Below are 243,793 nucleotides of genomic sequence, written 5' to 3' on the forward strand. Positions count from 1 at the left end.
GCTGCTACAGCCAGCGCTGCACCAATCCGAAGCCAGGAGCCAGGTGCTTCTTCCTGGTCTCCCATGCGGTGCAGGGGCGCAAGCACTCGAGCCATCCTCCAGTGCCCTCCCGGGCCACAGCAGAAAGCTGGACTGGAAGAGGAGCAACCGGGACTAGAACCCGGCGCTACCATATGTGATGCCGGTGCCTCAGGCGGAGGATTAACCAAGTGAGCCAGGGTGCTGAACCAACACACTGATAATTTCTAAAGATTGACAAGATATTTCAAAATTTGTAATATACTATTTTTTTATTTCATAAATGTGAATTTACAAAGTGCAACTTTTGTATTGTTGTGGCTCCCCCCCCCCAACCTCCCTCCCTCCCGTGACCCATCCCTCTCCCTCTCCCATCCCGCCCTTTATCGAGTTTCATTTTCAATTACCTTCATATACTGAAGATCAACTTAGTATATACTAAGCAAGGATTTCAACAGGCTGCATTCACACAACCGCACAAGGAATAGGGTACTGTTCGACTAGTAGTGTTTTTAAGTTTCATAGTAAAGCACATTAAGGACAGAGATCCTACGTGGGGAGCATGTACCCAGTGACTCCCGTTGTTGATTTAACAATTGGCACTCTTATTTATGACATCAGCAATCACCTGAGACTCTTGCTATGAGCTGTCTAGGCTATGGAAGTCCCTTGAGTTCACCGACTCTGAACTTGTTTAGTCAAGGCCGTGTCACAGTGGAGGTTCCTTCCTCCCTTCAGAGAAAGGGGCCTCTCTCCCTGATGGCCTGTTCCTTCTACTGGGGTCTTGTTCACCAGGGTCTTTCATTTAGATTGTTTGTTGCCACCGTGTCATGGCTTTCCCTGCCTGTGAGACTCTCATGGACCTTTTAGCCAGATCCGAATGTCCCAGCAACTAACACTTATTTAACCATCATTATTATCCAAGATCGGGCTTAGGACTTACATGAATTAGGGTTATTATCCTTGTTTTGCAGATGCAGGGCACTGATACCTAGAGAGAGTGCATAATTCTCCAGGACCAGGCAGCCATATATGCTGAAGAAGGCACCCAAACCCAGCAGTATGAGTGACGGAAAAGTTTATACCCTCAACAGCTATCCTATGCTGACATTAAAAAAGTGTGTGACCTTTCCCTTTTAATTACTTAATTGCCTGCCATAATGCCACCACTCACCAAGTAGCATCACTTATTAACATTGTGTATCATTAATAAGATTGCTAAGTACATGTTTTAATTTCAGAGTCCCAATTTAGGTGGATGCTTATAAGACTTAGCTCCACAAGCCTTAATCATAATAATTGATAGACATAGATTTACTGACTACTTATGTGTCCAATACAGGAAAAAAAGTACTTCTCATTTATATTTCAATCTCCTGTTTTTAATGAAATGAAGTACCATGCATAATCTACAGAGTACATAGCCCCAGGTCTTTGTGATTTGCTTAGAGAATTAAACCCACTACCCAATCACTTTAGAATTTAATAGCCTAGGTAGATGCAAAATGATGAAAAATAAAAAACAAAAAAGTGTCCACTACAAAACTAAGACAGCTCAAATTACCCTACTTTGACATGCTGACATGTTCCACTGCTCTCTGACACCTAATTCACTCCAAAGAAAAACATATTCATCTTTTCTGAAACAGAAGAGCTCTCTGGCTCCATGCCTGCCTGGTTCTTGCTTTGACAATATAGTGTAGAAAAATTAGTATCATCATCATCATCATCATCATCATCATCATCATCACAATCATTACTTTAAAAGCCCTTCCTGGCAACTGAGCCAGAGTGAGGGACAAATTTTCTTCTTAGGTTTAAACTAGTAGCCATTTCAAGTGGGATATGCTTTGAATATCTCAGACTTCACAGTGCAGCTCCTGCAGAGTATATGAACCTGAAACCTGCAGTTTGTGGAGTATTTCATTTGTAGTATTTATGGTATTTGATTGAACATGGTATTCTGTTGTGTTTGAAAGCAGATTAAATAGAAAAAAAGAGGAAAATGAACATTTAAAGCAAAAGTTGTTATTCTATCACCGAGAATGCTGTACTTCACAAATGTGATTTACCTGCCATAACAATTAACAGAAAATTATTTATTTATGTTACTATCTTTTATTAGAGGTCAATATCCATTTGTGATTTGTTCATCTGTTTCCTTTATTTTTCTAACTAGCTGCAGGGAAAGATTTTATTAGCAAAACCAAAACAGTCTTCTTGAAGTATTTTATTGAGATCTTTAAAAAGCAGTTACTTTTACTGTTATTGCTAATACATGCACTATGTCAATTTCTTCCTTTTCTTCCTTGTTTGCTTTTGTCTTACCAATGATAAAATAACGCACATCAAAAGCTTAAAAGTCTGATATAGTACTCTCTGGTCAACCATGTTACAAACTCATTTTTTTTAACTTTTATTTAGTAAATATAAATTTCCAAAGTACAGTTTATTGATTACAATGGCTTTCCCCTCCATAACTTCCCTCCCACCCGCAACCCTCCCATCTCCCGCTCCCTCTCCCATCCCATTCACATCAAGATTCATTTTCAATTATCTTTATATACAGAAGATCGATTTAGTATATATTAAGTAAAGATTTCATCAGCTTGCACCCACACAGAAACACAAAGTGTAAAATACTATTTCAGTATTAATTATAGCATTAATTCACATTAAACAACACATTAAGGACAGAGATCGTACATGAGGAGTAAGTACACAGTGACTCCTCTTGTTGACTTAACAAATTGACACTCTTGTTTATGGCGTCAGTAATCTCCCTAGGCTCTTGTCATGAGTTGCCAAGGCTATGGAAGCCTTTTGAGTTCGCCGACTTCAATCTTATTTAGACAAGGTCAAAGTCAAAGTGGAAGTTCTCTCCTCCCTTCAGAGAAAGGTACCTCCTTCTTTGATGGCCTGTTCTTTCCGCTGGGATCTCACTCACAGAGATCTTTCATTTAGGTTTTGTTGTTTTTTTTGTTTTTTTGTTTTTTTGTTTTCCCCAGAGTGTCTTGGCTTTCCATGGCTAAAATACTCTCATGGGCTCTTCAGCCAAATCTGAATGCCTTAAAGGATGATTCTGAGGCCAGAGTGCTGTTTAGGACATCTGTCATTCTATGAGTCTACTGTGTATCCCACTTGCCATGTTGAATCGCTCTCTCCCTTTCTTATTCTATCAGTTAGTATTAGCAGACACTAGTCTTATTTGTGTGATCCCTTTGACTCTTAGACCTATCAGTATGATCAACTGTGAACTGAAATTGATCACTTGGACTAGTGAGATGGCATTGTTGAATGTACAAACTCATTTTTTATAATAATCTAGAAGCTTATAGTTATAGGCCTTGACTAATTTTACTGAAGAGCAGTAAAATACATGGATCAATTGCTGTGCATAGAAATTTAAACATAATCCTGGAGTGCAACATAGAAGTATGCACTAAAACCATAAAAGGTTTATATTCATGTTCTTATTCATTGACAGGGTAATTCCACATTTAGGGACTTATTTTAGGAAAATCATCAACAAGGTCTCAAAGAAGCCTATCAAATATTTAGATGCAAGAATGTAAAATGTCAGATTGAAAACAACTTAAAATACAAGCACAAAAACACCTGATTAATTAAATACGATACATTCATATTTTGGACAATTAAACTGCCAAACATCTTGTTTCAGGAATCCTCTTAATTTCAGTAAACTCTTCACAGATTCAAGTAGATCTACCTAAAAAATATGTTAAGGGAAAACAACTAACAAAACTGTCATCTTTTATACAATAATTTCACTTGTGTGAAGAGACTCCTACCACCACTATATACAAAATACAGGTGTAGATATGTATATGTGTGAGCAAAGTATTTCACATGCTCTTCTTTTAACAATTTTGCATATTAAATGTACCAACTGTATTTTAAGTATTCTAATAAAGTGTAACAATATTTTTAACCTAACTAAATTAGGATTAAACATCAAAACTACATTTTAATTAAAAATAATTATGTGAATGGTTTATTAGTAACTGAATTTTCCAATAAATTTAAAGATAATATGCTGACTCATTTATCTGTTCTGAAATTCCTTATAATTGCCTTTTTTACTCATCTAAAACCCAACCACTTTGAGACCAGCCCCATCATCATCAACAGAAGAAACATGAGTGTGTGTATTTGTGACCTTTAGCATGTTCATGAGCACTTACTATATTTGACTGCCTTTGTACAACTCTGTTGTTCGTGGATCTGTAGGTATTTTGAATAAATCTATCTTTTATTCATTGTGTCAGTTATTGAAACTTTTGTCTATCATCCTCTTTCCATTTTATTCACAAAACTCTTCAATGTAGGCATATAGATTTCTAAGTTAATTTTTAACAGGCATTATCAAGAATATGCTTCAACAAGTTTTCAGAAAGCTATTTTTTAAAGTAAAATGACTCAGAAGGCAGTGCTGTGGTATAGTAGGTTAAATTTCCACCTGCTGCACTGGCATCCCATATGGGCACCAGTTTGGGTCCCAGCTGCTCCACTTCCAATCCACCTCCATGCTAATGGTCTAGGAAAGCAACAAAAGATGGACCAACTGCTTGGGCCCCTGCACCCATGTGGGAGATCCAGAAGAAGCTCCTGGCTCCTGGCTTCAGATCAGCCTAGCTCTGGCCATTGTGGCCATTTGAGAAGTGAACCAGCAGATGGAATGCCTCTCTTCTGCCTCTCCCTCTTTCTGTAACTTTGCATCTCAAACAAATAAATAAATCTTTAAAAATAAAATGAAATAAAATTAGTCCAACTTTCTTCTTGTTTTCTTCATGTCAAGAACAGAGAAAACAATTTCATAGTCATTGTTCTAATGAAAAGAGTGGCCCTCTACACTTGGGAATCATCAAAATTTAAAGCAGCTATTGAAATGAATAAAGCCAAGTATACTATCTTTATGTCAGTTTTTACTTCCCCAATACCCCTGACTGATTATAGCACCTTTTCACATAATCCATTTTAGAAATGCAAACGACTAAAAATATAAAAGGGCAGGAGGGAAAGAGAACTACATGAAAATTCCACATCTGCCATAAGTAATCAACAGATGCCTGCTACTGACAGACAACATCTTATTTATTAATGAGCAGAATAAATTCCAATTGTCAGAGGATTTGTTAAAAGGCAGAGAAAAAGTACCACAGTCACTGGGAGCAGAGCAGCTAGGCTTCAGGTGTCAGCCCCAGGCCTATCCTTCTCCCCTTAAAATCCTCCCCTCCTGCTCCTAGACCCTTCAGGGCCATCCATCCCTCCTTCACTGCTCCTTTCAGATAAGATGTGAAATGCTCCTCCAGGTGAAAGAAAAATAAAAAGGTTTCTTAGCGAGGGGTCTGGGCAGGGCAAATGTTCCACCTTTTATCATGCTGGTAGTTGATCCACTTCAAAATCTGAGGTAAGAAGGCCAGCTCTCTGCTATGGCCCGGGAAGGCAGTGGAGGATGGCCCAAGTGCTTGGGCCCTGCACCCGCATGGGAGACCAGGAGAAGCACCTGGCTCCTGGCTTCAGATCAGTGTGATGCGCTGGCCACAGCGGCCATTGGAGGGTGAACCAACGGCAAAAAGGAAGACCTTTCTCTCTGTCTCTCTCTCTCACTATCCACTCTGCCTGTCAAAATAAATAAATAAATAAAAATTTTAAAAAAAAGAACAATGGTTCTTAAAAAAAAAAAATCTGAGGTAAGAAAAAGTTCCACCTTCACCCCAACCTCTGCTTACAAGCATAAATACCTTCCTCATCATATCCTATCCCATCACCATAAATACCAAAATTTCCTCAACACCTGGATGATTGAATGTTGATTTTTACTAAAAGAAGCTTGCTTCTGAAGACTCAATAGTCAACACACAGCAGGGATGATGTGGAGTTGCGTACAATTTTCCAAAGTGCCCAGGTTGCTGCATTGTTGGAAGTCGCTGCATTGTTCATTAAGTTATATTTTCACTAGTGGGATTTGAAAACATTCACATGTTGGACCATTTAGTTTGTCATTTTAAAAAATAGGATACCAGGTAAAATGATAATTATACAGAAAAACAGAGAAATGCTTAGAGAATTATACTTGGAGTTAGAATTAGAGGCTCCCAGGTTCATGATGGTCATGTTCTTGTCAAACCCCCAAGCTCTTCTCACTGTCCGCACTCACCAAAGCATACACACTCACACAGGTACTCTTTCCCATAAACAAGCCTGATTTAATTCACATTAATAGAAGCAGTAGTCATTCTGATGTGGCTGACTCCACAGTCATCCCTGGGGGTTGAGTGCAACTGTTCTAAGCTATTGCAGTGGTCTCATTGCCCTTACCATGGTTGGGTTACAGCATAGTATGGGCATGTGACAGAATTCAAGGCAAGAGTATGTGAAAGTAATTGTTGTGATAGTTTTAAAAAAGTGGGGGCCGGTGCCATGGCTCACTTGGTTAATCCTCCGCCTGAGGTGCCGGCATCCCATATGAGCACCAGTTCTAGTCCCGGTTGCTCCTCTTCCAGGCCAGCTCTCTGCTGTGGCCTGGGGGAGGGCAGTGGAGGATGGCTCAAGTGCTTGTGCCCCTGCACCCGCATGGGAGACCAGGAGAAAGCTCCTGGCTACTGGCTTCAGATCGGCACAGCACAGGCCGTGGCAGCCATTTGGGGAGTGAACCAACGGAAGGAAGACCTTTCTCTCTGTCTCTCTCTCTCACTGTCTATAACTCTACCTGTCAAATAAAAAAAAAAAAAAGAAAGAAAGTGGAAAGAGTGCAGTCTCAGGGAAGAGTTACGGAGAAAACAGCAGAAGAAACTCTACATAAACTGGAGGAACACAGTGGACCTACGGGCAGGCAAGGACATGCACAACTTTGGACGCCACCAGCCAAGGTCTCCCCACCAGAATTGGAGAGCAAAGTGAAACCAGACTGCAGCAGCCTAAGTCACTGGCAAAAAAGGTACAGAAAGAGCTTAGAGGGAATCCGGCTTGGAGCCCTGTGGGGGAAAGTGTACCCACCAAACTAGAGGAGAAAAAAGCAAATGGGGGGGCACATTTTATTTTTCCCTGATCATCCTGCAAAGGTGTCCTGTAACAAGCTGACAGAGAGCAGGTGCAACCTGGACATACATAACATTTGCACCAGTTCATGTCCGCATCCAGCAACCAGCCAAGTGGAGACTCCTGAGTCTGGTGGGGAGAATAGACAGGGGGCTAAGTGCTCGCGACTGTGTGCTGGGATTGTGAAAACACTGAGGCGGCATGGGAGGACTCAGGGTGTGGCTGGGTCTTTGGGCACTCACTGAGGGAGGCTCCACATGATCAGGGCTCCCTGCTTTCCTGGCAAGAAACATTGCTGGGGAATCTGAGCTTATACTGAGGACTGCACAGATCCTTTGTGTGCTCCTGTGGCACAGTGGACAAATACTATACTCATGGGGCTAGAGCACAACTGGTCTCCTTCGAGGAGAGACATAGCTCAACTGAGTCTATGCCAACAGACAAGAAGAAACCTCCCTTCTGATAAAAAAGAAAAATTACAAAAAAAAAATTTTTTTTTGACAGGCAGAGTGGACAGTGAGAGAGAGACAGAGAGAAAGGTCTTCCTTTTGCCGTTGGTTCACCCTCCAATGGCCACCGCGGTAGTCGCGCTGCGGCCAGCACACCGCGCTGATCCGATGGCAGGAGCCAGGTGCTTCTCCTGGTGTCCCATGGGGTGCAGGGCCCAAGCACTTGGGCCATCCTCCACTGCACTCCCTGGCCACAGCAGAGAGCTGGCCTGGAAGAGGGGCAACCGGAACAGGATCGGTGCCCCGACCGGGACTAGAACCCGGTGTGCCGGCGCCGCAAGGCGGAGGATTAGCCTAGTGAGCCGCAGCACAGGCCTACAAAAAAATTTAACACACCAAACCTGGGTGTGTCACCTGAGACACATCCTTCACACTGGAGCACTAAACACAGCTCCTGGCCACTCCCACCATACACCTCTAGGTATTCCCTGAAAGCAGACACTTCACTAATCTAATTAGACATAGTTCAAAGCTAAAAGCTGCCACAGCAAAAAATCAAAGAAACCAATGAGTAGCCCCACAAATGCTGAATAACAAATGCACCAATCTAAAAAACAAGAACAAGGAAGACAACATGACACCTCTAAAAGAACACAACACGACACCTCTAAAAGAACACAACACTAGATTGTGAAGATGATGAGAATGAAGAATTGCCAGAAATGGAATTCAAAAAATTGATAAGATTACTTAGAAGTAATTAAAAGCAAATGCAAAGAACTAACAAAATGCATACTTGACATGAAAGAGAATTTCTCCCATGAAATTTGATATCTTAAAGAGAAATCAAAGTGAAATTTTGGAAATGAAGAATTAAACAGAACAAATAAAAAGTACATGAAGAACCTTAACAACAGAATCAGTGGAGCAGAAGAAAGAATATCTGACTTAGTAACAAAACACAGGAAATTATACAGTCAGACCAAACACTAGAAGAAGAAATTAAAACACTAAAAAACATTGTTGGAAATCTATAGGATACTATAAAATGACCCAACATACATGAAGGCATGGGAAGAAAGAAACAATCAGAAGGCCCTTTTAATGAAATAATAACAGAAAAACCCCCAAATTGGAGAAAGAAAGGGGCATCCAAATACAGGAAACACACAGAACTCTTAATAGACATGACCAGAAAAGATCTTCACCATCACACATTGTAATCAAACTCTCCACAATAAAACATGAAGAAAAGATTCTAAAATGTACATGAGAGAAACACCAGATTACTTTCAGAGGATCTCCAATTAGAATCACAGCAGAATTCTCATCAGAAACCCTACAGGCTAGGAGAGAATGGGGAGATATAGTCCAAGTTTTAAGAGAAAAAAACTATCAACCAAGAATACTATACCCTGCAAAGCTCTCATTTATGAACAGAGGTGAAATAAAGACTTTCCATGACAAACAGAAACTGAAAGAATTTGTCACCACCCATCCAGCCCTGCAGAAGGTGCTTAAGGATGTGCTGCACACAGAAACACAGAAACATGGTCATCACTATGAAAAAAGAAAAAGAAGGAAAGCTCCCAGAAAAAGTAAAAAGAAATCCAAAGTGAAAAAAGGAATAATTATGGAAAAATGCCAGGACAAACTCATTACTTTTCAAAAAGTTACCTTGAATGTAAATGGTCTTAGCTCTCCAGTTAAAAGACACAGATTGGGAGAATGGATTAAAAACAAAACACATCTATTTGCTATTTACAAGAAACACATCTCACAAACAAGAAATCACAAAGACAAAGTGAAAGGATGGAAAAAAAAATACTTCATGATAACAGAAACCAAAAAAAGAACGGGTATAGTCATCCTAATATCAGACAAAATAGACTTTAACACAAAAAATGTTAAAGGAGACAAAAAAAGGGCACTAGGCAATGACTAAAATCAATTCAACAGGAAGATAGTACTATTATATAAGGGTATGTACCTAATTACAGGGTACCTGGGTATTTAAAAGAAATGTTAAGGGATCTAAAGGGAAACAGAGACTCAAATACAATAGTAAAGGGAGAGGGGCTGGCGCTGTGGCACAGCAGGTTAACGCCTTGGCTTGAAGTGCCAGATTCCCATATGGGTTCCGTTTTGAGTCCCGGCTGCCCCTCTTCTGATCCAGCTCTTTGCTAATGTCTTGGGAAAGCAGTAGAAGATGGTCCAAATCCTTGGGCCCCTGCACCTATGTGGAAGACCCAGAAGAAGCTCCTGGCTCCTGGCTTTGGATCAGCGCAGCTCCAGCTACTGCAGCCAGTTGGGGAGTGAACCCGCAGATGGAAGACCTCCCCCCAACTCTGCCGTTCCTCTCTCTGTGTAACTCTTTCAAATAAATAAATCTTTAAGAAAAAATAGTAATGGGGGATTTCAATACCCTACTTTCAGCACATAGACAGATCAACCAGACAGAAAATCAGCAAGGAATCAGCTGAGTTAGTTGACACTATAGAACAAATGGACCTAACAGATATCTACAGAACTTTTCATCCTATAGTTACAGAAGACACATTTCTCTCACCACTGCATAGAACCTTCTCTAGGATTGATCACATGCTAGGCCATAAAACAAGTCTCTGTAAATTTTTAAAAATCAAAATCACACCAGGTTTTTTTTTTTTTTTTTTTTTTTTGGATCACAATGCAAAGAAGCCTGAAATCAGCAACTCAGGACTCTCTAGAACTTATGTAAACACATGGAGACTGAACAACAAGCTCCTGAATGAACAGTGGGTCATAGAAGAAATCAAAAGAGAAATAAAAAAAAATTTCTGGAAACAAATGAAGATTACAATACAACATATCAAAACTTATAGGATATAGCAAAAGAAGTGTTCAGAGGAAAGTTTATAGCTATTGGTGCCTACATCAAGAAATTGGAAATGTACAAAATAAATGAGCTATCAATGCATCTGAGAGATCTAGAAAAACAACAGCAAACCAAACCCAAAACTAGTAGGAGAAAAGAAATAATTAAAATTAGAGAATAGGCCGGCGCCATGGCTCACTTGGCTAATCCTCCACCTGTAGTGCCAGCACCCCCAGTTCTAGTCCTGGTTGGAGCGCCAGGTACTAGTGCTGGTTGCTCCTCTTCCAGTCCAGCTCTCTGCTGTAGCCCTGGAGAGCAACAGAAGATAGCCCAAGTGCTTGGGTCCCTGTACCCACATGGGAGACCGGGAGGAAGTACCTGGCTCCTGGCTTCGGATCGGTGCAGCGCTGGCCGTAGCAGCCACTAGGGGAGTGAACCAATGGAAGGAAGACCTTTCTCTCTGTCTCTCTCTCACTGTCTATAACTGCCTCTCTGTCTCTCTCTCTCTCGCTAACTCTGCCTGGCAAAAAATATAGAGAATAAATTTAAAAATTGAAATTTTATAAAAATTTTATAAATTTTATAAAAAATATAAAAGATCAGAAAAATGAAAAGCTGTGTTTTTTTTGAAAAAAAAATAAACAAAATGGACACAACATTGGCCCAATTAACTAAAAAAAAAAAAAGAGAAAAGACCCAAATCAACACAATTAGAGATGAAAAAGGAAATATAACAATAGACACCACAGAGATAAAAAGAATCATCAGAAATTGCTGCAAAGAGCTGTATGTCAACAAACTGGGAAACCTAGAAGAAATGGATCAACTCCTGGACACATATAACCTACCTAGATTGAGCCATGAAGACACAGAAAACCTAAACAGACCCATTACCAAGACAGAAATTGAATCTGTAATAAAGACCCTCCCAAAAAAGAAAAGCCAAGGACCAGAAGGCTTCACTGCTGAATTCTACCAGAATTTAAAGAAAAAATAACTCCACTACTTCTCAAGTTATTCAAAATGCTGGAAAGGGAGGAAATCCTCTCAAATTCATTAAGGTGAAGCCAGCAACATCTTAATTCTAAAACCCAAAAAAGAAGCAACAGAGAAAGAAAACTAAAACCAAATTCCCTGATGAATGTAGATGCCAAAATCCTCAACAAAATTCTGGCCAATCGAATCCAACAAAAAGCACATCAGAAAGATTATTCACCCAGACCAAGTTGGATGAATCCCTGGTATGCAACAATGGTTCAACATTCACAAATCAATCAATATGATACATCACATTAACAAACTGAAGAACAAAAACCACATGATTATCTCAATAGATGCAGAAAAAGCATTTGATAAAATACAACATCCTTTCATGATTAAAACTCTAAACAAATTGGGTATAGAAGGAACATTCCTCAACACAATCAAGGCAATTTGTGACAAATCCATGCTTACGTCCCTGTACCCACATGGGAGACCAGGAGGAAGCATCCGGTTCCTGGCTTCAGATCGGCACAGCGCCGGCCATGGCAGCCATTAGGGGAATGAACCAACGGAAGGAAGACCTTTCTCTCTGTCTCTCTCACACTGTCTATAACTATCTCTCTTTCTCTCTCTCTCACTGTCTAACTCTGCCTGTCAAAAAATTTTTTAAAAAAAGAACAGAATAAAAAAAAAAAATGGGCAAAGGATTTAAACAGACATTTTCAAAAGAGGAAATCCAAAGGGCCAACAGACACATGAAAAAATGCTCAAGATCACTAGCCATTAGGGAGATGCAAGCAAAACCACAATGAGTTTCACCTCACCCCAGTTAGAATGACTTTCCTTAGAAATCAACAAATACAAATGCTGGCAAGGATGTGGGGAAAAAAGGTACCCTAATCCACTATTGGTGGGAATGTAAAATGGTGAAACCACCATGGAAATCAGTTTGGAGATACCTCAGAAATCTGAATATAGACCTACCTACCCAGCCATCCCACTCCTGGGAATTGACCCAACGGAAATGAAATCAGCAAATAAAGAGTTATCTGCACCCCCATGTTTATTGCAGCTCAATTCACAATTGCTAAGATATGGAATTAACCTAAATGACTGTCAACTGAAGAGTGGATAAAGAAATTATGGGGCTTATACTCTATTACACAGCAGTAAAAAAAAAAAAAATGAAATCCTGTCATTTGCAACAAAACGGATGACACTGGAAAACATCATACTTAGTAAAATAAGCCAGTCCCAAAGGAATACAAAGCATATATGTTCTCCCTGATAACTAACAGAGAACCTAAGAGGAAATCTGTGGAAGCAAAACTGACGCTTTGAAAAGCAATGACTTGAACAGCCCTTGTCTTGTCAAGGAACAATTTTTTTTTTTTTCCCTTAATGGAGAATGGGAATGGGAATGGGAATGGAATGGGAGAGGGAGGAGAAGGGGGTGGGAGGGTGGGTAAGATGGGCAGAAACACTATATTCCTAATGTTGTACCTATGAAATTTGTACTCATTAAATGATTCTTTGGCAAAAAAAAAAAAAAAAAAAAAAAAAAAAAAAAACAATATTTAGGGAAGTTATTAAAGCTAGTAAATTACAAAAAATGTAATATGTTGGGATGCTTCTAGAAGATGTTTCATTAATTTAAGGGCATAATACAAGAATAATCTCCTTTTTCACTTCTGGACTTTATCACTAAGTAGCCATCAGAGATCAAGGTGAACCAGCTGCAGGGAGTAGGTAAACACAAGCCAAGGGATGCTAGAGCAAAGGGAAAGTGGCCTGGGCTCTGAAGTCAACCCTGAAACTTTTAGTTCTACACTCCTCACTTTGTTGTGTGTATTAATAGTTAGCAAGGCTATCTTTAAGTTTTCTGTGATCTGCAAGAAAAGATTTGATAGGAATTTTCTGCCATTTGTGTCTATCACTTAGATTACTTTTAGTTCATTTTTTCTACCCTTAAAATTTACATGGAATCACTTTACTTTCTCATCCATGATGTAAATAATACATCTTAAGAAATGTAAATATTTAGCTTTCACACATTGTACACATACTTTTTATACTTTATATAACACACATAATGACATCACATTATTTTTTCTCTGTTATCTCCATGGCTCACACTACATTATTTTTATATAATATGTAATAATTATTCTATCTATCTTTCTTCCTTTTCTGAAATAAATGGAAGTGAAGGATATCTTTTGTTTTTCAAAATGTTAGCACAGACTCAAGGTCAGGCCTTGACTATTGCTGGCTAAGCTGAATTAACTTTGATCATGACTGTATATGACTGTACCTCCTTATCTTGGGTGTTTTGCAAGGCATACTAATTAGATACTAGAAATTTTGTCCTCTGGGTTTCATAATCCAGTAAGTAATACTAAATTCCATTGTATAAACACAACAAATACTACCACATTCTATTTCTTCTCATTTGAAAATATCCAGGCCCAACTTTTAACAATGGTTTAAAAGTTTTTTGCTGGATTTTTTTTTTTTTTGGCTCTTTTCACTATCACTGCCCACCTCTTATTTAGCTCATTGAAGCAGCTAAATCAATCTTTTCTTTCTCTTCCAAACCATACCACACCCTTCTGAAGTGATAATTCCACTAAAGTTATTATAACTGATTATGCCATGTCCTTATTCAAAAACTTTCAACAAGTTCTCATAGTCTATCAAAGAAAAAAAATTCTAATTTCCTGGTTTGACAACATAAATCCTCTTGTTACCAATAATACATAGTGATTAATGGAAATTATATATATATATATATATATTTCTAATTTAGTCAACCTTCTGCATTTTGTTCTGGAACATGCATTGGGAGGTTCAATACACTATGTCTTCATTCTGGCCTTTACCATTTTATTACCAAGATATGAATTTGAATACATAAGTGTCCTATACTTCTAGGACTCTATTTTCAAGAAGATTTTTCCATATTATCCATACTCTCATATTATCCCTTGTACTACATTCCAGTTCATGTAATAGTTAATTTGCATGTCTTTCTTCATCTAACACAATATAAACTCAAAGATAGTGAAAAGATAGGCTCTTACTCATCAAGTACTTCTAATATATCACACTACCTCACATGGTATCAGGATTTACGTTCAACTCAAATTCATGCACAGTCTGGAGTGCATAAACGAACTTCTCCTGTGCTTCCTTAGAATACACCAAAGGGGAAATAGAGTCACCAAGTCAGAGCCTGAATCTTTTAATTGGTCCTCTTTTTAGGCACATATGTAATAATATATTTCTATAAATGATTAGATTTTTTTTTTTAAATTTTTGACAGGCAGAGTGGATAGTGAGAGAGAGAGACAGAGAGAAAGGTCTTCCTTTTGCCGTTGCTTCACCCTCCAATGGCCGCCGCGGTAGGCGCGCTGCGGCCGGCGCACCGCGCTGATCTGATGGCAGGAGCCAGGTGCTTCTCCTGGTCTCCCATGGGGTGCAGGGCCCAAGCACTTGGGCCATCCTCCACTGCACTCCCTGGCCACAGCAGAGAGCTGGCCTGGAAGAGGGGCAACCGGGACAGGATCGGTGCCCCGACCGAGACTAGAACCCGGTGTGCCGGCGCCGCAAGGCGGAGGATTAGCCTAGTGAGCCGCAGCGCCGGCCATGATTAGATTTTGTCTCTCTCCTGCATTCAAATGTTATTAAAGTTGCAAATGAAAAAGATAGATTACAAGTTTCTTTCTGGTATTTAAAAGGAGAGTGATATTCAATCAAATATGGCTGCTCCATGTGACAAAAATAAACACAAAGAATCCAATTTCATACCTAGAACAGAATAATAACAGCAATATACATGTTTTAAAATAATCTGTCTTCTATTCAAAGACTTAGAGTACATTACTGATACATTTCTAATTTTTTAATTCTTCAAGAAAATAACTCCTTATGCATATTAACACTACAAAATTAAACATACTCTATACCACTGCAAGCACTGTTTCTCAATAAGAGAATATTTTTCAAGATTTAAGACAATTACATGCATTTTACTACCACTACCTATCTATCTGCCTATGAGCTGAAGCTGATGGTTTACACCTCCACAAGTCCTTTGGACAATGGCACTGCTGGCTATCAAGCAGATTGATGGTTTTCACTGAGCAGCTCCTGTGTAAATTTCAGAATTCACTTTAACAGTCATTTGAACTGTCACAGTATGAATTATGGACTGAAGCACATTCTGCTTTGCTATTTCCAAAGGAAAGCTCTTCGTGAATATGAAATGAGGTGTGGGAAAGACATTTTCAAGTCAAACGATTTAAACTACCATACTTGGGTTTAGAGCAAGCATTAAAAAACTATTTAGTGCCAGCGTGCAGCTCAATAGGCTAATCCTCCGCCTGTGGTGCTGGCACACCGGGTTCTAGTCCTGGTCGGGGCGCCGGATTCTGTCCCGGTTGCCCCTCTTCCAGGCCAGCTCTCTGCTATGGCCAGGGAGTGCAGTGGAGGATGGCCCAAGTGCTTGGGCCCTGCACCCCATGGGAGACCAGGAAAAGCACCTGGCTCCTGGCTTCAGATCAGCGTGGTGCGCCGGCCGCAGCACGCAGGCCATGGCAGCCATTGGAGGGTGAACCAATGGCAAAACGGAAGACCTTTCTCTCTGTCTCTCAATCTCACTGTCCACTCTCCCTGTAAAAAAAAAAAAAAAAAAAACAAAAAAAACAAAACTATGTTGCTTCCACAGGGTAGAAAAAACTTTGAATTCAAATCATCTTTTTTTTTTTTTGAGCATAATTAAAACAACATAGTGACGTATAGAACATACTGAACAATGGGTGTGATTTCAAAGATTTCATTAGTAACTGTAGCTCTACAGTTACTACAATTACTACTTTAGGGTTCAGTCAAGAGGGAGAGGATGCCATGCGTAGGAAGAGATGCAAGGAAGCCTCAGGTCATGGTATGATACAAGCAAAGGAACTGAAGCAGACTTCAGCACAAGAGACAAGAAATGAGTTCTGTGAATAACTACACTAATGAAGTTTCACAAAGCATTTCAGGAAAAACAGTCAATTAAAGAAGACTTCTGAATGTTGACCTGAGCAGGTGAGATTTCACATATGTATGAGTGCCATAATGTGGGTTTTACAATGTGAATATTGTACAATAAAATCATGTTTAAGAATTATAGTAGACCGGCGCCGTGGCTCAATAGACTAATCTTCCGCCTTGCGGCACCGGCACACCGGGTTCTAGTCTCGGTCGGGGCACCAGATTCTGTCCCGGTTGCCCCTCTCCCAGGCCAGCTCTCTGCTGTGGCCAGGGAGTGCAGTGGAGGATGGCCCAAGTGCTTGAGCCATGCACCCCATGGGAGACCAAGATAAGCACCTGGCTCCTGCCTTTGGATCAGTGCGATGCGCCGGCTGCAGCGCGCCGGCTGTGGCGGCCATTGGGGGGTGAACCAACGGCAAAGGAAGACCTCTCTCTCTGTCTCTCTCTCTCACTGTCCACTCTGCCTGTCAAAAAAAAAAAAAAAAGAGTTCTGAACGTTGACCTGAGCAGGTGAGATTTCACATATGTATGAGTGCCATAATGTGGGTTTTACAATGTGAATGTTGTACAGTAAAATCATGTTTAAGAATTATAGTAAAAAGGCATAAGTTGAATGAGGTTTCAGTTGGGCATTGAAGATTACTGGATGTGGGGTGTATAAAACAGACTTCATATCACATGGTGATTTAAATAAGGGATGAAACCCTATTAAGAAAAAATGGGATGTTCAACAACTAAACAGGGAAAGAAGTAGATTCTTCAACTTTTATAATACTTATGTATTATAAACCTTGTAAATTTTGAAATGGAGAATTTATGATGGTAATAGTGATGTTGGTAGTGTTGGATAAATGGAAAAGATGTTCTAATTTGAGGTTATTTATATGATATCAATTAATTAGCAACTAGAAATTATCTATAATAATCATATGTTTAAAATATATCTACCTCTATGTACATAGAGATACATAGGCCTATATAAACATAGCAATTCAGGTTACTCACAAAGTCTCAATAGAATATTAAGTGGTATACTCACTTTGGGCATATGTGAAAAAATACAAGGAATATATCTAAGAAATGAGAATAACCAAAATTCAGGCCAGTGTTTTGGTTCTAATGCTAGTAGATGGTCATTCTAGCCTCTGGTGACTATAGTTATATTTGAGGTTCTCAACAAAGGATCTAACTCCAATCTCCTTGCACTCTTAATTATTCATCAAAACCATCTATATTAAAAAAGAAATTAAAGAAGAGAACATTACTTACAATCCTTCAATAATCTCATGTGTTCCTTTTTTTGTCTTACAAGACATATCCAAAATGCATTTATATGTGTATCCTGTAGATAACTTTAAGTGAAAAATTCTTTCTAGCTATATCATTGCCAGCCAGGGAGAAGAATGCTGCAAGAGTCTCATGAAAGTTGTCTTTCCTTTTCATTATTATTATTGATTTTCATTTTATTTGAAAGACAGACAGGCATAGACAGAGAGATCTTCCATCTGCTGGTTCATTCTCCAAGTGTCTATAACAGCCAGATATCGGCCACATGGAAGTCAGGAACTAGGAGCTCTGTCCTGGTCTCCCACATGGGTGGCGACTACTTGAGCAAAAAGCTGCTTCTTTGCAGGTGCACATTAGCAGGAAGCTGGATCAGTAACAGAGCCAGAACTTGAACCCAGGCACCCTGATACGGGATGCAGGCTTCTTAATTGCTGAGCCAAACACTTGCCCCCAAATTTGCTATACTTCTATGATAGAAAAGGAAGATAAGGACATTGTATACTAACCAAAGAACTACAGGAGCAATTTCCTTTAAATTTGAACACCAGGAAAAGCTGTATTTCTCCTGAACTGCTAGTTTGCTAGTTTATTTCTCTTTTAAACCACTAATTATCTCTTTGCTCTTGCAACATTTTGACCCATCTCCAGTGGGTCTACTGAAGCTCACAGAATTCACATTGTGTACCAACTCTATACCTTACTTGTTCTCTTTTTATTCTGTTTTATTTTCTACTTATTTTGTGCTAATCCAAGTATTTCTGTGAACCACCATAAATCTTCTTTGGAAGAGGTGCAGCACACAAATAAATAGGTCAAGGTATTAAACCTTACTCAGGTAATTTCATGTTACTGCAGTTAAACTTTGCACCATCTCTGCAAGCATTTTCATTATCAGCTTTGTAGAGAGTGAGACAAATAAATTTCAATCAGGTACAAATATTCAGGGAACAAAGTATAAGTAGGAAATCCCAATGTCTTACTGAAAACAATGTTATCTAGTCATATCAAAAGACAGCTAATTATTGTGGATTAACCAAAGCAACAAAGAGAAGACTTTGCTAAGTTTCCAAAACTGTGCATTTAAAAATTCTTAGTAAGGGGACTGGACTTATGGCACAGCAGGTTAAGCTGCTTCTTGCCAGCACCAGCACTGCATATCAGAATACCAGTTTTAGTCCCAGCTACTCCACTTCCAATCCAGCTGCTTCCTACTGAGCCTAGGAAAGCAACAGATGATAGCTCAAGTACTTGGATCCCTGCCACCCACATGGGAGACTCAGATGAAATTCCTGACTTCTGGCTTCAGCCTGGGCCAGCTCCAGCCTTTGCAGCCATTTGGGCAGTGAACCAGCAGATAGAAGATCTCTCTCCCTCTTTCTGTGTCATTCTGCCTTTCAAATAAGTGAATCTCTCTGTTTATAGAGATTCACTTATTTGAAAGGCAGAGTTACAGAAAGAGAGGAAGGAGACAGAGACGGAGAGCCAGAGAGAGCCAGAGAGAGAGAGAGAGAGAGAGAGAGCGAGCCAGAGAGAGCCAGAGAGAAAGAGAGAGAGAGAATCTTCCATCTGCTTGTTCACTCCCCAAAAAGCCACAATGGCCAGGGTTGGGCCAGGCCAAAGCCAGAAGCTTCATCCAAGTCTCCCACATGTGTACAGGGGCTGGAGGACTTGGGTGATCTTCCACTGCCTTCCCAGGTGCATTAGCACTGAGTGGATCACAACCGGTACCTATATGAGATGCTAGAGTTACAGGCTTAATCCACTGTGCCACAGTACTGGCCCCAAATGAATGAATCTTTGAAAGATCCATAATTTTATGATCTTAGAAGATGGTTTTTTGGTTCATATATCCTCAGGATTTATTTATTGTTCATGTTTTTTAATATTAGCCATTTTACAAAGTCAGTCTATTTTTTCCTTAAATACTAATCGTCTTTAGCCTAGTTCAAATACATGCATACATACACACTCAACAATAATTCTCTTCCCTAGTTGTTCTCTTAATTTCAAATTCAATCAACTTTCTCCAGATTTTCAAAACAGTGCTCTGAATCTAGAGGGAAAAAAAAGTTTTTCTCCTAGAAAATATTACCAGTTCAAAAGGTCCGTTACTGTACTTCTGGACTACTTGCTAGAAGGCAGGCCTGCAACAAGGCAAAAACTATGTGATTTCTCAGCCCTGAAAAGACTTTACATTTGTTTACATTGTAAGCTTTCTGTTAAATAGCATTAAATCACATTAGTAGGGGTCAATGATGTGGCATAGTGGGTTAAGACACTTTTTGCAGTGCCGGCATCCCATATGGGCGCCTGTTCGAGTCCTGGTTGCTCCACTTCTGATCCAGCTCCCTGGTGGTGAGCCTGAGAAAGCAGTGGAAGACGGCCCAAGTGTTTGGGCCCCTGCACCCACATGGGAGACACAGATGAAGCTCCTGGCTCCTGGCTTTGACTGGCCCAGCCCCGGTCTTTGCAGCCACTTGGAGAATGAACCAGCAGATGGGAGACTTACATATTCTCTCTCTCTCTCTCTCTCTCTCTCTCTCTCTCTCTCTCTCTCTTAGTTTGTGTGTGTGTGTGTGTGTCCCTATCCTCTCTGTAACTCTTTCAAAGAAACAAATCTTTTTTTAAAAAATCACATTTATATATTTTGTAAACACAGTATGCAAGCAATTAGATTCACGTTCTACCTCTTATGGATGGTGTGTCCTGAAACAAGTTACATATTTTTGTACCTTGAGTGATCCACCTAAAAAATGGGAAACAATGGATATCCTCAGAGCTGACACAGTGATTAAATAAGACATGTAGGGGCTGGCACCGTGGCACAGTAGGTTAATCCTCCGCCTGTGGCGCTGGCATCCCATATGGGCGCCAGTTCTAGTCCTGGCTGCTCCACTTCCAATCCAGCTCTCAGCTATGGCCTGGGAAAGCAGTGGGAGACGGCCCAAATCCTTGGGCCCCTACACCCACATGGGAGACCGGGAAGAAGCTCCTGGCTCCTGGCTTTGGATCGGCACAGCTCTGACCGTTGCAGCCATTTGGGGAGTAAACCAGTGGACAGAAGACCTTTCTCTCTGTCTCTCCCTCTCAGTGTCTGTAACTGTACCTCTCAAATAAATAAATAAAAGCTTAAAAAAAAAAAGACATGTAACATGCTTAAAGCAATACTTGAAGATATTAAATCTTCATTGTTTTATAAATACTATATGCAATATTATCATCCATTTCATTTTTCCCCTGAATTTATTTTTTAAAAAAGGAGGTGAAATAACACACAGGCTCATTTGAGGGTAGACAGGCATGATATAGAAATAAAATTCTGAAAGCTTCCATCCAAAATTTGGCAATGTAACCACCATGGTGTGACAAGAACTGAAGTCATTACCATCACTGGTTACTGGCACCTGTGTAGCTTGTTCATCACCCTCCTGGATTCCTAGGGGACCCAGCGGTATTGCAGATTTTGACAGATTTGCAACAACAGGCTGTCCATTATTAAACCACACATCTGGACCCTATTGTTAATAACTGGTTGTTTGCAGTATGTGGACAATCTACAAGTTTTCCCACAGAGAGTTAAATGAGGTTGAAATGTGTTAATCTGCTTTTATCCCTATTCACACAGTGATTTACAAGATGTGCTAAGTGTGCCCTTGTAATTGCAATTCATCATTATGATTCTATGTAACTCCAGTGCAAGGAAGCCAAGAACAAGCAGTCCTTTATTTCTTAGATTCCCTGGAATTTTTTTTTTTTTTTTTGGGCTTTGCAAGCAAAGTCCATTTCTTACACATATTTACATACTGTGAAAATTGGAAGTAATACAACTCTGAGTTCAAGGAATGCATACACAGAGGGAAATGCTTCTCACTCTTTAAAGCTACATATAATTTCTCTACTGCTGAGACTTCGAAAGCACAGTTTGGGAGAAGGATCAAGCCAACACTCTAAGAAGGAATGGGGTCAACGAGTTGGAGGTCTGCTGCCAGCCCCTCTGCCCTACAGTCCCACCAAGCTTGACATTTGGGTTTCTGTTTCCTTCACTGCTTCCTGTTTGTCAAAATGATGAAGACAAGTACCATCCATCCAAGGCAAAACTGTGGAGAGAAATTCCACTGTCCTCAGCCTCCCTTTTGTGTGGATCCTCTCCTGCTCACGCATCGTGGATCATTTTCCCACTGCCCCCTCATTTATTTCCAACATCTAGGGCTTCCAGGCTGGAACCTCATCACCTCCCAACTCCAAAACCATTTCTACTTCCTAGTCAAAAAAGACAAAAATCAGGGGGTAGGCACTGTGGTATAGCAGGTGCCGGCACCCCATATGGGCATCTGTTTGAGTCCCAGTTGCTCCACTTCCAATCCAGCTCCCTGCTATGATCTGGGAAAGCAGTAGAAGATGATCCAAGTCCTTGGCCCCTGTACTCACATGGGAGACCTGGAAGAAGTTCCTAGCTCCCAGCTTCAGATCAGCCCAGCTCCGGCCCTTGAGGCCATTTGGGTAATGAAACAGTGGATGGAAGATCTCTCTCTCTCTCTCTCTCTCTTTACCTCTGTAACTCCGCTTTTCAAATAAATAAATCTATAAAGAAAAAAAGACAGAGGCCAGCGCTATGGCATAGAAGGTAAAGCTGCCACCTGCAGTGCCGGCATCCCATATGGGTGCCAGTTCAAGTCCCAGCTGCTCCACTTCCGATACAGCTCTCTGCTATGGCCTAGCAAAGCAGTGGAGGATGGCCCAAGTCCTTGGGCCCCTGCACTGTGTGGGAGACCCAGAGGAAGCTCCTGGCTCCTGGCTTCGGATCGGCGCAGCTCCAGCCATTGTGGCCAACTGGGGGGTGAACCAGCGGAGGGAAGACCTCTCTCTCTCTCTGCCTCTACTTCTCTCTCTGTGTAACTCTGACTTTCAAATAAATAAATAAATCTTTATAAAAAAAAAAGAAAGAAAGAAAAAAAGACAAAAATCTAATACTACAGGCATACTAGCCAAGTTAGTTAACATAAATGATTTTCCCACGTATGTTCAGTGGTTTCTCCTTCTCTAGAAATCACACTAAATCTAAGATTCCATGAGTTTGCATGCTATTGTTCTTCCAGTTACTGAGGAGTCAAGAGCAGAAATTTCTAACCCACTCCTCTACTTTTGGATAATCAGATGCAGAGAATACAAACCTATTTCACAGTATTTTTTTGCCTTCACAAAGTCTGAGTTTTTATTCACCTACTTTGAGAGTGTGCATGATCATACTTCCAAATGAGAGGCATGCAACCAAGTATTCCTGCAGTTCAAAGTTTTCCAACATTCAGATTATGTTTCTAACTTTTAGGTTAGAAAGACAGTCAAAAAGAGTTTGGATGGGTATGTGAGGAAATCTCAGCTGCTAAAGGACTGCATTTTTTATTCTTTAATACACAAATGTTTAATTAAGAAAACTCCAATGATTCAATATACGAGAAAAGTGGGAAATGTTAACGATTGTGCTAGGCAATAAACACCTAACAGTACAGTTTATCTGACAAAGTAAAACTCATGATTGTGATTTGTGGTGCATTTCTTGCTTTCTACCTTAAGTAGACTACAGTGCAATAATTATTATTTACAATGCATATTAAGTATAAATATTTAATAGACTATATTAAATGAGATATTAACAGTGTTCTATATTTTATTTAAATAGTAAAATACATACCTATGCTCAGTTTTGAGAATTTTGCTTGTTCATAGTTTCATCATTTGCTTACAACTTTAACACCCTCACATATCATCCACATTTACCAAAAAGAAGTTTATGATACTGCTCATCCAGCTCTGTTCTACCTGCGAAGCATGGGAAGGGACTTCACACCTCCTTCCCCCATTTACAGCCCACCTTCTCCAACTCTATCCAAACAACTCTGACTTGGTTCCAAGGATGAAATTCCATCAGGGCTCCAGGCCCAGTCTCTTCTCTGATCCCCTTAGTGGTGGATGGTGTCAGTGACAAGCTCTATGGAAGCACCAATTTACATTCTTCTGCTCAAACCAGTTTGCTGAACTCCAGACCCAGACCTGCAATCGCCTTGTGACCTCACTTAGTTCCCTGAACTTCATCCATGCTCTCAAAGCCTCCACTGGCCGTTTCTGGAAGGGGTTCCTTTCCATTTCATCTACTAAGTCTTCTTGTCCTTAGTCCCCAGTCTCAGCATGAATTTCTTTGAAAATTTGCTCCAAACACCCTGTTCTGCCCACCAAATTAGACAAGGTCCATCATGCCCTCCAATAGCATCTTGCAGTATTCCTTTATAGCCTATTACAGCCATAATTAAGCTCATTTCTGCAATTTTTAAAAAAAAATGTAGTCTGTTTCCGCTGTTATAAATTCGCAGCATTGGAACTAGGTCTATTTTGCTAGTGACTTCATCCCAAGTTCCTAATATATGTAACTCTTGATACTCAACACATGTTAAATGTTTGTGAGCAAATCGCACCGATGCTATAAGAGGTTTCTATAGGACATTTTCAAACATGGTAACTTTGAAAAGAGAAAGACAGCTCTCCACAACATGTCAACTTCATTAGGGAGATGATATATAGCAGAAAACAGAATTGTCTTTACTAATATAGTGATTACTTTAGCCTGCTTTATGCTGGTGTTCCACCAATTTTAAATCAAACATACCTACTCTCCCACTATGCATACTGGTCTATTCCAATATCATTCAACATTTGTCACACTTGATTACCAAAGAATGCAAAAACATAAATGGTTCCATATCATGTTTTTATTGCTAGATATTTTATCTAAAAATTCCATTTTGTTGATAAGGTGCCTGAAATTCATATCTATGCTACTTTCAGAAAGAAACTGAGTAGATAATTTTAACATCATTATCAGCATGGACAAAGTTTATTCTATTCACTGGCTCACAGCATTTGCATAGATATCTGTTACCTAAACTGCAACTTATTGATGTCTGATGATTAAGATCCTTGTGAAAAGAACTGTTTTGCTCATGACCCACCAAAAAATTCCTTATTCAATCAAGGATTTTCAAAAAGTGAAAGTAATTGTCCTTCTGGATTATTATCTTTCATTTTGATTATTTTACAGAGAAAATTTTAATTATCAATTTAAAGCTCAGGAAAAGCATTAGTTTAAAAAACATCTTGATGAAGGATATCAAATATTGTTTGGAAAAGACCAGCCTAACTTAATTTCAAATTATAATTATAAAGAGCAACTGGTTAAGTTTCACTCTAAAATTATACTCTTTTCACTTCATTTTCTAAAGAAAGCTTAGATAGGTATAGTGCATGCAGAAGTAAGATATGTGATAATAATAAAAATACTATTTTACACTAAGAAAGATGAATCATCAATGACAAAATGATTCATGAATCTATAAGACATTTTAATGAACAAGAATATGATTTTCAAAACTCAACAGAAATATTGCATTACCATTAATATCAGCAAGAAATATAATAGTATAGCTATTGGTGCAGGTTATAACAAATATTATTAATTTTCTTAATATTTATATATTTATTTTCATCTACATGAAAGGCAGAATGATAGAAAGAGACAAACAGAGTAAGATCTTCCACCCGCTGGTTCACTCCCTAAATGTCCAAAACAGCCTCTACTGGACCAGGCCTGGAGCCAAGAGACTGGAACCCAATCTGCATCTCTCATATGTGTGGCAGGGACCTAAGCACTTGAGCCATCATCCAGATCTCCCAGGATGAATTAGCAGGAAGCTGGACTGGAAATGAATGCAGGCCTCCTAGCAAGTGGAGGCTTAACCTGCTGCACCACAATGCCAGCCCAAGGGTTGGCTTAATTTTATTTTTTTCCAATAATGAAGACCAAACCCATGAGTGTTTCACCTTTAGTATTTTTCATACTATCTTTTAAATCTATTTTTACAGAACTTTATTACATAAGTATTGTAATAAATTTAATTAAAATAGCCAAAATCATTTTCTTGGTCACTCATCTGGAAATACATTTCTGTACCCATCCTCGACACTGAGATGAAGCTACAATAGACTCCTTAGTAACAAAATTAATTTCTTTTAAATATTTTATACTTTATGTGGAAAATGAGATTACCACATCTTAACCTCCCGATCCAAGACTTAGTATGTGCAGATACTCTGAAAAGTTAAAATGCAGGAGTCACAGAAGAGGCATTCCTAATACATAATTAGTACAGAAAGTAGATATGCACTGGTGGCTAAATGAAGTCAAACTTTGAAACTAAATTCTAGCTAATTTGAAAATCCTTATTTCAAGACCATTTATAAAAGTTAGCCAAAAGGAAAGAATTCTATGTATTTTTATATAAAATAGTAATTTCTGAATTCTTAGTAGCTATTGAATAACAATAACTATTAAACAATGCCTTTTTCTATGCATTTTATGTATTACAGTATATATATCTGAAATAACTTTGGCATCATTACCTACTTCTGTTTTTTATTTTTTATTTTTCTATTTGTGACAATTTCTCTTTTTTTTTTTTTTTGACAGGCAGAGTGGACAGTGAAAGAGAGAGACAGAGAGAAAGGCCCTCCTTTTCCATTGGTTCACCCCCAATGGCCGCTGCGGCCGGCACACCACGCTGATCTGAAGCCAGGAGCCAGGTGCTTCTCCTGGTCTCCCATGCGGGTGCAGGGCCCAAGGACCTGGGCCATCCTCCACTGCACTCCCGGGCCACAGCAGAGAGCTGGACTGGAAGAGGAGCAACTGGGACAGAATCCAGTGCCCTGACCAGGACTAGAACCCAGTGTGCCGGAGCTGCAGGTGGAGGATTAGCCTAGTGAGCCACGGCACCAACCACAATTTCTCTTAATACACGAGAAACATAGGATTGTCCGGATTCTCTAACAATAAAGGCTTAAATTGATGCAAAATGCAAAATCAATAAGCAAAAGTCCATATTATTTTTGTACATCAATAATGAACTTGCTGAGAAAGAAATTAAAAATCAATTCTCATAATGCCTTCCAAAATAAGTAAACAAATAAATAAAATATCTAGAAATAAATTTAACCAAGGAAGTAACAGAACTCTACAATGAAAATGACAAAACACTAATGAAGAAATGGAAGATCAGAACACAAAAACTGGAAAGACCTCCCATGTACAGATGGTGAAAGAATCATTATTGTTAAGATGTCATTATGACCCAAAGCAATTATATATTCAACAAAATTAACATCAAAATACCACTGATGTTCGTCACAGAGCCAGCAAAACAACTGTAAAATTCATAGGAAACCACAAAGGACATCAAATAGTCAAAACAATCTTGATTAAAAAAAAAAAAAGACAAAATTTGAGGCAGAAACAAGAACAGGTTAAAACTGGCATGAAAACAGATACATAGATCAACGGAACAGAATGGGGATCTCAGAAATAAATCTACATGTTTACATCCCACTGATTCTTAGCAAAGGCTCCAAAAATATACATTGAGTAAGAGCCTCTTGGATAACCAGTGCAGGAAAACAGGATATCAGTGAAACTAGAAGCTAATCTCTCTTCCCATACAATAATCCACTCAAAACACATCAAAGATCTAACTCTAAGACATGAAACAACAAACTACTAGAAGAAAACACAGAGAAAACTTTCAGGTCATTGATACAGGCAATGATTTTTCCATAGGAAAGACACCAAAGACAATTCAACAATAGACCAAATGAGATTGTATCAAAGTAAGAAGGTTCTGCACAGCAAAGCATACAATTAATAGAGATAAGAAATAACCAACAGTATGGGAGTAAATATTTTCAAACTATTCTTCTGATAAAGAACTGAGATCCAGAATATAAGAGGAATGTTAAAAACTTAGCAACAACCCATTTTAAAACAGGCAAATGATCTAAATAGACATTTCAAAGAAAGACAAATGGCCAACAAGTATATGAAGAAATTCTCAATGTCACTAGTCATTTGAGAAATACAAATCAAAATCACATATAGGCATCTTACTCATAGAGTGCTTATCATCAGAAAGATAACAAATAGCAAATGCGGGCAAAGATGTGGAGAAGAGAACTCTTACATACTCTTGGTAGGAATGTAAATCAGTACAGTCATTATGGAGAACAGTATGCAGGATGCATATATGAAAGAGAGAAAAGAATAGAATATTATTCAGTCATTTAAAAAAAGAATGAAATCCTGCCATTTGCAGTAAAACAAATGGAACTGGATGGCATTATTAAAAGAAATAAACCAGACCCAGAAAAACAAATATCACATGTTCTCTCGAATATGGAAAAGCTTAAAAAAAAAGTCAATGTGAAATGTAAATAGTGATTAACAGAGACTGGGAAGAATTGGAAGGAAAGACAGTAGAAGGAGATTAGATAACAGGCACTAAAATAAGGATAGAAGGAATAAGTTCTGGTGTTCTACCATACAGTTCATAGTAACATACTATATATTTTCTCAAGAACTAGAAGAAAGGATCTCAAAGGCTCAAAGGATAAAGAAATGGAAATACTAAGTTTCCTGATTTGATCAATACAGGTTGCATATGTGTGTACAAAAATATATGTACACATAAATATGTATAATTATTACATGTTAATCAAAGGCTTTTAAAATAATAAAAATAAATTTTTATTGACATTACATAAACATGGCTGATTCCATTATATAGTTAAACAGTAAAATAACATTTCATTCAATTTTAATAACACTCAAAAATATTTTACAAGTATATATATTAACCTGAACTTACAAACTTAGAATACTTTATAATAAATGGCTATCTTTAAAACACTATACAATTTATTAAGGGAGATAAGATTGGTAACTTAAAAATGTTCCCTATGCAATTCAAAATCCCTTCCCATCATTGGATTATATACAGCAACACATTTTGCAGTGTATGATATCTAAAACTACAAATACTCCAAAAGCTATTCAAACATTTTCCCTATCTTACAAATATCTCTTACACTATTGCTTTCCTGACTTACACTCTTTGTTTAAATCCTTTTACATTGCTTGCATTGCTCTTGAATGCCACTCATAAAAATATAAAAGGTATATTTAAAATTACTGGACTTAAAACAACTGACCTGACTTTCAAATATCAGAATGGTCTTAATGAAATGACCTGTTCTTCTATGACTATAACTGAGATTTGTCCATTAACAACAAGTGCAGCTGTGATAATGTATTCACATCAAGTACACTGTGTTCTAAACTTTAAAATTACTAAGTCATGATGAAAGAGGAGAAAAGCTTATCCTAACTGTCTGAAGGTGCTTAAAAATGTGAAACTTACCAGTCTTTAACCAAAGGATAGTACCCTAAATCTACTGTTTTAAAATCATAGAAAATAAAACAGAATGCAATGGATTTTAACACTACAAGTCTACATAACAGAATAGCTTCCATATGGCAAAGGTTAAATTCAGTACCAGGTCATATTAGTTTTAATCACAGAACAACCATGAAGGTATGAAGTATTCTAAATATTCTAATAAAAATATAGTGATACTTATAGCCATTTCTAGTAAAGTGACTTTAATTACTTTATCTTCAAGCAAATGTTGAATAGACTATCTACAAGTAGTACAGGATCTTCCTGACAGTCTTAACATGGAAATTCCACAAGGAATAATAACAAAACAGTACTGTCAGGATTCCAGGAGAAAATTCACCTCTTATCATATCTGCAAACATCTCCAAATCAACCACTGTTTCATGTCCCTCCCTATATTCTTCCCCAAACCTAACTTAATGAAGCCCGGAGATATAGCAAGCATTCAAATATTAGCTGAGTGGATAACAGCCATTAAACACATTTATACAAACCATTTAAAATAGATTTTTCTTTTTCACTCAAGATCCAAAGAAATAAATATGCATCGTATATACAACAGACATCACCAAGGCAATAAACATTGTTCTCATTTAACATTCTCAAACATACTTCAAAGCCCCACGAGACTAATGTCACACATGAGCAAAATTCTGCACTGCTATGTTGCACTTTGTTCTCTTATGTCTTACTCAGAACAGCAGAATGCAAACGATAGAGAGACACTGAGATAATATACACATATATATGTATATTACATATACTGTACCTGCATTGCATTACATAAAGTCAAGATGCAATATAGATCGCATCTTTTATACATATATATTATGTGTACATTAAGTGTGTCTGTTTGTCATAGTGTGGGGGAAGGGATTGTTTGTCTACCAAAATGTGCTACAATATAAATTAAATGACCTATCCACCATTATTTGACAGCAAATCTATTGTATAAAATATATATTTCATAGAACTTAATGTGCTTTCAATATTCTCTAACAATATCCTGTCATGCGTCTACCACATGCCTCAATCATTTTCATATTCCTATCATGTCCTAATAAGATTTAATTAAAAATTCTTAGAGGAGGAGCATATAGAAAGTATCTACTTTCTCCCAGATGGAAAACAATTCCCCCTCATTTCTAGAATGTGACTCTAGAAACAAAAAAAATATCATCCTGATACAGAAGCCAACTGTGAGATAGAACCAGAGCACATGTAATTCATTTGGGGATTGATCCAGAAAATATTTGTATCAGAGGGAAGCATCAGAAGCCGATAAAGGCTACATTACTGAGCCAGTTACCACTATGGGCAACTAGACCTCAGTCCCCCTGGACATGGTATGGAACATGCTTCAGAATTATTCCAACCAAAGAGCCAAGGAAGCTAATATATTGATTCAACAGCGCTCAATTTAATTGGCAACACTCTGGCTCACTCTCCACGCAGGTCTGGTGTGTTCCCAAGGTTGGTGAAGGTGTGATGAAGTTGCCTAGTGAAGGGACAGACTCTCAGGCAGAAGGTTCTTATAGAAAGTAGCATAACAAATACTGGCAGAGCACCAAATTCATCTGTTGATGGATAGCATCAACCTATTCCCATACGAAGCAATGCTTCTTCCTCAACTCTACAAGAATTGAATCCAAGAAGATAACTGAATAGAGTAAGATTGCCACTCAGATTTAATTGCAAAGAGACATCCGTGATCAAATTAAAGACAAAAGAGATGAGTTTACTTACTGCATATTAGTTTAGACTCCTGAGAAGAAAAAGAATTGCAAACTGCAAACCAAAAGTGAAGAAAGGAACTGGTATTCTGAGAACCCGTAAACTCTGCTAGATGCTACAGAATCATTCTTAGAACTTCAAACAAATTAAGTGGAAAGAACTTGAGTTCTTTTTTCTTCTTCCTGAAGAGATGCTTGAGGGATTTGAAAGACAAAGAACTAAGTTCAAGAGTCATCTTCACACATGTATCACCCACGATAGGTATTTAGTTTCCCAGTTTCTGTTTCCTGGTCTCTAATATAAGGACCTACTCTTCAGAGTTCATATGATGCCTAAGCTGACACAAAGCACAAGGAAAGCACCTGGCAGCACTCATTGTCAACCTCTCCATCCTCTCTCTTTTCACAATTCCATGAAGGAGACATTTATGAGTCCAGTAGGCAAGTATCTCCATTATAAAAATATGATTACTGAATCTCATAATGGCAGAATGGCGTGCTGGGGCTCCTTCAGCTAGTGGCGGAATAAGCAAAGCAAGGGAATCTGGCTCTCTCTGATTCTAAGAATACTGCCTTCGAAGATTAACAACAAATGGAACCCAAACCAAATATGGATTTGTCAAGAAGTCACAAACTCATTCAGATCCTTTAAAAAGGTGAATATTTTAAAACATTTAATACTTTATGTTAATGATAAAGGTAGTTTAGATTTTAACATAACATTGAGCTAGCATAAACTTTTATCATAATTAATAAAAATTTCAAGTGACTTCGCAAAACTTCTTATATATAGTCATGATTTATTTAGGTAGTATTCAACTAACCAAAAGCCCTTAATTATTGAAATATCTTTGCAGCATCCTTAGAAAAATGAAGGCAAGCACATGAACAGTTGACATTTGGACAGAATATTTTTAAAAAGCAAGAAACACCGTATCACGGCCAAAGGATGTCCTCTAGGTATTCAACCATTCTCACACTTCTACAACAAATACTTCTATTCTACATAATGACCCCAAATCACTAGGAATATGGTGCTCCACTTGAGAAACTATGTAACTAATGTAGCTAATCCAAACGTCGCCTGGAATTGCCAATGTGCATACACATTCTTTTCTCCATCTTCAGTTAGCCATAACAACTTACTTTACAGGTAAACTGGGGAACTCACATTTGCCCTTTAAATTTTTAACCAATACTTTTTTTTTTGCCCTTAAAAAGAAGAGAGTAAATTGAAATGTTATCCTTTACAAAATACCCAAATCCCCTTGAATTACTAATAGGAGACCAAAACTGAAGCCCATAATTAACGCTTACTATAAAGTCCCAGTGTGTAGGGACAGGAGTTGGTCCTGAGATCTGAGTGGGTGAGGAAAGGGTGTTTTATTGCCCAGTGGTGTACAGGAAGGAGGTTTTTAGATTGAACTCATAATGAATATCTTATGTACTTAAACAGTCATACCAAACTGAACTTCTAGGAAAGATTGCGATTGAATTCGGAGCCTAGTATGCTTACTTATCTGAAAACAAGGAAATGTGGCATGTGATACACGAAATGACTATTTTAGGAACTAGATTTAATGAAATACAAAATGTGCTTTTAAAATAATGAGGCAAAGATAGCCAGAAAAATTTCAGAAGTTTACTGCAAAGCAGTGATGCTTTGGGTAACAATAAATGTCTCAGTTTTGAAACTTAGTTTTAATTTTGAGACGTTTACGGTTCAGTTTTAAAAAAGGATGCATCGCACCTAATCGAACGCCGTTACTTATCAGGATCACAGTCACCAGTTCGAAGTTAAGTCTTTTCCATTGCAAGCGCTGTCATTTTCACTAACTACCTGTTACATATTCAAGCCAACGGTCTACCTGAAACTCCAGGTCCAAACCGCCTGAAATCCCTAGCGGGAAGCAGGCACCCATTCAGGACCCACACTGACAGGGAGGATGTCCCTGGGTGCAGATTTTTAAGTTTCCAATGCGCATTTCCAATCAACTTGGATCGGTTTTCGAGTTTGATTAACCACACCTAAGGGGAAAAACACGAAAATTACTGAGCAGTGCCACTGCGTGCTGTTCCTGCGTGCTGCACCTCTGACACCAGCCTCACACACACCCTCGGAAAGCAGAGAGACAAAAGAACAAGCGCCGGGTACCGGGATCCATGCGAAAAGAAGAAAAGTGGAAAGCACAGGAGTTCCTCGCCCGCAGCAACCGCTCCATCCACCCATCAAGATGGAGAGGCAGCGCCGCACCAGAGCCCCCCTACGGCTCCCTCGCCCGGGGTCGGCGTCTCCCCGGCGGGAGCAGCCCCGCACCGCGGGCTCACCTGTCGTCGTGCTGCCATCCCTGGTCCCCGAGCAGCAAGTCGCGAAAGCGGTACCTCGGAGGCAGGGGGGGCACCTCGCTCTCCAGATCGACCATCCTGCCTCAGAGCGTGGGGGGCAGCGGGCGCCGAGACTGCGGAGGACCGGGCCGAGGAGGGCAGGGAGGGGGTCGGCTCGGAGCCGGAAGCTGCGGCTGGCGAGGGGGCCGGCGCGTCTCTCCTGAGGGTGTGATGGGGATGATGCAAACCCAGCCCGGGAGCAAAAGTCTGGCTCCGACGAGAGCCGGCGCCGCCAGGGGCCCGCCCCCCACCCAGGCTCGGCACCGCCTCCGGTCCCCCGGACCTTGGGGAGGGCAGGCGGGAATGCAAAAGTTACTTCGCGCCGGGGCTGCCGACAGGGGCGAGGGTGGGCGCGGGCTCCGCCGCGGGGGCGGGGAGGGCCGCGCTGCCTTGCGGGAGGCGCTGCCCGGCCGCCCCTCAGCGCAGGGACCCCGGCGCCGGCGAGGGCGGCCCAGGGCGGTGGGCTTCGCCCCCGACGCGGCCAGCCGCGCGCTCCCCTCAGCAGCCCTGCGGCGCCGGAGCGGGAGGCCCGGCCAATGAGACGCCCCCTCATTAGCATAACCCAGTGACGGCACGGGGGTGCCGCGGGGACGACCAATGGGGGCGGGCTCCTCAGCGGGAGCCGGCGGGGGGTGGGGGCGACCCTTCCGCGGGAGCCGGGAGGCTCGGCGCGCGCCGGGCGGGCCGAGGGGCCGGGAGCCCGCGCGCGGCGTCGATCGCCGGCGGCGCGGGTAGGCGGGAACGGGGAGGGCGCGTTCCTGGAGAGGGAATCCCCGCTCCCAGACGCAGGGAAGCCCCGTGTCTCCTCACGTTCTGTAGGAGGAGAGGGGTTTCCCTGCTCGCCGGGAAGGAAGGCAGGGCCGCCTTAGGCCGCTGAGGAGAAACGTCGAAATGGTTGAGGGCTGCGAGGGCCCCGGTCCCTCAGGCTCCACCGGCTCGCTCGCCTCCTACTGCTCCTCCCCTCCCGGTACCCATGTCGTCGACGGGCTCAGAAAACCTGAGGATCGGCAGACCTAAAAAAGTTTTTTATTGGGAAAAAAAATGGAATTAAAAAAGAAGCGTATTTTTGGAATCCGTATAAATTAAGAAGTCTTCAAAAAGTTCTTGGAAAGAAATGCATGTGATGAAAAAAACTGTGCATGGATTTTTTTGGCACCAAAATAAGCATGAAGTCCCCCTGCAGGTCACTGTCCAGGCCCTCGCTTAGGAATCTCAAAACTTGCTCATAAAGAACATGATATAATGTGGGAGGCAATAATAAAACCTCTGTAAAGAGATTGAGGAAGACCTGAGAGAAAACACGTTTATTCATGGTGGAGTAATGGAAGACAATGAACATGAAAGAACCTCCTACATCCGTTTGCAACCTACTTGAGAGAAAAGAAGAAATAGAAAACAACCAGAGAATAGTGTGAAGAGAGTCAAAAGCATTTTTTTCTTGACCCCCCCCCCCCGGGAAATTATGGTTAATTTGGTGTAATTAATTCTTAGTAGACGTCGTGTAGCATGGCGTTGCAAAGAAACATAAAATGCAAAAAGAAATCAGCCAAAAGTGAAATATCAGGTAAAATCAGATAAATGTCTAACAGTTGAAATAGAATAGTCATGTTCTTTGTTGTCAAAACCTATCCGTCTTTCCAGATCCGTGGCAAACTATATGTTCTCCAATAGGTTTCCCCATTCTAACTCATGACTCTTGACACCCTTTTCATCTGAATGCTTCACCCCTAATGAGTGAGTTTCTTGTAGTCCTTACTATATTCTGACCTGAAGTATGGTGTCTTATCCGTGCATTTTTCTTAATATGGTTTCCACTTCTCTCTGTGGCTCCTCTTTCCAGAACACTGCTTTCAAAATAAATCTTGATAAGTAAACGTTGCAATGTATAAAAGATACTAATATTTTCCCACTTTTATTTTAGCTCCAGAGGTTTCGTTTTTATAAATTCTTTATTTAGCATGAATTTTTGCAATCACTGTATGCTATGAGAAAGTTACATGATTACCTTATTTGTGCAAAAAAAAAAAAAATATTTGGTTTATATTTTGTACTTTGTCATCTGCTTTTTTTTTTTTAAAGATTTATTTATTTATTTGAAAGAGTTACAGAGAGAGTAGAGGAAGAGAGAAAGAGAGAGAGGGAGGTCTTCCATCCGCTGGTCACTCCCCAATTGGCCAAGATGGCCAGAGCTGCACTGATCCAAAGTCAGGAACCAGAAGATTCTTCCAGGTCTCCCATGTAAGTTCAGGGGCCCAAGCACACTTGGGCTGTTTTCTACTGCTTTCCCAGGCCAGAGAGCTGGATCAGAAATAAATAAATAAGAAAAAAATCTGCTCAGCTAATAGTGTCACAGCACAACCATTAAGGATACAAACGTTATAAAGTATCAATGTGCTAAGTCAGACTAGTTGGAAATCACTGAACTGATGATACATTGTTTTTCTATATGCCATAAAATTGTTGTCAATGTGAAAAATCTTAAAATTCTAAACTTCAAAATATTGAAAGAATAAGAAATACTGCCCTAGCATTCTTAAAATACGTCAATATTGGACATTGAAACTAAAATTTATAGTTGGAACATGCTTTTGCTCTACTTTATATTTTTTCTATTTTCTCTAGACAGACTTTTTATATTTTGCTGTTAATTTTGAGTTCCAGCTTTCCCACCTAGCTTTCTACACTTTTATTCTTTTTTTTCCTTGTCATGTCATGTCATTCCCTGCTGCTAAAATATATTTTCCTCTTTCACTCTTTTTACCTTAGTTTCCTTTTTTCGCTGTGTGCTTTTAATCTCCTGTCTTATAGAGTCTTTTTTTCTCTCTCTGTATGTGTGAAGGCTTTTATTCTACTGTAACAGGGGCTTCGATTTCTTTGGACAAAATTCTAAACTTGGGTCTTCATGTTGCCATTTTATACCTAAGCCGCCGGTATTCTTAAGTCTCCTAATGAACATCCAGCATGATTAGAGAAATAGAAGATATTGGTTCCACCCTAACAAATGACAACTTGCCAGAAACTTCTAAATGATTATGCTGATGGAAGAAATGGTGAGGGTTGAGAGTGAGGATTAGAGAAACATCCCCTGGTTTTGGCAATTTTATTACTTTTTATTGTCTAGGAAGGACGTTTGAGGATATCTTCCAATTTCTTCCTCTTTGCAACAGGAAAAATGTCTTTTAAAAAAATCTGATTCCCCAGTTAGACTAATGTTTTAACAAAAAAGATTATTTCCATTTTATTAACAATTAACAATTGGTTGATAACTGTCCTGTGTGTAATGAACATAACTGCAGTCATAGAATATGACATGTTTTACTCAAAACCCAAAATCTCTGTATATTGCATACATAATTTTTGTGCAAAGCTAGGCAAACTTAACTTATTGTTAACTTATTAACAATTAACAATTGGTTGATAACTGTCCTGTGTGTAATGAACATAACTGCAGTCATAGAATATGACATGTTTTTACTCAAAACCCAAAATCTCTGTATATTGCATACATCATTTTTGTGCAAAGCTAGGCAAACTTAAAGATTATGTCTGCATAACCCTGTAACAACTAATTAAAAAAGAAATAGATGAAAATTAAAAAAAAAAAACTTTCTACATGTTGATCTACACACTTCATAGATGCCTTATCTTTGGAAGCAACAATCAGGCTACTCCACATTCATTCATATAGCATGGTTAAGCTACAGAAATCTCAGTGGGATGTGTCCTAATTTTTTTCAATGAAGATTTCCTAAGTGGCTTCTAGGAATATTGTTTTTCATAGTTTGATGAGTAGAGGAGAGTTAAGTGCAGTACAATCCAGTGAGTACTCTAAAATGTGCAAGGTCTCAGTAGTAACTCCCACGCGTAGTTGTGTTGCTAAGGAGCATGTAGGGGCCTATTGGAGGGCTGACAGCAATAGTGAAGAATAAAAAATGAATGAGTGAGAAGGTGGAAGTAGAAGGAGCTGCAAGGATACAGGTACAAATGAAAGCCACAAGAAGGCAAAGTGGATTTCAGCTAATGGAAAAAATAGTTTGAATTGGTATGCATATTCAGGTAGAGAGAGGGCAGAACATAAAGGAGAGGAAACAACGGGAAGATTTGCATCTATGAATGGTCTTCATTCATTTAATATCACACTTAGAGGGACCTTCTGTAGCATGACAAATGTGACTTTTTTTTAAGGTTTGTTTTATTTATTTGAAAGAACTACAGAGAGAGGGTAGAGAGAGAAGCATTTTTCTTCGGCTGTTTCACTCCCCATATGGCCACAAAGGCCAGGGTTGAGCCAGACCAAAACTGGGAGCTGGAACTCCATCCAGGTCTCCCATGTGAGTAGCAGGGGTCTGAAAACTTGAGCCATCTTCTGCTGCCTTCCCAGGTGCATTAACAGGGAGCTGGATTGGAAGTGAAACAGCCAGAGTCACAGGTAGCAACTTAATCCACTATGCTAGAATGCAAGTCCCCAAGTTTGACTTTTATCTTGAAAATAAGGATTAAATCTTGAGGATTTAAAATAGGCCATAACAAACACCCCAATTCATGCTTTGTGAAGACCACTGTGGTAGCAATATCTCTAATTGATTGCTGGAGAGGATAAAAATAGAACTTACAAACTATAGTATAATTCAGGTGAAATATGGCAATTGCCTGAGTGAAGTAGGAGTTATAATGTAGATGAAAAGCAGAGAACAGATTTATAGGAAATTAAGAAGACAAAATTGATAGCTGAAAGATCATGAGAGTTAATGGAGAATGAAGAACCAATGATTCTTCACAGGCTTCTGAAATAAGTGGGTGGAGGTTATGACCATTGGATGAGGTGGGAATGATGAGGTGAGTTGAAGTGAGAAAATGATTTCACTTTGAGCCATCTGCCAGAGGCCAAATGGGTAATTCTAGAAGGTTTCAATAAACAGGTCTGAATATCAAGAACAAATACGTGTCTAGATATGAAACAGGGAAGTGTCAATATACTGGTGACTGTAAAACCTGGAGAAAGACAAAAGCACCTGGCTCTTAACCCTGTGCAAAAAGAGGGCAAAGCCTGAGCCTATAAATTCTACAGGGAGAGGAGATGAGTCAGAAGTGGGAGCAAAGCCAAATGGGAATTCAGCTTCTATACCAGAGCAAAAAACCATGCTTTTATGTTCTTGATGAGTTTTACTCTGTGACCCTTGATTCAAGATAAAATAGATTGTAGCTATAGGAATAGAAATGTTGTAAAATTGGCCCGATTTTCTAAGCATGTCCAGCCACATGAGCAGAATCATTTTTATTTCAGCAACACTTCAAAGAGGAAGCAGTAGAGAAAAAAAAAAAAAGAAAAAGCAGAATACCACATTTGATTCACAAATTCTACCTGAAAAACACAGGTAAGTTATATAAAGCGAAGCCATTTGAAGGTTTCTGGAGATAGTCCAATGGTTAATATAATTTACTCAATATGCCTTATATGTTTTGGTCAGTCATTCTGAAAAGAAAACTTTTTTATGAGGGGAAAGGTGTATGCAAACCTTGAAATAGCTGTCAGGAGACAGCATGTTATTTCAGTGATAGTGATCTCCTCTGTGGTCTTCCTCTTGCTTCCTTCCTTCTCCTCCCAGCTCTCTCTTGAAATGTATGTATTGTTTGATGCCACTCTTTTAATTAATTAATTAATTAATTAATTTGAAAGGCAGAATTACAGAGAGAGAGGGAGAGACAGAAAGATATTTTCCATCTGCAGGTTCACTCCCCAGATGACCGCAATGGCCAAGATGGGCCAGGCCAAAGCCAGGAATTCTGTCCAGGTCTCCCATGTGGGTGACAGGGGACTAAGCACTTTGGCTATCTTTTGTTGCTTCCCCAGGCACGTAGCAGGGAGACGGATCAGAAGTGGAGCAGCTGGGAAACAAACCAATATGCATTTGGGATACCGGCTTTCCAGGCAGCATCTTAACTCACTATGTCACAGTGCTGACCCCATCATCACTCCTCATGATAAAAGGAATCACCTCCATTTATGTGCTCCTGGATATTTTCGCTTTAAATCTTCAAGAGAACATCAATCCAAAGTGGGTATTTCCTGTCAAATGTGATTCAATAATTTTGAAGCATATTCCCCTCCAAAAATCCAGCATTGAAAACATACAGGGGCCGGCACTGTGGCACAGCTGGTTAACGCCCTGGCCTGAAGCCCCAGCATCACATATGGGTGTCGGGTCTAGTCCCAGCTGCTCCACTTCCAGTCCAGCTCTCTGCTATGGCCTGGGAGAGCAGTCACCCACTTGGGAGACCCGGAAGAATCTCCTGGCTCCTGGCTATTGTGGCCATCTGGGGAGTGAACCATTGGACAGAAGACCTCTCTTTCTCTCTCTGCCTCTCCTCTCTGTGTAACTCTGAATTTCAAATAAATAAATAAATCTTATTTAAAAAAGAAAACATACATATTCCTCATAAAGAAAACCCCTACCAGGTTCGAGAAGTGCCACTTTTTATCCTGGCTCTTCTGCCCTTGATGTTGCAAGTGTTCCAACCTCTACTCATTCATAAATCAGAGGCATCTCCATCTCTGCTCAGGCTCATTCTTCCACTCTGACCCTAAATGAAGTTGTGCCTGGTACAGCTTTGCCTTTTCACAACTCTTAGCAATAAGGGAATGATCAGTACCTGTTTGAAAAATTAAGAAAAAGCTAAATAAAGGAATGGATTTGGTCATATCTTTGTTAGTATTGAAGCATAACAATATACAACTGTTAAATATAATATGAGAAATCAATAGCTACAGTGTAGTAAATAACCATTATGTGACAGGTATTATGTTAGGAGCTTTACAGCAATTCTGAAAAATAAGTAATATCTTTACAGTTTGAAAGATGAGAAAATGTAGGCTTAAAAAGTGTCACCCAATTAGAAGATGCTAGGTCAAGATTGAAACCCTTGATGGTTTTTCTCCAAAGTATATGTTCTTCCTAATATATCGGAGGAAAAAATATATGCTCAAGAACTAGAAAATGTTGATGTTAACTAATTGGAATCTAACTTGTAAAATAACTATAAAATTGTCCTGTTACTATCCTACTCATCCACTATACCAAAGCTCTGTTACTTTCTATTAAAGTGTTATGTGATAAGAAATAGACATTTGGAATCAGTCTATGGTTTCTGGAACACAACTCCTAAAAACTTTGAAATCTCTGAATGGAAACAGTGGGTTTTTTTGTTTTTTGTTTTAAGATTTTATTTATTTGAAAGACAGTTACAGAAAGAGGTAGAGACAGAGAGAGAGGTCTTCCATCCACTGGTTCACTCCCCAGATGGCTGCAATGGCCGGAGCTGCACTGATCCAAAGCCAGGAGCCAGGAGCTTCCTCCAGTTCTCCCACGTGGGTGCAGGGTCCCAAGGAGATGGGCCATCTTCCACTGCTCTCCCAGGCCATAGCAGAGAGCTGGATCAGAAGAGGAGCAGCCGGGACTAGAACCGGCACCCATGTGGGATGCCGGCACTTCAGGTTAGGACGGTAACCTGCTGCGCCACTGCATCGGCCGGAAACAGTTTTTTTTTATACACTAATGAGATGATTAATGCCTGGTGGCCCCTGAGTAGCTTTGGGATTGAAGTTGATTGGAAACACAGGTAAAATTATCTGCACCTGGCAACCGGCATCTGAAACCGGGAACAAACTGTGGGTCTGAGCCTTTAACTTTTAGAATCTGAGCCATCTCCAAGTAGAGAATGTCAAAATTGATGTAAATTATAGGACAGCTGATTGATGTTCACTGGAACATTGATTAGTTGTTGGTGAGGAGAAATCCCCATACAAGTTTGGGGAACCAGAGTTGAGGTATGTTGTATGGAGTGAGAGTAGAGAGAGGTTTGTTAGCATTTTGTTTGTTAATTTTTTGATTAACATTCAACAATGACACATTTCTGTAGGATACGTCACTTCTTTATTGTTCTATCTTCACAAGGCTGCCACATAATTTCAATATCACAGCATTGGAGAAAAACTTCCTGATCACTCAACACAGATGCCACCCAACAACTCTCTAATACATTAAATTTTTACATCACTTAATAGTGTTTTTAAAATGTTTGTCAGTATTTAATTTGTTTTATTTGTTTCTTTGCTTTCTCTTCTTACTCTTCCAGTTCCATTACAATACAAGCTCTGTTGTACTAACAACAGCAGGGACCTTGTCTATCTGGTCATCACACAGAGTTTGGTTTATAGTATACACTCAAAAACAAAGTGTGCTGAGTGATGTAAAACAAGAAAGGAAAAAAAAAAGAAGGATAAAAGATGTAAAAAGACTTCCAAAATAGTACCTGAATTTTTCAAAGCAAGCATGTGAATGCATTATCCTTAACCAAATCAAATTTTTAAAAGAATTTTTGTAAGAGCCTCATATTGAGGTGCAACAGATCGTCTCCTAGGCAGGGTTTGATTTGAGAAGTAGAATAATGCTTGTAGGAGGGTAGGCATATTTACAGTATGGCCTTAGCAAATGAAATGATTTTACTTGTATGGAAAATACTGTTTCTTATTTTCAGTGATTCCTATTATTTAAAAATTTAGTGTATAAGGACAAGAACTGTTGTGATCATTGAATGGTTCTATTATAATACCATATAATTCTCATATAATCTGTCATCAGTTTATAATATGCATTTACAATTCTAGAATTAAAAATTACCTCAGATTATCAGTGTAGAATATGTCATAATTTAATATTTTGTATTGATATGATAGATATTTCCCTCATTTTGAAGATGATTAAACAGTAGCAAAAAAAAAGTTAATAATAGTCAGTAGCCATTTTGACACAATTTTGGTATAAGTGATATAAAAATCAAATTATTAGACTGTTCCCCAATACTATTTGCAATGAAAATTATAGAAATAGCATAATAATCAAAGAAAAAATATTGTCCATTGGTAGAAAATTAAAAAAATGTTACACTCTTGTTTATGGAGGAGAGTGTAAGGGTAAATTTTTAATATATAAGATCCTGACATTCACACATTTTCTTTACCTTCAAAGTTATATTGTAGATGCTATAGCTGATAGTGAACCCCAGGAACTTGTTCTAACTATGACATGAAGCAGATGAACAAACCGAGAAGGCAATTTTTAGCAAAAAGTTTTATTGAAAAGAGCAGAGGAAAAGCTCCTGAGAAAGCAGCAATGATGGACTTCTTCATTAGGGAAAAGCTGTTGAAAGGAAGTGATATGGGGGGTTTATAGCCACTGGAAGGTTTTCACAAGGTCCTTTAAGAAAAATGTTTATTGTGTGGTGAGCTCATCCTGCCTTTTAATCTCCCATTTGGTTGTGACTTTTATTGTATAGAGAAAAAGCTCCATCTTGGGGCCTTTCAGGTGCAGGGGTTGTTGTTTGTCCTCACCATACTCCTGAGGGGGTCACAGACAGCTTCAGCCACCCAGCCTTCTGTGTGGCCTTGGCACCTGAGCCTGCTTTTCTCATAACTAATCAACAAAACTCTTTATGTCTCTGTTATTATCACATTTGACTTCCACCTCATGCTGTTTTCCTAGCTAGATTGTCACATTACCAGAGGGGCCCCTTTTTTCTCTCTACTTATTTACCATTCCCACTCTGACTCTTTTCATAAATATTAAATATCTACTTTCAATTACACAACTTGTATTTTTATTTACCTTGAATTAGCTCACCACGTTAAGGCATTAAATGGATGCTCTGTGCCCCTGACTACTTTAGTGTATACAATTTGAATGAACAAATTATTAAAATATAAGTATTTACTATGAATTTATCTATTGTATAAAAATAAGAATGAAACAAAAATATAAACAGTCAACCTATTGTCAAGACACTGGGAATTTATACTTAAGAACTGAGAAAAGTGAGGAAGTCAATAGGGATAGCCATAGGCAGCAACTAGTTACCACCTTTTGAGCAATTTCTGTTCAGTCTTCGAAAGAACAAAATGATAGAACATGAGAGATTAGATAAATAGCATTGAAAAGGATGATTTCTGAATGGTCATATGTCATTAAGGATTTCACATCTTTTTATCTACCATAGATTAGACTGTTTCACTCAATATGTACCTCTATTATTTGAATGTAGTGAGTCAGTACATGTTATACATACATAGTTGCCACAGACTTTTTGAAGACACTCTCATATATGTGGATTTAAAAATTTGTATTTTAAAGTTTACTTATTTATTTCTGAAAAGCAGAGAGAGAGAGAGAGAGAGAGAGAGAGATATCTTTCATTCCTTAGTTCACCCCCAAATGCATGCAACAGTCAAGGCCTGGATCCTGGAAATCAGTCTAGGTCTACCACGTGGGTAGCAGGGACGCAAATACTAGAGCCATTACCTGCTGCCTTCCAGGATATGCATTAACAGAGCTGGAATCAGAAATGGAGAAACCAGGGACTCTGATATAAGATGCTGGTATCTGTCCTAAGAGGTATCTTAACCTCTGTGCCAAACACCTGCATTGGTTTCAAAAACAATTTTCACAGAATAAATGTAGCTCTTAATTCCATTTTCTATGAAATTTTTGAAGTACCTTCATATATCTTTTTCTATGGAAATGCTACCTTTGTACCTTCAGGTCACTTCAGTCTGAGGAAGACAAAATCATACTTTATCTTTTACACACATAGGCACACTCTCACAAAACTTTTGGAAAACCCCTTCCACAGTTCATATATGTAGGCTTTGGATTCTGGATGTGAGCATAGTTGTTTTAAAGTTATCTCTATTCTTTATCACTCCCTACTTACTGCCTCCCCAGCCCAGCCCTCCTCTGGCCTCACCTCAATTAAATATCTTAGGAACAATGTTGTTTGGTGATCAGGTATATAAGTTCTGAATCTGGACCATTTGGAGTCAAACTGGTGTTTATTAAGTTGTTTGACCTTGGGAAAGTTGCCCATGGTGATTGAGTTTCCCTACCTACAAAATTGAATAATTACAGTACTTATTTTTGAAGGATCAAATACATTAGCACATCTAACTATTTAGAATGGTGCTCACCACATAGTTTGTTATTGGTGTAATATATGTTTTTCAAAATGTAGGCATCCACATTTTTAGAAGTCTTTTTCTTAATATAACCTCATTTTTGCTGTTTAGCAACTAATGAATTTAATTACACTTTCCAAATTTCACACAACTGTTTGAACAGCTTTGATTACCTTTGACGAGATAAACTAAAATATCCACCCTTAGAGCAACTGAAACAACATGAATATACTAAAGTTAAAAAGAAAAAAAAAAATATGGCTACTCAGTGATTCTTCTGAACTCACATAGAAATAATAAATATGGATAATTGGAAAAGGACCTTGAATATTCTCTAGCTAGAAGCCAGATCATGTAGACATTTAAAATTAAAACAAGCATCTTGAATTATATTCACATGCACAGCAAAAAAAAATGCACCATATTGAGTTCAGATGCAACAAGCTGAACATGTGCTACAGAGCTAAATGAGTAATGCAATTTTTACACTAGGTCCACGCAAACTTTACGGTTGCAGAAAATAAGTATATGGCACAAAAGCAATCTGGAAATGTCATGGCCAAACCAATAATTAAGAGAAAAGTTCACTAGCTCCTACTCAAATATCAATACAAAACACATCGAAATACTGATTAGGAGGTGGGATATAAAATATGATATTCAAGAATATGGAAACAAATATTTTGACAAGGTATTTACCTATATTTAGAAAACAGAGCAAAAAGCAACTCTAATTTGTTCTCTGTACTTTATATTTCCTTTCTTTTTGCTGCCAAGCCTACTAGCTTGCTTGGACTTCAGCACTGGGAAAATCATCAAGTTTCACAGTGTGGTAGAGAAAGACTGAATGCCTTTAGATATAATGACCTAATAGCCAAAAGTGAGTTTTCAACTGATTTCCTAAGTCAGTAATAGATTCTTTTCCCAGGAAAAGAATTCCTAGCCACCAAATTCTCTAAGGTCATGATTTCTCTATGACTTATCTTTTATCCAGGCAATTCTTCAAACATATCTACTTGTAGTTTAAATATGAATATGGGCCAAAATTTTGAATATAATAAATCAAAGAGCTTTGTTTTTAAATTTCCCTTCCTTTTTTCATGGTTAAAAACTTCTGCTAAGGATTAACTCCCTAATGAATACAACCACAGATGAAAAGACTAATTTCAAATCCATAGGTGAAGTTTATCTTCCTTAGGGCAAACTGGAGACAGGTCATTCATGGGAAAGTCAAATGTGAACTGATGAAAAGGAATTAATCACGGCCAATTGGGGAGTGAACCAGAGGATGGAGGACCTCTCTCTCTCTCTCTGCCTGTCCTCTCTCAGTGTAACTATGACTTTCAAATAAATAAATAAATCTTTAAAAAAAAGAAAAGGAATTAATCAAATAGGAGAGAAAATATACACATCCAAATCATAACTTAATAGAAACAGAGATCTATGTTAGAGATGCTGTGGAAGATGGATTGGACTGTGAAGGAAAAACCAAGTCAGGAAATCAAGTCACAAGTGAAATATTCATGCTCAACACAGGGTATGGTTTTAAGATTTAGACCCAGTTAGGTAGAACAAGAAGAGTCATAGAAGGACATCAAAGAATATTAAAGTGCATTTAATATATCCAAATGAGCATATTGTAAATTCTCAGTGAAGATTTTTCCACTATTCACAAAGACTAAGGACCAAACTATCATTCACACTTAGACTGTTCTTGCTTATAAACAGTTGAACACCTGATCAATAAGGTTATCCGAAATTAAAGAAATGTACTATCTCACATATGGAAAATTCAGTTAAAGTAATTTTAGCCAAACCTTGATATAAATGCCATAAAGGATTCAGTTCTCTTGCCTTTAATGGCCCTGCTTTCTGTATTTCTCCCTGTGATTTCAAGATAGCCTTTCAGAAGCCCTATAGACTAATTATTTCACTTCCAATAGAAAGAAGCGTACATCTGTAAAACTAGGATTCCCATCAAAACTTGAAGCTACAGGGTAAATAGCTTATCTTGGGTTTTCCAGTCTGCAACTAAAGAATAAAGATCACTGAAACAGATCAATTGATATGATTCATTCTTTCTGCATTCTCTTTCAAAACAAAAGAAAATGAAACAGGATGGGTATCTGAAATTCTCCATGTGCTTAAAGTAGAAATGCAAAACCTATCCCAAGATTATATATGTCATGACATTGAGATAGTACTGATGTTTCTCAGCTTACCATGAAGTTACATTATAAGTATCCCATCACATATTTAAAATATTGTAAGTCAAAAATGCATTTCATATACTTAGTCCAGTGAGCATCATAGTTTAGAAACACAATCCTCTATAAAATATGAGTTATTCATGTGATCTCATGGCTGACTGGGAGCTGTAACTCACTCCCAAAGCCTAGCATCACAAGAGATGCTGGGCTAACCTGGGAAAGAATAAAAATTCAAACTACGACTTCCACTGAATGTGTATTGCTTTTGCATCATTGTAAAGTTGAAAAAAATCATTCAGTTGAATTTTCTTTTTTTTTTTTTTTTTGACAGGCAGAGTGGATAGTGAGAGAGAGAGAGACAGAAAGGTCTTCCTTTCTGCCGTTGGTTCACCCTCCAATGGCCTCTGTGTCCGGCGCCTCGCGCTGATCCGAAGCCAGGAGCCAGGTGCTTCTCCTGGTCTCCCATGTGGGTGCAGGGCCCAAGGACCTGGACCATCCTCCACTGCCTTCCCAGGCCATAGCAGAGAGCTGGCCCGGAAGAGGGGCAACCGGGACAGAATCCGGTGCCCCAACAGGGACTAGAACCTGGTGTGCTGGCGCCGCAAGGCGGAGGATTAGCCTGTTAAGCCATGGCGCCGGCCTTGAATTTTCTTAAGATGGGGATTGTCTGTATTATACTGGATAAGTTTTGGTCTACCAACATTTTATTCTCATAAATGAAAATCCAACTCTTTCATTTGATCATGATGATTCTTCCCCTCATTCCTACACACATGGGCATATGATCCAAGTTGGGTCAAAGAGTGTGGACAGTGGGAAAAAGGAGTGTTTCATGTGTGGATATCAAGAGAAAAATTCATGTTTTCATGTATGGAAATCAAGAGAGAAACCAGGGTTTCTTATAAGGGACTATGTATCCTCTCTATGAATGGCACTGTACAGCAGCACAAGAGTTTTGTTTGTTAATTTTTAAGTCTTGGGTCTTACTATGACAAAGTAACAAGTCTCAGGACACAACAAGGTCTTTTGTGCTTAAAACGACTTGAACTGAATTTGTTTGCTCCAGAAAAAAATTCATGACTAATAAAATATGACAATCTTTATAGTGCTTTAAACTATTATCAGTCATTTTTCATCCAAAGTCAGCCAGTTTATTCTCCTATCAAAACCAAACAGTATAATGAACTTAAAGTTTTTTCTCAGCAAATTTTGATGTTGTTTGGATGCAATTTTCAAATCACTGGCATGGAATAACATCCCATGTTCAGGTCTCAAATTTTACATTCTGCCATAATTACACGCCTACCTTAAAGCATCAGACCACCTGATCCCATGGAAAAATGTAAATTTTCACAATAATAGTAGGCTTTCAAAGATAAGCAATTAAAACTATTTCTACTGGCCTGTTTTCTCCAATTATAATGTATTGTTCTTATGTCATTTTAACTGCAGGAATTAAGCATTGTTTCCTTTTTAAATTTTATCCATTTTCTTCTGTAGTACCAATTGAAAGAGCAACCGAGTATTAAAAAATACAGACTACTATATCTTCAATTAGATAAGGATGAAACACCCCAAATCACAGACTAAAAATGAAAATTGCTTTTTAAAAAACACTAGAACAAAATTCGAAAAGGTTTCAAAAGCAAAAGCGTATTCCTGGAGATACTTGAAATTGTGTTGCAGTTCCTCAAAGTGGATGGTACCGCTCAGAAAGGATCAAAGATACCTCACACAGAAAGTATGAATAGGATACATGTGTGCCAAAGCAAGATTGATAAGTGAAGGAAAACTGAGTAAGAAGTCGTAGAGATATGCCATCTCTTCACAAAGCAGACAAGAGAATGTGCGTTCACATCATCTTAGTGACAGATCATCAACGCCAGCTAAAAATATATTAATAAGAACTAAATATGTCACAGGCGCCTGGAACATAGGACTTTCTCGTGAAATCTCTGAAGACTCTTTGCTCAATAGACATGGGAAAGGTAAGTAAAAGTGGAAATTTTCAATGAGAGGACGAAACATAGATTAGGAAAATGTGTCCTCAGTGGCCATTCCCTCAGCTTACATCTCTCACCCTTAAATTTATTTAAGCTGATTTATCCATTTTTATATATTTAGTGTTAGTTATTTGAAAGGCAGAGAGAAACAGGGATACAGAGACAGAGAGCTCCCATTTGCTAGTTTACTCCCCAAATGGCCACAAGCAAGGGCTAGACCAAATCTAAGTCAGCAGCTCAGAACTCAATCTGTGTCTCCCATATGGGTGGCAGCCGTCACCTGCTGCTTCCTAGAGTGTACATTAGCAGGAAGCTGGAATCAGAGCTGGGACTTGAATCCAGTCACTTTGATTTGGCATGCAGATGTCCCAAGCAGCATTTTTAACAGTTGTGCCACCCCTCGGCAAATATTTAAACCAGATATATGTGTCCTATTCAAAATTAATAAAGAATTAAAGATACAAACATGGGTGACATACCTGTAATTTAAAAAGTAAGTAGGAAGAAAGTAATGTAAGAAGAAAAATAGAGTTTAAAAATACTTGTTGGTTTCCTATTCCTTTTTTTTTTCCCCTGTGGTGGCTTTTATCATTGTACTGTGACTCTGTAGATAAGTGGAATGTCTGCTTTCCATGAATCTCTAGAGGCTTATAGTGGGTATGGTCAGAGAGCTCTGTTCAGTTCAAACAGTACTTTATACTTTCTATGTCTATGTGGGTGCAAATTGTTGAAATCTACTTAATATAGAGTTGATCTTCTGTCTATAAAGATAATTAAAAATGAATCAATGAAAAATAGGATGGGAGAGGGAGTAGGAGGTGGGATGATTTGAGTGTGGGAGGGCGGGCATGAGAGGAAGAACGGTTATAATCCAAAAGTTGTACCTATGAAATTTATGTTTATTAAATAAAAGCTTTCTCTAAAAAATAACACTAGAGGCACCAGTGCTATGGTGGAGTGGATGAAGCTGCCACCTGCTGTGCCGGTATCCCATATGGGCACACGTTCGAGTCCTGACTGCTCCACTTCTGATTCAGGTCTCTGCTATGGCCTGGAAAAGGAGTGGAAGATGGCCCAAGTCCTTGGGCTCCTGCACCATGTGGGAGACCCAGAGGAAGCTCCTGGCTCCTGGCTTCGGATCAGCCAAGCTCCGGCTGTTGGGGTTGGGGCTATCTGAGGAGTGAACCAGTGGGTAGATCTCTCTCTCTCTGCCTCTTTGTAACTCTGCCTTCCAAATAAATAAATAAATCTTTTTAAATAAGGAAACCACTAGAAGAATTACCATATGTCCAAAAGTAGGGTTTTTTTTGTTTTTGTTTTTTGTTTTTTTTTTTTTTTTCAGTAGATGGAGATGAAAGGTGGAGTTTTTGACAGTGAGAGGCAAAGGCAGAGAGAGAGGTCTTCCACCCACTGGTTTACTTCCCAGTTGGCCACAGTGGCCAGAGTTGGGCCAGACTAATGCTAGGAGCCAGGAGTTTCCTCCAGGTCTCCCATATAGAGGCAGGGGCCCAAGCACTTGGGCTATATTTTGCTGCTTTCCCAGGCGCATTGGCAAGGAGCTAATTCAGTACTAGAGCAGCAGGATTAAGATGCTTAAGGATATAACGTACACAGAAAAATGGTCATCACTACAGAAGAAGGTAAAGGAAGAATATCTCCCAGGAAAAATACAAAGGAAATCTAGAGTAAAAAATAAGAGTATGTATGGAAAAATGGCAGGACAAAGTCATTACTAATCAATAGTTACCTTGAATGTAAATGGCCTTAAGTCTCCAGTTAAAACACACAGACTGGCTGAATGGATTAAAAAACAAAACATATCTATTTGCTGCCTACAAGAAACTCATCTCACCAACAAAGATACACGCAAAGAATGGAAAAAGGTAATCCATGACAGCAGAAACCAAAAAAGAGCTGCTGTAGCCATCATAATATCAGACAAAATAGACTTTAACAGAAAAACTGTTAAAAGAGACAAAGAAGGGCACTATGTAATGATTGAGGGATCTATTCAACAGGACCATGTGACTGTTATAAACATATATGCACCTAATTACAGAGCACCTGATATTTAAAATAAAAGTTAAAGGATATAAAGGGAGACATAGTCTCAAATACAATAGTAATGGGGATTTCAATACCCCACTTTCAGCAATGAACATATCAACAAAACAGAAAATCAGCAAAGAAACAGCAGAGTTAATTGACAATATAGACCAAATGGAGCTAACAAGTATCTACAAAACTTCTCATCCTACAGTTTCAGAATACATATTCTTCTTATGTGTGCATGGAACCTTCTCTAGGATTGACCACATGCTACGCTGTAAAGCAAGTCTCAGCAAATTCACAAAAATAAAAATCATATCATGTGTATTATCAGAACACAATGAAATGAAGCTGAAACTCAACAACTCAGGAATCTCTAGAACATATGCAAACACATGGAGACTGAACAACTTGCTCCTGAATGAATAGTGGGTCGTAGAAGAAATCAAGAGAAATAAAAAAATTTTCTGAAAGCAAACAAAGATGAAAATACAACATTTCAAAACTTATGGGATACAACAAAAGCAGTGTTAAGAATAAAGTTTATAGCAATTGGTGCCTATATCAAGAAATTGGAAAGGCTCAGAATAAATGAGCTATCAATGTATCTCAAGGATCTAGAAAAACAACAGCAAACCAAACCCAAAACTAGTAGGAGAAAGAAATAATTAAAATTAGAAAATAAATTAACAAAATTGAAAAAAATACAAAAGATCAGCAAAATGAAAAGCTGCTTCTTATTAACAAATAAACAAAGTGGATACACCATTGGCCCAACCAACCTAAAAAAGGAGAGAGAAGACACAAGTCAATAAAACTAGAGATGAAAAAGGAAATGTAACAACAGACACTATAGAGATAAAATGAATCATCAGAAATTACCATAAAGAGCTGTCTGCCAACAAATTGGGAAACCTAAAAGAAATGGATAGATTCCTGGACACATACAACCTATCTAAATTGAGCCATGAAGTCACAGAAAACTTAAACAGACCACTTACCATGATGGAAATTGAATCAGTAATAAAAACACTCCCAACAACAAAAAAAAAGCCACAAAAAAAATTCACTGCTGAATTCTATCAGACATTTAAAGAAGAACTAATTCCACTTCTTCTCAAGTTATTCAAAACAATTGAAAGGGAGGGAATTCTCCCAAATTCTTTCTATGAAGCCAACATCACCTTAATTCCTAAACCTGGAAGAGATGCAACAGAAATATAAACCAATTTCCATGATGAATGTAGATGAAAAAATCTAAACAAAATTATGGCCAATCAAATCCAACAATGTATAGCAAAGATCATTCACAAGGACCAAGTGGGATTTATCCTTCATATGCAGAGATGGTTCAACATGTGCATATCAGTGTGATATATCACATTAACAAGCTGAAGAACAAAAGTCTTCTGATTATCTCAATAAATGCAGAGAAGCATTTCATAAAATATAACACCATTTCATGATGAAAGCTCTAAATAGATTGGGTATAGAAAGAACATTCCTCAACAAAATCAAGGCAATTTATGACAAACCCATGGCCAGCATCCTATTGAATGGGGAAAATTTCAGCACATTCCCACTGAGATCCAGAACCAGACAAGGATGCCCACTCTTGCCATTGCTATTCAATATAATCCTAGAAGCTTTAGGCAGAGTCATTAGGCAAGAAAAAGAAATTAAAAGAATTCAAATTGGGAAGAGGAAGTGAAACTATCTCTATTTGCAGATGACATGATTCTATATATAGGGGATCCAAGAGACTATCGGAACTCATAGAAGAGTTTGGTAAAGTAGCAGGATATAAAGTCAATACACAAAAATCAACAGCCTTTGTATACACAGACAATGCCATGGCTGAAAAAGAACTAAGATCGATCCCATTCACAATAGCTACAAGAAAAGTCAAATACCTTGAAATAAACTTAACCATGGATGCCAAAGATCTTTACAATGAGGATTATAAAACATTAAAGAAAGAAATATAAGATATTTAAAAAATGGAAATATCTTCCATATTCGTGGATTGGAAGAATCAATATCATCAAAATTTCCATTCTTCTGAAAACAATTTACAGATTCAATGTGATGCAATCAAAATAAAAACAACATTTTTCTCAGATCTAGAAAAAATGATGCTGAAACTCATATGGAAACACAGGTGATCACAAATAGCTAAAACAATCTTGTACAACAAAAACAAAGACAGAGGAATCACAATACCAGGTTTCAAGATATACTACAAGGCAGTTATAATCAAAACAGCCTGGTACTGGCACAAAAATAGTTCGACAGACCAATGGAACAGAATAGAAATGCCAGAAAATCAATCCAAACATCTACAACCAACTTATATTTGACCAAGAAGCTAAAACCAATCCCTGGATCAAGGACAGTCTCTTCAGCAAATGGTGCTGGGAAAACTGGATCTCATGTACAGGAGTATGAATCAGGACCTCTATGTTACACCAGACACAAAAATCCATTCAAAATCTATTAAAGACCTAAATCTATGACTTAATCCTATCAGATTATTAGAGAACATTGGGGAAACCCTGCAAGACATTGGCATCAATGAGTTCTTGGAAATTACCCCAGAGGCATAGGCAATCAAAGCCAAAATTAACAAATGAGATTACATCAAATTGAGAAGCTTCTGCATTGCAAAAGAAACACTCGGGAGAATGAAGAGCAATGAACAGAATGGGAGAAATTATTTGCAAACAATGCAACTGATAAAGAATTAATAACCAGAATATTTAAAGAGAACCAGAAACTCAACAACAATGTAACAAACAACCCAGTTAAGAAATGGGCAAAGGACTTAACAGACATTTTTCAAAAGAGGAAATCCAAATGGCCAACAGACACATGAAAAATGCTCAGGCTCACTAGCCCTCAGAAAAACGCAAATAAAAACCACTATGAGTTTTGCCTCACCCCAGTTAGAATGGCTTTCATATAGAAATCAACTAACAACAAATGCTGGGGAGGGTGTGGAGAAAAAGGCACCCTAATCCACTGTTGGTAGGAATGTAAACTGGTAAAACCACTATGGAAATCAGTTTAGAGATACTTCAGGACCTGAATATAGATATAGGCCTACCGTATGACCCAGCCATCCCACTCCTGGGAATTGACCCAAGGGAAATGAAATCAGCACATAAAAGAGCTATCTGCACCCCCATGTTTATTGCAGCTCAATTCACAATAGCTAAGACATGGAATCAACCTAAATGCCCATCAACTAAAGACTGGATAAAGAAATTATGGGGTATGTACTCTATGGAATACTACACAAAGGTATAAAAATGAAATCCTGTCATTTGCAACAAAATGGATGAATTCAGAAAACATCATACTTAGTGAAATAAGCTAGTCCCAAAGGAACAAATACCATATGTTCTCACTGATCTGTGACTACTAATAAAGCACCTAAAAGGAAATCTGTAGAAGTTGACACTTTGAGAAGCAAGATTTTTTTAAAAATTTATTTGACAGATAGAGTTATAGACAGAGAGAAAGGTCTTCCTTCTGTTGGTTCACTCCCCAAATGGCCGCCATGGCCGGATCTGTGCCAATCCAAAGCCAGGAGCCAGGCGCTTCCTCCTGGTCTCCCATGCGGGTGCAGGGTCCAAGCACTTGGGCCATCCTCCACTGCCCTCCCGGGCCGCAGCAGAGAGCTGGACTGGAAGAGGAACAACCGGGACTAGAACCGGGTGCCCATATGGGATGCCAGTCCTGCAGGCAGAGGATTAACCAAGTGAGCCACGGCGCTGGCCCCGAGAAGCAAGATTTGAACAGTGCTTGTCTTGACTGTCGAGGAACAGTTTTATTTTATTTTATTTTTTTCTTAATGAAAAGTGGGACTGTGAATGAGAGAGGGAGGAGGAGGTGGGCTGTGAATGGGGGTAAGAGGGCAGGTATGGTGGGAAGAATCACTGTATTCCTAAAGTTGTACTTATGAAATTAGTACTCATTAAATAAAAGATTTTTTGGTAAAAAAAAATGAAGTGGAGCAGTTAGGACTTGATGTGACACCTATATGGAATGCCAGTGCTGCAGGTGACATCTTAATCCACTAGGCCACAGCACGAACCCCCAAAGGTAGCTTTAATCAAGTCTTTTGAGTTCACATGAAATGAGGAAAACATGAAGAAAAATACACACAACACACACATATTTATCTGTATTGTATATTTTGGGATGTGATGGACAAACAAGAGAATCAAAGTGAATGTTTTAAAAATATTAAATGAAACTGATTAAAGATCTAATCATAAATATAGAAGAAAAGCAAAAGAACACTGTATATGCATAATTTGTTACTACTTTGAGAACAGCATATATATTCATTAACATCAATGATGAAAATACCATACATATAATAAATACATGAAAATAAGCTGTATTTTAAAAATGTAAGGTTATTTATAAGCCTACATTTCCAAAAAGAAAAAGTCCTTTCTTTGTAGACTAAAAGAGCAGAGCATATTTTTTTCTGAGTATAGTTGAGCCAAAACAATAAAGCTCAGAAAATTACTAGAAGTACTGACCCAAAAGACAAATCATGAACATCTGTGAAAGAGTTCATTAGAATTGCTGGATAAGAGGTAAACTTACAAAATGAACAATGAACATCAGACCAATGACAGATTAAAGCAATGAGGGGTTAATTTAGAATATACAAGCAGCATATAAGAAAATTCTTTATATCAATCATATCAACAATTAATATTTATTATTTTTCAAAATCAGAATATAAACAAGTGTTTTGCATAGTGAAATTTAAAAGGATAATAAATATATGAAGTATAGAGGAAATGTTGACACTTAGTAACTAGAGAAATGAGAATTAAAACAATAGTGCAAAATAAGGATATAGGAACCTTTGTGTTATATGTAACACTATAGTCATATATAGCTATTCTGGAGAGCCATCTGTTAGTATAAAATTACATTTGCTATACATAAACATTTTGAACTAGTAATATGGCTCTGAAAATACACCCAAGTTGACTTCATTGTCATTCATGAAGACACATGTACAAAGAAATGCATCAACGCTGGGGTAGCAAGAATTTGGAACAATTTAAGTGACTATCAATAAGTACATAGACAAATTACCAATGATAGGTTTATATTATAGAAAACTATGCAGCAATATGTATACACATATGGATAGATATTAAAACAATGCTTAATAAAAAGAATTAAGAACTAGTATGAGATGTATAGAAAAAAAGTATTACATAAAGTAAAAAAGTGAAACATATGTTTTGAACATCAACACAAGCAGAGATTGTTTATCCTTCAATACTTTGATGATTTTGATAATTAATTGTTAGGAAAGAAATAGGAATAGGAGAGTGAAGAACCATAAGAAAGTATATGTTAAAAATGAAATGCCTTTGAACTGAAGAATGTGTGTATTTCAATCCGCTGCTTCTGGGGATAAATCAATACAAAATAAATAATAAATTAAAAGTCAGTGATGAACTAGCAAAAAAAAGAAAATTAACACTTTTAAAAATTATGAATCTCAAAGAAGAAGAATTCTACAGTGATAATGTGATACTTCTTAAACAAAGATACATTCATTTTATAGCAACTCCTCATATTTACATTATAAACAATTATTTGTATGTATTAAATGTTAAATTTCAAATTAACAGGGAATAGCAAAGATCTATGTATCTTTCTGAGCATAGGGAAAAAAGCCATGGAGTAGTATAAAACTATTAAGTAATTGCTATGAACTGATGTTTGTCTCCCATGGGTTGGAAGTCTATCTCCCAATATGACCTTATAATGGGATTAGCATTCTTTGGGGATCCAAGAGAAAGCCTGTTCTCTTTCTCTCCCTCTCTCCCTGTCCATCTGCCTGTCTGTCTGTCTCTCTCTCAATCTCTCATTTTTCCCCCTCTCCATTCTCCCCCTCCATGTGAGAACACAGCAAGGCAACCATCTATGAGTCTTGCCTGCACCAAGAATCCAAACATGCAGGCATCATGATCTTAGACTTTGAGCCCTCCACAATAGTGAGAAAATGTTGTTGAGTCACCCATTGATGATATCTATTACAGCAGTCTGAACTGGCTGGAGCAATAATTACCTCAAACCACAGAATATTATTATGAACCTACAAAGAAAACTACTCAATTGAAAAAATTCAGGCAATACTGAGCATTGAGAATGATATGAAGAAGCCAGACCTCTTATGTTGCTGATGGGAGTAGATAAAATTACTTCAGAAAACTCTGACAGAATTTACCAAATCTAAACACAGCCTAGCAATTTCATCTCTAGGTATAAATTTTAAAATTTCCATACATGTTCACCAAAAGACATATAACATGTATTATAATCCTAATAACAACATTACTTGTTTCTTTTTCAGCATTTTATTTTGTTTTCATTTTTAATTTTTTAATTGTATTTATTTATTTTTAAACTTTTATTTAATAAATATAAATTTCGAAAGTACAACTTTTGGATTATAGCGGTTCCCCCCCCCCCCATAACCACCCTCCTATTCACAAACCATCCCATCTCCTACTCCCTCTCCCATCCTATTCTTCGTTAAGATTCATTTTTAATTATCTTTATATACAGAAGATCAACTTAGTATATACTAAATAAAGATTTCAACAAATTGCACCCACACAGACACACAAAGTATAAAGTACTGTTTGAATACAAGTTTTACTGTTAATTCACATAGTACAACACATTACGGACAGAGATCCTACATGGGAAGTAAGTGCAGAGTGTAACAACACTACTTGTAATGACCACAAAATACTGAATTACTATTAACAGAGGTATGGATAAATAGTGGATTAGCCATGCAATGGAGTCTGGTACAGCAAAGAAATATGCATGCCTCTTTTTGTTTTACATTACATTATATATTTACCAGTATTTTTAGTTAAAATAATTTATAAATCAGAGGCCCTTTGGTATAATTTTGTAAATCAGAGGGCATTTGGCATATAGTTAAGATATTGATTCAGGTGTCTGCATCCCATATTCGAGTTCCTATGTTCTAGTTCTGGCTCCATTTCCCATTCCAGCTTCCTATTATTGTTCACCTTGGAAGCAGCAGATGATAGCCCTTGTGCTGGAGTCCCTGCCGTCCAGCTGAGGAACCCAGATTGGTTTTGGCCTGGCCAGTCTTAGCTGTTGAGGGCATTTGGGAGCTGAAACAATGGATGGAAGATCTTTTTCTTTTTCTTTTTTTTTGAGAGGTAGAGTTAGACAATGAGAGAGAGAGAGAGGCAGAGAGAAAGGTCTTCCTTTTTCCGTTGGTTCACCCCCAAGTGGCCGCTACGGCTGGCGCTGCACTAATCCTAAGCCAGGAGCCAGGTACTTCCTCCTGGTCTCCCATGTGGGTGCAGGGCCCAAGCACTTGGGCCATCCTCCATTGCCCTCCCGGGCCACAGCAGAGAGCTGGACTGGAAGAGGAGCAACCGGGACAGAACCAGCACCCCAACCAGGACTAGAACCCGGGGTGCCGGCACTGCAGGCGGAGGATTAGCCTAGTGAGCCATGGCACTGGCTGGAAGATCTTTTTCTGATTGACTCTGTCATTCTCTTTCTACTCTGCCTTTCAAATAATAAGTAACATTTTCTATGATTTATAAATTTAATGTTGCCTTCCATCTGCATTTGTGTCTTTTATGAATCTTTTATTTAGTCAAAGAAATTCTTTGTTTTCCAGTTTTAAAAAAATGCAAAATTATTTTAGCTCTTAGAAGTTGGGATGCTGATTACTCCTTGAGAAATCTTTCTTGAGAAAGAATTAGAAGAAACACGCACTCCAGGAATGCTTGTATTTTAACAGTGTTTTAATCTATATGCCTCTTACGTGAGTACATTCACATTAATAAAAATTAGTTCATTCTAGGCACAAGAATTACACATATTTTATATCTGTACTATAATTCAATAACTTTCATTTTAAAAATAAAAATAAGCTCAAGAGAATGATATTGGTGAGGACTATAAAGTCTACTAACATATTTTATATATCCCTGTATTATACAAATTGCTTTATCAAGCATATCTTATTTTGTAAACTTAAAGCACAAATAAAATTAGAGTTAAACTGATTAAAAATAATTTTTAGTTAAAATAATTTATAATTTTATAAATTATAAATTTATAATTTATGAGAGTCCAGGAGGAAGTACCTGGCTCCTGGCTTAGGATTAGTGCAGCGCCAGCCGTAGCGGCCACTTGGGGGTGAACCAACGGAAAAAGGAAGACCTTTCTCTCTGCCTCTCTCTCTCTCTCATTGTCTAACTCTACCTCTCAAAAAAAAAGAAAAAGAAAAAGATCTTCCATCCATTGTTTCAGCTCCCAAATGCCCTCAACAGCTAAGACTGGCCAGGCCAAAACCAATCTGGGTTCCTCAGCTGGACGGCAGGGACTCCAGCACAAGGGCTATCATCTGCTGCTTCCAAGGTGAACAATAATAGGAAGCTGGAATGGGAAATGGAGCCAGAACTAGAACATAGGAACTCGAATATGGGATGCAGACACCTGAATCAATATCTTAACTATATGCCAAATGCCCTCTGATTTACAAAATTATACCAAAGGGCCTCTGATTTATAAATTATTTTAACTAAAATTATCAATTTATAATTTTATAAATTTCCTATGGAAATCCAGGGAAAATTATGGAAAAGAGGAAAATATGAAAGACATTAGACTCTTTTTGAATAAGCATGTTCAAATGAGTGGAATAAAATTTATAAGGCCCCTAAGAAAAAGAAGTGTGATTCAAGACTTTTTATATTCAGTCAAGTTGACATTTTGGCATAAAAGAAATAAATTCATGAATATGTAAGTAATGAAGGAATAGAGTCCAAGAGCCTGTCCTAAAACTTTGATTATGAAACACAGGGGGGAAAGATGAATCAAAATTAAAATCTCAATAACAGAAGAACCATGTTTGAGGAAAAAAAACTGGTAGTAAAAAAGAATTCCACTTAGATATAAAACTAAAATTTGAAGAAAATGAAAAAAAAATTATAAAACTGAATGTAAATTCCACAATCAGAATAAATGTTAAATTTAGCAAAATTAGGAAAAAATGGACAAGAGTATTAGAGGCAAATAGCAGGATTATGCATCTCAGGTTGGATATTAAATATATCTGTGGAGCCTGCTTTGGACAATGCAATGAGAGTTTAAGTGATTTACCTGCTTTCTAAGCAGAAGCTTTAAGAAATAGTGAGCAATGGTTAGATCTCCTTCCTCTGTCTTGGCAATTGGAAGTGTACCCGGTGGTCTCCAGCGTTCAGAACAGCACATACTGTCAGTCTAGAGCTTCCCTATGAAAACTAAGTAGCAAGACTGAGAACCAGCATAAACAAATATAAAATAATACTATATTAACTTCTGCATAAAAGACACTTGTTTGAAATTATTTATATTTTTGTATATTATACACAAAAATATAATGTTTTGCAAATTTATTTTCACATGCAAAGGCCAATATAAATATAAATTATTTTAAGCCACTAAGATTTGGGATTTATTTTTACAGCCACTCTATCTAGCTAGTAGGATGTGTGGAGCTGTCGAAAATGCTCCATGGTCCTGGAAGAATCAAATGAAAATCTTCTCTTCCGAGGGGGCGGAGCCAAGATGGCGAATAGTGAGGACGTGTGCTGTAGTTGGGGAAAATAAAGTTTCATAAAAGTGGAATTACTGTAGCCTCAGGAAAAGACTCAAGAAAAAAACTGCAGAGGAAACGCTTCCGGATCTAGTGGATGTGACACAGAGGACCTACAGGGAGCCCACCGCGTGGAAACCCAACCGCGGGAGACGAGCCACAGAATCTCACCAGCGTGGGAATGAACGGGAGGTAAGATAAAGACATCAGAAACCTGAGACATTGTGGGGGAAAGGCAGAAACCTCTCTCTTCACTCACTGAGCAAAACAAAGAGCAGGTGGCACTTTACATATTTAAAGCGCCGCCAACTATTACACAAACTCAGTAACTATGGAACTTTGGTGAAACTTGAGAACACATTGAGGGCTTCATAAACTCTTTGTGTGGTCCCAGGGGTAGATCAAACGAATACTCACAGAGGCCAGATTTCAACTACCCTCAATTCCAATCACCTGTGCCAAATTACTTCCCAACTGAGTCAAAAAAAAAAAAAAAAAAAGAGAGAGAGAGAGCGATCCAGCAAGGAGCAAGGGACAGAACAATCTGGGTGAGTCGCTTTTTGCACAGCCTTAAACCTGAACAAACAAGCAGAGCTCTCTGGCCACACCCATCACAGCCTCTAAGGATCCATCAAAGCAGACAGCCCACTTAGAGGCATAGTATAACGAAAAAAAAAAAAAAACCACAGCCAAAAAAAAAACATAAATTATCTCCAACATGCCAAACAACAAACATAGAAACCGAGGTAACAAGAGCAAGGAAGACACTATGATGCCCCCAAATGAACAAGACACCCCAATCCAAGATTATGAAGATGAAGAGATAGAAGAAATGCAAGAAGCAGATCTCAAAAAATTGATAAGAACATTAAGAAGTTCTCAAAAACAAATTATTGAACTACAGAAATCCTTAATGGACAAGATAGAAAATCTCTCTCGTGAAAATGAAATATTAAGGAGGAATCAAAATGAAATGAAACAACTAGTAGAACATGAAACTGTGATAGTGACAAAAAACCACAATGAGATGAAGAACTCAATAGATCAAATAACAAACACATTAGAGAGCCTTAAAAACAAAATGGGTGAAGCAGAAGAGAGAATATCGGACTTAGAAGACAGAGAACAGGAAAGGAAACAGTCAAATCAAAGAAAAGAAGAAGAAATCAGAAATCTAAAAAATATTGTCGGGAATCTACAGGATACTATTTAAAAAACCCAACATTCGGGTTCTAGGAGTTCCTGAAGGCATGGAGAGGGAGAAAGCATTAGAAGGCCTTTTTAGTGAGATACGAGCAGAAAATTTCCCAGGTTTGGAGAAGGACAGAGGCATCCTAGTACAGGAAGCTTATAGAACCCCTAATAAACATGATCAAAAGAGATCCTCACCACGACACGTCGTAATCAAACTCACCACAGTGAAACACAAAGAAAAGATCCTAAAATGTGCAAGAGAGAAACGTCAGATTACTCTCAGAGGATCTCCAATTAGACTCACAGCTGACTTCTCATCAGAAACCCTACAAGCTAGGAGAGAATGGCGAGATATATCCCAGGTACTAAGAGAGAAAAACTGCCAGCCCAGAATATTATATCCTGCAAAGCTCTCATTTATGAATGCAGGTGAAATAAAGACCTTTCACAGCAAACAGAAACTGAAAGAATTTGTCGCCACTCGTCCAGCCCTGCAAAAGATGCTTAAAGATGTGTTACATACAGAAACACAGAAACACGGTCACCAATATGAAAGAAGATAAAGGAAGGAAACCTCACAGCAAAAGATCACAGGAGTCTCAAACCATATATTAGAAAAAATCTTTGGCAAATGACAGGGCAAAGTTACTCCTTCTCAATAGTCACATTGAATGTTAATGGCTTGAACTGTCCAGTTAAAAGACACAGATTGGCTGATTGGGCTAAGGAACAAAACCCATCTATTTGCTGCTTACAAGAAACACATCTTTCCAACGAAGATGCATACAGACTGAAAGTGAAAGGCTGGAAAAAGATATACCATGCCAACAGAAATGAAAAAAGAGTGGGCGTAGCCATCTTAATATCGGACAACATAAACTTTACCACAAAAACTGTCAGGAGAGACAAAGAGGGGCCACTATTTAATGATTAAGGGATCCATTCAACAGGAAGATATAAGGATTATCAATGTATATGCACCTAATTACAGGGCACCAGCTTATTTAAAAGACTTGTTAAGGGATGTAAATGGAGACTTAGACCCCAATACAATAGTACTGGGGGATTTCAATTCTCCACTCTCAGAGATAGACAGATCAACAGGACAGAAGATCAACAAGGAGACAGTAGATTTAAATGACACTATGTCAAATGGATCTAACAGATATCTACAGAACATTTCATCCTACACATAAAGCATTTACATTCTTCTCAGCAGTACATGGAACCTTCTCTAGGATTGACCACATAATAGGCCATAAAGCAAGTCTCAGCAAATTCAAAAGAATTAGAATCATACCATGCAGCTTCTCAGACCACAAAGGAATGAAATTGGAAATTAGCAACTCGGGAATCCGTAGAGCACGTGCAAACACATAGAGATTAAACAACATGCTCCTGAATGAACAATGGGTCATAGAAGAAATCAAAAGAGAAATCAAAAATTTTCTGGAAGTAAATGAGGATAAAAGCACAACATACCAAAACCTATGGGATAAAACTGCAAAAGCAGTGTTAAGAGGAAAGTTTATATCAATAGGTGCCTACATCAAGAAATTGGAAAGGCACCAAATAGATGAGCTTTCAAGTCATCTCAAGGATCTAGAAAATCTGCAGCAAACCAAACCCAAACCCAGTAGGAGAAGAGAAATAATTAAAATCAAAGAAGAAATCAACAGGATTGAATTAAAAAAAAACATTACAAAAAATCAGCCAAACGAAGAGCTGGTTTTTTGAAAAAATAAACAAAATTGACACCCCATTGGCCCAACTAACTAAAAAAAGAAAAGACCCAAATCAATAGGATCAGAGATGAAAAGGGAAACATAACAACAGACACCACGGAAATAAAAAGAATCATCAGAAATTACTACAAGGACTTGTATGCCAGCAAACAGGGAAATCTATCAGAAATGGACAGATTCTTGGACACATACATCCTACTTAAATTGAGCCAGGAAGATAGAAAACCTAAACAGACCCATAACTGACACAGAAATTGAAACAGTAATAAAGGCCCTCCCAACAAAGAAAAGCCCAGGACCAGATGGATTCACTGCTGAGTTCTACCAGACATTTAGAGAAGACCTAACTCCAATTCTTCTCAAACTATTCAAAACGATCGAAAAAGAGGGAATCCTCCCAAATTCTTTCTGTGAAGCCACCATCACCTTAATTCCTAAGCCGGAAAAAGATGCAGCACTGAAAGAGAATTACAGACCAATATCCCTCATGAACATAGATGCAAAAATCCTCAATAAAATTCTGGCCAATAGAATACAACAATACATCAGAAAGATCATCCACCCAGAACAAGTGGGATTTATCCCTGGTATGCAGGGATGGTTTAACGTTCGCAAAACAATCAACGTAATACACTACATTAACAGACTGCAGAAGAAAAACCATATGATTCTCTCAATAGACGCAGAGAAAGCATTTTATAATAATACAACACCCTTTCATGATGAAAACTCTAAGCAAACTGGGTATGGAAGGAACATTCCTTAATACAATCAAAGCAATATATGGAAAACCCACGGCCAATATCCTATTGAATGGGGAAATGTTGGAAGCATTTCCACTGAGATCTGGTACCAGACAGGGATGTCCACTCTCACCACTGCTATTCAATATAGTTCTGGAAGTTTTAGCCAGAGCTATTAGGCAAGAAAAAGAAATTAAAGGGATACAAATTGGGAAGGAAGAACTCAAACTATCCCTCTTTGCAGATGATATGATTCTTTATTTAGGGGACCCAAAGAACTCTACTAAGAGACTACAGGAACTCATCGAAGAGTTTGGCAAAGTAGCAGGATATAAAATCAATGCACAAAAATCAACAGCCTTTGTATACACAGGCAATGCCACGGCTGAGGAAGAACTTCTAAGATCAATCCCATTCACAATAGCTACAAAAACAATCAAATACCTTGGAATAAACTTAACCAAGGACGTTAAAGATCTCTACGATGAAAATTACAAAACCTTAAAGAAAGAAATAGAAGAGGATACCAAAAAATGGAGAAATCTTCCATGCTCATGGATTGGAAGAATCAATATCATCAAAATGTCTAGTCTCCCAAAAGCAATATATACATTCAATGCAATACCAATCAAGATACCAAAGACCTTCTTCTCAGATCTGGAAAAATGATGCTGAAATTCATATGGAGACACAGAAGACCTCGAATAGCCAAAGCAATCTTGTACAACAAAAATAAAGCTGGAGGCATCACAATACCAGATTTCAGGACATACTACAGGGCAGTTGTTATCAAAACAGCATGGTACTGGTACAGAAACAGATGGATAGACCAATGGAACAGAATAGAAACACCAGAAATCATCACCAAACATCTACAGCCAACTTATATTTGATCAAAGATCCAAAACTAATCCCTGGAATAAGGACAGCCTATTCAATAAATGGTGCTGGGAAAATTGGATTTCCACGTGCAGAAGCTTGAGGCAAGACCCCTACCTTTCACCTTACACAAAAATTCACTCAACATGGATTAAAGACTTAAATCTACAACCCAAAACCATCAAATTATTAGAGAGCAGTGGAGAAACCCTGCAAGATATAGGTACAGGCAAAGAGTTCTTGGAAAAGACCCCAGGAGCACAGGCAGTCAAAACCAAAATTAACATTTGGGATTGCATCAAATTGAGAAGTTTCTGTACTTCAAAAGAAACAGTCAGGAAAGTGAAAAGGCAACCGACAGAATGGGAAAAAATATTTGCAAACTATACTACAGATAAAGGGTTGATAACCAGAACCTACAAAGAAATCAAGAAAATCCACAACAACAAAACAAACAACCCACTTAAGAGATGGGCCAAGGACCTCAATAGACATTTTTCGAAAGAGGAAATCCAAATGGCCAACAGACACATGAAAAAATGTTCAAGATCACTAGCAATCAGAGAAATGCAAATCAAAACCACAATGAGGTTTCACCTTACCCCGGTGAGAATGGCTCACATTCAGAAATCTACCAACAATAGATGCTGGAGAGGATGTGGGGAAAAAGGGACACTAACCCACTGTTGGTGGGAATGCAAACTGGTTAAGCCACTATGGAAGTCAGTCTGGAGATTCCTCAGAAACCTGAACATAACCCTACCATACAACCCAGCCATCCCACTCCTTGGAATTTACCCAAAGGAAATTAAATTGGCTAATAAAAAAGCCATCTGCACATTAATGTTTATTGCAGCTCAATTCACAATAGCTAAGACCTGGAACCAACCCAAATGCCCATCAACAGTAGACTGGATAAAGAAATTATGGGACATGTACTCCATAGAATACTATACAGCAGTAAGAAACAATGAAACCCAGTCATTTGCAACAAGATGGAGGAATCTGGAAAACATCATGCTGAGTGAATTAAGCCAGTCCCAAAGAGACAAATTTCATTTGTTTTCCCTGATCGGCGACAACTGAGCACCAAAGGGGAAACCTGTTGAAGTGAAATGGACACTATAAGAAACAATGACCTGATCAGCTCTTGTCCTGACTCTAGATGTACAATGTAATACTTTATCCTTTTTAGTATTTGTTGTTGTTGTTGTTGTTGTTCTAGTACTAGTGGTTGAACTCTGTAATTAACACACAATTATTCTTAGGTGTTTAAATTTTAACTGAAAGGTGATCCCTGTTAAATTTAAGAGTTGAAAAAGAGAGGGAGGAGATGTACAATTGGGGACATGCTCAATCGGACTTGCCCCAAATGGTGGCGTTACAAATGTGCCAGGGGATTCCAATACAATCCCATCAAGGTGGCATGTACCAATGCCATCTCACTAGTCCAAGTGATCAATTTCAGTTCATAATTGATGTCTCTGATAGGTCTAAGAGTCAAAGGGATCACACAAACAAGACAAGTGTCTGCTAATACTAACTGATAGAATCAAAAAGGGAGAGAGCGATTCAACATGGCAAGCGGGATACACAGCCGACTCATAGAATGGCAGACGTCCTAAACAACACTCTGGCCTCAGAATCAGCCCTTAAGGCATTCGGATCTGGCTGAAGAGCCCATGAGAGTATTGTAGGCATGGAAAGCCAAGATACCATGGAAAAGAAAAAAAAAAAAAAAAAAAAAAAGAAGAAGAAGACCTAAATGAAAGATCTCAGCGAGTGAGATCCCAGTGGAAAGAACGGGGCCATCAAAGAAGGAGGTACCTTTCTCTGAAGGGAGGAGAGAACTTCCACTTTGACTATGACCCTATCGGAATAAGATCAAAGTCAGCGAACTCTAAAGGCTTCCATAGCCCTGGCAACTCATGACTAGAGCCTAGGGAGATTACTGACGCCATGAACAGGAGTGTCAAATTGTTAAGTCAGCAAAAGGAGTCACTGTGTACTTACATCCCACGTGAGATCTGTCCTTAATGTGTTGTCTAATGTGCAGTGATGCTATAACTAGTACTGAAACAGTATTTTTACACTTTGTGTTTCTGTGTGGATACAAACTGATGAGATCTTTACTAATTATAAATTATATACTGAATCGATCTTCTGTATATAAAGATAATTGGAAATGAAAAAAAAAACTGGTGTTAAATTGGAAATGGCATAGAAAATTAATTAATTTAAAAAAAAATTATGTAGGATCTCTGTCTTTAATGTGCTGTACACTGTTATTTAATGCTATACCTAGTACTCCAACAGTATTTTTTTTTCACTTTGTGTTGCTATATGGGGGCAAACTGTTGAGATCGTTACCTAATATACACTAAACTGATCTTTTGTATATAAAGAGAATTGAAAATGAATCATGATGTGATTGGAAGGGGAGAGGGTCCGGGAAAGGGGAGGGTTGTGGGTGGGAGGGAAGTTTTGGGAGGGGGGAAGCCATTGTAATCCATAAGCTGTACTTTGGAAATTTATATTCATTAAATAAATGTTTAAGAAAAAAAAAAGAAAATCTTCTCTTCCTTTTAAAACCACAGGCCTTAAGTATTCCCACATATCAAGAAAATAAGAGTTGATAATGAAAGATCTTCAAACATATAAGAAACTTACATTAGAGTGAGGGGGAAAAAAACAAGAACTAACACTTTATAACCACACACAAACTTCAAATATTGAAATGATAATAAACAGAATATAAAGCAAATATGTAAATCTGAAAAAATAACCCAGTATACAACATAGATAAAATCACATGAAAGAATAATATGAGGCTATAAAGAGAAAGTATGTCTCTAATATGAATCTCCAAAAGGAATACATGTATAAAATGAAAAAGACCATAACTGGATAAATATTAGAGCAAAGGAAAAACAAGAAGCAAGGTATGAAGGAATATAAATAATAAATCCACACTTAGGTTCATAGTAATAAAAGGACACTAAAGAAAAAGAGATTTCAAAGAAAGCAGAGATACAAGACAAGTACCACCAAGATAAAGATTACTACAAAAAGGATGGGAATATATGGTAATGAAATACCTGTTCACATTGCTACGAGAAAATAAAAGTCATTTTTAATTGAGTATTGAGGAAAACTATTTTTGAAAAAAGAATACGGGAAAAAATTAGATAAAATTAACTATTTACTAAAAATAGATCTCATTAAAGAAGCTGTTGGGGGCCAACATCGTGTTGTGATGTCACCACTTGTGACATCATCATCCTGTTTCTCCTCTCTCTGTCACTTTGCTTTTCAAATAAATAAATAAATAAATATATTTTTAAAAAGAAGCTGCTAGAAGTCCTTCCTCCGTAAATAATGAGAGGTATGTTTTATGATGTTATTAAGTTGACAAGCACATAGGTAAGTTTAAATAAATATATTGGGAAGTTAATAATAATTTTTAATTAGTGATGTTAAAGAAAATACACAATGAAAGTTTATGTACAATAATAGCACATAAATAGGCAAATCTCTAGAGAAATGTAGAAATTGATGAGACTGATATAAAGAGAAAAAGACTGATATAAATAGAAAATCTTAATAGCCATAAAGACCATTGAGTTTTCAGTTGAAATGTGTAAGCTGGAGACAAGCAGAGCCCTGAACTGTCATTTTACAGCACAAGTTAGACGTTTATAGTCTGTGTGCATCTTGGTCAACATTTGTAGCAAAGAGGAGACCATCTAGATAAGTTAAATGTGGGACCAACAGAATCCATGAGAGAATAAGGGGCAGGAGTTTGGTGCCATGATTAACATGCCTTTTGGGACACCTACACCCCTTATTAGAGTGCCTGGCTTAGAGTTTTGGCTCCACTTCCAATTTCACATTCCTGACTGTGAGACAGCAGGTAGGTGGTGGATCAAGTACTTGGGTTCCTGATACTTTGTGGGAGACTCAGATTGAATTCTGGGCTCCAGGCCTCCACCTCACCCAGCTCTGAATGTTGAGGGCATTTAGGGAGTAAATCAGCAGATGAAAGATCTTTGTTGCAGTTTCTCTCTCTCTCCCTGCCTTTCAAATAATAATTAATTAATTAAACAATTTTTTATTTAAAAAGGGAATGAACCTTGTTTCCTCTTTGTGTTACATGTACATAAATTAGCTAAAGTGGATTTGGGAATGCATAATTTCATGAACAAAAAATGTTTCAAGAAATCTCAGAAACAGCACTAGAGAGTGGACATACAAAGAGCCAAGATCAAAAACCAAACGCTCTAGGAAATACTTTGAGTGCCTTCAGCTATAAATTTCATTTCTGCTTCACTTTGATTCAGATAAACTGATCTTTGCTATGCTTTGAAAAGATGTTGGAAAATCATCTTCCACATCATTCAGATTTATCTTTCATTATTGGGAAGCACTGATTAATTGCAAGTAATTTCATTGGTTCTTTTTAACAAAAACTCAGAGTGGGTATCACAGTGTGTCTGGGAATAGAGAGGCTTGCACAGTATTAACTTAAAGGAGTAACAGTAAGAACTCTCAGGCTGATTAAGTGGGAAACATGACCAAACTTGTGAGTAATTCACCTCGTAAGACATTGCCCAGAAGTTTTTGAGGGTTTGGGAGCTACTTGCACATGTCTTTAAAACAGAGAGACAATTGTGCACTGTCATTCATCTCCCAAAGTTGAACATGTTCACACTTAATCAATTAAAATCTGCATTTCCTCTTAGGAATGAGACAGACTAATTGTCCTTCGTCCGGATTCCCAAGTTCCACAGGGACATAAAAGTCATCACGATGTTCGCATCTGTTCAGGTCCTTGATATAAACAATATTATCTACCCACTAAGACTAAGGGAAACACTTTAAAAATTCTCCATATAACTTCAAAGTAGGCATTAAAAAGAAAAATCCAGGAGAAGGTAGGGAAAAAAGAAGGGGAATGGATAGGAGGGTGGGCTGCAAGGACATGTTGCATGCATTCAACCATACTGTTATGAAGAAGAGGGAAGAACACTCTTCCTTCTCAAATTTTTCTCATTTGCCACTCTGACTCATGTATTTCAAGGAGCATCACCAAGGCTGAAAGGAGATATGGCCATGTAAAATTTATAAGAATTTGAAGACAATTGTATCAATTGACTCCATAGAACTCCTTTATGTAATTACATATAATAAGGGCTCTGAAAATAACACTGGCTTTTTGGTGGTTTCATTGTCTTTGTGTATTTGACCATTGACCCTGCGGGCTATGGTAGAGACAATAGCTGTACATCCTTGATCTGCTTTGTTTTATCTTGTTTCATGTAGGTTTATTTTTAGTATTATAATCCTGAGTATAATCCTGACCAATAATAGCCTTATAACTTTTAGGACACAAATGTTGATACAAAAGACCATATAAAAATAAATTTCAGTTAATACTGGAATTATGAGTTCCATGTCAAGGAATATTATTTAATGTTCAATCCATTTTCCAAAATAATCAATGCTGTAAACTATTGGCAATCTATCATTATGTTGGAAGGATGGCTAAATTCCACTAAAGCTGCCCTCTCTGGAGATAAGCTTTTTTTATTCTGAACTACATTGTCTTTATGTGTAAAGGTGGATTTGTTAGGATGGCTAAGGTCTTACAGAATAGTTTTAACCTCTCTTTAGAGGCTTCCTTGGAAAGCAGTAATTTTATTCATAGTGAAATAATCTGCATCTGTAAGGAAAACTACCTGCTCTGCAGCAGAAGGCATCCTTGAGTGCAGAATTCTAGAGGCTGTTGGGTGCTCACGGTGTTTTACCTAAGTTTTCAATCAACTGTGAGGCTGTGCACAGGTACTTGAAATATCACCAGGTCTCCAGGAGACCTGGGTTTCAGGGCAGAACTTGAATTACTGGTGTTTGAGGTGATTAGCTGTAGAGATTAGGCTGTCTGTTAGATTGGTACTGTAGAAGCTATAGCAAAATTTCTCATTGTAATGTGTTATCTTCAAAAACTAATCAGATGTGCTTTCTATTTTATAGTTGGTGTCTGTAGAACCAACAGTTTATATATATTTTTTGCAATATTCCAAATAGCTCCGAACACAGTAACTTCGGTGGTGCCTAAAACTCAGGTTTCATCTGAGGATAAGCTTTTCAGCATGGAGTATATTATGCAGTTTTCTCAGTAGAGTTCATTATCAAAAGTCATCACTGTGATAGCATATGATCTTCCATCAATAATTTATGTTTTTCCAAGATATGTCCAGCCTATGAATTTATTAGTATGACATGATTTTCCTTTAGCTGGGTACAAACTAATAAGGCATTTGCATTTTCTAAGGCCATCTATCAAGGTCCCATTTTATCCTTGTTATCTCAGCATGGGGACAACAATGACTGCTTTCTTATGTAAGCCACTGCAATCCTAAGTGGCTTCTAAAGTCTTGCCAGGGCTTTTAAAATTGGAGCTAACCTGAGAGGTGCTCTTGCTTGCACTATTTTAAGAACACTGTGAATTTTTATTCTCTTAGTTGAAATGCTGTTCCAATTGTGCAAGCTGGAGAAGCACCTCAGATATAGACTGCTTTTTTAAAAAAAAAAAAATTATTTTATTATTTGAAAGGGTGATAGTAGAGGTCTATATCTTCCTGACATAACATGTTCAGTGTTTGACAAAAATTAATAGGTACACCAAAAGGTTTGAAGAGACAAAGTAAGCATCAGATCTGCAATCAGATTTGACATAGATGTTGGAAATATCAGACAGAATATTTTAAGCAACTGTGGTTAACATGTTAAAGGATTGAGAGGAAGAAAAACAATGAACAAGAACAGATGGTTAAAAGAAAAAATAAGAAAGGAAGGAAGGATGGTAGAACTGTGGACAGGAAGGAGGGTCAGATGGGAAATATCACTATGCTCTTAAATCTGTATATATAAAATACATAAAATGTGTTTGCCTTATATAAATAAAAATTTTAAAAAGAACAGATGGTTAATGTAAGTTGAGAGAAATTCTAAGATTCAAAGGTACTAGAAATCAAAAACACTATAACAGAAATGGAGAATATGTTTGATGGGCTCACCAACAGAATGAAATAAGCCAAGAAATTTTCCAGACTGAAAATCAAGAAAAAAGAAAAAAGAAAAACAAATGAATAAGAACCCAGGTGAGAATCTTTAAGAAATCTGAGACAAGTTCAAATAGAGTACCACATATATGTAATTAGAATACCAAAAGAAGAGAAAATAGAAAGGAGCAGGAGAAATATTTAAATTGATAATGGTCAAGAACTTTAAAAAAAAATTAGTGTCAGATTCCAAACGACAGATTCAGGAAGCTTAGGGAACACCAGTCAGCATAAATACCAAAAAAAAAAAAAAAAAATACTCCTAATTGTACTACATTCAAATTTCTGAAAACCAACAATAAGACAAAGAGCAAAGCTTTAAAATCCAGTATAAAAATACCTTACCTATTAGAGGCACAAAGATAAGAATGACAGATTTCTTATCAGAAACCACAAGAAGAGAGCTAAATACTTAAAATGTTGAAAGAACAACCCATCTACCTAGAATTTTATGTCCACCAATGTCATCCTTCGAAAGTGAAGAAGTACTGATTTTTCTCAAACAAGCAAAAACTGAGGAAATTCATCACCAGTAGACTTCTAAGAACTGTTAAAATATTTTCTTCAGGCAGAAGGAAGATGGTGTAGATCAGAAAGTAGATCTACATAAGGAAAAGAAGGACACTAAAGTTGGGAGAAATAAAGATAAAAATCTTTTTTTTTTAAGTAATCAATTATAGGCAGTACCATTTAGTATTGTAGTAGTTGACACATTATATATTTGTCAAAAGTTCATAAAACTTTGTAACAAAACCAGTAAATATTTATGGATCCATATTTTTTAAAAAAGGAGTAGGAAGTTGGAGGATTTCAGTGTAGATGCATATTATAACAAAATAGTTAAGTATATATATAAAAATCTAGCATATTCTCACTGAAAGGGAATTGGGTAGGGGAAGCACTGGTTTAACTAACTTTAAAAAGTATTGGAACTCTAAGTCTAAAACAAAAGAACTGTACATATGTAATAGTCTAATTGTAGAAGTCATTTCTCATGGAAGTGTAGATGAATAATAACACACATATACACACACACACATACATGTATGTGGATTAAAAACAATTAAATAGGAGCCAAATGATAGGAACCAGCTTCTCAATGTTGGTTGGAAAAGGCTGTCACAGGTAAGTAATGAGAAAAGCTAGAATAAATCATGTAGTGTTGGGTTTGGGTCACAGACCTTAGTCTAAACTAATGTTTAGCTTAATACAGATACAGATTGGTAGATAGGTAAATTTTACAAAGTGGTGTGCACACATAGATTAGTACACATTCATAAATTTCCTAGCTCTGTCAGTTGGGATAGCCTGTATGCAATAACGTCTTGTTAGCAACAAGCATACTCAGCACGCCAATCTTGAGTTCTGGTGCCATCCTCCAACAAAAGGAATCAGAGTACCTTGTAGAAGTGACTGATTCTAAGGCTGGGGCAGGAAATATACCAGCTGAACTTGGACTATCTTGAGGTGTCATATATGAAGAAGTGCTAAAATAATAAAAACAATAGAGATGTGCTGAAAGTATCCAGGAGTCAATCTGGAAGGCTTGATTAGGGAGCCTAGGAGGTTTGTGGGGGTGCACTTCAAGATAACTTTTTTAGAGAAGCAATGGGAAAGCAATCAAATTATAAAAAGCAATGAAGTGTGTGAGAGAAATTGATGTCATATTCATAGATCATTATTTAAAACTTTTTAAACGATCAAAACTAAGTTATGCTTTTCACTTACATTAACAATTACTTAAAACTTTTTTTATTAAGAACTATAGCAAGGTTATGTAGCACTTGAAAATTATGGTGTTCCTGGACAACCATTTGAAATGTGTTGCAACAAGAATGCATAGATTCTGACTTTATAAATATATTCTTATTTTAGAAATTTTCTTCCTCAGTGTATTTTGACCACTATTGCATACATCCATTTTCACAGTTAAGTTCATATTGAAGTAAGAGGTACCTTTTCTTTTTTTCTTTCTTTCCCTGCTGTGTAATCTAACTCAGCTTTTCTTTATAGTTAGCTCTTTGTGCAAAGAATCAGGATACCATTTCATTTCATGTTACCAAGGTCAATATGCAGTTCAAACTTAAAATAACATAAAAACCAGACAAATACTTTATCTGTCTACATCTAGCCATGAAGCCTGTATTTGCCATTAGTTAGATATTGCTGCTAGAGGCTTATTACAATTCATAGCAATATTTAATGTCTTGAGGAGAAGTTTCAATTGACTTTAAAAATTGCTGTTTTTTTAAATCACTTTACAGATATATTATTTACTCATTAAGAAGCTACACATATTTGATGTATACAACACTTGTTCAAGAACTAGAGAAGGTTTCTATTACAAACCTCACTGTAGAACTGTCTTGGTAAACCAATTTTTTCACACTATTAATGTATTTTAAAAATTAAATGATGTAAATATTTTGTTTTTTTTTAAAGAGTTATTTTTATTTATTTGAATGGCAGGATTAAGGAGAGAGAGGGAGAGACATAAAGAGGTCTTTCATACACAGGTTCACTCCCCAGTGGCCAGGGCTGGGTCAGGCTGAAGTCAGGAGCCAGGAGCCAGGAGCTTCATCCAGGTCTCCCACATGGGTGCAGGGGCCCAACCACTTGGTCCATCTTTTGCTGCTTTCCCAGGTGCATTAGCAGGGAGCTTGATTGGAAGTGGAGCAGCAGGGAGTTGAACCAGTATCCATGTGGGATGGTTTGCTGTGCCACAACGCTAGCCCCTATGATAATGTAAATATTTTAAAATGTCTATATAAAAAGATTATTCTTGTCCTTGGGGCACACAGGCTGACTTTGGGCAATTTTTTAGATGTAATATCCTGACAATTTAGCCCTCAAGAAATGACAATTTTAAACTGAACAATTTCTTTAAAAATTTCTGAACTATGCTCTCATGAGATCTTCATTTCCTTGGCTTTCAAATTCATTTCTAATCAGTTGTCTTGAATACCATTAAGGAAACTCCCAAGGAATTAAGAGTATGCTCAATTTGGCAGGATTATTGAAACTATGTTTATTTTTAAATTACAGCATTTATCTGAAATAAAAGTTTGGATGTTACTTTAAAATTGCTTTCAAGAAGTATTTTGGAAACTTTTTAAAGATTTATTTATTTACTTGAGAGGTAGAGTTATAGAGAGAGAGAGAATGAGAGAGAGAGGGAGAGACTGAGAGAAAAGTCTTCCATCAGCTGATTCACTCACAAATGGTTGCAACGGTGCTGGGCCAATCTGAAATCAGGAGCCAGGAGCCAGGCCCTTCCTCCAGGTCTCCCATGCAGATGCAAGGGCCTAAGGACTTGGGCCATCTTCCACTGCTTTCCCAGGCCATAGCAGAGAGCTGGATCAGAAGAGGAGCAGCTGGGACTCCAACCGGCACCCATATGGGATGTTGATGCTGCAGATGGAGGCTTAACCCACTATGCTACAGCACTGGCCTCTGTAAAAATTTTAATCCCTTGGAATATCTGATGGGGAAGAGTTTCTGTATTACTATAACTGCAATTTTGTTGATTTGATGGTGACATGAAATAGGGATATTGTTAGGAATATAGTTTTACATTATTAATAAATAGTATTTCTTAATTAAAAACAGCAATAGGTTCACTAGGCTAATCCTCTGCCTGCAGTGCTAGCACCCTGGGTTCTAGTCCTGGTTGGGGTGCCAGATTCTGTCCTGGTTGCTCCTCTTCCAGTCCAGCTTTCTCCTGTGGCCCAGGAAGGCAGTGGAGGATGGCCCAAGTGCTTGGGCCCCTACACCCGCATGGGAGACCAGGAGGAAGCACCTGGCTCCTGGCTTTGGATCGGCACAGCGCGCCAGCCGTAGAGGCCATTTAGGGGGTGAACCAACGGAAAGGAAGACCTTTCTCTCTGTCTCTCTCTCTCCCTAACTCTGCCTGTCAAAACAAACAAACAAACAAACAAAACCCAGCAATAGAATAAGTAGTAATCATGGGTTTTTAATATATAACAAAAGATTATTACATTAAATTTCATAAAACATGACCATATACCTAGTATAATTCTGTTTTATTTCTATTGATATAATTTTGAAATTTCATTAGGGCTTCCAATATAAGCTTTTATTTATCCTGGGGGAAATAGGAGTAAAATAATAATGTAAAAAATTTTGAAGTATAGATCCCCAGATAAAATTATGGATTATAATTTCATTTGAAGGATGACATATATACTAACATAACTGGTTTTATTAACTAGGTAATTAATCACTTACTTTTAACTAATAAGTGGTTGGTTATTAACCATTTTCAGTCATTTACTAATTTCATAACACAGGCAAGACGTTTTGTATTATAATGAAGTATTGCTTTTATATTTTGCTGTGTATAATTCATTAGCTACTTCAGAAGCATAATTTACTGAGCACAGTAAATTTCAGTAAATTAATATCACTACAAAATTCCTAAATACTACAAATCCTCGTTAGAGACTGGAAAATAACAAAGTGTTTTCTGTCCAGAGTCAAACTTTATAACAAAGTTTAGGAATATATACGTGGAGTCAGAAAGGTGGTTAGCCCAGTATTTAAATGTTCAACAGGGGTCGGTGCTGTGGCTCAGTGGGTTAATCCTCTGCCTGCATCCCATATGGGCACTAGTTCTGATCCTGGCTGTTCCTCTTCAGATCTAGCTCTCTGCTGTGGCCTGGGAAAGTGGTGGAGTCTGGCTCAAGTGCTTGGGCCCCTGCACCATGTTAGGGACCCAGAGGAAGCTCCTGGCTCCTGACTTCAGATCGGCTCAGCTCTGGCCATTAACGGTCATTTGGGGAGCGAACCAGCGGATGGAGGACCTTTCTCTCTGTCCCTCTTTCTCTGAAACTCTACCTCTCAGATAAGTAAATAAAATCTTAAAAAATTTTTTTCAACTGCAGAATGAGAGTCAATATTCAGATCTCAAGTGTACTACCAACTTAAACAATTCACTTAAACCTTACTGAAATTTAGCATTTCCTATGCATAAAAAGGAAATGATAAAATTATCTTATAAAATTTTAAAGGGACCAGATAATACATTTTATACACCTGACACATATAAATTAATTATTACTTAGCAATTAATATTAGATCTTTAGAGCCTGCAAAGTTGAAGTGATGTCAGTGCAGGGCCAAACAAGTGACTTTGCTCACAAATTTTTAATGTAGCTTCGAAAAGGACTAAGAAATTTTCAGTCATGTTTTATTTTGTCCTGTAGGAAACCTGGGAAAGAACATAAGAGGTAGCTAGTATGGGAAAAGGAGGAGAATGGATTTTCTCTGAAGGCTTTTAATTCCTTTTGCACAAGACCCAACATGACTGCGGAGGTTGCCAGAGATGATAAAGTTTTTCTTTCTCCTTAAAATAGTTGAATTATTTTAAGAGCTAATAATCTAGTTTTAGAAATGTACCTAATAAACTCAATAAATGTAAAGAGAGGCACATGTGTGTTTTCACCTCCTCACAACTGGAGTGGAAGAAAGTCTCTGCACTGCTATGCAAATTACTAATTTGTATTGTACCAGCAGTGTCCCATTGGGAAGAAAAAAAGGCCTTAGGTCGCTAAGGAGCAAGAAAGGAACCTCTATAATATTTCGCGTTTCTTCATGGAAGTGAGGAGATATTCTAAAATAAATCATAAGCCATGCTTATTTAGGGTATTTTGAGCATTATTTCTATGTGATTAAAGAGGAAAGAGAACAAGGATGTTTTAAGCTCCTTTGTGGGGAAAAGGAAATCATTATGTATCTAAGTCAGTAAGGGGAGAAAAATTTGACCTGAAGTCAGGAACAGTGACAGAAAACGACAAGCTGCTCATGATTTGATTTTCTTGATTTTACAACTTTAATTCATATTGTGTTTTAATTCATATTAGTAGTGTTGGTAGTTGTGTGAGGGTGTGGGCAAAAAGTCCCAAACCATAATAACTGAAAAAATGAAAATCACACATTGAGTAGTAGATGATATAATCCTAATGTGTAAATTAAACCACATCCGTCTTTGAATATTAAAAGTAAATTAAAGTGACATATATCACATATGCCCACTAGTTTCTTTATTAATTTATGATGTTTCATATCCTACTTTTTCGAATACTTATCAGGATTAGTATACAGAAATAATGACTTCTTTTCCACTCATTGCTGCACATAATGGGCAGATCTACTGCAGGCCATCCTATTATTTAGTACCATCTTTCAGAATTTCAGTGACGAGGGAAACATGCTACACCACTGCTGTTTAATATAATAGCTGCCACCCAAACATGGCTATTGAATATTCAAGATGTAACCAGTGAGATTGGAAGAATGATTTAGAAGTGTTAAGAAAAGCTTTTATTTTGAGGTGTTATTAACATATGGTAGGCAGTGTAGCTACAATTTCCAGTTCCTGTGCTCTTCATTCCTTTACTTACATACATATTTCTGTGTGCTATCATCTTCCTTCTGCCTTAATTCATCATTTCTTATCATTTGGATCTGCTGATGATTCTTTCAGTTCTTGTATGTCTGAAAAGTCAAGAAAAATGTCAAGAGCCTTGGGTGATCACTGATGTCATACATAAGAACATTAATTGTTAAATTAACAATAGGAGTCACTGTGCACTAACTTCCCATGCATGACCTTGTCCTCAATGAGTTGGATTATGAAAGTTAATAGTAAAACTTGTTCTCAAAGATTTACCATATTTTAATGTATTAAGTGTAGGATATTTTCTATGTCTCATAAAATATAGTAATGTCCAAGTGCTTGCAAAAGGCATACCATTCTTGTGTTCTTCTTCAAAGTTAATTAAGTTTCTCAAAAAATATATAAATTAAACCTCAGAAATATTTATTTTTATTGAATTAAGTACTTTTTTTCCTTATTATAAAAATAATCCTTTTGGTGTCCTATTGCACAGTAGGATAACAATGGTTAACAATAACATGCTGCATTTTTCTAAATAGCTAGAAGACTTTTCATTGATCATGCTACAAAGGACTCTTGAATATATGAAGCGATGGATGCTAATTATCCTAATTTGATCATTAAAATGTATGCATGTATCAAAATATTTCATTGTACCCCATAAATATATACAATTATTGTTTGTCAGTAAATACAAATAATCTAATAAAAAAAGAATAGGTACAAATTCATATCCATAGGCAGCCTTTGGAGATATTTTAATTCATATAAAAACTATGTTCATCTGTATTATTCATTTTAATCATTTGTTATAGCCTATCTTTGAATATGAAGCATAGTCATTCCCTTGGTCATTCAGCATTCATAAAAATCCTTGTGTATATATTTTAAGTTATAAATAATAAAAATAACAGCATTCTGAATCCTAAAAAAAAATATTTACTAAATGGAGTTTTTAAAAGGTAGAACAAGAATGCTGCTAATTAACTGCAACGGATGAAAGTACAAACAGAATGGTGTAACACAGTCATATTCAGAATACTTCAATACTGCAGTGGTGGTGTGTAAAGCAATTTTATCTTTAATATAATGATAAAAGATAAATTTATATCTCTGAAATCTTACACATTTTGCCTAAGTTCATACCTTTCCTATTTATAGTACACATTTTTTTGAAAATTTTCCAACATGAGTACTGAGAATAAGTTTGCTTTATTTTGAAATTAAGAAAGTCTGTTTATTAAGCCATGTAACACTGAATAGAAAGATAACCTGTGGACTGAGAAAAGGTATTTACAATATGTATGTCTGAAAATGTTCTCATATCTAGAATATATAAAGAATCCCTGCAAGGCAAAGACAACCCAACAGAAAAACACACACACACAAAAGACTTGATTAAACACTTTATCCAAAAGGATATCTAAATGACCGATTACTATATGAAAATTGCTCAACTTCCTTAGTCATCAAGAAAATTCATTTTAAAACCACAGAAAATTATTGCCCAAGGCTTTAGCCAGAAAGGCTAAAATCACAAAGACTAAAATTATGAAAAGTCATTGAAGAGTAACTCATGCATTGCCGGTGGGAATGTCACTCGGTATAATGTGTCTTGAAGCTGTCAGTTCTCTGTTACAACCAAGCTTATTCCTAAGTTATAGCTTCATATTCCATTCCTAGGTAAGTACTCATAAGAAATTTACAGGTGTTTGCCAAGAAAACCACACAGTGTAATGTACAGAGCTTCACTGTTTGTGTTAGTTTCAAACTGGGATCTGCCTAAATGCCCATTAAAAGGCACACAAACAAAATGTGTTTTGTTGCAATAGGATTAACAGTCTATACCTGCAACAATGTGATTGTCTCAAACACAATTTTCAGTGATCGATTCTAAATACAACAATAAATAGCTTCTCTTTTATTTATATATAGTGCAAAAACAATGACACATATTCCCCATTCTTAGAGATCAGGACAGGGGTCACCCTGTGCAACATATAGGAGGCCAGGTATTGACTGAAAGGGAGTCCTGTGGTTTTCTGAATGTGACATTCACTGTTTTGACCATGATGATCTTGAGCACATTAAAGTCTTGGCATCAATTGTAACTTAAACAGTATTTCATTTCAATCTCTTGACTTTTAAATTATTAAACTCATTTATATCAAATAGGAGTAGGGCAGTTGCTTTACATACACATAAAACATTTTTAGAAGAGATTCTTTTGAATTGCCAGAAAATAAGACCTTCAAAATCAGCCAGCACTATGTTTCAAGCAAAATTTCTGTGTATATTATCTGTGTTGATTGTGAAAACATTGCCTGACATGAAGTTCTGTAAGTTATTTTTATAAAGATCTATTTATTTATTTGAAAGGCAGAGATACACAGAGAGAGAGAGAGAGAAGTAGAGAGGTTTTCTATCCGCTGATTCACTCCCCAAATGGCCCCAATGGCCATGCTGAAGCCAGGAGCTTCTTCTGGGTATCCCATGTGGGTGCAGGGGCCCAAGGACTTGGGCCATCTTCCATTGCTTTCCCTGGGTGCATCAGCATGGAGACGGATTTAAAGTGGAGCAACCAGGAATCCAGTCTAAGTCCATATGGAATGCTAGCATGTCAGATGGCAACCTACTGAGGCACAGCACCCGCCCCATAAGTGATTGTTTTTTTAAGATTTTATTTATTTCTTTGAAAGGCAGAGTTACAGAGAGGTAGAGTAGAGGTAGGGGTAGGGGTAGGGGTGGGATAGGAGTAGGGCTAGGAGCAGGGGCAAGGGCAGAGGCAGAGGCAGAGGTAGAGAAAGAGAAGCCTCCCATTAGCTGGCTCACTCATAGCTGCAACAGCTGGAGCTGGGCCAATCTGAAGCCAGGAGCCAGGAGCTTCTTGCATGTCTCCCACGTGGATGCAGGGGCCCAAGGATTTGGACCATCTCGTACTGCTTTCCCAGGCCATAGCAGAGAGCTGGATCGGAAGTGGAGCAGCCGGGACTTGAACTGGCATCGATATGGGATGCTGGCACTTCAGGAGGTGGCTTTTACACACTTAGCCACAGCACCAGCCCCTGTAAGTGATTTTTAAGAGCTTCATTAGTTTTCATTTTGAGGCTTACACACAATAGACCTGAAATGACCGAGTAATCAAGGGTTCATTAAACCCAGAGTATATCACCTGTTGCTACTTTGCACATTCCAAGAACCTGAGCTTGTTCCAAAGAAGAACATAGCCCAGTTTACAAAGAACAAATCAGAAAGCAGATTACAGCATTAACACTCCCTGTGAAGCCAGTGAGAACCGGGATCAAACTCTGGCATTGCTGAGCTTGTGGCTGAGGTTTCATTTACTTTGCAAAAGTTTCTGATGGGCGGGGCATCAACCCCTATTTCCTAAGCTGTGTTTCAACTTCCTTTTGGAGCAAATACTTTCTGCACTAATTTCAGTTTTCAGCAGAGGGAAGCTAGACGGAGTAAGCAGTGTCAGCTCATCAAAGTATCACTAACGATCCCCAAAATGAGACTTCCAGCAAAGGTGCTCTGGTTTGTGATATGCACTGTCTGTGTAGCACAAGGTAAGGTTTAAAAGGGAGACCTTTTTTCCACCACTTTATTATGAAACATTTGCTAGTCATGCTTTTTACATTGGTAATAAAATTTTGGTGTAGAATATGTGATTTAATTACTAGTCTGTAGCTTAGCGTTTGTGTGACTTTTAACATTGTTAAGTTTAAAAAATAAAAGTAACTCATTTGAATGCTATATATGATTATTATAATTTTATTTAATGTAAAGTTTAAAAACGTTTTAATGAATGTTTTTGAAAACTTCAATTTGGCATAATGGTTTCCTTTGCAACTATTATACAAAGTAATTTACTCTTTATGTTTAGAAGTTTCACCAAATGCTTTAAGTGTAGTCACATGCTTCTTAACATTTTAAAAACACTTCAAATTGATGAATAATTGAATTTATTTAAGATTTAATTTTAACTTTTTCAAAGAAAAGTATATTTATAACTTACAATTGATATCGCCATAGTCTTAAAAGTCTTGTAGAGAGGCATTCCATGTATTCTTATAATGAAAATACCATTTTAGGTTGAAATGCTCTTGAATATACAATATTTGTAGTATTTAAATTGTTTTTACCAGGTAATTTTTAAAAGCCAAAATTCAAGTATAATTAAAATAAGTTCAAACAAAGTAGAATTTGAGATATTATCCAAATAGAGTGCTACAGAATATATGAGATAATTAAATAATAATGATGTAAACACCTTTACATAATTGAGTCCAGCTGACTTGTTTCCATTGTATTTGATTTTTCATCAGTGTGCTTAGATGTGCTATCAGTTCCTGCTGGTGAACTGAGCAATAACACACTGTACTTGTAGTAAAAATAATAACAAAGCTTATTATTTCCTAACAGATAAGCTTCAGTGATTAAGGTAATGCTGAGGTTAGCCTTGTAATTTTCAGAAAATGCATGTAACGCACAGGCCAGCCAAGAAAAACATTCCGTGAGTTTTCAATGGAAATGGAACTCCTATCTGATCCCTTGTTGGCTAAGTAGTCTAAGAAACTAAACTACCTTGAGATTTCAATCAGTTTCAACAGTTTACCATACCTAACAGAAACGTATTCAAAACCTTGATAGTTTAAAACTAAAAACCAGGTACCGCAACATTTGCTTCTGGTTTTGTATGCCACGTTGAACATTGAATATCACATTGAGAAACTATGAAAGACTATCTGCTTACCCCAATCAGACATAACAGTGTTTCATTTCACAATTTGCTATAGCCCTGTTAAGAGTAAACATGATTCAAAAAATACTGTTCATTACTAAAGAAGAATAGCCAACAGGAAGAACTTATAAACTCAACTTGCCTTGTTTTTTCCTGTGTAATACGTGGGGGAACAAGTAGGAGCTTTTAGGTGCAATGCATTGTCTGCATTCACATTCCTTTTTGTGCAGGAACATTACTTGCTCCCTCCTGTAAATGTCCTGGCTCAAAGGAGTCGCCTGCTACTAAAAACTGGGTGAGATTTATTTACAGGACAAAGTTTAAACCAACACTTCCGCAGCCAAACTACATAGTTTCAGCTTTTTGGAACCTATTATGATCAAGTTGCATTAAGTAGATCTTTTAGATTTAGGGTCTAATAATTGTATACTATGTAAAATTACACCATAGAAATTCCAGAATGATTAACGTGAATAAATAAAATCTTGCCAAAACCTGTCCAAGTAAATCCTACTTCTGTTGCTTAAGGAGATGTTTTCTGATGTTGGAGGTTTGATGGCCAATAATGTCTTTCAGACCACATGTGACATTGTAGACTAAAGATTGAGTGATTCCATTTACTTACAGAAAAAAATCATTTTGTTATATATTATATTGTTTCAAGTACGATATGGTTTCAAATTTGAGTTAATTCTACATGAAAAATTAATTTTATAAATTTTTTAAAATAATTATAAATCAATAGAAATTGTTCTTTATAAGGATATTGTGTGACTGCTATATATAATTGTCTAGTTCAGAAAACTGGTGATGATTTATTATCCTAAATTTTGTTCTAATTTCAATGTGATAAATAAGAATTCTTTTTCTTTCTCCCTAAACACTTGTATTTTCAGAGTAGTGTGGGTATTTATATGGTGTGACTTAGAGTTGTTCAGTGTCCCAATTGCCTTTAGTATCTTCTCTCCTGCTATTTAGTTTCCATGTTGATATTACCGTAAATTCAACCAACCTGTAATTTACATGCAATAACAAACACTTTGCATAAATACTTAAGGGAGGTTAAATATAGTTAATTCACTATAATTTACTGTGAATTATTATAATAATCTAAAAACTTCCACACAATAATTTTAGGGTAGAAGGATGATGAAGAGGATAAGAGGAACAAGATGACATGATTGTGTAAGATGAAGTATTTCTAAGTAAAATAGATCTGATGCATGAAATGCTACAGAGAGTACTATGGGAAGAGGTAGAAAAATTGCCCACAGGAATGGCACAGGAGTGACAGATATACCAAGACAGGCTTTGCTTATTTTAACTAAGCATATCCTGGGAATGCATATGCTACAATTTTTGAAACATTTAAGTATTGTAAACTAAAATAATTCTAAAGTAGAAGTAAGTTCCCAAATGTAAGCAGAAAAGGATGGTAAAATATCCTTTATTTTTGCCTTTGTTTGCTAAGGGGTAAGCCAAAGTCTTCATAGATTATTTTTATTTGCTCAGTCCCTGTTGTGCAGTCTTTGCCAGTTTCCTTCTTCCCCCGATGTCTCCTCTTCCTGCCCTACTCCTACACCATCCACCAGCTGCCCAGGCTTTGAGATCCTGCCAAGGAACTCTAACTTGTGCTCCTTTAACTAGGGGTGTACCTTATCTATTTCTTAGCAACCTGAACAAGTGCTCAGAACAGAGTGCATGAAAAGGGCATGATATAATTGGGAGGAGAGGTGATAATTAAATTTGAGCTTAAAATTATAAGGAGATATTATAAAAATGGCCCAGAGAGAGTAAAGTAACTGAACAGAAATAAAATACAAAATAAAAAAAAAAGAAAAAATGATTTGACACAGTTCTTTTAACATTTTGGAGTGCCAAGATTCTCATAAACCTAGTCAACAGAAAATGTAATAGCTTAAAAAAAAAAAAGTCCTATAGAAATGTCTCTTCAGGGATTCTTTTTTTTTTTAAAAAGATTTATTTATTTATTTGAAAGGCAGAGACACAGTGAGGCAGAGGCAGAGAGAGAGAGAGAGAAAGAGAGGTCTTCCATCTGCTGGTTCACTTCCCAGATGGCTACAATGGCCAAGCTAGGCCAACCTGAAGCCAGGAACCAGGAGCTTCTTCCAGATCTCCTACACTGATGCAGGGGCCAAGCACTAGGGCCATCTTCTACTGCTTTCCCAGGACATAGCAGAAAGCTGGAACAAAGTGGAGCAGCCAGGACTCAAACCGGCACCCATATGTGATGCCAGCACTGCAGGCGGCAGCTTTACTCATCTTGCCACAGTGGCAGCGCCTCTTCAGAGATTCTTAGAAGTTTTTCTTTGGCTTAGATTCTAGTGATTCCGGACTCCAAACACTATAACATGAATTCAAACACACGACACACAGACCAGATATGCAACAGAGTTAAAGTAGTGAGAGTTTACTGAATTTGTGTAACAGAACTTTTAGGGGCATTAAACAGTAGTCCCCTGTCTTCTCCAACTTTGTACATCTGATACTGTCTCTGTGCTCTTCCATCCATAGTGCACAGACACGGAAAGGCTTCAGCTAGTTCTGTTTTCTTTCACTGATCCATTTGCTTCTCTGTTTATCCACTTTTTGAGAGACTGCTAAAGTTTATGTGGATGGATTTTTTTTTTGTTTTTTAATAGAAGCGTTACTTTAATAAAAATAATTTCAGTCACATAAATTGATAGGAAAACTTTTATTCTTTTGTTGCATTAAATTAATAAGAGCAAAGAAGCTAAATTTATCAAAATATAATATAGTTGTGGAAAATAGTTTTCTACTCACAATATTTGCATAATTGCAACTCTACATGTGCAATTTAGCTAATTTATTTTTCTGGTTAACTGAACACCAGCAAGTTAGTCTGAATTTTGAACGTGAAAAACACACAGATCAGTTTATAATTAAACAAAGGTTCACCATGTACAAATATGAGCAGGACATTTTTAAGACAAAAACGAAAACACACGGTTTTGGTGGTGGTGGTGGCAGGTATGTAGGAGGGAAGCTAGTTTTGTGATAGGGTATCAGCACCATCTAGTGGAATAAAATTATGTTTTCTAAAATTATAAAAATAGTTCATGAGAAATCACATGCTACACAATTCACTAACACAATTGTGCTAAAACTTTATATAATCTTCAAAGGAAAACTAGTGTGTATGACAGCCCATGCAAGTATATTTTGTTTCATAAAATACAGGTTCACATTTTTGTTTTATGAAATGCTGTAAAACATACTCAAATGATTATGTTCCATTATGCAATTTTATCTAGCAGATTATTTTTCCCCACTTGGCTTTTTAAAACAAATTCAAGAATACAATGATAAAACAATTTTTACTGTAAAATCAAGTAAGACAAGGAGTTTCCTAATTAAAATAATAATTTAACAAATATGTTTTAGATATGAGAAGTATCTCAGAATTTGTCACTTTTTAAAAGTAATGTGAAGGGTTTTACAATGCAACCATTGCAATATTAGGGTAGTTATATCTAAATTCAGCAGCAGACACTTAATAGTGACTGGGTTCTGTGCTATGGCTTAGCAGGGTAAGCCTCTTCCTGCAAAACCAGCATCCCATATGGGTGCTGGTTTGAGACCCAGCTGATTCATTTCTGATCCATATCCCTATTAATGTGCCTGGAAAAGCAGAGGAAGACAGCCCCTGTATCCAAGTAGGAGACCTGAAAGAAGCTCCTGGTTCCTGGCTTTGGCCTGGCACAGCCCCAGATGTTGCGGCCATTTGGGGAGTGAACCAGTGCATGGGAAAACTCTCTCTCTATTTCTCCTTGTTTCTCTGTAACTCTGGCTCTCAAATAAGTAAAAAATAAATCTTTTAAAAAACTCATTAACAAAATCAGTCAGCATAAGCTTAGAAATTAATTTTATGTCCTCTTTGTATCATTTACTTTTTTCTTTTGCAAAAATGAGAATCATTATATATGCTTTTTTGGGTAAAAAATTATAATTTATTGAAAAAACTAAAAATAAGTTGCTGTATATAAATGCTTGCTTTATTACTTTAATATTTTTAATCATGAAATATAGTACACACAACTGAATAAAATATGAATATACTATACTACAACTACTTATAATCATACATTCAAGAAGAATATGCCCAGCATCCACAGAAAACTCTTATGAATTTCTTCCAGATCAATACACTTGTATTTTTTCTGGGGAAAAAATTTAACTTGATTTTTATGGTAATTACATTTTTTAATCATTCATAGTTCCATAGCCTACATACACATCCTTAACATCCTTAGTAGGATAAATCTGTTCTTGAATTTTATATAGGGGCAGTGATTCTATAATTAACACACCTTTGTGCTTACTGTTACTTTCTGTGCACCTCCGTTTGTGGCATTGATTTTTATTATTCCATTGAATACATATAACATCAATTCTTATCCCTTCAACCATTAATGGACATTGGGTTTGTTTCCATTTTTGACTAAGAATTGTAGTACTGTAATCATTGCCACACGTGAAAGCTGACTCACATATGAATAGGTTTTCAATCATATTCATAGGAATACAACTACTGAGCAGCAATCATTATAGATTTCTTATTTATACCTCCCACCCCCAAATTCATATGTCAAAACGTTAACCCACAAATAGGACAGTATTAGGAGGTGAGGCCTCCGGGATGTAATTAGGTCTTGATAAAGTCATGAGTGAAGGGAGCCATGATGAGATTAAGAAGAGGAACAGATTAGAACTCTGTCTTCTATTTCTCTCTCTCTGTAGGTCATGTGATGATACAAGAAAATGACAGTCATCCGCAAACATTTAGATGGCCCTCACCAGGGTCCAACCAGGCTCCTTCCTAGGCTCCAGAAATATAATAAATAACATTTGAGTTGTTTGAGCCACCCAGCCTATGGTATTTTCATTATAGCTACCCCAGCTAAAAAACAGTGTACATCTTCAATTTCTTTTCTGATGTGAGGGCTTCCTTCCCATCAGGAATTCTCAATGTTTCACATTCTTTTCAAAGGTTGAGATTTTTAGACTTTTAAACATTTTTGCTATTGTCATTTTCCCCCCAAAAATGTGACTTATTATGTTTTTAATTTTCATTTTTTTAGTTTAAGTAATTTTTTTTTTGATAGGCAGATTTAGACAGTGAGAGAAAGAGAAACAAGAGAGAAAGGTCTTCCTTTCCGTTGGTTCACCCCACAAATGGCAGCTATGGCCGGTGCTCTGTGCCGATTGGAAGCGAGGAGCCAGGTGTTTCCTCCTGGTCTCCCATGGGGTGCAGGGCCCAAGCACTTGGGCCATCCTCCACTGACTTCCCGGGCCATAGCAGAGAGCTGGACTGGAAGAGGGGCAACCGGGACAGAATCCAGCGCCCCGACCGGGACTAGAACCCGGTGTGCTGACGCTGCAGGCGGAGGATTAGCCAAGTGAGCAGGCCAGTTTAAGTAATTTTTAAAAAGATTTTATTTATTTATTTGAGAGGTAGAGTTACAGACACAGAGGGAGAGACAGAAAGGTCTTCCACCTACTAGCTTACTTCCCAAATGGCCACAATGATCGGAGCTGGGCCGATCTGAAGCCAGGAGCCAGGAGCTTCTTCAGGGTCTCCCAAGCGGGTGCAGGGACCCGTCTTCCACTTCTTTCCCAGACCATAGCAGAGAGCTGGATTGAAAGAGGAACAGCTGGGACATGAACCGGCACCCATATAGGATGCCAGCGCTGCAGGAGGAGGCCTAGCCTATTGTGCCACAGCGCTGGCCCTGAGTAATTTTTTTTTAAATTTATTGATCACATGAGTTTTCTCTTTCATGAAAGACTTGTTCAACCTTTTCTCTATTTTCCTTCCTTTTGTGTGTGTGTGTGTTTACTAGTCTTGAAAAGTTTTAATAGCAAAGTTAGTTGTCACTGGTGAGACTTTGTAGAATGAGCTGGTGCAGCCAATATTTTCCTCCAAACTGTTATTTTCTTATAAATTTTGTTTATGACACTGTAGATGTTTAAAAAATCTTCTGTGTCAGTTTTGTTGAAGGTGTTTTTTTTTTTTCAAGGAATTTGTCTATTTCATCAATATTTTTTAAATGTATTGACAAACAGCTATTTATAGTATTCTAAAGTAAGATTTCTAGGGATGTTCCATTTTTATTCCTGAATGTAATTATTTGTGCTTTCTCTTTTTAAAAAATTTGACCAGTGTTTCCAGAATTTTATCAATTTTATTTATCTTATGAACATATTTGTTTTTAAATTCATTTATATTTTATACATATCATGTTTCATTTTATTTATTTCTTTTTATTATTATCTATTCATTAATCTTTTTCCATCATTACAATTCTTTAGCTTTTTGAACATTTTTCCACCTCTTTAATTTTATCTTAGCTATTACATTTACATGATTTACAAACTTTATATTTAGAATTTTTTATATTGTTCACTTCAAAATATTTTCTCTCATTGTGATTTGTTCATTGACTCATTGGAAGAGATGTACTAGTTGACAAACCCACTATTTTTTTGTTGTCATTTTATTTTTTTCTTGTAACATTCAGGGTCAGCGAATATATTTTATTTAATTTCAATATTTTAAAATTTATTGACTTACAGTATAACCCAATGTGACCTATTTTCATAAATCTTTGATGTGTTTCTGAAATATTTTAGGAATAATATTCTTTGTAAATTATATATTTTCCCTTTTTTAATATCCTTATGGATTTTTTTCTTGCTTCTCTCCCATCAATTCTCAAGAGAAGCACACCAGATATGATTTTGGATTTGTCTCTTTCCATATATATTTGTGACTCTATTACAAGATGTTATATAACATTTTAATTTCTTTCTGATTAGCTAACTTTTCATCATTATGGAAAGACCTTTCTTTAACCCCTTTTCTTACTGAAACTTTTCCTATGAGACTTTGGGACAATTCCAGGCTTTAGCAGTGCACCCTGATTCTGCACAAATTTTAGATTCTGTCAAGCTAATCACCTCCCTAAGTTTTTCTTCTTTCCCATTTGGGCAAAGCCTGACCTTCGATCTATATTCAGAGTTAGCAAACTTAACCAGGCAAGAAATTGCTGTAGAAATTGCCATATGTTTGGTTAAAGCAGGCCCATCCCACTTAGGTTTAGTTGTTTAATCCTTTTTGCTCATATAAGTTGCTTTAAACACACACACATTCAAACAATTTTTTGTTATTTTTTTTACAAAAGGGTTTATTTATTTATTTGAAAAGCAGAGAGAGTGAGACAGGGAGACAGACACAGAAACCTCCCATCCTCTGGTTTACTTCTCAAGTGCTAGCAATGGCTGGCACTTGTCCAGGCCAAAGCTAGGAGCTTGTAGTTCCATCTGAGTCTCCTGCATGAGTGGCAGGTGTCCAGTACTTGAATCATCTTCCACTGATTCCTTAGGCAAAGTAGCAGAGAACTGGATTGGAAGCTAACAGCCAGGGCTTGAACTGCTGCTCCAACATAGACTGTCAGCATTGCTTAACCTGTTAGGTCACATGTTGGCCCCCAAATTTGCCATAAACATATTGTGATCCAAGTTATTCTATCCTATTTGAAGGTCACCAAATAATTTTGTATTATCAGGGGATATTTTATAAATAATTTTATCTACCTCTAATGCATATTATTCATCTGACTACTTATTTAATGACTAACTTCCCTTTCTAGAGAGTAAGCACTTTAAGAACAAATACTTTGTTTTAGTCATTATTTTTTCTGCAGAACTTAGAACATGACCCAATATTTTCCCAACCAAAGAAAAACAGTAGAATTGGTGCAATGTTAAGAATAATATTATTCTTAATATTAACATATTAACATATTCAGAATAATATTTTTCTTAACATATTATTCTTTTTTTTCTTTTTTTTCTTTTTATTTTTTTAACAGGCAGAGTTAGACAGTGAGAGAGAGAGACAGAGAGAAAGGTGTTCCTTTTCTGTTGGTTCACCCCCCAAATGGCCGCTATGGCTGGCGCACTGTGGCCGGCGCGTGGCGCCTATCCAAAGCCAGGAGCCAGGTGCCTCCTCCTGGTCTTCCATGCGGGTGCAGGACCCAAGCACTTGGGCCATCCTCCACTGCCTTCCCGGGCCACAGCAATGAGCTGGACTGGAAGAGGAGTAACTGGGACAGAATCCGGCGACCCAACTTAGACTAGAACCTGGGGTGCTGGCGCCACAGGAGGAAGATTAGCCTAGTAAGCCATGGCGCCGGCCAGGTATTATTCTTAATAATATTAAAGTATATCCATTGATCTGGAAAATTATTTAGGTTATTTTTACAGAGTAGACATTATTAAAAATCATGCAGATTCTATTTTTATAGATGAAATGCACATTTTATGTATATTAAGACATATTTGGTTGGATCTATAACTATATGTGAGGTCTTCAAAAAAGTCCATGGAAAATATAAATTATGGATAAGCTATTCATGTATTTTAAAAGTTTTTGCATCAAAATAAACATCTTTTAATTCCATTTTCACGAACATTTAGATGTAAACTCATATAGATTTTTTTAAAACTGGACTGCCTATTTTAATGGCTACTGTCAGCAGTTATTTTGTCTTTATTGTCTGCAGATTGTAAAGAACCTCCTCCAAAAAAAAATATAGAAATTCTGTCAGGTTCATGGAATGAACAAACATACCCAGAGGGTACTCAGGCTGTTTATAAATGCCGACCTGGATACAGAACTCTTGGAACTATTGTGATGACATGCAGGAATGGAGAATGGGTGGCTGTTAACCCTGCAAGAGTGTGTCGGAGTAAGTACTTCAAACATTTATGACATTTACAAAACTTTTAATTAAGAAAATATTTGCATGTGACATTGTAGTAATACCTTCTGAATTATATCACCATTATAACCTAAATACAGAATAATACATCATTATTTTTTGAAAAAAGGTAGTATTGCTCTAAAATCAAAACAGGCATATATAGTTATATCTAATTATAAAATAATAGTTTTGTCATTTTCAATTTTCCTTATAGCCCGTGCTGTCCTTTACTATACTATCAATATACTTGTGCCTCAACTCCTATACAAAATGTGTTTCCTATTTTACATATTAATATCATATACTTTTTTTTTTCATTTTAGAAAAGCCCTGTGGACATCCTGGAGATACTCCCTTTGGATCTTTTCATCTCACAGTAGGAAATGAGTTTGAATTTGGAGCAAAGGTTGTTTATACATGTAACAAGGGGTATGTAGTCAGTATAATAAAAGATTTATAATCAAAATAGTAAAATGACCTGTATTAATGTATACTTCTAATGTTATTGTATTTTTCTATGTACATTTTTATACTACTTGAATCCTTTAGAAGAAATTGTTGGATATTGTAGGTACCTAATGATCATTGGTTCTTATGACTTTAGTCTTTCTTTGGTCACAACTGAGGGAGTTTTTTCAAATGCATTTTTAGCCCAACCATCAGTCATTTCTGCTAACTTTACACACATAACCAAATAGGTTGAAACCACGTGAGTCTGAACTAATCAATTAGCTCTTCACTCTTCACTTATGAAATATTTTTCATTCTAGGCTAATTTTCCCTCTTTAGGTTCAACCCCTGACCTGACAAAGAAAGTGAAAACTCATATTTCTTCCACTTGATTCTCTCCATCTCATCATTCATAAAATTTATAGCTTGATCAAAAATAGCTATGCACTTGCCTCTAACTCTCAGCTCTGTTTAAATGTTCTCCATCACCATTATCTTGTGAGTTCTGTTATTGCTGCTCTGTAAGAGTAACTTTTTCTAACATTGAACTTGAGCCTCCAAAAGAATTACATGTCTGTCAATGAAATAGTTATTGGGCCATCTAGCATCAGCAAATCGAAAACTTTATACTATTTTAAATTTTACTGTGGAAGTGTTTAAGCTATCTGAGGGGAATTTTGTTGGGATGTTTGACTTATCTGTGGAAGCTGGTGGTGAAACAGGATTACTATATCCATGATTTCGGCCAGCCAGCCAGTTTATCCTTTTGGATCCCTTGCCTTCATCCACTGTTCCTTTTCTGGATATCTGTTTAGTTGAATATCAACTCTTTAACAGGATGTTCAGAATGACAATCTAGTTTTACCACCTAAGAGAAGGCAGTTTTGAGAACACAGTCTGTAAAAAGATTTTCTGCTGTTTTGCCTGTGTGGGTTGCAGAAATGTGAGCTGTTATATTTTCCCAACCACCAACATGTGAACGATGTCTATCTCTTCCCTCCATGCCTATGTGTCTATGGGCCTTGGGTAAATTCTGCAGAGTATCTGAAAGTGTTCTGGGGAGTAAACAAGGAAATCTTTCTCTATTGAAAAATGGCACATTCTGCCTTGAAGAGCTCGAAGATTGACATAATTATCAATAATTGTGTTTCCTCTGCATAACAGACAAAGGATAAAAGCTTGACTTTACGTCCTGTAAATAACCTTTCTTCCCTTATAGAATTAGGAACTGATCAATGACAATAAAAACGACAAAGTGATTTTTGGAGAGAAAACGTTTGTTTCATCTGTCAATGAGCTAAGTACCTCTCACCTGCAGATGAAGGAAACAAGTGTTCATGCAGAATTGTTTAGAAATTAATGAAAAATACTGTTTTCAAAAATATCTATCATTATCAGAATGTTTCCCTATTATTTATTTTTTGAGAAAATGCTTTTGTCCCTTAGTGTCCATTATAATATTGAGACAATGTTTTACCTTGTTCTGGAGCATCTGACAATGATGGCACATTTTGTGCCAGCCCCAAGGATCTTGTAGTCAAATAGAGCATTTTGGGCTGTCTTGACAGGTTACAGCAATTAGATATGTTCAATATTAGTTGGGTGGGATATCCAGAATTGATTCAGTGAACACAGTCAGGAAAGGAACTATAGGAAAAAGATGGAGACAAGTACTGAAAATAAACCACACACTAAGAATGATTGGCTAGTACTTTATTTTTATTATATAGGAAGACTAAAATGTCAACAAAATAGCAGAATTATGGAAAGAAGAAATATGGGAAAACACGTTTTTAGTTATTTCTTACCATTATTCTTTTAATTTTGGTTTTGGTTATTGTTTATGGAAGTTATTATATTAATGAAGGTAATTAATCACATTGACTCAATGAAAAAAATAAGAGTACTGTGCATAAGACAATAATGAGTTTGTCTTGAACTAAATATTATGATGATTTCAAATCCATGGACCAGAGGGCTTGCTAGCCTTTCAAAAGAAGAAAATTTAAGAAAGAGAAAGAAGAAAGAAATTTTGGAAATCTAAGACAGAAAAGGGGAGGAAGGAAGGAAACAGAGAGGGATGCAAAAAGGAACAAAGGGAAAATAAAGGAAGAAAATAGGGAAAAAATGAAAATGCATATACTGTTAATTTTCCTTGAAATGGAGTTTCTGGACATTTAAAATGGTATTAAGCTTAAAACTGCATTTAAGGCACTGGTGCTGTGGCTCAGTGGGCTAAAACTATGGGTTAAGCCTCTGTCTGCAATGCCTGCATCCCATATGGGCACCGGTTTGAGATCCAGCTGCTCCACTTCCAATCCAGCTTCTTGCTAATGTGCCTAGGAGAGCAGCAGAGAATGGCCCAAGTGCGTGAGTCCCTGCACCCACATGGGAGACCTGGAGGAAGCTCCTGGCTCCTGACTTCAGCCTGGGCCAGTCCTAGCTGTTGCAGCTGTTTTGGGGGGTGAATCAGCAGATGTATGATCTCTCTGTCTCTCTTCTCTCTCTTTAGCTCTGCCTTTCAAATACCTAGATAATTTTTTTTTAAATGGTTCATTTAAGCACATATTAGCTCATTGCTGTGGTTTGCTCATTTACTTTTTGGATTCTTAGGTATAGAATGTTAGGTGACATTGACTACCGTGAATGTGCAGTAGATGGATGGACCAATGATATTCCTTTATGTGAAGGTAGGTATGATATTGATTTATAAGGTATATTGAAATGTCTAAAACAACTGAGGTTTTCAAAATATCAAACATTAAAATGAAAGTCTGTAATTATTTCTTTTCAAATTATTTTTATGGTTTCTAGTAGAGTACAGAGTAGATATCTCACCCTCTTAATTGCCACATTATTTCATGTTTCAATTAATAAACAGAAATACAGCCAGATCTGATTGAATTGTCAAAGTATTAGACATTATGAAATCTAAAATTCATTGTTCTTTACTCTGGGATCCTAACCATGAGAAAGTCATACAAATATCAGTGGGCAAATGAAGATCAGAATTTCAGCTACCCAAATTTAGGACCCAATGAAAGCATCTGAAATTGAGAAGATGGTTGAGATCTCTCCCCATTCCCACAAAGGGAGGTTTTCCTGTGGTCTTAGTTTTACTGAAAAGACAGGGAAAAAAGAGAGCTCTAATTTTTTTTTATTGATCTGTGAAACAAACAATGTGCATGAGAAAATATAGATTCTGTTTCCAAGTGTTGAACTAATAATCCAATTTCTAGTCATTTTAGAAATAGATCAATCAGAATAGTATTTCTTGGTCACATGGTGAGTAGTAAGTGGAGAAAGAGAAGGCAGTAGGGAAGAAAAAATGTGATGATCACTCGAAACAACTAAATGGTGAATGGAATATTTTTTTCTATGGAAGTGAGATGAAAGAGGTAAATGTTCTAGAGAACATCTTCACTGAAATCACCTGTGATGTTTGTTAAAAACAGAGATTTTTGGTTATTAAAATGGACTTATTTAGTCAGAATCTTTGGAGTGATTTGTCAGGAAGATATTCCTTGAATTTACATCTCAACCAGCAACAGGATCATTTGCAATAACATAAAGTTTGAATTTCAACTTTAGAGAAAATGGAAAATGCTTAGTAAAATCAAAAGAAGTACTCAAAGTAATCTACCACTGCTGTGGACAAAAAAGGAAAATTAAGGGCAAATTTTTCTGTTAAAATAAATTTTATCATAAAATTTGCTTTTAACTCTTTTAGGAATGCTCATGATTTTTTTTTTTTTTTTGACAGATAGAGATAGACAGTGAAAGAGAGAGACAGAGAGAAAGGTCCTCCTTCCATTGGTTCACCCCCAAAATGGCCTCTCCAGCCGGCGCTGCACTAATCTGAAGCCAGGAGCCAGGTGCTTCTTCCTGGTCTCCCATGCGGGTGTAGGACCCAAGCACTTGGGCTATCCTCCACTGCTCTCCCGGGCCATAGCAGAGAGCTGGACTGGAAGAGGAGCAACTTGGACTAGAACCTGGTGCCCATGTGGGATGCTGGCACCACAGGTGGAGGATTAGCCAAGTGAGCCATGGCGTCAGCCCCTTGCTGATGATTTTATTTATACACATTTTTCAAGATGAAGTGTTTCAATTTTATTATTATTTATATTTATATGTAATATATATTTATTTATAAAATATTTATTAGAAACTTACATTTATCTTTTCAGTTGTGAAGTGCTTGCCAGTGAAAGAACCAGAGAATGGGAAAATTATCAGTGAATTGGAACCAGACCAGGAATATTTCTTTGGACAAGTGATACAGTTTGAATGTAATTCAGGCCTCAAACTCGATGGAGATAAGCAAATACAATGCTCAGAAAATGGTATTTGGAGTGGAATAAAACCACAATGTGTAGGTAAGATATATTTACTATTTTTAATTTTTTTGAATATTCTTAGTTTTTTTTTGAAAATATGTATTTCAAAACATTATCCAATCTAGAGAATATAAAAATACTAATAACAGCAAATGATTGTCAAGCACTTACTCTTTGTAAAAGAGTAAAAGATTTAAACTCTTTGTGCATGTCATCTCCTTTTACCTTCAAAACAACTCCCTCATTTATGTACTCTGATCATTTCCATTTTATAATTGAAGAAACTAGGATACAAGAAGTTTAATTATATGCCCTAGGTTACCATGAGATAAAGAGTTAAGATTCAAACCTAGGTTCTCAGACACTGATGTCCATGCTTTAACTATGATTACATCATAGCTGCCTCTGACAGGTGGAAATAGAATGCTAAGCATCTCCTGCAAGTTGTAGTACTGACTTCCAGAACATACCTTTGTGAGTTTTTTTGTTTTGTTTTTAGTTTTTAAAACCAAGTATTCATTATTTATTTCCACTGATGCATTATGATGACATTCTATTTTTTAAAGATTTATTTTATTTTATTTTTATGAAAGAGTTACAGAGAGAGGGAGAGAGAGAGAGGTCTTCCATCTACTGGTTCACTCCAGATGGCCACAATGGCTGGAGTTGCGTCCAGCTGAAGCCAGGAGCCAGGACCTTCTTCTAGGTCTTCCGTGTGGGTGCAGGGGCCCAAGGATGTGGGCCATCTCCTACTGCTTTCCCAGGCCATAGCAGAGAGCTGGATTGGGAGAGGAGCAGCTGGGACTAGAATCAGCACCCATATGGGATGCCAGTATTTCAGGCCAGGGTTTCAACCCGCTGCGCCACAGCGCCAGCCCCGACATTCTATTTTTATTTTTATTTTTTGACAGGTAGAGTTATAGACAGTGAGAGAGAGAGAGAGAGAGAGAGAGAAAGGTCTTCCTTCCGTTGGTTCACTCTCCAAATGGCCGCCAAGGCCGGCGCTGTGCCAATCCGAAGCCAAGAGCCAGATGCGTCCTCCTGGTTTTCCATGCGGGTGCAGGGGCCCAAGCCCTTGGCCCATCCTCCACTGCCCTCCCAGGCCACTGCTGAGAGCTGGACTGGAAGAGGAGCAACCAGGACGAGAACCCAGCGCCCAAATGGGATGCCGGTGACACAGGCAGAGGATTAACCAAGTAAGCCACGGCGCTGGCCCCCTATTTTTTAATGAACACTTCTAAGAAGTGGCCTTGCTTTATATTTGCATGGCAAATTTCGTATAAATATTGCTGAATTTAACCAAATAAATCTTTGACTTTTAAAAAAGTCTGGACTGAACAATAAGTCAAGATATATTTAGTCATCATATTGCTGGCCTATCAATTGCATTATAATCAATTGATGATTTTGGCTTTGGTATTGAATGTCATTGAGAATTTGTTTAATAGCACCAAACTTCATTTCACCAATACGTGTTTGACAGAGATTTCTGTTCTAATTCACTTTTAACATTGTATAAAATCTCCAAATTATTTGCACTTTCTAGAGCCAGTCTACCTGATGGCGAGATACAAAGAAAAGCATTTTTCTTCCTAAGAATTCTAACAAAATTACTTTTTTTCTGTTAGTGGTTAACAAAGCAAATACCATATTCTTTTTTTTTTTGCTTTTAAAAAGATTTTATCTTGTATTTATTTGAAAGGCAGTGAGACAGACAGAGGTCTCCCATCCACTGGTTCACTCCTCAAATGCCTGCAATTTTTTTTCATTTATTAAACTTTTATTAAATGAATATAAATTTCCGAAGTACAGCTTATGGGTTACAATGGCTTGCCCCCTCCCATAACTTCCCTCCCACCCACAACCCTCCCCTTTCCCGCTCTCTCTCCCCTTCCATTCACATCAAGATTCATTTTCAATTCTCTTTATATACAGAAGATCAGTTTAGTATATATTAGGTAAAGATTTCAACAGTTTGCCCCCATATAGCAACACAAAGTGAAAAAAAATACTGTTGGAGTACTAGTTATAGCATTAAATAACAGTGTACAGCACATTAAAGACAGACATCCTACATAATTTTTTTTTTAAAAATTAATTAATTTTCTATGCCATTTCCAATTTAACACCAGGTTTTTTTTTCATTTCCAATTATCTTTATATACAGAAGATCGATTCAATATATAATTAGTAAAGATCTCATCAGTTTGTACCCACGCAGACACACAAAGTGTAAAAATACTGTTTCAGTACTAGTTATAGCATCACTGCACATTAGACAACACATTAAGGACAGATCCCACATGGGATGTAAGCACACAGTGACTCCTGTTGCTGACTTAACAATTTGACACTCCTGTTCATGGCGTCAGTAATCTCCCTAGGCTCTAGTCATGAGTTGCCAGGGCTATGGAAGCCTTTAGAGTTCGCTGACTTTGATCTTATTCCGATAGGGTCATAGTCAAAGTGGAAGTTCTCTCCTCCCTTCAGAGAAAGGTACCTCCTTCTTTGATGGCCCCGTTCTTTCCACTGGGATCTCACTCGCAGAGATCTTTCATTTAGGTCTTCTTCTTTTCTTTTCTTTTCCATGGTATCTTGGCTTTCCATGCCTACAATACTCTCATGGGCTCTTCAGCCAGATCCGAATGCCTTAAGGGCTGATTCTGAGGCCAGAGTGTTGCTTAGGACGTCTGCCATTCTGTGAGTCTGCTGTGTATCCCACTTCCCATGTTGGATCTTTCTCTCCCTTTTTGATTCTATCAGTTAGTATTAGCAGACACTTGTCTTGTTTGTGTGATCCCTTTGACTCTTAGACCTATCAGAGACATCAATTGTGAACTGAAATTGATCACTTGGACTAGTGAGATGGCATTGGTACATGCCACCTTGATGGGATTGTATTGGAATCCCCTGGCACATTTGTAACGCCACCATTTGGGGCAAGTCCGATTGAGCATGTCCCAAATTGTACATCTCCTCCCTCTCTTTTTCCACTTTTATATTTAACAGGGATCACTCTTCAGTTAAAATTTAAACACCTAATAATTGTGTGTTAATTACAGAGTTCAACCACTAGTACTAGAACAACAACAAAAAATACTAAAAAGGATAAAGTATTACATTGTACATCTAGAGTCAGGACAAGAGCTGATCAGGTCATTGTTTCTTATAGTGTCCATTTCACTTCAACCCCTTTGGTGCTCAGTTGTCACCGATCAGGGAAAACAAATGATATTTGTCTTTGGGACTGGCTTAATTCACTCAGCATGATGTTTTCCAGATTGCTCCATCTTGTTGCAAATGACTGGGTTTCATTGTTTCTTACTGCTGTATAGTATTCTATGGAGTACATGTCCCATAATTTCTTTATTCAGTCTACTGTTGATGGGCATTTGGGTTGGTTCCAGGTCTTAGCTATTGTGAATTGAGCTGCAATAAACATTAATGTGCAGATGGCTTTTTTATTAGCCAAATTAATTTCCTTTGGGTAAATTCCAAGGAGTGGGATGGCTGGGTTGTATGGTAGGGTTATGTTCAGGTTTCTGAGGAATCTCCAGACTGACTTCCATACCATATTCTTGAAAAGTTTGTAGATATTTATGTGCTTAAAACTAGATTTCTGTGGCTAGTGAAATCTTCCTAGAATAGCTGCAGCCTTGGGTAAATCTAAAAGGAAGAATGAGTTTTTTAAGATGAAGATGAAGAGAGCCAGAGCATCTCAACCAGAAGAAGTTCATGAAGCGAAGCTCCAGTGAGCACAAGGCTCCACTGATCTTACCAATTTTTCTCAGGGGCTCCAGTATGCAATGTAAGCAGGGAATTAGTAATACATTGAAGACAGGCTGGCAAAAGTGCTGAGGGGCTACATGTACACCAGACTGTAGGACTTGGCTTTTATTCTGGATGATTTGGGACTCAGTGAAGGATTTCAAGTGGGGCAATGAAATGACCATATCAAAGGTTATGAAGTTGTACATAAAGAAAATTGGTTAGAAAGGTGGGAGAACAGGTTTGGGGAATTAGTTATCCTTACCATAATTCCAGGGAAAAATGTGAGAAATGGTATTGAAGATAATGGCCAGTTTTTCTTTTTGGACATAAAACCTGAATCAATGGTGAAAACATAAAAACATAACATCAGTTATTTTCAGAGATATAATGGCAATGAGTTAAATGAGTTTCTCTGAGAAAGTGTCCTATTGCTAATTACTCCATTATCAATAAATGAAAATGTGTTATCAGATTATTCAGTGAAAATACTTATCACAATAAACCTATATCTATATTTAGTTTCATTATATACATTTGATGAATATTATTGGTCACCATTTATTTCACAAGAAATAATTTACCTCCAAACCAAATAAAATTAGAATGAAATTTAATGCAAAATTTAACTTCTTTCTAAACCGAAGGTTAATAATAGGTAAGTCATTTATTGAGCAGACAAGTCAAAACAAACATTTTTGGTTGACTGATTTCCCTGATGGAAACAAAACTTAAGTCATCATGAAAGTCTGTCTAGGTCACAGTCCTTTAGTTCATAATAAACATTTTGAAATCTAATTTCTTCTTTTTAGAAATTTCCTGCAATTCTCCAGTAATTACAAATGGGCATAGTCTTTCTCAGAAGAAAACTTATAAGAACAATGAACGATTACAATATAAATGTAACCCAGGTTTTGAATATACTGAAAGAGGAGATACGGTGTGCACTAGCAGTGGATGGAGTCCAGAACCTTCATGTAAAGGTAAACGTTTTATATATCATTTCTTCTTTTTGGATATAAGTTATTTTAATTAATATAAACATTTCAATTCAATTATTTATTTTTCTCAAAAGTGGAATATTAATTTTTATAACAATTAAGCATTATAAAAGCATATATGAGGGGTCTTCACAAAGTTTATGGAAAATACATAGGATGAAAAAAATTTATGTATGAATTTAAAAAATTTTGGCTCCAAAAAATCTTACACTTTAATTCCACTTACCATGAACTTTTTGAAGTGGCCTCTTACAGAGCTTTATGTGTCTAAAGTCCATTTTGAGATCTATTAGAGTGATCTTTTCACTCTGAAGATAGACATTGGCCTATTGTCAGAAAAACACATCTAAAACTGGAACACAATTATACTAGACTTCCTAATTGCCATTTATATACAGTTCTCATCAATTAGATTATTCCTCTAAAGCCTAGGATTTAGCCTCAAAAAGGTTAAACTTCAATTGGCAATGGAATTAAGTGGAAATAAATGGAGACTTTTGGTAACAAACCTAATATGGGTCAATAGTGATGGTAGTGTTAGAAAAATGTCCATCATAAAAGGATGTTATAGGGAGACAGAATTGACCTCAATTGTGTTCTTTGCCCACCAAAAATATATCTGGAATATTGTATTCTACTTAGCCTACCTCATTCATTTTATTTTATTTTTTTTTATCTTTTATTTAATGAATATAAATTTCCAAAGTACAGCTTATGGGTTACAATGGCTTCCCCCCCCCCCATAACTTCCCTCCCACCCACAACCCTCCCCTTTCCAGCTCTCTCTCCCCTTCCATTCACATCAAGATTCATTTTCAATTCTCTTTATATACAGAAAATCAGTTTAGTATATATAAAGTAAAGATTTCAACAGTTTCCCCTCACATAGCAACACAAAGTGAAAAATACTGTTGGAGTACTAGTTATAGCATTAAATCACAGTGTACTGCACATTAATGACAGAGATCCTACATGATTTTTTTAAAAAAATTGATTAATTTTCTATGCAATGTCCAATTGAACACCAAGTTTTTTTTTTTTCATTTTCAATTAAGCCTACCTCATTTTTTAAAGGAATGAATTAAAACTATATGTAGACCAAGAGTTTAAGAAACCATACTATGAGAAAAATACAAGATACAGCTAGGAGTATAATGACCACCTTGAGATACTTGCAAACATTTCTGAAAAAGAAGTTTGTTGGCAGCCGGCGCCGTGGCTTAACAGGCTAATCCTCCGCCTTGCGGCGCTGGCACACTGGGTTCTAGTCCCGGTTGGGGTGCCGGATTCTATCCCAGTTGCCCCTCTTCCAGGCAAGCTCTCTGCTATGGGCCAGGAAGGCAGTGGAGGATGGCCCAAGTCCTTGGGCCCTGCACCCGCATGGGAGACCAGGAGAAGCACCTGGCTCCTGGCTTCAGATCAGCGCGATGAGCAGGCCGCAGCGGCCATTGGAGGGTGAACCAATGGCAAAAGGAAGATCTTTCTCTCTGTCTCTCTCTCACTATCCACTCTGCCTGTCAAAAAAAAAAAAAAAATAAGAAGAAGTTTGTTGGCTTTTGATGAATGTTGTTGTAGTGAGTAAAATAAAGTACAGTGTTATGCGTGGTCAATGACCTCCTGAGAGGGTTGCTTTTATAGATACTGTAATACTGTGATAGGAAGAAGGTTGAATTTTTAAGAACCTTATGAACTTCAAACCATATGCATCATAAATGCATGCATAACTCTTGCTTTAGGGTTTTCTCTTTCACAGGGCAGTTTACTAAAGATCAGCATAAATGGATATTCATTCCAAATTAGATAAAAATGCATTCTCTCTTAGAATGTGCTTCCTTTTCTTGAAAAACACTTTGGATTAACTGAATAGTTTTCTTAATATTAATAACAACAGCAATAATAATACTCTATCTTCTGCACCTCAGCTAATGTATCCCAAATAATTCTCTGTTTTTCTGGCACAATGCAAGAAATTGCTTGCTGATATATGATGAATTCAAAATCTATTTGCCCTACTTCCTCTGAAATTATATAACTCAAAACTCTCTTAGTTGCCTCAATAATAGGATTGAAGCCAAATAACAAAACAAAATTTAAATAAAATAATCTAGGAGAAACATACATGATTTTATTTCTTTCTGATCTGTGGCATGTCCATGTCTGGAGTCTCATATCTGGGTAAATTGTCAAAACTTACAGGAATAATTAAAGGTTCCAAGATTTGCTCCATAATAAGGATTTTTGATCCAAATCCATCTATTCCCTACCCAGACTTATTTTTAATTAATTCACAACATAAAATGCTAATCTAGAGTTATTATTTAAATTTAAATGACACATGGCTATTTATTTTTTTCCTTTTTTTTTAATTTATTTATTTGCTTGAAATTTAGAGTTACACAGAGAAGGAGAGGTGGGTGGGTGGGGTCCTCCATCCACTGGTTTACTCACCAGATGGCCACAACGGCCGGAGCTGTGCTGATCCGAAGTCAGGAGGCAGGAGCTTCTTCCAGGTCTCCCATGTGGGTGCAGGGGCCCAAGGACTTGGGCCATCTTCCACTGCTTTCCCAGGCCATAGCAGAGAGCTGGACAGGAAGTAGAGCAGCTGAGTCTCAAATTAGCGTCCATATGGGATGCTGGCGCTTCAGGCCAGGGCTTTAACCTGCTGCGACACAGTGCTGGCCCTGGCTATTTCTAATAGTAGGGAAACAGTAGCCTGAAATTTTGAATGGTCTCAAAGATTATTGTTTGTGATATAAACACATACTATGGCAATGTATTAGTAGCACCATTTATTTTAAGGCGGATTATGATGGTGTGGAATTAATGTTTGTTAAGGGATTTGTGTCTGTAGTACCAAAGGAATCACCAGAAGTCTTCATTTTTACTTAATTTTTTTAAGTTAATATTATTTGGTTGGTATCTTACTTAAAGTTTTTGTTTTCTATCTCATAGATTTAGGTGAGTTACACCATGGGGTGAGACCTAAGGGAAGATAAACTATACTGCAATGGATATATGAAATGAGTAAATGAAAATATGATAAATATAGCAGAATGAAATGACAGAAGAAATAAAAAATAAAGGAACACATTTAAAGCTCAGTTGAGATTAGTCAATGTCAAATACTGAAGACATACTTTACATTAAACTTGTGTTCAGATGATCACATGTTATTTTTCATATAATTATTACTAATATTAACATTATATCCTATTAGTAAAAGCAACATACTAAAGAATGCTTTGTCAGTATTAATTGTAAATTCAAAACTAATTAAGAGATTGTTACAATACCTCCAGGAATGGAATACACACTGTGGAAGTGTGGTATGGGAAGGAGGAGATATGTTACCAATAATTTAAACTTTATGGAGTTTTGTATCTGACTAAATGTAATAATGATGAAGGGGAAAGATAGTGGGGGAAATTTTAGGCTTCTCTCATAAGTTTCTATTCCACAAATTAAAATACTGAAAACAGAAGGAAAAGCTTGTATTAAGAAAAAGAAAGTTTGTCATACCATAAATTGGATGTATCTTTGGATTATACACAGGAACCTGTACAGTGTGCACCTATAGTGGGGTATTTGATTTGGACCTCATTGGAGAAGTTATTAGCATAAAATGGGGTTAGCTTTTAAGTATGGAAATATCTTAACTCACAGAGATTTTGAACAGGGAATCAACAAAGTCAAGAAAATATCTCTATGAAAACCACTGTGAAGTAGAAATACTTATTTACATGATATCTATAGAATCTGCAAGAAAGAAGTTTCTGAGGGGTCGATGAGCATCCATGGGAAGATCTAGGGCAGGATCATTCAACACACAGGAATGATAGGAATAAGCTTGGGGTGTAAGAGGGTCAGACAGGTCAGCATGGTGGCAGTGTAGAGACCAGGTAGGAAAGCAGTAGTAGGAAAGATAAGGGGAATAGTCAGGGCCTAAACATTGAGTAGAGGAAGAGGAACCACAAACAAATATAAAAATAAAATAAAATCATAAACTATAAAGTGAAAGTATTATTTAGACAAAGCAAGGAAAAGCAGGCAAACATAGTCAATGATCAACAAAGCCAAGTGTTAGAAAGGGTTTTATTGGTTCAGTTAATGAAGGACTTCATAATACATATCAGCCATAGTCATAGGTGGAATTGAAAGAGTTTCTGGATTTGGAAAGTGGTGCACACTAGTGACTTTTTTTCAGGGCAGTGGCAGAAACCAAAGAGTAGTTGGTTGTAGAAAAAAAGACATAAGAAAGTGGAAAGGCCGGCGCTGTGGCTTAACATGCTAATCCTCCGCCTTGTGGCACCGGCACACCGGGTTCTAGTCCCAGTCAGGGTGCCGGATTCTGTCCCGGTTGACCCTCTTCCAGTCCAGCTCTCTGCTGTGGCCCGGGAAGGCAGTGGAGGATGGCCCAAGTCCTTGGGCCCTGCACCCGCATGGGAGACCAGGAGAAGCACCTGGCTCCTGGCTTCGGATCAGCGCAGTGTGCCGGCTGCAGCGGCCATTGGAGGGTGAACCAACAGCAAAAAGGAAGACCTTTCTCTCTGTCTCTCTCACTATCCACTCTGCCTGTCAAAAAAAAAAAAAAAAAAAAAAAAGAAAGAAAAAAGAAAAAAAAAGAATTTTGCTTGTGAAGGAGAGACAGAACTTACCACATTAGCTAGACTTTAATAAGGCTTGAGAAAAGGAGTTCAAAATCACAGAAGCTTGCATGTCCATTTAAGAGAGAGTAGCTGACAGAGAGAGAGGGAAGGAATAAACAATGGTCCAAGATTCATGGGAAAACAAAAGATTTGAAGGTAGCCTGGATTTCAGTGGAATACCTTACCACTGAAGATATTACCTTCAACTGCTAATGTTGTAGTTTATAAAAAGCTAATGTTGAAGGAATGTTGGAAAGAAGTATAGAGATGTCCCAACTGGTGGTTTCAACTGATTTGTGTGAATGCAGACTATTCCTGTTGGTGAAGGAGCAATAGTTTAAGTGACTTGAGAAAAGTGAGGAGACTATAGGTCACTGTGACAGCTTGAATAGAATTTGGTCTCCAAATCCATGCAGGAGTTCAGAGCCACCAAAGTCATAAATCAAGGTTACTAAGAAGGTAGAGACTTGAATCTAACCATGGTGTTCAGAGACCTTAGGGAAGTCATTAAGAGTAAGCTAGGCACTAGGATGAGTCTCCAAGGTTTGATCCTAGTGGCTGTATAAGGACAGAGAGACTGCTGGCTGATAGAGAAACACAGACAAGTGCCCTCCCTACATCTAACCAGGTGATGCCCCACCCAACCTTGGAACTCTGCCAGCAAGAAGGTCATTACCAGAGAAGACCTCTAGACCTTGCACCTCCTGAACCATGAACCAAAATAACCCTTTTCCTTTGTCGTTAACCTGCTTTACATATTTTATTATAGGAACAAAAAGCTGACTGAGGCCATCACTTACTTTGAAAAATGGAAGAGGAAGTGAATTAGAGGCATATAAGTGGATTTCAGGCACTACCAAATGTCTACCATACATTTCATTTTTAATTTAAAATACAATATGACCCTAATGTACATAATTATGTAACTTTTCTACAAAACTTAAAATACAATGTTTTATTAGAAAAGGAATATTGAAAATCATTCCTTTATTGAGAGATGGCACAGTTGATGAAAAGGAATGAGAAGAATGTTGTAAGTTAGGAAAGATGAGGTCAAAGGTGGCAGACTATAGCTCACAGGTCAAATAAAGTGTTTTCAGATCACAGTCATGCCCATTTGCTTATGGTGTGTTAGATAATTGCTATGGCTACTTTTGCTCCACAGTGGCAGAGTTGAAGAATTGCAACAGAGATCTTCGATCTGGCCTTTTGCAGAAAGGTTTTCTAAGCCCTATACCAGGTTATTCTATCACAGCAAGGAAAATGTATTGTAATATCTTGATATCTTCATAGGCTATGTTTTCCAGTTTATGCTCATTTTCAAGGACTCTCTTCATTCTAATAGTTTTAAGAATTAGATGAGAAAGATACCAGCTTTTCACGTCCTTCCCTAGTCATTGCAGCTATGAGAGAGAGCATAAAAATTCACAGAATAGCTTTGAAAACTTCCTCTCCAAGATGAAAGATACTACATCCATTTTCATTTCATTGTCTTATACAAGGCACATGGTCACATTTCCTACAAACAGGAAGGATGTGCTTCCCAACAAACTGTCTGGAAGAAAAAGACACTGAGTATTTGCAAACAGCCCCTATAAGAACAGCAGAAACCAAAGAGGTAAAAAGAAGTGGAAAGAACAGTTGAAGCTATATGTCATGAACTCATTGCCAGATATGGAAAATCATGAAGTATATGTTGGCTTTCAGAAAGAGTGATTAAAAGTCCAAGGAGTACAATGCATCTAATGACAAACATACTGGAGGAAAATATGAATGATAAAGCAGACAGGATATGAAGATGTATACAGTTTGTGATGTGCCATGGATATATAATTAACATCTACTTTTTAATCTTCATGTAGTTGATTAACTTGTCTGGGCACTGATTTCTACATTATTCACATAACCCTTTTCTTTTCAGAAGTAACATGTAATGTTCCTTATATTCCAAATGGATCCTACTCACCGAAAAGGATTCAACACAGAACTGGAGATGAAATCAGATATGAGTGTAAAGCAGGTTTTTATCCTGCAACCCGGGGAAATACAGCAAGATGCACGGGTAGTGGCTGGGTGCCTGGTCCAAGATGTAGCTGTGAGTTCCATTCCAATTCTTTCTCAGACATTTTATTAACATACAGTATACAGACCAAGAACTACACATAAATTTATAGATCATGACTTTTGGTCATCTGATCACACTTATAAGCAACACCCAAAATAAGAACAAAGCGTTGCTGGTACTGCAAGAGTCCTCACTATCCTTCACTCTCTATTTCTATATTTTAATGTATTAAATAAGAGTATATCATAATATACATAGTTTGATTCAGTGAAGCAATATTTATAACTATATACTAAATAACCTGATGTCCACACAACTTTTATCCTCTGAACATATTAACTGATACTAATAAGAGAAAACATGTGATATTGAAACTTTGGGTGTGGATTATTTCATTTAGCATAATAATCTCTCCAGTTGTATCCATTTTGCTGCAAATATCAGGATTTCATTCTTTTTTTATGACTAAGTATAATTCCATTCTGTATATACCATATTTTTTTATCCAGTCATTGGCTGATGGACATCTGGTTTGATTCCATATTTTAGCTATTGTGAACTGAAGGGTTACAAACATGGGAGTGCATGTAACACTTTCTTATGCTGATTTCATTTCCTTTGGATACATTCCCAGGAGTGGAATAGCTGAGTCATATAGTAGATCTATTTCTAGTTTTCTGAGAATTCTCTATAATGTTTCCAGAATGGTTGTACCAATTTATGTTCCCACCAGCAATGTATTAGGGTATTTTTTCTCCGCATCCTCACTGGTATTTGCTATTTTTTGATTTTGGATAATAGTCATTCTAACTGGGGTGAGTGATACCTCATTGTGGTTTTTAATTTCATTTCCCTGATGGCTAGTGGTCCTGAGCATTTTCTCATATGTCTGCTGGCTATTTGTATTTCAACCTGGAGGAGTTCCTGTTCATGTCCTTTCCAATTTCTTAGCTGGGTTATTTGTTTTGTTGTTGTTGAGTTTCTTGTGTTTCTTATATATTATAGACATTAATCCTTTATCAGATAGATAGTTTGCTAATACTTTCCCCTATCCTGTAGGTTGCCTCTTCACTTTACTGAGTTTCTTTTGCTTTGAAGAACTTCTTAGCTGATGTAATCCAATTTGTCTATTTTTCCTTTCATTGCCTGTGCTTCTGGGATCAAATCCAAGAAATCTTTGCCCAAACCAAAATCTTGTATCATTCCCCCGATGTTTTCCTCTAGAAAATTGTTGATTGGTGTTGTCGCTGTAGCGTAGTGGGCAAAGCCACTGAGTGCAGTGCCAGCATCCCACATGGGCACTAATTCAAGTCCTAGCTGTTCCACTTCCAATACAGCTCTCTCTGCTATGGCCTGGGAAAGCAGTACAGAATGACCCAAGACCTTGGGCCCCTGCACACACGTGGGAGACCTGGAAGAAGCTCCTGGCTTTGGATCAGCATAGCTCTAGCCATTGTGGCCATCTAGGGAATAAGCCAGTGGATGGAAGATCTCTCGATCTCTCTCTCTCTCTCTCTCTCTCTCTCTCTGCCTCTGCCTCTCCATAAATTTGCTTTCTAATAAATAAATGAATCTTTCAGAAAAAAAGAACTGTACTTTCTTTAAAAAAATTGAGGGTTGCATTTCTTAGGTATAGATCCTTGATTAATTGTAAGTTGATTTTTGTTTAAGGTCTAATGTAGTGGTCTTGTTTCAAACGTCTGCTTTTGGAAGTCCAATATTTCCAACATCATTTGATGAAGACTCTCCTTTTTCCCAGGATTAATTTAAGCTCATTTGTCGAAGATTAGTTAGTTGTAGATGCATGAATTAATTTCTGGAGTTCCTATTCTGTTCTATTAGTCTATACATCTGTTTTGTGCCAGTACCTGGCTGTTTTGATTATACCAACCCTGTGGTATGTTTTGAAACCTGATATTGTGATGCCTCCCCTTTGTTTTTATTGTTTCAGATTGCTTTGGCTATTCAGGATCTTTTGTGTTTCCATATGAATTTTAGAACTGTTTTCTTCTAGTTCTGTGAAGAATGCCCTTGGCATTTTGACTGGGATTACATTGAATCTGCCCAACCATGAATGTGGAAGATTTTTCTTTGTGTGTGTCTCCTATTTCTTGCATTTATGCCTTGTAATTTTCATTGTAGAGATATTTCACATATTTGGTTAAATTTTTCCTAAGGGACCTATGGTGAATCAGACTGACCTTGCAAGTTCTTTCTCAATCCACGAATTATTAGTATATATGAATGCTATTGATTTTTTTTTTCTGACAGGCAGAGTGGACAGTGAGAGAGAGACAGAGAGAAAGGTCTTCCTTTTGCCATTGGTTCACCCTCCAATGGCCGCCACAGTAGGCACGCTGCGGCCGGCGCACCGTGCTGATCCGAAGCCAGGAGCCAGGTGCTTTTCCTGGTCTCCCATGGGGTGCAGGGCCCAAGCACTTGGGCCATCCTCCACAGCACTCCCTGGCCACAGCAGAGAGCTAGCCTGGAAGAGGGGCAACCGGGACAGGATTGGTGCCCCCACCGGGACTAGAACCCGGTGTGCTGGCGCCGCAAGGCGGAGGATTGGCCTAGTGAGCCGCGGCGCCGGCAATGCTACTGATTTTTGTGTGTTGATTTTATATCCTGCACTTTGCCAAGCTCTGCGTTCCATCAGTCTCAGTGGCGTCTTTATTTCCCCTGTATAAAGGATCAGATCAGCTGCAAACAGGTATATTTTGACTTCCTGCTTTCCAATTTGTATCCCATTGATTTCTTTGTCTTCTCTAATGTGTATGGCTAAAAGTTGCAGAAATATATCGAATAATAATGGTGAAAGTGGGCATCCTTGTTTGGTTCTGGATCTTGGTGGCAATGCTTCCAGCTTTTCTCCATTGAATATGATCCTGGCTGTGAGTTTATCATATATTGCCTTGATTGTGTTGAAGTTTGTGCCTTTTATACTCATTTTTAATTTTATGGAAGGGTATTGTATTTTATCAAATACTTTCTCTGCAGCTGTTGAGGTAATCATGTTTATTTTCCTTCATTTTGTTGATATGATATATCCTGTTTATGGACTCCTGTATGTTGAGCCATCCCTGCATCCCTGGGATCAATCCCACTTGTTCTGTGCGGATGATCTTTTTAATGTGTTGTTGACTTCAGTTTACTATTATTTTGTTGAGGAATTTTACATCTATATATATATACTGCTCTATAGTTCTCTTTTTTGTTGTATCTTTCTCTGGTTTGGAGTTAAGGTAATGCTGCCCTCACAGAATAAGTCTGGAAGAGTTCCTTCCTTTTAATTATTTTGAATAATTTAAGATGAATTGGGCTGGGGGCGCTGGCGCTGTGTCTCAGCGGGTTAAGCTGCCATCTGCTGCACCAGATTCACATATGGGTGTGGGTTTGTGTCCCAGCTGCTCCACTTCCAATCCAGCTGTCTGCTCATGTTCCTGGGAAAGCTTGGGTCACTGCCACCCACATGTGAGACCCTGGTGGAGCTTCTAGATCCTGGCTTCAACCTGGCCCAGGCCTGGCCTCTGTGGTAATTTGGGGAGTGAACCAGCAGTTGGAAGATCAGTCTCTCTCTCTCTCTATCTCTCTCTCCCTCTCTCTTCCTCTCTCCCCCTTCCTCATTCCCACCCTCTCTTTAGCTCTACCTTTCAAATAAATAAATAAGTAAATAAAAATAGATGAATTAGGATTAGTTCTTCCTTAAAAGTTCAGTAGAATTCATCATTGAAACCATCAGGTCCTGGGCTTTTCTTTGTCGAACGACTTTTTATTACTGATTCAATGTCAGTCTTGGTTATTGATTTATTCAAACTTTCTATGCCACAATTTTGGTAAATTGTATCTCTCTAGAAATACATTCATTTCTTCTATATTTTCCAATTTATTGACATATAGCTATTTGAAACAATTCCTATTTTTTTCCCTTCCTATGGCATCATTTGCTATTTCCCCTTTCATTTCTTTTCTTTTCTTTTTTTAAAGGTTGATTTTATTTATTTGAAAGACAGAGTTACAGAGAGAGGTAGAGACAGAGAGAGAGGTCTTCTATCCATTGGTTCACTCCCCAGATGGCCGCAATGGCCAGAGTTGTGCTGATCTGAAACCAGGAGCCAGGAGCTTCTCCCGGGTCTCCCAAGGAAGTGCAGATCCCAAGCATTTGAGCAGTCTTCTGTTGCCTTCCTAGGCCATAGTAGAGAGCTGGATTAGAAGAGGAGCAGCCAGGACTAGAACCAGCACCCAGATGGGATGCCGGCGCTTCAGGCCAGGTCTTTAACTCACTGCGCCACAGCGCCAGCCCCTCCCTTTTCATTTCTGATTTTAGTAATTTAGATCTTCTTCCTTTTTCTTTTTGTTTTGGTTATATGAGCCAATCTTTTATCATTTTTTTTTTCAAAAAAACAGCTCTTCATTTCACTGATATTTTATAATTTTAATTTCTTTTTATTCTCTAATTTTATTATTTATTTCCTTTTCCAAATTATGAATTTTTTTGTCCTTGTTCTTCAGGTTTTTGAAATGCCTTGTTAGATTTTTTATTTAATACCTTTCCAAGTTTTGATGTGGGCAATAATTGCTATAAACTTTCTTCTTTATACTGTGTTTGCTGTATCCCAAAAGTTTTGAAATGTTTTGTGGTATGATCAAAAGAAAATTTTTTTTGGTTTCTCTATATTTCTTGCATTGTCTGAAGTAAAAAGAAAAATAAAAATTTTAAAACAAAACAAAACAAAAACGCTGTCTCCCTATATTGCATTTTTATGAGAAAAGGAGGGTTCTGATCTGATGTGAACTGAAAATTAAAAAAAAAAAAGGTATGAACTGAAAGGTAAGATCAATACCTTCACCTCTTAACAAGAATGTTCATTTAATTAGCTAGAGTGAGGATATGTCATATGTACTCAAGGAGAATTTGTGGTATAAGTCTGTGCCCTTTTTTTTTTCTGAAGTCTTATACTAGTTTGTAGGTCCTTGTGAATGACAAGACACATTTTCATTTTCATTAACAAAGAGCCCGCCTAGTCATATGAATTCTATAACTTGCCTTATTATAAAAACCTTATTTCAATGGGTATAATTATGGTATCAAGAGAATATAATTCATTGACCAGATGATTCAACGCTGATATGATTGTTCAATAAAGTAAAAGATTATTTGCACTTTTTTTGTTTCTTATTGCCAGTGAAACCCTGTGATTTTCCACAAATAAATCATGGAGGTCTGTATTATGAAGACAGATATAGACCATACTTTCCAGTAGCTGTAGGAGAACATTTTACCTATCACTGCGACACTGATTTTGTGACTCCTTCAAATTCATACTGGGGTTACATTCAATGCACCAAAGAAGGATGGTCACCGGTGGTGCCCTGTCTCAGTAAGTACCTGTCTGAGCAGTTAAATTTACATAAATATTCCCAAGAGTGCAAAGAGGAGCACATAAGTGCCAAGGACTAAGGCTTGCATGACAAAAACAGAACCCAGGAAGGTGAGCCTTCGCCTAGTGGTTCAGACACCTCTGGATCACACGCTTCCTGTTTCCGAGTTTGCGTCCTGGTTCTGCCCCCAGTTCCAGCTTCCTGTGAATATGCATTGCTGGATGCAACAGTGGATGGTTCAAGTAGCCGGATGCATGTCACCCATGTGGCAGACTTGCATTGGGTTTCTGGCTCCTGGCTTCAGCTGGCTCATTCCCAGCTATTGCAGACATTTGAAGAGTGAGCCAGTGGATGGAAGCTCCTCATATTGTTGCTATCTCTCTCACTCTCCTCCTCTCTCAGCTTCTGAAATAAATAAATAAACTGAGAAATGGACAAATAAATATAAAAAAATAAAATGAAGGAAGAATTCTACAACAAAAGACCCCAATAGATTTTTCTTTTATAAGGAGCTCTTCATAAAAACCATGTGACAAATATAGAGATTTTTTTACAAGAATCTCTGTACCTTTTATGTATATAACAATTATGAAAACTAAAGATACATAGCACGGAATATTGATCTTACTTTTTTAATAAGCATTCAATAGTAGCTTTAGTTTTTCTTAATTATAGATTATTTTTGGATACATGTACTTTATCATTTAATATTATAAAGGTAATTTTTAACCTACAATGATGACCAAATTATATTCTTACCTCTTAAAACACTTTTATGATCCTTAGGAAAATGTACTTTCAGTTATGTGGAAAATGGATATCGTCCGTCTTCAGAAAGAACATATTCACAGAATGAATCTGTCAAAGTTGACTGCTATCCGGGCTATAGTCTTCCAAATGAGCAGACCAAAATCACATGTACAGAGAATGGCTGGTCCCCTCTCCCCAAGTGCATACATGTCAGTAAGTAAAGTGCTCTGAGACCTCAGTGTGTTCATCATTTCCTAACACTCTTCTCCAGCGGGAAGAAGGAAGATTCTTCTCTCCCTCTCTCTCAGTAACTGTGCCTTTCAAATAAATTAAATAAATCTTAAAAAACAGTTACACATTAAAAGTCTCTTACTCTGTTGACTCAAAATTGTCATAATATTTTAATTTAGGCTGGTGCCGCGGCTCACTAGGCTAATCCTCCACCTTTGGCGCTGGCACCCCAGGTTCTAGTCCCGGTCGGGGCGCCAGATTCTGTCCCGGTTGCACCTCTTCCAGGCCAGCTCTCTGCTGTGCCCCGGGAGTGCAGTGGAGGATGGCCCAAGTGCTTGGGCCCTGCACCCATGGGAGACCAGGAGGAAGCACCTGGCTCTTGGCTTCAGCGCACTAGCCGCAACATGCCGGCCATAGCGGCCACTTGGGGTGTGAACCAACAGAAGGAATACCTTTCTTTCTGTCTCTCTCACTGCCTAACTCTGCATGTCAAAAAAAATTAATTTAAAATAGAAAATAATACCATTTTCGCAAAAAAAATGACCTTCGTGCATTTAAGTACTTTCCACTGTACTGTTACCTAGTTTCCCTAGCATATATAACTAGAAATGGGTTTTTCTGGGACATGGTTTACATTGTACCTTACAAGGTTTTCCTAAAATGGCTGTACCACTGTACACTCATACATACATTTCCTTATTGTTCTGGCTAATGATCAAGTGATAACCCACTTTAATATTTACAGAAAGAGTGGCTATAAAGTGGTATAGCATGGTAGTGTTAATGTGCATTTCTGATTTCTTGAGTTAGACATGTATATTCATAAGTCAATGGCAGTAAATTATTCTAATCTGTAAAATCTAGTTTGATGGGTATTTAAATTTACCTTTTTAAGGGTTTGATGCTGAAGAATCTTAGTCATTCTAAATGTTAATACTCTTTCAATTATATGTATTGTAAATATGTCCTTGTTTTCTGTGGCTTGTGTTTTTCTTTTCTTTATATTCTAAATAGAAGCTGTTCTATTATAAAATTATAAGTATTTTTATGATTAATCTGTTTCTTTCTAAAGTATTATTTCTCTTCTTTAAAATCTAGTGACATTATATTGAATTTTATTTTAACAAGTTGTGCCATCCTTTTTCATATATTTAATGCATTTTGAGTTTATTTTCATGCAAACTAATAACCATGATTCCTTTTTTAAAATTATGGGAAATGACATTTCCCCAGTAATCTGTTATTGTACCTTTCTCATATGTTAAATAATTACATATTATCTGTTCTTCTGGACATTCTATCTTACACTATTTGTAAATAATTTTCCAAGTGTTTTATCTTAATTACTATGGATTTAGAATAAGTATGAATAGCTTATTATGGGCTTAAACCATAATCATTTGCTTTTATCTATCTCTACTTTGGGGGATGTGTAGCTATGATATCTCTATATTTTAATTAGTTCTCTACAACTTCATATCAACATATTTATATTTGTGTATATTTACTTCACAAAATGGTACATTCTTCCAAGTTTGTTTCTTGCATCATTAATTCATTCATATTGTGAAGAAATACAAAGATATTTCAAAAGGTCATGAAAATGAAATTAAAAGATAAATTTATTGTGTAAAAAATTCTCAAATCCATGCACACTCATACACTATTATATGGATATATGAGAATTTCTTAATCATATTGATGAACATCAAGATTATTAGTTTTGCAATTATGACTGAGCTTTTTTAATGAATATCTGAAAAATAAGTGATTCAGTGAACCTATATATACTATTTCATTGAAAATACCTTAAAGGGAAATTGAATGCTCAGAGAGTTGTGCTTGATTAAATCTATAACAAATGCCCATATTATTTTTCAAGATGGTTGTACCAGTCTGTATCCCACCAGGAAACATTGAGAGTTCCAGTTCCTTCACATCCTCACTAACAAGTAGGAAAACCAGTTTTTAAATTAAACCATTTTCACAAGCCCAGATTGAGATGTTGTGGTTTGATTTTACTCTCATGATTCACTCAATGTGGAACTGTGACTTTCAGATAGATAGATAGATAGATAGATAGATAGATAAATCTTTATGAAAGTGAATTAAGGCTGGCACTGTGGCTTAGCAGGTAAAGCCTCTTCCTGCAGCACAAGAATCCCATATGAGCGCTGATTTGAGATCCAGCTCTCTGCTATGGCCTGAGAAAGCACTAGAAGATGCCCTAATGCTTGAGGCCCTGCAACCATGTGGGAGGACCGCAAGAAGACTCCTGGCTCATGGGTTCAGATGGGCCCAGCTCCTCTCTTTGTAACTATCTTTCAAACAAATAAATAAATCTTAAAAATGTATATATATAATCAACCAAATCACTCTGGAGAAAGCAGCTCCAGGGGAAAGTAAGCAGTTTTAGTTTTGATTGGATGGAGGTAATGGTGGCAGTCTTTGAGAAGGATCAGCAGAGTAACATAGAACTGTCTCAGATCACACTGAGCTGGAAGGAGTCTTAAGGTTCAGTGAGTGGGTGTGTCTTCCTCTTCAGTGTCCTTGAAATAGCAGTGAAACAGAAAGAGGTGGGTACCAGGACTTGTGATTGCCACTTCCTCAGGACCTTGCCCTGTTTGTCTTAGACCCAACAATTTGACAGGGAGAATGGGAATATTATAGGGGGATTCAGTTGGAAGTCTAGTGGTTATAGGTCGAAGCCCTTATAAGGCTTCTGGATTGAAGGGATATTGAGGTTGGGAGGTGTTTTTGAAGGAATCTTCATGGGCTGTGTAAAAAGGCAACTGAAGGATGTTGAGTGTCCCAGTAGGAGGGTCTACCTGGCTGGAAATGATATATGGCATTCCTGAGAGATTTGGGATATTAGGAGAGGGGGCTAGTAACAGGATAGAAGGGTATGTGAGAGTCCAGGTGTTGGAGGGTAATGGTGGAATTCAGCGTAGTCCATATGTCCCACCAAAGGAGTAGAGTGGCACAGGTATGTAAGACACAGAAGCTGTGAGTGAAGATGGTGGACCCTTTTGAACAAGTGTGAGGTTGAGTTATGAGTGGCTGTGAATTTGGCCACTGCCAACCTATTCCAATAGAGAGAGATGGAGTGTTTAAAGGTCACATGGTTATTGTAAGACCAAACAAGTTGCCCAGCCATGTCCAAGAGGAAGGATATCAATGTACCTTCTGTGAGACAAATGCTGGGTTTTCACTGGTGATGGCAATGGTGGGGTCCTTTGAACCCAGGCCTGGTGAATCCACAGCACTTTGGGGAAAGATAATCAGTTCGAGTTTGGGGTTGGAAGGAGTGACTCTGACTCCAGAGAAAGGGGCACTGGGACTTCCCATGTACCCTGTCCACACAGCTATGGGCATGGCCTCAACAGAGCTTGGGATGGGGTAGGCTCTTGCTGGGTGTCCTCCCTTGCCACACTTGAAGCCAAGCCCATGGGTTTTAGAAAGTGTTGGCCGGGGTGTTTTTTGGCTCCTTAGAAGTGTGGAAGCAAGTAGCTGGTATTTAGCCTGACCTTGTTTTTGTTTTTGAGTTTAGATTCTTCTTCTCTGTGAAGACCCTGAAGACAGCTCTTATGAGATCTTTTTGACTTTATGCACTTAGGGGATTCCCTTTGGACAACAATATTCTCCCTCCTTTTCATAAGTGAGGAGGTGGAGAAATTTATCCTGAGATATCCTTAGCAATTTGATCCATATATTTAGAGGTACTTCCTTGCTGTCATGTTTAGCAACTGATTCTTCATCTGAACCCATTAAAGGAAATCCAAGTCCAAGGTCTACAGCATCATACAGGCTTCAAAAAATTCAGTAATAATACTTATTTAAATTTTAGTGTTATGCTACTTGTCTCTTCTCTATCTTCTTCCCAATTATTTCAAAGATTGATGCAATGTGATCACCCTTTCCTCCATGTTGAGTTTTAACACAAAGTGAACTATACAAGCCATTCTATTATGATTTTATTGCCATTTTCCTACACAGATTACTAAATAAACATTTAATTTGCCCATTCTAGTTTTAGATCAGTCTATTACATTTTAGGTCATGTGTGATTAGTTTACAGAGCATGCTATTTTTTAGGCCGTTGTTGCACTACACCTACAATAAATTGGACTTAAGATGATATGTGTATTAGTCCATTTGCTGTGGCTACCACAAAATATGAAGTTGAGTACTATATAAAGAAAGTAGGTTTATTTAGCTCACAGGTTTTAAGGCTGAATGTCTTAGGTCAGGCAGCCTCATCTCAGTTTCTGGTGAAACTCTTGGCTGTGACACAACATGACAAAGGTCTCATGACAGGGCAACTTTCCAGAGGAAGAGATCACATGATGATCAGGTAGTCAGAGGGAGAGGGGCAGCTTTGGCTCTTCTAATAGCAATTCACTCTTGGAAGAACTAACTCTCTCTGTAAGATCAGCAGTAGAATCTTTGAGGGCAGAGCCATCAATGACCTAATTACCTTCATCTAGGGTGCCCTTCTTAAGGGTTCCACCCCCTTCACATCAACACATTGGGAACCAACCTTCTTCACAAAAACCTTTGGTAGACACACTCAAACCATATGTAAATTATACTCATATACACCTGGGAGGTCTAACTTAAGGGGATGGTCCTCCGATAATGTAGAGACACTCCCAGGCCCTATACTTTAGGTTATTTGGATACTTTTTGGTCAAAATATAATTAATCATTTTGAGCTTGATCTTCAGATAAAGGTATCAACATTATATCATGAGTATATACTGTCATCAGTGCATCACAGTACTCTTCAATTGATCAGATCTAAATTTCTCATAACCATTGTATGACAATAAGGAGAGGGATTCAAATATTCTTCAATGGGTACAGTAAACATATATTACAGTATTTACAGAAGATTGCAAATAGACCTTAATTTCCTTTAAAATGGTCACTGGAGACAGTACATTAGCAAATGGACCACTTAGCTTGTGACATTTGAATTGCTATTGCCATTTTGACTAAAGTTTCTGATGGTCTGACCTTTTCAGTCTTGAAGATTCTTCCATTAACATACTCTTTTTTTTTTTTTAAACTTTTATTTAATGAATATAAATTTCCAGTGTACAGCTTATGGATTACAGTGGCTTTCCCCTCCCATAACTTCCCTCCCACCCGCAACCCTCCCCTCTCCCGCTCCCTCTCCCCTTCCATTTGCATCAAGATTCATTTTCAATTCTCTTTATATACAGAAGATCAATTTAGTATAAAGGTTTCAACAGTTTGCACCCACATAGACACACAAAGTGAAACATACTGTTTGAGTACTAGTTATAGCATCAAATCAAAATGTACAGCACATTAAGGACAGAGATCCCACATGAGGAGCAAGTGCACAGTGGCTCCTGTTGTTGACCCAACAAATTGACACTCTAGTTTATGGCACCAGTAACCACCCTAGGCTGTCGTCATGAGTTGCCAAGGCTATGGAAGCCTTCCAAGTTTGCCGACTCTGATCATATTTAGACAAGGTCATAAAAGACAGAGTGAGAATAGTAACCAATGATCCTAAGAGTGGCATTAACCAGGTTTGAACAATTATACAGCATTAAGTGGGGAAGAGGACCATCAGTACACACATGTTGGGAGTAGAGCCATTGGTGGTAGAGTAGAGGTTATGATTACAAAGGAATGAGGCCCAAGTACGCTAGACAGGGTCTAGAACAAAGGACAGAGTCATTCTTAGAGGAGCTAAGAAAGGTGCTGTCTAAGCTACAATTAAGTTTTCTGATTGAGAGGCAAATAGAACCTGATAGAAGGGGCTTGATAATAATCTGGTGGGCTTTAGGCCTTGTAAGTTAAGAGGCCCAGACCTATCTATCTCTTCACATGGGGTATATCCTAAGGGAGGTGTGAACCTCCTAGGGGAAGGCACTCTGTTGACTTTCATTACTTGGCTGGCCTGGGAGGAGAGCTGGCCAGGTAAAGGCAGGTGGCAACTCTAACAAGAAATTTACAGTTCTGCCTGCAATGTTGCTGACCCTACTTGACCTCACCCTCAGCTGCAGTGGTCACTTTGGACGTTGGGCTGAGTGAAGGGCTTTTCAGCTTAGAGCCAATAAGATCTGTGGCTCTGACCTGGGCATCCTTCGACTCCAGGGCAGGTCCATTTCCAGTGATCCAACTCTTGGCAGAGCTGCCAGGGCTCTTCACAAGCTGACTTCTGCTGAAGCCCAGGCTTACCTCATTGAAAGCCACTGCAGTGGACTGGCCTGTTGGGTCTCCTTGAGGGCAGATCACTGTATAGATCAGCCATTAATAGGCCTGCCACCCATTGCTTCTGATGCCTAGCTTTCTTTTCCTCCTGGTTTGTGTTAAAGCAGACCAGAGGATGCAAGTCAAGGGAGTGCCCGTGTCCCATCTCTAATCTTCGGTGGCCTGAACTACAAGTCTATAGTCACAGGCATGTTCTGTAGTAGTTTTTCTAAGGTAGACAATGCCCATGAGGAAAATTATATTCTCACTTTAAAACTTTCTTTCCCTTTGGTCTGAAAGGGAGGTTTTTTCTACTTACTGTATACTTTGCTGATGGCGAAGTGAATCTAGCTATGAGATTATTATTTAAGTTCTTATTTTGGCTATGCTATTACAGAAAAATGTTAGCCATCTCTTTTATAAGGTCTAAAGATTAAATTGTGCGTCCTACAGATTCCTTCATAATAGATTTAGTTTCCTATCTTGAAGAGAATAGAGAAATGAAAGAACAAGTTGGGCTTAGAATAGAGAAATGAGGGAGCAAGTCCTAGATCGCTTGCTGACAATAGCAATATCACATGAATACTTAGCAAACAGTTTCAACCATTAGATAACAACTTAAGAAAACATTTACCAGAAGGTCCAATGCCTTCTATAAATTTTAAGAATCATGTATTTGAAAATACCTCTTAAATATCTAACATGGTGTAGTTTGTTTAACCAGCAAACTTAAGCACAACCATATAAAATGTTTTTAGTTTCTTTCTACCTACAAGTTTAAAACATATGATACATAGATTCAGGTCACTCAAATTAAAATGTATCTTTGATTGATTTTAGCAGCTTAAATTTATGGACAATCTTATCTATAAGCCATTTAAAATAAGACTCTTAATAAAATTTCCCCATGTGGACATACAATATGTACACACATTTAACATAGCATAATAAACCAATATAGCGTTTTTAATAATAGCTTTTAAAATCTTTAACTCTTTTTGTAGATTGCCAATTGATTTGAATTGCTTTTTTAGTAACCTCAGTTAACCATACTTTCTCTCAGTTGGTACTGTTAATACATTATTGGCTTCATCTGTTTACAGAGCCATCCCAAAGTACTGAATACAATGGAAGTGGCTGGAAAAAGTCCATAGGAACCCATAGGAGGACAGCTACACACAGAACCAACAACGCTTTAGTTTTATGAGCAGCAAATCATATATAACTGTGGATGACAAAAGACTTTAAGTTGCCATGTTTAAAATTATAAACTCATAGACCAAATTTGATCTTGTTACAAGGTGATTATTCAAATCTTTGAAAATAAGCACATATTTACATAACCCATAGATCTTAATAAAAATTCAGCTGTTTTTGAACAATTAGAATTTAACAGACATCAAGAGAACACAATAGATTACTTTAACACATTGCTTTAACAGAGCATCAGAGTTTAATTCTATGTCAAAGATAAATTGAGCTTCCTGTGATCTTTTGCTGTGAGGTTTCCTTCCTTTACCTTCTTTCATATTGGTGACCATGTTTCTGTGTTTCTGTGTGTAACACATCTTTAAGCATCTTTTGCAGGGCAGAATGAGTGGCAACAAATTCTTTCAGTTTCTGTTTGCTATGAAAAGTCTTAATTTCACCTTCATTCACAAATGAGAGCTTTGCAGGATATAATATTCTGGGCTGGCAGTTTTTCTCTCTTAGTACCTGGGCTATATCTCGCCATTCCTTTCTAGCTTGTAGGGTTTCTGATGAGAAGTCTGCTGTGAGTCTAATTGGAGATCCTCTAAGAGTAATCTGACGTTTCTCTCTTGCATCTTTTAGGATCTTTTCTTTGTGTTTCACTGTGGTGAGTTTGATTACAACATGTCGTGGTGAGGATCTCTTTTGGTCATGTTTATTAGGGGTTCTATAAGCTTCCTGTACTAAGATGCCTCTGTCCTTCTCCAAACCTGGGAAATTTTCTGCTAGTATCTCACTGAAAATGCCTTCTAATCCTTTCTCCCTCTCCATGCCTTCAGGAACTCCTAGAACTCGAATGTTGGGTTTTTTAATAGTATCCTGTAGATTCCCGACAATATTTTTTAGATTTCTGATTTCTTCTTCTTTTCTTTGGTTTGCCTGTTTCCTTTCCTGTTCTCTGTCTTCTAAGTCCGATATTCTCTCTTCTGCTTCGCCCATTCTGTTTTTAAGGCTCTCTAATGTGTTTGTCATTTGATCTATTGAATTCTTCATTTCATTATGATTTCTCGTCACTATCAGAGTTTCTTGTTCCACTAGTTGTTTCATTTCATTTTGATTCCTCCTTAATATTTCATTTTCACGAGAGAGATTTTCTATCTTGTCCATTAAGGATTTCTGTAGTTCAAGAATTTGTTTTTGAGAAGTTCTTAATGTTCTTAGCAATTTTTTGAGATCCGCTTCTTGCATTTCTTCGATCTCATCATCTTCATAATCTTGAATTGGGGTGTCTTTTTCATTTGGGGGCGTCATAGTGTCTTCCTTGTTCTTGTTAGCTTGGTTTTTGCGTTTGTTGTTTGGCATGTTGGAGATATTTGGTTTCTTCACTGTGGTGTTTTTTCTTGTTACACTATGGCTCCTTATTAAGTGGACTGTCTGCTTTCGGTGGAGCCTTAGAGGCTTGAGATGAGTGTGGACTGAGAGCTGTGTTTGGTTCCTCAGGGCTGAGGGTGTGTCAAAGATGACACTCCCAGGTTAGGCGTGGTAAATCTCTCTTTCTTTTTTTGATTCAAAAGGGAAGTAATTCCGCACAGCTGAACGTAATTGGAGGTAGTAATTAGCAGGCAAATGATATACCCACAGGAGCCAGAGATCGGAAGCTCTTTCCCAAGGACCACACAGGGAATCTCTGCTGCCCTCAGTGTGGGCTCCAATTCTCCTGCAGTCTCCCACTGGGTTGCCAAGTTAGATGCTAATCTCCTGTTATTTCACCCCTCCCCCCGGAGTCAGGTTTTTCTGCTAGGCTCAGGGCCGGTGCAGACCTGAGGTCGCCCTGCTTATGACGTATGTCCAAAATGGCGCCTGCTCTTTGTCTTGCTCGCCTTTGAGAGGTGAGCGGAGAGAGAGAGACTCGTGTCCGTATCGGTCACTTTTTTTTTTCCTCTCTCTCTTCTAGTTAGCCTGGTGAACTTTTCCCCACGGAGTTTCAAGCCTCGTTCCCTCTAGCCTCCTCTTTCCGCTTGCCCGCTGGTGTCTCGGGCTATGGAGGTTCGGCTCACCTCGCTTTCCAGCGCTGGTGCGTTGAGTCTGCCGCTGCTGTCCCGAACTTGGGCTCCCACGCTCTCCACGCAGGTCCACTGTGAATCACTAGTTCCGGAAGAGTTTCCTCTGCTGTTTCTTCCCCTACTCTTCCTTGACCCTGCAGTATCTCCACTTATATTAACGTGTGTCTTGACGAACTATCAATGTGCTTCCTTCCTATTCCGCCATCTTGCCGCTCTGCCTAACATACTCTTTTTTGACCACTGTATTTAACTAGTTAATAAGGAAGTTGTTGGCATTAATATACCAGTGTCTAAAATCTTTAATTAAAGTTGAAAATTTTTAATATACCTCCAGTTACCAGTTTTCAAAAAACTTTACTTATAGAAAATCTATGATTTTGTTGTTGTTGTACAGCTCTATGACATCTGAAAATCAAATAGTCTTATAATTACCAGCAGCTCTCTCACTGCAATACTGCCCTCGTGCTATGCCTTTAGAGTTGCAGGGGTTTTCCCCTGAACCCTGGAAATCACTGATCTGTTCTTGATACCTGAAGTGTTGCTTTTTCCAATGGGTTACATATATTAAAACCTACAGAAGAGAATCTGCTGAGTGTGGCTTTCAGTGAGCACAATTCACATTGTTGGGTGGATCCATGGTTCATTTCCTTTACTGATGACTATTACTCCCTTGTACTGAGCACCACACTCTGTTAATCCATTCAACTATTGAAGGACATCTGGGTTACGTGTTGTTTTGGGCATTTGTGAATCCTGCTGCTAAAAGTATTTACATACAGATTTTTGATATGAATATAAATTCCACTCTCATGACTAAATATCTAGGAGTGGTTTACTGAGTCCATAGTGAGCACAGATTTATTTATTATAAGAAATGGATGTGGTTGTGCTTTGTGGTGTAGTGAGTTAAACTGCTGCCTGCAACACTGGAATCCCTTACGGGCTCCAGTTTGTATCCCCATTGCTCCACCTCCTATCCAGCTCTCTGCTAATTCACTTGGGAAATGCAGTGGAAGATGGCCCAAGTAGTTGGGCCCTGCCTACCCACATAGGAGACCCAGATGAAATTCATGGCCAAGTCAGTAATTGGAGGCTATACGGGATATTGGAGTCACAGGCTGCAGCTTAACCTCTGCTACACCACAACTTGGCCCGTCTAGTATTACTTGTTAAAAAGATTATCCATTCTCCATTAAATTGTTTTGGCCCTTTTTAAAACAGCACTTGCCCACAAGTTGGGCTCTGTTTCTGGACTCCCTCATGTCTTTCATTTTTCTTATGTTAATACTTCAAACAGTATCAAAGATTATGTAATTATTATCACATTATGAAAGACAAAAATCTTGTGATGAGAGCCCTCCCTATTTGCTTTTGAAGAATTAGTTTGCTTTTTTCTCCTTGCCTTTCTGTATGACTCTTATAATTACCTGTTAAACAGGGAGTAAAATGAAAAGAATTATAAAAAAAGAGAATTGTCTTGTTCATATGTACAAAAAGATGCATGTGTTGATTTGGATTAGTATGTATTTAGAGATCAAATTGGGAGAATTATCATAATGTCTTTGAATTTTCAATCCATGAACATTTTATATTTCTGTGGTTAGTTAGATGTTGCTTGATTTCTTATGGAAAAGCTGTATAGTTTCAGTATAAAGATCCTGTATGCATTTTGCTACATTTTTAATCATTTTGTGTTTTTTCATGCCTAGATAAAATCACACCAATGTTATCTATAGTTTCTTGAGTGAACAATGGAAGCTTTCGGCATTTGAAAGTTTTATTAGTTCATCTAGGTTGTTGAATTGATGGGTATACTTTTGTCCACAGTATTCCTATATTCTTCTCAGATATATAAAAAACTACAGTGATGCCATCCTTGCCCTAGCCAGTGCTGGTGATTTGTGCCACCTGTACTCTTTTTCTCTGATAATCCTGTTTAAAAGTATCAGTTTCAGAGATCTCCCAAAGTGAAATGCTTTTTTTTTGCATGTTTATTTACTTATTTATTCTTTATTATTTTAATTGTTATTACTGTTTTATTTCTTCTACTTTTTCTGCTGTCCTAGCATTGTAGCTAAGGTAATTGATGTGGAGCCTTGTTCTTCCTGATACCAGTGATAGGCAGCCTGTTTATCCCACACTGCTTCTCTGTCATTCCACAGATTTGGATTGTGGTTTATCCATTGGCTTCAGTTGGGCATAGATTGAGCACTGCCGAAAGAGCCTTCCACTCAGACTGACCACATTGGAATGTCAGCCTGCTTTGTTGGTGCTCAGTGGCCTTACTGATCCCTGGAAGTCATTCTTTCTCCCTGTTCCTGCAGTTTTGTCCTACAGTGGGGCATGTCAATATTCAGCCAAAGATCCCAAGGGCTCATGCTGCAGATGTTCAGAGCTTGTCCACTCCAAGCTCACTTCTGCTCTGGCTCTGTCTTCTACATATTCCAGTAACCTCAATCCCTCGGAAAACACTGACTTTGTTACTTTTTGTCAGCAAGACTGATGTCTTTGCTTAGATTCTTTCTTTCTGTGCTGTTTTCTGGAAAATCCCTCCAAGTCTAAAACCACTTGAAACAGAGTGCACATCATTTGCTTCTTTTTCTCTGTAATTACTGTCAAGTACTCCTTGTTTGCTGATACCTGATGACTGTTATTTTTATCTTTTTATTCCAGTTTCCTCATTGTGGCTGGAACTTGATTTTTCCTGATTATTCTTGCCTGATGTTTACCTATATATATATTTTTTTGACAGGCAGAGTGGATAGTGAGAGAGACAGAGAGAAAGGTCTTCCTTTTTGCCATTGGTTCACCCTCCAATGGCCGCTGTAGCCGGCGCATCTCGCTGATCCGAAGCCAGGAGCCAGGTGCTTCTCCTGGTCTCCTATGCGGGTGCAGGGCCCAAGGACTTGGGCCATCCTCCACTGCCTTCCCGGGCCATAAGCAGAGAGCTGGCTTGGAAGAGGGGCAACCGGGATAGAGTCCGGCGCCCCAACCGGGACTAGAACCCGGTGTGCCGGTGCCACAAGGCGGAGGATTAGCCTGTTAAGCCACGGCGCCGGCCCCACCTATATTTTTTTTTGACAGGCAGATTTAGACAGTGAGAGAGAGAGAGACAGAGAGAAAGGTCTTCCTTCCATTGGTTCACCCCCCAAATGGCCGCTACAGCCAGCGCTGCGCTGATCCGAAGCCAGGAGCCAGGTGCTTGCTCCTGGTCTCCCAATAGGGTGCAGGGCCCAAGCACTTGGGCCATCCTCCACTGCACTCCCAGGCCTCAGCAGAGAGCTGACTGGAAGAGGAGCAACCGGGACAGATCCGGCACCCCGACCGGGACTAGAATCTGGGGTGCCGGCGCCGCAGGCGGAGGATTAGCCTAGTGAGCTGCGGTGATGTTTACCAATTTTAATGCATATCTTTGCAAACTTTACTTTCGTTTATTTCCTCTTATATTTTATCTTCTCATATGGATATTTTCAATATTTGTACTTATGTTTTGGTTGCTTTATTCTAATTTTTTAAAAGCAATAGCTTATCTTCAGTATTTTTTCTTTTATATAAAGAATTCGTTAGATTTTGTTATATGATTAGATGTTAGATTAGATAGAACATATGGTATTTGTCTTTTTGTGACCGGCTTATCTCACTAAGTATAACGTTTTCCAGTTGCATCCATTTTTTTTTTTGCATTTCATATTTTCACTGCTGTGTAGTATTCCATAGTGTACATATACCATGGTTTCTTTATCCAGCCTTCAATTCATGGGCATCTGAGTTGATCCCATATTTTAGCTAATATGAACTGAGCTGCAATAAACATGTGCTATAGAGAACTCTTTCATATGCTGATTTCATTTCCTTTGGATAAATTTCTAGGAGTGGAATAGCTGGGTCATTTGGTAGGTCCATTTTCAGGTATCTGAGGTATCTCCATACTGTCTTCTACAGGGGCTGCACAGTTTACATTCCCACCAGCAATGGATTAGGCTACCTTTTCCCCTACATCCTCACCAACATTTGTTGCTTGTTGATTTCTTTATGAAAACCATCAAATTTCAGGAAGTATCTTGAAGCACTATCTTTGGAAACTCATAGCTTTTTTTCTTAGACACAAGAATTTGAACAATTATACTTAATCCAGGTTTTTATTTATATATGACTCATTGTTCTTACAAGGGTGTCTTAATAGTATTAAAGTCAATGTAAGTATAATTAAACATATCGCTATCTTTTCTTGATTTTTTTCTCTTTTAGAAACATGTTCAAAATTAGATATAGAAGTGGAGAATGGGTTTATGTCTGAATATGATTTTACATATGCCCTAAACAGAAAAACAGAATATAGGTGTAAGCCAGGATATGTAACCACAGATGGGGAAACATCAGGATCAGTCACATGCCTGCAGAGTGGATGGTCCCATCAACCCACATGCGTTAGTGAGTAATGTACACGTTCATATCCCATTATTTATTCATATGACTTATGACAGGATAAAGTTTCTTTAGTTTTGTTTTTTTGGGGGGCACAAGTGATTTTATTTAAAAAATAAATAAAAAACTTTGAGAAAAAAGCATATATGTTCTTCCTTTTAAGATTAGATACTAATATGGTAGAATATCAATGTCAGTTCAATTTTTTTTTCCCACTTAAATCATCCTGTGATTTGAAAACAGGTTAGGAAGCTTAGGTGTTTCTGGTGTATGTGCACTTATTTTTACCTGAGACCTTTGTGAATGTTAGATATGCCTGTTTTTAGGTGATCAGCCTTTTCATATCAAAGTCTTTGCCCCATACACATAGTTAATGTTTTTGCTGGTATGTTTCCATAGTATATAATCCCAGAAAAATCTAATATTTATAATTTATGTTTGCTACTGTTTGGTAGGTGCATTTCTGAAAATTATTACTCTTAGAAAATCTTCATCAATATCTAGATAGTAGAAAGAAAGAAATATTTCAATGTTGTACAAAGTTTTGCTATGTTGGAAGATTTCTGATCACATTACCCAAATGTTAGTACGGATTTTCTAAGAGAAATTAGTTCAGTTTATCTTATTTATCCTCAACCTATTCTGGGATATTTTTGAAGTGATATTTAACAAGCTATTAATGAAATGGAGAGTTAGACTACCCATTCCTGCTCTTTTAATTCTTTCTAATTTCTATGCTTATTATGAGTTCTATCTAAAGAAAAATTGATAAAATATCCTCATATAAAGCTCATTCTGTACTACATTATAACAAATAATCAACCTGAAACTCTCTTTTTAAGGAATAGGAAATGTAAGTTATTCCTCAATCTTTGTAATCAACTAATGTTTTTCTCTTTTATGTATGTCAGAACAACTATATTTGACATCTAGTTCACAAAATGCTATTCTGGTTTGCTTTAAAAATTCTTTATATTTATAATGGCCTATTTGATTACCAGCAATACTATCACATTAGTTTTCTTAGATAATTTTTATATACTATTTAATTTATTAGCACATGCTAATCGATAAACCCATTTGTTCCTATAGTAAATGTTCCTTAGATTGCCCATTAAATTACATGAGCAGTGAAATATTATATTGTATTATGTGTTAGAATCTTGTGAAATGCCAGTGTTTGAGAATTCCAGAGCCAAAAACAATAGCATATGGTATAAGCTTGGTGACAGATTGGAATATGAGTGCCATGATGGATATGAAAACACAGATGGACAGACCAAAGGCACCATAGAATGTGGTTACAATGGTTGGACTGATTTACCCACATGTTATGGTGAGTACTGAATTTTCAGGAATTTTTTTTATTAAATTTTATGTGCCCCATTTTTTAAATATTCTAGCAGCATTTTAAAAAAACAACAAGGATTAAATCAACCTATTTCTGATTTGATGTAAACTGGGAGGAGTAGGCCTTTTGAAGCCAAAAGACAACAATCTATTTTTAAAATATCACCCTATGTTAATTTTTCCTAGGGGCTATGTCCATCACAGTTTTCTGATTAGAAAAGAATTGTCTTTGTTATAGTAAATGTAAGCTTTCGAATAACTTAAAACTGGGCTTCGATGACCACCGTGGTTTGTAACAACTTGCTCAGCTATTTTACTCCTGAGTTTCTACTTTTCACCTTCTACTTTGATTATTAGTTTCTGCAGGTCATAAGGGTAGTTCTTTTTCCTTTTATGACAAGTTGTGTGGATAATTACAGGAATCTCTTTTATATTTGACAATCAGCTGTCTGTTTTCCAGGATGAGAAGGGGAAAAGGGGGAAGATGAGCTCATGTAGACTGTTTCTAGCCAAAGCAATAAACACTGTTTCTCAGAGGCCCATAGGAATTTGCAGGGCGGATAAAACCATGTGTAACAGTTTTTCAAGGAAGAGAATTTATCTGATTCCCTCAGGATATCCATCATCGAGTAACTGCTCATATTTATATGACACATTTAAAACTTACTTTGGCAAAGCTTAATTACATATTCTCATTAAACTCCTTTAATTTTCTTTAGAAAGAGAATGCAGAGTTCCTCAAGTAGGAAAAGATTTAGTTGTTATTGATGCCAAGAATGAAAAATACAGAGTTGGAGACGTGCTGAAATTCACCTGCAGACCGGGGCTTAGAAGAGTGGGACCAGATTCAATGCAGTGTTACCACTTTGGATGGTCCCCTAATGTTCCAACATGTAAAGGTGATTATTCATCTTACAATTGCTGAAACAAGAAGTCAGATTTTGAATATTCTAACTGCTCTCTCTCTCCTAATTTCTGTGAGCTTCCAGTATGTCCTTATGTGAACGCTGATGCATTAATTCAGAGAGGGTCCTGTAAAGACATGTGCTGGGGGGGGGGGGGGGGGCAGACTCCTCAGGTTTCCTTGCTTAAGGAAATAATTTCCAATAGTTTCTTGAACTAATCCATTTTATAGTTTTTTTTAATTATAAGATAGGCAATTTAACCAATATTTACAATATTTCTACTCTAGGGCAAGTACAGTCATGTAGTTCACCTCCTCAGCTCCTCAATGGACAAGTTAAAGGAACAAAGAAACAAGAATATGAACACAGTGAGGTTGTAGAATATGATTGCAATACAAGATTTCTGTTGAAAGGGCCTCATAAAATTGAGTGTGTTGATGGAAATTGGACAACCTTACCAACGTGTATTGGTAAAATATGCAAATATTAATATTGAAACAATTTTTATTTTCCTAACACCTACAAACTCTGTTTATCTATGACAATATTTTCATGAAATTTCCATAGAAGAGGAAAGCACATGTGGAGATATTCCTGACCTGGAGCACGGCTACGTTGAGCCTTCTGCCCCTCCCTATCACCATGGAGATTCAGTGGTGTTCAGCTGCAGAGAAACATTTACAATGATTGGACACAGATCAATTACATGCATTAATGGAACATGGACTCAACTTCCTCAGTGTGTTGGTGAGAATATTTAATGAATGCTGAATAATAATAATAACTACATATTTAATGATGTTTCTATTTTACTAGAAAAAAAATATTTGCAGTATCTTTTTGAAATTTAAAATATTCCTGAAAATATGCAATCTTAAAAACAATGATTACAGATTTTTGTTGATAATTGAATATGTACTTAAAGAGGAAAAACAGAAGTAGCAAGCTCTACCTAGAGCTTTCTTTTTTTTTTTTTTTTAAAGATTTATTATTTATTGGAAAGACAGAGTTACAGAGAGAGGTAGATACAGAGAGAGGGAGAGAGGTAGAATGAGAGAGAGAGGTCTTTCCTCTGCTGGTTTACTCTCCAGATGGCTACAACGGCCGGAGCTGTACTGATTCGAAGCCAGGAGCCAGGAGATTCTTCTGGGTCCCCGAAATGGGTGTAGAGAAGTAGGGACTTGGGCCATCATCCACTGCTTTCCCAGGCCATAGCAGAGAACTGGATCAGAGGAGGAGCAGCCAGGACTAGAACCGGCACCCATCTAGGATGCTGGCACTTCAGGCCAGGGCTGTGCCACAGCTCTGACCCCTAGAGCTTTCTTGAATATTGCATTCAAAGAGTCCTGGCTCTTCCAACTAATTGATTTGCTCCATCACAGCTTTAGCTGTTAATTAATTCCAGGGAAAGACAGAGCTTCAAGATAGCATAGATTTTTATATACTTTACTCACAGAAGTATCTCCAACATCTAGAAGACTAATGTATAGGAGATACTCAGTAGGAGTTTGTCGAATGAGTCAATAAAAGTTGTTGGGTTAATCATAACATTCTTGTCAAAAATACTGCCAATCCTTCAATTTCTAAACTTATCTTGTCTTCTTCTCTCTACAAAATTATTTCACCTTACTACACGTGGAGTGAACACTCAAGCTGCTATCAGATATGAAACTCTCAATTCTTCATTCTAACTTACATCAAAACTTCTTTTTGAATTATTATTTCTTCCAATTTCAGAGTTTTCCTTCTTAATCTTAATCTCCTACCCATATTCAGCTCAATATAAGTTATTTTTGTCTTTCATAGACCTATTCAAATTTTTACCTCCCAGTATTTATTCATTTATTCTGTACTTTCTACTAGCGTAGTTTTGTTGTTGTTGTTGTTTGTTTGTTTGTTTGTTTTTTAAGGCAGGCAGAGAAAGAGAGAGAGAATGAAAGAAGAGGGAGGGAAATTTACAGAGATATCTTCCATCCAGCTGTTCACTTCCCAATTGGTAACAGCAGCCAGGGCTGGGCCAGGCCAAATCCAGGAGCCAGGAACTCTCTCAAGGTCTCCCACACAGGTGACAGAGGCCCAAGCACTTGGCCATCTTCCACTGCTCTCCCGGGTGCATTAGCAGGAAGCTGGATGAAAGTGGGGCAGCTGGGACTCCAACCAGCAAGATCATGGATCAGCCTGCTGTGCCACAATGCTAGCCCCTAGTTTAGCTTTTTAATTTTTCCCAACAAAGAAAATCTTGCAGAAACCAGTCATGCACAGGACATAACCAGCACCACCACCACCTCTCCTCTGGCCTTAGGTTTCTCTCCATCTCTCAGAAAACTCGTTTGTCTTGCTCAGGACTCCAGTCCTCAGAATGGAACTTAGGTTCACACATAACATCTTGTATTATGCAATCTGACCAGGACTAATTTGGTTGGTGGAATCTCTAGAAATAAATCATAATGTTGTATACACGACTTTATGGCTATTTTATGTCATTATTTGATTCCTAATTAGTCTTTGCATGGAAATATTTTCACTTTATAGCGACAGATCAACTTGAGAAGTGTGTAGTATCAGATTCAATTGCAAGTGAGACAAACCTATCAAATAAGAATGAATATAATCATAACTCCAACGTAAGTTACAGATGTCGGGGAAAATCAGGAAATAAACACTCAATCTGCATAAATGGAAGATGGGATCCCAAACTAACTTGCACAGGTAAGCATTTTTTTACAACATTAATTTTATTGCTTTCTCATTTGTGAGAATAGTATCTTTAGGCCGGAGCCCTGGCTCAATAGGCTAATCCTCCGCCTAGCGGCACCGGCACTCTGGGTTCTAGTCCCAGTCGGGGTGTCGGATTCTGTCCCGGTTGATCCTCTTCCAGTCCAGCTCTCTGCTGTGGCCCAGGAGTGCAGTGGAGGATGGCCCAAGTGCTTGGACCCTGCACCCCATGGGAGACCAGGAGAAGCACCTGGCTCCTGGCTTCGGATCAGCACAATGTGCTGGCCGCAGCGCGCCGGCCTTGGCGGCCATTGGAGGGTGAACCAATGGGAAAAGGAAGACCTTTCTCTCTATCTCTCTCTCTCACTGTCCACTCTGCCTGTCAAAAAATTTTTTAAAAAGGAGAGAATAGTACCTTTAAGCTTTATAAAAATTTAGTTATTATTTTATAATTATTATAAAATTTTTATAGAATTTTTATAAAATTTATAAAAATTAGTTATTATTTATTATTAAAGTCATTTTAAGCTGATAAGCTGCCATAAAGAAGAAAAGTATAGCATATATATAAAACATTGAGAATTTATGGTAGTATATTGTCATTCTTATTGATGTTTATATTTATTGACAATTATCTTTTTAATATTTTAAAGTTATGATTTTACTCAAGAAATCTAATTTTAATATTTTTTTAAAAGTAAAAACAGAACCATGCCCACCGCCACCTCAGATTCCCTATTCTCAAAATATGACAACCACAGTGAATTATCAGGATGGAGAAAAAATGTCTATTCTTTGTCAAGAAAATTATCTAATTCAAGGAGCAGAGGAAATTGTGTGCAAAGATGGAAGATGGCAATCAATACCTCGCTGTGCTGGTCAGTACTCTATAACTTCTTTTGTTAATTCCTTCCAATGCTGTTAAGTCTTCCCAGTGCTTTGTGTATTGAAAAGAATTAAAACATATATTTTATTCTGAAACCTTACATCATGATTAAAAAGAATATGAAGTAATTACCATTGTTTTACTCCTGTGAGCAAAACTGAGATTAAAAACCTTGGGATATTGTATAAATATTATGTAAAATATCTGTTTACCCATATTTTACTCCTCACAACAAATAGGACACAGATGAAGGAAGATATTGACCTAAAGGTTGATACTTGAAAAATGACACATGTATCCTTGAAAGTTTCAATATTTAAATTTTTGACTATTTGTTCAAATTACACTTATTTTAAAATCGCAAATATTAGTTTATTTTGTTTTTCATTTTAAACATCTTATTTGGGTTTTACCCTTGATTTCTCTTCTTCATATAGAAAAAAGCCCATGTTCTAAACCGCCTGACATAGACCATGGAAGAATTAGATCATCTATACTTCCAGAAGAAGGGGAAGGCAGAGTTTACCCACATGGCACGAAATTAAGTTATATTTGTGAAGATGGTTTCAGCATATCTGGAGGAGATGGAATAACGTGCCACATGGGAAAATGGAGTTCTCCACCTCACTGTGTAGGTGAGGATGGACCATGTGAAGCTTCAAGTTCTTTTTATAGTTTAATTCAATAAGCATATCTATTATCAAAGTCATGATCTAGAATAATTTAACCACTACACATATGGTGTCATTTATATATTTTACCACTGAAATGCTTTATGCATAATCTTATCAATCCTAATTTAATATTATCGATTCATTAAAAATTACCTATTATTCTGTTTCATTGTTTTTTAAAAAAAGTGTGTTGTGAAAATAAGCCTCCTATTCATGCAAGTTATAGTGTTCGCTTTTTCTAAATTTAATAAGTGTATGTTATGGTCTTCCTACAATGTCCTTTCTGATATCTTGCAGTGTACAGTGATTTTGATAGCTTTATAATCCTCAACGTGTTTTTCCCTTAACAGCAACACTGGTTAATTCCTAACTGTGTTGATAATTTCAATTTCACATGCTGTCTCAAGCTCTAACATTTTGACAGGCAGTCACATACTAGGATGGCAGCTTTAGGAAGTATTAGCATACTTCCTTGGTGATGTCACAGTAACTGCTATGCTATCATACCTTTTCAAGTAAAATGACTGAATATTAAAACCTGCGCCTGAAATTAAATTCCTGAGTTAGTGAAACTTTTGGTTTCAGGACTTCCTTGTGGCTCTCCACCTGAGATTTCTAATGGTGTTGCATCTGACATGTCGAACAGTTACCAGTATGGAGAAGAAGTTATATACAGGTGCTCCAAAGGTTTTGGAATTGATGGACCTGCATTTGCAACATGTTTAGGAAGAAAATGGTCACCACCACCAGAATGCATAAGTATAGTATATTTGATGTATTCTATGTATTAAAATTGCCCTTCTTTCAAAGTATAAATTATGTAAACAAGAAAGCTGTAATTCTAGAATGTCATAAGGTGTCTATTGAAGGTTTCAGATTCTAAGAATCACAGCCCTAGTAAGATTTTAGAAGAGTTTGATGTTATGAGCTAATAACTTCAGTTTTGCATCATTTTATATGAACTTTCAGCTTCATGTAACACACATTCTCTGACTTCTCATCTCTGTTCTTGGAGTGTCGCTCACCCCCACTCATAAAGCTCATCATTATACAATTTGCTGTGAATGTATAAGCTACCTCCTTACAAATGTACATTTCTGAAGTTGTTTAAAATAATTAATGTAAGTAATTACATTTTGTAAAAATTAAAAACAGAAATACATTATATGGGTGCCAACAAAAAGTAAAGTAAAATGAATGCAAAAATAGTCTCTCAAGTACAACTGCCACTGTGTTATCAGACATCCAATATGATCCCCCTTTTATATTTTTAATAACAATAGAACAGTTCAGTGCAATCAAGTCAAAACTGCTAACATCACATTTCACATAATTAAAAATGATTATGCAATATTCGTTGGTTCTATATGTATCTAACAAATATTTTAGAATATAATTAGTGTATATTGTGATTTTCTGAACATATAAATATTCTTTTCCTTTCAGAAACAGATTGTGTAAATTTACCCAGCTTTGACGGTGCCATACCCATAGGCAAGAAAAAGAAGTCATATAGATCAGGAGAACAAGTGAGTTATACATGTCCAGAAAATTACAGATTGGATGGGCCTGGTGTTATAACATGTATTAACAGCAGATGGATAGGAAAGCCAACGTGCAAAGGTACTTTGATAAGCTTTTATAATGTAATTATGAAACTATCGCAGGCAATAAAAATAAAACTGCATCTAGTATCATTAAAAATGGGTATGCATTAATTTTTTAAGCCAGGACCAAATAGGTTTATGCCAACAAATAAAATGATGAAATTGAATACCAAGTGATTAATCTCATAGCTCAAAGGTTTCAAAATGTGCTCCCTGCACCAATAGCATCAGCATGTCCTAGCAAATTGCTAGAAATGTAAATCAAAATTCATGAGCTCATCTTTGACCTACACAATCAAAAAATCTAGGGATGGGTTCCTGAAACTGTGTTTATCTCATCCTCTGGGGAATTCTCTGCAAACCTCAGGATGGAATAATTGCCATATCCTTTTATGGCTAAACATGCCCTTGAAGGTCTCTGGTGATTAATACCTTGTACCTTATAGTATTCTTAAACATTTGCAAAAAAATAGAGTGGACTATATAATAATAGATATTTTTGTCATTTTCACAATCTTTAGCTGGTAAATTTTCTGATCTTTAAATTAAGATATTCTCGGGCCAGTGCTGCAGCGGCTCACTAGGCTAATCCTCCGCCTGTGGTGCCAGCACCCCGGGCTCTAGTCCTGGTTGGGGCCCCAGTTCTGTCCCGGTTGCTCCTCTTCCAGGCCAGCTCTCTGCTGTGGCCAGGGAGTGCAGTGGAGGATGGCCCAGGTCCTTAGGCCCTGCACCCGCATGGGAGACCAGGAGGAAGCACCTGGCTCCTGGCTTCGGATTGGCGCAGCGCGCCGGCAGCCACACGCCACCCGCTACACGCCAGCCATAGTGGCCACTTGGGGAGTGAACCAAGGGAAAAAGGAAGACCTTTCTCTCTGTCTCTCTCTCTCTCACTGTCTAACTCTGCCTGTCAAAAAAAAAAAAATTAAGATATTCTCAAACTGTGTTCTTAATTCTTGACTGATTTTCTAAGTGTTTAATTTTAAAAATTTTAAATCATAAGTAATAAGCAGAATAATGGCAAAATAAAATCTGATGGCACGTACTTTCTTTTTTTCCTTTTTTTTTTACAGTAAAACCTCATTTTTACATAATTTTAAACACAGACAAATGTAGTGGTAAAACAGTTGGCCCCAGACTTCAGTGTCTAGATAATCCCAATTGACATTTAAAAATAAAATAAACAAAATAAATAATATGTTTGCAAAATTAGATATTCAAGCAATATATACACAGGACATATACAGAGGATAATCTTAAAAATAGATTCTCACTTTCAGCAAGACTTTTGTTCCAAAGTAAACATTGCTGAGTTAAAACATCAACATATTATCGGCCGGCGCCGTGGCTCACTAGGCTAATCCTCCGCCTTGCGGCGCCGGCACACCGGGTTCTAGTCCCGCTCGGGGCACCGATCCTGTCCCGGTTGCCCCTCTTCCAGGCCAGCTCTCTGCTGTGGCCAGGGAGTGCAGTGGAGGATGGCCCAAGTCCTTGGGCCCTGCACCCCATGGGAGACCAGGATAAGCACCTGGCTCCTGCCATCGGATCAGCGTGGTGCGCCGGCCACAGCGTGCCTACCGCGGCGGCCATTGGAGGGTGAACCAATGGCAAAAGGAAGACCTTTCTCTCTGTCTCTCTCTCACTGTCCACTCTGCCTGTCAAAAAAAAATAAATCAACATATTCACATGTTTTAAATTAAAATTATGACATATATGGATTTATGCATATTTTGTGTTTGAATGAAAACAAAAATACAGTGATATACATTGTTCTGCACTTTGATCCTTGGATGTTCTGATAAATCTAGAAACTGCCTCATTTCAGAGCAATTTCATTGTTTTAAATGCAATATAGTATATACTTGCATGGATATATCATCATATGTAAAGAGAATAAAGAATTTTTTTAAAAATATTTATTTATCATTTATTTGAAGGTCAAAATAACAGAGAGAGAGAGAGAGAGAGAGAGAGATCTTCCCTTGCTGGTTCACTTCCCAGATGCCTGCAACAGCCTGGGCTGGGCCAGCCAAAGCCAAGAACACCATTTGTGTCTACCACATTAATGGCGGGGGCCCAAGTATTTGGCCATCTTCTGCTGTTTTTCCTAGGCATATTAGCAGGGAACTGGATCAGAAGTAGACCAACCAGGACCCAAAGCATTGCCCATTGGGGCAGGCATTGCAGGCCACGGCTTTATTCATTATGCCACAGTGCCTGCCCTTACAGGAATGAAGAGTTATTTCAAATATTCTATGGTGATTTGTAGCTCACAAGACTTACACAGTGTGTAACTATCTTGAATTTTTTTGTTAATGATAACATACAGATTAGTGGAATACAGTTTGACATTTCAATACTTGTATACAATGGGTGTTGATGAAATCAGGGCAATCAACCTTTCCCTTTTGTTGACATTCCTCTAGTTAAGAACCTAGGAGCTCTCTTGTATTTGCACATAAGATATCTATTAGGTTATTTGGAACTATATCACCTCACCTTACTGTGTAAAAATCTATCTGTTTTGGTACCTATTCTAACTTTTTGCATTTTCTAAATTCATATTGAATTTCTAGAACTTATAAGATGTATTTTACTAAACACGAGTAGAAATATACCAGAAAGGGAACCCATGCTGTGGGGCACTAGGTTAAGCAGTTGTGGCAATGTTGACATCCTGATTTGAGTGCTGCTTTGATTAACAGCTGCTGCACACTTCCAATCCAGCTTCCTGATAATGTGCCTGAGAAAGCAGTGGAAGGTGGCCCAAGTACATGGGCTCCTGTGACCCTTGTGGGAGACCCAGATGGAGTTCCAGGCTCTTGGCTTTGGCCTGGCCCAGCCCCAGCAATTATGACCATTTGGGGAGTGAGCCAGTGAAATGAAGATCTCTTTCTTTCTCCCCTCTTCCCCTTCTCCCTCTCTCCCTCCTTCTCATTCCCTTACTCTTCTTTCTCTTTCATTCTTCCTATTACATAAACAAACCTTTACAAAAATAAGGAAATGTACAGGAAAACTTTCATTTTCATGATTCCCAAGGGAGGAAATGTTTATCATTACTCTAGTGAAGGAGGTGGAAGATATTTAAGGAGACGAAACTTAAATTTTACAAAATATGTGTTATTTGCATTAATATTATGTTTATATTTATTGACAAATGCACATGTTTCCTGACACATTATCTACTGATTTTAAATATCCCTCCAAACATATTTGCTTATGCAATGACTGGATACTCAACAGGAACACTAGAATGATTCTTTTTCCTGTTTTTTCAGATGTTTCCTGTGTGAATCCACCTAGTGTGAACAATGCTATTATAATATCACATAAGATGGCCAGATACCCTTCTGGTGAGAAAGTACGTTATGAATGTAAACAACCTTTTGACATGTATGGGGAAGTAGAAGTAATGTGTCTAAACGGAACCTGGACCGAACCACCTCAATGCAAAGGTAGAGTATCATATTTCCCCACAGGTATCTGAGAATATAGTAGGGACAAATATGTTGATATAAAATGAAGTAATTCTTGTGCAATAAATAAAATGACAATGCCAAGATTTCAAGACTTTTTTATGAATGGAATCAAGAAATATGGCATTTTTTTCAAGAAGGATTCGATCAAATTGAAAGGAAGGTTGGAATCTGGGAGAATTCTTTATCTGAAATGTTATAAGATTTATTTTCTAATTTGGGCATAGTCAGTATATAGATTGTAATTGAAGACAGGGGACTGACTAACCTTGTCCAAGAAATTACTACACTTGTAAAAAGAAGTCATGGGGCAGTCTGATACTCAGAGTTCCGGAAATAAGAGAGACCAACAATGGAGGTATTTCCATATTTAAAATAATTCTTTGCCTAATATTTTTCCTAGTCATTCATTTTGAATCTAGGTGTGCGTTCATTTGAAAGGATTTGATGCTTACAACATGTAGTTGGGCCTTCTTTACATTTTTGCCTTTAACTGGCATATTTAGGCCATTTACGTATAAAAAACTATTTCTATGTTAGGGCTTATCTCTCATTTTGTTCTTTATATTTCTTTTCTGGTTTTTTTTTTTTTTTGGTTCTGTTTCTCTTTTCTTACCTTCATATGGGGGACATTTTTAAAGAATTTTATTTTGATTTATCTTTGATGTTTTCAAGTATAGCTTTCAACTCTGTTGTTGTTACATGCTTTTAGGTAACTTATTCTCTACTCATGTTTACATTGTGCCATTAAATTGAAATCTGGGAACTACTTCCATTTAGATCCATTTATCCTTCCATATTTGGGATATAAATGCCTTAAGTATGTTCAGTACATATATTGAGCAGCACATCACATGATCTAATTTTGCTTGAAATACCAAACAGAATTGCACTAGTTCATGAGGAATAATGTCTATTCAATGTTTACTCTTCTATTTTTTTTAAACTTTTATTTAATGAATATAAATTTCCAAAGTACAGCTTATGGATTACAATGGTTCCCCCCCCATAACTTCCCTCCCACTCGCAACCCACCCCTTTCCAGCTCCCTCTCCCCTTCCATTCACATCAAGATCCATTTTCAATTCTCTTTATATACAGAAGATCAGTTTAGTACATATTAAGTAAAGATTTCAACAGTTTGCACCCACATAGCAACACAAAATGAAAAATACTGTTTGAGTACTAGTTATAGCATTATATCACAATGTACAGCACATTAAGGACAGAGATCCTACATGATATATTTTTTTAATTTTTAATTTAGTAAATATAAATTTCCAACGTACAGTTTATGGATTATAATGGCTTCCCCCACCCCATAATTTCCCTCCAACTCAACCCCTCCCATCTCCCGCTCCCTCACCCATTCCAGTCATATCAAGATTCATTTTCAATTATCTTTATATACAGAAGATCGATTCAATATATAATTAGTAAAGATTTAATCAGTTTGCACCCACACAGAAACACAAAGTGTAAAATACTGTTTCAGTACTAGTTATAGCATTACTTTTCATTGGACAACAATTTAAGGACAAATCCCACATGAGAAGTAAGTTTCACAGTGAATCCTGTTGTTGACTTAACAATTTGACACCCCTGTTTATGGCGTCAGTAATCTCCCTAGGCTCTAGTCATGAGTTTCCAAGTCTATGGAGGCCTTTTGAGTTCGCCACCTTTGATCTTATTCTGACAGGGTCATAGTCAAAGTGGAAGTTCTCTCCTCCCTTCAGAGAAAGGTATCTTCTTCTTTGATGGCCCCATTCTTTCCACTGGGATCTCACTCGCAGAGATCTTTCATTTAGGTTTTTTTTTTTTTTTTTTTTTTTTTTTTTTTTTTTTTTTTTTTTTTTTTACCAGAGTGTCTTGGCTTTCCATGCCTAAAATACTTTCATGGGCTCTTCAGCCAGGTCTGAATGCCTTAAGGGCTGATTCTGAGGCCAGGGTGCTGTTTAGGACATCTGCCATTCTATGAGTCTGCTGTGTATCCCGCTTCCCATGATGGATCTTTCTCTCCCTTTTTGATTCTATCAGTTAATATTAGCAGAAACTAGTCTTATTTGTGTGATCCCTTTGACTCTTAGACCTATCAGTGTGATCAATTGTAAACTAAAATTGATCACTTGGACTACTAGTGAGATGGCATTGGTACATGCAACCTTGATGGGATTGTATTGGAATCCCCTGGCACATTTCTAACTCTACCATTTGGGTCAAGTCCAGTTGAGCATGTCCCAAATTGTACATCTCCTCCCTCTCTTTTTCCACTTTTATATTTAACAGGGATCACTTTTCAATTAAAATTTAAACACCTAAGAATAATTGTGTGTTAATTACAGAGTTCGACCAATAGTACTAGAACAAAACAGAGAAAAAAATACTAAAATGGATAAAGTATTACATTGTACATCAGCAGTCTGAACAAGAGCTGATCAAGTCACTGTTTCTCATAGTGTCCATTTCACTTCAACAGGTTTTCCCTTTGGTGCTCAGTTAGTTGTCGCAGATCAGGGAGAATATATGATATTTGTCCCTTTGGGACTGGCTTAATTCGCTCAGCATAATGTTTTCCAGATTCCTCTATCTTGTTGCAAATGCCCAGGTTTCATTGTTTTTGACTGCTGTATAGTTTTCTATAGAGTACATATCCCATAATTTCTTTATCCAGTCTACTGTTGATGGGCATTTGGGTTGATTCCAGGTCTTAGCTATTGTGAATTGAGCTGCAATAAACATTAAGGTGCAGATGACTTTTTTGTTTGCCAATTTAATTTCCTTTGTGTAAATTCCAAGGAGTGTGATGGCTGGGTTGTATGGTAGGGCTATATTCAGGTTTCTGAGCAATCTCCAAACTGACTTTCATAGTGGCTTAACCAGTTTGCATTCCCACCAACAGTGGGTTAGTGTCCCTTTTTCCCCACATCCTCTCCAGCATCTATTGTTGGTAGATTTCTGAATGTGAGCCATTCTCACCGGGGTGAGGTGAAACCTCCTTGTGGTTTTGATTTGCATTTCCCTGATTGCTAGTGATCTTGAACATTTTTTCATGTGTCTGTTGGCCATTTGGATTTCCTCTTTCGAAAAATGTCTATTGAGGTCCTTGGCCCATCTCTTCAGTGGGTTGTTTGTTTTGTTGTTGTGGATTTTCTTGATTTCTTTTTATATCAACCCTTTATCTGTAGTATAGTTTGCAAATATTTCTTCCCATTCTGTGGGTTGCCTTTTCACTCTCCTGACTGTTTCTTTTGCAGTACAGAAACTTCTCAATTTGATGCAATCCCAATAGTTAATTTTGGCTGTGACTGCCTGAGCTTACCGGGTCTTTTCTAGGAAGTCTTTCCCGGTCCCAATATCTTGCAGGGTTTCTCCAATGCTCTCTAATAGCTTGATGGTGTTGGGTTGTAGATTTAAGTCTTTAATACATGTTGAGTGAATTTTTGTGTAAGGTGAAAGGTAGGGGTCTAGCTTCATGATTCTGCACATGGAAATCCAATTTTCCCGGCACCACTTATTGAATAGACTGTCCTTACTCCAGGGATTGGTTTTGATCCTTGATCAAATATAAGTTGGCTGTAGATGTTTGGGATGATTTCTGGTGTTTCTATACTGTTCCATTGGTCTATCCATCTGTTTCTGTACCAGTACCATGCTGTTTTGATAACAACTGCCCTGTATTATGTCCTGAAATCTGGTATCGTGATGCCTCCAGCTTTGTTTTTGTTGTACAAGATTGCTTTAGCAATTCGAGGTTTCCTGTGCCTCCATATGATTTTCAGCATCATTTTTTCCAGATCTGAGAAGAATGTCTTTGGTATTTTGATTGGTATTGCATCGAATCTGTAAATTGCTTTTGGGAGAATAGACATTTTGGTGATATTGATTCTTCCAATCCATAAGCATGGAAGATTTCTCCATTTTTTTGGTATCCTCTTCTATTTCTTTCTTTAAGGTTTTGTAATTTTCATCGTAGAGATCTTTAACGTCCTTGGTTAAGTTTATTCCAAGGTATTTGATTGTTTTTGTAGCTATTGTGAATGGGATTGATCTTCCAAGTTCTTCCCAGCCGTGGCATTGCCTGTGTATACAAAGGCTATTGATTTTTGTGCATTGATTTTATATTCTGCTACTTCGCCAAACTCTTCGATGAGTTCCAATAGTCTCTTAGTAGAGTTCTTTGGGTCCCCTAAATAAAGAATCATATCATCTGCAAAGAGGGATAGTTTGAGTTCCTCCTTTCAAATTTGTATCCCTTTAATTTCTTTTTCTTGCCTAATAGCTCTTGCTAAAACTTCCAGAACTATATTGAATAGCAGTGGTGAGAGTGGGCATCCCTGTCTGGTACCAGATTGCAGTGGAAATGCTTCTAACTTTTCCCCATTCAATAGGATGTTGGCTGTGGGTTTTTCATAAATTGCTTTGATTGTATTAAGGAATGTTCCTTCTATACCCAGTTTGCTTAGGGTTTTCATCATGAAAGGGTGTTGCATTTTATCAAATGCTTTCTCTGCATCTATTGGGATAATCATATGGTTTTTCTTCTGCAGTCTGTTAATGTGGTGTATCATGTTGATTGTTTTGCGAACGTTGAACCATCCCTGCATACCAGGGATAAATCCCACTTGGTCTGGTGGATGATCTTTCTGATGTGTTGTTACATTCTATTGGCCAGAATTTTATTGAGTATTTTTGCATCTATGTTCATCAGGGATATTGGTCTGTAATTCTCTTTCAATGCTGCATCTTTCTCTGGCTAAGGGAATAAGGTGATGCTGGCTTCATAGAAAGAATTTGGGAGGATTCCCTCTTTTTCGATTGCTCTGAATAGTTTGAGAAGAAATGGAGTTAATCCTTCTTTAAATGTCTGGTAGAATTCAGCTGTGAATCCATCTGGTCCTGGGCTTTTCTTTGTTGGGAGGGCCTTTATTATTGTTTCAATTTCTGTCTCAGTTATGGATCTGTTTAGGTTTTCTATGTCTTCCTGGCTCAATTTAGGTAGGTTGTATGTGTCCAGCAATCTATGCGTTTCTGATAGATTTCCCTGTTTGCTGGCATACAAGTCCTTGTAGTAATTTCTGATGATTCTTTTTATTTCTGTGGTGTCTGTTGTTTCATTTCCTTTTTCATCTCTGATTTTATTGATTTGGGTCTTTTCTCTTCTTTTTTTAGTTAGTTGGACCAATGGGGCATCAATTTTATTTATTTTTTCAAAAAACCAGGTCCTCGTTTGGCTGATTTTTTGTAATTTTTTATTGAATCCTGTTGATTTCTTCTCTGATTTTATTTATTTCTCTTCTCCTACTAGATTTGGGTCTGGTTTGCTACAGATTTTCTAGATCCTTGATATGAATTGAAAGCTCATCTATTTGGTGCGTTTCCAGTTTCTTGATGTAGTCCCTTATTGATATAAACTTTCCTCTTAACACTGCTTTTGTTGTATCCCATAAGTTTTGGTATGTTGTGCTGTTATCCTCATTTACTTACAGAAAATTTTTGATTTCTCTTTTAATTTCTTCTGTGATCCATTGTTCATTCAGGAGCATATTGTTCAGTCTCCATGTATTTGCATATGCTCAGGGGTTCCTGAGTTGCTAATTTCCAACTTCATTCCTTTGTGGTCTGAGAAGCTGCATGGTATGATTCTAATTCTTTAGATTTTGCTGAGACTTGCTTTATGGCCTAATATGTGGTCAATCCTAGAGAAAGTTCCATGTACTGCTGAGAAGAATGTAAATGCTTTATGTGTAGCATGAAAAGTTCTGTAGATATCTGTTAGATCCAAATCTTTTAAATAAACTGGTGCTCTGTAATTAGGTGCATATTAATTGATAATCATTATATCTTCCTGTTGAATTGATCCCTTAATCATTATATAGTGCCCCTATTTGTCTTTCTTAACAGTTTTTGTGTTAAAGTTTATGTTGTCCGATATTAAGATGGCTATGCCCGCTCTTTTTTCATTTCTATTGGCATGGTATAACTTTTTCCAGCCTTTCACTTTCAGTCTGTATGCATCTTTATTGGAAAGATGTGTTTCTTGTAAGCAGCAAATAGATGGGTTTTGTTCCTTAACCCAATCAGCCAATCTGTGTCTTTTAACTGGACAGTGCAGGCCATTAATGTTCAATGTGACTATTGATAAGTAGTAACTAGCCCTGCCATTTCCCAAAGATATTTTCTAATATATGCTTTGAACTTCCTGTGATCCATTGCTGTGAGGTTCCTTCCTTTACCTTCTTTCATATTGATGACCATGTTTCTGTGTTTCTGTGTGTAACACATCTTTAAGCATCTTTTGCAGGGCAGGACGACTGGCAACAAATTTGTTCAATTTCTGTTTGCTATGAAAGGTCTTTATTTCACCTTCATTCACAAATGAGAGCTTTGCAGGTTATAATATTCTGGGCTGGCAGTTTTTCTCTCTTAGTACATGGGCTATGTCTCACCATTCCCTCCTCGCTTGTAGGGTTTCTGATGAGAAGTCAGCTGTGAGTCTAATTGGAGATCCTCTGAAAGTAATCTGACGTTTCTCTCTTGCACATTTTAGGATCTTTTCTTTATGTTTCACTGTGGTGAGTTTGATTACAACATGTCGTGGTGAGGGTCTCTTTTGGTCATGTTTACTAGGGGTTCTATGAGCTTCCTGTACTTGGATGTCTCTGTCCTCCAAACCTGGGAAATTTTCTGCTAGTATCTCACTAAAAAGGCCTTCTAATGCTTTCTCCCTCTCCCTGCCTTCAGAAACTCCTAGAACTCGAATGTTGGGTTTTTTTAATAGTATCCTGTAGATTCCCAAAAATAGTTTTTAGATTTCTAATTTGCTCTTCTTTTCTTTGGTTTAACTGTATACTTCCCTGTTCTCTGTCTTCTAAGTCTGATATTCTCTCTTCTGCTTCACCCATTCTGTTTTTAAGGCTCTCTAATGTGTTTGTCATTTTATATTGAATTCTTCATTTTTATGATTTCTTGTCACTATCACAGTTTCATGTTCTACTAGTTGTTTCATTTCATTTTGATTCCTCCTTAATATTTCATTTTCGCATGAGAGACTTTCTATCTTGTCCATTAAGTATTTCTGTAGATCAAGAATTTGTTTTTGAGAATTCTTAATGTTCTTATCAATTTTTTGAGATCTGCTTCTTGCATTTCTTCTATCTCATCATCTTCATAATCTTGAATTGGGGTGTCTTTTTCATTTGTGGGCATCATAGTTTCTTCCTTGTTCTTGTTACTTCGGTTTTTGCGTGTGTTTGACATTTTAGAGATATTCTTTTGTTCCTTCACTGTGGTGCTTTTGCTCATAATACTATGACTCTAGATTAAGTGGACTGTCTGCTTTTGATGGATCCTTGGAGGCTGTGATGGGTGTGACCAGAAAGCTCTCTTTGGTTCTTCAGGGTTAAGGGTGTGCCAAAGGTGACTCACCCAGATTGTTCTTTCCCTTGCTCGCTCTCTTTCTCTCTCTCTCTCTCTCTCTCTTTTTTTTGACTCAGTTGGGAAGTAATTCCACACAGCTGAGTGGAATTGAGGGTAGTTGATGTATGAAATCTGGCCCCTGTAGGTATTCGTCTGATCTACCGCTGGGACCACACAAAGAGTTTATGCAGCCCTCAGTGTGGTCTCAAATTTCTCCGCAGTCTCTCACCTGGTTGCCAAGGTTACCGAGTTTGTGTACTCGGTGAGTTTTCTCCCCCCCCCCCTCAGATTTTCATAGTCTCAGTTCGTTAGTTTCACACTTTCACTAGGTCCTAACCTCCTGTTATTTCTCCCCACCAGAGTCAGGATTTTCTGCTTGGCTAATAGCGGGTGCCACTTTACATACGTAAAATGGTGCCTGCTCTTTGTCTTCCTCGGCTTTGTAAGGTGAGTGGAGAGAGAGGCTAGTGTCCATGCCGGTTCCCCTTATTTATTCATTTTTTTTTCTCTCCTCCAGTCAGCCTGGTGAACTTTCCCAAGTGGGGTTTCAGGCATTGTTCCCTCTAGGCTCTTTCTGCCTTTCCCCACCAATGTCTCAGGTTACCGAGGTTTTTGTCTCACCTCCCCTTCCAGCGCTGGTGTGCAGACTCTGTGGTTGGGCTTCCACGTGGTGGGCAACCTTACGCTCCCAGTGGGTCCTCCGTGTCACATCCACTAGATCCAGAAGAGTTTCATCTGCAATTTTTTTCCCGAGCCTTTTCCTGAGGCTACAGTAACTCCACTTTTATTAAACTATCTTTTCTCGGACTATCAGTGCGTGCCCTCACTATTCCGCCATCTTGGCTCCACCCCCATTCTTCTGTTTGTCCACTGTATTCTTTGTTCCCTCCTGCAGTCGTGGGATCTTTCACTTATTTTCTCCCTTCTCTTTGAAGAATTTCTTTAGTTCTTTAAGGGTAGGTCTTCTGGAGACAAAGTCTCTTGGTTTTTGTTTGCCTGAGAATGTCTTTATGTCTTTATCTGAGAGGATGTTTCCTTGGATTTAGAAATGAGGTTGATGGTTCAGTTCTTTCAACACTAGAAAAATGTGCCAATTCTTTGTGGCCTCCATGGTGACTGGTAAGAAACCCAGTTTCATTTGATGTTTGCTTTAATAGGAAATACATAGTTTCTATGTAGCAGGAGCCAAGATTTGTTGCTGTTTTTTTTTTAAGATTTAATTATTTATTTGAGAGGTAGAGTTACAGACAGAGGGAGGGAGAAACAGATAGAAAGATCATCCACCCACAAGTTCACACCCCAAATGACCACAGCAGCCAGAGCTGGGCCTCTCTGAAGCCAGGAGCAAGGAACTTCTGGATCTCCCACAGGGGTGCAGGGACCCAAGGACTTGGGCCATCTTCTAATGTTTTCCCAGGCCATGGCAGAGAGCTGGATTGGAAGAGGAGCAGCAGGGATATGGACCAGCACCCATATGGGATGCAGGTGCAGGCCAGGGCTTAGCCCACTATGTCACGACACTGGCTCCCCCAAGATTTGTTTTCTTTTTTCTTTATTTCTAGGCAGTTCCAATATGACATATGGTGGCATGAATGTCACTGGGATTGTTCTGTTTGTTCATTCAGTTTCTGGAATATGGGTTGATGCCTTATCCTCAACGTGGCAAATTTTCACCTTTTTTTGTTTTGTTTTGTTTTTTAGTAACCATTTAATTTCAGGATAATTTTAGATTTATAGAAAAGTCGTGGACACAGACTTCGGTTAGCTTTCTATAATGTTAACATCTTGTATAACTGTGATACATTGTTCAAAACCTAAGAATTAAGCTCCATTTTAATAGGTATCCAATTAAGGAATCCAGGAAGCCACACCACCATTATTTTTTCGCATTTGTTTTCAGTCAAGTACACTTTCTCTTGTCTTTCTACATTTCTAATTTTTTTTGTATTCTAAAACTGATGAAGTTCAGTTCTTTGTTTTATTCGGTTTTGAAACTGAGTAATTTGTGTTGTTTTATCTTCAAATTCAGATTTGTCCTTTAGTCATCTTCAATCTATTATGAAGCCCATTCTGTAAATATTTAAAATTTTCCTATGATTCTTTAATATTTCTACATAATATTGGGTTTTTAAAAATGTTATCAGTTTCAATAGCTGTATCATCTCAGTTTTATACATTAATATTTAAATTTTCCTGGTCCTTAATATGAGAGATATAATTTTTTGTTTTTAATTTGAGACAAGCAGAAAAAGTCAAGGGAAGCTTCAATCTGCTGGTTCACTCCTCAAAAACTTGAGACAGGGCTGAGCCAGGCTGAAGCCAGGAGCCTAAAATTCAGTTCATTCTAGGGTTCCCATGAGGTTGGCAAGGACCCAAATATTTCAGAAATCAGCTGCCTCTTCTAGTCTGATGTTTAGCAGGAAGTTGGAATGAGGATTGGAGTCAGAACATGAACATAAGCACTCTGATACATCATCCATTCTACACAAGGTCCAAAACAGAGCCAACAGCACATTTCGTTGTTGTTCTTGAGTCCTAAAGAACTTAGGCAAATGGAATTCTTTACCTCTTTCAGGGTCTTTTTATGATGTTGTTTTGAATATAGCATGTCTAGGGGTTGGCGCTGTGGTGTAGCAGGTAAAGCCGCCACTGCAGTGCCGACATCCCATATGGGTGCCAGTTCATGTCCCAGCTGCTCCTCTTCCAATCCAGCTCTCTCCTTTGGCCTGGGAAAACAGTAGAAGATGACCCAAGTTCTTGGGCCCCTGCATTTGCGTGGGAGGCCCAGAAGAAGCTGCTGGCTCCTGGCTTTGGATCAGCACAGCTCCAGCCATTTAGTCAATTTGAGAGTGAACCAGTAGATGGTGGACCTCTCTTTCTCTCTCTGCCTCTCCTCTCTCTGTATAATGCTGACTTTCAAATAAATAAATCTTTTTTAAAAATTTAAAATGAACCTAAATAGACATTTTTCAAAAGAGGAAATCCAAATGGCCAACAGACACATGAAAAAATGTTCAAGATCACTAGCATCAAGGAAATGCAAATCAAAACCACAATGAGGTTTCACCTCACCCCGGTTAGAATGGCTCACATTCAGAAATCTACCAACAATAGATGCTGGAGAGGATGTGGGGAAAAAGGGACACTAACCCACTGTTGGAGGGAATGCAAACTGGTTAAGCCACTATGAAAGTCAGTTTGGAGATTGCTCAGAAACCTGAATATAGCCCTACCATACAACCCAGCCATCACACTCCTTGGAATTTACCCAAAGGAAATTAAATTGGAAAACAAAAAAGCTGTCTGCACCTTAATGTTTATTGCAGCTCAATTCACAATAGCTAAGACCTGGAATCAACCCAAATGCCCATCAACAGTAGACTGGATAAAGAATTTATGGGATATGTACTCTATAGAATACTATACAGCAGTCAAAAACAATGAAACCTGGTCATTTGCAGCAAAATGGAGGAATCTGGAAAACATTATGCTGAGTAAATTAAGCCAGTCCCAAAGGGGCAAATATCATATGTTCTCTCTTATCAGTGACATTTAACTGTGCACCTAAAAGGAAACCTGTTGAAGTGAGATGGACACTATGAGAAACAATAGCTTGATCAGCCCTTGTCCTGACTGTTGAGGAACAACTTACTACTTTATTCCTTTTAGTATTTTTTTGTTCTACTTAAGACCATTGGTTGAACTCTTTAACTAACACACAATTATTCTTAGGTGTTTAAATTTAACTGAAAACTGATCCCTGTTAAATATAGAGTGGGAAAAAGAGAGGGAGGAGATGTACAATTGGGGACATGCTCAATCGGAATTGCCCCAAACTGTAGAGTTAGAAATGTGCCAGGGGATTCCAATTCAATCCCATCAAGGTGGCATGTACCAATGCCATCTCACTAGTCAAAATGATCAGTTTCAGTTCACAATTGATCATAATGATAGGATTAAGAGTCAAAGGGATCACATAAACAAGATTAGTGTCTGCTAATACTAACTGATAGAATTAAAAAGAAGAGAAGGATCCAACATGGGAAGCGGGATAAACAGCAGACTCATAGAATGGCAGATGTCCTAAATAGCACTCTGGCCTCAGAATCAGCCCTTAAGGCATTCGGATCTGGCTAAAAAGTCCATGAGAGTATTTCAGGCATGGAAAGCCAAGACACCGTGGCAAAAAAATTGACCTAAATTAAAGATCTCTGTGAGTGAGATCCCAGAGGAAAGAACGGGCCATCAAAGAAGGAGGTACCTTTCTCTGAAGGGAGGAGAGAACTTCCACTTTGACTATGGCCATGTCTAACTAAGATCAGAGTTGGTGAACCCAAGAGGCTTCCATAGCCTTGGCAGCTCATGACAAGATCCTCGGGTGATTACTGACGTCATAAATAAGAGTGTCAATTGTTAAATCAACAACAGGAGGCACTGTGCACTTACTCCCCATGTAGGATCTCTGTCCTTAATGTGTTATACTGTTTGCATTAACAGTATAAATAGTACTCAAGCAGTACTTTATTCTTTGTGTTTCTTTGTGGGTGTAAACTGTTGAAATCTTTACTCAGTATATACTAAATTTATCTTCCGTATATAAAGATAATTGAAAATGAATCTTGATGAAGAATGGGATGGGAGAGGGCAGGGGAGATGGGATGGTTGCGGGTGAGAGGGAGGTTATTGGGGGGGAAGCTGCTATAATTCAAAAGTTGTACTTTGTAAATTTATATTTATTAAATAAAAGTTTAAAAAAAACTAGGCAACTTCTTTGAAAATGAAAAAAAAACCAGTATGTTTAGGAATTAAATTGTACTTGGTAGAAATGTTTTTCCACCTAATGCAAAAATTCCCTTTGCCTTCTCAAATTTATGTTCTGTGGCTTTTTTCAATAGGTTGGTGTGTCTTTTAAATAAAAAAGAAAAGCAAGGAAAAAAATTTAGAGACACAGTAAGCATTGCTGTATGATGCACTTAAGATCCAGAAACGTGGGGCCAGCATTGTGGAGCAGCAGGTTAAGCTATTGATTACAACATGCCATTCCGTATCAGAGCGATGGTTCAAGTCCCAACTGCTCTATCAGCTCCCTGCTAACAAATCTGGGAAAGCATCAGAAGATAGACTAAGGCTTGGCCCCTGCCTCCCGTGTGTGAGACCAAAATCGAGTTCCTGTATCCTAGTCCTAGCCTAGCCTAATCTGGCTGTTAGGGCCATTTGAGGAGTGAACCAGCAGATGGAATGTAAAAGATTCTCTCTCTCCTCTCTCTCTCACCCTCATCCTTTCTCTCCCTTTCTCTCCCTTTCTGTCACTTTACCTTTCAAATTATACAATAAATCATAAAAACAGCTTAAAATATAACTCAGTTTATGTGATAAAATTTCTTCTAGAAAACATTTTTCTTTTTTTTTAACTTTTATTTAATGAATATAAATTTCCAAAGTACAGCTTATGGATTACAATGGCTTCCCCCCCATAACTTCCCTCCCACCCGCAACCCTCCCCTTTCCCGCTCCCTCTCCCCTTCCATTCACATCAAGATTCATTTTCAATTCTCTTTATATACAGAAGATCAGTTTAGTATATATTAGTAAAGATTTCAACAGTTTGCCCCCACATAGCAACACAAAGTGAAAAAATACTGTTTGGGTACTAGTTATAGCATTAAATAAAAGTGTACAGCACATTAAAGACAGAGATCCTACATGACATTTTTTTAAAAATTGATTAATTTAGAAAACATTTTTATAATATCCCAAGATCCAAGATTCATTTTACTGTGCATTGTGCTGCAATTTTATTCGCTTTCTTAACCAGTAGTTTGATTTTATATCTCAGTAATTCATATTTTTTTTTAGATTCTACAGGAAAATGTGGACCTCCTCCCCCAATTGAAAATGGAGACATCACTTCATTGTCATTACCAGTGTATACTTCAGGTTCATCCGTGGAGTATCAGTGCCAGTCCTTGTATCAACTTGAAGGGGAGAAGAAAATAATGTGCAGAAATGGAAAGTGGGGAAAACCACCAAAATGCTTGCGTAAGAACTTTAATATCCTCATGGACTCTGGAAAATCATTGATATGAGAATGGAGTCTTGCTGTTTATAATAGAATTTTCACAGATGACTAAAAACTGTTCTGATGAATGCTTGACCTCCAAGTATCTCTGTATCAGGAAGTAAAGTTTAGAAAACTTTTCATTTTTATAATTTATTTAAAAATATTTAATTGATAAATGAAAATTGCATGAATTGCAAGTGTACAGATTGATGATTTGATCTATTTCTAATGAAATGCTTACCACAATGAGTAACCAATACACTATTATTAAGTAAAGTCACCAAGCTGTATGTTGAGCCCCAAGATTTTATTCATCTTACACCTTACAATTTGCACTCTTTTACCTACATCTTAATTAAAAAAAAAAAAAAACGGTAGTGAAAGGTTCTAAAATGTGGAGTTCTTGACATGATAATTGTTATGACTCTTTGGAATTAATATAATTATCACATGTGAAAAATCACATTTTTATATCACTTACTATTTTTTAACTTTTATTTAATAAATATAAATTTCCAAAATACAACTTTTGAATTATAGCAGCTTTTGCCCCCCGCATAACTTCCCTCCTACCCGCAACCATCCCATCTCCCACTCCCTCTCCCATCCCATTCTTCATCAAGATTCATTTTCAATTATCTACTTCTAAACATGAAAGATTTGGAGAATATTTGTGTACTACTTAATGTTTTCTGTCATTTTTCTACTTTCAGATGCATGCATAATATCAGAAGAAATGATGGAAAAATATAACATAACATTGAAGTGGAAAGAAAGACAAAAGCTTTATTCCCAAACAGGGGACACAGTTGAATTTAAATGTAAACACGGATATCGTCCAGCAACTTCTCAGTCATTTCGAAAAACATGTCAGGATGGCAAGCTGGAGTATCCCAGTTGTGAGAAAAATACAAGAAGATATTACTTTTATTAAAGTTTTCAACTTTATTCAGAGTTTTTATTAATGCAGTTCTCAATTTGTTTTTAAAGTATTGTTTAACTCATCTTTGCTGTTAATTAAGGGTATGTATTGATCTATGATGATGAATTTATAATCTAAGAGACTAGTGCCACACTTCTTTTTAAAGATTATTTACTAATGTATTGGAAAGGCAGAGTGACTAAGAGAGAGGGAGAGGCATACAGAGAGAGAGAGAGAAAGAGATCTTCCATCTGCTGTTTCATTCCCCAAAGACCTGCAACTGCCATGGCTGAGCCAGGTTCAGGGTAGGAGCCAGGAACTCCCTCCAGGTCTCCCACATGAGTTTCAGGAACCCAAGTACTCCAATTGTCATCTGCTGCCTCCAACATATATTAGTTGGAAACTGAGTTGGAAGCACTGATCTGCTGGCTCCATGCTGTGGGATGTGGGCATCCCAGGCTGTGAGTATCACACTTCTTAGAAGCACTACACTAAACTTGATGAACCAGGAGCAAGGACTTAGCCTGGTGGTTAGCACACCAGTTGGGATACCTACATCTCTTGTCAGAATACCTGGGTTCATGTTCTGGCTCCACTCCTGATTCCATCTTCCTGCTAATGGACTCACTGGGAGGCAGCAGGTTGATGGTTCAAATGGTTGAATCTCTGTCAACTATCTGAGAGACCTGGACTGAGTTTCCTCCCCAGCCCAGCTCCCAAGTCTGTTGAGCATTTGGGTTGTGAGCCAGTGGATGGGAACTCTACGTCTGTCTGTCTTCCTCTCATAGGAATAAATAAAAATTAATAAATAAATAAAACTTGATGATGCAAAATTCTGTGTGTTCTACTCCTATAACATGTTAGAGCAAGGGAACTACCAATAATACTCCAAACAATATATCCAAGAATCACAGAATGGAGAATCTTGTCAGGTGCCCAAGGAGTATTCTCCAGGACAGGTCATATGTTAGTCCACAAAGCAAATCCTAAAATATTTGAAAATACTGAAATCATTTCAAGTATCTTTTCCAAGTAAATGGTAGGAGAATAGAAATCAATTAGAATAGAAATTTCAGAAAATTAACAAAATACATGGAAATTGAACAACATGACCCCGAATGATGAATTGGACTATAAAGAAATTTAATTTGTCTCAAGACAAACCAAAGTGGAAACACAACTTGTAAAAACTATGAGATGTCCCAAAACAGTTCTAAAATGGAAGTTTATAGCCATAAATGCCTGCATGTTGAAAAAAAGAAAGATCTCAAATGAACAACCTAAATATACACCTAAAAGAAAAAGAATATGGCTAGCAAACTAAACAAAGGAGAGCAGAAAGAAGGAAATGGTTGATTTCTCAAGAGATAAACAAAATTGAACAAAAGCTAACTAGTTTTAAAAACACAGAAGCTAAAAAAAAATCAGGAATTGAAAAAGGAGATACTGTATCTAACAGCCCTGAGATTAAAATATTTTAAGAGATTACTATGAACAATTAACACCAGGAAACTGATCATATGCCAATATAATTGAACAACTTCCTAGATACATCCAATCTGCAAAGATTATATCACAAATAAATAGAAAATGTGAACAGATTAATGAATTAGAAGATTAAATTAGTAAAAAAAAAATGTCTCCATCAAAGTATAGCATAGGACCTGAAGGTTTCATTGCTGAGTTCTAGCAAACATTTCAATATTTAACACCAACCTTTCTCAAATTCTTCCCAAAAATGTACAGGAAAGAAGCCTTGGAGGCTAGCATTGTCAACAACAAAGGCACAAAAGGAAAACTAAGAAAAAGAAAAATATAGTCCAATATACCTGATGAATATAAATGCTGCAAAAATTTAAAAACTAGAAACCACAACAAATAGCAAACTGAACATAATGACACATTGAAAGAACCATACAGCATGATCAAGTGAGATTTATCTCTGTGATGCAATGATGGTTCAATACATACCAATCAACAACTGTTAAACAGCACCACAAAAGACCAAAGGGAAAATGTTGATGATTTCAACACATGCAGAAAGCATTTGACAAGATTATAAAACTCTCAATAAATTCATATTAAACTCTCAATAAATAAGGACAGAGAAATTACCTCTAGACAATAAAATCCGTATATCATAAGCGAACAGCCAACTTCATCCTTACTGGTAAAAAGGCTTCCCCTCTTAGATCAAGAACAAGACAAGCATTGGCACTCTTACTATGTCAATTCAGCACAGTACTGGAAGTCTTAGCTAGAGCCATTAGTGAAGAGAAAGAAAGAAAAAACATCTGAATTGGAATGGAAAAGTAAAATTCTCCCTGCAAATGACACAATTTTATATAGATGTAAACACACACACACACACACACAACACGTTCTTCTCTACTGCCTTCGTGATGCTTTTTCAATGTTCTCTAATGTAGCATTCAGCAGTTTCATTTCCTTTGACAGCAACAAATGAACGCTGTGACCGCACCCATCGTTCTCGGTATTAGCTGAGCTTTCCGTTCCTGACTCTGGATTCCTGTCTGTAACAGCAGTGGAGGATCATCAGCTAGAATTTTTAAAATCAATTCTCTTCCACAAAAATTCTCTCCTAGACACATATTTGTTGTTTCTTAGGAACTTGTTTTCTCTTGGCTTTTTATTTTTCAACTGACAGATGTACTGTTAGCCCCAGACTCAAATATCTAAAAAGACAAACCTTAACCCTAATGCTAACCCTAACCCTAACCTTAACCCTAACCCTAACCCTAACCCTAACCCTAACCCTAACCCCTAACCATAAACTACTTAAGCTCTGTGATCTAATATCTATTTAAACAAAGAGTAGAAAGTGTACTTTATATTCACTGGAATGACAGTTTTATTTTTTTTTCTTTTCTTTTTATTTAGTAAATATAAATTTCCAAAGTACAGTTTATGGATTACAATAGCTTCCCCCGCCCCCATAATTTGCCTCCCACTCGAAACCCCTCCCATATCCAGCTCCCTCTCCCATTCCATTCACATCAAGATTCATTTTCAATTATCTTTATATATAGAAGATCGATTTAGTATATATTAAGTAAAGATTTCATCAGCTTGCACCCACACAGAAACACAAAGTGTAAAATACTGTTTCAGTACTAGTTATAGCATTACTTGACTTTGGACAACACATTAAGGACAGATCCCACATGAGAAGTAAGTACACAGTGAATCCTGTTGTTGACTTAACAATTGACACTCTTGTTTATGGCCTCAGTAATCTCCATAGGCTCTAGTCATCAGTTGCCGAGGCTATGGAAGCCTTTTGAGTTGGCCGACTTCCATCTTATTTAGACAGGGTCATAGTCAAAGTGGAAGTTCTCTCCTCCCTTCAGAGAAAGGTACCTCCTTCTTTGATGGCCCCGTTCTTTCCACTGGGATCTCACTCACAGAGATCTTTCATTTAGGTCTTCTTTTTTTTTTTTTTTTCCAGAGTGTCTAGTCAGTTTTAATTTAAATATCTTAATTTACTGGGGCCTGCACTGTGGCAGTGCGGGAAAAGCCGCCGCCTATGAGCCAGAATCCCATATGGGTGCCCCTTCCAGACCCAGCTGCTCTACGTCTGATCCAGCTCTCTGCTGTGGCCTGGGAAAGCAGTAGAAGATGGCTCATGTCCTTGGTTCCCTGAAAATGCGTGGGAGACCTGGAAAAATCTCCTGGCTCCTTGCTTCTGATGGACACAGCTCAGGCCATTGTGGCCATTTGGGAGTGAACCAGCGGATGGAAGATCTCTCTCTTTCTCTCTGTCTCTCTCTGCCTCTCCTTCTCTCTCTCTGTAACTGTGACATTCAAGTAAAATAAATAAATCTTTAAAAAAAATCTTAGTTTGGGCCGGCGCCGTGGCTTAACAGGCTAATCCTCCGCCTTGCAGTGCCAGCACACCGGGTTCTAGTCCCGGTTGGGGCGCAGGATTCTATCCCGGTTGCCCCTCTTCCAGGCCAGCTCTCTGCTATGTCCCGGGAAGGCAGGGGAGGATGGCCCAAGTGCTTGGGCCCTGCACCTGCATGGGAGACCAGGAGAAGCACCTGGCTCCTGGCTTTGGATCAACGAGATGCGCTGGCCTTGGCGGCCATTGGAGGGTGAACCAACAGCAAAAAGGAAGACCTTTCTCTCTGTCTCTCTCTCTCTCTCTATCTCTCTCACTATCCACTCTGCCTGTCAAAAAAAAAAATCTTAGTTTACAAGTTAATTTTGACTAAATGAATAAATAATATTTTGGTACTAATGCTGTGACCTGGTCCTTGATTTGTTTTCTGTTTTATGGCAATATATTTTCAACATTAAGTATCTCTAAATTCAAATGTGTATATTTAAGAATTATACCTCAAAACTTAACATGATAGTTGGTAGACTCTGTCTTTAAATAAAAAAGCAATTTATTTAAGTGTTCTAGAAACATTTCTGTGGAATCTTTAAACCCTTATTTGTACAGTTATGATTTCTCCTCCCTTTGCCATCTGTATAAATGCTTCTTTTGATAACTTTTGAAAATATCTTATTCCTTTTGATTTCCTTTCATTTCCAAGTTTTTATAAATAGACTACAGCACTATAGGATATTGCATGATACATCATTTATAAATGGAAGAGAATCACTGTGCTATGATCTTTAACTACAATATAAATTATCTTAATAATTCACTGCATGCAGGGTTTCTTACGTTATTGAAGCCTGTTTGGGCAATTTTGCTCACTAACAGAAATAGCATCAGCATGAGAAAGCTTCCATGGCAGTCCTAAATGTCTCAGTGAAGACAGTGTACCAGAGGGAGGGCTCCATCATCAGAGTTTCTCATCAGTACACTGCCTGCAGGCTGGGTGGGTCATTTGATTGTCATTTCTCAGGACTCTCAAAGCTGTGTTCAGTGGATTTTCTGTCGGTTAGTGGTAGCCCTTTAAAGAATATGGCAAAGTAAATGCAACAGTGATCACGGAAATATAAAAGTGAAAAGTGGGTAAATTCTTACCTGATTGTCCAGATGAAAAATAAACTCCTACAGTGGACCCTTCCTAAGAGAATTCAAATTAATGCCCTCCCATGTGGGCTATTCCTATGTTTAGGAGGTAAAGGAAAAAGCAAGCCATGTAGCGCCGGGACAAGTTTGTGTAGATAGGAACATCTCTGCATTTTGTAGTGTGATATTTGTTGAGCAGCTTGTTCTACTTGAAGCTGCAGTACAGAAGCTGGCAAAGGAAGGAAAGAACAACCACATATTACAGCATTTTTATCATGGGATAAAACATTGAAATGAATGTGTATGTGTCTATGTACATATATTAATGTAATGTCATGTAGCTACTCACCACTCAGAAAATTTCCTTCTATTAAAGGAAATTGTGCTCTTACATATAAGCCTCCAAACACTTTGAAGTATGTGTACGTTTCTTCCATATATTTACTACTTATTTAAAATATATATTTATAATATATAATTATTGTATATATATAATATGTATAAATTATAATCTATTGTATTTTAATATATATGCACTAAAAATATGACTGTTAAGATTCAGATGATCAGATAATGGAGTCCTATACATAGAAGTAGTGACTGACATAACAAGAGAGTTTTAAAGTTTGTGGCAAAGTAGAATTAAAATATAATGTACATTTTTTTCATGAGCATTTTAAGGCCTCCTTAGATTAAGCTCTCAATAAATATTGACTGCACATCCTTCAGTGAGAGTCTAATGGGAGGGAACAAAACTCTGAGAAGTTCAAAATCATTTGACTCTTAATGTAAAATAAAAGCATCCTAATTTTCTTGAATTTTACACTATTTTAGCAAGTATGACAAGAAGCATATTAATTATTACATTAAATGTTAATGTTCCATCCATGCCAACTAAAATGTGGAGATTTGTGAAATAGGTTGCCCTTAGAGTCTATTTATTTTATTTTAAAAAACAGAGAGAAATAGAGAAAATGATCTACAGAGAGATATCTCCCATCTTGGTTCACTCTTCAGATGCCTACAATCCCGGACTGGACCAGGCCACAGCCAGGACCCAAGAATTCAATCTGTTTCTTCCATGTGGGTGGCAGAGGCCCAGTTACCTAAGCCATCTCCTGCTCCCTCTCACAATGCACATTAACAAGAAGCAGAAATCAGGAGTATAGCTTGGATTTGAAGCCAAGTTCTCCAGTATGGGATGCAGGCACCCCAAGTAACATTTTATCTGCTACATCAAAGGCTTGCCCTTTAAATGGATTTTTAATGATGTAAGTACCTGCTATCAACAAGAAATTCAGGCTAAATTTGACTATCTAGGTAGATTGATGTTGAAAGAACAAAAATGTTATGAAATTAATGAGACAATCTGGAACGACTATATTAATATCCCACAAAGTAGATTTAGAATATCAATAAAGAAAGGCATTACCAAATCATAAAAACATTAAATCAGCAAGAAGACATAATAATTCTATGTGAGTATCCATCTGGCAACAAGGTTCCAAACTATGCCAAGTAAACACTGATAAAAGTGAGTGGGGAAATGGACAAGTCTAAAATTAACGTTGGGAAGTTCAGCACCTATTTATTCCTATTCCAGGCATGGCTCCGGGAACATTTTCCCAAATGTGTTACATGTGTTTTAGCTTTGGGTGTGAAGAAGGCCTATAGATTTTATAGCTCTCAGTATACATAAATACAATTTGCTATTTAATCATTTGAGCTATTTAATAATTTAATAATTGAGCATTTAGGTAGAGTATTATATACTTATATGCTTTATTTTTATCATATGTTAAACATTACCTGTGTGTTGATTTGTTCTCTCAAAAACTCAAATGCCATTTTTCAGATTCTGCAGAAAAGTCAAAATCTTCCATCTATTATCAGTGGAGATATTTACTACTTTCCTATTAAAACAACATCCTCTTGGATTAATAGTTAAATTTCAATGCAAGCCTTTCTATGAACTCTAAGGCTTCTAATATAAACAAATAGAAATGGACAGAACCACCTTGATCCTTGGGTAAGTTCATGATAAATTCAGAGAAAACTGAGGAATAAGCATAACTTTTAAAATTATAGTAAATTAAGGTAAAAATAATAAACACTTAATTTTAAAAGCAGATACTCATACAAATTAATGTCTAATAATAAGTGCAATATATTATCACAGGAGATAAACATAAAATTGATTTAGGCAATCTAATGAATTAATGGAAATTAGTATTATGTGAATAAAACTAATATAGAAATATGCTAATGTGCAATGTAGGTCAACAGAATTATGCAAGGTAATCTTAAATCGGTGTAACAAAACAGTACATTTTCCTCTGCTACTGCAAGTCTAATAAGACTTTCCATAGAAAGTCTGAAATAATTAGTCTACGTAGGGTATTCTGAACCAGTATAAACACTGCTGCATAAATACCTGAAAAACACATCTAGTAGGACACTAAACTGATTTCATCTAACAAGTGTTTCTCTGCTAATATCATTTATCTGCTTTTTCATAGAGAGAGACTGAGAGACTGAGAGATGTAGAAAAACGTGGAAAAAGAATTCTCATTTACAAGTTTACTCCTCAAATGCCTTCAAGAGGTGAAGGTGTAGCAGGGCAAAGCTGGGATCCAGGGACTCAGTCCAGGTCCACATGACTGGCAGGAATCTGATTAACTGAGTCATTAGTGCTACCTCCCAGGGTCTGAACTGGTAGAAAGCCAGAGGCAGGAGCCAAAGATCAGAAATGAACACAGGTACTCCACTGTGGCCTGTGGCACATAAACTGCCAAGTTCAACTCCTGTCCTCAAACTTATATTTGACACACCCTTACTTGAATTTACTGTTGCATAGAAAACTTCAACTTGCTACTTCTTGAACATGCCCTGTGCATATGGAATATTTCTTCAAGTGTGGACTTTAAGACTAGCAGGTATTCTCTGAATGCCTTTTGTTTCCCACATACTGCTTTTTCCTTCGAATATAATTTAAGTCACACTTCCCAGAGGGAAATCTATTTTATATGTATGACCTTTGGAAATTCCTCCCTAATTTTTCATGCTTAGCAGCTCAATTATTATTTTACTGAATTATATACCTTAGCCTTGCTTGGCTGTCCATTGTCTTTTAGGTTTACACAGGTGTAGCAGTATGTATTTGCTGCATATAACATGCTTTAAATACTTGTACAGATACACACACAATGTCTAATGGCTAAATCTAGATAGGTAAAATTTGTTACCTCATGAAGTCATAATTAGTTACCTGTTGTATTTTTTCAGTACTCTATATACATTTACTGCTTTGACACTTTCATATAGTTATTCCAAAACCTGGGTCTTTGCAAATACTAATTTTATTGCTAGTTTTTAATTTTTATTTGTTTTATTGCTGTGGAATATCTTTCTTACTTCTTTCCATGTCTCATAACATTTATATTGAACACAACTTGTTATTGAGTAAAAATGCTGGAAATCTTAGATAATACATTGTGAATTGTGAGGCCTAACAACCAAGGGCTTCTTGTTACTGCAGATTTGTTTATTTGTTTTGTGACTTGCCTAGACTAATTCTGTAGACTGTTTTCTCGCAGTATATAAATGTTGAGGTCTTTGCTCAGTTATTATTTCTTGTTTATATTTTGAGGTCTAATTTCCTAGGAGTGACCCCTCAGTCAGGATAGCTTAGTGGTGAACCAATACTTGCTCAGAGGTTGAGTCAGTAAGCTTCCTATCTATGGATGATGTATCTGTGAGTGATTGGAGAAACACCTTGAACAAGAAGATCTACAAGCCTGTCGCACATCAGTGAGGGACTAGGAGCTCACAGGACTCTCCCTGTCCTCTAGTTGGACACAGCCTGGTGCACGTCCATGAACCTCTGCACCTCATCTCTGAGAGTCTCTTGCTGGCTCCTTCTCCAAATTTCCCTGCTAAAATTCTGACTGGCCTGCCACTCTGCTGATGGCCTAAGTAGTAATTAGGGACCTTAGTCTTCCCTAGGTGTTTCCCACTGTAATCTCTGTATTCCATGGTGTCCTGGGGCATGGATTATCAAAGCTGCTAAACCATTGCTCTCAGCAGCACAGCTACCAGTCCCTATGCACTTCCTTTCTTCTCAGGGCACAATCTGAGCCATAGAATTGAGCTGGGAGCTGGCAGTGGATGAAAACAGCCACTCTTCTGCACTGATATTGATAGATTGCTTGAATAAATACTCCTCAACAATGTTCTATTTAGCCAATTTCCAGGGACTATAACTGATTTTTAAAGGAATGTATCCAATTGGTATTGCTGTACTTTGGAGGGAGAGAATATACCAATTTCTTCATACGGTATTCTTGAAGTCTCATGTGAATAAAATGATTTTCTAACCCAGTTGGTTCAAAAATTCCAGGAAGCGCTACTATGCAAAAACCATTCTTAAACAGATTTTTACAATATCTGCAAAATATGAAAGCTATTAAGGCACAACCTAACCCTAGGGACAGTGTTAAAAGAAATTCATAACTAGAAATTGATGCTATTATATTATAATGAGAACGGATGACCTGCACTTGTGCACGTTTTGAAACAGGTGACGACCTGGCGAGGAAGAAGGTAAAGAGGTTTCATCTCTGCCCCTTAGGGGTTTGTGAATAACAAATTCAGAGACAGTGACTGCAACGTGGAAACTGAACAGCTATCGTTTTGCTCAGATAGATACCAAGTCTGCATTCAGAGTATTAATGCAAACACATTGATTAGACACTATTTAGTTATTTCACATATCCCTCTGTGCACTTTGATATTTACTGAAATTACTTCACCGAAGCAGTTTCCCGGTAGTCACTGACACTCAAAGTCACATTCGAAACGGCTGTGAGAGTGGGATTCAAAGCAGCAGCACCAAGGGATTTTCCAACATGTTTCTCCTCGTCAATGTCATACTGATCTTAGGCTTTTCCACTGTTGGGGGACAAGGTGAGTTGAATGCTGTTCTGACTTCTTAGCTCCTTTCTAAAGTGTATTTACTGGCTGTGTGTGTGTGTGTGTAAATGAACAGATGAGACTACTTGGAATGAGATATTGTATCTATTTTATGAAAATATTTACAATGTACCTTTACAGGAAAAATGTGACAAAACAGACTTTCTCTCTGTTCTTTAACTCTAAAGTGTGAATAGCCACCAAATTTATAATTTGTAGAGGAATTAAATTATGAAAATCTACATATAACGAAGGAGGAGGTAATAGGCAAAGCCCCAGAGTATTTCGGTGTAACTCTACAATGTTTCTGATCAGAAGAAAAAATAGCACCCTCAGAAAATCTAGACCCTTTCAAACTGTTTGCAGATTTTTGTTTTCAAAGGTTTGTTGATTTAAGATTTTAAATACCGGCCAGCGCCGTGGCTCAACAGGCTAATCCTCCGCCTTGTGGCGCCGGCACACCGGGTTCTAGTCCCGGTCGGGGCACCGATCCTGTCCCGGTTGCCCCTCTTCCAGGCCAGCTCTCTGCTGTGGCCAGGGAGTGCAGTGGAGGACGGCCCAAGTGTTTGGGCTCTGCACCCCATGGGAGACCAGGAGAAGCACCTGGCTCCTGCCATCGGAACAGCGCGGTGCGCCGGCCGCAACGCGCTACCGCGGCGGCCATTGGAGGGTGAACCAACGGCAAAAGGAAGACCTTTCTCTCTGTCTCTCTCTCTTACTGTCCACTCTGCCTGTCAAAAATTAAAAAAAAAAAAAAAAAAAGATTTTAAATACCATTACAATGAAAGATATACCATTTAATTCTAGTTATCATTCAACAAAAGGAAATATCTTTTTAGTAAAACAATAGTGCATAGCCTTATTTTTGTTGTAAACCAGTGAAAGGCCACAGAGTGGCATTAAAATGGCATTTGCAAGTGGGAAAATTGCAAAGTGAGGCAATTGAAAATAAAGGTGAATATGCAGAATTTTGACAACCATTAACCAAGGAAAAGATACTCAAACTTTATTGCAGTCTCTTGGAGAAACTTCAGTGAAACGCCGTACAGAAGTTGTCCCAGTACTAAATGATCTGTAAGTAAGCATTGCACTCTCTGTGCTGGTGTCAGTAAGATGATTAAAATATAATTTAATGATTTACTAATGTTGATAGGTATTTAATACTTCTACTTTATTTTGTTTTTTCCCAGTGGGATTTTGTGATTTTCCAAAAATAAACCATGGCATTCTATATGATCAAAAGAAGTACAATGCATTTTTGCCAGTTCCTATACGGACAATTTTCTATTACTCCTGTGAATATAATTTTTTTTCCCCTTTGAAGTCCTATTGGACTCGGATTACATGCACTGAGAAAGGATGGTCGCCAACACCGAGGTGCCTCCGTGAGTACACGTCCTGGCCATTACGTGGATTTTCATGCCTTGAAAAGGGAAGAGGGTTGCACACATCACAGAGGCTCGATCATCACCAGGCAAGGACTGGAGGAGCCAGTGAAGATAGGGAATGCTGTCCTTCTTTTTTGAGATGACTTTTACCAAAATAAATGGGAAAAAAATCAACTTTCCAATATGATCCAGAAGTCCTCTATGTATTATAATGTGTCAACTTTTGTCCTTTTTTAATTAATTAATTAATTTCTTTTTTAAGGAATACAAATTTCCTATGTACAGCTTTAGGAATGTAGTTATTCTTCCCACCATATCCATCCTCCCACCCACACTCCCACCCCTCTTTCTTCACATCTTTGGTACTTAAAACTATATATTTATTCATCTCTCAATGAATATAAAAAGCAAACCCAGGTGACAGGTGTTATTGTTGAAAAACAATAAGAGACAGAATAGATGAGCCAACAAGGGAGTTATAAATGATCTTTCTCTTCCTGCAAAGAAGAGTTTATGAGGATTAAGAGAAAAATAGATAAATTAATATATTGATATGCATTAGGAGAGTCTATAAGCATAAAATATTGTAGAAACCACAGAACAACAGCATGAAATGTTAGTTTACTTCAAACTTATGCACACACATATATGAGAAAATATTTCATTCATATAGCATTATCTAAATTCTTTTGAAATTTTATTTTTATATTTCATGTTCCCTATTCTTTCTAAAATGTTGTAGAATACAATTTTACCATTTGTTTTTACCAATTCTATCTTGTTACCAATCAATTTTTCGTAGGACTGTGTTTTTTACCCTTTGTGGAAAATGGTCATTCTGCATCTTCAGGAAAAACACACATGGAAGGTGACGTCGTGCACATTGTTTGTGATAGAGGCTACAGCCTTCAAAACGGGGAGAATACCATTGAGTGTGCAGAGACAGGCTGGTCTGCTCCTCCTGAATGCAGCTCCACTAGTAAGTAAAATACTGTCTCCCTGCTCCCAGTTTGGTTTGCGATTATTCTTAGGGAAAAGGATCAGGTGTTAAATGTAGAACTTACCAAAGCCTCTGTCATTATGCTTTTTCGGTTTGTTAAGACTTTGTTTTTTTGAAGGTCAATGTTTATTGATTTTTAATGTGAATATTTGCAGACAATAAAGGTAATAGCTGCAGTTTTGTTTTTCATTTAACTTGATTACATCTGTAAAGTTCTTATGCCTTATATGGTAATTTTCCTGGATTCTGGAAATTTCACGATAGGTGTCTGGAAGGGCCATTATTCAGGCTACCACAGAAAATTACAGCAAAAAGAATAAGCTTATTGATAACCAGAAATCCACTGTTGTACCTAACAACTGAAGGAATAGACCGTCTACCTGAATAATAATTCTTAGCCTCAGATGATCACACATCGACTTTTTTTTCTATCCTCTGTGTACTCTGTCCATAGATAGTCAATCCTCTAGAGCCAATAGTTTCCACCTAATTTTTTTACCATTTGTTTCTCCAGTTATTAATATAGTGCCGTTTCTGGTTTGATACAGAACCTTGCCTGAGACCCTCAATTTAAATGCATTCTCTGTCACCTAATAAATTTGAATCAATATGAAAACTGAGTGATAAGGTCCAGTTTATTGCAAATTTTCCTTACCCATATTCCTTTATAAGAAACTATTACATTACTAAGTCTTTTTACTGGTGGGCATGCCAGATCATCTTAGCCACAATTCTTTGCACTTGTTTTTGATGTCAGTATTTGCTTTGTTATCTGATATTTGTTATATTTTTAAGTAGTTTCCTGGGATATTCTCTTTTAAAAGCTTAGACTTAATTAAGTTTTAAAAAAAATTTATTTGTTTGAAATCCAGGGAGACACAGTGAAAGAGAACCTGCCCATCTGCTGGTTCACTCCCTAAATACTAACAATGGGTGGAAGATGGGAACCAGAAACTCAGTCCAGTTTTCCTACGTAGGTGGCAGGAACCCCATCACTAGGGCCGTCCCTGCTGCCTCCTATGATCTGTGTTTTCAGAAAGCTGAATCTGGAGCTAAAGCCAGCTACCAAACCCAAAAACTTGAGAGCTTAACTGCCAGATCAAACCTTGCTGGATTTTACCTTTAATGTGCTAAGAACTTGACTGCAAGAATAATTCCAATTTGTAGAAGACTTAGTTTTTCCATTTTATTTTTGTCATTATTTATTGACAACATGAAATATTTTAATGAACACATTTTTCTTTTTTTTTTTCTTAGAAAAGTGTTTAACATCAGACATTGTAATTGACAATGGGTTTTTGGCTGAATCAGACTACACTTATCCTTTAAATAAAGAAACACAATTTAAGTGTAAACCAGGATATATAACAGCAGATGGAAAGACCTCTGGGACAGTTAAATGTTTGCAAGATGGGTGGTCTATGCAACCTACTTGTATTAGTAAGTAATTTTGTATTTTATGGTGGATTTTATGAATATAGTAACACCAACGTTTCCTTCAACTATTATTTTTCCTTCTTCTGGGTTTATCTGATAATCACATAAATAAAACCCATTTCCAAAGAAAATACGTTAACAAAATACATAAATACCCCATATGCTAAATTGATTTAATTTTTTGTTGTTATTTTTGTATCTTCCCACCATTTCAAAGGAAATAGTCCCTACTCCTGTAATAAATGTCATTATTAAAAAGAAAGAAAGAAAAAAAGAGGGAAGGAGCGAAGGAGGGAGGGAGGGAGGGAGGGAGGGAGGCAGAGAGGGAGGGAAGATGGGAGGGAGGAAGGGAGGGAGAGTGGGAAGGAGAGAGGAAGGGAGGGAGAGTGGGAAGGAGAGAGGAAGGGAGGGAGGAAGGGAAAGAGGGAGGGTGAGAGAGGAAACAAGAGCGGAAGCAGAGAGGAAGAAAGGAAAGGACTCGAGAACTGTACAGGGTTTTAGCACAATTTTATTAGTGACCAAAATACTGTGCCCTTCTCTTTCACCATTCAAATTATCTACCTCCTATAGTTAATTTCTTATTCCTTTGAATAGCAGTTGTGTCTATAGTGGATGAACTAAATCGACCGTTCAGTGCTCAAGAGAATATTGTATTACTCAAGTTTTGTGGTTTGTTTGTTTTTTTTTTTTTTCACCTCTAATGTAATTGCAGAGAAAGCACAGGACTAGACATTTCTGAAATTTGGGACTATTTGAGGAACGTTGGTAGAGTAGCAGGTTCTGGTTTAAGAAAACCACAATTGATTTTTGATTTTTAGTTCTCAGGTTATAAAAAAGCAATAAATCTGTGCTAATATGAGTATGGAAAAAACCTTAAGTTGGAAAGACTTTGCAGTTATGTAGAGATTTTTGTTCTCTTTCTTACTGAAGACTTACCAAACTTTATGTCATAAACTTATCTCAGTGTTGCTTCCTGAAAGTAAGAAAACCACTCCCATTTATTACCTTTTCTCTCAGTTTCCAGCCTTCCTGTGGCTCTTAGCAAAGAAGCATAAACTATTTTCTCATAGGATCCTGTCTCTGGAGTTCTAAGATCCAAGAGTATTTTCCTCACTTCTACCAAATTTAAGATGAATAAGCTATCACAAAATACACCACACAGAAGAAAAATTCTTCATGTTAATATAGGTCTTTATGTAAATAATGAATATAATTCTTTTCTTATGTTTACTGCATTACCAATAGTGCTATAAACAAAATAATTTATTAATAAACCCATAAAATTTCTTTACAAGGCCTGGAAAGATGTGTTTCTGCTGCTCTCTTTCCATTTATTGGCTTGCTTAGAAGTAAAAAATATCACACTGTACAAATGTAGTTTATGTAATTACAGGATTTCAGGGCTAGGACAGAAAAACAGACGTATACAAGATGGCAGTAGTACACATGCTTATCTAGGTGGGACTTGGACAATGGTAGGAGGATGCCTGCCAGAGGCCACTCCTAAAAGAAGGAGGGTGCAAAGTAACTCCTAGTGGGTAGGAAGTTGAAGAGCGGGTACAGGTATTGGTGATGCCACTCAGCAGCCCACAGGGAATCCCTGGACCAGGTAACAACCAAAGTCAATGACTGCTTGGAGACTTTTATAGCCACAAGGGCTTCCCATCTCTGAGTAACAGGTATTTCATAGGGCTTGCAAAACTGCAATGTGCTAAGTGACTTAATGTGCTTATTGAACTATATTTAAAACAATAAATTGTGCAACCATTTTAATTTGGTGCTGGCAGCCTTTGAGTTAATGGTCAGGCATTGGTTTATTTATATAACAGTAACTTTTAGAGGTTTTGACTATGAGAAAGGTAATGTACAAGTAAATGCAGTTTTTAATATTTTAGTAATTATATAAGAATGACAAGTCATCATTGGCTGGTTCTGTTATATCAAATATTTACTAAAATGTGATATACTTAAATAATTAAATAGGTAATAAACTCTAGGTAATCACGAAAATATGATTGATGATCATGGATACAAAAGTTAAATTTAAAAAAAAAAATTCCAAAAACTTTAAAACAGGCAAATCTATCCCATAGTGTTTGAAGTTAGGAAAGGAAGTAATGATGAGGGAGGGATCATGGGATGTTTCAAAAATTATTTTTTTTTAACCAGGATTGTAGTTACAAAGTTGTGCTTATTTTGTATTAATTTATTAAACAATATACTTCTAACTTTTACACTCATCTACATACACTTTATGCTTCAGTCAGTGTAAGACATTCTGCATGGCCCAGGCTTTCATGGCAAATTTGGCAACCAGGACTTAAAAGTTACAGAGAGTATATTGCCCCAGTGACATTCATTAAGTGTCTCTTTGGAGTCATTTGCCCATGGAAGGAAAAACAAAAACAAAAACAAAAAAAACAGGGACCTACTTATCTCTTCCCCAGAGGATACAAGTCTGCATTCCAGTGTAAACATCACCTCTCGCTCTCCTGAGAGGAGAATGGGCCAAGGTGCCTGCTGCCCTAGAAAAGGTCCAAGCCTCCTAACTTGGAGGTTTCTTCCCTGTGCTACAGTCACTACATGAGCAGTGCAGCACCAACCACTCATCGCCTCTGATGCACTGGGACCGGATAGACTAGGTGTTGAGATTCAGGGAGCTGGGCTATGGCTATCCAGGAGTTACAAACTGTTTGGCCTCTTGTCTAGAGAACTGTGCTACCAATCAATCAATCCATCAACCAATTCATACATTTGATATTTACTTCATTACTTAGTGTATGTATCTAACATACCATAGATGATAGAAATAACTATATACATATACATAGTTATGCAGAGTACTTTATATTTAGCATTTTCTTAATTTGTGCAGGAGCTTATGTGTGAGAAAAATGAAGTGAAATCAATTGTTATTAAGTCGCTATAAATATTTTCTACAAAGGCATTTGATTTATATTTAGTAGCACATAATGATTATTAAAGATTTTTGTGTGTTTCTTGTATGCTTGAGGTGATGTTAGATATAAAATCCTGTTTTCCAATGTTCTGTAGAGTATTGTGATATGCCAGTATTGATGAATGCCAGAATCAGAAATGACAGAACATGGTTTATGCTCAATGAGCAGCTGGAGTATGAGTGCAACGATGGCTATAAAAGCAGAGATGGAGGTCCCACAGGTTCCACAGTATGTGGTGAGGATGGCTGGTCCCATTTGCCCATGTGCTACGGTGAGGACTTTTTCCTTTGGAAAATAAAAACAATTCTGGACACACTGTTTTTCTGGGTTCTTTCAAGAGGTATTTGCTGAGGAACAATTTCAAATTCAAGATGTCTCCAGATAACTTTAAGATGCTGGTGTTATAAATTAATATAATAACGTAATAACGTGTATGGAGAGCACATAGTCCATTCAGTTGGGTGGCTTATATGTTATCCACATCATATCTATGGCTTAAATGACAGGCTTTTTCGAAGTATATTAAATTCATACTGAAAGTTCATTCAAAACTGGGTGTACATTCCCAAAAACATAGTTGCTTATATTTCATTTAACAACTTTAGAAGTTTTGCTCCTTGACCGTGTTCCTGTCCCCTTTACCTATTAGTTCCTATCATTTATTGTCAGAGTCTTGGGCTTGAAATCTGCACAGAATGCCCTCAAGTTCTACCAAATCATCCTTCCGCTTAAATATCACTGCATATTTTTGTCCTTATGCATCATTTTCAAGTGCTGCAATTGTTAATTCCCACAAATTTGATTTTTACTAAAAACATGTCAGTCCATTTTGTGTTGCCATTTCAAAATAATTGAGGCTGTTGACAAAGGAGACATTTTATTTTGTCACACAGTTTTAAGGCTCAAGAGCATGGTGCCAGCGTTGGTAACCGTCGAGGGCCTCATGCCAGTGTGGACCACATGGCAGGAGATCGTGTGAGAAAGAGAAGGCATATAGCAAGATAGCAAGCAATAGAGCACGCTGAGCAAGCAGAACTTGCTTTGCAACAACCCATTCTTGCTGTTACTAATCCAGTCCTGTGATTCCTATCCCACTCACATTAATACCTTCCAAAGGCAGTGCCCCGTGACTTAATTGTCTCCCTTAAAATCTCTACCAGCTCAGTAAACCTCACCCACAGGGTTATGTTCCTTCTGGAGGTTCTAGGGAGAATCAGCCTCGCTGCCTTTTACAGTTTCCAAAATCTGTTAGCATTTCCTGCCTCATGGCTCTTCCCTCAAATCATGCCAGCCTCTGCTTCCCTTGTCACATTTCTACTGTCACTCTTACATTGCTGCCTCCCTCTTATTGGTTACACTGGACCTGTTACACACATAATTCAGAATAAGCTCTCCATCTCAAGGTCTCTGATTTTTCCTGCAGATTTTGTTTGTTTATGTGAGGTAGCATGCAAATTTCAGAGACTAGGACAGAAACACTGGGAGGGCATAATTTTGTTATAACACAGTGTAGTAACTATGAATAAGGTGGCTGGAAAACCTTACATCAGTCAAGATGAATTATTTTCTAAGACTTTTTTTGCCATTAAATAAGCAAAAGACTAACAACAAAAAAGAAATGTCATGCAAAGTATTTGAATACAGAATCAGGAAACAGGAGTGTAAGTTTTATAGAAGCTGAATCACATTCCAGTAGGATGCTCTCAAATAAACTACCACTGAACCATTAAATAATCAATAACAATATATAACATTGGCTCACTTAAATAACATTTGCTATCATTAATTATAAATTATTATTTAAAATTAATTTTAAATTATAAATTAATTATAAATTATTTTTGTGATGCATGTTTGAGTTAGCATATTTACTTTTTCTAGTGTCAATTACATATTCAATTTTGACATGTAAGTTTATGAACTAACCATGGAAGATGATTAAATGAGAAAAATACACATATAGTCTTATACATATCCATTTAAATTAAACCAAGAGATATGAGTCTTTATAAAAACATTAATGATTTAGTTGAGTGCAATGGAATAATTCAAAAAATTTAGAAAGTTTAGCAATGTGTTTTGAAAGCTTTTGATATTTAGTTATGCATTTGTAAAATTAGGAATTATTTCATTTTTAATATTCCTTCTAACTTAAAATTTATGAGATATATCTTCTCTGGGTGTTGCAAGTAGTCTACTTTTTCAATGTAAGTATCTTGTTTCATGAAAAATGTCATAAATGTATTGCATTTTAGCTTTGTGTTACTTGAAAGAACAAATTTCTTGGGATTTGAACATGGAAACTATTCATATTCTATTTTGTAAATAAGTTATTACATTATAATTATTTATTATATTAAATTAAAACATGTTAACTAAACAGATTAAACAATTTTCATTATAAGTAATTTCTAAGGAATTTTCTAGTATGACACTGAAGAGATTCTCATACAAGTTTACTTCACTTATTTTGCCTAGAGGGTTTTGAATGTATTTGTTGGGTATGAATAATTAGCTTATATTTTTTAAGTATAAGAATATATATTATGCTGCTCTTCATGTAAATCTGATTGCATCTTTTTATCTAGCATATATTAAATTAATTTTGCAAAAAATATCATATATGTTCCTTTTCTTTTAGAAGTAGAATGTCCTCTTCCATTTTTAGAAGCAAATTTAGATGCTCACCCAAAACAAGAAAAATACAAAGTTGGGGATGTGTTGAAATTTTCCTGCAGACAAAGATTTACAAGAGTTGGACCAGATTCAGTTCAGTGCTACCAATTTGGATGGTCACCTAATTTTCCAACATGCAAAGGTCAATACTTATTTTGGAAATAAGAATTTGAATTTTTATATTAATGTCTACCTATTTTATTATAACTCTCATTACATCTAGAATCTGACAAAGTAGAAAAAACGGCAAAGGTAGTATTTTATTTGGGAAGGAGGAGGGATGTTGGTTATAGTAATTGAGTTGCCTAGGTCACTTAAGTTCCTCTAATCAACTAGTAATTCTATCTCTGTGTTTTAAAATATTTTATGTGATTTTATAAATTAAAATATAGTAGCTGACCAATTGGGTTTTTGACCATGCCCTTAAATACCCACATCACATATCAGAGTGCCAGGGATCAAGTTCCAGTTTCACCTTCAGTTGTGGCTTCTTGCTAATGTAGCAGGTGCTGACTCAACTACTTAGGTCCCTGCCACATACACGGGAGACCCACATGAAGTTCCTGGCTCCTGGCTTCATCAAAACCCATCTCCAGCTGTTGCCAGCATTTGGGAAATGAACTGTTGAATGGGCACCCTGTCTGCTTCTTTCTCTCTATGTCTTTCTCCATCTTTCTATCTCACCACCTCTCAAAATAAAATAAAACAAAACAAGAAGAAATATGTAATTGAGACTAAAAAGTGTTATGTATTTCCTGTTATCTAAGTTTTTTTAAAAAAAATACTTTAAAAAATTGTATGGTCCTCATTATATCTTATGAAATTAAGTAAGATAATAAGCAAGTCATCACATATATGGATTACTCAATAGAAAGCAATGATGATTTGCTACTTACTTCAAATTACATTATTTTTATCCAAAATGTCTCATCCAATCAATTTAGGTATTTATAGATATTAATAAAATTATTATTATATTTTATATGTATAAAATATGTGGTATAATATTGTTTACTTTTATACTATATTTTACATTATAGTTTTATTATATTATTATTATGTATTATGACATTTTCACATTATATTTTTACATTATAGTTCTTTACTTTTACATTATATTGAGACTATTGACCTTTAAAATCTTCAGTGGTACAATTTAATACCCTGATTAAGGTAAATATCCTGCAAAATACGGGGGAGGGGGCAATAAGCTATTAAAGTATTGAAAGAATGTAAGATAGTACTAAGAAGTTACTCTTAATTTTGCTAAATGCAATAAGATATTTTGTATTTGCAAGTAAAATGTCTATTTGCTAGATAGGTATTCTGATGAATTTGGGAATAAAATTTCTCTGCTATTTACATTACTTTACAAAAAATAAATAAAGCAAATAGGACAAAGTGTAATATTTTAATATATACAAGTTTGATATATCAATGATAATTATGTGTTCTTTAATTTATTAAAAATTATTCATAACAGAAACTCAGTGTTTAAGAAAATGAATACAATCAATATACTACGTACACTGAAAGACAGACCTAAAAAGCAAAGGTAGTATAAATGTAATTAAGCTCAAAGTCAACTCAATTAGTAACTCCACATTTTTCTGGGTTTACAATTATAAGATTATTTAAGCATTTACAGGCTGTTTATTATAGGGCAAGTACAACCATGCGGTCCACCTCCCCAGCTCCCCAACGGTAAAGTAAAGGACACAAGGAAAGAAGACTATGGACATGGTGAAGTGGTACAATATGACTGCAATTCCCCTTTTACAATGAAAGGGCCTGAGAAAATACAATGTGTGGATGGAGAATGGACAACCTTGCCCATTTGTGTTGGTAAAAGGATATTAATGTCTAAATAGAACATTTTACATCCATATATAAATACATATGTAAATGGACTTTAATACTTTCAGGATAAATATAACTTCTACTGTATTTCCCTAGACGCAGTGAAAACATGTGGCCATTTACCCAAACTTGAGCATGGCTATGCCCAGCCCTCTGTACTTCCCTATCAACATGGAGCTTCAGTAGAGCTGAGTTGCAGAAATACACATACAATGATTGGAAACCACATAGTTTCCTGCATCAGTGGAATGTGGACAGAATTTCCTAAATGTGTTGGTGAGAATGCACATCTAACTTTCTGATTGTTTACATTTTTATTAGGATTGTATGAAATTAATAAATCTGGTTAGATTTTTAATTTTATTGATATCCACTCCTGTGCCCAGGAATATTATACATTATTCCATTTATTCTGGTCTCACATTAAACTTCCATATGATTTTATGAATTTGTTTTATTCTTCATAGGGTACTTACCCAGTTTCTTTTCTTGTTTACTGGTATAATGGATAGAATCCTTCATTAATTCATATGTCTCAATAGTTATACTTTTTATATAAGAGAATATAATTTAATTGTGAGTATTGATTTTATTTAACTAACCTTGCTGAATTCTTACGTTAGCTCTAATATTGAATTTGGATGTTATATTTCTTTTTTTTAAAAGATTTATTTATTTATTTGAAAGTCAGAGTTATACAGAGAGAGGAGTGGCAGAGAGAGAGAGATGTCTTCCATCTGCTGGTTCACTCCCCAACTGGCCACAATGGCTGGAGCTGCGCAGATCCGAAGCCAGGAGCATGTAGCTTCTTCTCGGGTTTCCACGTGGGCACAGGGGCCCAAGGACTTGGGCCATCTTCTACTGCTTTCCCAGGCCATGGCAGAGAGCTGGATCGGAAGTGGAGCAGCCGGGACTCAAACCGGTGCCCATATGGGATGCTAGTACTGCAGGCGGTGGCTCTACCTGCTACACCACAGTGCCGGCCCCTGGATATTATATTTCAACAATTACAATTTAATGTCTTATGTCATACTGTAGCACAATTTTTACCTCCATGTTCTAGAAAATACAACCAAAACAGTAGCCATGTAGCCTGAGTTGTCTGAAGATCCGGGGAGTTTGGAGACTTCTGTTAGGGGAAGAGCAAGGACCCAGACCCAGGAACTGGGGCTCATTCCTGCTCCTCTGGTCCTCACATTCCCCTAACTGCACTCCAGAAGCTTTTCTGTGTTTTCCCCACAGAAGCAGACATCTATTCTAGATTTTTCCATCAGTCCATCAGCCTGTGTGCTCTGCTCTTACATTGTTCTCTAATAGTGTTAAGACTTCCAGCCAAAATGCAGAAGCAGTTTTTTCTGACATCCTCAGATCCTGGCTTCTTTTGTCCTGTTTCTCAGAACTCCGATATAGTAAAACCTCTCATTTTCAGCTGTAAAGACCAGCAGACTCTCTGCTGCTGTTCTCCCAGAATCTAAGATAGATGTCCAGGACCACCCTCTTACCCCATGGCCTGGATTTTGTGTTGTCAACTGGCCTACTCACTTCTGGAAAAGGAGACCATAGCAATTACAGCTCCATGGTCCGGGTAGATACCTGGTCACTGCTCTGTGACCATCTACTGTGAGGCAAGGTCTTCTGCTACCAGGACACCAAACCCTGGTATGGGAAGTTGTAGACCACATATTTTAATGGTCACTAATTTTTATACATAAGCACCAGACAGGCCATGTCTGAAGTAGAAATTATTGCAGAAAAATACTTACAAACATAGAAGTAGCAGAGCAATCCCATGTCTCATTAGCCCTTCGTGGACACACTACAGAAAAAGCTCCACAACAATCATTTAGGGGAAAGGAGAAATGTAACAATGACAGCTGTAAGCAAGCCAGAGGGGTATTAGAAATGCACGTTCTGAACCTCAGTGGTACATTACTGTTAGTGAGTTCTTCCCTTGAATCTTCTGTCTTTCTGAGTCGGAGTTTCTGCTATTTTCTGAAATGTCAAAGTCAAAGGATATCTGGATTTATCTCCCCTTACTGACACCATCCCTCCTACAGACTTACTCTTGTGTGGCCTCTTTTTATTATGTAAATTATTTGAGGCTTTTTAAAATATGACAGTGGAAAACAATCATTCCTGTGTGCATACTTGTGTACATAAGTGGGTGCAGTTTCAGAGTCGTTGGAAATTTGGCTTAACTAAAATTCCCCTTGGAATTGGGCTCCCTGGCACAGTAGGTTAATCCTCCGCCGGTGGTGCTGGCATCCCATAGGGGCTCTGGTTCTAGTTCCAGCTGCCTCTCTTCCAAACCAGCTCTCTGCTATGGCCTGGGAAAGCAGTAGAAGATGGGCCAAGTGCTTGGACCGGGAAGAAGCACTTGGCTCCTGGCTTTGGGTTGGCGCAGCTCTGGCTGTTGTGGCCATCCAGGCAGTGAATCAACAGAAGGAAGACCTTTCTCTCTGTCTCTCCCTCTCACTGTCTGTAACTCTATCTCTCAAATAAATAAATAAAATGTTTTTAAAAAATGGGGAGATGTTTAAAAATAAATAGATTCTCCTTGATCAGGGGAAACTGTACTTGTTTCCCGCAAAGCTTTCTGACATATATTTCTCAAGTTTCTGTCATTCCAAGATAGGATACAGTATATTTCTTTTCATTTTTTTCAACACCAGAGCCTATTTTATGCAATGAGTTCATGAATTGTTCTTTGTGATGTTGCTTAAAAGTATCATTTAATTATCCTGTTAATAATCCACATATTTTTGAGATAATTGCTTAGTTTCTCTTAAATATTCTTATTATATATGAATCTATTCATTTTTATAGCCACACATCGACTCAAGAACTGTACAAGATCAAGTCTTGGTACAAGAATATTCTTTAGACCATATTTAACTGAATTTACTCATAACACCACGGTAAATTACAGATGCATTGGGACCCACAGCTACATGCAAACAGTGTGCGTAAATGGGAAATGGAATCCTGAGCCAGCCTGCACAGGTAAAAGCTGTCTGGAAATTTTGTTAATCTCTTGTTTTTAATAACAAAAATTACTATTTTAAAATTAAATAATTTATTTGCCATATATATATTTTTAAACTGAAGAAAATAGAGTATATTATTTCTAGACACATATTAACCTTTAAAAACTCTGGCTTGGGTCAGACATTTGGCCTAGCAGTCAAGAAACCATTTGAGAATCCTGCATTCTGTATCACATTGCCTAGTTTCTACTCCCAGCTCCCACTCCTGACTCCAGTTTCTTGCTAATGCAAACCCTTGGAGGCAGCCGGTGACAGCTCAAGTTTTTGCATTTCTGCCATGCATGTGAAAGACTTGGTCTGAGTTTTGGGCTACTGGCTACATTCTGGTCCAACCCCAGCCGAGGGAACAGTATATGGAATGTATCTTTCTCATCCACAATTCTCTACATGTGTGTGTTGCTCTGCCTTTAAATTAAATAAAAACAATAATTTGTTTTTAAAACAAATTCACAAAATAATCCTTACAAATTTCAAACACAAAAGCTCTATAGGTCACATTCCATAATTAAAAAGAGATAACACTTAAAGTACTCATATAAAGTTATCTACTCCATAACCTTCATTTTGGATAGCAGAATAATTCACTTCCAAATCATAATATTTAAAATATTAAGAACAATATTACAATTAAATAAACACATATTAAAACCTATAAGATGTAACCTAACCAAAATGCAGAGTTTGAAATTCATATTCATTTTTGGTTGGAAAATAGGTTTAAATACATATCCTAAAAATATAAGAAATAATATTCAGATATGAAAAGAAAAGAGAAATAATAAAAGTTACAACATAAGTGGATGAAATAGAACATTTTACTTACAACTGATCTATACCATGAAACTATTTTTTTAAAGATTAGTAAGCAGACCTATCTAATCAAGTTGACTCTATTCAAGAACTGTAAGCAGGTGCAAAAAAACATTTCTATAACCAAAAATAGATAAAAACAGAAATATGGGGAAAATAATATGAGGACAATTTTTCAAATAAATAAATTAAAAACACAAAGAAAAAGGAAATGTCATGGACCATTTTGGATGCTAGAGACAGCACCATTTCTTGAGATACCTTCTCCACATAGGATACTTACCTGACACAATTCAGCCAGCCCTAGAATGAGAGCTCATTAACCTGTTGGAGTTACCTCTCTCTGCTGTACTCCATACAGCCCTTTTAAGACAAACCACAGGTAGCCCTCGTTGAAGAGGCAATCGTAACCAGTGAAACTTGGAAATGACAGGTATCACTAGTGAGGCCGTGTCTTGGTGTTGTATCAAACAAGTCACTTCAGTTACTCTGGATTTTTAGCTGAAGCCGGGAACTATTCCCTGCACCACTAATGCCATGGGAAACTGGCAGCCAAGGAGCTGCCCGCACTCATTCCACTTCAGTCGAGTGGGAGTTTCCCTTGTCTCTCAGATGGACACAACATTCAGATGCCTTGTTTTAAACAGATCATCCCCACCAGCCCCTCAAAGCTCTTTGTTTATTTTTCAGTGCTTACAATAGCAGTTTCATGCTGACGGAAGATGTCTTAGAATCCCTTGTGCAACTTTTAAAAAGTTGTCTAGCATCTCATTTTAAACCTGGGACAATTGAAATTGGATGACCTGGCAAAGGAAACAAGAAAATTCTTATGTTAATGGTTGGTTTTGTATATACGAATATAAATGAATATTAAAATATATAAGACCCTTCTTTTTAAAAGTTAGGAATGCATGGCCTCAAGAAGTTTCTTGGTCAAAATCAATAGTGTGACTTCTTTCTAGGTTCTTATGTTTGTACTGTTTCAACTGGCTTGTGTCTATAAGAGGTTGAAATTTCTAGACTGTCTAATTCTGTAAGGAAAGTGCATTGGACATCTGAGGCCATCATAATTTTCTTCTACCTGAGACACAAAAGCAATGATATTTACACAACATTTGCACATCTAACTTGTTTAGTTTGGACTTTTAATAAAAGTATCATTATTTATATGTTTGAGATTACACAAAACTTCAGCCTAGCTATTTCCCTGCATCAACACTTCTGACAGCAGGTGATTGCTGACTGCAAAGAATGGTCTTCCTGGAATCTTGACAGTACCTAGTAAGTATTCAGCCTTATGATTGGATTTAAACAAACGCATTTGAAAAAACTCAACAGGCATGAGTGAGTGATACTAAAAATATCCAAACTAAGAGGCAATAATACATCTAAGTAGGAGATCTTGAACAGTACAGTTACCTTCCCCTCTCTATGTATGCCTCTTTCTGTGTGATCTCCACTGCTTATCTTCAGCGTGTGAGTCAAGCTTCACTATTGTAAAATGTACAATAACATCATCAGGCTCATCTTTATCTTCTTTTGCATCTCTTATTATTTAACCAAGATGGACCATAAAAACCTGCTCCAATTAACAGTTGACTAGAATAATGATACAACATAATTCTTTATTTCCAGTATTTCTTAAATCAGCAAATAAGCAACACAAAACATATACAACCTGGAATATGCTGAGTGGGTGCAGTTACTTCTCTAGTTCTGCACAGAAACATTAGTTTGCTTTAGAAAATTTGTACTATAAAATGCTATTTCTTTTCCCTGAAAAAAATAAAGAAAAATCCAATGCAGGGGGCGGAGCCAAGATGGCGGATAGTGAGGACGTGTGCCTTAGTTTGGGAAAATAAACTTTCATAAAAGCGGAATTACTGTAGCATCAGGAAAAAACTCAAGAAAAAAACTGCAGAGGAATCGCTTCCGGATCTTGTGGAGGAAACACAGAGGACTTACAGGGAACCCACCGCGTGGAAAACCAACCGAGACAAGCCGAGCGGCAGCGGCGGGAGAGGAGGCAGAGCCACAGAATCTCGCCAGCGCGGGAACGGAGGAGGGTAAGAAAGACAAAAGACCTGAGAAGTCCGAGACATTGGGGGGAGGGGGAACAGAGGCCTCTCCCTTCACTCACCAAGCAAAACAAAGAGCACCGCGATTTTACATATGTAAAGCTCAGCCAAACTCAGTATCTTTAGCGAAACTGGAGAACACATTGAGGGCTGCATAAACTCTTTGTGTGGCCCCAGGGGTAGATCAAACGAATACTCACAGAGGCTAGATTTCAACTACCCTCAACTCCACTCCCAACTGAGTCAAAAAAAAAAAAAAAGAGAGAGAGAGAGAGAGAGAGAGAGCGCGTCCCAGCAAGGAGCAAATAATCTGGGAGAGTCGCTCTTTACACAGCCTTAAACCTCAAGAAACAAGCATAGCTCTCTGGCCATACCCATCACAGCCCCTAAGGCTCCAACAAAACAGACAGCTCACTTAGAGGCATAGTATAACGAGAGAAAAAAAAACAAAAACAAAAACAAAAACACCACAAATTATCTCTAACTTGCCAAGCGGGAACGGAGGAGGGTAAGAAAGACAAAAGACCTGAGAAGTCCGAGACATTGGGGGGAGGGGGAACAGAGGCCTCTACCTTCACTCACCAAGCAAAACAAAGAGCACCGCGATTTTACATATGTAAAGCTCAGCCAAACTCAGTATCTTTAGCGAAACTGGAGAACACATTGAGGGCTGCATAAACGCTGTGTATGGTCCCAGGGGTAGATCAAACGAATACTCACAGAGGCTAGATTTCAACTACCCTCAACCCCACTCCCAACTAAGTCAAAACAAAAAAAAAAGAGAGAGAGAGAGAGCGTCCCAGCAAGGAGCAAATAATCTGGGAGAGTCGCTCTTTACACAGCCTTAAACCTCAAGAAACAAGCATAGCCCTCTGACCACACCCATCACAGCCCCTAAGGCTCCAACAAAACAGACAGCTCACTTAGAGGCATAGTATAACCAGAGAAAAAAAAACAAAAACAAAAACACCACAAATTATCTCTAACATGCCAAGCAAGAAACATAGAAGCAGAGCTACCAAGAACAAGGAAGGCACTATGACGCCCCCAAGTGAACAAGACATGCCAATGCAAGATTATGAAGATGAAGAGATAGAGCAAATGCAAGAAGCAGATTTCAAAAAATTCACAAGAACATTAAGAAGTTCTCAAAAACAAATTCTTGAACTACAGAAATCCTTAATGGACAAGATAGAAAATCTCTCCCGTGAAAATGAAATATTAAGGAGGAATCAAAATGAAATGAAACAACTAGTGGAACAGGAAATTGCGATAGTGAAAAAAAACCTCAATGAAATGAAGAACTCAATAGATCAAATGGCAAACACATTAGAGAGCCTTAAAAACAGAATGGATGAAGCAGAGGAGAGAATATCGGAATTAGAAGACAGAGAACAGGAAAGGAAACAGTCAAATCAAAGAAAAGAAGAAGAAATCAGAAATCTAAAAAATACTGTCAGGAATCTACAGGATACTATTAAAAAACCCAACATTCGGGTTCTAGGAGTTCCTGAAGGCATGGAAAGGGAGAAAGGATTAGAAGGCCTTTTTAGTGAGATACTAGCAGAAAATTTCCCAAGTTTGGAGAAGGACAGAGACATCCTAGTACAGGAAGCTCAGAGAACCCCTAATAAACATGATCAAAAGAGATCCTCACCACGACACGTCGTAATCAAACTCACCACAGTGAAACACAAAGAAAAGATCCTAAAATGTGCAAGAGAGAAACGCCAGATTACTCTCAGAGGATCTCCAATTAGACTTACAGCTGATTTCTCATCAGAAACCCTACAAGCCAGGAGAGAATGGCGAGATATAGCCCAGGTACTAAGAGAGAAAAACTGCCAGCCCAGAATATTATATCCTGCAAAGCTCTCATTTGTGAATGAAGGTGAAATTAAGACCTTTCACAGCAAACAGAAATTGAAAGAATTTGTCGCCACTCGTCCAGCCCTGCAAAAGATGCTTAAAGACGTGTTACATACAGAAACACAGAAACACGGTCACCAATATGAAAGAAGGTAAAGGAAGGAAACCTCAGAGCAAAAGATCACAGGAATCTCAAACCAGATATTAGAAAATATCTTTGGCAAATGGCAGGGCAAAGTTACTCCTTCTCAATAGTCACATTGAATGTTAATGGCTTGAACTGTCCAGTTAAAAGACACCGATTGGCTGATTGGATTAAGGAACAAAACCCATCCTTTTGCTGCTTACAAGAAACCCATCTATCCAACAATGATCCATACAAGCTGAGAGTGAAAGGCTGGAAAAAGATATACCACGCCAACAGAAATGAAAAGAGAGCGGGCGTAGCCATCTTAATATCGGACAACATAAACTTTACTACAAAAACTGTTAGGAGAGACAAAGAGGGGCACTATATAATGATTAAGGGATCCATTCAACAAGAAGATATAACGATTATCAACGTATATGCACCTAATTACAGGGCACCAGCTTATTTAAAAGACTTGTTAAGGGACTTAAAGGGAGACTTAGACCCCAATACAATAGTACTGGGGGACTTCAATACTCCACTCTCAGAGATAGACAGATCAACAGGACAGAAGATCAACAAGGAGACAGTAGATTTAAATGACACTATAGCCCAAATGGATCTAACAGACATCTACAGAACATTTCATCCTACATCTAAGGACTTTACATTCTTCTCAGCAGTACATGGAACCCTCTCTAGGATTGACCACATACTAGGCCATAAAGCAAGTCTCAGCAAATTCAAAAGAATTAGAATCATACCATGCAGCTTCTCAGACCACAAAGGAATGAAATTGGAAATTGGCAACTCAGGAATCCCTAGAGCACGTGTAAACACATGGAGATTGAACAATATGCTCCTGAATGAACAACGGGTCATAGAAGAAATTAAAAGAGAAATCAAAAATTTTCTGGAAGTAAATGAGGATAAAAGCACAACATACCAAAACCTATGGGATACAACAAAAGCAGTGTTAAGAGGAAAGTTTATATCAATAGGTGCCTACATCAAGAAATTGGAAAGGCACCAAATAGACGAGCTTTCAAGTCATCTCAAGGACCTAGAAAATCTGCAGCAAACCAAACCCAAACCCAGTAGGAGAAGAGAAATAATTAAAATCAGAGAAGAAATCAACAGGATTGAATCCAAAAAAACATTACAAAAAATCAGCCAAACGAGGAGATGGTTTTTTGAAAAAATAAACAAAATTGACACCCCATTGGCCCAACTAACTAAAAAAAGAAGAGAAAAGACCCAAATCAATAGGATCAGAGATGAAATGGGAAACGTAACAACAGACGCCACAGAAATAAAAAGAATCATCAGAAATTACTACAAGGACTTGTATGCCAGCAAACAGGGAAATCTATCAGAAATGGACAGATTCTTGGACACATACAACCTCCCTAAATTGAGCCAGGAAGACATAGAAAACCTAAACAGACCAATAACTGACACAGAAATTGAAACAGTAATAAAGGCCCTCCCAACAAAGAAAAGCCCAGGACCAGATGGATTCACTGCTGAGTTCTACCAGACATTTAGAGAAGAACTAACTCCAATTCTTCTCAAACTATTCAGAGCAATCGAAAAAGAGGGAATCCTCCCAAATTCCTTCTATGAAGCCACCATCACCTTAATTCCTAAGCCAGAAAGAGACGCAACATTGAAAGAGAATTACAGACCAATATCCCTGATGAACATAGATGCAAAAATCCTAAACAAAATTCTGGCCAATAGAATGCAACAACATATCAGAAAGATCATCCACCCAGACCAAGTGGGATTCATCCCCGGTATGCAGGGATGGTTCAACATTCGCAAAACAATCAACGTAATACACTACATTAACAGACTGCAGAAGAAAAACCATATGATTCTCTCAATAGACGCAGAGAAAGCATTTGATAAAATACAACACCCTTTCATGATGAAAACTCTAAGCAAACTGGGTATGGAAGGAACATTCCTTAATACAATCAAAGCAATATATGAAAAACCCACGGCCAACATCCTATTGAATGGGGAAAAGTTGGAAGCATTTCCACTGAGATCTGGTACCAGACAGGGATGCCCTCTCTCACCACTGCTATTCAATATAGTTCTGGAAGTTTTGGCCAGAGCTATTAGGCAAGAAAAAGAAATTAAAGGGATACAAATCGGGAAGGACGAACTCAAACTATCCCTCTTTGCAGATGATATGATTCTTTATTTAGGGGACCCAAAGAACTCTACTAAGAGACTGCTGGAACTCATCGAAGAGTTTGGCAAAGTAGCAGGATATAAAATCAATCCACAAAAATCAACAGCCTTTGTATACACAGGCAATGCCACGGCTGAGGAAGAACTTCTAAAATCAATCCCATTCACAATAGCTTCAAAAACAATCAAATACCTTGGAATAAACTTAACCAAAGACGTTAAAGATCTCTACGATGAAAACTACAAAACCTTAAAGAAAGAAATAGAAGAGGATACCAAAAAATGGAGAAATCTTCCATGCTCATGGATTGGAAGAATCAATATCATCAAAATGTCTATCCTCCCAAAAGCAATTTATACATTCAATGCAATACCCATCAAGATCCCGAAGACCTTCTTCTCAGATATAGAAAAAATGATGCTGAAATTCATATGGAGACACAGAAGACCTCGAATAGCCAAAGCAATCCTGTACAACAAAAACAAAGCCGGAGGAATCACAATACCTGACTTTAGGACATACTACAGGGCAGTTGTTATCAAAACAGCATGGTACTGGTACAGAAACAGATGGATAGACCAATGGAACAGAATAGAAACACCAGAAATCAATCCAAACACCTACAGCCAACTTATATTTGACCAAAGATCCAAATCTAATCCCTGGAATAAGGACAGTCTATTCAATAAATGGTGCTGGGAAAATTGGATTTCCACATGCAGAAGCTTGAAGCAAGACCCATACCTATCACCTTACACAAAAATTCACTCAACATGGATTAAAGACTTAAATCTACGACCCGAAACCATCAAATTATTAGAGAGCATTGGAGAAACCCTGCAAGATATAGGCACAGGCAAAGACTTCTTGGAAAAGACCCCAGCAGCACAGGCAGTCAAAGCCAAAATTAACATTTGGGATTGCATCAAATTGAGAAGTTTCTGTACTTCAAAAGAAACAGTCAGGAAAGTGAAGAGGCAACCAACAGAATGGGAAAAAATATTCGCAAACTATACTACAGATAAAGGATTGATAACCAGAATCTACAAAGAAATCAAGAAAATCCACAACAACAAAACAAACAACCCACTTAAGAAATGGGCCAAGGACCTCAATAGACATTTTTCGAAAGAGGAAATCCAAATGGCCAACAGACACATGAAAAAATGTTCAAGATCACTAGCAATCAGAGAAATGCAAATCAAAACCACAATGAGGTTCCATCTCACCCCGGTGAGAATAGCTCACATTCAGAAATCTACCAACAACAGATGCTGGAGAGGATGTGGGGAAAAAGGGACACTAACCCACTGTTGGTGGGAATGCAAACTGGTTAAGCCACTATGGAAGTCTGTCTGGAGATTCCTCAGAAACCTGAACATAACCCTACCATACAACCCAGCCATCCCACTCCTTGGGATTTACCCAAAGGAATTTAATTTGACAAATAAAAAAGCCATCTGCACATTAATGTTTATTGCAGCTCAATTCACAATAGCTAAGACCTGGAACCAACCCAAATGCCCATCAACAGTAGACTGGATAAAGAAATTATGGGACATGTACTCCATAGAATACTATACAGCAGTAAGAAACAACAAAACCCAGTCATTTGCAACAAGATGGAGCAATCTGGAAAACATCATGCTGAGTGAATTAAGCCAGTCCCAAAGAGAAAAATACCATTTGTTTTCCCTGATCGATGACAACTGAGCGCCAAAGAGGAAACCTGTTAAGTGAAATGGACACTATAAGCAACAATGAACTGATCAGCTCCTGTCCTGACTTTAGATGTACAATGTAATACTTTATCCTTTTTAGTATTTGTTGTTGTTGTTGTTGTTCTAGTACTATTGGTTGAACTCAGTAATTAACACACAATTATTCTCAGGTGTTTAAATTTTAACTGAAAAGTGATCCCTGTTAAATCTAAGAGTGGAAAAAGAGAGGGAGGAGATGAACAATTTGGAACATGCTCAATCGGACTGGCCGCAAATGGTGGAGTTAGAAATGTGCAGGGGATTCCAACACAATCCCATCAAGGTGGCATGTACCAATGCCATCGCACTAGTCCAAGTGATCAATTTCAGCTCACAATTGATAGCTCTGATAGGTCTAAGAGTCAAAGAGATCACACAAACAAGACAAGTATCTGCTAATACTAACTGATAGAATCAAAAAGGGAGAGAAAGATCCAACATGGGAAGTGGGATACACAGCAGACTCATAGGATGGCAGATGTCCTAAACAACACTCCGGCCTCAGAATCAGCCCTCAAGGCATTCAGATCTGGCTGAAGAGCCCATGAGAGTATAGCAGGCATGGAAAGCCAAGATATCATGGGAAAAAAAAAAAAAGACCTAAATGAATGATCTCTGTGAGTGAGATCCCAGTGGAAAGAACGGGGCCATCAAAGAAGGAGATACCCTTCTCCGAAGGGAGGAGAGAACCTCCACTTTGACTATGACCCTATCGGAATAAGACCAAAGTCAGCGAACTCTAAAGGCTTCCATAGCCCTGGCAACTCATGACTAGAGCCTAGGGAGATTACTGACGCCATGAACAGGAGTGTCAAATTGTTAAGTCAGCAACAGGAGTCACTGTGTACTTACACCCCATGCGGGATCTGTCCCTAATGTGTCGTCTAAAGCCAAGTGATGCTATGACTGGTACTGAAACAGTATTTTTATACTTTGCGTTTCTGTGTGGGCGCAGACTGATGAGGTCTTTGCTAATTATATACTGAATTGATCTTCTGTATATAAAGAGAATTGGAAATGGAAAAAAAAAAAAAACAACCTGGTGTCAAAATGGAAATGGCATAGAAAATTAATTATTTTGAAAAAAAAAATTATGTAGGATCTCTGTCTTTAATGTGCTGTACATTGCTATTTAATGCTATAATTAGTAATCCAATGGTAGTTTTTTCACTCGATGTTGCTATATGGGCAAAATGTTGAAACCTTTACCTAATATATACTAAATTGATCTTCTGTATACAAAGAGAATTGAAAATGAATCTTTACATGAATGGAAGGAGAAAGGGAGCGGGAGGGGGGAGGGTTGCGGGCGGGAGGGAAGTTATGGGAGGGGGGAAGCCATTGTAACCCACAAGCTATACTTTGGAAATTTATATTCATTAAATAAAAGTTTAATAAAAAAAAAATCCAATGCAAAATTCCTGTTTAAAATATTATGCAAACTTTGACTTATTCTATATTGACTTTAGATTCAATGCAAATCATGTTAAACCATTATTATATAAAAATTATTTTTTAGAAAATGATAGATTAGATTCATCCTTTCAGCTTGATTTTAAATAAAAAATAGTATAGAAGGGAAAATGATATCTGTCACTGTGTTTGTTATGACTGTGAAGGGTTGTTCCAGTAGACAGAAGTCACTGCTCTGGAAAAAAAAATGGGATGGAAGACAGCATTCTAAGAGGGTACACCTAGGTCAGGAGAAGGGACTGTGGCTCAGATGATGTGATGACATCCAAGTTGACTTAGAACATTTCCCTAAGAACAAACCAAGCAATAAAAAATAAACTAACTCTTCATCCAACAGAGGTATTCTGTTTATTCATTACCTGCAATTCCTAGGTTTAGAAGAACATGCCCATATCTAAAATCCTCTATTGAGATCTAGGGTTGAGTTGCTAAGGAAAGTCTTAGTTGGACCTCTCACTGTTATTTTTTCTACTGTTGTCTTTTTAAATTTTAGGTTCTAGCTTGTTTGGCTTACATGTTCATTAACTTTTTGAATCACATAGATGAGATAGAAAAAAAAGTGGGTTAATTTGTAAATTATACAAAAGAAACAACAGAAATAAGACCATTTGAGCACCTGCAAAATTTTATTTGTTTATTTTTTCTTACATAAGAAAGAGAGAGAGAATGGATTTTGGTTTATTCACCAGATGTTCACATTATCCAGGGCTGGGCAAGGGTTGAATTTGGGAACGGGAACTCAATATAGGTCTCTTATATGTGTGGCAGGGACCCAATTACATGAGCCATCACCACTGCCTCCCATTAGCAGGAAGCTGGTGTCAGAAGTCAGAGCACAATATCAAACCCAGGTATTCTGATTAGGGGTGAGTATATCTTAATGGTTACGCTTGTTCCCTACCTAAAAAATTTTAAAGCAATGATTGTAACATGAAAGTCATCTGTAAACTTTAGAATATATTTACATAAAGTATATAAAATATATAAAGTACACAAAATATATTAACATAAACTGTTATAATTTGCTATTAAATCAGAGAGAGAGAGAGAATTATTGGATGTTCCATTATACTGAGACACTATCCTGTTGAGCTACTTTTTGTTAACCTTTATTAATCAAATAACTGAATTCCTATGTTTCATAGAAAGGAAGAAACAGCTCTGCCCACCTCCACCTCAGATACCTCACGCTCAGAATATGACAACCACAGTGAATTATCAGGATGGAGAAAAAGTAGCTATTCTCTGTAAAGAAAATTTTCTACTTCAAGAAGCAAAGGAAATTGTATGTAAAAATGGACAATGGCAGTCATTACCACAGTGTATTGGTTAGTAGTTTATTCTAAGCTTCATTTAAAAAAAGGATTCTAATTTCCTTTGTTTTAGCTGAAGAACAATAAAAAGAACTTATAACTTAACTATTACACTGTATTTGAAATATTGATCACTATGTCAGTACTCAATTCTGTCTCTTTGAAATTTGTTCCCCTGAGAGGTGTTTCCAACAGTGATCATAGAAGAAACAAGTTTGGGATTTATAGCAGATGCCCAATTCTATTAAACATGTATACAACCAAGTCAAGATGTCGAATGGGCGATCTGAGAGGATGCAGGTGTGCAGAAGTGATAGGGCTAAGGTAAAACTTTTGGTTAGTGTGTAGATGCTGTTTTACACCACAGAGGACAGGAGACCACTTAGACAATTTAAATGTTAAATAAATAAGGCAGGAGGTCAAAGAATCTCAGCTTTGGAGACCTCCATTGTTAGATATCTGGGTGATGAAGGGTATAGAAGGGTATAGAAGGCTGGAATCCCAGACACAACATCAAGGGGTCATTTCAAAATGACATATTACAAAAAATCATTCAACATGACATCAGATATGTCAAACATTCTTTAGAACTGGACAAGGTGCCTAATAATTGAATATTAGATTTAGCTACCTGGAAGTCATTGGTAACTTTCCTTAGAGATGTTTCTTAGGAGGGTGAATGCATAATTGAAGTATATTAAGAAATAATATGGATTAGTTCTTCTTTAAAAGCTTGGTAAAATTCAGTAATCAATCCATCTTGTCCTGGGTTTTTTATTTGTTGATAAAGTCTTTATTAGTGATTCAAACTCTGTCTTGGATATTGGTCAATTTAGGTTTTCTGTCTTCTTGGTTCAATTTTGGTAAATTATAGGTGTCCAAAAATCTGTTTCTTCTAAATTTTCCAAATTGTTGGCATATTGTTGTTTGTAGTAATTCCTGATGATTCTCTTGCTTCTGTGGCATCTGTTGTAACATATGCTTTTTCATTTCTGATTTTATTTATTTTGGTTTCTCCCCTAGTTCCCATTATTTTTGGTTAGTTGGGGCAATGGTTTATCAATTTTGTTTATCTTTTCAAAAAAACAGTTCTTCATTTCACTGATCGTTTGCATCACTTTTAATTTCAATTTTGTTTATTTCCTCTCTAATTTTATTATTTCTTTCCTCCTACTAATTTGGTTTGTTCTTTTATTGTCTAGGTCCTTGAGATGCATGGTTAGATCACTTATTTGATGCCTTTCTAGTTTCTTGGTGTAGGAACTAATCGCTGTAAATTTTCCTCTTAACACTGCTTTGGCTGTATCTCACAAGTTTTTGATATGTTGTATTGTCACTTTCATTCATTTCTAGGAATTTTTTTATTTCTCTTTGGAATTCTTCTAGACCCGCTGTTCATTCACTCTCCACATGTTTGCATATTTCTAGAATTTCTTATGATCTTAATTTACAACTTGATTTCATTGTGGTCAGAAAAGATACATGGCCGGCGCCGCGGCTCACTAGGCTAATCCTCTGCCTTGCGGCGCCGGCACACTGGGTTCTAGTCCCGGTCGGGTTACGGATCCTGTCCCGGTTGCCCCTCTTCCAGGCCAGCTCTCTGCTGTGGCCAGGGAGTGCAGTGGAGGATGGCCCAAGTGCTTGGGCCCTGCACCCCATGGGAGACCAGGAGAAGCACCTGGCTCCTGCCATCAGATCAGTGCGGTGCGCCGGCCACAGCGCGCCTACCGCGGCAGTCATTGGAGGGTGAACCAACGGCAAGAGGAAGACCTTTCTCTCTGTCTCTCTCTCACTGTCCACTCTGCCTGTCAAAAATTAAAAAAAAAAAAAAGATACATGACACAGTTTCAATTGTTTTTTCAATTTTTGAGACTTGTCTTATGACCTAGCATATGGTCTATCCTAGAGAAAGCTCCATGCACTGATGAAAACAATGTGTTTTCTGCAGCTGTGAGATGAAATGCTCAGTAGGTGTCAATGAGAGCCATTTGATGGCATAGGTTAGCTCTATTGTTTCTTTGTTGATTTTTTTTCCTAGTTGATCTGTCCTTTGATGAAAATGGTGTATGAGAGTCCCCTATTATTATTGTGTTGGAGCCTAAGTCCCTTTAGATCCATTAGCATTTGTTTTAAATAGCCTGGTGTTCTAGTACCAGGTCTGTATATAATAATTATAGTCATATCTTCCTGTTGGAAAGTCTTTATTTCACCTTCATATTATAAATGAGAACTTTGCTGGGTTACCACTTTCACATTACTATTCAATAATGTTCTGAAAGTTTTAACCAGAGCCATTATGCAACACAAAGAAATCAAAGGCTTACAAATTGGAAAGGAGGAAGTCAAATTGTCCCTATTTGCAGATGACATGATCCTATATATAGGGAAACCAAAAGTCTCCATTAAGAGGCTACTGGAACTCATTAGAGAATTTGATAAAGTTGCAGGATATAAAAATCAACACACAAACATCAACAGCATTTATATGCACAAACAATGCCTTGGCTGAGAAAGAACTTATAAGGTCAATTCTACTCACAAGAGCTTAAAAAAATTAAGTGCCTTGGAATAAATTAAACCAAGGGTGTGAAATATGTCTACAATGAAAATTTCAAAACATTAAGGAATAGAAGAAGACACACAGAAAAATGGAAAAAAAATTTATGTTCATGAATTGGAAGAATTAATATCATCAAAATGTCCATATTACCCAGAACAATTTACAGATTCAATATGATGCCAACCAAAATAACAAGGACAATCTTCTTGGAAGATCCAGAAAATAATGACCCTAAAGTTCATATGGAAACATAAGGGAGCCTGCATAGCTAAAGCAATCTTAAACAATAAAAACAAAGTGGAGGCATCACAATACCAGATATATTACAGGGCAGTTAAAGCAACCTAGTACTGGAAAAAAAAAATAGACCTGTGGAACAATGGAACACTTTAGAGACCCCAGAAATGAGTCTATGCATCTTCTTCCACCACCTAATATTTGACAAACAAGTAAAAACCACTCCTAAAGTGAGCTAAAGACCATCTCTTCAACAAATAGTACTGGGAAAATTGTATCTACACATGAAGAAGTACTAAACAAGACCCATATCTTATACCCTATACAAAAATCAACTCACAAGGATCAAGGATATAATCCCAAGACCTGAAACCACCAAAACACTAGGAGAAAACAAAGAGGAAAACTGCAAGACATTAGTCTGGGCTAACACTTCTTGGATACAATCCCAGAAGCATAGTAGCAAAAATTAACAAATGGGATTACATCAAGCTAAGAGCTTTTGCTTAGCAAAGGAACCACTCAACAAAGTGAAGAGGCAACAAAAAGAATGGGAGAAAATACTTATAAGCTATTCATCTGAAAAATGATTAATATAAAAAAATTTAAGGAGCTCAAGTACACAAATGTAAAGCATGAGTATAATTGAATCTTGAGATTTAATTATTGTTTATAACCTTTGTCTATACTCTTGCAGAACAGTGGTCTTTCTGCTTTCTACTTGTTGAATTCTTTATTTAGTGGAGTCAAAGAGAGTGGGAAGTATAATTATTGGCTTAAAATTATATGTATATATGAAATTCATGTAATCTATACTCTATTTTATAAAAAAAAAAAAAAGAAAAGATGTGGAATGACAACACAGACCAGGGAAGATAGGAAGGAAGGAAGGAAGTTTACTCTGAAGGGAATACAGAAATGAGACAGAGGCTTGAAAGTGGACGTGGATACAGGGAAATTTTACTTTGCAGAGTTGTGACATTCTAGCCATGTTTTCATGTTGATGAATGATTCAGTAGAGAGGCAGAAAATGATGCTACAGAAAAATGGGTATAATTCATGGAGAAGAGTCTTAGACTAGTTGAAAGAGGAAACAAGTTCCTACATGAAGGAGTTAGTCTGAGAAAGTATGGACAATAATTTGATGAAACAATAGGCAGAACAAGTTATTTGCGACAAGATTACCTACTTACCAATTCCATATTAACATCTTTAGTAATACATCAGGGGAGATGTACCAATAAATGGAATGTATTAGTCAATCTTAGCAAGAAATTGAAACATTTAGGACAGGGAAGGATGCCAATAATACTTGTACTAAAAAAAAATGAATATATAAGACTATGTCTGTAGTTCATTTTTCAGTAAAAGTTATGACCATATATGACTAGGTACATGATATTTGCATAAAGTAACATTTGCTTCTGATAATGGAAATGGGGAGGGTGTTATTCAATTTTACCTTTTCTCTTTGCATAAGAATTGAATATCAAGGGGATGTGCAAAGGAAACTACACCAAGGTTTGCACATTTGCCCATCATGCTTTAAATAAAAAGATGCTTAATACACATATGCCCAGTATATTATGTAAATTTTTGCTTTGGCATGAAAGGAAGTGCTATAGTATGTTCTGACTATCAGCCTGTACAATATAAATTCTGTAACTGGTTCTCAGATATCATAATATATTGAAGGCATATTATGTAGTGCTTTATTGATATGATTTTACTCAAATAAGCATGCTGATTTTCTCCCTACAAATAAATGTTCTTTTCCAGACTCTACACAGAGTTGTGGGCCCCCTCCGTCTATTGACAATGGTGATATCACCTCATTCCCACTGTCAATATATACTTCAGGATCGAGAGTGAGATATCGTTGCCAGTCCTTCTATGAACTCCAGGGCTCCAGAGATGTTACATGCAGCAACGGCCAGTGGTCAGAACCACCAAAGTGCCTAGGTGAGTGCTTAATATTCTCCTGTAGTATGAGATGGAATATTTGTGGCAGAATTTTCACAGACTAATTTCATAGGATGATATATTTAGTAAAATTTCATTCTGCTGGAAACTTTTCCTGCCAAATGTGAATAATAAGAAAAAAATGTTTGAAAATCTGCTTTATGCAAAGTGGGGAAAAATCTGTAAAAACTATAACCAAATTTCTGAAAGACTTAAATACTATAAGGTACATTATTAAGCTCCATAAATAATATCCAAAATTGTATAACCATGGGACCTATTGGTACCCAACTAGATTCTATCATGTTGTAATCACCTTTTTGAACATTTTCCACAGAGAACAATTTGCAAACATTGGTCTAGGAAAGTTATCATTTACCAGTAATAAGATTCTACTTAGAAACTTGAAGTTTTATCTATCAAAACCCTTAGTCAACTGTTCCTGGCCTTTCATCTGTGTATCGCTAGGATTTCTAGCAGTAAATGCACAACACACTGAGTTACCAACCTTTTCCCAGATCTTCACTTAACGGAGGACATCAGGGCATAACATTCAGTCTCCTCCAAACCATATGAACCTCAGGGCATTAAGAAATATGAACATGGTCAATCTTCTATGAGAATTTGGGGGGGTCACATTCAAGGGCATAATGGAAGATTCTTTCACTGGTGTTACAAACTGAAGGGGGCAAAATACGAGGAATATGAGTCTCAATAATAATGACAACAACAGCAAAAGCATGAAGCCCAATTTATTCCAGGCAAGCAGATGGAAACCAGCACTTCCATAAAGCACCTCTGTTTTCTGGTGTTCTAAAGAACACTGGGTAAATGGGGGCCTGAATAAGGACTGTTCCTGTGACAGTCTTCAGATTTGCCAGTGCCTCAACCCACAGGGCTAGACCAGGCGTTTCTTTCAGACTTGAGACCTTATCCTTCTGACAATGTCACTTTCCTACACCTTCTGTAATGACGGGTTGTCTCTACACTCTGGTCTGTACTGTGCCTTAAGTCACTCATCATTTTCTGAGTCCTCTTTCCTACATATCACAATAACGTGGGAACTGAGGAAGAATATGGCAGAAGTAGCATTGAATAATTTTGCTAGAATGAAGAAAGGCTAGGTTTCAAAGCTAATTTCTTGAATGGAGGTTACAGTTACCAATAAGTAGATAGATTCCATTACATAAGACATTAAATATAGCAAAGTTTCAGGTGTTCCAAGAATTTAAAATAAGTAGAAATTGTTACGAGAAGACAACATAAAATGAATTTCCTGGAGAAAGGTAAGACCAAAATTATGATGTAAAGACTGTATGCCATATTGACAACCAGAGTTTATAGGAAGGGTGCTGCAGTAAAAAAACAACACTTTGAACACCAGCACAAACATCAACAAAAGCTAGACAAGCAAACAAAAAACTTACCATAATCTTTAGACTATTTAAAGGAAAATGATCAAATAATTTTCTGTAGAGTAGAAGAATCAACACGAAGAATTCTGGAGAAGCAATTTTTCCAAAGCCAGATGTAAACTTCATTGGATAGTTCATTTATTTAATGTAGTAGGGAGCAATTAAATATTTTAATAGCAATCTTTTGATATAGTATTCTAAAGGGATCGGCTAACTAAGAAGACCTGAATGTATTGTAGTAAGAAAATGCAACTTGAGGAGATTGTTTAAGGCCCTATAAGAGACAGATTGTAGTCTTGACAAATGAGCAAGAAAACTTGGAGCAAAAAGAAAAGGAATTAAAAAGCAACCAGGAGAAGCACCTGGCTCCTGCCATCAGATCAGCGCGGTGCGCCGGCCGCAGCGCGCCTACCGCGGCGGCCATTGGAGGGTGAACCAACGGCAAAAGGAAGACCTTTCTCTCTGTCTCTCTCTCACTGTCCACTCTGCCTGTCAAAAAAAAAAAAAAAAAAAAAGCAACATCAAAATTCCTCAATAAATTACGGGGTAAATTCTTAGGTGTTCAACAAGCAAGAATCCCTCTAAATCAATTAAAAAACACAATAGAAAAATACATAAAGCACACACAAAGAGAAAGTGACCACCGTATGATGAGTAAACATGCAAAAGTGCTTATGTACACCAAGATGAAATTTCAATAAGGTGACAGTGTTCAATTAGGAGACTGGCAAAAGGAAAAATATATACATAATATAAGTATACAGCAAAGAAAGAATTCTCACACTCTTGTTGAATTTATAAATGAGGCCAAACTCTTTGAAGCCTCACACATTTTAAAGACAAACATTTTGGGCCAGTGCCACGGCTCAGTAGGCTAAAATTAACTATTAATTTTGTTTCCCATGAATTTTTTGAAGTCTCTTGGACTTTTCAGTGTTCATGAGGATCTCCTGGGCATGAATAAATCTGGGTACAAAGAGATGTCCCTGTGTGATGTCTGCTTTCTAGGACAGATGCTCCAGTTAAGCTCTGGACTTATTTCAGCATCTTCTGAAGATTTCCTGTATCGGGGATTATGGTTGAAGAGAACATGCTGAATGTGCTACTATCTCTCATTAAAAAAAAATATTACCTCAAGCAAGAATGAGTGGAGTCAGTGGTCACTGGGGGAAGATAACTGTTCTCTATAGAAATCAGTTTCTATAAGCCGGCGCCGTGGCTTAACAGGCTAATCCTCCGCCTTGCGGCGCCGGCACACTGGGTTCTAGTCCCGGTTGGGGCGCCGGATTCTATCCTGGTTGCCCCTCTTCCAGGCCAGCTCTCTGCTATGGTCCTGGAAGGCAGTGGAGGATGGCCCAAGTGCTTGGTCCCTGCACCTGCATGGGAGACCAGAAAAAGCACCTGGCTCCTGGCTTCGGATCAGTGCGACGTGCCGGCCGCAGCGGCCGTTGGAGGGTGAACCAGCGGCAAAAAGGAAGACCTTTCTCTCTGTCTCTCTCTCTCTCACTAGCCACTCTGCCTGTCAAAAATAAAAAAAGAAAAAAAGAAATCAGTTTCCCAAAAGTTAAGATCCACTGGTACAAATTTCAGTCTCATTGATAACAGTCTTCTTCAAGAATGTGCCTTTTGAATGTTCAAAGGGATGATGCGCTTCATCTCTCCCTATACTGTGCATCTCATAGAAAGAAAGAAATTGATTTAACTGTGGTATTCGGACAGATGTTAATAGGTTTGCCATGTTCAGACTGTGTATATTGGGCAATTACTAAAGTAAAAGAGAATCCTGAGTTAGGTACAGAAAGTGAACAACACAGACCCTGAGAAAATGTTCTAATTTAACCCTATTTGTTGTTTGACTTCTGGGTCAGTAAGGCACAACTGCAGGGGCCCATACTCGGGCTCCAAAACACTGCCTTTGCTCATATGACTTTGAGGAAACCTCTCAGGGCCTCCCTCTCTCCTTGTGTAGCCTTGGGCAAGTAATGCAGGATATATACAGACAGCACATACATGGGGCTGAGAGCAGGACTTGGTGTGACTCAGCAAAGAGAGGCTGTTAGTATTCTTTCATTACTTCATCATGTCCTTAAATGCAATTTCACTATTTTGTAAAAAGGAAGGAACTATTATTAGTTACTTATTTTATTTTACTATTGCTTCTTCCAGATGCATGTGTAATATCAGAAGAAAATATGAACAGAAATAACATACAATTAAAGTGGACAAACAACAAAAAACTTTATGCAAAAACAGGAGCCATTGTTGAATTTGAGTGTAAATTGGCACATAAAGCAAAGAGACTGTCACCATCATTTCGGGCAATCTGTCAGGAAGGGAAATTTGAGTATCCCATATGTGAGTGAGAAAACCACAATTTCGCTGAAACTATTTTAACAGTCGTCATAAATGCATGTTTAAATGTCCCCTGTGTGGACACTTGTATTGTCATGGCCTTCATTCTTTTAAGTGTCAACTCATTTTCATCTAGGACTCTGGGTTTTCAGAAGTTCAGAAATGTATGAGCTGAGAGATCGGTGCAACGCTTGTTTGGAGAGTCATACTATACCCAGGGAAATCACAAAACGGGCTCTCTTGTTTATCAGGATCTACGGAAAGAGCATTGTCCTTAGCAGCAATTACTTTCCTAACCTCTTCTATCTGCCTAAAAGTTTTAACATAACTCTGAAGCTTTCTGACTCAACTTTATTTCACAGGACCTAGGGAAGTCATGGTAGTCTCTGTCTCCATGTTGTTATCACTATGTGCATACAAAAACTGTCATGTTTCATGATTGTAGCAAGCACTCATCAAGTGTGATGACTCTTCAAGTCCTTTAATGTAAGCCTTGCTGCCCTTCACATGTTGACTATTGCTTAAAGAGTTAAATAGATCATCTTCTTCAACCAATGGGACACTTTGAAAGTTAAACAATTGTAGTGTGGTGATTCTAGTAAAGAGATAAAGGGCTCATATGAAACAGGTGATCTAAGGACGGGCATGTGGCATAGCAGTTAAGATGCTGCTTGGGGTGCCTGACTTCGAGTTCTGGGGCTGTGCCTGATTCCAGCTTTCTATTGACGCACACCCTGTCAAGTGACGGGTGATGAATTAACTACTTGGGTCCTTGCCACTTGTGTGGGAGACTTAGACCGAGTTCTTGGCTCTTGACTGTGATCTGGCCAGGCCATGGCAGTTGAGGGCATTTGAGGGGTGATCCAGCAGATGAGAGCTCTCTCTCTGTCTCTCTTTCTGAAATAAGTAAATAAGTGCATAACTAAGTAAATAAATAATTAGGAGATCTTTAAAACTGATTGTGGAGATCATTGTACAACTCTGTGATTATACTAAAATTCATTGAACACTTCAAATGAGTGAATTGTAAGGTATATAAATTATGTCTTGATAAAGCCATTACCAAAAAATTGCTCAACACTTAAAAATCAAGAGAAAGACATAATAGAAATTAAAAATTTAAAATAATATTTAAAAAAGAAGGCTTAGTATAAGAATTTAGAAGAGGGGCCAGCACTGTGGCATAGCAGGTAAAGCCTCTGTCTGCAGTGCCAGCATCCCATATAGGCCCCAGTTCAAGACCCGGGAGACCCGGAGGAAGCTCCTGGCTCTTGGCTTCAGATCAGCTCAGCTCCGGCCATTGTGGCCAATTGGGAAGTAAACCAGCAGATGGAAGACTTTTCTCCCTCTTTCCCTCCCCCTCCCCCTCTCCCTCCCTCTCCCTTTCTCTCTGTGTAACTCTGACTTTCAAATAAATAAATAAATCTTTAAAAAAAAAAAAAAGAATTTAGGAGCCAGCGCCTTGGCTCACTTGGCTAATCCTCCGTCTGTGGCGCTGGCATCCCATATGGGCGCCGTGTTCTAGTCCCGGTTGTTCCTCTTCCAGTCCAGCTCTGTGCTGTGGCCTGGGAGGGCAGTAGAGGATGGCCCAAGTGCTTGGGCCCTGCACCTGCGTGGGAGACCAAGAGGAAGCACCTGGCTCCTGGCTTCGGATCGGCGCAGCGTGCCAGCCATAGTGGCCATTTGTGGGGTGAACCAACGGAAGGAAGACCTTTCTCTCTGTCTTTCTCTCTCATTGTCTAACTCTGCTTGTCAAATAAAAAAAAAAAGAATTTAGAAGAAACTTATCTGAGGTTGAATAATTTAAGAATTGTGACTCATACTTGCTATCTATTGAGGCAGCTGACCTGTCTAGGAAAGTGGACATAACAGTTTTATTTATGTTTCTCAGTTCTGAAAGGGAAATCCTGAAGAGAACTATCACCTAAAAGTGTCAGAAGAGTAAAATCTGCATAAAATGTTTTTTTCTGAGGACAAGATGTAAAAGTATCTTAAACTTGGATTTTTCCCTCCCAGCTTCTGAGAATGTGTTTCTAACTTTCTCAAGTTACTTTGGGGCACATGTTCTAGGTGTTTGAGCAACAGCTCAAGGTTTGTTGATAAGGTTTGCTCTTCTTAGCTTATTGTTCCCCTTGTAGATGAGAATGAAGTTAGGAAAAACCGAAGAAGCAAGTGTGGAAATTCTAGCAAACATTTCTTAGTGATAGTTCTCAGTGTCATGTGTACCGCAAGCACCTTTCTTGTGGAGGGTGGGTGGCATCTCATTTCCCTCTCTCCCAAGTCTAATAAGGCTTCAAAGAGACTGCTTGGAAGCTTTGATATTTATTTCATGGATCCATGAATTACTCACAACTGAGGGAAATTAAAGAAAGGAAGAAAGAAACTCAGAAAGAAAAGGAGTCATGACAAAGGAGAGAGAGCAATTGTCTTGCAAGGAACTTAAAGGGACTTTATTCAAAAGTCACATCCTGTAACACACTCTGATAAGGAAAACCAGGAAGGTGTTGGAATGCAAAGGATGAACCAGGTTCTAAAGAGTTGTTTTTATTATCTGCACATGTATTGCTATGGCTTTTCTGCTTCTAATAACCCTAAAAGGTCAAGGGCTGTAACTGTTAAGTTTGAGGAAAGAGCTTGCAGTGTTATCAGGTGTCAATGATGTCCCCATTTCCACTGTACCCTTTCACTTCGTAGGAAACCAATGTGGAAAAGGGGGCAAAGTTTCACTTCAAAGCAACCTCAGGATCTTGATCATTATATTGAATTGCACTACAAAGTTTTTTGACAAGAAGGTCTAAGACAAGTCAAGATTGCAAATTTCATATGCACCACAGATCTGTTAATGAACAGTGTAACTGTGTAAAATTAAGATATAGTATTAAAAAAAGGAAAGACTTTGGGGCCGGTGCTGTGGCACTGTGGGTTAACACCCTGGCCTGAAGCGCCGGCTTCCCATATGGGCACCAGTTCAAGACCCAGCTGCTCCACTTCTGATCCAGCTCTTTGCTATGGCCTGGGAAAGCAGTAGAAGATGGCCCAAGTCCTTGGGCCCCTGCACCCACGTGGGAGACCCAGAAGAAGTTCCTGGCTCCTGCCTTTAGATCGGCACAGCTCTAACCATTGCAGCCAATAAGGGAGTGAACCATCGAATGGAAGACCTCTCTCTCTGCCTCTCTTCTCTCTGTGTAACTCTGACTTTCAAATAAAATAAATAAATCTTTTGAAAAGAAAAAAAGGAAAGGCATATAAAATTGCTGACAAAACATTTCTGAAGCTAAGATTGAGCCTCAATAATGAAAGAAGAGTTTGAGTTGTACCATGATGTTTTTTACCTTCAGTCTATAAAAAAATAAATAAATAAAACCTGTGTGCTGTTACATTTGAACAGGACAAGTTCCCATGGTATATTCATATTGAATTCTAAAGAACAGCAAGATAATAGAGGCTCCTTTATGAAATTCTCATCCTGCATTGTACCAGTAACTATTTTTAATGACAAGGATGTGAACAAAATGCTTGAATAAACATCTCTATTCAACAATTGCTGAAACACCTAAATTCATCAATTAACCCTTTAACCTATTTGCTGTATTAATCTATTTATCCAGCTATACAAACCCATCTATACTTTCATTAAAGCAAATCAAGTGAAGTTACTGATGTCATGACAATTCTTCATTTCAAGTCAACATTTTTTTTTATCTTTTATTTAATGAATATAAATTTCCAAAGTACAGCTTATGGATTACAGTGGCTCCCCCCCCCCATAACTTCCCTCCTACCCGCAACCCTCCCCTTTCCCACTCGCTCTCCCCTTCCATTCACATCAAGATTCATTTTCAATTCTCTTTATATTCAGAAAATCAGTTTAGTATATATTAAGTAAAGATTTCAACAGTTTGCTCTCACATAGCAACACAAAGTGAAAAATACTGTTTGAGTACTAGTTATAGCATTAAATCACAGTGTACAGTACATTAATGACAGAGATCCTACCTGATATTTTTTTAAAAAATTGATTAATTTTCTATGTAACTTCCAATTTAAAAGCAAGTTTTTTTTTCATTTTCAATTATCTTTATATACAGAAGATCGATTCAGTATATACTAAGTAAAGATTTCATCAGTTTGCACCCACACAGAAACACAAAGTGTAAAAATACTGTTTCAGTACTAGCTATATCATTACTTCACATTGGACAACCTATTAAGGACAGATCCCACATGGGACGTAAGTACACAGTGACTCTTGATGTTGGTTTAACAATTTAACACTCTTGTTTATGGCGTCAGTAATCTCCCTAGGCTCTAGTCATGAGCTGCCGAGGCTATGGAAGCCTTTAGGGTTTGCTGACTTCGATCTTATTTAGACAGGGTCATAGTCAAAGTGGAAGTTCTCTCCTCCCTTCAGAGAAAGGTATCTCCTACCTTGATGGCCCAGAAGTCAACATCTTTTGAAGTCATCGGAATGGGAGTGCTTCCTTCAGTAGTGTATTGGTTCACTTTGGTTTGACCATTTTGTTGAGGTCATAATTTTTTAAAGATATATTTATTTGAAAGGAAGACTTACAGAAAGGCAAAGGCAGGGAGAGAGAGAGACAAAGACAGAGAGACAGAGAGAGAGAGAGAGAGAGAGAGAGAGAAAGTCTTCTATCCACTGGTTCACTCCCCAAATGGCCACAACGGCCGGATCTGAGCTGACCCAAAACCAGGAGCCAAGAGCTTCTTCTAGATCTCTCACACAGGTGCAGGAGCCCAAGGACTTGAACCATCTTCCACTGCTCTCCCAGGCCATAGAGAGCTGGACTGGAAGAGGAGCAGCTGGGACTCAAACCGTCGCCCATATGGGATGCCATCACTGCAAGCGGCAGCTTTACCCACTATGCCACAGCACCAGCCCTAGAGAGTATCTATACATTTTTGAAAAATATTCTCAAAATATGTGAGGGGACAGTAGCATACTACTGAAACATTAGGAAATTATAGGGGCAAAATTTATAACACAAAGAAAAGTCAAAAAAATATCCCAGCATTTGAGAGGGGCCTTTTTCGTCTTGAAGCAATTGCTGATTTGAAAGTGGTAATAGAAAGACTAAGTTGAAGATAGTTGTCAACAGACCCAGGGCTTAAAAACCAAATTTCTTAAACATCACTTAACTGCTAAAACAAATGCCCACCCCTGTTAATATCTTACATGTTTTGAGAAGTGTCTATTTGTCTCTATTATAAAAAATTAACTCACATCTTCTTTCTCCCTTCATCTTCTTTACCTGTTTCCTCCATCACCTAATTTTGAGGTCTTCCTTGGTGCATACATTTGTTCTTTTAACACGTTGTGCCCCATCACCCTATATATAGAATATCTATAAAGACATATTGAGCAATAAATGTACCACTTATAATAACTTTAAGGTAAGTATTGTATCATTGAAATATTCAGAGTTAAAAACTTAGGACTTAATGGATTAAATATTTTTAGAATTCTAGTATTCCATGTCAGCCTACAGTTTTGTATCTGATTCCTACCTATTACATATGATGGAAGGAATGAAGAGAGGTACAAAGAAGTAGGAAGGAAGGTAAAAAGGAGGGAAGTGAGGAAGACAAAATAATCAAAGAATTATATAACAAAATATGTTACCTCCAGCTTGTGAAATGCTATTCAATTATTTGTATTTATATGTTGATAGATATATCATATTCTAGGTGAAAATGTAAGTGCTAAAACAATATTTGTTTTTTTTAACTTCTATTTAATAAATATAAATTTCCAAAGTACAACTTTTGGACTATAGCAGCTTTTCCCCCCATAACCTCCCCCCCACCCGCAACCATCCCACCATCTCCCACTCCCTCTCCCATCCCATTCTATATCAAGATTCATTTTTAATTATCTTTATATGCAGAAGATCAACTTGGTATATACTAAGTAAAGATTTCAACAGACTGCACCCACACAGACACACAAAGTATAGAGTACTGTTTGGGTAGTAGTATTACTATTAATTTGCATAGTACAACATATTAAGGACAGAGATCCTACGTGGGGAGTAGGTGCACAGTGACTCCTGTTGTTGATTTAATATTATTCATGATGTCAGTAATCACCTGAGGCTCTTGTCATGAGCTACCAAGGCTATGGAAGCCTCTTGAGTTCGCCAACTCCGATATTATTTAGACAAGGTCATAGTCAAAGTGGAAGTTCTCTCCTCCCTTCAGAGAAAGGTACCTCCTTCTTTGATGACCCATTCTTTCCGCTGGGATCTCACTCACAGAGATCTTTCACTTAGGTTTTTTTGTTTTGTTTTGTTTTGTTTTTGTTTTTGTTTTTGTTTTTTTGTCAGTGTCTTGGCTTTCCATGCCTGCGAAACTCTCATGGGCTTTTTAGCCAGATCTGAATGCCTTAAGGCCAGAGTTCTGTTTAGGACATCTGCCATTCTATGAGTCTGTTGTGTATCCTGCTTCCCATGTTGGATGGTTATCTCCTTTTTAATTCTATCAGTTAGTATTAGCATACACTAGTCTTGTTTATGTGATCCCTTTGACACTTAATCCTATCAGTATGATCAGTTGTGAACTGAAACTGATCACTTTGACTAGTGAGATAGCATTGGTACATACCACCTTGATGGGATTGACTTGGAATCCCCTGGCATGTTTCTAACTCTACCACTAGGGGTAAGTCTGAGTGAGCATGTGCCGAACTGTACATCTCCTCCCTCTCTTTTTCCCACTCTTAAATTTAACAGGGATCACTTTTCAGTTAAATTTAAACACCTAAGAATAATTGTGTATTAATTAAAGAGTTCAACCAATAGTATTAAGTAAAACAAACAAACAAAAAAACTAAAAGGAATAAAGCAGTAAGTTGTTCCTCGACAGTCAGGAAAAGGGCTGATCAAGTTATTGTTTCTCGTAGCATCCGTTTCACTTCAACAGGTTTGCTTTTTGGTGCTCGGTTAGTTTTCACCAATCAGGGAGAACATATGATATTTGTCCCTTTGGGACTGGCTTATTTCACTCAGCATGATGGTTAAGACAATATTTGTATTACAGTATGATATATAATGTGTATCCCATGTATAGGCATGTGTGTATATAAATAAATTTTTAAGTATGATTATTTACACCTGCAAAGACACATAGAAAATTCTCTATGAAGGTAATTACACCAAGTAGGTAGATCTGGGGTACTGAGAGAACAATAAAACTTATTTTGGGGCCAGCTGTCTGCTACCTGCTAAACCACAACGCCGGCCCCAAAAAGTTTATTTTTAACCTATTACATTTGTACTGCTTAACTGCTTTACACTGTAAAAGAGTTGCCTTTATACTTAAGAGAGAAAATAAGTTATTTTAAAATATAATTTTAGTATGGCTGGCCATAGAATAATTTATTTGATGCTAATAGGTGAACTGAATTTTAATTTTCTCATAAATTATTTTGAAAGTACATAAAAGCATATTAAAATGTCTGCCAAAGTGAAACCTTGCATTTTTGTCTAATAGAATTCTACTTTTATCTGAGAAGAAATATACTAGGCAAACTACCTCTAAATTTTGGTAAGGCTTTTTAGACCCCGTTTTCTCCATTTTTTCCTCAAAGGAAGCATGTTGGGATCCCTGAATTCAGTTTGAATGTATAATGTTCTCCAGAGTTTTGATCTTTCTTTTTTATGAAGAAGAAGACTTATATCTATGAATTCTTAACTGCCCTTTGAAAAATTAAAGTTTCTCAGTGCAGAACCAGGCAGTGCCTTCCAAGCTTCGGAATACCCTAGGGTGATCATCATGCTAGTGATTCTTTGATCTTCTCAGCCTCACTATGCTACAACGATGGCAAGTCCTGTAGCAAAATTTGCTTTCATATTCATCGTGATGAGAATTGTCCTACAACATAAAGCTCTTTAAAAACAAAGTGGTCATCATTGTAACATTATCCTCAGTTCCTCAGACATCTAATTGAAGTGATAATTCAATGAAGCTGTGGCAGTCGGCTGAATCCCCTTGCTGGATTATGCTTTTTTATCAAGCGGTCCCTGCCTTCTGCCATCATCTCACTCCCTCCACCGCTTTCCCAAACATCTTCATTCTCTTTAGACTTCCCGGCACAGATATCCCTCCACATTCACAGGAACCGTCATGGGAACTGCGACACAAATCCAATTCCTCTTCTTGGCCAAGGGCCATTCCCCTTCTGTGCCTTTGGTCCTGTCTCTTCTCACCTTTTAAAGAATTCTTCTTTTTAAGAGTCTATTATGCAATATTTTCCTATCCTCTTCCACTTGTTCTTGTTTATTGTTCTATTCCCACTTAATTTGAACATGTTCAGCTTTCTCCCACTTTTGTCCAAGGAGACATTCTTTATTCCCATCTGCCCTTGCACCATCACACTTCTGACAATCTCTCTGCATACATGTTTCTGGTTTTTGTACGTGCATTTATTCTTCACCCTGCTCCAGTCTCAAGCCCATGCTTGCTGCTGTTCCCTTCAGACTCATCCCTGATATCCCACCCACATTTTTTAGGCCCTGTCTCTTTTGGTTTCCATTCAATCAACTCAGCCATCCCTTACGAATTTCCTTTGTTGTAACCTAGCCTATATTCAAACATTGAGCTTTGGATGCCTTCAAAACTCTGAACTTGGCCTACATCTGTCCTCACTCTGGGAAACTCATCTATTACTTTAGTTGTGATAAATGTCCACTGACTGATAACTGCAAATTATACCTAGTCCACCATCTCAACACCCATACTTTTTTACATATAAGGTTGTCAGGGAAGCAGACATTGAGATGGAAACAAGCATCCAAGAGGATTTTGGGGAGTGCTCCCAGATTTATACCCATGGAAGAAAAAGAAAGAAAGCAAGATGGAAGAAGCTGAGCTGCAATATGACTTCAAGCAGAGATCCCAGCCAACACTACCCCAACAGGAACTCAGAAACCGGGACAACCCTCAGAATTGCCTCTTGGTGGAGTGAGGGGCCTTTTCTCCCGTTTTCAATGCCTGCAGGCCAGTCATTGGTACAGGCCAGCTGGGAAGGAGTTACAAACTGAAAGAGAAGGCTCTTTTACTGAGGTGACTCCCGTAAGGGATGGACCATGGAGAGCTCCCAAGCGCTGGAAGAGAAGGCTGTCTTTCTGCTGGGAATCTGGGTGGTTCATCACAGTACTGATCAGAAAAATCAATCTGTTAATTAATATTTTCACTAGTCGTCTCACAGACATGTCACAATAACATTTCCAAAACTCAGATGCTTGTGCTAATTTGCACTTCTTACACATTCTTCTTGTCATCTTCAGTGGCTGCTTCATCAAGGCAAATCCAGGGCGTCCTCCTGAGCTCTTTGCTCACTTCCATCTCACATCTCATCACTTGCCAGCATGGTGATTTCACATCCTAACTATCTCGTGAATCAGCCTTGCTTTCACCATCCCCATTGCTGTCTCCAGGGTATATGACCTTATCTTGTCTAAATGGCTGCATCATTTTTCCCCAGGCCGCACTTGCCCCTCTTCGATCCATCTCTCCAAACTGCAGTCGCCAGTGTCTGTACAAGTCAGTGTACGCCTCTTAGTCCATTTGGTGACTTTCAAGGTCTTTAATTTGGACTACAAAGGCCTTTGCATCAGGCCTACCTCTCCTCCAGAGTTAACTTGTTCCTCCTTCTCCACTCCTTTCCACTCAGGCCACACAGGATTTTTCTTAGCTTCTTAGAAAGACCATGTTCTTTGCTGCTGTCCACATGTTCTTGCTGGAACAGAAACAATCTTCTTTCTCTGTGTAAATCTTGGGAATCTGTCACTTTCTTGGGCATCCAGGACTAGGCTGTGTCCCCTGGTGTTCACTCACAAGATAGTGTCTTTCCTGGCACACTCATCTTCTGGAATTTTTTTTGTCTTTCTCCACAACCAGAACACAAGCTCTGTAAGAGTAGGCACTGTGTGTTACTCACTGGTGGTGTCCACTGCTTAGCATAATGCCTAGCATATGGTATGTGCTAAATATTTGACTGTACCTTTGCCATTCCCACAACTTAGAAAGTCTTAATTTTGTAACCTTTACACTTTTACCTGCCAGCCACATGATAAAAGTTAATCACCACCTCTATTGTGCTTTGGACCAGCTTCCATTGTTGCAATTTCCAAGTTTTTATTTCTTTCACACTTCAGGCATAAAAGCTGGCAGTTTAGTGGGTGCGTTGCTCACAGAATGTTCTACCACCCCAACATATAAAAATCAGTAAATTTTGTAACTAGTAAATCAGAAGATACGGCAGGACTAGATACATATTCCCACATGACAGCTATTCACCTTGAGAAAAGAAGGAGCTGCCCACGATAGGCAGAGTGTGCCCTTCTCAGTCCACGAGAAATATCACCAGACAAGCTGCAGGCATCATGCATGCTTTATGTGTGACCCACTGGGCATTTGAGTTTCAACCAGGAGTATCTTTATCTTTTCTACTAAACTGACTAGCTGCTGTAGAATGAGTTCTCTAGATACAATGAGATTAATTCTATTCATCTCTGAATCTTGCATTATCCAACATGTTCTATGGCTCCCACATATAGCAGGTGTTCAAGAATGTTCATTAATCAATTGATTAATAAGTGGATTACAGAGAATTAACACTTCCCTATTGATATTTAATTTTAATCAAACTTTAATTTCATGAGATTGACTACAGAAGCACAGAAGATAAAATAATTAATATGGACTCAAAGATAGTTCTACAGTACATATTTTATAGTGAATGAGTTCACAGAGTTGGTCCAACTGTGGCTTCGCTTCCAGAAGTTATTTTACAGGACAACATTAGAGAATTTTGAGTTGAGGGTTCGAAGAACCTCATCATCATAAGAAAGTAAGATCTTGAGTGAGAGAACTGGAGAGCTTCTAGGGGAGAAAACTGTGCTGCACTCACACCCACAACCAGTCCTACAGGGATCCTGAGATCCAGATGGTGCCATACGTGCACTTAGAAATGAATTGGAACAACTGCTGAAAGTACAACTGTTACTTCAGATGGAAAAGTGGCCATGTTGCTGTTCCTGGTCTCCAACATTCCTGGGTAACAATGACAATGGCATCTTTTGGTGCTTGCTGCAAGACCCACTGACTTCCAATTTTTCAATCTGTATGATTCCAGCAATTAATCTAGAAAAAATATTACTTGGAAAGTGTAGAATGTAAAAATTGCAGTAATTCCTTTAGTTAATCATATTCCTCTAATAATATATGAAGACATGAGTCCTTCACTGTCTTGCAATTTGATTACTTACCTTGTTGCAAACACGGTTAACTTAAAACATTCTTTACATTTAGGAAGTTTGGAGAACAGTGTCTTCAGCATTCAACAAAATAAATCTGTTAATATAATCTCTAATTTCATATCACAGGTTTGGTTCTTTAGTATTAATACTAAAGTAGGAGGCCGGAGCCGTAGCACACTAGGTGAATCCTCCACCTGCGGCACCGGCATCCCATATGGGCACTGGTTCTAGTCCCAGTTGCTCCTCTTCCAGTCCAGCTCTCTGCTGTGGCCCGGGAAGGCAGTGGAGGATGGCCCAAATGCTTGGGCTCCTGCACCCGCATGGGAGACCAGGAGGAGGTTCCTGGCTCCTGGCTTCGGATCGGTGTAGCTCTGGCCATTGCAGCCAATTGGGGAGTGAACCAATGGAAGGAAGACCTTTCTGTCTCTCTCTCACTATCTGTAACTCTACCTATCAAATAAATAAATAAAAATCTCAAAAATATACAAAAGTACCAGAGAATTCTAATATTAATGAAGAAGAGCAAATGTAAATATAAATTTGCACATAGATTGAAAACAATACAGTCCAGTCAATGGGCATTAGGAAATGAGACTATTTTGATGGGTAGATCAATTTTTAACAGAGGGAAGATGTGCAGTAAAGTTTAAATTATATACATCAAATAATCCAACTAGAGGTGAAATATTTTTGGCCTTTATTTATAAATAAAGAAAATGTTTAGCACAAACAATGTAGTTTCAAATATTCAAAAAAGTGAAAATGGAATTTTTAACATTTCTTCTAAAAATTAACTTTTATAAGGGATTTTTATGAGATGTTGAAGTGATTTTCCATGGGTTTACATCTAGGAGCTATTCTTCTTTCTGCCATTTGCTTTATGTCTGTAATGGTTGTTGGTAAGACCGAATACTTTAGAGAAAGAGAGAGAGAGTGCGTGTCAGTTTTTTTTAATAAACAGTAATTGCAGTCAAGTATTTATTACAATTATATGCCTTCAGTATTTCATATGAATCATTTGTTATTGTGTACTGATAAGAGCAAGTAACCATACTTGGGAAGTCATACCACTGGTTTCCTTTTAAAAATCAATGTCATTTATTACACTAACTATTCTTTACAATTTTATTTCTAAGTTATTTACTCTTTTTTTTCCTCTGGGAAATGAGGAATTCAAAATACACTAAAACATTTAAATAACAAACAAAATGTTTCTGCTCTGATTTAGACACGTTTGTACAACTGCATTGCCCAATCTATACTGGTTACACTTGAACTTACAATGAAAAGTGGGAGAAAATGTAATCTAGTCTTATCTCAGAACATATAAGTTTTACACATGTAAATATTGCACATAGAAGTTGATTTATTTATCCAATTCCAGATTGTCACACATATCAAATGGCAAACAATCCTTCGACTTCAGACAACTTAGAAAGCTTGTTGAGTAAATCCTTCTAGAAGTACATGTGGTTTAAGAAAATATGATCCTATTTCTTTTCCAATGGTGATAAAGTTGGAGCTCCACAACATAACATTTCTGAGATTTACAATGTAATGAATCTCTTGAATATCAGTCTGACAAAAAGAAATAGCTAGAGGTGAAAACCTCTTCTTACCTTTCTCTCGCAATGCATCTTGGGTATTTTAAGTGCCCTCTGACACACTGAACTCTGAGTTCAGATCCAAGAATAGATGCCTCAGCTATGTAACTATTTCTTGTACAAAGAAACTCAACATACTCTCCATGGAAAATATGAGGCCTATTGTCAAAATCCCATTTCAGGCGTAAATTATTCTTTTCCATTTCAACAAAAGATAATATGCAAGGCTCTAGAAAAAAAAAAAAGAAAACTTTCTTGATATATCTTGGTACTAACAGAAATCATATGTTGTTACCTACTCACGAAGACCTTAAAATTCTCAGAAGTGATAGTGGCAAGTAAATAAGATACAGTGAATATCTGAGTTAGTAAATAGAATCACGCACAGGAAACAGCAACATTTCCCCCCAGGGCTCTGAATTTGGAGCAAGGGTATGTACTGCCAGTGCTTTAGTTTCATGGATTAGGTTTTTCAAAGATAGTGACCAATAAAAAAGTGTTTGGAGGAGCACTGATAGTTATGAACATCTTTGAAATAATGCTCTTTATCTTTTTAGAAAGTTCAAATAAATTATTCATGATACAAACCATCGATCATAGAATAGCTAATGGCTTATGGAAATGTACAAACAAGCTAGATTCTCAATCCTGACTCAAAATTTGTAAACTGATGCTGTCCAAAGTGATTGATAGCTTTCTCACTTTTAAATTTCCAGTTAAATAGGTCAGAATTAGAATGATGACCGGAGTCTGGGAAGGGTAGATGGAGTGAGAATAGAGGGAGATTGAATAACAGGTAGCAAAACACAGTCAGATAGAAGCATTATCTTACAGCTTTGTTCCATAGCACAAAGTTCACAGTAATGGACTATGCACTATGTAAAGAATTGGAAGGGAGGATCTGCTGGGCTCTATCACAAAGAAAAGATAAGGAAATTGAAAGGCTAGCTGCCTAATTGTATTGGTTAGCTCTGTGTATATGTATTAAAATATTGCTCTGTACCCCATAAAAATTGACTAGCATTCCATATAAATGAACAACTACTAATAACATGAAATAATTAACTGTCATAGAATGTCATGATTGGATTAAAATGCTTTAAAATCTAAGCATGTCTTTTCTTGCAAGTATTAAAACAAGAGAGTACAAAATATTAAACTAAATATGAAGTTAACTAACAAAACTTAATTTTTCCCATAAAAATATTTTTTTAAAATATCAAATATCTGATCATTTCAGAAAATGAGACTTCCTGCGTCTGTATTTGCTTGGATGACCTAGTATTAAGGAGTAACTTCTGAGATAGGTAAACATGTCCAGAGTTGCTACTACAGCATGTAAAAACACACCTGCAATTAGTGAGTTTGCTGATTTAGTTATGTTTTCCAACAAGTATTTATTGAATGTCCATGTGTCAAATGGTGTGCTAACAGTACCTCAGACAATAAAACTGAAAAGATATCAGGAAAACTCTAAAATCTTTCAAGTCACTGCAAACAAGTTTTGAAAATGAAGTCAAATTTTATAATTTAGGAAGTCTTTGTTTTACAGAACTTGAGATTTTAATTAAAACAAATTTGAAAATTGATTCATGAGCCTTCTGCTTTCAGCTATGACAAAGTAGCTCCTATCAGAAATAATCAAGAACCAGACTAAGAATTAGTAACTGAAAAACAGCTAAGAGAAAGCAAGACTTTCAAGGTTTTAAGAGAACCTCCAAGGTAGTCAAGGAACTGAGTCTCTGGTGGTGGTGGGGTGTGGGAATTCATTCAAATGAGGTCAACATCCGAAGTGTCATTTTCCTTTTGGAAAAGTGCTCATGCTCAACTGAGCTGAGAGACCAAGTAGAGAATGGCCAAGCTCCAGCAGAGCTTTTGAAAATCTGCTGGGATTGAAAATAGACTGATAATAGCTTGGGCAGGCAGAGCAGCCAAAAACTTCAGAAGCAGAACTCAGGGGATGGGGGCATAGAAGAGGAACCTGATACTCTGCGCTGGTTTTCCCTCAGTTGTCTACTGTTGTTTTTGTTGCTGTTGTTAACATTTACTTATTTGAAAGGCTGAGTGAAGCAGGGGAGGGAGAGAGAAAGGTATCTTTCATCTCCTGGTTCACTCCCCAAATGACTGCAGCAGGCAGAGGCTGGGCCAGGCTAAAACCAGGAGCCAGGAACTCCATCCAGGTCTCTCATGTGAGTGGCAGGAACCACAGCACTTGGGCCATCACCTGAGAAGGCCTGGATTTAAGTCTGGACTCTACTTCCAATTCTAGTGTCCTGCTAAAGAGCTCCCTGGGAGGCAGCAGTGACAGCTCCCACATAGGAGACCAGAGTTGACCTCTGGGAACCTGACTGCAGCCTAACCTAGTCTCAGCTGCTGCAGGCATTTGGGAAGTGAACCAATGAATGAAAGATTTCTCTCTCTCTCTCTCTCTCTCTCTCTCTCTCTCTCTCTCTCCTCTCTCTCTCTCTCTCTCTCTCTGACTTTCAAATAAGTAAAAGTAACAGCAAAACAAAGTTCAGTCAAACTGACATACACGAAATAACAGTGGACACAATTACAAAATAAACTCTTTTTTTTAAGTACAAAAGAACATTTACCTAAAAGAAATACTCTTCTATTATAAATGAAGTATCATTGCATTTCAAAGAAAAAATATATAATTGAAAGTATGTGTCAATGTAATTAAACTAAAAATCAACCGAAAGAAAGCTAGAAATTTCTTCAAATGTTTAGAACTTAAAAAGAAAACTTCTAAATTATTCAGAACTTATAAGAATATCAAAATGGACACTATGAACTCAACTGAGTGATACTAAAAACCCAAAATATAAAAATGTGTGGGATGAAGTGAAAGTTGTGCTCAGAGGAAAATTTGTATGCTAAAACTGATAATTTAGGAAAAAATATAAAAGCTGAAAATTAGTAATCTAGGTGCTCATCTAAATAGGTTAGCAGGGGCCGGGATTGTGGTGTGGCTGATAAAACCTCTGCCTGCGATGCCAGCATCCCAAATGGGCACCAGTTCGTGTCCCAGATGCTTCACTTCTGATTCAGCTGCTCAATAATGGCCTAGGAAAAGCAGCAGAAGATAGCCCAACTGCTTGGGCCCCTGTTATCCATGTGTGACGCCTGAAGAAGCTCCTGGCTCCTGGCTTTGGACTGGCCCAGCACTGGCTGTTGTAGCCATCTGGGGACTGAACCAGAGGATGGGAGATCTCTCTCAGGTTTTCAAATAAATGAATGTTCTTAAAAATTATAACAGGCTAGAAAAAAAATTAATAAAAATGAAGAAATTTGAAGAGAGCAAATAATAAAGAGCAAGAACTAATGAAATAGAGAGCAACCTTTTATGAAAGGATCAAAAAATGTAAATGTTGGTTATTTGAAAAGACCTCCTTAGCAAGACATGACAAGAAGGAGATATGTGTTAACTCCAGTAATAACAAAAGATACACCACCGGGCCGGCACTGTGGCTCACTTGGTTAATCCTTCTCCTGCACCAGGTACTAGTCCTGGTTGTTCCTCTTCCAGTCCAGCTCTCTGCTGTGGCCCGGGAGGGCAGTGAAGGATGGCCCAAGTCCTTGGGCCCTGCACCCGCCTGGGAGACCAGGAGAAAGCACCTGGCTCCTGGCCATGTGGGGAGTGAACCAATGGAAAAGGAAGACCTTCCTCTCTGTCTCTCTCTCTCTCTCTCTCTCTCTCTCTCTCTCACTGTCTATAACTCTACCTGGCAAATTAAAAAAAAATCACTAGAAACATTAAAAAAAAAATGAAGTCATGGAGCACTTTATGTTAAGTTGACAATTTATATGTAATGGACAAATTCCAAAAAAAAACCCACTCCATACCCAAACTGACAGAGAATAGATAATAACTTCATGCCTATTAAACAAATTGAAGTTGTCATTAAAATCTTCCCACACAGAAAACTCAAGATACAGATGACAACTCTGGTGAATTCTTATAATTATTAAGAAAGAAATAGTGCCACTCTTGCCCAAACTCCAGAGAATCAAATAAAGGGAACACTTCCCCATTCATTGTATGTGGTCAGCAGAAACTTTATAACCAATCTGAAAGGAAAATATCACATCACTCCTACTCATAGAAATAAATGCAACACTCCAAGTGAAAAAAAAAATAGCAAATAGAATCCAACAGTATATCATAAGCATACTTTATCACTAGTATGTGGGATTTCTTACAAGAATACATGCTTTAACATTCAAAAAGAAGCAATATAATCCACTAAATTTACAGACAAATTACCAAGATATTAATCATATGGTTGTTTCAATACATTGCTAAAATTAGAAATGAATGAAGATTCTTGAAAATAAGTACTTTTAGCAAAATAGAAAGTTTTTACATCTTTAATTTGTTTTTTAAAAAATATTTATAACACCACACTTCAAGGTGAATTATTGAAAGTTTTACTTATTTTGGGAAACAAGGGCAGTCACTAACTCTCCCATTCAACATTACTCTAAAGTCCTAGCTGGTGAAGTAAGATAGGAAAATTAATAAAAGCCAGAACTAGAAACAAAGAAATGTCTTCCTGTTATTTGCATATACACTGTTTTACCCCTTCTCAGAGCCATGATAAATGTTATTACGTCTGTGAATGTGCCCTGCTAATAAAGCCTTCACTTGTTTCATCTTCCCCTGCGCGGGCACTCACTTCCATTCTCGATCCCCGGTTATACACGTGTTTTCTGTGGTAGAACCACTCACACTGACTGATGACTCTTAACCTGATTACTCACACCACTGTAGTTTATTCTTCATATAGCCCCACACCAAATTGGCACCTGACACATGGATTGCACTTTATAAATAATAATAATAATAATAATAATAATAAACAACTTGACTACAGTTAGAAGGAAGAAAAAAATGGGAGCCAATATTTAAATAAACACACTAAAAAATGCAGGAGGAAAAGCATTATATTAGTTTTGTATCAACTCTAAAATCACAGAAAGTTAAGCGTATACAGTTTTACCTTGTTGGAGGTATATCTAGCAGTACTTACCTAAACACTGCGGTGGTGTCGTCCACACTCCTTCTACACAATACACCTCCCTAGATCCTTGTAGAAAATAATGATCAAAACATCGGTATTCTATTGAGGAGCCATTTTCATAGGTGCCTACTATTGAACCAATAATGACTCCATGTTTAATAAGTGGAGGGGATACACACATTCCTGTAGATTCTGCAAAAATAATTTTTCAAGTACACAATGAGTATCCAGTGCTTTCAAAATTTTACATAAGATATGTAAAGGCATTTTAAGGCAGTTCTCAAATATTTTTTAATATTGAAAACACTTTGCAACAATGTCAGTTTGTAAAATTTAGTAATACACTTAGAATCCCATGTTATCATATTTAAATATGCATTTTAAAGTATCAAAGTATTGGGGCAGCACTGTGGCGTAGTAGGTAAAGGAACCTGCTGCGATGCTGGCATCTCATATGGGCACCAGTTCAAGTCCTGACTGCTCCATTTCCAATCCAGCTCTCTGCTTTGGCCTGGGAAAGCACTGGAAGATAGCCCAAGTTTTTGGGCTCCTGCAGCCACTTGGGAGACCCAGAAGAAGCTCCTGGCTCCTGGCTTCGGATCGGCTCAGCTCCAACCATTGCAGCCATCTGGGGAGTGAACCAGCGCATGGAAGACCTCTCTCTCTCTGCCCTGCCTCTCTGTATCTTATCTGTAAATTATCAAAGTATTAACACTCTTGATTTTATTTTTTTCTATCTACCTAGCCAAAAATGAAAGAATGCGAGATGTCTTATAAAGCCGTGCTTTCTGTATGCATTCTCTCCCCTTTTTTCATATTACAAGTAATAATCTTTTTTTTTTTTTTTTTGACAGGCAGAGTGGACAGTGAGAGAGAGAGACAGAGAGAAAGGTCTTCCTTTGCCATTGGTTCACCCTCCAATGGCCGCCGCGGCTGGCGCGCTACAGCCAGCGCACCGTGCTGATCCGAAGCCAGGAGCCAGGTGCTTCTCCTGGTCTCCCATGCGGGTGCAGGGCCCAAGCACTTGGCCCATCCTCCACTGCACTCCCTGGCCACAGCAGAGAGCTGGCCTGGAAGAGGGGCAACCAGGACAGAATCCGGCGCCCCGACCGGGACTAGAACCCTGTGTGCTGGCGCCACAAGGTGGAGGATTAGCCTGTTGAGCCACGGCGCCGGCCACAAGTAATAATCTTGAGATGGGTGTTTAGCCTAGCAGTTAAGGCACCAGTTAAAACCTCTGTGTCCCCCACCGTGGTACCTGCATTTGATTTCAAGCTCTAGTTTCTAACCCTACCTTACCACTAATGCAAACCCTGGGAGGCTGGAGTGATGGATCAAGGAATTGGGTTCTTGCCACCCACGTAGGAGACCTGGATTGAGTTCCCAGTTCCTGGCTACATTCAGCCCTGGCCCAGCCCAGCTATTGCAGAACTTGGGAAAGGAACCAGGGTTTGGGAATACTCTCTTGCTCTCTCTCTCTCTTTCTTTTTCTGCTTTCAAAAGAAAAAATATATATTCATATCCTTGGAGCCTATGAAAGCACACACTCTGCACCAAGCCCTTTTCTGAGACAATAGGCCCCAGGAAACTCTAAGACCAGTGTTTTACAGCGCTGTTGAGCATTCAGATCAGGGTCACCTGTTCTGTTATAGTCTGGTAATATTTATAAATCCTCTTGATTTTTCCCTTCAAACAACTGACTTATTGGGGCCCGCATCATGGTGTGGCACGTAAAGCTGCCACCTGTGATGCATGCATCCAGTATGAGTGCTGGTTCGACTCTTGGCTGTTCCACTTAGGATGCCGCTCCCTGCTAATGCACCTAGGAAAAGCAGCAGAAGATGGCCCAGGTGTTTGGGCCCCTGCCACCCATGTGGAGGATCCGAAAGAAGCTTCTGGCTCTGACCTGGCCCAGAGCTGGCTGTTGCGGCCATCTGGGGAGTAAACCAGCAGATGGAAGATCTCTCTCTCTTTCTCTCACTCTCTCTCTCTGAAACTTTAACTTTCAAAATAAATAAAATATTTTTTAAAAAATCGACTTATCGTAATTAAAGATGTCAACGTAGCAACATAGTCATCCAATTAAGTGTATGGGAATTTAAGCAGATTGGAAATTTGAAGTTGGCTCACCCCTAACCTAGACAGTAAGGATGATACTGGTGAATTACTTCAGGTCATTAAGATAAACTTGTAAGGGGCCAGCGCTGTGGTGCAGCAGGTTAATGTCTTGGCCTGAAGCACCGGCATCCCATATGGGCACCGGTTCAAAACCCAGCTGCTCCACTTCCTATCCAGCTCTTTGCTATTGCCTGGGAAAGCAGTAGAAGATGGCCTAAGTCCTTGGGCCCCTGCACCTACATGGGAGACCTGGAAGAAGCTCCTGGCTCCTGGCTTTAGATCAGCACAGCTCCGGCCGTTGCGGCTAATTGGGGAGTGAACCATCGGATGAAAGACCTCTCTCTCTCTGTCTCTGTCTCTCCTGTCTTCTGTGTAACTCTGACTTTCAAATAAATAAATAAATCTTTAAAAAAAAAAAGATAAACTTTCAGTCCAGGTGGCAAATACTGACGAAGTAAGAACTTTTGAGAAAGCATTATTGTTTTACCTTTCTTAATGCACAAGGGGTATTTCACTTCTCCTCTGTTGCACTTCACAGATAATTCTGACAGTGGGGTTGATGGAGATATGTCATATCCCCGTTTACACACAAAATCTATTAAATCACCGTGTAAGACCTTGCCTTCATATTTCCACTTCATCTCGATGTGATTCCTGTTCATGTCATCCACACTAACTGTACATGGCTCTGCAAAGCAAAACACTCTTTTAAGTTCTTTACTTCTCTGACAAATATGAAAGTGATATGCTTCTAAAAGAAAAATGTGATGGCATCAAAAGTCATATTTGATATTTTCCATTTCTAAAGCACAACACATGTGTGTAATAATATACATGACTTTTCATTATCAAATGAGTTTATGCATTTGTTTTTGTCTTCATTATGTCATAAAATTGAAACCTCTTACTTTGAAACATTGTAAGCGTTGCTTAGGGAGAGTAAGTAGTCAGTTTAATAATGATTTCCTTTTTATAAAATAAAAACCTTTATATCAAAAGTGTATTTATTGTATAAATACTCATTGAAAACATGCCATTTGATATATGAGAGTACTTCGAAACATTTATAGAAACATGGAATTAAAAGATAAGTTCATTAATTGATGCAAAACTTTTGAATTTATGCCTAGTTTTTTCCTGATACACATTTTCCATGCACTTTTGGAAGTACCCTCACATATCAGTCAACAAAACAAAGACTCATGCCTCCGTGGAGCACAGCTTCCAAGGAGAAGAAACACCCACAATATTTGTAAAGATTTAGCTACTGCATATGAAAGCTTAGATGGCAAAAAGAGTAATGGCAGCAGGAACTATTAACACGGTTTGGGAAGAAAGGTAGCGTTGTTAAATACGGTATCTGTGGTATGCCTAAGAAATGATATTTGCACAAAAACTTAGTTGAGGTGTGAACCATGTTGTCTTTTAATGAAACTGTCTCTGGCAGAGCAGGTGAGCAGTGCAAAGGTCCTGAGGTATTTGAGAAAGCACAAGGAAAGGAGAGTGACTGCAGTGCAGGAAGATCAGGAAGCGTGGGCAGAGGTTAGAGAGGTTCCTAATGTCTGGAATAACAATCTGTATGTAGGAAATCTCTCTATCACACCATGTCTGAATTAGTGTTGATGATACTTTCAATTCCAACGGATACATCAGATGTGCAAAGTTCTCTCCTCTCCCCTTGATGAAAGTGACTGTCATTTGCTTTGCTTCACTAGCACCACACCTGTCTGAACACAGTTTAGTTATAGAGGACAGATTATTTTAAGCCTGGTTATTCCCTAAGGGTTTGTTTCCATACTAGCTTTGCCATCACTGTTTTAATCCACCTTCTGTCCTCAGAGATGTCTATACTCCAGTTCAATGCAATATCGATCACACCATCAAAACTTAATGTCAGAAAGATTTTCACCAAGAGTACTAGGATAATTAGAGGTGAAAATGTATCTGAATTCAAATAGGAATAGATTCTTAACAATTATTTGAAAGGAGAAACACAAATGAAAGGTGAGATGCACATAGACTTAAGTTTATGAGGATTAGCTCAATAGGCTAATCCTCCGCCCGCTGCACCGGCACCCCGGGTTCTAGTTCCAGTCGGGGCACCGGATTCTGTCCTGGTTGCTCCTCTTCTGGTCCAGCCCTCTGCTGTGACCCGGGAAAGCAGTGGAGGATGGCCCATGTGCTTGGGTCCCTGCACCCGCATGGGAGACCAGGAGGAGTCACCTGGCTCCTTGCTTTGGGCCATTTGGGGGGTGAACCAACAGAAGGAAGACCTTTCTCTCTGTCTCTCTCACTGTCTATAACTCTTTCTCTGTCTCTCTCTCAAAAAAAAAAAAAAAAATACCAGATAGAAAAAGAAAATAAAAAAAGTCGCAATGTCATGATTCCCACATAGATAACATAATTTATGGACACAGTACTTATAAGTATGAAGAGTAAAATTGTGAACAATCAATTCATTAAAAGAAAAAAAAATCCTGTGGCCACTAGATAATTTTCTTACAAGATTAACAATTAATGTGAAGTTAAAATGTTCCAAGTTGACATAGATTAAGAAACTACTACTTTAATTCACTGATGGTAGGGTTATAAATCATAATAAGCATTCAGGAAAACAATTTGGTGATTAAAAAGTCAACATTAAAATTCCAAATCTATTTGATTCAGAAATTTCACTTCAGAAAATCTGAAAAATAATAATAAAATAAAACGTGGACAAAATACTTGTAAGTAGCTTTTTAAAAATTAAAGCTATTTTAATGTACAAATATTTAGTTACATAAAGCACTCTTTCTAGTATAGGAATACTGAACACCACATTTGTCTATAAAGTTCAATTGATTATGAAATTATATGTATATCTGAATTATGGAATACTATGCAGCCACTTAATTAGATATTCTAGACGTATATAAAACTGTGTTCATAATAATTTTAATTGAAAAAAACATGATACTCCCAGCATGACAGCCATTTTGGTGGCAGTAGTGGTGTGTGTGTGTGTGTTTATTTGTGGAGAAACAGATTGAAAAAACAGTCATCTAAGTCATTAACCATGAAGTGCAATAGTTTCAGTCAAGGTTGCTGGTATTTTCTGTTTTTTTTCTAGTTACTTCAATTTACTTACGAATTTTCTGGTAAATTCTAATCATTTGCTTTGTAGTTTAAATGTTTTATGTAAATAATATTTTAACTCAGGAAGTTTAGTGTGTCACGGTCTATTTGGAGAAGTCACAATGTAACACATAAAATGCAACTGTGACCACTTGTATTACTTTTATCTATAATCCTAGGCAACAAAATCAAAAAATAAAGTGAATGCATAGGTGTAGGACAAGAGGTGAATATTATCTACTTAAAGTTATCACATTATTAGTAATTACTTCGATAACTGCCTCAATTTTCCACTTGAAAAATGAATAGTCATTATATCATGCCTTAATTAAAAAAAAAAAAAAAGAAAGAGGGGTCAGGGCCAGCACTGTTGTACAGCGGGTTGAAGCCCTGGCCTGAAGTGCTGGCATCCTATATGGATGCCGGTTTTAGTCCCAGCTGATCCTCTTCCAATCCAGCTTTCTGCTATGGTTTGGGATAGCAGTAGAAGATGGCCCAAGTCCTTGGGCCCATGCACCCACATGGGAGACCTGGAAGAAGCTTCTGACTCCTGGCTTCGGATCAGCACAGCTCCAGCACTGCGGCCACCTGGGGAGTGAACCAGTGGATGGAAGACCTCTCTCCATCTCTACCTCTCTCTTTAACTCTGTCTTTCAAATAAATAAAATAAATCTTAAAAAAAAAAAGAAAGAGGGGTGGAGTATAGGTGGGAGGGCGGGCACGGTGGCAAGAATCACCATGTTCCTAAAGTTGTAATCTTAAATGTATGAAGTTTGTAACTGTAAAGCTGTACAGTTCTGCATACATCTCTATGGACTTACTTCTAAGAGTACAGTGTAAGAACTTGCCATGGACCCCAAATCCCCTTAAGCTGAGTAGTAAAAATACTATCCTAAGTGTTAAAGTGATCATATGAATAGGAATAAATGTTAAAATGATCATATAAATAGGATTAAGTGTCTAGTAATAATAATAGAATTAAAAAGGAGTGAATGTGTGAATGTTCTGCTGAGCCGCCCACCTGGCCTGGTCAGGTGTAATCTCTACTCAACCATGTAACCTCGCTCCTTCCCCCCACCCCAGTCTCTCAGGCTCTGTCTGGAGAGGTGCCCATCCATCCTTACAGATGTCCCTTCCCTAATAAACCTTGCTATTTTACCTCCCACTTAAAAAAAAAAAAAAAAAAAAAAAAGGAGTGAATGCTCCAACAAGGGAAGCAGTCCATACAGCAGACTCAGAATGAAAATCACTTTAAGTAGCATTCTGACCTCAGAATCAGCCCTTAAGGTATTCTGGCTGAAAAGCCCTCAAGAGCATTTCAGGCCTGGAAAGCCAAGACATTGTGGCAAAAAAGTCCTACAAGAAGGACCCCTGTGGGTGAGACCCCAGTGGAAAGAAGTGGTCATCAAAGAAGGAGGTACTTTTCTCTGAAGGGAGGAGAGAACTTACACTTTGTTTATGGCTTTGTCTAAATACTGACAGAGTTTGTAGATCCAAAAGGGCTCCATAGCCTAGGAAGCTCATGTCAAGAGCCTTGGGTGATCACTGACGTCATATGTAAGAGTGTTAGTTGTTAAATTAACAACAGGAGTCACTGTGCACTAACTTCTTATGCAGGACCTCTGTCCTCAAAGAGTTGTATTATGAGAGTTAACAGTAAAACTGGTTCTCAAAGATTTATTTCATTTTAGTGTATTAAGGGGAGGATATTCTTGGGTCTCATAAGTCTTAGTTATGCCTAATTATCCAACTCCAATGCTTGTTTTCTTATATGCTTCCTTAATTAATGATAAAACTCATTTTCAAGGACTTATTTTTTTTAATGTATTAAGTGGAGGATATTCTTATGTCTCATAAGTTATAGTTATATCTAAGTGATCACAAAAGATGTATCATTCTTGGGTGCTTCTTTAAAGTTCATTAAGTGGGATGGCGCTGTGGTATAGTCAGTAAAGCCATTGATTGCAGTACTGTCATTCTATATGGGCACTGGTTCGAGTCCCGGCTGCCCCTCTTCCAATCCAGCTTTCTGCTAATTGCCTGAGAAAGCAATGAAAGATTGCCCAGGTCCTCGGGCCCCTGCAAACATGTAGGAGACCCAGAAGAAATTCCATGCACTTGGCTTCATATTTGCTCAGCTCCAACCTTTGTGACTATTCAGAGAGTGAACCAGCAGATAGAAGGTATATCCCTCTCTCTCTCTGCCTCTGCCTCCTTGTAACTCTGCCTTTTAAATAAATAAATCTTAAAAAAAAGGTTAATTAAGTTTCTAAAAAAAAAAAACAAGTGAAATTAACTTTGAGATGTAATGACTTTGAACAGCCCTTGTCTCAACTGTTGAGGAACAGTTTGTGTGTGTGTGTGTGTGTGCAAATCGTTGAACTCTTTACTTAGTATAGAGTTAGTCTTCTGTGTATAAAGTTAATTGAAAATGTATCTTAGCGGAGAATAGGACTGGGACTGGGAATGGGAGAGGGATGGGAGTGTGGGTGGGAGGATGGGCATGGTGGGAAGATTCACTATATTCCTAAAGTTGTACTTATGAAATGTATAAAGTTTGTATTCCTTAAACAAAAGGTTTCTTTGGGAAAAAAATACATTAGAGTAGCTAAAAACAATTTTAGAGGATCGATAAGATGTAACATGGTCACTCAAGGGAGGCAGTGGCGGCAAGAAGAGTTAGCACTGTGCTTAATCAAGGAAAGAACTGGATTGACAAAATCTCCAAAGGACATCCTGAGAACAGTATAAGCAGAGGCATTGAGGGTTATCGTAGAGGGAAATATTCAGGTAGAAGGAAAACAACACTAAAAGGAATTGGTTATAAAAATTTGATATGGCTAATGCCACTGAATAGAAAACTTAAAATGCTTAAAATGGTAATTTTATGTTATGTTATGGTATATTGTACCATAATAAAAACAATAATGGAGTAAGAACTACTGTAGTGCCAGAAACTAAGACATTGAAGCTTTTCTCATGATAGGAGTGAGATGAGAAAACAATTTGGGGAAAAGGATTTATACAAAATCATCTTATTTATGCTATGAGACACTGTTAGAAAATAACATATAAACGTGGTAATAAAAGAAATTTAGTGTTTCTCTTTCTTACCCAAGCAAACAGGTGGAGGTGACCATCTTCCTTGCTCACAATGAGATATTTTTGATCCCCTCAGTAAGTAATATTCATTGCATCTGTATTCCACTGAGGATCCTGATGTGTAACTCAGCCGTGACTCATTGACAACAGCTCCATTGGTTACATTGGGTGGAGGCTTACAATGTTCCTTATTTTCTAGGAAAAGCAATTGTTTCAAAATTAACAGGAACTCAAAACAGCATAATTATATAATGTAGTTACCCAGACTATCGAATCTAAATATTTATACTGTATAATTTAGGACAATGGATTTCCAAATCCATCATAAACAAGATGAGTATTATGCAGCTCCAATATTTTAAACATTTGCCAACCAGGAAAGAACAGCAAATGTTTCCCTGAAAAACATTTCTCTTCTCTTGATTGTGAAAGAATTATGATATATATTCTTAAAACATCTAGAAAGGGAAGTCACGTTCTTTAGTCTGAAGATTACGTTCCATTTTACAGCTGACTTTTCCTTATTCATACCCAGACGACTGCAACTACCAGTGCTGGCCCAGGCCAAAGCCAAGGGTTTCATCTAGGTCTCCCATATGAGTGGCAGGGGTCCAAAAACTCCTGTTTTCCCAGGCCTTTAGCAGGGAGCTGGATCAGAGGTGGAGCAGCTGAGACACCAACTTGCAGTTGCATTGCAGGCGGTGGCTTTACCACCAATGCAACAACCCCTCTCTTATTCTGATAATTTCTTCAGCATTCTTCATAGCTTTTTGTCTTATGCAATCAATATCCCAGGTAACCATGTTCTGATCAAGACAGGAGAAGGATGACAGGAAAGGTAGCACCCAAGAGTGATAGTGTAGCTTGGTGGTATTCTTTGGTGTATGTCTCAAAAGGGTGTACGTTTCAGAATGACCAAGTGCACAGGTAGTATCAGCTGAACTCACCTGAAGTCAGTAACAGAGTTCTCTATCCTACGAGCAGAACATAAAGAGAGGAAGAGGGAATTGGCCTTGCTCAGGGCAGTCACTCAGTACAGTTTGCCCTTGCTTACTTCTCTCATGAAGCACATCATATTTTTGTGCTGCCATTTAACGTCTGTAGTCATCACATCACATGGGTCAGATAACAGTATTTAGCTTTAAAGTATTTCTTTAAAGTATTCTTTCCATTGTCTTAAATTCTATGGCTAGAATTTAATACACACACCCACACACACATGGCAGAGCAGGTGCAATCACAAAGAGTTTCTAAGTCTTCTAAGCAGTGGTCTCTTGCTGTGAGTATGTGGATTAAATACCCAGAATGGAATTTTTTTTCCTTGTGGGCCTAGCTATGGAATTACCTGTAAACACGTACCAGCACATTCAGGGGGAGCTGTCCATTTCCCACGGTTACAAGTTATCTCATTTGCTCCACGGAGATGGTAGCCACTTTCACATCTGTATGTCACTGTATCCCCACTGTAGTAAGTCTCGGAGTGCAGGTTTGCTGCACCATTCTCAATGACAGGTGGCTGCGCACAGGCTACCTTCTCCTTTTCTTCTGAAAGATACAAGTTAAAAAGATCATTTAGCTAAGTATGAAAGGGCCTTCAATAATTCATGGCAAATGCCTATTCTGAAAAAAAAAACACTTGTGGGTTTCAAATGTTTTTGCATCAAAATAAATATCTTTAAATTCCAGTTTTTCCATGAGCTTTTTAATAAGTTTTTTAAAAGATTTATTTATTGTGACTGGCACTGTGGCATAGAAGTTTAAGCTGCCTCCTGCAGCACTGGCATCCCATATAGGTGGCAATTCGAGTCCTGGCTGTTCCACTTTCCCTGTTATGTACCTGGGAAAGCAGCAGAAGATGGCCTAAGTCAAATCTTATTTTTTTTAAAAGATTTATTTGAAAGGCGGAGTTACAGAGAGGCAGAGAGGGAGAGAGAAAGAGAGAGAGAAAGTCTTCCATCTGCTGGTTCACTCCCCAGATGCTTGCAATGACCAGAGCTGTGCCGAGCTGAAGCCAGGAGCCAGGAGCTTCTTCCAGGTCTCCCACATGGGTGCAGGGGCCCAAGGACCTGGGCCGTCCTTCACTGCTTTCCCAGGCCATAGCAGAGAGCTGGATTGGAAGTGGAGCAGCCCATATGGGAAGCCAGTACTACAGGCAGTGGCTTTACCTGCTACACCACAGCACCAGCCCCTCAAATCTTTAAAATGTATTTACTTATTTGAAAGCAGAAGCAGAGTTACACAGCAAGAGAAGGAGAGACACAGAGAGATCTTCCATCTGCTGGTTCACTCCCCAAATGGCTACAATGGCTGGAACTGGGTTGATCAAAAGCCAGGAGTCAGGAGCCTCTTCCTGGGTCTCACAAATGCGTGTAGGTGTCCAAGGACTTGAGCCATCTTCCGCTGCTTTCCCAGGCCATAAGCAGAGAACTGGATTGGAAGTGGAGCAGCGAGGACTCGAACCGGCACCCATATGGGATGCCAGCATTTCAGGCTATTGCTTAACCTGCTGTGCCACGATGCCTGTTCCTTAAAAAGATTTATTTATTTATTTGATAGACAGAGAGTTAAAAAGAAAGAAGGAGAGACAGAGAGATATCTTCCAGCATCTGTTTCACTCCTCAAATGACCACAAAGGCCAGGGCTGAGGCAGATAGAAACCAAGAGCCGGGACTCCCACATGGGTCACAAAGGCCCCAACTTGGGTCATCTTGCACTGCTATCGGGGAGCTGGATTAGGTGGAGCAGCTGGGGTAGGGGAGCTTCAGACCAGCCCTCATACGGGATGCCAGCATCGCAAGTAGCAGCTTAACTCACTATTCCGCAATACCGGCCCCTCCATGAACTTTTGAAATGCCCTCACATGCACATTTCACTTTAGGGAAACCTTGTTCAAGGTGTTACAAACCAACGCATTTTGGAGGTTCTGTCCATTTTCCGTTTTCACAGCGTATTTCTTCTGACCCCTGGATCTCGAAATGTAGTTCACATTGTATGTGCATTGTTTCTCCGTGACGGTAGGTTGTTGAATGTGTTTGAACTTTGGCGTTCAGAGGCACAGGTGGAGGAGGACATCGAGTTCTTCTTCCTTACGGAAAAGCATCCGCATAATTGCCAGAGGTAACACAGGTTTAGTGAGAATGCAAACTGAGCCAGGCACCGTAGAAAGGAGGGCAGGGAGAGTCTAGGAGCACCCCTTTGGCCCCAACCTCCAAACGGGCACTGACAGGCTCCGGGCAGCAGAGGAGGTGGCTTCGTATGTGAGTAGACACAATCATGTCTCAGAAGGCTGAAAGGCCCTGCTTGCTGGGACACTCTCTTCCCCGCCACACTGTGTGTTTCCCAGAGCAGACAGCCATGAGGCAAGGGGCAGGCAGCTGCCACTCTCACACAGCCGGCAACGAGCTGGGGCTCTCAGCTCAGCAGCCTGCAGCGCATGAATCCTGCCACGGACCCAATGAGTTTGGGAGAGGACTGTAGCTCAGTCAAGCTTCAGATGAGACTGGCCCTGCCCTCCAACACCCTGCCTGCAACGTGGTTCCACACTGAGGCCATGGAGCCAGGGTCTACGATGACATAGACATTGCTGCTGAGTGCTGGTTTTGCACAACTTGTATGACTACAATGATAAAGCAGCAAGCTTTTTCACATGCATTCTCTTCTTTAGCACTAAAGCAACTTATAAAGTAGGGAATACAATGTGAAAAAAAAATTCTAAAACTCGTGAAGTAAATACCGCAAATAAGAATTAGGTGGTAGATCTGTTCTTGATCCCATGTGTCTCTGAATTAAAATATTCTTAATTATTCTAAAACATTGAATATTATTTTCCTGCTTATTCAAACATTTTGTTCATGGTTTTTAAATCATTAATCACATTATAGTAATTGTTTCTTCATGTTTCCTCTGCTAGATTACTCACTTCTTCATATCACACTGTAGTGTGTTTAAATGGAGACCGAACTGGCAAGCACACCACCTGCTTAGAACACATCAGTTGACAGAAAGGTAGCCTCGGCTACCTTTTGGGTGGCCCTTCTTAGACAACCTAATTTTCCATTTTCACTTCTGGATAATATCATCTGCTTTTTCAGCTCTTTCCTCCACTGTTTTAGAGATCGAATTCTCGCATCTGGAAATATATGGTCAATTAAGAAGGTACCTTCAAGAGGCTGCCCCAGAGTCACTGGAGAAGTCAAAGGGAACTCGCCCATTGTAAGAAGAAATTCAGCTTCATAACTGGTATTTTAAGATATTAAATTTAAGATATATCTACTTGGCAAACTAACAGAAAACTGAAGATTTCTTCCTATGAAGTATATGGCAGATGGCTGAAAATAGTGCTGATTGAAAAGACATTATCTATTTTTAAAATAATATTCAAGAATTAGATAGCACCACAGACATTTTCTTCAGAGCTCACAGAGATGAAAGCTAATAAAGACATGGGATTTTTCCTGAGCAGGGTGTGAAATACAACCATTTACCTTCACACACAGGAGATTCTGGGTACCAGCCAAAGTTGTAACACTGAATTAAATCAGGTCCACTTAGGTAATAATTTTCATGACAGAAAAATTGAATTACATCTCCTTCTTCATAGGTTTGCTTTACAGGATGGAAATAACCATGTTCTATTAATCTTAAAGGAGAGCATTTTAATTCTAAAAATAAAAAAATAAGTAATAAGAGATGGTTTAGTTTTCCTGCTAGGACAAAATTTCCTTACTACTTACATACCATATCTGGTACAGAAAATAATAAATTTGCCATAATCTGTTTAACTGATTAAAGCTTATGAATTCATTTTGTATTTTTATTTGATATAATTGGGCTTTTCTTAAATTAATTCTTTGAGCTAAAGGATTTTTCAGTTTTAAACCTTCAGTGGTCAAAACCTACTATGAATATAATGAAATTCATGAGCAAAAACCAAGTATAGAAAATGGAACACAACTCACATGACAAGTTATAAACATTTTGTGAGGGAAATTTTTCAGAGCGAAAGCAGATTTTATCTGACGGGAGAACCTACTGGTGCACTGTGGTGTGACCGACCACCCATGTGGGCGACACTCCACTTCCTCTGTCTTCTTTCCTCCAGCCGTGTGGTAGCCAGGAGAACATTCATACTGCACTCTCTCCTTCACTTTGAATGTTTTCTGCATCGTGGAATAATTTCCATTGTTCAATTCAGGCACTAAACAAGTTTCTAAAAAAAAAAAAAATGAAGTTAGTTATTGACAAACTTTATCAATAACCTAGAATATTAAAGAGAAATCTCCAAATATAGTTTTAATCTTAAGAATACAAGGCAAAATTAATGCTTGGCAAAATGGAAAAGTAGTCAAAAATTGCCTTTGCTTCTATTCTCATTTTTTTTTACACTCTGTGAATTGTGGATACATACAACTGAAACAATTTTCATCACACTAACTGTGTATGTTCAAGTTATCTAATGATTTTAAGTATATTTAACATCAGTTTACAATATAAATAATGTGTAAGACTTATATTTTTCTGTAGTAAAGAAAATATTGGTTTACATATGCTGCAAGAAAAAGATGAAAGCCCTTTGATTTTATTCCATTCAAATCCTTTTCTGCTAGTATGAAGTTGGGTCCACTGGAGTAGGATTTGAGAACACTCAGATTAAGGAAACACTTAGCATATGAGAAAATATAATATCAACTTCTCACACTTGCAGAGACAAAGAAAAATAAATGATATAAACGTGCTTATCAGTGTAAGAATGGACACGCCTCACCAGTTTTCCCCTGTGGTTTTAGGAAATGGTGCTTCCACACATACCATGCAGCTGCCTGCAGGCTGGAGGAGAAGACCACCCATCTGCAAGACACTGAACCACCTCTTCATCTTCCCCTCCAGTGGTTTTGTATCCTGAAGCACAACCATAACGCATGTTCTCTTTAACTTTGTACACCAGTTTTGCATCCGAGATGTAACCGTTTCTCAGTTCAGGCTTTGCACATTTTTCTATGGAAAAATACATTTATTTTCTTAACCTGATGACATTATCTTTTATGAAGTTGTAAAATTAAGACAAAAATATAATATCATTCTCAGTTGAAATATGAGGTACAAAGGAAAATAATAATATTTCTTTCACAATTCTTTGGTTTCATTTAATTGTGGAAACATCTTGCATTGATACCTAAAATTTCTTTGAAAATTGATTGAACTTCACATTGAATTTATTTGCATTTATTAATTTCAGACCTTATAGTCATTCCTACTCCTACCACACCTACTTTTAGAAAATCTATCCAGAGGGCAGTGTTTGGCTAGTAGCTAAAATGCCATTGTGTTACGCTGGAGTGCTTGGGTTCAACACCTGGCTCTGAGTCCTGACTCCGGCGGCCTTTGAAAGCAGACCCTAAGATGCAGAAATGGCGGGACAAGTAGGGTCCCTGCCACCTCTGTGACGACCTGCGCTGAGTGCCTGGTCTCTGCCTTCAGCCTTGATCCAGCCTTAGCCATTATAAGCATTTAAGGCATGAACTAGTGGATGATAACACTCATGATCTCTCTCTTCTCCATCTCTCCAACTCAACACACAAATAAATAAATGAAAATGTATCCATTCTTAATATTTTTAAAGGTACTGTGTTCGATAATTTTTAACATCATGTAACAAAAACACACATCTATTTTATGAGTCCTAAAGTAGTTCTTCAAACTTCTTATCTTAATATGAAAACGCTTTTTCATTCAGTCTTTCAGCAAGTATTTTGGGATCACCCGGCTACACAAGACTGAGTAGTCAGTACGCACAGATTGTGACTGTAGGACAGATGGTTGCTGTGGACCTTAGAGTTTCCAGTGTTAATTTTTAGTAAATACTTGCTAAGTAACACATTAGGTAATAAAATTATTACAGCATTATGGAGCTCTGTCATTTCTATAAACTCCATTCAGAAAACCAGTTCAGAAGTGTTAGGAGACTTGTCTAAGGCTAATATTAGTTTAAATATATTTCCTATTTTCTGTGTGGCAGGACGCTATATAAATGATTTCATTGAAGCAGTGTTCTATCTATCTCATAGATAAGAAACCGACCATCAGGATGGTATGTAACGTCCCAGTGTTGGATCTGAATTCACTGGAGGTCAGCCTGACTGCACAAGTTGGATGTTAACTGTTTAGCTGATCTTTTCTGGCTTCCATTTCAATCTTTCCTACATACTCAATTAGTTAATAAATGTGAGTGTTTAATTTATTTCTATGCTCTAGTTGTGAAAGAGATTTATTTGTTAATGTGAATCTATGATCCATGTTAATTCTAAAAGTGCAATGCTTAAATTTATATTTTGTCCGTAAGTCATAGAATGGATAATGGATCTGTTTACTAGATATGTCAACCATATTAGCTACCACACTGAACCCCTTCTAATAAAACTGATTCAACTGAGGATGGCACTGTGGCATAGTGGGTAAAGCCACTGCCTACAGAGGTGTCATACTATATGGACTCTGGTTCAAGTATCAGCTGCTCCACTTCTGACCCAGCTCTCTGCTATTGCCTGGGAAAACAGCAGAGGATGGCCTAGGCCCTTGGGCCCCTGTACCCACATGGGAGACCCAGAGGAGGCCCTTGGCTTCTGGCTTCAGATCAGCGCAGTTCTGGCTGTTGCGGCCATCTGGGGAGTGAACCAGTGTATCTCTGCCTCTCCCTCTCTCTCTGTATAACTCTTTCAAATAAATAAATAAATCTTAAAAAAAAAAAAAACTGACTCAACTAAAGTCCTTACCCCAAAAAACAGAGCTTTAGGGAATTCTTAGCTCAAGATAGATCATCTGACCCAATAGAAGACACCTGGTAGTTTGACTACAGCGTAATCTGACATGAAATAAAGGGATTAAGTTATCAGATTATCTTCTCACAAATCTGAATTCAAAATTTAGAAAAACATGATTTTTAGTGGAAATTATGCGAGAAGCTGGCACACAAAGGAGGAAGGGTTTTCAAAAGGATAGAGCATTGCTCCAATGATCTTGTCTTGCTGAGGCCGGTATTCAAGCATTTTTCTGGCTTCCGGAGTATAAAAGCCCCTCAATACTGAAAAATCACTCAGCTTCCTGTACTTGCAATGGGATACCTTCTGCTCTTACTCTTACCCTCTTCACAAGGTGTTATTAAAAACGAAGAAAGAAAATAACATTTTCATGCGAAAGCACTATTTGTGGAGTTTCAGAATATGACACTTTGTAAGAAGATGGCCAGTACTTTTGTTCCTGTCTACCACAAGATGGAACCACTTTCCGTGTTTCATTGACGTTTCTCTCTGCTCTCCGACTCAGAGGAGTCTTGCGCCGGCCAACTTACTGAAGCACCGCGGCTCTGGGGCCCAGCCTTGCGCGGTGCATCTCGTTTGTGCTTCTTGCTTCCCCGTTTCAGTCGTGTAACCAGCCAAGCAGAAAAATGGCAATTTTCTGTCTATGCTCATTGGAAAGTAAAAACTTTTAAAAGTGTAGTAATATTGGGCGATTCTTCCATTTTCCACACTAGGAAAGCCACAGCGTTTCTCTGAAATGAAGAAATGTGAAGATGAAAATAGAAAAACATCTAAAACCAGGAAATCTGTGATCAAGTGACGTATTTTTAAACGACAATTCTGAGAACACTCCAATGTGTACTTATTTTTCATTACTCAACGTTTTAAGGTGTTTTTTATGACAACCCAGGCATTCCTTTTTCCTTTTCAATCATAATTAATCTGCTGGGAACTCCAGTCAGCTCTGTTAGACACTATCAAATGGGCAGGCGCCATCCAGTAGGAAATGCCATATGCTGTATGCAAGTCACATATGGAATTTCAAAATTTCTGGAAGCCAAACTAATAAAAGTACAAAGGCACAGTTGAAGACAATTTAATAACATGTTTTTGAACCAATATGTTAAAAATATTTTTTCATGCTCTATCTTTGGGGTTTTGTGACTTAGAGTGATTCTTTAGGAAGTTTCTGGGGTGTTACTAACGTTTTATTTCCTAACCTAGCTGCTATAAAATTTTATAAAAATTTACAGAAGGTTATTTTATAATTTTTCAGCTTTATGTATGCATTATTCTCTAATTAAAACATTTATTTCAGGGGCCGGTGCCATGGCTCACTTGGTTAATCTTCCACCTGAGGTGCCGGCATCCCATATGGGTACCAGGTTCTAGTCCCGGTTGCTCCTCTTCCAGTCCAGCTCTCTGCTGTGGCCCTGGAGGGCAGTGGAGGATGGCCCAAATGCTTGGGCTCCTGCACCCACATGGGAGACACGGAGGAAGATCCTGGCTCCTGGCTTCGGATCAGCACAGTGCCAGTTGTGGCGGCCATTTGGGGAGTGAACCAATGGAAGGAAGACCTTTCTCTCTGTCTCTCTCCCTCACTGTCTATATCTCTACCTGTCAAATTAAAAAAAAAAAACATTTATTTCAAATATCTATTTTCATGCTGGATATCTTAAAATCATAAAAATGCTTTAAACAGAGAAACCCTTGAGCGACCCCCTGAAGTACACTGGGAAGAAACCGCAGTCAGGGGTAGAGGAAAGCCTGGAGCCAGTGGGACTACTCTGGCTTCAATACCTTGGTTAGTCACTGCCGACCCTAATGCCACCCTGAGACGTAAAACAACAACAGTGCCAGCCCAGGGCTGGGGGAAGTGGGAATGGGTGATGGGTAGGAAAACCACCAGCATCTAATGGAGCAGAGGAACAGATAAAAATTTATGGACAGAACAGGCTCCTGAGAATGCTTCTCGCCATTTTCCATACCCAAGCACCAAGAGTTGGCAATGAGAAGGCGTCTCAAACAGCAGAACCATGGACAGAGCGCAGGGAGGTTCCCTGAGGGGCATGGTTGCTGGTTAGCGACGGGAAGCTGACAGTGGAGAATACTAGGTTGTGGCTATGGAAACTGTGCTGCAACAAGTCCCGCACCATCAGGACAGCCACATTCCTCATCCAGGTAGCTTATAGGCCTTGGACAACATGAAACCAGGAGAAAAAAATGAACGAGAAACTTGACAATTTCAACCTCAATAAAAATAATGTCAGCAAACTGGACACTCAAGACCAGTTAGAGCAAAATTAATGGAACAGACAGATGGGGAACTTCAATATTGTATGTTTGAATACCTAAGGGAAGATACAAGTCGTACATGAATGGCAATGAAGAAGAAACAAGTAGAAAGGGTGATTATGAAAAAATAATACTTCATTAAAAAGTTACCCGTTAAGCATGGAAAATAAAATTGCTTTGGCCAAATAATACACTAAAATATAAAAGTTATAAATTCTTATTTTATGACATTAGGGCACTCATTCTCACAGTTCTAAAGGAACTGTTTACACTGTATAATTCATAGGCACAGGAATAAAATCAGATACTATATGGCAAGATTAATGAATCTGATTACATCAAAATTAAGGATTTTGATGAAAGTCACTGCCAACAAAATACACAGATATAAAGTTGTGGCATAGCAGGTAAAGCTATGACCTGTAGTGCCAGCATACCATATGGGCACCGGTTCGAGTCCTGGCTGCTCCACTTTCAATCCAGTTTCCCGCAGAGGAAGATGGTCCAAGTCCTTGGACCCCTGCACCCATAGATCAGCTAAGCTCTGGCCATTGTGGCCACTTGGGGAGTGAACCAGCAGATAGAAGGTCTCTCTTTCTTCCTCTCTCATTCGCTCTCTCTTTCTCTCTCTGCTTCTACCTCTCTGTAACTCTGCCTTTCAGACAAATAAATAATCTTTAAAAAATTTTAAAATGAAAGCTTTGGAAAAAAGAATTTGCAGTGTCTAAAACTGGTAAGTATTTGTTTATTTAATACATTTGTATTCATGTAAACAGAACAGATTTCATGTATTTCATAGATACAACTCTAAGAAAGAATTTAAAATTATTAGTTTACAAAGAGCTCCCACAAATTGCTGTAAAAAAGCATAAGGTACAAATGTAAATCAGAAGATCACAGAGGCCGGCGCCGTGGCTTAACAGGCTAATCCTCTGCCTTGCGGCGCCGGCACACCGGGTTCTAGTCCCGGTTGGGGCGCTGGATTCTATCCCGGTTGCCCCTCTTCCAGGCCAGCTCTCTGATATGGCCCGGGAAGGCAGTGGAGGATGGCCCAAGTGCTTGGGCCCTGCACCCGCATGGGAGACCAGGAGAAGCACCTGGCTCCTGGCTTCGGATCAGCGAGATGAGCTGGCTGCAGCGGCCATTGGAGGGTGAACCAACGGCAAAAAGGAAGACCTTTCTCTCTCTCTCTCTCTCTCACTGTCCACTCTGCCTGTTTAAAAAAAAAAAATCACAGAAATCTGAACAATAGAGAAGTATATGAAGAAATGTACAACTTTGCTAGAAGTCTGGAAATTGCAAATAAATGAAACTGGGATATAACTCTGGGCAACAGCCTGGCAAATAGTATGAAAGTGGATTAAATGATGTGCTAATGAGACAATAGGAATCAACAACCCACAGTCTCTCTTGGAGACAAGATTGAAATGGCCAGTCTGCAGAAGAATCTGTCACTATGTACTCACAGAAGAAGAATCGACCCATCAGTCACGCTTGTGAGCTCATCCAAGCTGAAGAAATTCTGAGAGATAAAGCGGTTACACGACAGCATTCATCTCAGTTATTTATGGTTAGGTGGGAATTACAGTAATTATCACTATCTTCTAACTATCATTAGAAGAGTTAAGAGAAAAAATAGGAAACATTGTGCAGAAGTTAAAAGCAACAAAATAGCTTCAGCAAAGTGTGAATATTTTAAAACAGTAGATCAAGTAAAAATAAAACAGAAGATAAAAATCTACAGTAACTTCTCACTTGTGCAAATATAAAATATATACACAAAGCAAAACATGTTTCACAAAGGTTTTCACATATTTAAAAACATGTCAAAACATTATGGGTTCAATGGGAAATGAAATTCAAGAGCAGGTATAAAGAGAAAATGTCTAAATCAAAGTGAGACCTCTATAGGCCAATAATGATAGTATTCCACATAATGAGAAATGAAATGGACTGACTTCTTCAACATGATGTTCCCAAGAGGGGCCAGGGAAGCTTGGGAATATGAGATCATGGTCTGTCTTCCAGTACTTTTCATGTTTTTGTTTGTGTGAAATAAATTATAGTAGTATAATAACTAGGCATTGCAATGTCTTCATGGTATAGATAAATAGACACTTATACCAGTTGATATTTCCCTTCATGAAATCAAAGGTTATCCTAGTGTGAATTAAATGTATCCAATGAGATGAATTCTATGTATTTCACTTTGATAATTTTAATTGCAATACTTTTTATGTTAGAAAAGCTATGGCAATCTATTTAATAATGATAACTTACCGGGTATTTTGCTTCAAGAACTCCTTAAGGCATTTATTTTAAGAAAAGCCTTCTTTCTGTGGTTTCCGACTTTGTGTAAGTCACTCTTACTCACACTGTTACTTGCCTAGATTCTTAACCCTGCAGCCTTGTAACACAGCAGCTGTTCCCAAATTTACACACTGCCCACCCGTCACTCTCACAGTAACACTACACAGCAGCCAGTCTGCCATAAACATTTCTGCTAGTTAGGGAACCTCTCGGTATCCACTTCTCTGGACAGTTCTGATTTATACCTGTTGTCCAAACACAGTAGAGCCCTGTTTTCTCTCCCAAGTGTCCCTGTTTGTATAACCAATGACATGACCTTCCTAATAGCCACTGCTTCATGACTCCAACTAACGCATAGGTCATTGGGATAAAAACCAAAGGGTCATGAGTTGAAAATCTTGCTGATGCTTTACTGTTATTTCTTTTTTATAACTTCCCACTGTATGTTCTATCATATGAACAGATTTCTAAAAGTGCGAAAATCGGCCGGCGCCGTGGCTCACTAGGCTAATCCTCTACCTTGCGGCACCGGTACACCAGGTTCTAGTCCCTGTCGGGGCGCCGGATTCTGTCCTGGTTGCCCCTCTTCCAGGCCAGCTCTCTGCTGTGGCCAGGGAGTGCAGTGGAGGATGGCCCACGTGCTTGGGCCCTGCACCCCATGGGAGACCAGGAGAAGCACTTGGCTCCTGGCTTCGGATCAGCATGGTGCGCCGGCCGCAGCACGTCGGCTGCAGCGGCCATTGGAGGGTGAACCAATGGAAAAGGAAGACCTTTCTCTCTGTCTCTCTCTCTCACTGTCCACTCTGCCTGTTAAAAAAAAAAAAAAAGCATGAAAATCTGGCATTGTCAAGGATGGATTCCAACACGAAAGTAGAATATAGGTTAACATGCAGCTTCTAAACTGCCATATGACTAGCCTGCCTGAAAATACTGTAAAGTAGCTTGTGATCGCCTATGGCCTCAAACCTGGGGATACAAAGGGCTTTGGTATTGTTTCACTTTTCTAAATTATGCTATGATAAAAATAGCTTACTGACTTTTTCCCAAAAGAAAAAAATCTAACTAAATACTATGACAAGTCACATTTATAAAAAGTATGTTATAAAATTCATATATCAAAATGAAAGAAAATATTAAAACTCAAGTTGTAGGAATGTTAGAATTTCCATTTATATTTTTAGAGAATAAAGAATATTAAGAATTAATTTTTACCTTCTTCTGCATGGAGTTCTCCTGAGATTATTAATATAATAATAAAAGCCAAGTCTTTCAAGCTCATCTTCAGTGGGTGCCTCATAGAGTTTTACAGTTCTGATGCACTAGGGACTCATTGGTAAGTACACAGTACTTCTCATGAAGAGAAAGTTAATAATTTACAACACCTATGTAAGTCCCTTTGTACCAAGTATTATACTTGACTGAAAGTATTTTCAAATAATGTGAAAATATACACAAGCACATTAGTTGTCATTACTTTTCATACCTGAGTCCAATAAGAACATGATAAGCAATAACGGTGACAATAGCGGCAGCATAAATAACCACCAAAGACTGTGTAAAAAAGCTGAGTGCATTTCCAACGTTAATTCCCAATTGTGAGCTCAGAGAGTAAAGGTCACAAGTGGCCACTGATATTTGCTAATATTGATCAAGCAAAAAGACGAACTTAGGAACATGAGATAATGGATGCCTGATGTTAAAATGTGTTGTTCTCTAAGTGTGTTGTACTCGAAATCCTATTCTTTAGAGAAATAAGTGATCTTACTTATAGAATGGTATTACTAAAAATAGTAATGTTGAACATTTAGAAGGCTTGAACTATGTGGCAAACGGTAAGATAAATGTGCTAAATCATCATTCATTCATGAAAAGATTTTAATGTCCACCATATGCTAGGCCACCTCATAATCTTGAGGTGGATAGCAGTGAAAAAAAATGCATTACAACTATTGCCGTCACAGAATTTACATTCCACCAATTTAAGGTGGGAGCTTCATTATTTCAATTTCGTAACTTAAAAATTTTTTAAATCATTTATATATTTTCACTTTATCTGAAAGAGAGCGAGAGAGAGAGACAGATCTCCCAGCCTCTGGTTCACTCCCCTCAAATGCATGCAACTGCTAGGGCTGGGCCAGGCTGTCAGATATTCCATTTCACGGGGAGTGAGGTAGGCAGGGACCCAGGAACCTGAGCTATCTATCATCTGCTGCTTTCACAGGGTGTGCATTAGCACGAAGCTGGATCCAAAGCAGAACAAGCAGTTAAACCTGGCACTCTGGTGTAGCATGTGACCGTCCCAAGCAGCATCTTAACTGAAATTTTGTAACCACTTCATTGAAATATAACACATATACAAACACAAATACATATATGTACCATATGTATATACATACATTACATATATATAAAATATGTTTTGTGCTTCCAACAGAATTACAGGATAGGCATAGAATAGACATTCTTAGTCCAACAGAGACATAGGAAAGACTAACTGATCCCCCCAGTAAGTCTAAAACCATACAGTGAAAACATTACATCTTAAGGTTTGGAAATAATCTTTGACCAGATGTTCTACCTTTTGGCCACATTTAGGCAGAGGTTGGACTCCCCACTGTTCCAGGCAGCCCTGTTCCCATGGTTTTGCTGGGTGCAGCTCATGGAACAGATCTCATGGGTTGGAGTCACTTGCCTGGGACTCTCCCAGGCTAGAGTTGCCCCCTGGAGGCCCTACCATTTGGGGGTCTATGGAGCGGCCACCCCACTGTGGTTCTGCTGGGCATTTTTGCTGGGCTTATGCTGGTGGCCCTGCCTCTGTGGCAGGTCCCTATCTGGGCCATGTAGCTCTCTGGGGCATCCTTTCAAATCTAGATGGAGTGTCCCTATAGCATGGACACTCTGAATGCCAGTGGTGACACCATCATGTACACACCACACGGAGCTCTCTGAAGCTGGCCTGAGTTGCACCCAGAATGCAGACAGCAGAGCCTTATTACAGCTCCAAGGCCCTGACATTCTGGACCTATAATGGGTGTAGCCTTCCCCAAATTCTGGAAATGCCGTCAGGGCCATTCTGCCATCCACTGTTTTGATGAATAACATCCATCTTCCTTCAATGTATATGTATCTCATCAAATATTTGCTTGGGCATGCCTTTAGTGTTCTCCTCTGAACATTTTTCCATTCTTCTTCTTTTAAAGTTTATTTTATTTAATTGAAAGACAGAGTTAGAGAGAGGTAGAAACCAAGAGAGGTCTTCCATCCACTGATTCACTCCCCAGATGGCTGCAACGGCTGGAGCTGAGCTGATCCAAAGACAGGAGCGGGGAGCTTCTTCTGGATCTCTGGATGGGGCCAAGGACTTCAGCCATCATCAACTGCTTTCCCAGGTGCATCAGCAAGGAGCTGGCTCGGAAGTGGAGCATCCAGGACTTGAACTGGTGCCCATATGGGATACCAGTGCTGCAGGCCGGGGCTTTAAACCACTGTGCCACAGCTGGCCCCGATTTTTCATTCTTTACAACAAGCCCAGCTGAGAATTTTACATTCTGCTTCCTTTTTGATTATAACTTCTAACTCTGTAGCATTTCTCACTATTCACATTTTACTGAGAGCAGTCAAGCCACTCCATGCCCTCAGCTCTTTGCTTAGATATTTCTCCCATCAAATACTCTGTTTGATCAATCATATGTTCCATCTTCCACAAAGCACTAAGACATGGACACAATTCAGTCAAGTTCTTTGCCATTTTATGACAATGGTCTCCTCTCCAGTTTCCAATAAGATGCTCTTCATTTCCATTTGAAACTTCATCAGAATGGACATTACCATGTATATTTCTACCAACACTGTGATCACTGCCTCTTTGGGAATCTGAGATGATTGGCTTTGCCTCCCCTTCCTCTTCTCCCGAGCCCTCATCAGAATCACTCTGAATTCTCCATTCACAGTAATGCAGGCTTTTTTATACCAGCATCTCCACATTTTAGCTGCTGCTCATTAACCAGTTGTTTTTTTTTTTTAAGATTTATTTATTTATTTATTTGAAAGGCAGAGTTACAAAGAGGCAGAGGGAGAGAGAGGTCTTCCATCTGTTGGTTCACTCCCCAGGTGGCTGCAACGGCCAGAGCTGCGCCGATCCGAAGCCAGGAGCCAAGAGCTTCTTCCAGGTCTCCCATGCGGGTGCAGGGGCCCAAGGACCTGGGCCATCTTCTGCTATCCCAGGCCATAGCAGAGAGCTGGATTGGAAGAGGAGCAACTGGGACTAGAACCGGTGCCCATATGGGATGCCGGCGCTCCAGGCCAGGGCTTTACCCCACTGCACTACAGCGCCAGCCCTGCTAGTATCTATTAGTTTCAGTAAATATAGTAAGTATATTTTGTCTAAACATCAAAGTAAGCTAAGAGATGTATGTAATGTTTCAAATATTATAAAAATGGAAGAGTTTATTGCATTTTAGGTCAGAACACAGATAATATCATTTAAAATGATTTTAAAAATTATCAATATCTTTGTGTGGTATAACTTCGAAGTTCACATGAAGTGAAAGTCTGTGTTCCATACTTGTTCCTCAGCTAGCTGGTTCCCCTCCTCCTGGAGGAAAATCATGCTCTCAGTGTCCTTTGCACTTTTCCAGAATTACCATATGCATATGAGTATATATACATTCTAACTCATCTCCTTTTCACTTAACAGTATATATTGAAGACTGACTGATAGTAATGCAAGTAATTCCTCGTTTACGACTACATAGCCTTCTAGTACGGACATCTTATTTAAAATTTGCTCATTGTTGCTGGCTAATTGTCTCTAATATTTTATTATTGCTAAAGTAGCTACAATGTCAGTACTGCAATGCTATTTTGCATGTGTGAATATATAAGTAGGTTAAATCCTGAGAAGTGAAATGTGCATTTGTAGTACAGATAAAACATTATGTCAACTAACTATTTCTCTATGAACTGCTTGTTTGTGTTCTATAGAGCTGTTTGTTTTATCTAAAGAAGTTGTATCCACAGGGCCAGTGCTGTGGTGTAGTGAGCTGAGCCTCCACCTGCAGCACTGGCATCCGGTATAGGCAAAGGTTCGTGTTCCGGCTGCTCCTATTTGGGTCTAGGTGTCCACATGGGACTGTGAGGTGTCCCCAGTCTCCATGCAGCCCCTGAGGCTGTCTCGGCAGAGTACCCACAGGTGGCTGGCTCTGCAAGCGCCTCTGCCTCTCTGTGGACAGGACGGACTGGAAAGACAGAGTGGATCCTCGTTGCCCCTTGTGTGCTGGGACTGTGGAAACACTGTGGCTGTGTGGGAGGGCGCAGTGTATGGCTGCTTCTCTGGGTTCCACAGGCTCGGGGTTCCCTGACTGCCTGGCATGGGTCATTGCTGCAGGATCCATGCTCAGATGAAGGACTGCATGGATCCTTTGTGTGGTTCTTGTGGCAGCACAGATGAATTTCGCACCCTCTAGGGCTGGTGCCCAGGCACTGGTCACCTTGGAGGAGAGGAGGTGAATGTGAGACTATGCAACAGAGCTGATCAAATCTTCTCCTCTGATGAGAGAGAGAGAGAGAGAGAGAGAGAGAGATCTACCATGCCCAACTTGGGTGTCACCTTAAATACTCTCCTCACCCTAGAGCACTGAACAGAGCTCCCTGGCCACACCCAGGACACGCCTCTGGGTATTCACTAAAAGAGCGAACACTCCACTAAGCTATAGAAGTATAATGCAAAGATAAAAGCTATCTGAGAAAAAAAGAAAAAAGCCAAGAAGTATTTCCACAAATGCCTAAAAATAAATGTAGAAATTCAAGAAATAAGAGTAAGAAAGGCAACTTGATGCTCCCAAAGAAACACAACACTTCTACACTAGAATGTGAAGATAAAGAAATTGATGAAATCACAGAAACAGAATTCAAAAAAATTAACCATATGTTACTCAGAAGTAATCAGCAAATCTACGAATTAAAGAAATCCATACCTCAATGAAAAATTTTCCCATGAAATTGGAATTTAAAGAGAAATCAAAATGAAATATTAGAAATGAAGAATTCAATGGATCAAATAAAAAATGCAGTGGAAAGCCTTAACAACTGACTTGGTGAAGCAGAAGAAAGAATATCTGAATTAGATGACAAATGTCTGGAAATTTTACAGGAAATTTTACCAAAAAATTAAAAAAAGAAGAAGAAATTGGAAAAATTAAAACCAGTGTTGGAGATTTAGGGGATATTATCAAATGACCCAACATACAGGTCTTAGGAGTTCCTGAAAGCATGGAAAGAGAGAATGGATTAGAAGGCCTTTTTAATGAAATAATTACAAAAAACTTCCCCAATTTGGAGTAAGAAAGGGACATCCAAGTA

The 243,793-nt window shown here is 37.9% G+C and overlaps 3 protein-coding genes across 6 annotated transcripts in view; 1 reads left to right on the forward strand and 2 right to left on the reverse strand.

Moving 5' to 3' along the window:
* KCNT2 (potassium sodium-activated channel subfamily T member 2) overlaps nucleotides 1–33,445 on the reverse strand; it is a 385,345-nt gene extending 351,900 nt beyond the window's left edge. For 2 of the 3 annotated variants that reach the window (XM_062211538.1, XM_062211537.1), the window contains exon 1: nucleotides 33,086–33,444. In XM_062211538.1, the coding sequence (XP_062067522.1) occupies nucleotides 33,086–33,180 (95 nt within the window). In that variant the 5' untranslated portion in view covers nucleotides 33,181–33,444. Of the gene's footprint in view, nucleotides 1–33,085 lie in introns of all 3 variants that reach the window. The other variant, XM_062211536.1, reaches the window with a different exon arrangement.
* Nucleotides 33,446–81,597: 48,152 nt separating this feature from the next.
* CFH (complement factor H) lies at nucleotides 81,598–198,862 on the forward strand. The gene is made up of 35 exons (XM_062210736.1): nucleotides 81,598–81,766; nucleotides 91,551–91,736; nucleotides 92,075–92,180; nucleotides 94,815–94,891; nucleotides 96,389–96,577; nucleotides 101,119–101,289; nucleotides 107,875–108,048; nucleotides 113,202–113,396; nucleotides 114,184–114,360; nucleotides 128,112–128,294; nucleotides 129,448–129,624; nucleotides 130,358–130,537; nucleotides 130,831–131,013; nucleotides 131,111–131,290; nucleotides 133,076–133,252; nucleotides 133,957–134,136; nucleotides 134,582–134,779; nucleotides 135,404–135,577; nucleotides 136,265–136,441; nucleotides 139,701–139,877; nucleotides 153,171–153,353; nucleotides 154,089–154,306; nucleotides 156,727–156,791; nucleotides 164,083–164,252; nucleotides 165,449–165,643; nucleotides 166,449–166,625; nucleotides 167,904–168,086; nucleotides 171,138–171,314; nucleotides 173,685–173,861; nucleotides 175,382–175,564; nucleotides 175,676–175,855; nucleotides 178,406–178,582; nucleotides 190,098–190,280; nucleotides 194,842–195,024; nucleotides 198,606–198,862. Exons 1-35 carry the CDS (start codon nucleotides 81,709–81,711, stop codon nucleotides 198,800–198,802), a joined length of 5,967 nt encoding a protein of 1,988 aa, XP_062066720.1. The 5' UTR covers nucleotides 81,598–81,708; the 3' UTR covers nucleotides 198,803–198,862.
* An 11,888-nt stretch (nucleotides 198,863–210,750) lies between these two features.
* F13B (coagulation factor XIII B chain) lies at nucleotides 210,751–238,751 on the reverse strand. 2 transcript variants are annotated; one of them, XM_062211539.1, is made up of 12 exons: nucleotides 238,646–238,751; nucleotides 233,380–233,580; nucleotides 230,844–231,029; nucleotides 230,068–230,244; nucleotides 229,520–229,696; nucleotides 227,941–228,120; nucleotides 226,395–226,580; nucleotides 225,048–225,230; nucleotides 219,307–219,507; nucleotides 216,711–216,893; nucleotides 211,690–211,903; nucleotides 210,751–210,982 (listed from the first exon to the last, which is right to left on the reverse strand). In XM_062211539.1, exons 1-12 carry the CDS (start codon nucleotides 238,728–238,730, stop codon nucleotides 210,949–210,951), a joined length of 2,007 nt encoding a protein of 668 aa, XP_062067523.1. In that variant the 5' UTR covers nucleotides 238,731–238,751; the 3' UTR covers nucleotides 210,751–210,948. The 2 variants fall into 2 exon arrangements, with proteins under 2 accessions (XP_062067523.1, XP_062067524.1); XM_062211540.1 differs by lacking the exon at nucleotides 229,520–229,696.
* Between the last annotated feature and the right edge of the window lie 5,042 nt (nucleotides 238,752–243,793).

This window comes from Lepus europaeus, chromosome 14, assembly GCF_033115175.1.
Source record: "Lepus europaeus isolate LE1 chromosome 14, mLepTim1.pri, whole genome shotgun sequence".
Classification (NCBI taxonomy): Eukaryota; Metazoa; Chordata; class Mammalia; order Lagomorpha; family Leporidae; genus Lepus; species Lepus europaeus.

Excerpts from the sequence above, each read along its gene's own strand:
- CFH (XM_062210736.1), top strand. The coding sequence starts at position 81,709 with ATGAGACTTCCAGCAAAGGTGCTCTGGTTTGTGATATGCACTGTCTGT. Across the intron at positions 136,442-139,700 it reads AGGAAAGCCAACGTGCAAAG|ATGTTTCCTGTGTGAATCCA; the intron begins GTACTTTGATAA and ends CTGTTTTTTCAG. Across the intron at positions 165,644-166,448 it reads GCCAACACCGAGGTGCCTCC|GACTGTGTTTTTTACCCTTT; the intron begins GTGAGTACACGT and ends AATTTTTCGTAG.
- F13B (XM_062211539.1), bottom strand. The coding sequence starts at position 238,730 with ATGAGGCACCCACTGAAGATGAGCTTGAAAGACTTGGCTTTTATTATT. Across the intron at positions 226,581-227,940 it reads AGAACCTCCAAAATGCGTTG|AAGAAAAGGAGAAGGTAGCC; the intron begins GTTTGTAACACC and ends TGTATCTTTCAG. Across the intron at positions 211,904-216,710 it reads GACACCACCGCAGTGTTTAG|AGCCTTGCATATTATCTTTT; the intron begins GTAAGTACTGCT and ends TTTTTTTTCTAG.